The sequence below is a fragment of the Pelobates fuscus genome, chromosome 4 (genome assembly GCF_036172605.1).
Source record: "Pelobates fuscus isolate aPelFus1 chromosome 4, aPelFus1.pri, whole genome shotgun sequence".
Lineage (NCBI taxonomy): Eukaryota > Metazoa > Chordata > Amphibia > Anura > Pelobatidae > Pelobates > Pelobates fuscus.
The window spans coordinates 302,250,499-302,538,856 of NC_086320.1; the positions used below are offsets into that span (position 1 = coordinate 302,250,499).

Here is a 288,358-nt window from a genome sequence, read left to right on the forward strand (position 1 = left end):
GAAAATGCAGTGTTTACATTACAGCCTAGAGATAACTCTACTGTTCACTCCTCAGATAGCTGTAGAGGTGTTTCCTGGGACAGTGCAGAAGCACAGGATGTGATGAATAGTGAATAAAGTAACACATGCGGAGGTCGGCGAGACCCCTTTACATAGCTAGAACTATAACTGCCTCCATGACACTGAACTCATCTGTTCTCTCTATTAAATAAATAATATTTTTAAATGTGGGGTCCATTGGCTCAAGGGGATCCCAGATATACTTGCCTTGAAAGGAATGAATCCCCTTACATTTGGGCCTGTAGATGCCTAGCTTCCTGATCCCATTGCTATTTCCCATAGGAGGTTAGCCACACAATAGTCAGAATCCCATTGACACCCAGTCTCTTCCTGGCCCATACATACTGTGTATAATAGCATCTAATCTTAAAGCTACACAGCAAAGGCCAGCTCCATTGCCAGAGACTGGAGACTCACCCTAGATCCCAGGTTCCATGGGCCTGCATCCCTCGCAGGGTCTTACCTTCTACCTTCCACCAGGTGGACTACAGGGCCTGATACTGGGACTCTCGAGGCTGTTCCCCAATATGGTGTCGGTTGACCTCTGAGTTAGCTCCGGGATCATCTACACTGCCAATAAGCCGATCATATCTACATGCTCTATTTATGTTCTTTTGGTTTTGTTTACGCTTCTTGAATGTAAGACTCGCAACTTATATACCCTGGGGGCCTCCTAGGACTTTCTTTTCTTCTCTTTAAGCACTCACAGTGCATATAACTCTCTGTGTATAACTAAAACTATAGCTAAATATAACTCCCTGTGTATAACTTAATATAACTAAAATGTGCTGATTTTTACTTTACAATTTATCTTGTGAGTTAAGCTACACTATTGATGTTCCCAACAGTGTATAATGTGATTTTGTGCTACTGCTTTGTCCTTACCATGCACATCAAAAATAAAGAATATATATATATATATATATATATATATATATATATATATATATATATATATATATATATATATATACAGTTGCAAGAAAAAGTGTGTGAACCCTTTGGAATGATATGGATTTCTGCACAAATTGGTCATAAAATGTGATCTGATCATCATCTAAGTCACAACAATAGACAAGCACAGTCTGCTTAAACTAATAACACACAAATAATGAAATGTTGCCATGTTTTTATTGAACACACCATGTAAACATTCACAGTGCAGGTGGAAAAAGTATGTGAACCCTTGCATTTAATAACTGGTTGAACCTCCTTTGGCAGCAATAACTTCAACCAAACGTTTCCTGTAGTTGCAGATTAGACGTGCACAATGGTCAGGAGTAATTCTTGACCATTCCTCTTTACAGAACTGTTTCAGTTCAGCAATATTCTTGGGATGTCTGGTGTGAATCGCTTTCTTGAGGTCATGCCACAGCATCTCAATCGGGTTGAGGTCAGGACTCTGACTGGGCCACTTCAGAAGGCGTATTTTCTTCTGTTTAAGCCATTCTGTTGTTGATTTACTTCTATGCTTTGGGTCATTGTCCTGTTGCAACACCCATCTTCTGTTGAGCTTCAGCTGGTAGACAGATGGCCTTAAGTTCTCCTGCAAAATGTCTTGATAAACTTGGGAATTCATTTTTCCTTCGATGATAGCAATCCGTCCAGGCCCTGACGCAGCAAAGCAGCCCCAAACCATGATGCCCCCACTACCATACTTCACAGTTGGGATAAGGTTTTGATGTTGGTGTGCTGTGCCTCTTTTTCGCGACACATAGTGTTGTGTGTTTCTTCCAAACAACTCAACTTTGGTTTCATCTGTCCACAGAATATTTTGCCAGTACTGCTGTGGAACATCCAGGTGTTCTTGTGCAAACTGTAAACATGCAGCAATGTTTTGTTTGGACAGCAGTGGCTTCTTCTGTGGTATCCTCCCATGAAATTCATTCTTGTTTAGTGTTTTACGTATTGTAGATTCGCTAACAGGGATGTTAGCATTTGCCAGTGACTTTTGTAAGTCTTTAGCTGACACTCTAGGATTCTTCTTCACCTCATTGAGCAGTCTGTGCTGTGCTCTTGCAGTCATCTTTAAAGGACGGCCACTCCTAGGGAGAGTAGCAGCAGTGCTGAACTTTCTCCATTTATAGACAATTTGTCTTACCGTGGACTGATGAACAGCAAGGCTTTTGGAGATACTTTTATAACCCTTTCCAGCTTTATGCAAGTCAACAATTCTTAATCGTAGGTCTTCTGAGAGCTCTTTTGTGCGAGGCATCATTTACATGAGGCAATGCTTCTTGTGAAAAGCAAACCCAGAACTGGTGTGTGTTTTTTATGGGGCAGGGCAGCTGTAACCAACACCTCCAATTTCATCTCATTGATTGGACTCCAGTTGGCTGACATCTCACTCCAATTAGCTCTTGGAGATGTCATTAGTCTAGGGGTTCACATACTTTTTCCACCTGCACTGTGAATGTTTACATGGTGTGTTCAATAAAAACATGGCAACATTTCATTATTTGTGTGTTATTAGTTTAAGCAGTCTGTGATTGTCTATTGTTGTGACTTAGATGATGATCAGATCACATTTTATGACCAATTTGTGCAGAAATCCATATCATTCCAAAGGGTTCACATACTTTTTCTTGCAACTGTAACTCCGGTAGAGAATCCAGCACTAGAGGACTTTTCAAAAAGTTTAATCCAATAGGTCAACGTTTCAGTTCAGACATTAGAACTTTCTTCAGGACATAATAACACATATATATAAACACTGACTATAAATAAGTAATATTAACCTACCTGACTCGAATCACCTGTGTACGGGCGTCCACCATTCCTCTGTGCGCATGTGTGGAATTAAGCTCCACCCCCAGTGATGATATAACATCCGGGATCCGTGAACCTGTCACCAAGGTGATATGTAAACAGAAACCTATCGGGTCAGGTCACCATGGTGATCCATAACTGAACGGCCACTGGAAATATGTTGAAGTGTAAGCATATATAAAAAAATACGACTTGTATATCATTGTGAAAACAAAAAAAGTATTAGTTTCTAAAACACACCTGTGTAGCCATGGCTATAAATACACCTATCTATTCAATATCCGTTAGACACTAATCCGGCTATTTTCAATGTATATAAACTGAAAAGGGGAATGTGCTATATTTGACCCTGTAACTTTCTAAAACTTTCTAAAACTTGTTCATGGGGGGTACTGTTGTACTCGTGAGACATCACTGAATACAAATATGTGTATTTTATTGTAGTAAAAGGTAACATTTACAGTTACAATGCAATGCAGAACTAAAAAAAATAACAAAATGTCTTAATTTCCCACACTTTTTATGTTTTTTTATTCTATTCATATCAAATTATGTTTCATATATATATACATATGTGATGTGAAATGAAAGCCCTGTTTCTCCTGAGCAAATTATATATAATAAGTGTGGTTGTACTTAATATGAGAGAGGTAAATCATGATTGGACATATATTGCTCAAATTCCAGGTTTTGTTTTGATTTGATCGGAATGTGCACAGTTGCCTCCGTCCTTAATTCCTTAGTCACCAGACCATTTTTCAATTTTCTTACGGTTAAGGACCAGGACTGTTTTTAAATTTCTGCTGTGTTTAGCTGTAATTTTTCTCGTACTCATTTACTGTACCCACACATATTATATACTATTTTTCTCGCCATTAAACGGTCTTTCTAAAGATACCATTATTTTCATCATATCATATAATTTGCTATAAAAATATTTTATAAAATATGATGAACATTTAAAACACACTTTTTCTAACTTTGACCCCAAAATCTGTTACGCGTCTACAACTGCCAAAAAACACCCATGCTTTTGTCCTGAGCAATACCCAATGTTAACATGTTCTTAGTTTTTGTTTTGCAAGTTATAGGGCTATAACTACAAGTAGGACATTGCTGTTTCAAAATATAGATTTTTTTAAAATTTATCAATAGTGATATTGTAACACTGTTATCTGTCATAAATCTCTGAATCACATCTCACATGTACATATTTTTAAAGTAGACAACCCAAGGTATTCAATATGGGGTATGTCCAGTCTTTTTTAGTAGCCACTTAGTCACAAACACTGGCCAAAGTTAGCATTTATATTTGCTTTTGTGTTAAGAATACAAAAGACAATTATGAACGCTAACTTTGGCCAGTGTTTGTGACTAAGTGGCTACTAAAAAAGACTGTACATCCCTTTGCAATACCTTATGTTGTCTTCTTTTACAAATGGTATGCAATCATGCGGGTAATTTTCATTCCTGGGCTACCATACGCTCTCAAAGTGTCAGGATCGGGACAGGGATCCAACACGCAGAGTACAAAGAGTGGAAAGGTACGTATACCGGGCCTTAGAATGGCCGGACTAACGTACCGAGAGTAAAGAATAGTCAGAGGCAAGCCGAGGTCGAGGGAACGAGAAGACAGATAAGCGAGAGACAAGCCGGGTCAAGGGATAACAGAGAAACAGGGTAGTACAACGAGCCGAGTCAAAACCAAAAGAGCAAACTAGAATACCAGAGCACTGAGTGACTAGACAAGCTAGAACCACGACAGGGCAATGAGCTGAAGTAAGGAGTAAGCTTAAATACCCTGGTTCTGGATGGAAATCACGCCTCTGAAAAGTACCGATTGGATAACGGACACTTGAGTGACAGATTGCTCGTGCTAGCGTCATGACGTCACGTATTGAGCGTCCTGCTAGAAAAGGACGTGGATTCCTCGCGGCCGGTGTTTAAGTGACTGGATGAACCGCGAGGAACGGAGGAGACAGCTCGCCTGGACGGATACACCACCAAGTCTCTACCTCCCTTAGAGGTAGAGGCCTCAGGTACCCTGACAGTACCCCCCCTCTCAGATACGCCCACCGGGCGGAATGAACCGGGGCGAGATGGGAAGCGAAGGTGAAATGCTCTGCGAAGGCGAGAAGCATGGACGTCCTCCTGAGGTACCCAACTCCTCTCCTCAGGACCATATCCCCTCCAGTTGACCAAATATTGCAATTTTCCCCTTGAAATTCTGGAGTCAATGATGGAGCTGACCTCGTACTCCTCCCGACCCTCCACCTGAACAGGGCGAGGCGAGGAGACCTTAGAGGAGAATTTGTTGCAAATGAGGGGTTTCAACAAGGAGACATGAAAAGAGTTAGGAATGCGTAAGGCAGGTGGCAGAGCAAGGCGATACGCAACCGGATTGATACGAGTGAGAACCCTGTAAGGACCTATGTAACGAGGAGCAAATTTCATGGACGGAACTTTTAGGCGAATATTCTTAGTACTCAACCATACCCTATCCCCAGGAACAAAAACAGGAGCCGCTCTTCTATGTTTGTCAGCGTGTTTCTTGAACAGCGAGGAACTATGTAATAGAATTTGTCGAGTTTGATCCCATAATTTCTTCAGGTTGGCGACATGATCATCAACCGACGGTATCCCCTGAGAAGAGGAAACCGAAGGAAAAATCGAAGGATGAAAGCCATAGTTCATGAAGAAAGGGCTAGAGCGAGTTGAATCGCAAACAAGGTTATTGTGTGCGAACTCCGCCCAAGGAATCAGACCGACCCAATCGTCCTGGTGTTCGGAAACAAAGCAACGCAGATACTGTTCGATCTTTTGATTAGTACGTTCAGCAGCTCCGTTAGACTGAGGGTGATAGGCCGAGGAAAAGTTCAATTTGATGCCCATTTGAGAACAAAAGGATCTCCAGAAACGTGAGACAAATTGAGAACCTCTATCAGAAACAATCTCTGAAGGGATCCCATGTAGGCGAAAAACTTCTCTCGCAAAAATCTCCGCCAATTCAGGAGAAGTCGGAAGTTTAGGCAATGGCACGAAATGGGCCATCTTGGTAAATCTATCCACCACCGTGAGAATAACAGTCTGTCTTTTGGAAGCAGGCAAATCAACGATAAAGTCAATGGACAAACAGGACCAAGGTTTCTCAGGAATGTCCAAGGGGTGTAACAGGCCACATGGGGATGCATGAGATAGTTTAGTCTTGGCACAAGTCTCACAAGCTGCAACGAACTCCTCAATATCCTTACGAAGTGAAGGCCACCAGAAATCCTTGGATATCAGAGAGTACGTCTTGCGAATACCAGGATGACCAGCTATTTTACTTTCATGAAAACATTGTAAGAGCTCCAGTTGAAGTTCAGGAGGAACAAAGTTTCTTCCCTCAGGAGTGTTTCCGGGAGCTAGATGTTGTGACTTCAAGATCTGGTCAAGTAGCGGGGAATGAATTTTGAGACTGGTATTAGCAATAATATTGCATTTGGGTACAATGGAAGACAAAAGTGGTTCAACTGAAGCAGAGGGTTCATATTGGCGAGATAGCGCATCGGCTTTAGAATTCTTTGACCCAGGTCTGTAAGTCAGAACGTAATTGAAATGGGTAAGAAACAACGACCAACGAGCCTGCCTGGAGGACAGACGCTTGGCCTCTCCGATATAAGACAAGTTTTTGTGGTCTGTCAGGATGGTAACAGGATGTAATGTACCTTCCAATAAATGTCTCCATTCTTTCAAAGCCTTGATAACCGCTAGTAATTCTCTGTCACCAATGTCATACCTGCTTTCAGTACCGGTCAATTTTTTAGAGAAAAATCCACATGGATGTAATGGTTTATCAACACCCAACCTTTGAGATAGAACAGCACCTAAACCAGTCTCTGATGCGTCTACCTCGAGCAAAAATGGCAGAGAAGTGTCAGGGTGAACTAAAATTGGAGCGGAAGCGAAAAGCTCCTTGAGAGTCTTGAACGCAAGGAGAGCTTCAGTAGTCCAATTCTTAGTGTCAGCCCCCTGTTTGGTCATGTTAGTGATAGGTGCAATAATGGAAGAATAGCCCTTAATAAAGCGCCTATAATAATTGGAAAAACCAATAAATCTCTGTATGGCTTTAAGACCTGTGGGTAAAGGCCACTCTAGAATGGATTGGAGCTTATCCGGATCCATCTTAAATCCCTCCCCAGAGATCACATAGCCGAGAAAGGTTACCTGGGTTTGATCAAAGCTACATTTCTCCAACTTGCAGTACAAGCCATGCTGGAGAAGCTTGTGCAAAACCCTCCTGACTTGTTTGTGATGAATCTCAATGTCACTAGAATGAATGAGTATATCATCTAGGTATACAATGACGCACTCTTGCTGAAATTCCCTAAGAACCTCATTAATCAGATCTTGGAATACTGCTGGTGCATTGCATAACCCAAAAGGCATGACGGTATATTCATAGTGGCCATATCGAGTATTGAATGCCGTCATCCACTCATGTCCCTGCTGGATTCTCACCAAGTTATATGCCCCTCTGAGGTCTAACTTGGTGAAAATTGTAGAGCCCTTCAAACGATCGAAGAGTTCGGTGATCAAGGGAATCGGGTAGGCATTTTTAATGGTTATCTTATTCAGGCCTCGATAATCAATACAAGGTCTCAAAGAACCATCTTTCTTTTTAACAAAAAAAAATCCAGCCCCGGCAGGAGAGGAGGACCTCCTGATGAATCCCTTGTCTAAATTCTCGTGAATATATTCCTCTAGGACTGAGTTCTCCTTTATAGATAATGGGTATACATGACCTCTGGGAGGCATGGTACCAGGGAGTAGGTTAATTTTGCAATCAAAGGACCTGTGTGGGGGTAAGGTATCGGCTTTCTTTTTGTCAAATACTGCCTTTAAATCTAGATACTGAGGCGGAATTTGTGTCTCTGTAGGATTGTCAGAGGTATTCGATGTATTAGTTAATCCAAGAGGTAAGACCTTCCGCAAGCATTTTTCTTGACAATTCTCTCCCCATGAAACTATCTCCCCTGATTCCCAATTAATAATAGGGTTGTGTCTCCTCAGCCAGGAGTACCCCAGAACTATGGGAATAGACGGAGAAGAAATGAGCATCAAGGATATATCCTCTTTATGCAGGATGCCAACAGTCAAGTTAATCGGTATGGTCTCATGAAAAATAACAGGCTCAAGTAACGGTCTACCATCGATGGCCTCAACAGCCAGAGGTGTCTCTTTTAACTGGGATGGAATAGCATGCTTGGCAGCAAAACCCTGATCTATAAAGCTCTCAGCAGCTCCAGAATCGATTAGTGCCATAGTCTTAACTACTCCCTTCTCCCACTTTAAAGAAACGGGTAACACAAGCCTGAGCTCCTTGTAGTTGTGAATAGAGGACAAAGTAGAAACACCCAAGGCCTGTCCTCTAGAGGAACTTAGGTGCGAGCGTTTCCCGAACGATTGGGACAATTTAGGCGTAAATGACCCCTGACTCCACAATACATACATAAACCCTCCCTTCTCCTGTACTGTCTCTCCCTTTCAGTGAGATGAGTACTGCCTATCTGCATAGGTTCAGGAATACGTAAGTCTTCGAACTCAGAGATTTGAAAGGTAGGCGCTAGTTTAAAGGAGGGTCTACGGGTCCTATCTCGAGTGTTCTGCCTCTCTCTTAAGCGTTCATCAATACGAGATATAAAAGAAATTAAATCCTCCAAATTTTCAGGGAGTTCTCTAGTAGCGACCTCGTCAAGAATTACATCTGATAACCCATTCAGAAACACATCTATATAAGCCTGTTCGTTCCACTTAACTTCTGACGCCAAGGATCTGAACTCTAGTGCATAATCCACAAGTGTTCGATTGTCCTGTTTAAGGCGCAACATTAATCTAGCTGCATTGACCTTTCTGCCAGGAGGGTCAAAAGTTCTTCTAAACGCAGCTACAAAGGCATTATAATTATAGACGAGTGGATTATCATTCTCCCATAAAGGATTGGCCCATCTCAAAGCTTTTTCAATGAGCAGAGTAATAATAAATCCAACCTTTGCTCTATCTGTAGGATAAGAGCGGGGTTGTAGCTCGAAATGGATGCTAATCTGGTTTAGAAAGCCACGACACTTCTCCGGTGACCCGCCATAACGTACTGGTGGGATAATACGGGAAGAAGCACCTACAGTGGCTACCTCTAGACCTGAGACTGCAGGAGAGATAGAAGGAGTACGTGTCTCCTCAGGTGGATTACTAGCACGAGACAAAAGTGCCTGTAGTGCCAAAGCCATCTGATCCATCCTATGTTCCATGGCGTCAAACCTGGGATCCGAAGAACCAAGCTGACTGTTTGTACCTGCAGGATCCATTGGCCCTGTCGTAATGTCAGGATCGGGACAGGGATCCAACACGCAGAGTACAAAGAGTGGAAAGGTACGTATACCGGGCCTTAGAATGGCCGGACTAACGTACCGAGAGTAAAGAATAGTCAGAGGCAAGCCGAGGTCGAGGGAACGAGAAGACAGATAAGCGAGAGACAAGCCGGGTCAAGGGATAACAGAGAAACAGGGTAGTACAACGAGCCGAGTCAAAACCAAAAGAGCAAACTAGAATACCAGAGCACTGAGTGACTAGACAAGCTAGAACCACGACAGGGCAATGAGCTGAAGTAAGGAGTAAGCTTAAATACCCTGGTTCTGGATGGAAATCACGCCTCTGAAAAGTACCGATTGGATAACGGACACTTGAGTGACAGATTGCTCGTGCTAGCGTCATGACGTCACGTATTGAGCGTCCTGCTAGAAAAGGACGTGGATTCCTCGCGGCCGGTGTTTAAGTGACTGGATGAACCGCGAGGAACGGAGGAGACAGCTCGCCTGGACGGATACACCACCAAGTCTCTACCTCCCTTAGAGGTAGAGGCCTCAGGTACCCTGACACAAAGGCAACATAACCAATCTGGCAAATTTAAAGCATCGACCCTGTAACTTTCAAAAACACTATAAAACCTGTACATGGGGTTTACTGTTATACTCAGCAGACTTCGCTGAACACAAATATTAGTGTTCTGTGCTGTAGAGAAAAAAACAGTGTCCTGCTGAGATAGCCATATACACCACCCAGTCCAAGTGCACAGGACGACGGAGCTTTTTCAATCAGGCTGACTGGTAACAGAACGAGCCGGCTTTATTTCATTTATGCTGTATTTGTGGAACTTGGAGACAAGGACCACTTAATTTTGTGTAAGAGTTTTACTTAGGGGGGTTGGGATTACCTATTTTTTACTATTAAAATACCAAACAGTATCACGCTATGTCAGCCTCTCTTTATTTTTAGAGGTGAAACCAAGAACACCATAAGAAGAAACGTTACAGCGATTCTTATTATTTATATGACTGTGGTATACCAGCAGAAAGTTGTGAATAACTTTTACGGTTCATTATTGGACAATACCCTCTTTTCAAAACTTTGTTAGAGGGGATTATTCACTAAGTGCTGACACTTTATATGTTTGTTTTATGTTTGAAAATTCTGGGATTTTTTCTGTGTTTTAGCAGCTTTATAATTGTTGGTATATATTTGGGAGGTTTCCCTCTTTTTACCAATATCTGCCCATTCCGCTTAACCATCTCTCAACGTATTGCGCTCTTTTGATTTACATTTTTTTCTCCTTTGCAATTTTCCCTGACACAAGAGTAACAGCATTAATAGACATTAGAAATGTTTCTGTTCACATTCAGAGAGAAATGCAAAGTAGATCTTGCATTAAACCCCAATAGTGGGGATTCAACTTTCTCTAAGGAATACCACTGGAGAAAACAAGTATTTCAATTAGAGAAATTTATCTCTAAAGAAATTAAACTGAAACTGGAGGTTGCCTCTTTAGAAAAATACTGGGAAAACCGTATTATCCCCAGAAGATTAAGAATCACTCTCCAGTCAGCCGCTGACAAAGATGATATGGAGTTTAATGAAATATGGGATAGAATCCTCAATAATTGCTCATTTGAACTCATTACCCATATCATTAATAAAAGAAAGCGTGTACTCGCTGCTTTGGATAACGAAATTAGTGAATTAAAAGAACTAATTACTCCACACTTAGAACTTCCCGAGTGTGTAGAACTTATGGGAAAAATAGAAAAACGGTTAGAAAAAACTTTTGAAGACACTATAACTAGAAAAAAGAGAAAATATCATAGAGATGAAAATGATTTTAAAGAAAATAAAGTACAAGATTACAAGAAAGATAATCACCCTATGCGGACATCAACCCAGAAAAAATTTACAGGGGACAGGACGCATGTTTAACTATAGAAAGGATAGAACCCATAGACAACAATATAGCCAAAAGACCTGGATCAATGATAGTTATAATGAGAAGAAAACCCGGGTTAATTATATCAATAATACACCACAACCCAATACTCCCAGGCACCATAATACAAGGAGGCGGGACGTGGAAACACCTAAAAAGGCATTCCAACCCTATAAACCACGAAATCCAGGAAGGGATTACAATGTGAAACCATATGTCACCCAAACTACCCCTAATTCAGCCACCGGATCAAAGACATGGAGATCGTTAAATAGACCTGTAGGAGAATCCCATAACTCTATAAGATATGACACTACAAAAAATTCCAATTTGGGAAATAATAATTTTTTAGGACCCAAAAGCCTCTATCTAAACCACAATTTAAGGGACATGAATTTGACGAAAAAACGATCCCATTTAGAGGATGCAAAGGAGGATGGAAACTCCAAAAGAGAAAAAAGATACAGACAGTAGACATGCTGGGAATATTTAATTTATCTAGTAAGGTGTTAACCAATTATCAAATTAAAGTACTAAATATGGGGGGCGGGGCCGGACCGCCGAGCTGGATGGTCGCACGCAGGACCAGCTCCAGCAAATGCAGACTCATTAAGCTGCAAAATTAAGATTTAAAATATAAAAACCGTTCAAAGACGGCGGCCCTTACCGGGTGGAGAGCACCAGAACCAGGGCGAGGCTGACCCGAAAGGTTTTAGTCCCCTGGAGGAAGAATCCTCACTGGCACACCGAGGCCTACTCCAGCGGTGATCCCGGTCCTCACCCTTGAGCCCCGACCACCACACAGCACCCAAGGTGCCGCAGCAAGGGCGCCCCCGACCCGCAATGGAAACATCGAAAATAAGATGGCGGCGGCCGCGTGTGTGGGCACTGAAACCAGCAACTACCTGCCTACCCGGAGTGGCAACAACCAGGAGGGGTTGAAGGCATCTGCAGCCACCCACCCCTGCCTTTGAACAAACCACACAGGCCTCGAAGCTGAGACAGGGATGGGGATAAGACCGCGACAGGCAGCAGGGAAGGAAGCTACACAGGTAAACACCGGCCACACAGCACAAACCGCAGGACCCTGAACTGCAACTGGTCATCCACCCGACACAGCGATCTAGGAGGTACCCTGCCGGGAGCTATGCTACTCACGCTCTGCCATACGGTGCCCACCGAGCGACCCTGACAGAGACATGCCACACACGGGCAGCTGACCTGCGGCGGGAACACACTGAGTCCCAAGCAAGCAGAGACTATGGAGATACACGAGAGAACACTTTGAAAGCAAGTCTCACTGTCACACAAATTTAGTCTATAACCCTGGACTGAACAAGTAATTGGGAGGGCGAGGGGGTGATACCTAGCACTCATCAGCGACAGTTAAAAGTGTTTGCATGTTTCCCACTTCTCTAAGCGTGACACACTAATTTGTATGCACACTCAGTTTAGCAGGCCCTTTATATTCTGATGTTGGCCTTTAGTTTAATGTTTCTTGGTAAAAGACGCAGACTCCTTCCACTCTGGGGGCACTGCAAAACGTTAATTAACCTATAAGTAACCTATAAGTGGCTTTTCTTTTATGCATAGCCGATAGTACTGTATGTTTCCCTAGCCCTCAGAAATATCAAAAATGGATGCAACTTTATGTTAAGCGACAACAATTTACAAAAATGTGCTATGATTTCTAATGCCTAACCTATGTAAATCTATGTCTGAAAATGTGCATGCCCTAGCTGTTATGGCAGTGTGTGCTGTTTGTAACTTTCCCTGCACAACTAAAATAAAGAATTTAAAAAAAATAAAAAAGTACTAAATATGGGACTTAAATATGCCCCAGCCATTAAAGCAGATCCGTTTTCATCTTTTTTAGATTTACAGAAATTTATGAGGAATCTCAGTTTAAAATGTTTTTTTTATAATATTCCTGTCTTCGATCATACAAAATCCAACTCTGATCCTTTTTTTCATACCACACTAAAGAACAAATCCACGTTCGGTCCTTCTAACCAAACCAGTGCCCCCATGTCGGCATTTAATCTAGCAGTCAGCAGGGACATCAATCAGATCCCTAAAAGATTACCTCTGAGAAAACACAACTTAAATCAGAAAGAAAGTACTGCATTACGAGAGTTAAGTAATGATTTAGAAATTACAATAAAACCAGCCGATAAGGGGGGGGGGGCATAGTGGTGATTAACACTGACGACTACGACAAGGAATGTAAACGGATACTTGTGGATAAGGACACATACATTGTCTTAAAAAAGGATCCCACAGAAGAAAATACAACTTCTTACGTTACTTGAAAAAGGCCACTATATGGGAATTCTGAGTAAAAAAGAACTCGATTTTGTAACCATTCAACATACACGGAAACCTGTATTTTACCATCTCCCTAAGATCCATAAAAATCCATCCCACCCTCCAGGAAGACCGATTATATCGGGCATTGGATCTTTGACAAGTAACCTGTCCCAGTATATAGATGTTGTCCTTCAACCATTCGTTAAAATGTCCAAATCATATCTGAAGGACAGCAGTAATCTACTGAGACAGATAGAGGGAATGGAATGGAAGAACGATTATATACTGGTGACATGTGACGTCATATACACAGTTATAAAGCACGATTTGGGCCTACAGGCAATTAGAAGTACTCTGTATGAAAATTCCTCAATGTACGTAGAACAAGTTGAATTCCTTATCGAATGTATACACTTTATTTTGGTCAACAATTTTTTTCTGGTACGGTCAGGACGTCTATCTACAAACCACCGGTACAGCCATGGGGACCAGGTTTGCCCCCAGTTACGCCAATATATTTATGACAGCTTGGGAAAATGTATCCATTTGTCAAGGTCATCCTTGGGTAGCAAACCTGGTCCTCTACAGATGTTCTATAGACGACTGCTTCATTATATGGAAAGGTAGTGAGACAGACCTAATTTGCTTTTTAAACTATATAAATCAGAATAATTATCATTTATCTTTTACCTATAAATACAATGCTGTCAGCATAGATTTTTTTAGATTTGGTCTTATATGTCGAACACAACAGTTTGAAGTCCAAAACCTTTTTCAAAAGCGGTCATCATCCACCTTGGCTATCTAATGTCCCCTATTGCCAATTTTTAAGGATAAAAAAAGAACTGTACCGATACCAATATCTGCAAGCAGCAGATAAACCAGATTAAAGATCAGTTTTTGGAAAAAAAATATGATCTTCAACTTTTAGATAAGGCAATTGAAAAAACAGAACAGGTGGATCGTTCCACACTTCATGTAGAAAAAAATCAGATAAAGTTCTGTCAACTCTTCCCATCGTTTTCAATTATAGTGCTCAATCAGAATATTTGAAAAAAAGCGTTCGGAAACACTGGTCATTACTATGACAAGACCCAGTTTTGGCCCCTTTCTTACCAACTTTTCCTAAGTTTATTTTTAGGGGCGCTTCTACTATTAAGAATTCTGTAGTACATAGCTATAGACAAAATAAGCCTGACATTTTTTTTTTTTTTGTTATATTCTTTATTTTTGTTGTGCACAAATTAACAAATAGTTTCAATACGTCACAACAGTGGTAGCATGAAATATGGTGTTTCAACATACAATGCATAATGTGACATTTGAGATTTCAGCACAGTTTTTAAGATAATAAAAACGAAAAAAAAAATTAAATACTGAGTCTGGTTTCTTTAGATGTGGAAGTTGCAATATTTGTAAAACCACCAATATCCACCAGGGAAAAATCAATTCCTTCCAATCTCATGTTACTAAAAATGAGTTTAAAATTAAAGATTGCATTACCTGCAACTCAAAACAAATTATATATCTGCTACAATGCCCATGTGGGCTACAATACGTGGGTCAAACGAAACGTATGTTAAAAATAAGGCTAAGGGAACATATAATATCAAACGGAAATATGAAAATCATTCAGTATCCCATCATTTTAAACTATACCATGATAGTAACCCGGCACTTTTAGAATTCTGTGGTATCCAGAAAATTACTGTACCCTGGAGGGGGGGTGATCTGGGAAAATTGCTCACTTATCGAGAAATGTTCTGGAAATTCAATTTAAAAACTCTCACCCCACTGGGACTAAATGCAGAACTAGAATTGGCCCCTATCTTATAATAATTAATTAATTTCTATTTAAATTTTTACTTTTATTTCCATTTTTCTCAAAATTAACATTTATCAATCACTGTATATGCCTTTAAGGTATCTGGTTTTTTTAAGCAATAAGGAGACAGACTTTTTTGAATTTACAACATTAGATCTCCTATATGTATAATTTATGGTTTTAATTTTGTCTATATGCTACGTTTCAGTGCATCTATCTAGACTCCTTCTGTATTTCTTACCTCAAATATGTTTAATCTGCCTCTTTAAATATATGGAGGACAACTCCTAGAGTTAAATTTCCCATGTACACAGCCTATAGTTTTGGATGTATTCCATCTATGCCTAACCTTAATAACTATTTTAGATTATTATTATCTTTATTTTTAAATGGATTAATGTAAATGCATCTAGTGTAACTATATATGTGTTTAATTTATTTATCCACTCAAATATGAGATTGTGGAGATTTTTGCGTTTACATATAGGTTAGTCCCTTATTTGTATGCTTCTATATCATTTAGCTACACATTATGGTTACCAATTTATTGCAATAGTTTCAATATGTGAGTAGCATAGAGCCAGTTTAGTAAAATGAAAATAAGATACGATTATATGAATGTTGTAATGGTTGTTTTGTTTTATGTGAAAGTATACAGGAGCTCTAATACGACGGTTGAAAACAATACTGTACTTTGCCGTAAAAATTGGAACTAGTTATATTATAATTTCCATATCTGCAAGTTATCCATATGTTGTAACTATTTGATTGCAACATATGCAAATTTTAAATGTATCTAGTCGGTAAACAGAATGTTTTGACAGATTATACAAATGAACAACACCTGATAAGTCTGGACACTGCCTACTTTTTAGGTATTTAAGGTGTTAAACGTAATGAAAGCACTCATCTTGAGAGCCTGCATTTGACAGGCGAAACATGTTGATAGTGCTTTTTTCTATCGCTGGCTAAGTTTACTTATCCACACCCTACTATTGGAAAAGGAAAGGACCGGTGCACATGGAGTCCAGTGTGAACTGGAAGTTACCTCTAGAAGGTATGGGACCTTGCGATTCTCTTAAGGAGTTGGAAATTGCACGACCGACAGAACAACCCCAGTCTCTGCTTGGCCCTGGTGGAGACCTGATGGTTAAAAAACATGGAAGGCTAGGCATTATCAAGGGCTGTGAAGGCCCCCACAAAGTGCCTGAACTCCTTGATAAAAGAGTCGCTGAAAAGCAAACCCTCTGCATCTTTTCCTACCTTTGTCAGGGCAAGGTTGGCTAACTTAGGCTCAATTTTAATGAGGGTCACTCTGTGTTTTTGAATGGCAAGGGAGATATTAACATTCCCTTCCAGACACATACATCTTTGCACCCAGCCCCTCAATATATATGGGTCAATGGGTGTACTGTCCACAATGGCAGCTTCAGTCAAATCAAGTATTTCCAGGAGCTTGTCCTGGCAGGCTTGCAATGCAGATTGAAAGTGTTTCAATAGATTCCAGCCCACCTTTGTGATGCATTGAGTCTTCTTGGGATTTACAACAGGAGTCTTGCAAGCTTTGTCAGGGCAAAAGGGGCAGTGGCATTCGGCTCTGAGTTTGTTACAAGCAACATTGCTAAGGGGCTTATGCACTCTGACTTGAATGTATTGAGCCACGTGGTCAGAATGTGCCCACTTCATGGAGCGCAAATGATGTAATATATTGGGGTAGAACATCTAAGAACAAAGGTCTAGGACCATGTCCGCAGTGTCAGAGGGTTGGTGACCTGCAGAGGAAAGTTGTTTTGCAGCCTCAGGGTCGTGCAGGGTAGTGACAGGACTATCAACGTCCCCTGGTTCAAGCTCTGCTTCACGCGCATCTTCCTCCTTTGAGTCTGATTCAGATTCAATAAATGTTTAAGCACCTTTCCAGCTCTGGGGACATTCTGCCTGCCTCAGCCAGTATCTTTTGTGGAGATTAGCAACGCGTTCTTGGATAGAATTAGAACCATCATTCTCAAGTGCTTTGGAGGCATCAGTAGGTAAGTGGCGGGACTTAGAGAGAGCCATTTGACTCCCATTTCCAGACTGAGAATATTTTCCAGAAATGCCAGAGGGGTGAGCTGTCCTATGGGAAGGAGGGGCAGTGGGGCCTGCATAAGGTAATGAGTAATGGACTGCAATATGACCGCAGACATAGAGCCTGTAGCCATAATAATAGCGTCAGAGATGGAGCACTCTCAAGCAAACTTCTCCAAACAACTACCAATGCTGCATCATTTTCTGTGAATAAAAACGCCTGGGATGGAGGCTGCACTACCTGATTCATACTACTGAATGTAGTAGATATTTACTTACCTGCACTGTATATCCAGAGGATTTGGGCCCAGTCTCAGACAGTTGTCCCTGTCTAGAGCTCTGGCTCTGAATGTATGGAACTTTCAGAACAGTACAAACCATAAAATTATTTTTTCGTAGACATAGACATAACATGAGAACTAAAAGAAAAACGTATTTTCTATTCCTTTTCACATTTGTCAGCTAGACATGACCTAAACCCATTAAAATTCCAAGTGGTTTATGAAGTACCCATATTTGTGAAGCTATGGTTTTTTTTCTCTCCTTTTTACTTTCTGTATGAGGTTAGGAAGATGTGTGTGTTTGTTTACCCTCCAGCTGGTCTACGATTTCAGATTGTGATGTTACTTTTACCACACATGGATTCTGTAAATGGCATTTTTTTAATTGTCCATTCTACCTTGGGAAAAACCAAATACCGTTGTATTTGAAATGAATAAAATGATTCAGTGAGCAAAAGTATAAGTTATCTTTCTTTGTTTCTTTTTATAAGCACCATTATCCTTTGGATAAAATCTAACACTCTTTGATTTAATAGCTGTCTAATTGGTGTATATTTTTTCTTTCATTACTGAAAAAATTGCTTAAATTATTGAGATTGTGTTGTCCAACACCTCTATGCAATAAAGTTTAAAATGTCAGGGCATTGACCAAAATATATTAATTTTATTGGAATGAGCCATGGACATGTAAAGCTACATATGCAATAGAAAACAATACAAGAAACCATACTTTTAATTAAGACTCATTAGGTACGTGTTATTATGAACCAACTAGTGCATAGTCTTGTACCAAGAATGATTTAAACATCAAACTAGAGAATGGAAAATGCAATGGAAGTACAGTGATGATGAAGAGAAGAAAGAAAATAATTGGGTAGGAGGGGAAAGGGGTTATGTGGTTAGGCATAATGTCGAGGAAGGACATATCCCCTGACGATGATCTTGAGACCTTTCCGAGAATTTAGCATTGGGCCCGAGTATGCATCATGTGCTGTGTCTGGAGACATGATAATTCTGCCAGCTCGCAGGTAATGCTGTGTGGCAGAGATACTGTTCTGATCAATTTTTAAATATGCTTTAAATATCTCCATCTGCAGAATTGCCTGAACTTGTGCCAGTCATTGTTTAATTGACCTAGCCTCGGATTGCCTGCAGAGGGTAAGGAACATGGATTTGTCTTTGTTTAATAAATGCGTAAATCTGGATTTTTTTTAAATTTCCAATTGGGTAGCATGATGAAATACATGACAGCTGTCTGAAAGGCAGCACCTTTGCCTACCAAGAGTACCCTGATTGGTTTCATAGTCAGGCAATTCTAACATAGGTGTAGCATAGTTCTGACCCCTTAATGGCACCTCCTGCATATATCTGAGTTTTTTTGGCAATGCACAGTGAAGCCTATGGGGGTGAAGCGCCATTGAGTTAAATTGTCATGGTTTGTTTCTTACAGCTTAGAGCTCAAACAACTTTCTTGGATCAAGAGCTTTAGTTTGGACCAATTACCAATTCCTGGTTTCCACTTTAATATAAACTGGACAGTATAAAACTCAAGATTGCCTTTAGTATCCTCTTTTATTGTAATTTATATATATATATATATATATATATATATATATATATGATAGATAGATAGATAGATATAGAAGGGAAGGCTGCTCTCCGGACTTTAAAACATCAAAATTTTATTCAGAAATGGTTAAAAACGACCAACGTTTCGGTCCCCACTCGGGACCTTCCTCAGGGTCAAAAAATAGAACAGCAGAACAATACAGTACAGTGCAACAGTGACCAATATATACCCAAATAATCAATTAGTTACTCACTCAGGTGTGTTTCCGTGCGTTCCCGCCATCACCCTGTGCTCTTCCGGGTATGCGCGTGCATACATGCGCGTCACGCCCCTTCAATTACGTGTCTACGTATTGGTTTACCCGTCACCCTGGATACCATATCAACAAAACGGCCCGATCGTGAAAAGCGGACAGTGATCAACAGGATGAGAGATTCCGCAAATATACTTTCAAAGAAAGTGCATCTAAGTGCTTCTAATTAAATCGATCTATTGCTAGTGAAAGAGGATGTGCAAATAAATATCCATGTAATTCATACTGATGACAAAAATAATGTGCATGAACCCCATTTGGGGTATGAGGGTAATTATATATACACTAAGTGTATAATGAATAGAGTAGTGGAAGCGCTACTGTTTTCCTTTTAAAGTGCTAGTGATAAATATAAAGTGCTAATGACTATACACAAAACTGTGCAAGTAGTGTAAACAAAGTGCAATACCCATACATAGAGTAGCTTAAAGTGTTAAACAACTGTGTATAACAGTGCATTATAATGACTCCAACATAAAACCACAACTAATAATAATACCCATTGCTTTCTATCACTAATTAAAAATTTGCAATTAAAAATTCCTAGCTAGCTGTAAACCTTCATATAAACGAATGATAAGTATTGCTTTCATTTAACCCCATAGGAGCCACTGTATTCAATTGATGGATCCAAAAAGTCTCTTTTTGAGGAAGCATCTTTCCTCTATCTCCACCTCTACAGGGGGGAGGAATGTGGTCTATACCCACAAACTTCAGTGATGCCAGTGGGTGCTTCTTTTCCAAAAAGTGCCGTGCAACCGGTTTATCTGATTGTCCATCCCTATAGGCTAACCTGATACTCGACCGATGTCCTCTGATCCTTTCGCATAACTGTGTCTCCGTCTTGCCCACATAGTGGAGGCCGCATGGGCATACCAGTTTGTATACAACAAACTGAGTTTTACAAGTAATGGTATGCTTAATATCATAAGTCCTGTTCGTATGTGGGTGGTTGAATCTCTTAGCTGGAATCATATGCCCACATGTCACACACCCAAGGCACCGCACACTCCCTCGTATGTTATGCTTAACTGCACCTGAGTAGCTCTCCACTGGATCTGTACGAACCAGTATATCCTTGAGGCTTCTATTCTTTTTGTAACAAATGAGTGGCCTCTCCTTAAAGATTTTTGGCAGGGTGTCGTCCGCTGAAATCATTTTCCAGTTGTCTTTGACAATGGCTGATATTTGGCTAGATGAATTGTGGAAGGTCATCGGGAAGACCAGTCTCTGTTCACGTTTCTTACTTGGGAGCACCGGGGCCAAGCGAGCTTTCAACAGTGCATCGTCCAACACATGAGCATCATATCCTCTTTCCAAAAACTTTTGGGTCATAACCCCAAGTTGTATCTCAGCCTTGTCTTTATCTGAATTGTTGCGGATCACTCTCTGGAATTGGGCTTTCGGGATTGATTTTATCAGGGCAGTGGGATGAGCACTCCTAGCATGTAACAGAGTGTTACGGTCCGTGGGTTTGGAGAATAATGTATGTTGTATGCCATTACTGCCATACGAAATTTCAAGGTCCAAAAATTGGACTCGATCTCCACTGATGTTCGCTGTGAACTGTATGGGTAGCGGGAGAGAATTCAATTCATCAACCATGGTAACCGCTTCCCCATGTGTGCCACGCCAAATGATCAGCAGGTCGTCGATATAACGATAGTATCCAATGATTGAATGTTGGTATGGAATCAAGATATGGGTGGTTTCATAAACGTACATGTACGCGTTGGCGTACATGGGGGCCATCGCCGATCCCATCGATGTACCAGCCACCTGTAAGTACCACTGGTCCTCAAAACGAAAGTAGTTGTTGTAAAGGATGAGTGACAATAACTCCAACACAAATTCAATGGGTGGTCCTTGATAGGTGGAAGATCCATGTAGTACTTGCCTCATTGCTTCAATGCCCCCTATGTGGGGGATCACCGTATATAGACTTTTCACGTCCATCGTTATAAAAATTGGAGCTGTGTTGTTGAGGTCCAACTTCCTAATTCTATACAGTAACGTTTGTGTGTCTTTGATACAAGTGTGAAGCTGTTCAACTGGCCCCTTAAAAATGAAGTCGAGTCATTGGGCTATCGGTTCCAGAATGCCGTCAATTGCCGAGACAATGGGCCGTCCCGGGGGTTTGTTAGAATCTTTGTGTATCTTGGGGATACTATATATGACTGGAGTGCGAGGGAATGGTTTGTTCAAAAATCTGTATAGCTCCAGACTGATAAAGTCTGCCCTAAGGCCCATCTCTAATACATCTTCAATTTTCCTTTTAATCCCCAGAGTGGGATCACTTGCGAGGGGGCAGTATGTGTTCACATCTTGGAGTTGTTGTTTCAAATCCTCAGCATAGTCCATATAGTTCATAACGACTATGCCCCCTCCCTTATCCGCCTGGCGGATGATGATAGAGTGGTCCTGCGCAAGGTTCTTGAGCATAGAGCGTTCATTCTTAGAGATATTGTGTAACTTCCCCCTTGGATTCGAAAAGGCCTCCTGTGCCATCTTAGATGTAGTCATCAGGAAGGTCTTAATGGATGCTCTGGTGGATTGAGGATCAAATGTAGATTTTATTCTAAATCTCTCAGATTTTGTGGGCATGTTGAGTGCTTCATCTTTGTTGATGGTGTGGAAAAATTCTTTAAGTCTCATGTTCCTGCCCATGGTAAACAGCTCGGTACTCCATTTAAAAGAGTTAGCATGGCTAGTAGGAACAAATGTAAGTCCTTTGCTAAGGATACTGATTTCTTGGTTGCTGAGCTGTCTATGGGAGAGATTGAATACTGGGGTTACTTGCGGAGGGGAGGCTTTCCCCTTGTTGCTACCTCTGCCCTTACGTCTTCTCCTATTCCTGTAAGGTCTTTGCCTCTGACCCTGCTCCTGGTGACCGTGCCAGGATCCGCCTGGTCTAAAAAAGGTGATGCTGCACTGGGCGTATCAGTCTCTGACATTGATTCTCCAGAAGTTACATCAATTGTTGTAATCTTTGGACGAACAATCCTTTTACGGAAGCGTCTGGGTCTAGGTGGACGGTCGCCTGCTATAGGGTCGCCTGTAAGTACCACTGGTCCTCAAAACGAAAGTAGTTGTTGTAAAGGATGAGTGACAATAACTCCAACACAAATTCAATGGGTGGTCCTTGATGGGTGGTCCTTGATAGGTGTAAACCAATACGTAGACACGTAATTGAAGGGGCGTGACGCGCATGTATGCGCGCGCATACCCGGAAGAGCACAGGGTGATGGCGGGAACACACGGAAACACACCTGAGTGAGTAACTAATTGATTATTTGGGTATATATTGGTCACTGTTGCACTGTACTGTATTGTTCTGCTGTTCTATTTTTTGACCCTGAGGAAGGTCCCGAGCGGGGACCGAAACGTTGGTCGTTTTTAACAATTTCTGAATAAAATTTTGATGTTTTAAAGTCCGGAGAGCAGCCTTCCCTTCTATTTTTCTACATTATTTGGAGCTCTGGTGGTGCACCCGGCATTGGACTGTCTTTAAGTGTGAGTGCAGGGGATATCTCTATTTTATATATATATATATATATATATATATATATATATATATATATATATAAATACACACCAAACAAATGCATATTCAAGTGACTAATTTAGTTAATTGAATTTGTGGTACTGATGTTTTGTTTTATTTTGAGGTATTATTATTATGACATATTTACTGTTTAAGTAAGTTACCATGGCCGTTTACCACAAATAAATCCAAATGGAGAATGTCAAAGGTTCTTTGCACTTTGAATAGCTTCAGCTAACTCCCAAATGACACCACTAGGATCTTCAAAAAAAATAAAAAGTGTGCATAGTGTAATATTGTAAAAGTATTAAATAGTTAATAAAAAAATGAATAAAAAAAACAAGATATGCTCATATATTTAAAAGCACTCATACTATTGAGTGGCAATTACCGAATTTTGGGGCTAAAGCCAAAATGACAATGATGAACCAGACAATACTGCTCCTTCCTCTCTCTCTCCATGGGATGCTAATCTCATAGAAATCCTGTGTTGCTTACCCTCCATGGAGGACATTTCATTGATTACCATTCTCTAAATTTAAAACATAACTCACAGAAATTAGTTTGTATTGGATCTCTGCCATATTGGCACACATGACTATACTTTGGATTATGTCAGAACACAATATTGTTCTCAACTTACCACTTGAAACTTGAAGATCCTGCACTGCTCCCAACAGCTTTCTTTATTTCACTGCTACATTGAGGACTTACATAATCAAGGACAGTGGAACAATATACTACTACTATTTTACTTCTACTGAATCCTTTCCTCCAAATGAGCCCTAAATCAGCTTTCACTCTTCCTTTGTCACGGAATTCCTGCTCCTCTCAAGTTAGCTGCTGCTAATATCCAATTTACACCATTGTATTGATATATTTACAAGAGTTACTGACATCAAGACATTGTACATGTTTCTTCTTTGTTTCAGATCCGCATATATACTTTTATGTCATTAAAATTGTAATTTCAATGTCCTTCTTAATACTACTGCACTCACCTGATCTTCTGAAACCTCATGGCTTGAATTCCCCTATTACTGTCAATCTCCTTGTTCCTTTTGCTCCTGTTCCTTTGCTCATGATGACCTCATTTGGCACTAGATGGGTACTGAATGTTCTGTAGATGTCCTTTTCATTGGTTATTTTCATTTTATTTCTCTTTCCTGTGAATACTCTCTTCCCACTTTATCTAGGCCTCCTTTAGGCCTTTGTAGTTTGATCTTAATTTTTGTGCTAATTTCATGTCAGAATCTATTTTTGTTATTATTCTGATTACCCTGTCTAGTCATGCAGTCACAATTTTGATAGAGTTAATTAATATTCGTTACATATAGATCCACACGTCTGTTTCCCCACTAAGCCCCTTTCCTGCAAAGACCTTGGAAGTAGAGATGGTGCTACTGAAGGAACTCTATAAATACAAAGACATTTTAGAATAGCAACTACGTGCATGCACAACCAGCTTAACCAATACATTGGGTATCTGCAGTTGGATAATCTCTAGCTGGAACACTGCTAGCTAGCTCCACTGCACAATATGGATATGTGACTGACTGACACACACCTATAGCAACCCACAGTCACTACTGTCCCACTCCAGAGGTTAGATATATGCTTTTGTAGTTTAAATACATTTAAATTGTTACCATATTTCATTATTTAGTTGGTATGTACAGAAAAGCTTGTGTGCATGTAAAAATAAAGCATTTATTTGACCAAAAACATCAGGGGTTGGAAAAAAGGCAAATTCCTCCATGAAGGCTTGATGTCATAGATAGTCCTACAACAGCTCAGAAAACGTATTTTGGATAACCCAAAAATTTAAAGTAAGTGATCCAATGCTCTAACAGTGACAAATGAACGAATAAGCTCCAATACTTGTTTTTTATTTTATTTACCACATTGTTAATTTTTAATAGCCATTTGGAATGTAGTCATAGGCACTATTTCACCCACAACTAAAATGGCTGTTTCTCAGATTGGATGGATCCATGGGAGAGAGAAGTAAAACCAAGGGGGGTTCAAAAACAAAATATGAGATTCCCTTGCATGTTTAAATCTTAACCTTTAGAACCTGCATATGTGGAACTGTTTGGCTGTATCCCTGCAATAAACCACTATCAGTTAAAAAAAATATACCATTTAAAATTTACTTATTGTGTTTAGTTATGATTTAATTATTGGTTATATTGTTTATGTGGAAATGTTAAAAATATGCAATTCACTACAGCAGTAGATCCACTATAGCCCAACAAAGACCATTTCTTTACCTAAATGTCATGGCTATTACAGTTGAACTTGGTAACTTTCAATTAATTGTTTAGAAATACAATCTCCTTTCACAGACTTTTTCCTAGACAGGATGGGTCAAGTCCTAACCACTGACATATACAATTGCTTATCTCACTGTGGTCATAAAAAAAAACTTTTTTTTCCCACAGAAAAAAATCCTACAGTACAAACTGCCTTTATTTCAGGTTAGCATTGTGGGTAATGACACATAATGAATCACTTTCTTTTCTCAATTCACTGCACATTAAACTCTCTACCCTTCTCCCAATGCAAGGCTGTGTACGACATACAGTGCAACCACACATTAAAATTTAACTTGGGTAACGAGATGATTCTGTCTTTTATAGCGTGTATTCATCTTTGAATAAACAATATACCGTAGGTTTCTTGAAAATGATGCTGCAATATTTCTTCCCTCAGCTTTCTCCCCATTACCAAGTTTCTAGGCTACAATTAACAAATAAGCCTACTAAATCAAGAATGAATAAAGAATAAAAACAAAAACAAAAACATATCTGTGTTTTCATTCTGTACACGTTCATTCTTTATATTCAATTACTCACAATCCCCTGTGGTTTTCACTTAAAAAACTCTTGCAACAATCTTTACATTTTTCACTTAAAATACATATGCTAACATTAACTGATCCCTGTTCTTCTCTCATCTTTAGTACTGCAACTTTCATCTTAAAGCCTTACTAACTACCTTACTCTCTTATGGAATTACTAGCTTAATTCTAAAAGAGAATGTCCCAGCCCCAATCCTCAAAGATCACAACTATCCACCAAGCACGTAAACGCTGAATCTGAGGAACAGTAGTGGTAACTGGAAGTCATTTGGAACTGTACTTATATGCCACAGCGGGTGGGGGCTCTAAATGACAATGGGGAGAGGACCTATTGTCCTCCCCCTGGCCCCCCATGAGCAGCGGTTGGGGGCCCTAAGATGAAAAAGGGGGGGGCCTATTGTCCCGTCCCCTGGCCCCCACCCATGAGCGGCAGGTGAGACCCTAGAGACAATGGGGGGGACAACATAGCTCCTCCCCCCCAGCCCCCACCCATGAGCAGCGAGTGGGGGTCCTACATGAAAATAGGGGGGAACCTATTGTCAAATTTATAAAATAAAAAAAAGAACTGAGCGCAAAAAAAATCCTCCCCAAAAAATAATCCAGAAGCTAAAAAAAATAATCCATGATAACCCAGCAAGGGCACCGTGCAGACTGAGCTCCACAGGGCAGGGAAAGGCTCATAAAGCCTTCCCACGCCCTGAAAGTTTACTCAGAGGGCTCTGATTGGTTGGTTTAAGCCAACCAATAAGAACGCTCTGATAGGTAAATAGTGAGCCTTACCTGATTGGCTCACTATTTACCTATCAGAGCACTCTTATTGGTTGGCTTGGAATTCAACCAATTAGAGTGCTCTGAGTAATTTTACACAGCGTGTAAAATGACTCACAACACTCTGATTGGTTGGATTCCAAGCCAACCAATAAGAGTGCTCTGATAGGTAAATAGTGAGCCGGGCCAGGACAATAGGTCACCCCCCCTGTTTTATTTTAGGGCCCTCACCAGCCACTCATGGGTAGGGTCCGGGGGGAGACACTAAGTCCCCCATTTAGTTTAATGGCCCCCACTCGCAGTGGGGACTCAGGGAGGGACACTATGTCCCCCCCATTAATTGTTATAGATACCCCACTAAGAGGCACTTTATTAGAGGTGCGAGGGGGTCTTTATTAAACAGTGAGTATCCACTGCATAGCGAGTAGGGGCAGAATTATTACTAATACTAAGTAATTTTTACTTAGTATTAGTACATTTGGCTGAAAGACCAATTTAGGTCTTTCAGCCTTTTTGTAGATAGCTCCCTTAAACCGTGGGAATTAGGGATCTATTTACTAAGCGGCTGCAAGACGCAGCCAGGGCACGAATAGAATCGGAGTTTCATTCATTCGAAAGAAATTCTGATACGAACAGAAACTACCGAATGCCATTCTAACACGAATGAACAAACTGTTCATTCTGTTAGGACGGAATTCTGTAGTTTTGCCTGCGTCCTATCTATATGACAGGACGCTGGGGAATAGTGAAAGGAAGCATCGCGAGATCAGGTGAGATTTGTGGGAAAATTCCCTTGACCGCGAGAAGTGGGTCAAAGCGTAGGAAAAGCGTAGGAAACCTCCATAAGACAAAGTATTCCCTACTTTGTCTTGTGTTTTAAAGAAAACTAGTGCAGACATGAAGAAAAGAAGAACAGATCCTGAGAGAGGGAAAGAAGAGGAAGCGATTGGGGAAAGGTAAGTTCGGCATGGCAGTGTCGCTTTAAGATTATTATTACCAGGAACAGTTTTCTATCCACAAAGTGAAGTAATTTGTGTTTAGTTAGAGCGCGGACCCTATAGTATTTCTCAGCTATATTGTATATATAATTTACTGCCATGATGAATGCGCCTCATAGAGAAACCACAATTCAAGGCATTATTCAAGAAGACATTCTCAATTGCAAAAACAAAAAAAATCTCACAGTGCTGCAATGCAGATGTTATCCATGTAGAATCTAAATTCTATTTTTTTGCACTAAAAAAGAACTGTACGTTTGAATACATTCATATTTCCAAAATATTATAGTATTTTCTTTATACACAGCCTAAAATGCCCCAGCCTCTCATGTTTCAATACCCTTTTGATTGTAAGATTGCAGACAGAGTAAGTTTCTTTCTGTCAAACTATATTTTGTTATACAATGTGTCTGCCGACCCACTAAAGGTCAATTCAAATCAACTCTGCATCTGACTTTTATATTGCTGGATGAAAGAATTGTACTGGAGCAAAACTATAGAGAAAGTATTTTTTTTTTTTTTTTTTTTTTTTTAAAAGCAAAATAAAGGCAAAATAACCTACAGCAAAGGTCTCAAACATCCTAGGTTAGTCGCAGCCAGGTACAATTTAAAAAAAAAAAAAAGCTGCCCTGCATGTATAAGACTATTTAGTTGACTAATTATTACCATTTTTACTTTTGTAATTTGTACTTGTGAACGGCCAAGTTGGGTAGGGGTTTGGGGTGAAGGAGACTATTTTGCAGTAATTAGCACCAATAAATGAAGATAAGGAGAATATGGAAATTGTGGTCAGTTCAGGCACAGAGTACGTCCAGGCAGCAAAGATTCACAGACAGTTAAATAGAAAAAAGTCAGTATTCAAGCAGGAGGACAGGAAAAATGCCGTATGTCCACAAGTAGCTTTCAACAGGAGGAAAGTACTTCTAAGCAACTATGGCTTGTGCTTTTTATATGGTAGCTGGGACACAAACACCCTGCATCATGCTTGTATCAACAGTATCACACCTGCATCGTTCTGTACATCTCTCCTATGCAGAGGCGTAACTAGAAACCACGGCCTCGGTGCAAATATTGCCCTGTGCCCCCCCTATACGTCCCTGCCCCCCAAACGTCCCCGCCCTCCCACACATGCAGACAAACAGATACACATGCAGAAACACACATATAGGCACACATACATGTAGACACACACATACATACATACACACATACATACAAACACACATACATACAGACATACATACATGTAGACACACACACATACATACATACAAACATACATACACACACACACAGACACACACACATATATATATATACAGACACACACATACACACATACATACAGACACACAAACATACACATACATACAGACACACGCACAGACACACATACATACAGACAGAGACACATACATACAGACAGACACACACACACATACACACAGACACATACATGCAGACACACACATACAGAGTGTGACATCATCACAGGGGGCCCGGTCGCGCTGTTAAAGCGCCGCAGTGCTGACCGGGCCCCCTGGAAATTCATTTCCATTGGGTGGCCCTAACAGCATGGGCCACCTGATGGGCCCCTATCCCACGCATGCTTAAACTCCCTCACTGTGTTAACCTCTACCACTTCATCTGGAAGGGAATTTCATGCATTCAATACCCTTCCAGTAAGGTAACTGATATAACTGATATATTTTTTAAATCTTTGCCCCTCTAATTTAAGACTATGTCCCCTTGTTGTGGTAGTTTTCCTTCTTTTAAATATACTCTCCTCCTATACTGTGTTGATTCACTATATATATATATATATATATATATATATATATAATGTCACAGGTATTTCCATCTGAGGGCCCTGGCAGTGCTGACTGAACCTGCAGAAGAGGATGCACAGGAACAATAATTACCATCATGTCAGTGGGCGGATGGTGAGAGGACCCTGGTGACCCAGCATGAAGGTAGTTGAGTCCCTAACGCTACCCACCTTAAGGTTCCATATCCAAAGACGCTTTTTTTATGGAAGGCACATATCCGAGCAGGGGCATGAATATTTGATGGAGGTTCCCAGGATTTGCTTTGGGTCTGTAACTCTTCCAATGCACAAAGTGTCTTTTGACCCTGGAGTCCAGAATTTTTGTAATGGCGTTGACTGTTCTTTAGAATATGTTGTGTGTTCTGGAGTTCTTCTATGAGTAACCATATTTGTGTGGTAACATTAGGAACTGAACCAGGCTTAGGCAGAACAGGCAGGTTGAAACAGATATTTGAGTACAAAGGGGGAGGTTAAGATGGATTTAAGAACATGGAAATTGTAGGCAAATTCCGCAGCAGCTAGTAGGTTTTTGCTTTCGGATTGCAGATATTTAGTTTAACCAATCTCAACAGGTTTTGAGTTATTGGTTGGTCCTCTCTGTCTTTCAATTGGCCTGAGGGTAGAATACTGTGGATAAGTCTACACAGATATTCAAAAAACAGCAGAAGGCATTCCATAACGCAGGAAGTTAGTTCCATGGTTGGATAGGACAGATTTGGGTATACCGTGAAGTGTGAATATCTAATCATAGAAGATATCATTGGTTTTTGTGGGTGGGCAGTGTGGGGTAGGCCTTTGAGGGTAAGGAAGTGGGCCATTTTTGTTAGGTGGTCCACTATTAACATAATAATATTCTACACCTAAGGATTATGGAGATCCACGATGAAGTCTACAGTCACATGACTCCAAGGATGAAATCGAACAGGAACGGGTTGTAAAAACAGAGCAGGAATACAAAGCAGAGACAGAGCAGGAATAGTTAAATTTGACTTGAGATAAAGAGGGCCTCCAGAAGTGTTGTCTGATACAAAGTGTTGGTTTTTGTTTCTGGAATGGCCTGAAACAGGGGAATAATGAAAATCTTAAGGTGTACAGACATGCAGTGGTGTACTAAGAGGGGGTGGGGGGGCAGTCCGCACCGGGTGCCATCAGGCAGGGGGGTGCCACCAGGTCTAACCAGGCTTGGGAGTCTGTGAGCTGTGTGGCTGCACAAGTGCCATAGCAGCAGGGGCACCGGCAGCCGACACAGCTCACACGCAGGGGCTAGGAGCAGGAGACCTGGCTCAGCTGGCTGCACGGAGAGTTGGGGCGGGGCTAGAATGACCGGGGGCGGAGCCCAGCTGGATGTGAGGGCGGAGCTAAATGCAGCCTCTCTCTGATCACACAGAGGGGAAGCAGGAAGGAGTCCCTGCTTCCCCAACTACAGCACAGGAGGGACTGAATCCACTCCTCCTGCAGCCCAAGCTTACTGTAAGTGAGAGAGAGAGAGAGAGAGAGTGTGTGTGCTGTTTGTAACTGTGATTGTGACTGTCTTTGACTGTGTGTGTGAGTGTGTGACTACCTGTGACTGTGTGAGTGACTGTCTGCCTGTGATTGTCTGTGTGACTCTGTGTGTGTGTGTGTGTGTGTGTGACTGTCTGTGATTGTGTGTATGTGTGACTGTGTGCCTGCCTATGATTGTGTTTGTGTATACCCGTGATTATGTGAGTGATTGTGTGCATCTCTGTGTATGTGTTTAGTAGATAGCTCCCTTATTTGGTGACTGTCTGTGACTGTGTGTGTGACTGTCTGTGACTGTGTGTGTATGTGTGACTGTCTGCATGTGACTGTGTGTGGGACTGTGTGCATCTGACTGTGTCTGATGGTCTTCGCCCTGCAGTGAGATGGCAGCTGGGATATGGTGTCATCGCGGCCTCTGCGTCATTACAGGGCGTGCAAGCAGGCCCGGACTGGCCATTGGGCACACCGGGCAAATGCCTGGTGGGCCGCGATGGCCATGGGCCGAGGCCGACAGGGGAGATCACAGGGCCAGAGCTATCCAAACGCCGGCCCTGCTGTGTGCCTTCGTGGGCCGGTGGGGAGATCAAAGCTCTCCTCACCGGCCCTCAGGCAATTATAAGCGTCCGCCAGCTGGAGAGGGAGGAAGGCAGGAGAGAGGACCCGGTGGAGCTCAGGCCAGCAGGGTTCCTCTCGCGAGGTCTGAGCATTGCCGCGGTTAGATCTCGCGAGAGATCTCGCGAGAGTGAACTCTAGCCCGCAGGCTAGAGTTCACTCTCACCACTAGGACCACCAGGGAAGGCAGCATGGCTCCCCCTCCCAGGCAGAACGGCTCCCCCCCCCCCCCAGGCTAAAGGTAAGAAGGCGGGGGGGGGGATTTAACCTTTTTTTATAATTAATAAAAAATATATATACATTTAGATAAAAAATACATTCACACACACAGCACCCTCACACACCCACACACACACACACACACACAAACACAGCACCCTCAGACACACAGCACCCCCAGACACACACACAGCACCCTCAGACACACACAGCACCCTGACACACACAGCACCCTCAGACACACACACAGCACCCTCAGACACACACCCCTCAGACACTGTGACGGTGATATACCCCAACACGCAGGATACAGCTTAACAAATGACAGCACAGAGACGAGATACGTCTACCGGACCTTAGAATGGCCGGACTCGACATAAAGGAGAGAGATACAGAGTCAGGAACGATCCAAGGTCAAGGGCACAAAGAGACAGCATAAACTAGGACTAGCCGAGGTCTGGTACACAAAAATCAGCAAGCTGGCAAACAGAGTAGATAAGGATAAAGAGATAACGGAGTCAGAAACAAAGCCAAGGTCAAGTACGAAGAAACACAACTGAACACAACAAGCGCTAAAGGGAACTGAAACAGAAACCACGATAGGGCAAGGTACTAAGGGAAAAAGGTGAGTATATATACCTTAGCAATTAATTTGATTGGCCCCTGTCATCTCCACACCCCCAAAAGGTGAGTATATGTGGAATGTGGCATGACAGAGGCCAATGGGAGACCTTCTCCAATTTAGGCTCTCCACTGTTCCTTTAAGAGCGCGCCCGAGACCCGCGGCGCGCTCTTAGAGTCAGGCGGGACATGTGACCGCTTCTCGCGGTCACTGCCCGCCTTTCTGTTACAGCCGTTGGATGAGCCGCGTGCGGCTCGTGAAGCAGCAGGACCGCGCGCGGCTCGAACAGAGGACCCTGGCCGGCCCCTGGAAAGGGTAAGTACCGCTACAGACACAAACAGCACCCCCAGACGCACACAGCACCCTCAGACACACACAGCACCCTCAGACACACACAGCACCTTCACACACACAGCACCCCCAGACACACACACAGCACCCTCAGACACACACACACAGCACCCTCAGACACACACCCCTCAGACACAAACAGCACCCCCAGACGCACAACGCACCCTCAGACACACACAGCACCCTCAGACACACACAGCACCCTCAGACACACAAAGCACTCTCACTCACACAGACAGCACCATCACTCACACAGCACCATCACTCACACACAGCACCCTCAGATGCACACAGCACCCTCAGACACACAGCACACACACACACATATACATACACAGACAATACACAAGATCCAGCGCACTCACCTATCCACTAAACAGCAACTTCAATGTTGAAAGATTTTATTTGTTTTTTTAAAAAACACCTAATCTAGGCAAAAATAATGGTGGTTTAGTTACATTATATGATCATACATTGCATAAGCCTGCCACAACGTCATTGTACCCCATCTTTGGCAGGTCCTACACTAACACACTACGTCACCTATACACACACACTACAGCCCGTATACACACACTCGCTACATCCCCTATAACACTATGCTCCCTATACACACACTCTCTTCAGCCCCTAGCCACACATATTACACCGCAAACACGAATGAAATTGACCTATTTACACAACACCACACCACATTCTACACACACGCAATCCCACAAGCAGGCTCCAAACACATGCACCATACACTTTCCTGGCCCTTTTGTCCTCTGGTATCCCACTTATGGAGACACCAGAGACAATTTAAAAGCAAACACAGCGCAAGCATGTTATTAAATTTGCTTGCACTGCGCAGAACAAATACAGGGCCTTTTTCTAATGCTAGAGCTCTTCAGCGGGGCTCTGCGCATTGAACCAACATGCTCACTTTGAGAGGGGGCGTGCTTGTCATTAGTGATGACAAAACACACTCTCTCTGGCCCCGTCCCCTTCTTAGGTGGCCGCTCTGATTGAAAAATGCCCGGGCCTAATTTTTTTCCCCAGTCCGGCCCTGCGTGCAAGTGACCTCTGCAGAAAGAGCACAGAGATCCCAGCAGCAACCACTGACCACCAGGGACTGAGGATCCACTCCAGCCCTTCTAGAGCAAGGTAGGGAGGCTGAGTGGACCTCTTATTTATTAAATGTGTGTATGTATGTAATGTTTGTGGGTGTATGTGATTGTGTGTCTGTGATTGTATGTGTGTGGGTCTGTGATTGTGTTTGTGTATCTCTGTGTATGTGTTTAGTAGATAGCCCCCTATTTGGTGTCCTTAAATATTGCAATCTAATATAAGGATAACAAATAAGGGATTTATCTACTAAACAACTGAAAATGAGAAAAGGGCTTTTTTAATTTTAAACATTTAGCTGTTTAGTAAATAATTCCCTGAATTGGTGCCCGTATGCGAGATTTCCATATTTAAAGATACCAAATGAGGGTGCTGTTTAGCTGATAGTTCCCTTATTTGGTGTCCTTAAATATTGCAAGCCCACATAAGGATAGCAAATAGGGGAGTTATCTACTAAACAAAGATCAAAGTTAAGAGGTGTCAGCCAGCCCACAAAAAGAAATCTGGGTGGCTAATGTGAATTATATGCAAATGTGTTGCCAGATGCCAGCATGCAGAGCACAGTGTTTCTGCGTGTGTGTGTATATGTATCTGCATGTGTGTATGTCCATGTATGTGTATATGTGCAGACTCTCGCCAACACTACACACAAATACACTCATGCATTTCAACGTCAACACTACATACAAACCCCACCATTATATATAACCACATCACTGCATTCAAATACCACACAACACACAAATGCATGCTTGCATTCAAACACCAACACTACATACAAACACACCCCTACATTCACTCACACATACTCCATACAAAAACATGCATACATTCACACACAAACACAGTGCTAAATACATTAAAAAAGAAATGTGGTTGTTTTTTTACATTTAAAGTTGAGGTGGGTGAGGGGGGTGCCAAAAATAGGACCCGCCCCAGGTGCCAAATGCTCTAGGTACGCCCCTGCAGACATGGGTATATATTTTATTAAGGGTCAGAGAAAGCCAGCAAGCAAGATAGGTAGTGTGGTAGTGGGTGTTTTGATGTTATTTAGGAGATTTGCAATGACCTCTAAAAAATGGATATTCCGAGGTTGGTAAGAGAGAACAATTCTTTGTCTACCGCATTATAATTACGTTCTGCGTCACTTAACTTGTGGGAATAAAGGGCAGGGGGATATAAACATCCCTCTTTATAATTTTTCTACCATAGTATGGTTTTGGTACCCACATCAGAGGCATCCACCTCCAAGTAATAGGGCTTTTTAGTATCAGGAAGACATAAAACAGGGCGGCAGTGCAGGCTTCCTTTAGGGTAGCAAACGCCTTGTCAGCAATATAGGACACAAAATGTATTTATTTCCTATGATTGTGTGAAAGGTTGAGCAAAATGGAGACGGTTTAGGTACATTTGTGGTAGAAGTTAGCAAACCTGATGAAGCTCTGTACTCACTTTTTAGTCGTGTGAATAGGCCCATTAAGAAAAGCTTTAACCTTTTGAGGGTGCATTTTTATTTTAGAAAAAGATACTCAAAAAGCTGGAGTGATCCAGACTGGCTGAGTATAGTACTGGAAAAGATAATAATTGAGTGGATAGATAGATAACCATACAATATGGGTACTGAGTAATCCAAATTAAGTAAATAAATAGGTATTTAACTAAACCTAGTGTAATCCTGCCTTAATGGCTCACCTCCAAATAGATCCAGTGATACCTTGGTACCTATTCGCTCCAGAGATACCCACCGGGTACTGACTTTATTAGACAATTAGGTATGGTCAAGTCCAGTGGCTAGAGCGTGTGGAATAGGTGTCTGTTAGACGGCTGACATAGGTATCTGGAATGGGTCACTGAAAAAAGTCTGGGTAATAGTTAGTGCCGAATGGTTGCTGATTAACTCTACTATACAACATACCTATTGTAGTATGGTTGTAAGTGACTGGTTAAATCAGAAGCCTGTACCGGCGTTAGGGGTGGCATGCAGCTGCACCACTGTAGATTAACTATTAGCATCTAGGTATACGTATAACACTAGAAATAACTGCTAAATAACTGTGACTTTACTCTTATGGTAGTCACCAGATCTACTGAGATGTGTACTGCCTGCTTGTCAAGATAACCCCATGGTACTCTGAGGAAAAATCCTCTCCAGACTATAATAAGTAACAAACAGTGACCCAACAAAAAGAGGTGCTTGCTTAGATGCACCAGCCCCTGACGAAGGTGCATCTAAGCAAGCACCGAAACGCGCGTCGGGCTCTATGGGCTCAATTTCACTCACTATTTCTTCTCACTAGGGCTATCTATCCATATGTGCAGGCAACCAACATTCTAAGTATGGTTCTGCACATATAGTCACTCTAACTATTTTTTTCACCTCTTTTTGTTGGGTCACTGTTTGTTACTTATTATAGTCTGGAGAGGATTTTTCCTCAGAGTACCATGGGGTTATCTTGACAAGCAGGCAGTACACATCTCAGTAGATCTGGTGACTACCATAAGAGTAAAGTCACAGTTATTTAGCAGTTTTGTGTTTTTGTGTTTCATGTTTTACTGTTTTAGATATTCCCATCAGAACCAAGTCTGGTAAAATACTGCTTTTGCATGTTTTGAGTGCTCTCACCATAATTTTATCTTTCACTACATTGTTTTTTTGTGTGTTGGAGTGGTTCACACTTGGTGATAGTAGCACCAAATTATACTTTGTATCCCAAATAACTCTTGATTTGTAATTAGCTTTGTACAGATGATTGTAGATGTTATGAATTTCCTTCAAATGTTTACATCTAAACTGTAATTAAATGCTAGATTTTATTTTTGATTTAAAAAAAAAACCTATGTTTTAACAACTATATTCTCTTTTCCCTTCTTTTTGGCATTGTGTTGTTTCAGCAGAGTGCTTGTTTGGCTTCTTTCTTATATTATTTCATTATCTAAAGCATAAATTGTGTATATTTGGATTCTTGCAAAACGTTTGTTGCAAGGGATATTATTTACTGAGTGAGTGACATAGGCCATTATTTTATATTATTTAGCATACAGAACAACATTTAGTTTTTCAAAATAGTATAAAATGTTTTTCTTTTGTGTATGATAGCTGTGTTGAAGTTAAATTTGCAACGATGAGGCTTTATATTTGCCTCTGAATTATTGAGAAAGCTGTAAATGTGTTTATACATTTTTGGATAAGATAAATGTTCTCAATCAGTTCTTCAACTAAGCCAATGTGTAAAGCACAACATGATATTGTTCCATCATTCATTCCTAAAAATATATTTTATATTGCAAATAGAGAAAATCACATTAATTAAGCATTTTTTTTTTGAAGAATTTAGTTGCCATCTGCTAAAAATCTACGAACATTATTGCACGCACATTAGGTTCCCCCTCGCAATGACGTAGGTGGAGGAAGAGACAGAGCCAGCGCCGAGGGAGACTTTTTTTATCTACCTATACTGGGACCTTTTAACATTACTACCTTTCACCACTGCTTTTGTGCCCCACCATCGATTCTCTCCATCATCTGGCATTCACACATCAGAAACTCTTCTACTCAGGATTCTTCACTGGGGAACCGGCTGCTGTGAGCACTGATAGAGTGGTATGTGATGTCAAATTTCCGCTCCTTTCACACAGCAACCAGTGCCCACTGAAACATTACTCTCAAGACATTTTAATGCCACTCGGCTGTGCTCCTAAAGAGAGGTGGTGGAGGGGTTAATGTAAATATTTTTATATTTTTTCAGTGCGCATGCTGGTGCAATTTTGGGACAGTGCCCCCATTTTTGTCAGTACCCTTCCTGAATTTTGATCGTGGATCTGCCCCAGTTAGGGCTATATTTAATTTTCAAAATTTACTGATAATGCTGAAAAACTTCTGATTCTGCATCCTCTTTCCACAAAGCTGATACTTTCAAACTTTGACATTGAAATTTCCTCCAGACTCTTCCCAAAGGCTTGTCGTTATCTCATGGGGCCTTTCCTATATTGAAGGTGACCTTTCCCACAGCTTCTCTATCTTAAAAGCCCTGCTGATCTCATTATTTCTCACATGCTCAACAATATCTGTGTTTTTCAACTTTCAAACACTATTGCAGACTGCAGAATCACTGACACTAACAAATGCTATTTTGCTGCACAACTTGTACTTTTGGGTTAGTGAGCAATTTTTACAGAAGTGAAATGGATAAACAAACATGTATAAACTCGGAGAGTGATATTTCCCTTCCTGATATCCTACCTTACTCTCTTAATGTAAAAATATATTCTTACATACAACCTAAAAAATATATATCAGTTTGAAAACGATGAGCTTTGAATTAACTTCTTCTCCATGGTGGCAACAACCACTGCCTGAATGGTGCAATTCTTACAATGCAATGGAATTCTAGTCATTGCTTATACCATGTTGCTAAAGTGATGATACGAGCCGCACTCAATCCCAGCAGCCACCCGGTGCTCTGGAGCAGGACCAGCAAAGCCAAAACGATAAGGCAACACAAGAAATTCTACATGGACAAGTTGTTAAAGTTAATTTTTTATGCAATGTGCATTAATTATGGGTGGCTGTTCAGTGTTTGCGTTTTTTTTTAACCACCATGCCAATGGCATAAAGGTAATGAATGAGCAGGAGAAGAAACAATCAATTGGAATAAAATTTAAGCTATGCATTCTGCAAGCAGTTTGACTAGTAGGATATTTACATGACATTGTATTCACTATGATGTTCCACCATGAAAGATGCAATTAAAATGCTCCCCGATTCTGAATGTCCAACAATACATCTACAAACAAGACTTTCAACCAGGACTGGAGCCATATTAAAAAGTGGATTATAATATTTGACCACATGAGAGAATCTGCATCCACCTTTAAAGGACCACTCTAGTGCCAGGAAAACATACTCGTTTTCCTGGCACTAGAGTGCCCTGAGGGTGCCCCCACCCTCAGGGACCCCCTCCCGCCCGGCTCTGGAAAGGGGAAAGGGGTAAAAACTTACCTTTTTCCAGCGGTGGGCGGAGAGCTCTCCTCCTCCGATCCTCCTCTTCTCCTCCCCGTCGGCTGAATGCGCATGCGCGGCAAGAGCTGCGCGTGCATTCAGCCGGTCACATAGGAAAGCATTCATAATGCTTTCCTATGGACGCTTGCGTGCTCTCACTGTGATTTTCACAGTGAGAATCACGCAAGTGCCTCTAGCGGCTGTCAGTGAGACAGCCACTAGAGGAAATAGGGGAAGGCTTAACCCATTCACAAACATAGCAGTTTCTCTGAAACTGCTATGTTTATGAAAAAATGGGTTAACCCTAGAAGGACCTGGCACCCAGACCACTTCATTAAGCTGAAGTGGTCTGGGTGCCTAGAGTGGTCCTTTAATTTAATTTACTTTAAAAAAATATAAAAAAGGTCAGCACAAATGTTTTGATGTATTACCCCAGATCTCAAACATTTGCTAGTGAAGGCCTACAGTAGATGGTGTAAGAGACTGCCTATTAATGGCAGCATCTTTCTGTCCATGTGCCATTCTTACATAACTAGATGACTTATAAAGATTTTACTGATACAGTCACTAGCCTGCCCTTCTAAGCCATTGACCAGCTCAGCCAGGGGCCAACTCAGGCAACAGCCTGCCCATCTCAGCCAGGGGCCAATTTAGCCACTAAACTGCCAATCTCAGTCAGCAACCAGCTCGGCCACCAGCCTGCCAATCACAGCTATGGGCCTGCTCAGCCACCATCTTGCCAATCTCAGCAACTGACCATCTCCAGCTAGTAGGCCGCAGCAGAGCAGATACAGTTAATGCACTCAGCAACACCCAGGTAAGTGTCAAATCGTGCCAAAAACGATTTGGACAAATTACCCAAGGATCATGCAACCTGAGGAGGAGGTTGCAACAGTGCAGAGGGAGACTCGGCACTGGAGAAAAGGTGAGTAATTATTTTTAATTTAATTCAATTTGTTTAATTTTACACTGGGTGACTTAGTCGATAAGGGGCATCAGGGCTGTAGCGTTAGAAAAAGAGATATGTATTTCTAATGCTACAGTGTCCCTGTAACTTTGCTTCTTGGTTGGGTGGGGCTTTGTACTGGCATGCATCATGTCTTTTTTCCTGCAAACAATAGGGTTCGCAAACTTTTTCTTACAGATATTTATTTTAAAAAATTTAACATGATTGATATTAACAGATTTTAAAAAGTATAGAAGCAACATGCAGCTGAAATTATACACAAATACGCCATGTTAAAATATGCATATCACTGATAAAATAATTTTAATAGTGCAAGCTATACTACAGATTATGAATATACAAAGTGTGTTCTCCTTTAATTATAATGAATACACCTGCACTAATACCGGATTAAACTGTTTTGCTAATAACTGGGATTAACCGTGACGCCTTAATGACCCCATTAGGATGGTTCATTACCCTTAAGACTAAAGATAAAGTTAACCACTCTAGGATAAAATTAAATAATAGATTTATATCTTTTTTTTTTAAAAAAAAGTCAAAATTACAAAAGCATTATAAGCAGCAAAAGTTGCAAAAGCTGTTGCTTAATTTGTTTGTGCAATTTAGAAAGAAGTCTTATTGCTGCGTATTGTAGCAGTCCTTGGATGAAATCAGATTATCAGAGATTATGCAGATTACTTTAAAAAACAGCAAGCTGCTATTGTTTGAGAGGCTATAGGAAGGTGGACGAGGAGGTTGCTGCAGAGGAAGTTGCTACTTCAAGGAAAAACGACTCCGGACCACTGAACCACAAGTAAGTTCATGTCCTTGGAGGCGTCTCCTCATGTAGGGACCTCCACAATACTATGACCAGTTCGCGTAAGGCTTCATCGGCATATATTGTACCTTTTTTCCCCCATCAGAAAATGCCGGTGATCAATATAGACGATCTAACGGAAAAGGATAAATTAAAAATGGAAGTTGAACAGCTCAAGAAAGAAGTGAAACTTGAAAGACAGCTGGTAAGTAAACATTTCCAGACAGGCAGGCACCTTGGCTTTTGAAGTAGTCTGTAATTCTTCATTTGTGCAATTCTAGGTAGCTAGTTTGATTTAACAGCAGAAAAAAAAAATATATTTTTAAATTAGCCTTGAAAGTGCATTTTGTTCTATGTTTCTTAATGGAATATGTGTGCATATTTTTGGACATTTCACTAGTTGACCTGCTGCCCAGTGACGTGAGACCCGAGAAAGACAATAATGTAAAAATAAACTCCTTAAAAAAAATGTACACAAGATAGTAACAAAGCTGTTGTCTCAATAGCACTATCCTTTTTGTTATTTTTATTATATATACAGAGAAAGACAATCTCTGAAAACTAAGCTGCCGTGGACTCCTTCTCCAACTATGCTCAGCCTACCAAGGTATAAGCATGGTAGGAGTTGTCGAACACAGTTAATACTAAAAGAAAAAAATTGTTAAAACATTGCAGTCAAATGAGAATTTCCCATGAAATGGTTTAAACTGTTTCATCTCCCCTCATCTCACGCTTCCTGCAAAGAAATTTTTTTTAAAAAAAAATAACAAAAGCGATAAAAATATTGTAGTTCTGGGTTAAGTAAACAGGCTGATCCTTTTTTTTTTGTTTCCTGTTTTTAGAATCTAACTACGACCAGCATGAGAAACATAATAACTCAGGATTAGGGGTTGCTTGACTAATTAAAGGACTAGATTCTGGTGTGGGGGGTGCATAGTGGGTCAGTGGGTTCCACGTATGACAACCATGCCATTAAATGGATTGCTTAACCCCTTAAGTACCAATGACATGTTACGACTGTTATTATAGCAGTAAATTTGTCTAATTCTTTACCCGAGGAGTAATATTAGGCTAGATCTAAAATGGCAATATCTTTTGAGATTTTTACTTGTTCTTTTGTGTTTATATAAATGTTTAGATTGCCACGTTTTTTTGTTTTTTTTCACGTGATATGTAAATATAAATATGCATTCCTTGTACACAAGAAATGCATGTTTATACATTTTTGTGTATTGGGAAGGCCAAGGTACTTTCATGGATTTGATTATACATAGATTTTGCACATATTCTGCGTTTTCATACTATGAATTAATTAATATATATTTTTTTTAAATGTCTCTCAGGTAACCATTTCACCCGATTTGACCCCTTAACAGTGTGTAACAGAGCACTAGCTTGACATATAGTATGTGTTTCAGATTAGGAGAGCTGTATCTCTAATCTTATTATTCTAAGCATGCAGACCTTATCCTCTTTGAAACATATGTTTCCCAGGTCATAGAAAAGTAGCAGAGTCTGTATTGTTACTTTGTCAAACAGGTGGCCAACAAGTAGTTATTCTGCTGTTGTGGAACTACAACACCCATAATGCATGTTCTGTCCCCCCGTAAATCTTTCCGATCCTTTCTTTTTCTTAGGAAATGTAGAACTTCCTCTCCAGGCTTAGCCACAAAATGTTTGTTTCAAAGTGACTTCCAGGGCAAATAGGCTGATTTAAAGAGTCAACAATCTAACTATATACGTTTTTTTTTTTTCCTTAAAGGTTTCTAAAATGTGTGAAGAAATCAAGACATATATTGAGGGAAACTCTGGAGAGGATCCATTGGTAAAGGGTATTCCTGAAGACAAGAACCCCTTTAAGGAGAAAGGAGGCTGTGTGATTGCTTAAAAATGTCTTCTAGGACTGTTATTGCCAGTCAAGTGTTATATTTTAGATTACGGAACTCTACTTATACATGAATAAAACCCAGTGCTAATATGGCATGGACATTGGCTGAAGGACTACATGTAAATGTATTAAGATAATTTGCTCCATTGCACTCTACATACGTCAATACTCTCCTTGGGTTAGAAACCGGAAACCCACCATGTCATGAACGTAACCCTAGTCTCCAGGTGTAACATATTGCTTTGCAGGTTGTACTAGTTTGTTTTATTAAAACACATCTATAAATCCAATTAATTCCTGTACTTTTATATTAGATAAATAAAGGAGAATATGGTGGTGTGTTGGGTTGACATGTCATTTACCAAATGCGTTAATTTGAAGTTTTTATATATGATGACAATATTTGGGCTTTATGATGGACATAACATCTGCAACAATTACCAGTGCAGAGAATCTACAATATTGATGGACTTCCTATGGTAAAATAAAGAGGGTCTGTAGGGATTGCTTGAAACCTATAAGCACAAACTCCAGCCCCCCAGATGTTGCTGAACTACAACTCCTATGATTCTATGAATGAAATTGATAGGCTGAGAATCATGGGAGTTGTAGTTCAGCAACATCTGGGGGGCCAGTGTTTGGGGCAGCCTGTTTTAGAGAGTCCAGGGGCTCTATGCTATGACTAACTCATATCTTATAACATGATACATTAATTGCAATTTTCCAGCCGACATCAGCTCTAGTAAAAAGGTTCTTGCAATAATATCATCGTTTTAGTACTGTTGATTACCAAGTGGTGAATGGACTGAACAATTTTCCGGATGAGAATTCCAAGTTGGGCAAGTGCCTTCACATTCTCAATCTGTGAACACCCACGGGGAATACTTTAATGTTTAATATCTTTTACATTACTGCGCTAACTTTTGCCACATTTAAATGCAAATAGACATAGCCACATTGAACACACAGAAAATGTTAAAGCTATTATTAACAGGAAGTAACTACAATGGTGAGTGAAATAACATTTAGAAACTTTCTAAGTACAAGGAAAGTGAGAAACATAGTTATCTATCAACAACACTGCTGTAGAAAGAAAAAGGAAACCTACAGTACAGGATATGTATGTCAGCATATCTTACTGTTCTTAATTGCTCTCAATGTTATATATTCATCCACGTGCACAACACATATGATTGGACTAAAATATTACCCATTATGCATTCATGTACGTAACTATACTAACAAACCAGCCAAAGATAAATGAGCATATCACATGTTTGACAAAGTCAATTCTATTAGCTCCGAAGTTACGGTGGCTTAGGGGTTAATTGCTAAACACCAAACTGTATGTAGTGAATACCAAATTGTAATATTTATGCAAGAAAATGGAAACATTCTCCAACTAAGCTATAGTGACAGCTTGGCTATATAAGATTGAATGTTACACATTGTCTTTCAGTTCACTACAGTTTGTTGTTTAGTGAATAAACCCAGCACAGTTTACTGAACAGATCTCAGAGAAAGAGAATACAAATTAAATTAAAACCGTTATCACTTTCGTAGGACCTCCAAAAGGCAAGGCAGCCAATAGAATTCATATGTTTTGAAATGTTCCCAACTGGAAAAATAGCAAAATGCAAAATATTCTATTCTATAGCAGTAGATTTTAACCTGTGGTTCAGAACTCAAAATTGGCACCACAATCTATTTCACTGGGGTCTCAATGCCTGGAACAGAGTCATCATATTAATACTCCAGACAACTACCCAAAATAAAGAAGTTATTGTAACAGCATTGCCTTTGCTAGTACAGACCCTTTTGACAATAAGAAGAGCATTTTGAATGTCTTCTCCTGAATTCAGTTGGATATATATTGCTTAACGGTTGAAGAACATCTGAAGATTGTCCCTGAGCTGATTTGATCACTGAAGAATGGGATGAGTAAATAATTCCATGTACATAATTCAGATCTTAGGCTAAAATGGCTATGAACAACTGCTCTACAGTCTATGAAAAATGGTCATTTATAACAGTAATTTTATCTTTAAGATTTCTCAGTGTACCACCCAAATATGTTTAGACATACTTGTATATTGTGTAGGAGATTAGCCTCTCATTATTGACACAAAAACATCTAAATACATTACAAAAGTGTTTATCCTCTCTAAACAAATGGAAAAAAAAAACATTAAACTAATTAAAGGGTTATTCTATTTCTTCACATACAATCTTTACATAAATCCTTTTGAATCCCTTTGTATGCACAGTATTAACATGGGTACAATATGGGTTATATTTGTGACTACTAACCTACAAAAGGAACGTTCACTATTGTTTTTGGCTCACCCGATGTTTTATTTTTATTTTATTTTATAAAAACCCATGCTGCATTCTGCCCACCGCATTATGATCTGGTGCCTTGAGGGGCGCATTCTCGTGTTAATGTGTTAATAAAACTCATCTGATCTGTATTGTACACTTTATTTGCAGTATGTCAAAAGTAAAGAATTTAAAATAAAATGTTTTTTAAAAATCCCTAGACTGGATATATTTGTGTCTAGGAGAGAGGATAGGTAGATTGGAGCAGCATTATGTAGAGACTTGCAAACAAGTACCAACATCTTAAATTGAGACCTATATCTTACAGGAAGATGTAGGAAGTGACAAAGAAGGAAGGTGTGGGAGTTGCGTGTGGACAGGAAGATGAGCCTTGCTGCCACATACATAGACTATAACATGGCAAGTTGGAAACATGTAAGACCACTTAGAAGCGGATTTCAGTAGTCAAGGCAAGAGAGAACAATGGCATGGGCCAACTCCTTAGCTTAGATGGAAGCGGCAGGATTTGGCACTTGACTGGACATGATTGGTGAAGGTGAGGCTGGAGTCAATAAGAACACCTAGGCAGTGAGCCTGTGAGGTAGAGCTGAAGGTGGCACTGTTGACTTGGAGGGAGACAGACACGGGAGCAACACTTGAGGGAGAAAACCAAAAGTTCTGTTTTTGAGAGGTTGAGTTTAAGAAGCAGCCATGCAGTTGGAAATAGTAGAGAGACAGTTATAGACAGAGGTCAAGAGTGGGCAGAGAAAGATCTGGAGACAACAGATAGATTTTTGCATGTCATCCACATGGAAATGATATTGGAAGCCAAAGGAACTAATGAGTTTACCAAGGGAGGCAGTATAGATTGAGAACAGTAAGGGTCAAGGACAGAACCTTGATGAACACCAACAGAGAGGGGTCGGGGTGAGGAGGCAGAAACAAAGAAAGAAACTCTGAAAGAACACTGGGAGAGGTAGGAGAAGCTTAGGGTAAACATATAACAAAGATTCATCCTGCCCAGGAGAACGGACGTTAATTAGTCAGTTTTATTAGAGGAGTTATTTGTTTTGTCAGTAACTATATCTAACAAACTCGGATCAGTCAAACCACTCTGTTTTCCTTTATTTTTATGTTTTCTCGGGCAAATATTATTACTACATACTGAACGTGCTGTTCTGCAGTACATAGTGTAGATATGATGCAAGAGAAGATCACTTATATGATTAATGAGGATTTCTGATTGAATAAAAATAAAGATTTCCATCTGGTAGCAAGTAAATTCTTCCTAATACGGGGCATCAGTTTTAACATGCTCTCCATCAGTATGCAGATGGGATGTGTCCAAAAACAGGGCGGATCTAGCAGACGTAACCTCAGTCCATTAATCATTACATTTTCACCCATGCCTGCAAAAATACCAGGTTTAAAGTAATTACTTCAACCATTCAAATAATTAGTTTTATTGTTTCCAATATTATTATTAAATATTATTGTTATAATTTAGTGGTTTAAAGAAAATATAAATGAAGTATATTTATTTCTGGTTACAAACCATCTCAGAAGAACACAATGAAATTCAAATATAAGGCAGAAAGAAAATCACACGTCTTTTTGCAGCAAAGTTATGGCTGTCATTATTCATAACTAAAGATTTGTAATCAGTGAAAATAACCTACCCAAATGAGTGTCACACTTATAAAGGAATTAACTAACTATGCCTGCTTCAACATCTTTAATTGGGAATGAGATCCAATCAGAAAATATCTAAGAGGACTTTTCAAGTACATCCAAAATAATTACAGGGGTTAAAAGTTTTTCTCTATGAGTTTGGCTTCTCATTTTTCACACATCACTAATTATCAGTAAAGGTGGGATTATTATTAAGTGTGCTTTCGCAAATGTGAGCTAAATAACAGCTTTTCTTCTTTGAATAAAATTATTATTAGTGTGAATCTTAGTCATTTTGTGCCTGTATCAAATGTCTTAAGGAAGTAAGAGTCAGACTGTGTGTGTGTGTGTGTGTGCTTTATTTTCTTTTTAAATTTAACAACGGAAGAACAACAGAAGAACCATGACTACCTATGCTTCAGTGGCAAACCTAGTAAGGTCAAGACAGTTGCTACTGCAATCGGGCCTCGGAATTCAACCTGACAAGGCTTGATTTAGTGAAGACTAATAATTAAACACTTTGTTAAACTGTTAAACTGTTAAACTGTATTCTATTATAATATTGGGGGAGGCAGGGTACCAAAGTGTTCTGTTCTAAAAACCGATGCAAAAAATATAAAAGGGTAGAATTGACAATTGGAATACGCCTTTAGGTACCACTGGTTTCCATTGTGATTGCCCTACTTTTAGTACTTTACACCACTTATTAAAATATTACACTTCAATAAATCCCCCCCTAAATATTTTGTTAGATGGAGTCTTCATACTGTTTCTCTGAGTGGGAACTTGCTCACTTTAAAAATGTGAGCATTAAAATGACTGAAGGAACTAAGTGTAGAAATAAGTGAACCTCTGTTTTTAATCTTTCAAGATTCTTTTCTTTCAGGAAGTGTTCCGGAGGATTGGAGGAAGGCAGATGTGGTTCCTATATTCAAAAAGGGTTCAAAATCCTTGCCTGGAAATTATAGACCTGTGAGCTTAACTTCTGTGGCTGGTAAAATATTTGAAAGGTTATTAAGGGATAATATTCAAGAATTCCTTGAGAAGAACATGGTTATCAGCAAAAATCAGCACGGTTTTATGAAGCACAGGTCGTGTCAAATTAACTTGATTGCATTCTACGTAGAAGTAAGTAGAAGTATAGATCATGGTGTTGCAGTGGATGTGATCTATTTGGATTTTGCCAAGGCATTTCATACAGTTCCACACAGAAGATTAGTGTTCAAACTCAAGGAAATCGGTCTAGATGAAAATGCTTGTTCTTGGGTAGAACATTGGCTTAAAAACAGAGTACAAAGAGTTGTTGTTAATGGTAAATTTTCAAGCTGGACAGAGGTGGCAAGTGGTGTCCGTCAAGGGTCTGTTCTGGGACCCCTTCTATTTAACATGTTTATAAATGATCTTGAAGACAGCATTGAAAGTCATGTTTCAGTGTTTGCAGATGACACAAAACTAATACAATGTGAGCAAGATATTACTTTGCTGCAGAGGGATTTAGATAGACTGGAAGACTGGGCACTCAAATGGCAGATGAAATTTAATGTTGAAAAATGCAAAGTTATGCACTTTGGCGTATAGAATACACAAGCAACGTATACCCTTAATGGAAGCGAATTAGGGATAACAACACACGAAAAGGACTTGGGAATTGTTATAGACAACAAACTATGCAACAATGTGCAATGTCAATCAGCAGTGGCCAAGGCCAGTAGGGTATTGTCATGCATGAAAAAGGGCATTCATTCTCAGGACGAGAATTAAATTTTGCCTCTTTATAAATCACTGGTAAGACCACACATTGAATATGCTGTGCAATTTGGGGCACCTGTTCTAAAGAAGGATATTATGGCACTAGAAAAAGTGCAGAGGCGGGCTACAAAATTAATAAAAGGAATGGAACATATCAGCTATGAAGAAAGGTTAACAAATTTAAACCTATTTAGTTTAGAAAAATGTCGCCTGAGAGGGGATATGATAACATTATACAAATATATTCGGGGCCAATACAAACCATTGTGTGGAAATCTATTCACAAACCGGACTTTACATAGGACACGAGGCCATGCGTTTAGACTGGAAGAAAGAAGATTTCGTCTAAGGCAAAGGAAAGGTTTTTTTACTGTAAGAACAATCAGGATGTGTAATTATCTGCCTGAAGAAGTGGTTTTATCAGAGTCCATACAGATGTTCAAACAGCTACTAGATGCATACTTTCAAAAACAGAATATTCATTGATATAATCTTTCAATGTAGGGTAATAACTGCTTGATCCAAGGATAAATCTGACTGCCATTCTGGGGTCAAGAAGGAATTTGTTGCAAAATTGTGCTTCAAACTGGGTTTTTTTGCCTTCTTTTGGATCAACAGCAAAAAACAAATGTGAGGAAGGCTGAACTTGATGGACGCAAGTCTCTTTTCAGCTATGTAACTATGTAACTATGATAACTTTAAAAAGGCAAGCACCATAACAGTGATGCCATCATTTTGTCACATTGAAAGCTTGCATTGCTGCATGAGTGGCAGTGACATTTCAGATGACTGGAAATAAAAGAGAATTGTCTCACCAACAATGCATAAACTTTTATATGTTTTAGCAGGAAACAAATCTAATAAACTGTCATATTTGAATGCTCATTTGTTTAAAACATATTTGCATATCCTACAGTATGCATTGATTATTGTGTGAAGACCAGTTTCATTATCATAGTGCATTGTGATTTGTAGGTAATTGATTTATTTAGAAACATTGTTCTTCCACTATTCATTGTTCGTTCATAAAGATAAAAATGAGATCACAGGAGGAAATCTGGAATATAACCCACCAGCCGCCTTTTCCAGGTAGCATCTGGTCCCACTGTCACAGAAGGAAACTCTGTATCTCTACTTCCTGTGGGCTTGTTGCCGTGTAACCTCTGATCTAGGTGCAATTTCCTGAAAGTAAAGGATCTGGAAAATGCACTATTGTCACCCAATACACTATTTACAGTATAAAACAGAAGATTAGGTTCACAAAAAGTACAGCAAAGACTCTGCTTTTGCCCAAAATTCTAATTAACCCCAAACACATAGATGTTTGCAGATTAAGCAAATACATAATACTGAAATGTACACATAATTGCCCCATAATAACAACAACAAAAATAAGATTACTTATATGTGAGATTAATAAATCCAAACCTTATTTAACCAGTCTACAATTTTCTGCCACTTTAGTTTAGGCTCCATTGAGCTAAACAACCAGGAAGTAGGCCTGGTTATCTGATTGACAGCTAAGAGTGAGTAATAAGGTTAATTTATAAAAATGACAATTTCTATTGAGATGTGTTCTTTTTGTACAATGAAAAAAGAGGACATGCTATTCACACATAGTGTGTGGAGTGTTCCTTTAAACCAAGTTCCTTTAGTACCACACTGCCTTAATAATGTAGCTATGAAGCTTCCAAATTCTAACATGCAGCTATGATTGATAACCAGGCCACTGCAAATGTTTTACATACAGACAATAGATAAAGAAGAGTTTGGGTTTGATTTACCATACTGTACCCAAAAAACACAAAGCTGATTGCAAAGCGGTTAACTATAATTATATTACTATATTATATTAGAACATTAATATATCTATCAAATATGCTGCTTGTTCTAAAATTTATTCATCTCATGCTGTACTCACATTATTTTAAGGTGATATATAAAAAAAAAGAAAAAAGATGATGCATTTCATCAAAGTACGTTTCAGCAAATTGAGGAGCGGATATGTGAATTTGCCAGGTAGGGCAGACATCAGTAAACAAATCAGATTTATTTTTCTCAGAGGCTATTATAGTTTTTTCTCTGACAGTCCTGCATTCTGAACCACAGGTGTGCATTTGTGTGTAGTGTATGCACTGCTACACACAGATACACACATACACACTGATACACAGACAAACACAGCAACATACATGCAAATACACAGACACAAAGCTACACACACTGACACATACACAGAGATACACACACTGGTACTTACACATATTGACACACAGATACATACACAGACATCCATTGGGTAAGTGCTATATGGTTTGGGGAGTAGGTGTGAGGGTGGGTGAGTATGCCACAGTTAGGGAGTCAGTGTGAAAGGGTTGGGGGCTTGAATGTGAGTATTGGGGGTGGGCGAGGGTTTGTAAGTGATTGTGGGAGGGTGGTGAGTGTAACAGGGTTATGGGTGGTTAGTGTGACAGAAAATTACACTTCAATAAATCCCCCCCTAAATATTTTGTTAGATGGAGTCTTCATACTGTTTCTCTGAGTGGGAACTTGCTCACTTTAAAAATTTGAGCAATGATCCCAGAATCCAGCAGCCTCTGTGCGTCTCTGCAAATAAAAGTCATGATGTCTACTCTACTTGTTGGGAAATCCTTCTCTAACTTTGTCAGGTGGTTAGTGGGACAGGGTTAGGAGGGTTAGTGAGACGGGGTAAGGAAAGATAGTGAGACAAGGTAACGAGGGTTAGTAAGACAGGGTTAGGGGGTTAGTGTGACAGGCTTAGGGGGTTATTGTGACAGGGTTAGGGGGTTATTGTGACAGGGTTAGGGGGTTATTGTGACAGGGTTAGGGGGTTATTGTGACAGGGTTAGGGGGTTATTGTGACAGGGTTAGGGGGGTTAATGTGACAGGGTTAGGGAGATTAGTGTGACAGGGTTAGGGAGATTAGTGTGACAGGGTTAGGGGGTTGGTAGTACAGGATTAGGGGGGTAAGTGTGACTCAGTTAGGGGAGGTAAGTGTGACATGGTTGGGAGGGTAAGTGTGACATGGTTAGGAAATTATTGTGACAGGGTTAGGGGGTTAGTGTGACAGGGTTAGGGGGGGTTAGTGTGACAGGTTTAGTGTGACCGGGTAAGGGGGGGTAGTGTGACAGGGTAAAGGTTAGGAGGTTAGGGGGGTTATAGTGACAGGATAAGGGGAGTTAGTGTGACCGGGTAAGAGGGGGAAGTGTGACAGGGTAAAGGTTAGGAGGTTAGGGGGGTTATAGTGACAGGATAAGGGGAGTTAGTGTGACCGGGTAAGAGGGGGAAGTGTGACAGGGTAAAGGTTAGGAGGTTAGGGGGGTTATAGTGACAGGATAAGGGGAGTTAGTGTGACAGGGTTAGGGGGTTAGTGTGACAGGGTTAGGGGGGTTAGTGTGACAGGGTTAGAGGGGATAGTGTGACAGGGTTAGAGGGTTTAGTATGACAGGGTTAGGGAGGTTAGTGAGAGAGGGTTAGGGGGTTAGTGAGAGTTAGGGGATTAGTGTGACAGAGTTAGGGGGTTAGTGTGACAGAGTTAGGGGGTTAGTGTGACAGAGTTAGGGGGTTAGTGTGACAGGGTTAGGGGGTTAGTGTGACAGGGTTAGGGGGGTTAGTATGACAGGGTTAGGGAGGTTAGTGTCAGGATTCTGTGCAGGCAGGGGGCAATAATTAATTGCATGGTGGTCCAGTGGGTCCCTGGTGGTCCGTTCTGCTGCTGGTTCACTCCCTGGTGGTCCAGTGTGCTGCTAATGAACTCCTTGGTGGTCCAGTGTGCTGCTAGTGAACTCCCTGGTGGTCCAGTGTACTGCTGGGGCAGCCGCACTCCCTCGTGGTTCTGGTGCTCTGTTATGACGTCAGAGCGCAGGCTGGGAACCCGACGCCTGTGTTTTGACACTCACAGAGCGCTGGAATCATGTGGGAGTGCGACTGCTGCACACTGGACCACCAGGGAGTTGATTTGTTAGAGCTGGTAGGGAGACCTTTTGATCTACCTGCTGGCTCGAGTAAGGGGGCCCTATCAAAGCAGGAGAATATTGCCCCCCCCCCCCCAGGTTTCAGCATAGATTGCGTCAACTTTCAGGCTATTGGTAGATTCGGCAAAGCGAGGGATCAATGCTGCCTCGCGGCGCCCAATCTTCTGATAGCCTGAATTAATAGGTGAGTGTGGGGCCCGGGTGCAAGGGCCCCCAAAGACCGCCAGGCCCGAGACAACCGTCATGGTTGTCACCCTCTGATGGCGGCCATGGTAGCTTGTGTAACAGTGTGCACAGATCATTGTGATTAGTCTGAAGGTGTGGGGCCATGCACAGATCATTGTGTTTAGTCTGAGGGGGCGCGGCCACACACAGATCACCATGTTTAGTCTGAGGGTGCGGGGCAAATGCACAGACCAGGTTCCTCAGACTAAATACAATGATCCCAGAATCCAGCAGCCTCTGTGCGTCTCTGCAAATAAAAGTCATGATGTCTACTCTACTTGTTGGGAAATCCTTCTCTAACTTTGCCATGACTAAATAATGCCACCCAGATACCATGAATACTTGGGAATAATCCCTACTAAAAGGTGTCTATGTGACATTATTGGATCTCTTTTAATTGAATTGTGTAAATCCTTGGCTGCTATATGGAGGGCATGCAGTGTTGGTGCCTAGCTAAATATTTGTTTTTTGATGCCATAAGAGATAAATACATTGTATTATTAAATTTACTGAAGAAGCTTAAACCATGATATTTATTCCAAATTATGCCCCCACTATTGATGTGTAAATTAATTTCTACACCCATTACAGTTCTTTAAAGATCTTTACTGACGCATGCAGCCTACTATGGCTGCTGTATGAATCCCATGCCCATGAGCACTTTCAGATCTGCTGTTTGATTTGTGCAAATAAATAAGCATTCTGACTCAAAAATATTCCCATCACAAAATGAAAGCACAGCCAACTACAATGGAACTTAAGACCTCTGATACACTTCACGGACTGCGTTAAACAACAGAGGTCAAAGTATGAGATGGATAAATGTACCTTAAGACAGTGTTAACAAGGCACTATTGCACGAAAAATAACTGTGTGTATTAGTTCTTGCTCTACACATAGGACAACCGTATCCCTGGGAGGTCTATTTTTAGTGTCAATTAAAGATAATTGTTGCTGCCTGGCAAGATGCACATTTTCTGTGTCTCTCTAATTAAAAGAGCTACACAACTATACATATTCTTTCCATCTGTCTAACACAATATAACAATGAAAAAAAACTTCAAATTGAAACATGAATCATGATTTTTAGATAAAAGAATTTCTCAATAGAACCTGTTCAGTGTGTATTTTTTTACATTATAATACAAAAAAGACTATCAGTCTCAGAGCACTTTGCGTGTACACCAGATACAAGTCCCCAATAAGCACAGAAGAAGCACATTCAGCCTAAATTAAAGGACTTTAGAAGCGCTCTGCACATGGGCTGTGTTGCATTGCCTGTCAGCCTAATATGCATGCACAAAAGCTTGGCATGCTTCCCTTTTGTGCAGACCTGGTAATGTGTAGGAACACATGAGATAGGACATGGGGGGCGGGCAATCCCCCCCCATCCCTCTCCCTTAAATATGGTGTAGCTATTAAGCTCACATGTGTCACTGTTTAAGAAAAACACATGTTAAAAGAGTTTTTGTCTCATTATATTCATAGAATCATTAGTGATAATGTAGAAACCAGCATGGTTTAATGTATTTTCCCTAAGTGGTATTATTATAAAAGGCAGCCCCCCACCCATCCACAGATTGTATATGGTTCCCATGCCAACTATCCTGCTCCACATAAGATTACCAGTGATGTGCAGAACGTTCAAGGGCCATGCCCCCTAGTGACACAACCCACCCTTGTCCCTAATGCATACCACTCAGTAATGGGAAGTATAGTCATATAGTCAAAATGTTATTTTCTGGGGATACTAAAGATACTTATGGATCTGTATCCTCAAAACACCAAAATATTCTTTACAATTATCCATTATCAAGGCATGAACATTTATTATTATTTATTTGTGTCCACCTTCTAAATATTTTAAAATGATTTGTCCTTCTGTGCTATTGTTACTTTAAACCTGTTAGAAATGTTGCATAATGGAAATGCTATAACCTTTGTTGCTCTATACAGAGGATAAACATACAAGAAGATAAAAATGGTTAAATATAACTGTTGTTTTAGGTATGTGGATTCTTGGCATTGCAATGTTTTTCCTATTGTCGTATAGCAGCTGTGCACCCTGTGCTTAAAAAAAATATCATTATTTTTCTATTTAAAAAACAAACAAACAAAAAAACAACCTTTTTGTTGAAGGACTCTATTATTCCTTATATATGTTCCATTGCTGGCATTTTCTTTTAACTTTCCATTCACTTACTTCAATCCACACTGTGCCACATTATTCAGCATGTTTAATCTTCAAATAAACCCTTATTCTACCAAATGGAACATAAATGTATCCTTTAGTGGAGACTGGACACATACTTTTTCTACAATCTAAACCCAGCCTTCTTTTTCAGCTGGTGACGTCATTGTCATGTGACCAGACCACGTCTGACCTCTGTCCAATGTGAGGAGGTTCCCTTGCTCTTGAGTCGTTCTGTTTACCTCCCAGGCTGTGTGAGTGTGGATAGTTTTTTGCGTTTTTTAAAAAAAAATTTAATATTCTCTCTGCAAATAAAGTGTTTGTTGCTATATACAAGTCTGCAACCAGTTGTATTAACAGACACGCCTCCTCCATAGTAAATATTTCAGTATTGATACACTTTACTTCCCTGAGATTTCCTTTGGATCTTTAGCCACATAGCATGGTGGCTGAGAGTGATGAGGACTACAGTACTGGAGTAATATTAATGTTCATTTATTTACATGCTATAAATGGAATGCTGACATAAACGGATCATCTCAGGACCATTCAGTAATTCTCTCTCTCTCTCTCTCTCTCTCTCTCTCTCTCTCTCTCTCTCTCTCTCTCTCTCTCTCTCTCTCTCTCTCTCTCTCTCTCTCTCTCTCTCTCTCTCTCTCTCTCTCTCTGTTTTAAATGAATATCAAATGCATTATTTAAATATTTTTTAAGTCAGATAAAAACAGTCCTTATACATATTTGCGCTTAGAGTCACTTCTAATCTACAGTCACCTGTATTTTATGTGAGAATTCTGCATGACAATACCCTGTTAGGTGAGTGTTAGTCATATGATGTTACAATGTGTAATTATATTACAGGTTTAACAATCCCAAGATCATATTGTGGCAGCTATGGCTATCAGACTGTGTACCAGCTTTCAGATGAGGATATTTAAGAAAGGGGGTTTATTGGCTGAATGGAAGCATGGGGGTCTAATCAGACTCTTCTCCCAAACTTTAGCTGCCAGCCAGTCAGCTACACATACATCCACTGATATATACACCCAGGAGCACCAGGCAATAAGAGAAACTCTAAGAAAGGTATGTACTGTATATATGTCTATATAGTAAATAATGAAAACTGAACTATATACACTGAAACCATGAAAAAAGCTATATAATGTGCCTTTCTATATACAATCTAATGGGAACTCAATCACAAACACATTAAATGGCTCTCTATGTACCACTTTGAGGTTAGGAGCAACAATGTCATATCAGACATATTATGATGTATGTGCATACCTATAGCCCAGTAGTTCCCAACCCAATCCTCAAGTACCCCCTAACAGTCCAGGATTTAGGGATTACCCAGTTGTGTCTAGGGTGTTTTTAGAAAGAAAGGGAAAACAAAAACACTTCAGACACAACAGATCTAATCACTAAATCATGGACTGATAGATAGGGGGTACTTGAGGATTGGGTTGGGAACCCCTGCTATAGCCCCTGGTACTTGATGAGTTAATACACATGTAACTAACCATATACTATTGGACATATAACGTGTATACTATTTTTATAAGAAAACCCAGATTCCTTTATAAGTGCAACGCAGCATTGATGATTTAAATAGTTAAAAGAATGCTGCCCTCCCCACACCCATATTCCAAGGAATGCAAACAGTCCAGCTTGCTAATAGTTAAATGAAAGGCTTTGTTTACAAGTAGGAAAGGACATACTGTCATCCATTAGTAACCAGTGTGCGCAGCCGATTGTGATCACATGTTTGCGTTCTAAGAACTCTGGAGCTGCTTGCATTGTTTTAGTTTTCTTGACTTTGCATGTAGAGCACTGTACATGGAACATGCAGGCAGGGTAATCTGAATCCCATGTAGCTGCTGACTTTAATCACATATCCTGACTTTCTGTGGGGAGGAAACTGAAAACGTTAACTACATCCCTCTCCCACCTTCATACATACAGTCATGCAAACTTGAGCCAAAAAACTTTGCAAAGTTATTGGATGATATTTTTAGTTGTTATTGGCCTCTTATTTACTAAAATTTGAATTCCTGTGAATTTAATTTTTCATTTTAGGCAAATTTATCTGAACCAGAAAACAATTCCAAGCTTGACTATACTCAAAGCTTGGAAATTCTAACCAATATTTTGTCATTCAGTTTAAAATTTGACTGAGTTTGGAGTTAATATACTCTTTAGTTCATAAATCTGTAAATGTTACTCAATTCTGTAATTCAAAATCAAAAATAGCTGAATTGGAAACATTGTCAAAGTCAGCTGTGCTTCAAGTTTGACTGCTTCAATTCATCTTTATGAGCAGCATTGGTAGATCCCTGCGATTGACTCACATGCCCTGTACGTTTAATAACACTTTTCAATGAGAAGCATTTCATTGGATGAAGAAACACATCATTATGACTAAATAGTTGGCAGTACGGATGGAGGATCTCCATCCAAGTAATTTTTAATATAGAGCAAGATCTGAACGAGGCATAATGAGGGGCCCATACATTTAGAAGAAGACTAGAACATATGTAGACTGCAAATACAAATGTTAATGCTTTGGCCATAGTTTCTATTTAAGCCAACAGGCAACCAACCGCTGGCTGTGAATCCTGTAGCATAAAAACTCCCACTCGGAGTCCCACTTTTATTTAGTTCCAGACAACATTCCAGATGTTTGGTAAATATGGGAACACCATTCCTTGTAAAGGGTTCACATGGGTGAATTATTGATTTTAAACCACACACCAGAGTCTACTAGATTAGATGTGTTCAATGGATTAAAGAAACCGAATTTCTGCCAAAGTGGCCTTTGTTAAAGGGACACTATAGTCACCTGAACAACTTTAGCTTAATGAAGCAGTTTTCGTGTATAGAACATGCCCCTGCAGCCTCACTGCTCAATCCTCTGCAAACACTTCCTGTAAAGAGAGCCCTATTTATGCTTTCTTTATTGCAAGTTCTGTTTAATTAAGATTTTCTTATCCCCTGCTATGTTAATGGCTTGCTAGACCCTGCTAGAGCCTCCTGTATGTGATTAAAGTTCAATTTAGAGATTGAGATACAATTATTTAAGGTAAATTACATCTGAAAGTGAAACCAGTTTTTTTTTCATGCAGGCTCTGTCAATCATAGCCAGGGGAGGTGTGGCTAGGGCTGCATAAACAGAAACAAAGTGATTTAACTCCTAAATGACAGTGAAATTGCAGGGGAATGATCTATACACTAAAACTGCTTTATTTAGCTAGAGTAATTTAAGTGACTATAGTGTTCCTTTAAATATGACAATGGTAAATCCAGTTAAAATTTTGTTATTTTACCAAATATTTCTGTAAATCCAAACCAGATTTAATTCTTAACACATAATACTGAAAAGACTTAGCACAGGTGAATAAATAATATATCTTTAGGCTCATTTATTTTCATTGACTTGAACAGAAATCCCTAAAAATCGATGTATTACTGGAATAACGTTAAAACCAAGGGACTTCCATATGTTATGCAAGGTAGTGGAACACATGGGATATCAAGGAATAATCACTCAATTATTTTTTTTATGAAAAAGCATGACTTTTAAATACCATGAATGGAAATGTCACATGGATACTTTGTTTACTTTGCAAAAAATCCCAGTTATCCAATGACGAGTTTCCAATATGGGTTTTGTTTAAATGAAATAACCTTTTCTACTCATATTTGAAAAATTCAAGCTTGCTTAATTTGTGATGTAATCATTTTGTCACCTTTCAACAGAAAGAGCCAGCTAACTATTAGACTGTGCCTGTTACCTCACTGCCTGCCCTTTACTGTATAAACTTTCTTCTTCTTTTTTTTTTTTTTTTTTTAGCAGAAAACTGTGACACACAGATTCCATGGAACAAAATAACTAAAATAGCATCATATTGAAATGCTAAACTTACAAAGTGGGATGGTCTTGTAAGGCTTCCCTTTCCTACAGCACTAGAAACTTTGTATTCATCAAAATCGTCTCTGCTCTTTAGCAATTCTTAAATCGATCTGTCACTGCGTATTCATACACATAGATCCTTTATTAAAAAAAAGTTCTCCGAATAAGTTTTAGAGATTAATTGAAATCCCTACTCAGAAAAAAAAATGCATAAAGCGTTGCAATGAGCCGCATGCACACACACACTCAGACACACGCATACACTCACAGACACACACATACATACTCAGACACTCACACAGTGTTGTATTTAAATTTTGTGCTGCCATAGACATGACTATACCTGTGCACCCCCCTAATCTAAATTTACCACCCCTTCCTGTCAAGGGCGCACCACTTCCTGATTAAGACTACACCTTTTCCTGCTCCTTTTAAAGAAATACTATAGTGCCAGGAAAACAAAGCTGTTTTCCTGGCACTACAATTCCCTATATTCCCCACTAACAAACATACACACATACACAAAAAAACAGACATATATACAAAGTATTAAAATTAACATTTCCCACCCAGCCTCCCTACCTTTTGGGAAAGCTGGCATGGATGGGTGCCTGGGATCCAGTGGGGCTGCAGTGAGGCAGGCGGCTGTCTCCCAGCTCTGCTTCCTCACACGCCATTTTCTGATGCCTGGGAGTCGGAATATGACGTCATATTCCGGCTCCCGGCATCAGTAGACAGCCTGCGCGAGAGAGCAGAGCTGGAAGAACACAGCTCTCTTGCTGCGTGTGACAGGGAGACAGCCGTCTGCCAAGGGGGGTCCATGAGGTGGAACAGGGGGAACACAGGGCATTTTTTGCCGCCCCATGGTTAGTGCCTGCAGGGGGAACGGTGCTCCTGCTGTGAAAAAAGTGCAGGAACGCCGTTCCCACGCGTTCCTGCAGGACTCGAGCCATGATCATACGTGAGTGAGGCTGCCAAGTCAGAGATTTACATATATTGTAAATAACTTGTATCTCATGATTATCAATGCAATGTTTTGTGGACCCAGGACATACTTGAAAACAAGAGGAATCTCAATGTATCTTTCCTGGTAAAATATTTTATTAATAAATAAAATTAATAATGTGATAAACATGCTGATACACACAGCATTTTGAGGATTCCCTGCGGTCATATGCACACTTTACAATGAGAATAAAAATAAATAGAATGCACATGCATGCTTCATTGCTGGCTTTTGTTGCTAGGAGGTATGTGTGTTTAATTCCTTTGTTGCAAATCTTATTCAATCACATATGGTGCATTTATCGAGGTGAAGGAAAAGAAAGAGGATCTGTCTCCACCTCAGAACTAATTGCCCCTCTTTAGAAGGAACTAACGGCCCCTCTTTAGAAGGTACTAATTGTTCCTCTTTTGCAGTTTATAGATCAAGAAAAATTCCAATGTGCGTAATATATTTAAATGTTATAAATTACTTAATGTTTCCCTCTTATCTAAGGTAAAGTATTATGGGGTTTGTCTGTATTTAAATACAGATCTACGTACTTGCCATTCAATGGCATGAGCTAATGTTTTCCACTGGTCTTGTAACTCTTTCAAACTAAGATTTCTAACTAACTAAGGGACTCATCATTTTCCAATTGTTGTACAGTATACAGGATATATTTTTAAAAAAATGTTGACGTAGTTCCGTTTTTAAAAAAAAGGGATATATAGTCCAAACGGAATTTGTGGAAAATAATTTCCTTTCCTTGTTTTTTTTTCTCCTGATGATCCACCCTTCCTTTACTACATGTTAATTGATGCAAACATGTATTTGTGTTAAAAAAAAAAAAAAGGAATAATGCAACACATATATAATACAGAAACAATCACTGTTCTAGAGAGCCTCAATTATTTAAAGGGACAGTAAAATTAGCCAGACAATTCAATCTCAATGAAGTGGCCAGGGTGCAGGAGTCCTGCCATTTTAACCCCTTAAGGACCAAACTTCTGGAATAAAAGGGAATCATGACATGTCACACATGTCATGTGTCCTTAAGGGGTTAAACCTGCAATGTAAAGCATTGCCATTACATTGAAGGGTTAATTATACCGCTAGTGGCCCTCGGTGAAACTCGGTCCTGCAATTAAATGTTGCTCATAACTTGACCTGTTGCAACTATTCCTATGTTCTTTTTGCAGTGTATAATAAGGATGCGGGAGGAAACTGTATTGGGAAGTAGGTAGGGAACCTCAAACACATGCAAGTGCTGGAAATGTAGAAAGTGATTAAAGGACCACTATAGGCACCCAGACCACTTCAGCTTAATGAAGTGGTCTGGATGCCTGGTCCAGCTAGGATTAACCCTTTCTTCTATAAACATAGCAGTTTCTCTAAAACTGCTATGTTTTTAATAGGGTTCATCCAGCCATTAGTGGCTGTCTCACTGACAGCCGCTAGAAGCGCTTCTGTGCTTCTCACTGTGATTTTCAAAGTGAGAAGATGCCAGCGTCCATAGGAAAGCATTGAGAATGCTTTCCTATGGACTGGCTGAATGTGCACGCGGATCCTGCCGCGCATGCGCATTCAGCCGATGACGGCGATATGGAGGAGGAGAGGAGAGGAGGAGGAGAGTTCCCCGCCTGGCGCTGGAAAAATAGGTAAATTTAACCCCTTCCACCCCCTAGAGCCTGGCAGGGGGGCACCCTCAGGGCACTATAGTGCCAGGAAAACGAGTATGTTTTTCTGGCACTATAGTGGTCCTTTAAATGATGGAATTGTTATGAGTGACCTGCAAAATATGTTGATGCTTTATTAGTAATAATCATTTTATTTAATTCCCATTTTCTAGAGCAGGGGTTCCCAAAAGGTAGGTCCCATAGATGTTGTACAACTACAACTCCATTTATGCTTTCCAGGCCTTTAGAATGACAAAGCACCATGGAAGCTGTCATTTTAAAACATTTACTGATCTACCTTTTGGGCACTCCTGGTCTAGAGGGTATCTTAAATATTTAAAATAACTGAAAGAAGAGAGGTCTTGATTTTGATGCTTGCTCATTGGCTTATTTGCTGTTTTCATGCTGGGTTTTAAAGATTACTCGGGTTCCCCACCCCACCTCTATTGAGTGAGAACCGGAGACTTTACTGATATGGCTAAATTTGCTGAGGAGGAATAGTGCAAAGTATTCAGGGGTAACATGTTAAACTTGTTAGCATGACAAGAGAGGTATTAATGTGGATGGTTCTATGTAATGAGGATTGTCTATGTACTTTGCATTGTTAGGTACCCAGGGCCGTCTTTAATATTTATTGGACCCTGGGCAAAGCATTTGCTTGGGCCCCCTGGACCCTGTACCCCTCCCCAGACGTGCAAACACGTTATCACCCTTAACGCAGTGGCTACCTAAAGTAGAGAGGTGCAAGAATATTTTTTTGGGCCTCCCTATTGCAAGGGATGGGGATCTACCTTTGCAAGGATGTTTAAAAGGTAGATCCCCATCTGTCGTGCAACTCCAGCAATGCCTTGACAGCTGGGGCTCTACCATTTACCCATGTTTGCAGGTTTTTATTTAGCCCTAAGCAGTTTTTGTGTGTATCAATGTAAACAGGTTTTTGTATGGAATATGTTTGTATGTGGTGTTGGCGTTTGAATGTAAGCATCCATTTATGTGTAGTGTTGTTTTTTCAATGCAGGGGTGTGTATACAAATAATGTTGGTGTTTAACACAGACGTGTATTTGTATGTTGTGCTGAAGTTTGAATGCAAGGGTGTATTTGTGTGTAGTGTTAGCGTGTCATTGTTGAGATGTATGCACAAATACACACACAAACACACACGTAGATATGCACACAACCTGACACACAAATACACAACCTGACACACATACTGAGAACGTACAGATACACGGAAACACACAAAGACAACATACAGCTACACACTGACATACATACAGACACACATCCTGACATACACAAAAATACAAACACTGACACACATGCAGTTACACAGACACACATATACACACCTGACACACTTGCAGATACACACACACACACACACTTCATACAGATACACACACATATATATACACACTGACACACACACAGATACACACAATGACAACCTATAGATACACACACACACACACACACACACACACACACACACAGATATACAGACACATAGAGACAGACAAACTGACACACAAACACACTGATATACATACTTACACAGACACATAAACTGACAGACACACTGACAGACATGCTGACACTTCACCAACACACACACCAACATACTGACACAAAGAGCCATACTGATACAGACATGCACACACAGACATACATATGGACACACAGTGACACATACACTAACAGGCATGCTGACACACATATACTGACACACATATAGACAGACATACTGACACATTCACAGATACACACACAAAATGTACACTATTAAACCCACCCTTCCTACCTTGGAGGGTGGCTTTCCTATTTGTGGCTGAAGGTGCTGGGAGTTGGGGTCTGGCTAGCTCAGCCCAGACCCCCACCGCTCTGCCTCTTCCCCCTCCCGCGCGCTCCTCTCATTATTGGAGGAAGTGACTGCCAAAGGCGTCACTTCCTCCCAGCCGGCTGCCGAAAAGCAAGAGGGCCCGGTCGCGCTCTTAAAGCGCCAGAGCGCAGAACCGGGCCCCTGCTGACAGAAGCCCACCGGGTGGCCCTTAGTGCATGGGCCACCCAGCGGGCCTCCTTAGTGCGCGGTTGCACCGGCGGTGGGAGAAATGCTTGAGGCCAGAGGGGCCCACGGTGCAGCTGCTTCGGGCCCCCCAGGAGTAAGTGGGCCCGGGGCAGCTGCCCCATTTGCCCCGTGGTAAAGATGGCCCTGTAGGTACCCCTAACCAAGGGATCGCGGGGAGGGAGGGAAGTATCTTCCTGGGAGCAATACTCGTTGGGGAGTAATGTGCCCTAATAAAAACTTCTCAGGAACTTTTCAGAGAGAGTAAAAACATAGGTAGAAACAAAGCAAAGAAAAAGAGAAACAACATGAACTTAAACAATAACTGCAGCTGTGTGTTTCCAGCTTCTCTAGAGTAGGCTCAGCAGATGGCCAGATGTAGTTAGGTGAAAGGGTGATTTTCAGCCCTGGCTCTTGATACAAAGGGTGTGATGTTGGAGGGGTTCCAGGATCTCATCACAGCATTCATCTTTAGAACCAGTTAGTGCTACAGACAGACAGTCCCAGTGCTGAGAGGAGCCTCCGCCAGAGAAGGGAGTGTGTGGGGGGTCATGACCACTGGTCATGATGCTCGGATGAAACTTTGTGGGAAGCGGTAGGGAAATTCTCTGCTGGTGTCATCTTGGGCTGCACCAGTTTCTGGAGCATGGCTTCGATGTCTCGGTGGTCGGACGGAGTACTTGGCTTCTGGGAGCGGCACCCCATGACAGGCATTTGGGCTCTGGCTGTGGTTGGGCCAGGTATGTAGGCTCTCAGTCCTCATAAACTCCGCAGAGGAGTGTCCACTTAATCCCATCTTTAATTTCCAAGATGCACAACTTTCATTCTTTAGCATGTTTTCTATATTTAGCAGATAATCCATACCTGTGTCAGGGCAAAATAACACAAATCAATCTGCAAATAAGGTAATAATCTTTCCTGTTTGAACTGATTCCTCCAGTTTGTTTGACTTCTGCTGTTTTCATTATGTCCTATCATGTCCACAATATCATATCATGCCCACCATGCCCTATCATTGGGTTTTTCTGCTATGACCATCCGGTGTGTTCTTTCTTCATTTCTGACCCATACTAATATCTCACCATTGCAGGTTTCTTTGTTATCCTGCCTGCCTCACTTATCCTGAATTCACGGTCTGCTCTCTTTGATGAGGGTTCAGTGTTCTCTATAGGCTCTCCGTGTCAAAATGCATTGCCCACAGATTTATCTTGCAGTGGGAGGCAGGTTTGGCACAGTCCCCAGTTTTGAGTAAAACATTTACTGTAAGGATTCACGCTAGTCACGGTTCCCCGTGTTACCTGGGGCCTGTCTCCTCACTTGGCATGTTGCACAATGTACATTTATACCATAGCAATATCTGTTTTATCTGAATTTGGCCAGCATTCACTGGCTGCGCTCATGAGCTGACACGCAAACATCAGTTATAGGCTGATAGGGTTGGGCTTACCTGCCTTTAGTGTTACGGAGAATGATTCACAGTAATTTTAGAAATACAAACTGCAACATGTGCAGTGTGAATCCAATCACAATAGGCTCATGCCAGGTGGAGAAGCCAGACCAAGTATTGCAAACAAAGGTTAACCCATTATGGGTTGATCCTCTTATTAATATTGCAATATGACTCATCCAATATAAAACCTAAAATAAGCATGGTAGAGTGAGCTCTGAACATTGTGCAAAGAGTTATATACCTACAAAATATGCAGAATTACAATTGGTTCTAATTGTCCACATAAAGGATGGCCTAAGATACCATAAATCACCCCGTTTACCTAACAAAGTTGATGTGAAAAATAACTAAAACTTACTAGAAAAAGCCAAATAACATAACTGCCAAGATGTACTAGAACACATGCATTCATTTCAAAAAGTTATGTGATAGATATATGAATGTAAGGGGATTTTCTCTTAATTTGCTGTAAGTGTATAATGTATAATCGTCATAATATCAGTCAGTTTTTTTTTTTTTTTACATTTTATCATGCTTATCCTGCAATATATAAATATATTATATGGTCCCTTTTGTTTTAATTTTTTTCTCATTTATATAGATAATGTTTTTGAAATGTTTTCCAACATATAAAATACTCAATTGTTTAACTTTAATTAGCACAAAAAATACAAGGAATTTCAAAAGCATTCACTGAGGATAATCAGATCCAATGTGCATCCAATAGATAAATACAGTTTGGTCTAACTAATGTCTCTGACTTCCAAACAAAAAAGTTCGCAGACACAATCTTGACTATAAACGCTCACAGTTGTCATTGGAAATGTCTACAAAAAGCATAGGACCAACACATGAATAAACCCACAGTTTACTTGAGTAACTCTCTCTCTTTCTCTCTTTCTCTCTCTCAAACTGGTTCACAAGTTTAACATGTTTTTGTTTTTAATATGTTTTAATATGTCTTAGTTCTTGTTTCTTCCACTATAAACACCGGGTTCGACCCCAGGAAAATGGCTCCAGTATACCAACAACCCCCCCCCCCCAACTCCAAATAGCTTACAGCATGTTTTAGGTTAACGACAAGTAGTATACGCCGTTCAGGCACCACGTCTCTCTTTCACTACCTACGTTGGTCTAGGCCATGTCTTAGCCCCATCACATGCTTTACCTACCGGCCCCTCTGACGGCCAATTAAAGTTGTTTCCCTGCTCCCGAATAGCACGAGTACACCTGCCCTACCCCAATAGAGTAGGCCTTCTAAAAGCAGTAATTGACACTGTATGATAGACATACGCTAGGCCCCCCCGTAGGCTCCTACAGCGCTCCCCGCGGTACCACTGCCCTCAATAACACCACCAACCAGGTGGAAGCAAATGTTTTTTTTTATAAGTTTACTAGCTGCTGTCCTACTCTATGTTTGACCAATATCAGTTCACAATGTACAGTAATTATAAATGCCATACTGACGTTATATATGTAACAGATGCGCTTGTCATAGCAGTCGTAGCCTCTTAAATTTACAAGCTCATGTTTTCCTTTATGTTTGACTATCACCACTTAAAAATGTGCAGTAATTGCAAATGTCATACTGGTGTTATACATGTTACAGATGCGCTTGGCCTAGCTGTTGTGGCTATTCAAACAAGATGTAAAGCTCGCACAACAAAAATAAAGAATACAAAAAAAAAAAAAAAACTCAAAATGAGGCTCAGTAGTGTGTGTGTGGCCTCCACGTGCCTGTATGACCTCCCTACAACACCTGTGCATGCTCCTGATGAAGTGGCGGATGGTCTCCTGAGGGATCTCCTCCCAGACCTGGACTAAAGCATCTGCCAACTCCTGGACAGTCTGTGGTGCAACGTGACGTTGGTGGATGGAGCGAGACATGATGTTCCAGATGTGCTCAATTAGATTCAGGTCTGGGGAACGGGCGGGCCAGTCCATAGCATCAATGCCTTCATCTTGCAGGAACTGCTGACACACTCCAGCCACATGAGGTCTAGCATTGTCTTGCATTAGGAGGAACCCAGGACCAACCGCACCAGCATATGGTCTCACAAGGGGTCTTAGGCTCTCATCTTGGTACCTAATAGCAGTCAGGCTACCTCTGGCGGGCATATGGAGGGCTGTGCGGCCCCCCAAAGAAATGCCACCCCACACCATTACTGACCCACTGCCAAACCGGTCATGCTGGAGGATATTGCAGGCAGCAGAACGTTCTCCACGGCGTCTCCAGACTCTGTCACGTCTGTCACGTGCTCAGTGTGAACCTGCTTTCATCTGTGAAGAGCACAGGGTGCCAGTGGCGAATTTGCCAATCTTGGTGTTCTCTGGTAAATGCCAAACATCCTGCACGGTGTTGGGCTGTAAGCACAACCCCCACCTGTGGACGTCGGGCCCTCATACCACCCTCATGGAGACTGTTTCTGACCGTTTGAGCAGACACATGCACATTTGTGGCCTGCTGGAGGTCATTTTGCAGGGCTCTGGCAGTGCTCCTCCTTTTCCTCATTGCACAAAGGCGGAGGCAGCGGCCCTGCTGCTGGGTTGTTGCCCTCCTATGGCCTCCTCCACGTCTCCTGATGTACTGGCCTGTCTCCTGTTAGCGCCTCCAGGCTCTGGACACTACGCTGACAGACACAGCAAACCTTCTTGCCACAGCTTGCATTGATGTGCCATCCTGGATGAGCTGCACTACCTGAGCCACTTGTGTGGGTTGTAGACTCCGTCTCATGCTACCACTCGAGTGAAAGCACCACCAGCATTCAAAAGTAACCAAAACATCAGCCAGGAAGCATAGGAACTGAGAAGTGGTCTGTGGTCACCACCTGCAGAACCATTCCTTTATTGGGGGTGTCTCGCTAATTGTCTATAATTTCCACCTGTTATATATCCCATTTGCACAACAGCATGTGAAATTGATTGTCACTCAGTGTTGCTTCCTAAGTGGATAGTTTGATTTCACAGAAGTGTGATTGACTTGGAGTTACATTGTGTTGTTTAAGTGTTCCCTTTATTTTTTTGAGCAGTGTATATAACATTGTAACAGAATACAAATATTTGTATTTGATTTTAAGATTTTGGACCCACTCTACTAAATGAAAACACTGTAATACCTTATTATGTATGTCAGTGCCAGGACAGTTTCTTCAGAGTAACCTCTCCACCATCTGTGAGATCATGAGCATTGAGGATCTCTGTCCAATGCAATGCATCTCATAGAGAATCATCAGGGACTTAGGTTGCATGTGCAACTATCTCTGCATGCCACCAATCTAGTGCTTCTCACAGAGGAGTATCAGGGAGTTAGGGAGCATGTACAACAATATATGCACTCAATCCAATGTTCGAACCACTGTAACTTGATGTCTGGTGTATGTAGCATGTCCCTGCAGTCTTAACACTGTCAATACTGCCTTTTCAGAGAAAATGTAGTGTTTACATTGCAGCCTAATTACACCTTTAGTGGCAGTCGCTCAGACAGCCACTAGAGGTGCTTTCTAGTCCAGTGACATTCAGCGTCTCCATGCTCCATGCATCTCTATGAGGAGATACTGATTGGCGCAGCACGGCTTTTTGCCATGCATGCACAATAGCCTCCCAATGCCTTCCTATAGAAAAGCATTGAATTGGATAAGATCGTCAAGATTAATGATCTCAGCCATGGAGCCATGAGCAGACGGGGCCAGCCGTGGCGAGACCAGGGTGACTCATTTGTCCTTTTTCCTAACTGAGGCCCCTTTCCTTCATTTTCATCTGTAAATACTAAACAAAAATATTCATTGAGGCAGTCAGCTAGACCTTTATCCTCTTCTACATACCTTCCTTCTTTTGTTTTTAATCTAACTAATCCTTGTTTTACTTTCTTTTTCTCATTTATGTATCTAAAAATGTTTTGTCCTCCTTTTTTACTGACTGGGCAATTTTCTCTTCTGTGTGTGATTTGGAAGCTCTTATAACTTGCTTAGCCTCTTTCTGCCTTATCTTATAGATATGTCTATCTTTCTCACTCTGGTTTTTTTTATGATTACTAAATTTTTACTATTTTGGCCACATCTGCAGAGTACCACAGTGGTTCCTTGATTTTTTGCTTTTACTGACACGCCTAATACAATTTTCTGTTGCCTTCAGCAGTTCAACTTTTAAATAATCCCATTTCTCCCGGATTCCATTTAAATTGCTCCAGTCTGATAATGACTCCTTTTTGTCTTTGTGTGGTGTGACTCAGTCACTGTTCTTATATTAACCCCTTAAAACCGCAGCCAAATGTACAAGTTGTGAACCAAAACAAATGTAAACAAACCACAGATTTTGACTATATGTCTGTTCAACAATAATTTACTTCTTTCATATTAAATGCACCCACACTTATTATATATCCTTTTATTCAGGGGAAACAGGGCTTTCATTTAACATCAAATATTTAGGTATGGAACATAACGTAATATGAATACAATATAAAAAAAATGAGAGAAAATACGATTTTTTTAAATTTTCTTAGTTCTATGTGACATTCTAACTGTGAATGTCATAATACTGTTTGCTTTTACTGCAATAAAATACACATATTTGTATTCAGCGATGTCTCACGTGTAAAACAGTACCCCCTATGTACAGGTTTTATGGTGTTTTGGAAAGTTACAGGGTCAAATATAGCATGTTACACTTTTCAGTTTTTTCACATTGAAATTTGCCAGTTTGGTTACGTTGCCTTTGAGACTGTATGGTAGCCCAGGAATGAGAATTACCCCCATGATGGCATACCATTTGCAAAAGTAGACAACCCAAGGTATTGCAAATGGGGTATGTCCAGTCTTTTTTAGTAGCCACTTGGTCACAAACACTAGCCAAAGTTAACGTTAATATTTGTTTGTGTGTGAAAAATGCAAAAAAACTAATTTGAAAGCCAATTTTGGCCAGTGTTTGTGACTAAGTGGCTACTAAAAAAGACTGAACATACCCCATTTGCAATACCTTGGGTTGTCTACTTTTGCAAATGGTATGCCATTATGGAGGTAATTCTTATTTCTGGGCTACTATACGGTCTCAAAGCCAACGTAACCAATCTGGCGAATTTCATTGTGAAAAAAAAAGTGAAACGCAAGCCTTATATTTGACTCTGTAACTTTTGAAAACACCATAAAACCTGTACATGAGGGGTACTGTTATACTCAGGAGACTTTGCTGAACACAAATATTTGTGTTTCAAAACAGTAAAAAGTATTACAGCAAAAATATCATCAGTGTAAGTGCCGTTTGTGTGCGAAAAATGCAAAAAATTCACTTTCCCTGATGATATCATTGTTGTAATACATTTTACGGTTTTGAAACACAAATATTTGTGTTCAGCGATGTCTCCCGAGTAAAACAGTACCCCCCATGTACAGGCTTTATAGTGTCTTGGAAAGTTATAGGGTTAAATATAGTGCTAGCAAATTAAATTCCCTATACTTTCGGCCTGGGTTGTTAGGCAGGTCCCGCAAATTGTAATTAATAAAAAGACCTAATTATGTAAAATTATTACATAAATATATATGTAAAATTATTATATATACACGTGTGTGTATATATATATATGTATATAATTTTTTTACAATTATTTTTATTTATATATAGGTATACATATAGTGATGTATACGTATATACTTAGGTATATACATATATATATATTATTTCGTTCTACGTGTATTTTGATATATATATTAATATCAAAATACAGTTAGAACGAAATTACACACATATATATTTTTAATAATTTTTTTATTTTTTAACGTATTTACATATTTTTTTATTATAAAATATATATATATAATTATAATTATGTATATATTTAATCAATATCCTTCTACGTGTATTTTGATATTAATATATATATATATATATATATATAATTATATATATAAATATTAAAATACACTAAGTGTATGTGTAAATGTGTGTGTCTATATATATATATATATATATATATAAATGATCTAAGTATATTTTATTTGTAACTTTAATTTATTTTATTTTTAACTTTAAGGGTTTAAGAGGGGAGGAGAGGGGCAGAGACAGTGTCAGCCAGTGATTTTACATCACTGGCTGACACACAGGATCAGTGATCACATTGACTGGCTGTCACTGTGATCACCTCCTGCAGATCACGGTAATTGGCCACAGGGGGAGTGCCTGGGTGGCCAGGCATGCCCCCCACCGCGATCTGCAGGGGGATCCTGCCTGTAGTTACATGTGTCAGCCAATAGGCTGACACAAAGTAACTCTGATCGCAGTGACAGGCTGTCACTGCGATCAGATCGCAGGGAGAGGCTGTCTCTGCATTCAGATCGCAGAGACAGCCTCTCACTGCGATCATACTCTGCAGATCGCGGTCACTGACCGCAGGGGGACTGCCTGGGGGGCCAGGCATGTCCCCCGACCGCGATCTGCAGAGTGAAAATGCTGCGGCTCCATGTGTCAGCCGATTTTAAAATCGGCTGACACATGGTAAATACCGATCGCAGTGACAGCCTGTCACTGCGATCGGAAGCTACAGACCGCGGTCCCCAGGCACAGGGGGGCTGCCTGGGGGGCCAGACATGTCCCCCGACCGTGATCTGCAGCGGCCATGTGCCGCCGGCCACGTGGGAGGCAAGACCGCCCAGGACGATCTATGCCGTCCTGCGGCGTTTAGAGCCGGCCAATTAAGGACAGCATAGAATGTCCTGCGGTCTTAAGGGGTTAAACCACACTGACTGATGATCACTGGATCCTAAACTTTCACCTACAGTAATATCTGATACCAAATCTCCATTTGTTAACACTAACTCTTTACAAGTTGGCTCTTCAACGACTTGTTTTAGAGACAATTCCAGTAGGGAGTTTAGAATATGTGTGCTCCTGTCACAAGCAGCTATTTTGGTTTTCCAGTTCACATCAGGAACTAGTAGATTATCTAACTCTTCTATTTGTCCTGGGGGTCTATAAATCACACCTACACGAGTTACTGTGTGATTACCAAATTCTAACGTAACCCTCATTAACTTTTATTAGGCTAGATTCTATTCACTAAACTTCGAGCATTTGTAGACATGACTCTAAGCTTATCATTTTTCAACACACTTGCTCCAGGCACCTTCTGTTCTTGTTTTGGGGGGCAATTGGATTGATGTTTTATCACCCTTTTGCCCCTACCCCTCCTCCTAGTTTAAATACATGCTAGCAAAACCTCAGAACTGCTCACTGAGAACATCTGTTCCCTATTGATAAAGATGCAAACCATCTTTTTGTAAAGTTTATTTCCATTCCAAACAGAGCTACCATGAGAAATAAAGTCAAATCCCGACACCATTCACCAAGCCACAAGTTAAAGTTGCTAATACGCATCTGCCTGTTGTTCTGCACAGACAGAGCTTCAGAGAATGACAGTGTGGAAGCAACCTGCCGTATATATTTGGCAAAACACAACAAATTTCCTTTACCTCTGAAACCTCATTGCAAGCCAAGTAATTTGTCCCTAGATGGACAAATACATCCAATTCCCCTTCCTGCTTTGCTCGCTTAACAATATTACAGATACGTCTCCTGTCTCTGTGAGCAGTAGCTCCGGGAAGACACCTCACAAGACCACCATTGTCCATCTCCACACCTCTTATGATGGAATCCCCCAACAACAACTGCTTTCTATTAGGCCTCACCATAGTCTCTAAGCCTGTCTCCACAACACCACTACACTCGGTGCCTGGGCCTGTCTCCACAACACCACTACACTCGGTGCCTGAGCCTTTCTCCACAACACCACTACACTCAGTGCCTGAGCCTGTCTCCACAACACCACTACACTCAGTGCCTGAGCCTGTCTCAACAACACCACTACACTCGGTGCCTGAGCTTGTTGTATTAAAAAATAAACATGAAATAAAAATTAACAAAAAAAGTCATAAGCGTATCTTGATATATCTCAAAATACACTTAGAATTCTAAATATATATAAAAATACATATAAAATATATAATATATATGCCTATGTATGTGTATATATGTTCGTTTTTTTGATCCTGAGGAAAGCCCAGTGTGGGGCTGAAATGTTGATCTATATTTGAATGTATATCTAATAAAGTTACTTGGAGTGCAGCCATCATTTTGGATACTGTGTGTGTGTGTACTTTGTTTACATAATTCATTAATTTTATTAATTATAATTCAAGGGACCTGCCTGACAACCCAGGCAGAAAGTCTATTGAATTTAATTTACAAGCCCTATATCTAACCCTGTATCTTTCCATAACACCATAAAACCTGTACATGTGGGGTACTGATGTACGATGTACTCGTAAGACTTTGCTGAATACACTGAAACTTGTAATGATGATGATATCATCAGTGAAAGTGCAGTTTATGTGTGAATAATGCAAAAAAAAAAAATGAAAACCAGCTTTGGATAGCGTTTGTGACTAAGTGGCTACTAAAAAAGACTGGAGTTACCCCATTCTGAATACCCTTGGTTGTCTACCTTTTTGAATGGTATGCCATGATGGGGGTAATTCTCATTTTTGGGCTGCCTTATGGTCTCAAAGGCAACATAGACCATCTAAGCAACCTAGCAAACTGAAATGGGAAAGCCCTATATTTGTCCCTGTAACCTACCAAAACTCTCATAAAATCTGTACATGGGGGGTACTGTTTTACTCGTTAGACATTGCTGAACACAAATATGAGGGGTTTAGAGCAGTAAATCTTAAAATGACAATGATATAATCAGTGAAAGGGCCTTTTTGTTTTGTGAAAAATACAAAAAAAAAATATAAACACTAATTGTGGCCAGGGTTTGTGACTAAGTGGCTACTAAGAAAAACTGGACATATCCTTTTTTGAATACCCTGGGTTGTATTCTTTGGCAATGGGTATGCCATGATGGGGGTAAATCTCATTCTTGGGCTGCAATACAGTCTCAAAGGCAGCAAAACCAATCTGGCAAATTTGAATGTGTAAAAAATTAAATAGACAAGCCCTATATTTGACCCTGTAACTTTTCAAAACTCCATAAAACCTGTACATGCAGGGTACTGTTTTACTCATGAGACATTGCTGAACACAAATATGTGTTTTAGGGCAGTAAAATGTATAATGACGATGATATATTCAATGTTAGTGCAGTCTTTGTGTAAAAAATGCAATAAACTAATATGAACGCTAACTTTGGCCAGGGTTTGTGACCAAGTGGCTACTACGAAAGACTGAGCATACCCCATTTTGAATACCCTGGGTTGTCTACTCTTACAAACGATATGCTATGCTGGGGTTAATTTTCATTCCTGGACTGCCATACAGTCCTAAAGGCAGCATAGGCCCAGCAAACCAACCTGGCAAATTTCAATGTGTAAAAATGTAAAAATATTTGACCCTGTAACTCTCCAAAACACCATAAAACCTGTACATAGTGGGTACTTTTGTACTTGTGAGACATTGCTGAATACAAATATGTGTAATTTATTGCAATAAAAACTAACAGTATTATGAAATTAACAGTTAAAATGCCATGCAGAACTTAATGACACAATTTCTTAATTTCTCAAAGTTTTTTTAATTCTATTTATATTAAATTATGTTTCATATATTAATTTGTGATATGAAATGAAGCCTTGTTTCTCCTGAACAAACTGATGTATAATATGTGTGGGTGCACTTAATATGAACAGACATATAGTGCAAATTCCAGGTATTGATTAAGTTTTGTTCGATCACAACTTGTACAACTGACTCCGTCCTTAAGGGGTTAAAGGGATACTTAAACAACTTTGGCTTAATAAAGCAGTGTTGTGTATAGATCATGCCCCTGCAGCCTCACTGCTCAGTTGTCTGCAAAGTGTCCCTTTACTGATAATGCATCTGATTCAATGTTGTGCTCACTTAGTAAAAAAAAAAGTGCCATCCTTAAGGACACATGACATGTGTGACATGTCATTATTCCCTTTTATTCCAGAAGTTTGGTCCTTAAGGGGTTAAACATTCTTACCAATTATTTATTGTTAAAATTGCATTAATGCCATCATGTGGTAAAACAAGGAAAGGTTACTACTTTATAGTCATTTTTAAAATGTTATTAATCACAATTGGGATATGTATCGATAGATTGAATGACTAGGAGAAGTAAGGGAAATTTAAAGTATATATGTTTCCCTGCAGGAAAATATAGTTATTAGAGTGGGCTACATAGTTCAGTATTCATAGTTCATCGTCGCTGTTCTGCTTTGTACAGGTAACATGGAACTGAAAGTTCTTTTTATCGTGACATTGTCAGAGTGGATAGGCTTTGGCTGGCAGGAGAGCACCAGTTTCTGTCAAACCACTTGAAAAATGGTTTGAACATAAAACAGAGTAAATGCACCCAAAAGCTCCTTGCACTGTATCTTTAAACTTTAGTGTCTATGGTGCCTAGAGCTTCCCTTACAAATAACAATACAAAAGTGCTAATAGTAACTTGAAGCTGGGGAGGGCTGGCAGCCATAGGCCTGGGGGGCAAATTCAGTCAAGTGGCTTATTGCACCATTGCAAGAGGAGAGTAAAAACACCTTTCCCATGTGATTGAAGGGGGGGGGGGGGGGGAGTCACCTTAACAGACACTCAATGACAGGCACACACACTAAAAAACACACACTCACTGACAGGCACACGCACACACTCACTGACAGGCACACATAGAAAAACACACTGTTACAGGCATACTGACTCAGACAGACAGACATACTGACACACACACACACACACACACACACACACAGACATACTGACACACACACACACACACACACACAGACATACTGACACACACACACAGACATACTGACACACACACACACACACAGAGACATACTGGCACACACACAGACATACTGACACACACACAGAGATACTCATACACACAGACATACACCCTAACTTTACACTTTTAAAACCAGGAGACAGGGGCTGAGTAAAGGGACAGGGCTGTAGTGGATGGTATACGCTGTAATTGGGGGTTTAGGAAATGTAGGGGGGGATAGGGGCTAAAGTTTCATTAGTTGGTAATGAAAGGATTTGAAGGGCTACTTTCAGTAATGGTCGTATCTCCCAACCTCATCAGATAAGTGTGTAGCTGAATTTCGAGTAGTTTTGCGTCTGTGACACCATTGGTGAATTACGGTTATAGGGACTCATGTTTCATCATAGTGCCATGCACTTCTGTTTTTTTTTTTAAATATTTTACACCACTTCCTCACCACACCCCAGTCGAGATTCCCCCCTCAGAAAGGCGAAGTCACTCATGAGGACTACATGTTCAGATAGCTAAAACACAGAAAATTATAGAGTTGTTACATCTTAAAGGAATGACATGAAAGATAAGAAAATGTATTGAGCATCCACGCCATGGCCTGCGCATTCCACCTTGGTACGTATTCTATCCACAGCTGTCCGAACTCTGCATGCCTTGCACTAAATCCCAGTAAGGACGCCTGGAGTGCTTCTGCAGACTGAATGTCCTCAACTCAGTCCAGCATTGGGTCCTGGGTTTGTTTCCAGAGGGCAGCCACAGTTTGCTTTGGCTGCATTGAGCAGGTGACATAGAATCGATGTTTTTGTACTTTGCTAATGGGGATGGTGTTGTGTGCAGCAGCACATGCGCTACATTGAAAGGTGGTGTCCCACCCAATATTTCCGTAATCTTAGCTTTGATCATGTTCCAGAATGGCACTATGCGGGTGTAATCTCTGTCTCGACGTTCCGTCCCCTTTCCTACATCTTCAGCATGTTGCTTACACGCCTGGGGAGATTCTATGTAAGAGGACTTGAGTATGAATTATATAGTAATTTGATCACTAAACTGAGAATAATGTAAAATTAGCAAGAAACATGATATGTGAGACATATACACAGTAATGCTTTAAGAGGGAACTGATGTTTTTTTTTCCTATTTCTGCGGCAACGCACTTCATAGGAAGTATTTCCTTCGTGTTTACTTGGGTGAAGGAATGGCAAACTGTAATCTGCAGAAATGTGAGAGTTGTGCTTTAATCGTTAACGATACTTACTGAGGTTGGACACATGCTATTTGTTTGCTTTTTTTTATTTGATTGTTACATTTGAAAGTAATCGTTTTACTTAAAACTGGCACGGTCAATCTTCATTCTTTTTTGCCTTGTTTATTACTCTACATATGCTACAGATGAGTTATATCACTGCAAAATACATGGCATTAAACCAAGGTTTAATCACAGCAGTGGTTGAATAACCATAGGTTGTAGGATGTGACTCAGATAGCAAGCATTGACACAGTTGTCTGTGATACTAGCAGAATTTCCTGTCTCATAATACATGGAAAAGACAACAACTGGAATACACCATAGTAACCGGTCACACAGTGGCGGATCCAGAGCCTAATCTCGGGAGGGTCACTTGTAGATTATTTCAAGAAATAATCCAGGCACAATAACCACTACAGCTCAGTGTAGTAGTTATGGTGCCAGTAGTGCCAGGATCCCATCCCAGATTAAGTAGTCAAACCGTTTAAGAACAGTTTGACAACTTAGCTGGGGTCTGCTGGGATATAGGAGCAGTGGTATGTGTTAGGGGTGAAGTGTGTGTGAGTGGTGAAGTGCGTGTGCGTGTGCGAGTGCATGAGGGCGGCAGTGTATGTCAGGGTTGCAGTGTGTGTGTTAGGGGGCAGTGTGTGTGTGAGAGCTGCAGTGTGTGTGTGTGTGTGTGTGAGCGGTGCCGTGTGTATGTGAGGGTGGCAGTGTGTGAGAGTTGCAGTGTGTTTGTGTATGGGGGCCAGTGTTTGTGGGGCAGTGTGTGTAGTGTGTGTATGGGGGCAGTGTTTGTATGGGGGGGAAGGAGGGTAGGGAGGCTCTTTTTTTAATTTAATTAAAATTAATGTACTTTATGTCCCCCCTCCCTTCTTACCTTTACTGGGAGGAGGGGGGATATATTTCGATCCCTGATGGTCCAGTGGGATTCCCTGGTGGTCTGGTGGTGAGGTGAACTCTAGCCCGTGCTCCAGGGCTAGAGTTCACTCTCGCAAGATTTGGAGCGTTGCCGTGGTAACCGCGGCAACGCTCCATGCTCGCAAGAGGAGGACCCAGAGGAGCTGCAGGCTGAGCTCCCGGGCCCTCTCTCCCTCCCTGCCGGCTGTCAGCACAGTGCCTGTGGCCTGGGGAGGGAGATCTCTGATATCCCTCGCCGGTCTGCAGGCACATTGCAGGGCTGGCACTTGGACACTGCCAGCCCTGCATTAGCCAGCATGGGGGAATCTCGGGTTGGGGCAATTGCCCCGTTGCCCCCCCCTGGATCCGCCACTGCGGTCACACCTATCTCTGACGTATCTGCATAGTATTTTGCCTACTTTATCCTTTGTAGTGCTATGGGATATCCCTGACACTAACTATCATATAGAATGTAAATGTTACTGGAATGTATAATACAAAAACGAAAAAGTAGGAATGCCAAAAGAGTGAAATAATCACTTCTAAGATATGAATGGAAATCTACAACCTTATATAATGACAGCTAAATGAACAATATCTGTAAGAAGATATATAAATCGCACATAGAATAATAAGAGTATAAATGAATGGACACGCAGGATGTATATATATAACTCACAAAATGTAAGTGAATCTCAGGCCCATCATCCTTAGTCAGAAGTAGTCTTCAGAATAATATGTGGAAGATCTTCTTTTGTGCTTGTAAAATAAAGAAAACCAAGAGATAGTGCAGATAATATGAAAAATACAAAGAATTTATTACAAATTGCACTTACAAAGGTCCAAATAAAAACAGTATGTAATCCACTGCAGGGTGGAGATAAGAATACAGCAAGTAAGTCCCTCAAATGTAGTAATCCAACGCGTTTCGTCCAATGGACTTCCTCAGGGATTGTAATCCTCTTCTTCCCAAACTTTGTTTAAATATGCAGCCACAAACACATCCAATGGAGATCACCTGTGGAGTAGGTCTGTGGCAAGCGTTTCATGCTGGAACGCACTGAAGTCATCCGGCGTCATTTCCGGTTCCGATTTAACAAAAGAATATACCATGTGTTCCACGTTGGAACGCAACACACCAATAAAACACAATATATCTGAAAGTGTCCCATCTGGAAAGCGTCTGTATATATAAAGAAACAACCAAATCGGTACCTTAATAGAATAAAATAAAATAAAATTAAACAAGGTGCCGATTTGGTTGTTTCTTTATATATACAGATGCTTTCCAGATGGGACACTTTCAGTCATAGCCCTCTAACAGAGGATAATTGAATGCTTAGAATTGGCAGCCATATTGTGCTGGAATATCTTTGCATTTGAAGTAAAGTCAAGTATAAAAGAAATATAGTTAAAACCTTTGGTTAGCTGTTAGGATTTGCCAGTAACCGTTTTACTTTGAAGTACATAACGTAGTGAAGATTTATTTATTTTTTCATCATTTTCAGCCAATGGATTGAAACGTGGAATGTCATGTATTCTGACAACACTGATTTCAGTTCCCAGAGATCTTTCACTTGTCACATAAATTGTCCAATAAAATGAGACAGATGTTTATAGAGTTGAAGGTTACTTGTTATAAGGGTCGCCAGGTGAACATTTAGGGAAAACGTGGAAAAATATGCAAAATTAAAATGTTGCCATCTGTTTTTGAATCTAAGAACATTTCAATCTTAGTTTACACCTGGTAGGTCAGAATAGAATCTTCCTGAGGTGTTACACATGCTTTTGTAGTAAAATGATTCTTAATATCTAAAAACACAAAAGCATTCTGAATTAGCTAATTAATGTGTCTATTTTCCCTCAAATGCCAAAACATGTTTGTGTGGCGAAACCGACCTCGCCACGTGTCCTTGGAGGGGGCTGCTTGCCCGCCTCTTGCCTGCTGACTATGGCCCCTGGGAGATTCGGCCCTTTAAATACAGTATTTGGGCATATTGTATTTTATTGTGCGGCTACTGGCCCTTTAAGCACAGTGGATGGACTTGCTGAAACTTTTTGGACACTTCCTCTTCCCCTCCCACGGATCCATTGTTCTTCAGCAGGGTGTTGTCCCAGGGACACTGCCAGACCAGTGGGAACTGGTCTGAGCAGGAAAAGCCATGCTTGCAAGTGAAAACAAAGGACTTTGACCTAACTGTTAAACCCCTGAACCTATTCAAGTGATTTTTGGATATGTTTGTCCCCAAGTTATACTGGTTAAAATAATATAAGTTTTATGTATGTACGATGTTAACTCACAAAGTTATAAAAAGTGGAACTTTTCAGCTTGGAGATAATTGAGTAGATACAGTAATTGACTCAATTATCTCCTAAGCAGAAGGGAGGAATATGCTGGGTGTGTTTCTACTGTCCCATTGTGTCTGATTGGCCGCTGTACTTGCATTGTATGAGTTGTAATGTGTTTATTGGTTGTTCTGCAAAACCCTGGAGGCAGTACTATGTTTTGTGGATTGTGAATAAAAGAGGCTGTATGTGCCAGTACAGACAGTTCCTGTTTAACCCTCAAAGTGAAGTGCCGTCTCATTATTGGGGGAGGATTTATTGCATGCTGTTCCAGTTTGACTGCTAGGAGTGCAAACCTATTCGTATGGTTCCTATTCAACTGTCTACAGCATTCAGAGGCTTGAGAGGATTCATATGCTTCTCTGATTCGGTGATTGTGGTGTCTGCCAGAGTGCTTGGAGTCCTCAGGAAACGCTAGGAGCATCCTTTAACTGAGGTACCCAGTCGGGGTGCCAGGCGATCCGTTACAGTTTGCTTTACAGATTTTATCCTTGTGAAATGCTCAAAAATCATTTTTTAGTGACAGAGACTTTTAAAGTAATTATAGTTATCCATATTTCAGTTCACTTACACAAGTGTTTCTCAATCAAATTATTTTTATTATTACTATACATTTCCATAGTGGTTTCTCTGATGATAGCAATGTCCCTTTAAGATCCTCATGCTGAAACATTTATGTTGTATATGTTTCATGGAATGTAAAAACTATCAGACTGAACCATAATATTTCATGAGTAAGACCAAGAGCTTTAAAAAAAAAAAAATGTTTTTTTCTCTGTGGCTTTATACAGTGCATTAATTGGGTAAATCCACCTTCTGTGTGCTTGGAACGGTAAGAATAAAGTAAATGTGGGATAAACAAAGTGAATGAAGAAATTGTGCTTTAGGAGATTACCTCGGTTAGCAAATTAACACTGAATTCTCAGTCGTACAGCCATATAGACACATTCCTCCACAGCTAGTTTTTGTCTCTTGACCAGTTTCACCCTGAGGTGAGCTATTGATAAATACCTAATTCAAACTACCCATTGTATAACCTCCCTGAAGTAATTAAATTAAATTCCCGGTTAAAGAGATACCCCAGCCAAAAAACTTTTTTCTTTTTTTTTTTTATATAAAATACTTATTTGGTTAGAGTAACCCTTACTGGCATGGTCTCCCCCTAATATATATATATATAAAAATAATAATAAAGAAATAAGCAATAAAGCTTACCCCTCAAGAGACCCACATTAGTCTGGCGCAAGAGCATGCAGCATATTACCAATCACCTCCAGACCGCTGGACTCACCTATCGATGGTCAACCCCCAGATCATTGTGAGTTACGAAAGATGGCAAAACATACAAGATCTCCGACCCCATTGAAGGACCTGCCCTGCTAGCAACACTGGGACTCTCTAACAATACCATGGCCAGATTGGGCTTACCAAGCTCCCAACCAAGAGACTTGAAGCCTGTAATCTCAGAACCAGCTCACTACTGCTTTTAATTTTATATTGTATCATTTATGTTTAGCTTATACATGTTTTATTCTCAATGCTATGACACTAAGACATGTTCCCCTGTGGGTGACCGACACAAGTTCTGACGGTTTCGGCAAATAACAATAATTCAGATGATACACTCCACCCAGTGGTGGCTCCGGGGGGGGGGCAATGGGGCAATTGCCCCCCCCCCTCCCCGAGATTCCCCCCTGGCAGTGTCCAAGTGCCAGCCCTGCAATGTGCCTGCGGACCGGGAAGGGAGATCGCACTGTGCTGACAGCCGGCCGGGAGGAATCCGGGACCATCAGGGAATCCCACTGGACCACCAGGGATCGAAATATGTCCCCCTTCCCTTCTTACCTTTCGATACATTCATTTATTAATTTTTTTTAAAAAAAAGGCTCCCTACCCTCCTTCCCCCCCCATACAAACACTGCCCCCATACACAAACTACACACACTGCCCCACAAACACTGCCACCCTCACAAACACACTGCCACCCTCACAAACACACTGCACCGCTCACACAGACACACACACTGCAGCTCTCTCACACACACACTGTCCCACACATACACTGCAACCCTGACATACACTGCCGCCCTCACGCACTCGCACTCGCACACACACTTCACCACTCACACACACTGCACCTTTCACACTGTTCCTATATCCCAGCAGACCACAGGTAAATTGTCAAACTGTTCTTAAACGGTTTGTCTACTTAATCTGGGATGGGATCCTGGCACTACTGGCACCATAACTACTACACTGATCTGTAGTGGTTATTGTGTCTGGATTATTTAAATAATCTACAAGTGCCCCTCCCGAGATCAGGCTCTGGATCCGCCACTGACTCCACCCTCCTATTACCCCATGTTATTGGGGTATTACTCACGTTGGAGCCCCCACATTGAGCAGCAATAATATGCTAGACGCGGCTTATAACCAGCCACCCTTCGTAAGACAGGCTGATCCAGGCAGCCATCCTTACGCTCCAAATCTACAAGCTTATTCATAGTTGACCCTTATGTAAATATTCCACAGCATGACCATACGAAATGGTGTCATACCTCACTAGAACCTCCCTAACGCATAGAAGACCAGGTCACCTCTCCAAACTACATAAGAAAGGCAGTATTACCCAGAGCACATACATATGGAGAAGCTCAAGCGACCAATTTTTCTTCTCGAATAACCACCTAGCCTGCTACCTGACGCCAGACACCTAATCTAGAGTCCTACACACAACTAGCCTAATTTCAAAAGTGAATGTTTAATATAAATGACCAGAGTCTACTTATATTTTCTGTTCCTAGTACTAGATGCATCGTTATAACTATCTATAAATGTGCAATGATACTATAGGCTATAACTATGTCTATATCTGTAACATACTTGTTCATTTGTTTCTGTTTCTATGATAATATACCTAAGATTAAGATAAATCAATTGCACCATCAAAAAGGAAAATATATATATTTTTTAAACAACAAAAAACTTACCTGCAATGCCACACAGTGACAAAGTTCTCCCGGCAGTCAAGTCCTCCTACTGTTTGAAGTCACTGAAGAAAAAGAAAGTTCCAGGCAATTCAAGGCTTAGATAGCCATTTTATTGAACTACAGTGTCCAGCAGCAATGTTTCGACCCTAGGGTCTTTTCTTTTTATTTATTTTTTTAGAGTCCGAACAAGCTTGAAAAAGACCCTAGGGTCAAAGCGTTGCTGCTGGACACTGTAGTTCAATAAAATGCCTATTTAAGCCTTGGAGTGCCTGGACCTTTTTCTTTCTTCAAACTACTTCTTGGGAGTTGGTGCTGGCCCCAGGTTTGGTTGCACTCAGGCTTTATTTATGAATTGAGTGCAGTTTAATTTTTTGGTTTCTGGTACAATCCTCCTCCTGTGACATCACTCTCCCTCACTGAAGCATGGACTTCCTGGAGACCAGACTGAGGGGAGAATTTGGGTGGCATGTAGGGGAGCCGGTGACGCCATTATCCATCTGTCGCTAGCATGCTTTGTGTGCAGACAACCTGCCCGATATGCAGTGGGCTACATTTCTTTTCCAAACTGAAACGCTGCATAAACAGACTCCAAGCACCATGAACATATCAAATCACTGAAGCAGTCATGGTTCTTGGAGTAACCCTTTACCAATAGGAATTAAAAATAATTTGCTATTTGAAAATATTTAGGCGTACTATGATTAACGATTCCTATCCGTTGTTGAATGCAGCAAAAGTTGAAAGTTGTCTTATCACCATTTGTAACACATAATTGATTTTTTTTTAAATAAATTGCTTCAAAAATTGATTCAATCAATGCAGATGGAAAAAGGGCACTATTTAAACTGAAATTATAGCTAATTTTTAGCTATTTTTTTTATTCCATTACAGATTATTGACACTGAAATCAACCCCTATGTGGACAAATGGGAGGAGGCTGAACAATTCCCAGCTCATCATATCTTTAAAATACTTGGCAAAGCTGGTATTTTAGGAGTAAATCATCCAACAGGTACAATTATATCATCAAACACAAATAGGTTTATTATGGTCAATAGAAAACTAAGGTTAGGAAAGAGGAGCTGTGACTGAGTTGTAAATGTTTTCCAAATTATCATTTTGTTTTCCTACATTTTGCAGTATGCATTTTATTTTTTGACAATCTTTATTTTCCCAATACCAATGGTACAATATTCAAACGCAATAGTTAAGTACAAAAGACATAGAAGAATAATACCTAGTTATGCTAGCATAGTCATGCTGTAGTTTAAGCCAACCGCTAATGTCTCCGGCAGCGAAAAGATAAGTATAATATAGAATCTGCTGCTATGGACTCGTAGGTCTATCCCTGTAGAGTCTGGACAGGTATGACCCATCCAGAGCTCCCGTCGAGGTAGCACTCACAAAGCCACTGCTAGGGTTAGGTTGTCTCCGAAGTTACCATGTTATAGTTTTAGGCTAGGATGAAATAGTGTAGCGGGCGAAGAGGAGGGCCAACCAAGTATTGAGATGGAGGGAGGGTGAAGGAATGATGAGAAAAAGAGATAGATGAAGGAGAGGGAAAAAATGTTAATTTATAATAAGTCATATTATTTGTGGGTAGCGATACAGGAGAGAGGATTCTGGGTATCCTGAGTTAACCCAGGTACCTCTTTTTCAAATCAGGGCAGGCACTTCTTCTCATTGTATCTACCCAAAGACCTAACATCTCAGTCTGCTCTATAATAAATCCCTATACCGTTGATCCGTCCTTCCCGTCACAGGTTAGATGTCTCCCCTCCCTTACCTGACCGGTAATCCAGCCACATAGTCCATGTTTGTGTGTGTTTGTCTGAGGTGCCATTCAGCTGAGCTGTCATTGACACCATAGTGTTGATGTCTTCCACCTTAGCCAAGCCATCCGCTGCTGGAGTGTTGGAGCACCGGTTTGTTTCCACTGCAAAGGAATTAGCAGTTTAGCAGTATTCAAAATGTGTTTTGTGAGTGAGCATTTGTACTTTGATTGAAGTGTTTTAGTATGATGCAGTAGCATGGGAAGGGGCAGAAAAGGCAAGTCCGTCTCCAGAATTTCAAGTCTAGTGTTGTGGACCTGTTTCCAGAATAGGACTATGTGTGGACATGTCCACCATATATGATATCCCAATCCAACACCCTCTCTGCATCTCCACCACTTGCCAGGAATCTTGAGGTTTATGCAGTGTAACTTCTCAGATATGCTATACCACTGTGTCAAGAGTTGTAGCCCATTTCCTGTCTTTTTAGAGCACATTGATCCCAGGTGTGTGAGAATAAAGATCTTGTCCCATTGTGCTGTGAACTTCAAGGGTATCTCCAAGGTGCAGCCTGTTAGTATCAAGTAAAATGTGAATATCCCTCAAAACATATGTGCCCTGGTAGTGCATTGATGCTCAAATGGGGTCAATGCCCTTTGTATAAGTTGTTTGCTCGCGATGGATGCATAGAAGTTTTGAACTTGGAAGTATCAGAACCGTTCCATACCAGTAGGGGCCCGATCAGCAATCATATCCGCTAGGGGCTTCAGGCCCTCCACCGTGCTTCATTGCTTTATGTAGAACCAGTCCAAATTACCAAACCCTCGAAGCTCATGTGGGGTTTTTGTTGGCAGTAAAGAATGTCTAAGTGAGTGCCAAACCTCCAGTGAAACCTTTGTAAGCGGGCTACTTGGTTTCATACCTTGTTGTGCTAAGTCAGATCCCCAGACCAGGGAGGGAATCCTCCCTTAAGCTAGATTCATCTCTAAATCGATCTATAATTATTGAGTTTTCTGGGCATGCCAGGGCAATATGCATTTTCATTGCACTCTCATTCCCCATTTATTAAATAAGTGTTACAAAAACAAATCCGGTTTTATTTACTAAACCATGAATTGTTAGTAATTTACCAAGGAATGTAAAATTCTGAGACAAAATATCCGAGCAAAAATAAAATATTTTTTTTTTTAATGAATAATCCTGTATTTATTCACTAAACTGGGAATTGTGGAGAACTGATCACATTTTATTTTTTATTTGGGTTAGTGAGCTTAATAGTTGTAATCCCCTTGATAATTCTCCTTAGTCAATAAATAAATAAAATGAAGCAAATGAAAAGGAAGAAAAATGATTATCTTTATCTGTGGGTGAAGTAATTTTTTTGAGCCCGGTGAAACCTTTGTGGCTGATTTTTCAATGCAACGGTTCTTTGCTGCATTTGGCCGATTGACCTCCTGTGTCTATTGACGACATCCAAATTGTGCAAAATTGCAGAAGTCGATCCCTCCAGCAAATCTGTTCATAGGAGTATGTACAAAATTGTCACTAGCCATCCTGGAACTCTTGCTCTGGAATGGCTAATGAAACCTCAATGACACGGCCGGAGGTAGAGTTACACTTCTGGCAGCAGAGGGGTTAAACTCTGCATGTGCACGATTTCAAAGTATTTGGGTATTTTGGTTTGTAAAAAGCAATGCCCCAAAATGTGTGAAAGAAATGTAAAAGTAATATCTTTATTTCTTTATAAGTTCTGACTGGCAACAGTAGAAGGGGGAATATCACCACCACGATAAGGCCTCACAGGCACTGTGGCAGTATACCCTTTCGAGTATGGGTTACTACTGCCTGTGGTCGCCCCTTCCTAGTTGTGCCCAGGCTTAGAGCGATTATAGCTACGAGCCAGTGATTATGGTCGCTTGTGGAAGAGCAATCGTGGTATCACCCAAACACTAGTCGAGACTTAGTGAAGGGTGAAAAATAACAGTTTATTGCAGGCAAGATAAACAGTATTTATGCACATAGGGAGTCTCCATTTACAGCCCTCCCCCTCCCAGATACATGGTATTTCCCAGATACATGGTATTTCCCAGATACAGGAAGCAAAACACACAAAAAAAATCAAAAATACACACCATACAGTAACGCACCCCCACATGTCATACATCCCTGAATAGCTCCTGGTCCAAGCTATGAGCCCTGCAAAAAGTGGAGGCCCTGTACATACCCCAAAACAGTTCCAGAGACTCACTTGGTTTAGGCCGGTAGATTCAAACTTTGCGCCTAAACCATGCAGCGCGTCCAATCAGGAGAAAGGACGCAAGCAATTTGCACCAATCGGTGCTCATGGAGGGGAGGTGTTTCACCTGCCAATCGGGAGGAAGGGTGCAAAACCAGTTTGAATGGTAGCTTCTCCTATTGGTCGGCACGGACTTCATGGTGGCCAGCCGACTCATCGTCTCTCTCTCCACATCTCCACATAGGTAGCACCAGAGATAGCGCTTGTGGCGGTAGTGAGTGATGGCATTCCATCACACATCTCCCCCTTGTCCACGTCTGTCAGCTCGCTGCTGTTTGGAATGGACACATAGTCTGTGAGTGCTATGCCCGCAACAGCACTTGTCATTGGCAAGGCCCTACAGTCCTGAGGACTGGCCAGCTTTGCACCCTGCACTGACTTAGACATAAGGCGCCTATAGCCGGGGGTTCATCCAGCCCAGGCTCTGTTACACAGGGGTCCCATAGCCTGTAAAAACCCCCACCCAAACTAGTGTGCTCCCCTCGGCTGTTCCATCACCTGGGACTCTGTGGTATCCCTGCTGGCCAAGGATGATGGGAGTTGTTTGCTGAGTCCATCACGGCTCTGCTTCCCGTGAATCGCTGGGGTCATGGCTGGCCTCTGGGAAGGAGAGACGGCTGTGCTCTCCCCCTGGACCTCACTCAGTTGCTGGGGATTGAGATTGGTTGTCTCCGCCCCCGGGACCTCACACTGCTGCTGGGTAACGAGTCCAGTTGTCTCCGTTCCCTGGACCACACTGCCGCTGGGGACGAAGGATGGAACGCTTCTCTTCCTGGACTGCACACTGCCGCTGGGAAGCAAGACCGGCTGTCTCTACTCCCTGGACCTCCGCACGCTGGGTTCCCATCTGCCGCTGGGGAGGGAGGCTAACATCCTCTGATATAAAGTCAATTAAATCTGTGGGCATATCCTCCCAGATCAGTTGCACCACCTCTGCCGAAGGGCTGTTGCAAACCTCTTTTCGCTGGAGACCTCCCCCCTCGTCTTAACCATCAGGAACTTGTGGTCTCTCTTGGCTTGTATATCGACTGTCACCTGGTTCCAAGTCACTTGGAAAGTCTCCATCGAAACATTAGAGCCATACCAGGCCAGTCGCTGCCGCACCTCGAACAGAATCTCTGAGTAAGAGTCAGAGGATGCCATGCTTGCCTGCTTCACGTCTGTGGGTACCTCTGTTTATGGATTGCTTTAGAAGAAAGACAATCCCTGTGACACAAGTCAAGCCATAAGACTTGCTTTTCCCACAGAAATCACAAATTCGCAGTGATGTTACTACTGCAAAGGATTCTGCGTGGGCATATGCAAATTAGTTTAACAAAGAATCACATCTTTCAGAGGCGGCTCTAGACTTTATGAGGCCTTAGGCGAAACGCAAACATGAGGCCCCACTAACAAAAAAGTGTCACATATACACATTGACGCACTGTCTACCTGTGTATGTGCCTGAGAGTGTGTCTGACAGAGAGTATCCTTGTGTGTGCAAATGTATGTCTCTGTGAGCATGTTTGTGTTTTTGTCTGAGACCCTATGTGTATGGGGTAGCTGATGGTGAGAGGGAGCGGGGGGTGTGATGGTGAGAGGGAGTGGACGGTGATGGTGAAAGGGAGCGGGGGATTGATGGTAATGTGAGAGGGAGCAGGGGGTGATAGTAATGTGAGAGTGAGAGGGGTTAATGTGAGAGTGAGGGGGTTAATGTGAGAGTGAGGGGGTTAATGTGAGAGTGAGGGGTTAATGTGAGAGTGAGGGGGTTAATGTGAGAGTGAGGGGGATAATGTGAGAGTGAGGGGGTTAATGTGAGAGTGAGGGGGTTAATGTGAGAGTGAGGGGGTTAATGTGAGAGTGAGAGGGGGTAATGTGAGAGTGAGAAGGGGTAATGTGAGAGTGAGAGGGGGTAATGTGAGAGTGAGGGGGGTTAATGTGAGAGTGAGAGGGGGTAATGTGAGAGTGAGAGGGGGTAATGTGAGAGTGAGAGGGGGGTAATGTGAGAGTGAGAGGGGGGTAATGTGAGAGTGAGAGGGGGGTAATGTGAGAGTGAGAGGGGGGTAATGTGAGAGTGAGAGGGGGGTAATGTGAGAGTGAGGCAATGTGAGAGTGAGAGGGGGGTAATGTGAGAGTGAGAGGGGGTAATGTAATGTGAGAGTGAGAGGGGGTAATGTGATGTGAGAGTGAGAGGGGGTAATGTGAGAGTGAGAGGGGGTAATGTGAGAGTGAGAGGGGGTAATGTGAGAGTGAGAGGGGGTAATGTGAGAGTGAGAGGGGGTAATGTGAGAGTGGGGGGGTAATGTGAGAGTGGGGGGGTAATGTGAGAGTGGGGGGGTAATGTGAGAGTGGGGGGGGGCTAATGTGAGAGTGAGAGGGGGTAATGTGAGAGTGAGAAGGGGGTGATGGTGAGTGGGGGGAAGCTGAGGGTGGTGACGGAGGGTTATGCTGAGGGTGGTGATGCTGAGGGTGGTGGGGGGTAATGCTGAGGGTGGTGGGGGGTGATGCTGAGGGTGGTGATGGGGGTGATGCTGAAGGTGGTGGGGGGAGTGATGCTGAGGGGTGGTGAAGCTGAGGGTGGGGTGAGGCTGAGGGTGGTGGGGGGTTATGGGGGATGGTGAGGCTGAGGGTGGTGGGGGGTGAGGCTGAGGGTGGTGGGGGTGAGGCTGAGGGTGGTGCAGGGGTGAGGCTGAGGGTGGGCAGGGGTGAGGCTGAGGGTGGGCAGGGGTGAAGCTGAGGGTGGGCAGGGGTGAAGCTGAGGGTGGTGGGGGGTGAAGCTGAGGGTGGTGGGGGGTGAAGGTGACGGTGATGGTGGGTGTAGCTGAGGGTGGTGGGGGTGAGGCTGAGGGTGGTGGGGGTGAGGCTGAGGGTGGTGGGGGTGATGGTGGGGAGGGGTGATGGTGGTGGGGGGTGATGGTGGTGGGGGTTAAGCTGAGGGTGGTGGGGGGTGAGGCTGAGGGTGGTGATGGTGGGTGATGGTGGTGGGGAATGAGGCTGAGGTTGGTGGGGGGTGATGGTGACGGTGGTGGGGGGGTGAAGCTGATGGTGGTGGGTGTAGCTGAGGGTGGTGGGGGTGAGGCTGAGGGTGGTGGGGGTGATGGTGGGGAGGGGTGATGGTGAGGGTGGTGGGGGTGATGGTGGTGGGTGGTGAGGCTGAGGGTGGTGGGGGGTGAGGCTGAGGGTGGGGAGATGGTGGTGGGGTGAGGCTGAGGGTGGTGGGGGTGATGGTGGTGGGGGGTGATGGTGGTGGGGGTTAAGCTGAGGGTGGTGGGGGGTGAGGCTGAGGGTGGTGATGGTGGGTGATGGTGGTGGGGAATGAGGCTGAGGTTGGTGGGGGGTGATGGTGACGGTGGTGGGGGGGTGAAGCTGATGGTGGTGGTGGGTGTAGCTGAGGGTGGTGGGGGTGAGGCTGAGGGTGGGGAGGGGTGATGGTGAGGGTGGTGGGGGTGATGGTGGTGAGGGTGGTGGGGGTGATGGTGGTGGGTGGTGAGGCTGAGGGTGGTGGGGGGTGAGGCTGAGGGTGGGGAGATGGTGGTGGGGGTGAGGCTGAGGTGATGGTGGTGGGGTGAGGCTGAGGGTGGTGGGGGTTAAGCTGAGGGTTAAGCTGAGGGTGGTGGGGGGTGAGGCTGAGGGTGGTGATGGTGGGTGATGGTGGTGGGGAATGAGGCTGAGGTTGGTGGGGGGTGATGGTGACGGTGGTGGGGGGGTGAAGCTGATGGTGGTGGTGGGTGTAGCTGAGGGTGGTGGGGGTGAGGCTGAGGGTGGGGAGATGGTGGTGGGGTGAGGCTGAGGGTGGGGTGATGGTGGTGGGGTGAGGCTGAGGGTGGTGGGGGTGATGGTGGTGGGGGGTGAAGCGGAGGGTGGTGCGGGGTGATGGTGGTGGTGGGGGGTGAGGCTGAGGGTGGTGGGGGTGATGGTGGTGGGGGTGAGGCTGAGGGTGGTGGGGGTAATGGTGGTGGGGGTGAGGCTGAGGGTGGTGGGGGTGATGGTGGTGGGGGGTGAGGCTGAGGGTGGTGGGGGGTGATGGTGAGGGTGGGGGGTGAGGCTGAGGGTGGTGGGGGGTGATGGTGAGGGTGGGGGGTGAGGCTGAGGGTGGTGGGGGGTGATGGTGAGGGTGGGGGGTGAGGCTGAGGGTGGTGGGGTTGATGGTGGTGGGGGGTGAAGCTGAGGGTGGTGGGGGTGATGGTGGTGGGGTGAGGCTGAGGGTGGTGGGGGTGAGGCTGAGGGTGGTGGGGGTGATGGTGGTGGGGGTGAGGCTGAGGGTGGTGGGGGTGATGGTGGTGGGGGTGAGGCTGAGGGTGGTGGGGGTGATGGTGGTGGGGGTGAGGCTGAGGGTGGTGGGGGTGATGGTGGTGGGGGTGAGGCTGAGGGTGGTGGGGGTGATGGTGGTGGGGGTTGAGGCTGAGGGTGGTGGGGGTGATGGGGGGTGAAGCTGAGGGTGGTGGGGGGTGATGGTGGTGGGGGTGAGGCTGAGGGTGGTGGGGGGTGATGGTGAGGGTGGGGGGTGAGGCTGAGGGTGGTGGGGTTGATGGTGGTGGGGGGTGACGCTGAGGGTGGTGGGGGTGATGGTGGTGGGGGTGAGGCTGAGGGTGGTGGGGGTGAGGCTGAGGGTGGTGGGGGGTGATGGTGGTGGGGGTGAGGCTAAGGGTGGTGGTGGGTGGTGATGGTGGTCGGGGGTGAGCCTGAGTTTGGTGGGGGGTGATGGGGAGGGAGAGCCTACCTTTCCCTGGTGGTCCAGTGGGCTCCCTGGTGGTCCGGTGGCCCCTGCTCCCGGTCTGCAGCTCCACAGAGCTGCAGACCGTGGAATCTCGCGAGATTTCAGAGCGTTGCCGTGGTAACCCGCTGCAACGCTCTGATTGGCCAATTCTCGCGAGTCACATGGTCTGCAGCTCTGCACACTGCGGAGCTGCAGACCAGTGTCTGCGGTGGCCGGCCTGGCAGCAAGGAGGGGCCTCGCACCCGGCGGCATACCGGGCAAGCCGCCGGGCCCCCTCCTGGTGTCAGGTCCTCGGTCACTGATCGAGGACCTGACACACTCTGCCAACATGCGGTTTAGGCGGCCGCGAGGCCCCCAGCCAGCGCGAGGCCTTAGGCGGCCGCCTAAACCGCCTAATTAGAGAGCCGCCTCTGACACCTTTGCCTCATTCCATTTTAAACATGGATTCCTTTGTCTCTCTGTTTGCTGTATACAACAGCTATGAAACACAATTTAGGAAAAGATGCAAAGCCAGTGAACCACTCACGGAAAACTGTTTCATTGTTAATGCAAATCATCAGCATGGGGTTTGTTACTGGCTAGCTTTGAGGCTTGTAGGTACTTGTGAAGCAACAACCAAAACAGATATGTTGGGGAAAAGATTGTAATTGAAAACCCCTTCCACCTGAAGTCTGTGTATAGTACAATGATTTTTTTTTTTGATTTTTTTTTTTTTTTTTAAACATCATCATATAGATATATATTTACATGAACTGTTGCCAATCGAAATAATATTGTAATTCTTCCAAGGCAGTTCATCTAACACATTATTGCTAAGCCATTAGTCTCACAAATCCAGTTACATTCTACAGCCCAGCTGCTAGAAGCCAAGGAAATGCTGACAGAGCAGAGTGAGCATCTGATTACAGAGGAAAGAGGATTACACAGAGAAGCAATATGAGATGCAAGGCTAAACAGACTTGCAATCAATCTTGTCTCCACAACATTTTTCAAAGAGACTTTTAAATCTGATTGAGACCATGATATATTTAAACTGTCTGTCTATCTATCCGCCTGTATGCCTGCCTTCACTCTGTGAATAATAGCTTTAAAAAAAAAAATAAACTTACAAAAAGTATTAAACGTTAATGCTATGTAGCACCTTATTGAGACAGTGTGCTAAATTGGCAACTTCTTAAAAAAGATAGATACATGCATTTATTCATTTATTTTGGTAATACTAGATACTAATTTAAAATAATAAAACGATGATCCCAAACCTAATTCTGTTGTTTTTTTTTTGTTTTGTTTTTGCCATCCAGAGTTTTCTTGGACAGGCCTATTGATTTAACATTGCTCATACTGTTTTCCCATTATTACGCAACATTTTCTCTCTGTCTCCTTCTGTGGATATTCAACATGTTCCATTTTCTGTTGGCGTCCCTTATGCATTAGTACTTGGTTCTGTACTCTTCTACTGCTACAACCTGGAATATTGTCCCCTTCTTTGGATCGCTCCAGATATCCCCCCGTGCCAGGGCTGATTCAGATCTCCCATAAAACTACCCCAGATCTACTAAAATACCCCCTACACACTCCAGATGTACCCTTACGCCTTGACCAGTTTAATTTTGCTCTCACTACAGATGTTTTAAAATATCCACTCCAGACCTCCCCTTGTGCCTTGGAATGTTCAGTGTTACAATAACACGCTGCCCACTCCACTTATCCACAAAGAAAAGCTCAGGCAAACCTGCTGTGCCATGCCATGCCGTGCCACATCCTGAATACACTTAGATGCACAGCCTTGCTGATGCTGGTGACACCTTGATTGAAATTAGCCTAATTAAGGCCAACAGACAGCCTTATTTACTTCTATTGTGGCACCCAACACTCCATTGTTGCTCCCACTTTGCTTGGTAAAAGGATGTTTTTCCACACTAGTGACATAAGACATTACACAATAACCACATAAATATTTAGCACTTTCCTAGGCTATGAAAAGTGATTTTGCAAATGGTTCTATAGTCCCGATACTTTTAGTGGTTTGCTGCTATTCTACCTGAGCCTGACTTAAATATCCCCTTGTCTAACTATGTTTAAGGTTTAAACTGTGTACCAAGCCATGACTGCTTAATTACAAAGTGTCTAGATGCCACAGATCTTGTACAACTCAGCCTATTTAATTGTTTTTTACTTTGTTAAATGTAGTTCACTGTTCTATGATATGTAGGCCAAGTTTATAAATTGTGAGCATACCAAGCCAGATACCAGCTTCAAGATGTGTTTTTTCTCCATTTGGCTGGTAATATTCTAGTCAAGCTCCCATTTTAATGAAATGCAATTTAAGTATTATTTTGTGCAGTCCTGTTCCTTTCTGTTTTGTCATGTGATTCAGGTCACTACCCTTTTTTTCTTTTTCTGCCTATTCTGTGGTATGCCAGATGCCTGAAAAGTCCCAACAGCTGCTAAAGTCCAGGTGCTCAAGTTGTGGATGGAAGTAATTGTTAAAAGGAAAACTCCCTTAAAGGAACACTACAATTTCAGGAACACAAACATTTATTCTGGACATTATAGTGGTAGAACGACAGTTTAGGGTCCCGGCCCCTCTCTTTACTTTAAAAAGGTTAGTTTACTCACCTTTTTTCCAGCAGCACGCTGGTCTTTCCGTGACTGGGCCCACCTCCATGGCTGAGATCATCTAATTTGACAATCTCAGCCAATCTACTGCATTCCCATAGGAAAGCATAGGAAGGCTATTGTGCTTGCGCTGCAAAACACCACTCTTCGCCAATCAGCCTCTTCTCATAGAGATACATTGAACCAATGCATCTCTATGGGGAGCGTTCAGCGTCTCCATGCAGAGTGAAGAGACGCTGAACACCTATGCTTCACACTGTGCAGTATTGACCCAGGAAGCACCTCTAGTGGCTGACTGAGTGACTGCCACTTGAGGTGTTACTAAGCAGTAATGTAATCATTACCTTTTCTCTGAAAAGGCAGTGTTTACACTGAAAAGCCTGCAGGGGCAGGCTATTGACTCCAGAACCACTACCTTAAGCTTTAGTTGTTCTGGTTACTATAGTGTCCCTTTAACACAACCAAATCTCCTTTGTATAAATACCTGCATTGGGAGGTATAAATGCCCTGAGGAGTAGACACCATATTGGGACTTTCTTTACATATACAGGACTGCTGGGGAGTGTGCTCTTGCATCCATGTATCCAAAGCTCCCTACAATTTGACCCCAGTATGTGTCATGTACAGTTGAAAAGACAAACTAGAGATACAGGCTCTCGGAAATAAAAAAAAAAAAAACATATTACAAAACATATTTACTAAATGAGCACACACAGCAGGTTCATGTTAATGTGAAAAATTTGACTTCTTATGATAGAAGGAAGCATATGTTAACTACTGATGTTAATGCAGTGGATATTTGGCTTCCTCTGTAATACCATCTGTATAGCTTTCTAAAAAAAACATCAAGCATGAAATGTAAAAAATGACTACAACCAATATTGAGGCACACGGGGGAATAGTTCTGTTTCAATTGAGGTGCAAGCCGAATTATTTTGATATATTACATCAGCACCTAGCCGATGTCTGACCATATGCCAAACATGGCTTCTATGCATCTGTACAGTCCATAAAGAAAATATGACCACCTGCCGTGTGTCAGAATTCCAAATGGAAGTTTCTCACAACAAAAGAGAGATCTGCTGTGATGTCATTTCCAGGGACATAATTAATTCATTTCCTGCATACAAATTCCTTTTTCATTCTATAAAACGGCACAGATTGTATTTTAAAGGGACATGATTCACAACTTATGTTTACTCTTTCCCTTTGATCGGTAGATCAAAATTTTCGAAATGCCGAAATAAAATGTGTCTGACTTCATAAATGCAGAGCATATGAGTATTAGTGCCATGGAGAATATTGTCAATTGTAACAACTTAGCCTTGTTACATAAAATTAAGACGGAAAATTAAAAAAGAGAAGTCCCTTTAAGGGACTTGGTGGTGTGTTATTTGAACCTAGAGTTGCTATTTTAGGCAATAATGAAAACACTAAAGTGTCTATTGGGCTATGAAAGACCCAAAAGGCACAATGAGGTCCTTTTAAATAATCTAAATAAATAATTTAAAAAAATCACAGTTTATTGAATACAATTAGAAATACAGGGACTATGCAAAAAAAGAAAAAAACAAAAAACAATTGAAAAAGCCAATAAGGCTCTATGGGTAATGAGGGAGGGTAAGTAGGGGATCACTTAAGTGAATCAATGTAGATATACAATGACCAAAAACTGGAGGAAAGGCCTTTAAGTGAAAAAAGGGAACTGAATCAGAATGGCTTAAATCCTTGCTGGAAAAAAACAGGCTGTTCACTTTTTAGACAGATACAGCATTTAAATAATAATCAGCCCACTTGAAACAAAGTGGCTAGATACACATCCCACTAGTGAATGTCCACTAAATCATAGAGCCCTTGCTATAACAATCCAGATTGAACCCTTATCTGGTAGCAAATATGCAAAGACATGTCTATGTAAACATTGAAAAATTATCACTTTTAAACATTTTATTTTAATCCATAAATATATACAATATACGTATTTCATTTCTGCCGTTTAGTTTACTTTTCTACAACGCATGGGGAGCAGTGGCCATTTTGAGCCGAAAAACACAACCCCATTATGTATGTAATTGTTTTAGGGTTGTAAACTTGTGACAGGGTTGAGTCAATTACTTAATTTATCAATAATGTCTAATAAAAAACAATATGGAATAGTCATGTTTTCTGTAAATATATACTTACCAAAATCATAAAAACTCATGTTTTTGTTATAAATAAAATATTTGATTTAATGTGTTCAATTAAAATTTGACAATCATCATAAGTCAGAAATGGCACCCACTTGTCTTTTTTACATGCTTACCTAAAATGGAATACATTGTTTTGGTTGAGTCTTGAAGGGAATTTCATAATTAAGAAAAACAAATTAAAACTGAAGGTATTGTGTCCCTTCAACACCCAGTCTCACTATTCTCAACTTCGTCACATTAATATTTTTGGAAAATAAAGCAGTCTACGCAATTAGAAATAAATATTTTTTTGCAGAGTACCACCTGACATGTTAAGCACGAACACAATAAAGCTGTAGTTTTATTTAAACATCTAAATTGATAACATATTTTTAAAAAATAAGACCACATTCTATTTGTAAGTTCCACCACATAAAAATTTAACAATTATCGGGGGCGGGGCCGGACCGCCGTGCTGATCGGTCGCATGGTGGAGGGGCTCCTGAGAAATCAGGCCTTTAGGCCATAATAAGCAGCCATCCACACTCGCAAACAGCGAGACACTACTCACACAGCTGTGGGAAGGGTAGCGGACCCCGAGATCGGGAGTTTCGGGCCCCCCCCCATGGGAGGTCCGAGACTTCGGAGGCCGCGGCCTACTCTAGGGGAGGCAGGGTGGACGGCCGCTGCCCTGTCTCCCCACTATTCTGCCTAACGCTGGAATGTTGTATGCCTGCCGGCCCCTGTTCCCCCCCTCTGGGCCGGGGGGGTTATCCCGGTCCACACTGGGGTGCACTCAAGCCGACCTACAAGCGGAATAAAGGGCGCTGAACACGCAAGGCCCACAGCCCAAGATGGCGGCGACTCGGAGCACCTGCCTAACCACTCTTGCGATTTGCCACAACAGCTGTCTGAACAACGGTACAGTGACCTCAGCGGACCCAGGCCAAAGGGATAACACGCACCTCCCTAGCCGAGATTATGGCCGGAGGGGACTCATGGATCATCACCTGTCCAAGCGACACATGCACGGAGCTCCCCACAGCCTGATGCAGACCGGGTAATATGGGAGCTGATTACTCACCTCCTGTCATCTGGGAATAGACACTCATGGACAAAGCATGCAGTCGTACCTGGCCCCCACCAACTTCTCCCCGCCGGGGCCCGCATGGACACATAACAGCAAGACAGCTCTGCCCCAGTGGTCTTACTTAAGCCTGTTTCCCCTCGCCCAAGACAACGAGTATACTCACCTTGCCTGTTTGGGACACTTAGCTCCATCACATAAGTAACACCCTAATACATGGTTTATCCTGCTTACTGAAGTATAAATGTTTACCATAGTTAGGAATGCAGTGTCACATGCACATCAATTTGAGCATAACTAAACTTGTCTTACGTTACTCCACTATATAAAAGATCAAACCTACAATACCTACTGTCTAAGCCTGAACCTGTTAATGTTGTATGCTTATCTGCAAACTAGCCTGTATCTACAAACTAAAAATGCGCTACTCTCTATGCCACAGTTTAGCCTGTTTAAAAAAATCTACATGTACGCTGTTGTGGCGTCTTTCAATGCTTATGTACCTTCCTGCGCAACAAAAATAAAGAATTTAAAAAAATTTTTTTTTTTTAACAATTATCATACAAGTTACATTTGTAGTCATTAAATTGCTATGAGGGACACACCTTATATGACCGAATACCAGGAATGAGGTACTTATCCTAAAACCAGTAAACATTACCACGTTGATTCATTAAACAGAATAAATAGAACTGCTGCTGCTGCTGAAATACGTTATGCTCCTAACTTAGGCCTCAATTTAGTAAGCTTTCCAAATTATTGAAAACAAAATGATTTATGTACGAAAATTCCCATAGACTTTAGCCACTTTTTTAGATAAATAATTTGGAAAATGTTCTACCTGTGCTCAATCATTTGGAAATATTATTAAATGAATGTCTAATTTTGAACATCCATGATATTTACACCTCACAAGTTGGCTTCCAAGCATAATTGAGCTCACCAGGTGAAACATTTTTTACCCTAGTGCAAGTGCTAGGAAAGCAGAGGGAATAGAAATGCAACTGATTTTGCAGCAAAGTTACACTAACTAGTGAATAGCATTTTGGCATCATATACTGCACAAAAAAAAGGCAAATGGGCTTAAGTGAATCACTGTCAGGTCCAGGGCCCTCTTTAAAATTGATTGGACCCTGGGCAAAGCATTTGCTTGGGCCCCCTGGACCCTGCCACCCTTCCCCAGTCGTGCAACCACATCCTCCACCACAACGCAGTGACGGACCTAAGGTAGAGAGGTGCAAGAATTTTTTTGGGCCTCCCTATTGTACGGGTGATTAAAAGGTAGATCCCCATCTGTCGTGCAACTCCAGCAATGCATTGACAGCTGGGGCTCTACCATTTACCCATGTTTGAAGGTTTGTATTTAGCACTAAGCTGTTTTTGTGTTTTTGAATGTAAACAGGTTTTTGTATGGAATGTGTTTGTATGTGGTGTTGGAGTACTTGCAAGCATGTATTTATGTGTAGTGTTGGTTTTTGAATGCAGGGGTGTATTTACAAATAATTTTGGTGTGTAACACAAACGTGTGTTTGTACGTAGTGTTGGAGTTTGAATGCAGGGGTGTATTTGTATGTAGTGTTAGTGTGCGAATGCTGAGATGTATGCACATATACACATATACACATACACACATACACACACATATATATATATATATATATATATATACATATATATATACACACACGGGGCAGCTGCCTTTGGCCCCCCAGAAGTAACTGGGCCCAGGGCAGTTGCCCCGTTTGCCCCTTGTTAAAGACAGCCCTGGTCAGGTCACCAAATTCTTATGTTCAGTAAAGCTAAATCTGACGGAATTCAGTCGGTCCAACTAGATCTGTAGTAATCGGCTGGATGCATTTGGTGTCTGGATTAAAATGAGTGATTTCACATTAACCCCTTAAGGACACATGACATGTGTGACACGTCATGATTCCCTTTTATTCCAGAAGTTTGGTCCTTAAGGGGTTAAAGGGACACTCCAGGCACCTAGACCACTTCTGCTCATTGGAGTGGTCTGGGTGCCAACTCCCACTACTCCTAACCCTGCAAGTGTAATTATTGCAGTTTTTTTATAAACTGCAATAATTACCTTGCAGGGTTAACTCCACCTCTAGTGGCTGTCTACTAGACAACCACTAGAGGTGACTTCCTGATTTTTAGCAAGGATTTTCCTTGCTAGAGCGTCGCTGGACCTCCAGCGTCGCTCATTTCCCCATAGGAAAGCATTGAAAATCTTTTTCAATGCTTTCCTATGGGGAGCGCTAATGCGCATGCGCGGCATTGCCACGCATGCGCATTAGGTCTCCTCGGCTGGTGGGCGGGATCAGTCTCGCCCACCGGCTGACGGAATCACAGGGAGGAGCGGCGCGGAGGAGGAGGCAGCGACGAGGGACATCACTGCTGCCTCAGGTAAGTGACTGAAGGGGTTTTCACCACTTCAGTAACTTGGGATTGGTGGGAGGGAGGGAGTGGGACCCTCCAGTGCCAGGAAAACGGATTGTTTTCCTAGCACTGGGGTTTCCCTTAAAAACCCTTTACAAAGTAAGAGGATTCTGAATATTCACAAAGCACTGGTTTTAAAAACAAACTTGGAACCGAATTCCATCAGACTGGATACACGTTGACAAACTATGTGGCTGCTCACTGTAATAAAAAACTAGAAACTGTGCAGCCATTGCAGCCCAGTTGCTAGAAAGGTGTGTGGGGGGGGGGAGGGGGTAGGGAGGGTGGAGCAAAAATCCAGATATTAATGAATAGTGGTTTTGCCCTGTTTGGTACAAGGCCATTCAGAATTTACTGAATAACCTGTGTGTGTACTTTGATCTGGAGCTTTCAAGGTGGAATGTTTGGAGAACCCTTCGCTGCAAAACAGTTGAATTTCGTAGCCTGAACTTATTATTTCATGTTTATTTAGAGTATACTCTAAATGTCACGCAACTGCATAGAACAATGCTGACCCATAAGATATTTTGCTCATTTTAAACTGGCCACCTCTGGGCTGTGCATATTGTTGCATAGTCCACCTTTTACTCTACTGATTCTGTATCAGCTATTGAGTTCCATTACCATAGTGTTTGGGTGCAGGAGCCCAAAAGCCTCCAAAGCACAACCTGAGAATAATGGATGTGTCTCTAGAACACCAAACCATAATCATGTAAAGATGTCTGTAAAACACTGCTACACATGAGAGACCTTTAACATTGAGATAATTAGCAGAGATGTGGTTTTGGCATCATTTCAGAAAAGGATATACTTGTTTTTTTGATTGATTCAAATTTTTATTTCATCATTTGGTGGTTATATTCCAAAGGGAAGAGCCTGTAATTGTTCAAAAACAAGCGTATATCAAACTGCAAAATTATTTTCCCCATAGGATGACAAAAAAAATCTTTATATTTAAATGCAATCATAGGCCTAATTGCATTTTGTTGTCTAGCATTAGCGATATACCCTCATGAGCAACTAATTGCAGTATGAATAGTAGGGTGAGGATTATTGTTAATTAGTAAATTAATTCATATCCGTGACAGTAATGTCAGTTTACTAATATTCTGTAATTGAGAGTATCCAATGCCATGCAGGACAAAATAGCTTCATTCACTAAACTTTGAGATGCAATGCATTGATGAAAGACTTTCTATATTTAGGCCAAAAAAACAGACATAAAGAAATTCTCTAACTAAGCAAATTGATTGATCTATGGATGCATCCGTGGTCTTGCGGGATCATCCATAGACATCACTGTGGTACTCTTGCGTATGTGCGATAGTACAGCACTCACATGGGCTTCTTGCGGATGAAGCACCTTCGAAGATTGTTGCACCCTCTGGGGACAGCATCAGGTAAGCATAAAAAAAAGATACAAATATGGTGGCCAAAAATATATAAAGTATAGTTACACTTAGAGGGACACTATAGGCACCCAGACAACTTGAAGGTGCTCATTGCAGTGACCTGTGTGCAGTGTCCCTTCACATATAGTCCTGCAATGTAAAACATTGTAGTTTTAGAGAAACTGTAATAATTACATTGCAAAACTAAGACAGCCTCTAGTGGCTGTTTTTCAGAGGCACTTCCTGGTGCCTAGGCGACTTTGGTCTGTATGAGGACATCTAGCATCAGTTAAAATCCCCATAGGAAAGCATTGATTAAATGCTTTCCTATGGGAAGAGCTTAATGTGCTTGCCGTGCATGCACATTAGCCCCCCTCCGTCAGAGGAGGCGATTTATGTATGTCATTTATATATGACTTTTTAATTAGAATTTTTAACATCATCTCATTCCTGTCGATGTGGGACAGGACCTGTACATTGATTCTGGTGAGCTTGATGTGCAATACTTATCCATATATCTGGTGAATGAAATTTAAATAAAAATTTTCATTTTAAAGTAGTTTCTGCACTATAGAAAAAAACAACAAAATACTCAAAGGGTTGGAATAATCCAAACTGGCTGAGTATAGTACTGGAAAATAAATAGGAATATCACAGTAAGCCCCGAAATGCGCGTCAGGCCTTCTTCTTTTTCTTCACTAGGGCTATCTATTACTATGTGCAGGTAACCAACATCCTAAGTATGGTTCTGCACATAGAGTCACTCTAATCTCTGTTTTTCACCTTTCAATTGGTCACAATATTTTGTTTGCTAAGGGTGATTCCCTTTGACTAAAATCTGGGACGTTATTATGTATAATGCATGTCTCCTTTTAACTACTGTATGTAACTACTATATGCCTAGTGTTACAGTCATCTAGCACTATCTTTAAAGGGACACAATCAATCCCTTACAGATGCTAGACGCCTATTCTACAAGGTATTAGCAACATGCAGTCCCACTATGCCTGTTTGGTTTTATGATATGGTTGACCACTGTGTTTTAGTATGTGCAATTACAGGCTACTAATCACACTAGCGTTATCATTAGCCACACGGCACTCTTAAAACCATTCGGGCTTTGCTCAGTGACCATTTCCCAGACACTCATGTCAGTCAAATGACATTTACCTACCTTATACGCTCAGAGCCACTAGACTTGACCATATACATTGCCTAATAAAGTCTCTAGTCAGTTGCGATTCTTGAGCCTAGTAGGTAATAGGGTATTACTGGGCTTCTTTGAGGTGAGCCACTAAGGCTAGATTGCACTTCTTTCACTATTTTGCTCTATTTTCTAAATTATTCAACTCCCAAATTACACTGATTTGAGTATTTAATATTCCTATTTATTTTCCAGTACTATACTCAGCCAGTTTGGATTATTCCAACCCTTTGAGTATTTTGTTGTTTTTTTCTCTATTAGGTAGGGGTTAAGCCCCAGGACACCCCTGGAGTGTCCATAAAGGTGTATCTCCACCAGTGAGACGGTTCAGATTTTTTGGACCCATCCTCACAGGTGGAATTCTTTTTGTTAAGTTTCTGCACTATGTTTGTGTCTTTTTCCTTCCCTTACATGTATTAATGTAGGAAGAGAAAAGAAAAGAAGGCTTTCCCCTAACGATACTATAATGAGCCTGCAATCAATCAAACTCTTGTGAGTGCAATATATTTTCCATTATTGTGTTGAGCCCATAATATTACACTATTGCTTTCTCCTTTTTTCTATTTCAGATTGTCTTTTTTATATATCTGTTCAATTGAATTCCCATAGAGCCTACCAGTACAACAAGCACCGGTGGACTCATGCATAGAATATTCATGTTCTTACTTTTGCTTACAATGGCCTCAATTTAATATGTTTAGATAAACTATTCAAATTATCACAATCTCTTTTCAAAAGTGGAACTGTCACTTTATGAAATACTGATTAAGATTGCGTTGGAATTGCACCAGGAGCAGAAGAGGGCCTCACATTTGGTAGAGCTTAAGCCAGCTCTTGCATGTATAGCATACAGCAGTACAATCCCCACTTATAGGATATGATGTGAGTGTCCTCAAAGGTGGAGATATTAGGGACCCTGAGATAGATAGGAAAAAAGCCAAAATAGTGCTCTCAATATAATATTAAAAAATCAGTAAATTAGAATAAAAGTATACTCACAAATATAGAGCAGACTAACTGCTCTATGATAGTAGCGTTGGTGGTATGAAACCCCACTTGGGATTCTTTGGTGTAGGAAATAGTTGATGCCAGGTAGTATGTAAAAAAATACATATTTAAAAGATAATGGCACAAATAGCAAATGTAGTCACCAAAATCAATTTATTAGTTTAAAATGCAATTAGATTACATCGAAACGTGTTTCACCAATAGGCTTTATCAATGGAGTAAAAACATCCAACAGCCGTTTCCCCGCCAGCGATCGGTGACAGCCCAGACAGTTCCCCCACAACAAATTAGGCCCCCGCGGGCCATGTGATCACTTTAAAAGAGCAATCAAATGGCCGCAATAGGCGTCCATAGTGCTGTCTGCAGGGGGACTACTTGGGCTGTCAGTCTCCCTGCATCTGTAAAATAACAAAAATTAGTTTAGTAAATTTAAAAAAAACAATAAATGTGTGTGTGTGTGTGTATATATATATATATATATATATATATATATATATATCTTATATATATATATATATATTATGTTATACTAAGTGTATTTTTATATTACTATATACATATATTTCTATTAATATATACATATATTAATATAAAAATACACTTATATATTATATTTATATATTATAAAATATAAATAATAAGTCAATTAAAATAAATAAAAAAAATTAAAAATAATAAAAATAATATATATATATATATATATATATATAAAATTTTATTCTAACTTTATTTTGATTTTAATATATATATATATATATATATATATATATCAAAATACACTTAGAATGAAACTATTTATATCTATGTATATATAAATAACTAAAAATAATACTAAATATATATATATTTATATCCATATACATAATTACATAAATAATTTCATAAATATACAAGTAAACTTCAAATATATAAATCTGTATATATATATTTAAATTCTACATTTATATTTATGTCATATTTTTACATAATTAAGTAATTTTATTGATTGCAATTTGAGGAACCTGCCTGACAACCCAGGCTGAAAGTCCAGAGAATTTAATTTTCTAGCACTGTATTTAACCCTCTAACTTTCCATGACTCCCTTAAATCTGTACATGGGGGGTACTGTTTTACTTGGATGACTTCGCTGAACACAAATATTAGTGTTTCAAAACAGTAAAACATATCACAGCGATAATATTGTCAGTGAAAGTGACTTTTTTGCATTTTTCACACAAAAACGGCACTTTCACTGATGATATCATTGTTGTGACATGTTCTACTGTTTTGTAACACTGATGTTTGAGTTCAGCGAAGTCTCCCGAGTATAACTGTACCCATGTGCAGGTTTTATAGTGTTTTTGAAAGTTACAGGGTCAAATATAAAGCTTGATTTTCAGTTTTTTTAACATTGAAATTTGCCAGATTGGTTATGTTGCCTTTGAGAACGTATGGTAGCCCAGGAATGAGAATTACCCCCATGCTGGTATACCAGTTGCAAAAGAAGACAACCCAATGTATTCCAAATGGGGTATGTTCAGTCTTTTTTAGTAGCCAGTTAGTCACAAACACAGGCCAAAGTTGGCGTTCCTAATTGGTTTTTGCATTTTTAACACACAAGCAAATATAAATGCTAACTTTGGCCAGTGTTTGTGACTAAGTGGCTTTTAAAAAAAGGCTGGACATATACCCCATATTGAATACCCTGGGTTTTCTACTTTAAAAAAATATGTACATGTGAGGTGTGATTCAGAAATTTATGACAGATAACAGTGTTACAATGTAACTATTGATACATTTTTTAAATATGTATTTTGAAACAGCAATGTCCTACTTGTACTTATAGCCCTATAACTTGCAAAAAGAAAAGCTAAGAACATGTTAACATTGGGTATTTCTAAACCCGGGACAAAATTTAGAAACTATTTATGATGGGTGTTTTTTGGCGATTGTAGATGCGCAACAGATTTTGGGGGTCAAAGTTAGAAAAAGTGTTTTGCTTTTTAAATGTTTTCATCATATTTTATAATTTTATTTATAGTAAATTATATGATATGATGAAAATAATTGACCTTTACAAAGACCATTTAATGGCGAGAAAAAACGTTTATAATATGTGTGGGTACAGTAAATGAGTAAGAGGAAAAGTACAACTAAACACAAACACCGCAGGAAGGTAAGAAAATTGAAAAACAGTCTGGTCACTAAGGGGTTAAAGTACTAAACATGTAATGAGTAGCTGTGATGCTTGAATAATATTTAAAGGGACACATTTTTACCTGGAAGTGTGGACTTTTAAGTCCCCTATGTTTAATAAAGAGGACATGGACTTCATCAACATTCGGAATTAATTAATCTCTAGAAAGTCTTTCCATGGGTGTAGGAATTACACAAAAAGGAAAGAAAAACTCTGTGCTTAACAAGGTGATAGAAATAATCTTTGTCAATTATCACCTTTTTTTTTAGACTGAAGATTGTCAGAAGGTATTGAAAAGAAAAGTTATAACTAGAAAAAGTACAGAAAGAAGCAAGCTTTAAGAAATGTAATAGAGATCACTATGTGATTACAAAATGGGGCATGTGAAGAAAGTTCAGAGGTAGAAAGTGGAATGGCAGAAATTGGACTTGTTTTTTTTTTTATTAAACTAACAGGATTATTTGCCAAAGTGATTATTCATTAGAGAATGAAAAGTGAATTTTACATTTAAGGTCAAAATAGATTAATTGGAACAACTCTAAGTTTAGCTAGCTTGGCCTTAAATTTGAAATTTACTTGAATTTACTTTCATTTTTCTCTTTAGAAAATAACCCTGTTTGTTTTTTTCTTAAAGGAACACTATAGTCACCTAAACAACTTTAGCGTAATGAAGCAGTTTTAGTGTATAGATCATGCCTCTCTGGTTTTACTGCTCAATTCACTGCCATTTAGGAGTTAAATCACTTTGTTTTTGTTTATGCAGCCCTAGCCACACCTCCCCTTGCAATGATTGACAGAGCCTGCATGAAAAAAATACTGGTTTCATTTTTAATCAGATGTAATTCACCTTAACCCCTTCAGGACGGAGTCAATAGTGCACGTTCTGATCAAAACAAAACGTAAACAAAAACTAGAATTTGCGCTATATGTCTGTTCACCCATAGTCCCCCTCTTTCAAATTATATGCACCCACACTTATTATATATCATTTTGTTCAGGAGAAACAGGGCTTTAATTTATCATTAACTATTCATATATGGAACATAATTTAATTTGAATAAAATTTAAAAGAAATGTGAGAAAATAAGATTTTTTTTAAAATTTGCATTTCCGTCTGACATTTTAACTGTGAATGTCATAATACTGTTAGGTTTTACTGCATAAAAATGCACATATTTGTAATCAGCGATGTGTCACGAGTACAACAGTACCCCCCATTAACAGGTTTTATGTTGTTTTGGAAAGTTACAGGGTCAAATATAGAACATTCCATTTTCAAATTGAAATTTTCCAGATTAGTAATGTTACCTTCGAGACGGTTTGGTAGCCAGGAATGAGAATTACCCCCATAATGGCATAGCATTTGAAAAAGTAGACAAGCCAAGGTATTGAAAGTGGGGTATGTTTAGTCTTTTTTAGTAGCCACTTAGTCACAAACACTGGCCAAAGTTAGCGTTCATATTTGTTTTTGTGTGAAAAAAGCAAAAAACGAATATTTGGCCAGTGTTTGTGACTAAGTGGCTACTAAGAAAGACTGGACATACCCCACTTGCAATACCTCGGGTTGTCTACTTTTGCAGATGGTATGCCATCATGGGGGTAATTCTCATTCCTGGGCTACCATACGCTCTCAAAGGCAACATAACCAATCTGGCAAATTTCAATGTGAAAAAAATTAAATGCAAGCCTTATATGTGACTCTAACTTTCCAAAACACCATAAAACCTGTACATGGGGGGTACTGTTATTCTCGGGAGACTTCACTAAACACAAATATTAGTGTTTTAAAACAGTAAAACATATTACAACAATAATATAGACCATAAAAGTGCCGTTCGCTTGTAAAAAATGCAAAAAAAGTCACTTTTACTAAAAATATCATCGTTGTAATACAATTTACCAGTTTGAAACACTAATATTTGAGTTCAGCGAAGTCTCCCGAGTAAAACAGTACCCCCTATGTACAGGTTTTATGGTTTATTGGAGAGTTACAGGGTCAAATATAGTGCTTGTGAATTAAATTCTCTGCACTTTCTCCCTGTGTTGTCAGGCATGTCAATCACATTTTAATTAATCAAATCAAATAATTACGTTAAAAGATTATTTAAATATACACGTAGAATTTTAATATATATGCATTTATAGGTATTTAAATTCTACGTGTATACTAATGTAATCTTTTATGTAATTATATGTATTTATCTATATATATATATTTGCGGTTATTTGTATTTTATATATATAGATAGATATATATAGAATGTCATTCTAAGTTTTTTGTTACCGATATATATATATTAATAACAAAATACAGTTAGAATGAAATTACATATGCATATATAATTTATATTAAATTTGGTTTCAATATTTTATTTATTTATTTTATTATTTTATTTATTTATTATTTTAATTACCGTATATACTCGAGTATAAGCCAAGTTTTTCAGCACATTTTTTGTGCTGAAAAACCCCAACTCGGCTTATACTCGAGTCAATAGTCTGTATTATGGCAATTTGCATTGCCATAATACAGACTGGGGTCTGTGGGGGCTGTCAGAGCTGTAACTTACCTTTCCTGCAGCTCCTGTCAGCTCTCTCCTCCTCCGCGCCGTCCGTTCAGCACCTCGGTCAGCTCCCAGTGTAAATCTCGTGAGAGCCGCGGCTCTCGCAAGACTTACAGTGGGAACTGACAGAAGAGCTGAATGGACGGCGCGGAGGAGGAGAGAGCTGACAGGAGAGCTGCAGGAAAGGTAAGTTACAGCTCTGACAGCCTCCCTCTCCCCCCCACTGAACTGCCAGGGCCGGACTGGCCCACCGGGATACCGGGAAATTTCCCGGTGGGCCGCGGCACCTGGGGCTGGGCTGACAGCCCCATTCAAAGATCAGGCTCCTGTGATCCTGGCCGGCCATGTGTGAGCTGTGCGGCTGCACAGGGTCCCATGGGAGCAGGGGGAGCCAGGCGGCCAGCACAGCTCACACATGGCCGGCCGGGATCATTTAAAAAAAATAAAATACATTTGCGGCGGGGGCGGAGCTTGCTGTGCGGCGGGGGTGGAGCTTGCTGTGCGGCAGGGGTGGAGCTTGCTGTGCGGCCGGGGCCTGGTTAATGTAGCATGTGAAGCAGGAAGGAGTCCCTGCTTCCCCAACACCCAGCCTCCAGGAGCTCCAAGCAGGAGGTAAGAAGCAGGTCAGTGTGTCTGTGTGTAACTGCCTGTGAGTGAGTGTGTGACTGTGTGTGTGTGTGTGTGTGTGTGACTGTCTGCCTGTGTGTGTGACTGTCTGCCTGTGTTTGTGACTGTCTGCCTGTGTGTGTGAGTGTGTGACTCTGTGTGTGTGTGACTGTCTGCCTGTGTGTGTGTGTGTGTGTGTGACTGTCTGCCTGTGTGTGTGTGTGTGTGACTGTCTGCCTGTGTGTGTGTCTGTGTGTGACTGTGTGTGTGACTGTGTGTGACTGTGTGTGTGGCTGTCTGCCTGTCTCTATGTGTGGATGTTTGCCTCGGTGTCAGTGACTGTCTGCCTTTGTGTGTGTGCATCTGCTAGTGAGTGAGCGAGCTTCTGTGTGTATGTGTGCATGTGTATGTAATTAATGCAGTGTGTGTGTGTGTATTGAATGCAGTGTGTGTGTGTAATGAATGCAGTGTGTGTGTGTGTAATGAGTGCAGTGTGTGTATGAGTGAAGTGTGTGGGTAATGAGTGAAGTGTGTGTGTGTGTGTGTGTGTGTGTGTGTGTAATGAGTGCAGTGTGTGTGTGTAATGAGTGCAGTGTGTGTGTAATGAGTGCAGTGTGTGTCTAATGAGTGCAGTGTGTTTGTGTATGTGATGCAGAGCCTTGGTTGGGGGTGGGCATTTTTATTATTATTCTTTATATTATAATTATAATATTTTTTATATTATTATTATTATTATTATTATATATTTTTTTTATATATTACTTAAATTTTTATGTTATTTATTTTCGTCCCCCCCTCCCTGCTTGATACATGGCAGGGAGGGGGGCTCTCACTCCCTGGTGGTCCAGTGGATGGACTGTGTAGGAGGGGAGCTGGCAGAGAGCGTTTACTTACCTTTCCTGCAGCTCCTGTCAGCTCCCTTCTCTCACCTCCGGTCCGGTCTGCTCCCGCTGCCAGTCTCGCTGTGTGAGTGCCGCACGGAGCTCTGACCCTGCGGCTCTCGCAAGACTTGCAGAGGGAGCTGACCGGACCGGAGGTGAGAGAAGGGACCTGACAGGAGCTGCTGTGAAGGTAAGTTACAGCTCGCTGCCAGCCCCCAACAGGACCGCCGGGCTTGTAATGAGCCCGGCGGTCCTTGTCTGTATTATGGCAATGTAAGTTGCCATAATACAGACACTCACTTGAGTATAAGACGAGTGGGGGTTTTTCAGCACAAAAAATGTGCAGAAAAACTCGTCTTATACTCGAGTATATACGGTGTATATATATATATATATATATATATATATATATATATATATATTTATTTACACCCTACATAGCACAATGGCTTATGGGGCTGGCATAGATTTTTTTTCCAGGGCTGCTTCGTATCCCCAGTCCGGCCCTGTGAACTGCCAATGTCACTGGACCACCAGGGAAGGAGAGCCCCCCTCCCTGCCATATATCAAGCAGGGAGGGGGGACGAAAATAAATATATAATAATAATAATTAAATAAAATAATAATTAAATTAAATAAAAATTAATAATAAGGAATAATAATAAAACAATATGAAAATAATTAAAAAAATAATAAAATTGCCCACCCCCCACCAAAGCTCTGCAACACACACACACACACACACACACACACACTGCACACTGCACACTGCACACTGCACCCATACACATACACACACTGCACTCATACACACACACTGCACTCATACACACACTCTACACATACACACGCTGCACTCATACACACGCTGCACTCATACACACGCTGCACTCATACACACGCTGCACTCATACACACGCTGCACTCATACACACGCTGCACTCATACGCACACACTGCATTCATACACACACACTGCACTCATACACACACTGTACTCATACACACGCTGCACTCATACACACGCTGCACTCATACGCACACACTGCATTCATTATACACACACTGCATTCATTATACACACACTGTAAATAAATATTCAATTAATATATTTTTTTTAGGATCTAATTTTATTTAGAAATTTACCAGTAGCTGCTGCATTTCCCACCCTAGTCTTATACTCGAGTCAATACGTTTTCCCATTTTTTGGGGGTAAAATTAGGGGCCTCGGCTTATATTCGGGTCGGCTTATACTCAAGTATATACGGTATACGTATTTATATATAATATATATATGTACATCTATTATATATATAATATATATACATATTATATATATGTAACGTCATTCTAAGTGTATTTTAATATTAATATATATACTTATATTAATATTAAAATACACTTTGTATGACGTTACATATATATAATATGTATATATTATATAAACATATAATATATATATATTTAATTTAATTTTACACATGTCTAATATATTTTTTTTTTACTTTCCCACCAGCAGGGGGACTGTCTGATATTTCAAACAGTCCCCCTGCTGGCAGATTCATAGCCAGCTATAGGGGGCCATGTGATCGCTCTTTGAGAGCGATCACATGGCCCCCGGGGGCCTCATTTGCCGGAGGGGAGCTGCCTGGGCTCTCAGGCAGCCCCCCAGAAGAGGATCGCGGCGGAGGTGAGTACACCTCTCCTCCTGGGGGCTTAAGCCGTTACGACGTACCATGCCGCCGCAACGGCTTTAAAGCCCTTTTAATGCGGGACGGCATGGTACGTCGTAATGGCATTAAGGGGTTAAACACTTTTATCTCTTGCTATGTAAATTGAACTTTAATCACATACAGGAGGCTCTTGCAGGGTTTAGCAAGCTATTAACATAACAGGGGATAAGAAAATCTAAATTAAACAGAACATGCAATAAAGGAAGGATAAACTTTAGTGACTCCTTACAAGAAGTGTTTAGGAAGGCTGTGCAAGTCACATGCAGGGAGGTGTGACTAGGGTTCAGAAACAAAGGTATTTAACTCCTAAATGGCAGAGGATTGAGCAGTGAGGCTGCAGGGGCATGTTCTATACACCAAAACTGCTTCATTAAGCTAAAGTTGTTTTTGGTGACTATAGGTCCCTTTAATTTGCACATATACAACTTTTTTTTTCTGTCCGCAGTAGAATATCCTCCTTAAGCTATCCTTATTTATGAATTTGCATCATGTAAAAAATCTTATTTTCTCTCTACCTTTTTGAGTAGGTAACACTGTATGTATTTGTTATCTCTTCTTAACTGTGAGCTGATATTTATCTCAGTAAAGTCTGAAGAGCACGATCTGTCCTTTTCAAAATACCCTTGTGTGTTCAACATTTCTAATCTATGGTTCCCATGCTAAATATGTTTAAAATGAATCTCACATATGACCTTTATTAGATGATCTTGTGTAAAATGTAAAGTAACATTAATTGTACACATAATTGATTTTGTCTTTATACTATTGAATCCCTTTGCAGTTAACTACCCCCTCCACTAAATTACAAGAAATTCTAAATTGGAGGGACACTATAGGCACCCAGATCACTTGGTCTCAATGAAGTGGTCTGGAGACACTATCCCTGTCCCCTTAACCCTGCAATGTAAAATATTGCAGTTTCATAGTAAGGGTTAAGATTTCCTCTAGTGATTGTGTACCAGACAGCCACTAGAGGTTCTTTCTCAATTCACACAATTTGACTCCATGAAATGACGCTGGACATCCTTACGCTTAGAAAATCCCCATAGGAAAGCATTCAGCCCCCCTCCCTCCCCCCACGATCATGTCAGAAAGAGCCAGCATTGAGGGACTTTGATGCTGGAATCGGGTAAGTGTTTAAAGGGTTTTTACCTCTTTGAGTGCCACGGGGTGAAGGGGTGGGTGTTTGGATTTCGGCTTTGTATTCCTAACACTATAGTGCTCATTTAACCCCTTAAGGACGCGGGACGGTTCAGGACCGTCATCGGCATTTTTGCGTTGCCGACCGACGACGGTCCTGAACCGTCCTAAATTTAAGAGGTACTTACCCGATCGCCGTCGTTCCCCCGGCGGCGATCGGCGTTGCTCCCGTTGTGGGGAGACTGCCTGCAGCCCAGACAGTCTCCCCATGGCGGATTAGGACCCCTGGGGCCATGTGATCGCCCAACAGGGCGACCACATGGTCACAATAGGTGTCCTAGACTCTGCCTGCAGGGGGACTGTCTGTGCTGACAGGCAGTCTCCCTGCCAGTGTAAAATCAAAAAAAAATTAAAGTTATAGTGAATAAAAAAAAAATATTATTATATATGTGTATATATATGATATATAGACATATATTATACCTATATAATATATGTCTATATATCATATATATAATGTCATGCTAAGTGTATTTTTATATTAATATGTACATATATTAATATAAAAATACACTTATAATTAATTTACACACGTATATATATAATATATATAATAACTATATATATATTGTATATATATATTATTATAAAATACGAATAATAAATAATTTAAATTAAATTTAAAAAATTAAAAATAATAATAAAAATTAAAAAAAAAATATATATCTATACGAAATTTTATTCTAACTGTATTTTGATATTAATATATATATATTTATATCAAAATACACTTAGAATGAAATTGTATATATATCTATGTATATATAAATAAATAAAAAGAATACAAACTATTCATATGTCCATATACAAAATGACATAAATAATTATATAAATATACACGTAGACTTCAAATATATAAATATGCATATATATTTAAATTCTACGTGCATATTTATGTAATATTTTTACATAATTAAGTTATTTTATTGATTGCAATTTAAGGGACCTGCCTGCCAACCCAGGCCAAAAGTCTAGAGAATTTAATTTGCTAGCACTGTATTTTACCCTGTAACGTTCTACGACACCCTAAAACCTGTACATGGGGGGTACTGTTTTACTCGGGAGACTTTGCTGAACACAAATATTAGTGATTCAAAACAGTAAAACGTATCACAGCGATGATATTGTCAGTGAAAGTGACTTTTTTTGCATTTTTCACACATAAACAGCACGTTTACTGATGATATAATTGTTGTGATACATTTTCCAGTTTTGAAACACTAATATTTGTGTTCAGCAAAGTCTCCTGAGTATAACAGTACCCCCCATGTACAGGTTTCATAGCGTTTTTGAAAGTTACAGGGTCAAATATATGGGTCAAATATTTTTACATTGAAAATGACCAGGTTGGTTACGTTGCCTTTGAGAGCGTATGGTAGCCCAGGAATGAGAATTACCCCCATGATGGCATACCATTTGCGAAAGAAGACAACCCAAGGTATTGCAAATGGGGTATGACCAGTCTTTTTTAGTAACCACTTGGTCACAAACACTGGCCAAAATTAGCGTTCAATTTAGTTTTTTACTTTTTTCACACACAAACAAATATGAACGCTAACTTTGGCCAGTGTTTGCGACTAAGTGGCTACTAAAAAAGTCTGGACATACCCCATATTGAATACCCTGGGTTGTCTACTTTAAAAAAAATATGTACATGTGGGGTGTTATTCAGCGATTTATGACAGATAATAGTGTTACAATGTCACTATTGATAAATTTTAAAAATATATGTTTTGAAACCGCAATATCCTACTTGTACTTATAGCCCTATAACATGCAAAAAAATAGCAAAAAGCATGTAAACACTGGGTATTTTTAAACTCAGGACAAAATTTTGAATCTATTTAGCAGTTTTTTTCATTCGCTTTTGTAGATGAATAAAAGATTTTTCACATAAAAGTCAAAAAACATGTATTTTTTTTCAATTTTTCATCATATTTTTTCATTTTTTAAAAATTAAATTACATGAGATTATATAAATAATGGTATGTAAAGAAAGCCCCTTTTGTCCTGAAAAAAACAATATATAATTTGTATATGAACAGTAAATGAGAGAGCGGAAAATTACAGCTAAACACAAACACCACAAAAGTGTAAAAAGATGCCTGGTCGCAAATGTACAACATCGCAAAAAAAGTCCAGTCCTTAAGGGGTTAAAGAAACAATCCATATCTATAACCACTATAGCACACTGTAGTGGTTATTGTGCTCCAGGAGTGCCCTAACACTGTCCCAAAGTATGTGATCAAACCATTTATGTATGGTTGGACAACTTACCTGGGTCATACCAGGTGCCTATGCATGCAGCCCTATTTACGGTCTTTCCTTTAAGGGAATCCAATTAACGCTACAGAGCTAAGCAAGACCATGCAGGGCTGCAGTCATTGGCTGAGAACACTAAGCTCGAAATTTTAGAATCAGAGGCTATGAAATTAGATTGTATTTTTTATTTTGAGTGTATATATACACACCATTCTTAATATTGTGGGGGGGGTTCTGAGACAGTATCCTCTTCTTATCATGTGACAAACCGTGTATTATGTATTTACACAGTTATCACATGATAACTGGTGTTATGATGAATATGTTTATTGATTTTGCTGATTGTATAAAGTAGATTTTTTAATATATTGCTTTTGATAACTGTGTATCCATAATTAAGGTATTGTGGGTATATGTTTTTTTCATTTGTTATTTTTAATTACTAGTGTTTTTGAGTTTTTATGTATTGAAACATTGTAGTTTTATTTTTGCGCTGGAATGTCCCTCAATTAAAAGATTACAGATTTTGTCACCCATTAGATATCAATTGGCCGTTCCCTAAGAGAAATTCATTTTGGTGTTTAGTGTCCGTTCAACAGTTCAGGCGTGTAAGTGGTTCTGTGTTAGGAATTCCAGGTTAATAATGTCTTCTATTAGGATCGGTCCATAACTGCATTGTCCTCTATTTCTGACAAAGTTACAAGTTGTTAATTTGCATTTAGTCTTGAGAATGCATCAAACTGGTTAATTACGTTGATTTCTCAGTCAATTATTTCAATTTAAATACTCCCTGACATATAATAATCTGTAGCGGAGTATCACTTAGTATTTTTTTTAAAAAGTCTCATCTTTGAGAGCTTTATTAAACAGATCTAATTAACTACATTGTCACTTCAAAATCTGTCATCGTGATTCAGGTCCAAATCTAAGGGCAGCAGGTGCACTGCTGATTCCAGAAAAAGTAAGTCTCTCCAGGGCTGCTTGACCTGACCTCAATTTTAAAAAGGATGATTAGATATAGAGTGCAGTCATGTTCTTTCACGCTGTTTTTCTTAATACCATGTTTTGAAAAAGTCGTGAACTGATCTTTGTGCTTTCACCTAGAAGGCAATTACTGTATTTGTATAATGAAAATATCAGCATACCATGACAAAGAAATGTAGGCATAACAGACAGACTTTTAATGTCAACCTATTGCAGAATGTTTGTTATATTTATGTGAAAAATTTCACTTGCAAATATCACTGTTAATAACATTTCACTCTTGGTTTGGAGATATCACTGAGGAACTCTGGCCATACACACAGGACCGCCATCAGTGGGTGACAACTATGATGATTGTCATGGGCCCATCGGTCCTGGGGAACCCAGGCAACTAGGCTCCCCATTCTCAATGTGCATACATATATATATATATATATATATATATATATATATATATAGCGATTATGGCTATATATATATATATATATATATATATATATATATGTGTGTGTGTGTGTGTGTGTGTGTCTTGGCAGCGGCAGAACTACCTGAGGGGGGCCATCGGGTTGCCTATGCACTTAGGGCCATCAACTCAACTCGCCATGTCTGGAGGAGGAGGGATGCTGCCTATGACCCCAAGAGCACACTCCCCACCGTCAAAATATGGAGGTGGAAACATTATGCTTTGGGGGTGTTTTTCTGCTAAGGAGACAGGACAACTTCACCGCATCAAAGAGACGATGGACGGTGCCATGTACCGTCAATACTTGGTTGAGAACCTCCTTCCCTTAGCCAGGGCATTGAAAATGGGTCGTGGATGGGTATTCCAGCATGACAATGACACAAAACACAGCCAAGACAACAAAGAAGTGGCTCAAGAAGAAGCACATTAAGGTCCTGGAGTGGCATAGCCAGTGTCCAGACCTTAATCCCACAGAAAATCTGTGGAGCGAGCTGAAGGTTCGAGTTTCCAAACATCAGCCTCGAAACCTTAATGACTTGGAGAGGATCTGCAAAGAGGAGTGGGACAAAATCCCTTCTGAGATGTGTGCAAATACTTACCGTATATACTCGAGTACAAGATGGGTTTTTCGGCACATTTTTTGTGCTGAAATCCCCCACTCGTCTTATACTCGAGTCAATATCTGTATTGTGGGAACTTACATTGCTATAATGCAGAGCAGGACCGCCGGGTTCATTACAAGCCTGGCGGTCCTGTTGGGGCCTGGCAGGAAGCGTTTACTTAGCTTTCCTGCAGCTCCTGTCAGCTCCCTTCTCCTCCGCACCGGTCCGGTCAGCTCCCTTCTCCTCCAGTGTAAGTCTCATGAGAGCTGTGGGGTCAGAGCGTTGCCACAGGTTACAGTGGAGCTGACCGGACCGGCGCGGAGGAGAAGGAAGCTGACAGGAGCTGCAGGAAAGCTAAGTAAATGCTTCCTGCCAGCCCCCCTCCTACACAGCCCATCCACTGGACCACCAGGGAATGAGAACCCCCCTCCCTGGCCATGTATCAAGCAGGGAGGGGGGACGAATAAAAATAAATAAATTTTTTAAAAATAAAATATTAATAATAATAAAAAATAATAATAAAATAAAAAAATAATAATATAACAAAAAAATTAATACTAAAATAATAATAATTAAAAAATAATAATAAAAATGCCCACCCCCCCACCAAGGCTCTGCATCACATACACAAACACACACTGCATTCATACACACACACACTGCATTCATACACACACACTGCACTCATACACACACTGCACTCATACACACACTGCACTCATACACACACTGCACTCATACACACACTGCATTCATACACACACACTGCACTCATACACACACACACTGTATTCATACACACACACTGCATTCAAACACACTGCACTCATACACACACACTGCATTCATACACACACACTGCATTCATACACACACACACACACACTGCATTCATTATATACACACACTGTAAATAAATATTCAATTCATATAATTTTATTCGGATATAATTTTATTTAGAAATTTACCAGTAGCTGCTAAATTTCCCACCCTAGTCTTATACTCGACTAGGATAAGTTTTCCCAGTTTTTTGGGGTAAAATTAGGGGTTTCGACTTCTATTCGGGTCGTCTTATACTCGAGGATATACGGTATTTCACTTATTGACATGCAAATAAATGTAAACTTTTTTGACATGCCTTTTTTGGTTATTCTGTCTCTCACTGTTAGTTAAAATACACCTGCCATTAAAATTATAGACTGCCCATTTCTTTGTCAGTGGGCAAATGTTCAAAATCAGCAGGGGATCAAATACTTTTTTCACTTACTGTAAGTTAAAAGGGTAATCCAGATGTGGACTCCGTGCTCACTGTGCCTAGAGGGATAGCTTGCTAACGAGGCCCAACGATGGCTGAAATCGTTTGCTGTATCTCTTGTGTAGAGTGAACTTTCTGACATTTCGGATTTAGACTGACAATATGGGTGGGATCAGTCTGATGTGGTATAGTTTACTCTTAGTGGCACGAGTTGGCAAAAAGGCGTTTGAGACCTTAACGGAGGACTTACAAAGGGCAAGTTATTGAGTTTCTCTAAGCTTTTGTATGTTCTCAGATTTCTAATTTTCTCTGTTTTTGTTGAAAAATGTATTGAAATAGATTTAGCACATACTTGATGATGGGTTTGTAGTTGATTTATCAATGTTATTCAAATATAAGGACAATTTAAAAAAGTATATATCACTTAATTATCTTATCATAGAATTAACATAACATATATATTATAGTTAATTGTAGTAACAAATAAGCAATGCGAAGTAAAAATAATCCTTTGTATGCATATTTTTTTTTTTTTTTTAGAATATGGCGGATCTGGTTTGGACTTCTCCTATAGCATTGCAGTAGCTGAAGAACTTGGAAACATAAATTGTGGTGGGGTTCCTATGAGTATTGGAGTTCAATCTAGTATGGCTACACCTGCTCTTGCAAGGTAATTCAGAAATTAAACAACAGAAAGAATTATGTTAACAACTGACTTGTAAAATGTAGGCTAGAGGAGTTACATAAATTTCCAAATCCATCAAAGTTAAAACATTTTCACAAAGTAATTATCACTACTTACCTTACTACTTATTGAGTAGAATCTATAAATGCTACCATGATGCAGCTGCGTCTCAATACGCTGCACAAGATTTTCATTCTTTTTTTTTTTTTTTTTACCTTAACAAACATCTCAAAAGGGACAATGCCACTTTCATATCACACAGTTCTATTCTCTCTCTGTCTCTCAATTAAGTGCCTTGGGTGCAGTGTTCCTGTTAATTTAGTAGAAACAGCAATGTTTACATTGAAGGGTTAAATACATATCTGATAGCTTTTCTGACAACCACTAGAAGCAATTCCTCTTCCAGAACCAAGTGAAACTCAGTCCTGGAATAATAGCAGCATTTGATGGGATGAGCGAGGCATTTAGCTGAGCAATGGATTGGAGGAGTTTGTGGGTGATTTCAGTTTGGATGCTCACATCACCAGAGGAGGAGCTGGAGGCTGCAGGAGGGAAGTAGAAACAAAGTGAAAATCATTGAAAATAAGGTGTGTACAGGGCCGGCCTTAGTGGTGTGCCGTGTGCGAGCTGTGCGGCTGCACAGTGCGCCATGTCAGTAGGGGGCACCATGCGGCCGACATCTCGCACAGTCTCCTAGTGACACCTGTGAGGGGAGTGCTCAGAGCTATCCCCTAATGCTGGTCATGCAGCACAGCACAACCAGCATTATAGGAGTGCTCTGACCACCCCTCAAACGGCACCCGGTGGAGCTACGCGACATGCGGGGGAGGAGCTACATGACAGACAGGGGCGAACCCTCTGCCTGGTAAGTGAGAGGGGAAGCAGGAGTTCCTGCTCCCTCACTTAGCATCACACTGCCCCTTCTCCCCCCTACCCACCCACTGTGCCCCTGCTCCCCCCTACCCACCCACTGTGCCCCTGCTCCCTCCGCTACCCCCTGGGGTCCTGCTACCCCCATCTACCTACTGTGCCCTTGCTCCCACCACCTACCAACTGCACCCCTGCTCCCCCTACCTACCTGCTGTGCCCCTGCTGCCCCCACCTACCTGCTGTGCCCCTGCTCCCCTCCCACTGTGCCTCTGCTCCCCCTTCTACACACTGTGCCCCTGCTTCCCCCACCTACCTACTGTGCCCCTGCTCCCCCACCCACTGTGCCTGTGCTCCCCCTTCTACACACTGTGCCTCTGCTCCCCCACCTACCCACTGTGCCCCTGCTCTCCCCACCTACCCACTGTGCCCCTGCTCTCCCCACCTACCCACTGTGCCCCTGCTCCACTACCTACCCACTGTTCCCCTGGTTCCCCCCTACCTACTCACTGTGCCCCTGCTCCCTCCCCGCCTACTCACTGTGCCCATGCTCCCCCCACCTATTCACTGTGCCCCTGCTCCCCCACCTAACCACTGTGCCCCCTGCTCTCCCACTTCCCACTGTGCCCCTGCTCTCCCCCACCTACCCTCTGTGCCCCTGCTAAATAACTACCCACTGTCCCTCTGCTCCCTCATCTACCACTACACTGCTCCTGCTCCCCCACCCATCTCCACTGTGCCCCTGCTCCCCCCTCCAGTCCATAATGGAAAGAGGTAACAGTCTGTCTGTAACTGTGTGCTCCTCTCTGTAACTGTGTGTGACTGCTTGCACGTGTGTGAGACTGCTTGTAACTGTGTGTGTGTGTAATACTGACTACCTGTAACTTTGTGTGTGTGTGATTACCTTTAACTGTGTGTGTGACTGTCTGTAACTGTGTGTGTGACTATATACTTGTAACTGTGTGTGACTATTTGCCTGGGACTGTGTGCAGCACAAATATCACACACCTATATCACACACAGTCAATACAACCATTACAAATATTACACACAGCCAACACACCTATCACACACAGACACCACGCACACTACATCATATTATTATGCACCTAGTGGAGACGCCGACCAGATTCTCAGCACATTGGATCAGCAGAGATCAGCATGCCCCCTCCCTGCAAGGAAACAATAGGGAAGGGGGGATATATTTTTGTTTTTAAATAATTATTAATTTATTTACAAATTATTTACAAATATTGAGATACACTATACATGGATGAAGGGGTATGACTGGCGGGGGACGCTGTGATGATTTTTCGCACAGGACGTCTAAAGGCCTAAGGCCGGCCCTGGGTGTGTAAACTTTAATGTAATTTTAAACAGCAAAAGGGAGTGGGGAGTGGACAGTCATTACAATAAGGAAATCTTTAGTCCTAAAATAATGATTTCTAATTTCAGGACTATAAGTACTAATGACTCTCACCACTTTCAATCCCAGAATATTCAAACTGCATTAATGACGTCATTACTTTCAATAAAACAGAGGCAATTTTAATTACCATGATACAACTAAGCAAAATGTTGCACATGCTGATGATTGAGCCCCATAGGACTCAGGCAACCCTTCATCCCAAGGGTTGGGATACTTCACTATGTAATTACTCAACTGCTTACTATGTAGGTGACTTATATAGGTCAAATGCTTTGCATTGCTGCAGTGCGATAGCATTAATAAGCAGACAAATTACAAATGACTTGAATAGTGTAATGGAGCTCCCTGTACCCCTGGCTGGGTACCTCTGCCAATGACCACTTCCTAGCTGGAACATGGGACAAACTGCAGCACTTCTGCCCACATGGCTAAACTGGGGTCCTGGATGCCGACATCATTGTGTATCTGGCATCCAGGAAGAAGGAGTATCAAGCAAGAGCACCAGTGGATTGTGAATTTGGCAGTAATTCCCGAAAAACCTACGGAACTGTAAGCCAGTGATACTGTTTTTAAAATTGGAAGCTGTTTTTTTGCAAATAAAGTTGAGGAATTTATCGGAGTGCCTGTGATCCGTTTCTTTTTTTAGTTTCAAAAGATTTTTTTATTGAAATGCAGTAAGAGTTACAAGTTTGTTAGCACTACAGTACAATGTTTCGTTAGTCACAAAGCATCAAACACTAATATATGGAGGATATCAGGTTACACAGCATGTAAAGGATATTCAGGGTGTCGTGCTTCTATCTCAAATCCGTTATGTGGGGTAGTTACTCCTGGCTATGTAGCATGTCTCTGTCTTCTGAGTAAATCTCGAATAGAGGAAAGGAAATGCGCGATCTGGGAATGTTGGTATTTTTGTAGTGCTGTCTGGGGGATTTCAGCCTCCTTAGGGTTGGCTTGATTGGTACCTTGGGTCTGTAGCACTGTGCGTAGTGCTAGGTAGTGTGTGCTTTGTGGGATGCGAATGAGGATTGGTGGGTGCCTGGTGGGAATTGTGGGTTGTGTGTAATAGGGTACAGAGGGGACGGGTGTAGGGCTATATTCTGGGAAAGTCTGATTTTTTTTCCCCATATTTTAAGTGTATAATCATGGGGTGGTGGGCGTCTATTGGTCTAAGGGAAAGTATACCATGCGTTTGCCAAGGAATGGTGCATGAAGGCTGCTTTCTCTAGTGAAACCCATTGTTTGCAGTTTGTAGGGAGTGCCCATTCATAGATTCTGTAGAGCATGACCGCTTTGTAGTACATTTCTATATCTAGGAGGTTCAGACTCCCTTGGTGTTTATGTGCGGTATCCTTGGATGGTTGTGCGACCATATAAAACGGGTCAAGATTTTTTTTATTTCTGCAAAGAAGCCATTTGGTAAGGCTATAGGAATAGCCTGTAGGAGGTATAAGAGTTTTGGCAGTATGTTCTTCTTTATAATATTTATTCGGCACAACCAGCCGAAGTTAGGCCTGTGCCATCTTATTAGGTCTTGTGAGATTGTTTGAAGAAGAGGTGGGAAATTTAGGTCATAGAGTTTGGCAAGGCATGTAGGCAAGTGAATCCGTAAGTATTTGACTGCTTTTCGTGAAATTGACCTTAAAATTAGAGAAATTTTGTTAAAGGGAAATTTCATTTAGAATCTGTGGTATGGAAATGGTCAGTCGTGTAAGTGAGAATAGAAGGTCATTGGCAATGGCTGCTACTTTGTATTCAATTCCTAGTAGGTCCTCCCCTCCTTATTGTAATTTAGGACCCCCACCCACCGCTCATGGGTGGGGCCGGGGGGGGAGACAATAGGTCATGAAGGAAAGGTAAGAATTTTTGACAATTTCTATGGCCACAGGAAATGGAGCACACTCTGCTCCTCCGCTGGTCAGAGATGGTCAGGCGTAGGAAACCTCCATAAGACAAAGTAGTCCCTACTTTGTCCTACGTTTAAAAAAAAAAAAAAGGAAACAGCAATAAACTCTTATGAGTGAACACTATTTGGCAATCATTTCTAACTTATATCTAGAATAAAGTTTTAATAAACTGATATGTTCATTGTTGTTGCAAGAGGCGCTGTAAGTCCAATTTCCTCCAAAAGTTTTTTTTTTGCAACATAAGTCTGAAGAAACTTTATTATTGTATTTTTTTTCATTCAGGCCATGCACATTTTGCATTGTAGTAAGTGAATTATTGTACCAGAAATAATGACACATTCCAGGCTGTTAATAAGATTTTTTTTAAATGCAAACGCAAAATAATCTGCTCTTTTGTCAGTAAATCCAGCTAATTCACGCACCATAAAGAATGTCAAATGTGAAAATAAATTGAAGATGCTTGAGCAAGATAGACAAAATGACATTTTCTATCCTAGCCATCTATGTGCTGCATTTCTATGTAAAAGCTAACAACTTGAATATTGTAATTTAGACGTTATTCATCCTTTCACTTCCTTCAAAGGTCACATTTGCGGTGAAATTTACATAATACCGAAGACACTAAGGAGTGAGTGAAAATTAGTTTTTCACCCTGCTTTCAGTTATTCAAAACTACAGTCAGGCCACTTATAATCACTTTTCTTTTATATTAAAACCCAGAAGTTCTAAATTACATATGTATTTGTTTATTTAAGTAGATCTTTTCAAGTGAAAATAAGTACAGTCAAATTATCATAATGTCAAAATACTATTAAATCATATAATATCAATTCTGCTGACAAAAAAAGAATATATGTGACTCGTAAAAATGTCAATACTCCTAGGCTTACTTTAAAGGGAGGGCTTGCACCTGAGGAAGACCCAGTTGTGGTTGGAAACGCGTTGTGCTTTTAAAGTTATTTTATTTCCTCTGTATGTACTATTTGTACAAAATAAATAAAAAATTAAATACATTTAAAAAAAAAGCTTATCTTTCATTTTGGACCTGGAATTACCTGTTGTTCCTGTGATACAAGCTGGAGAAAATACTCTGAATACCTAAGAGGAGTTGAGGTGCCTTATAAGTCCAGAGCCAACTTATAATAGGCTCTAAAATTGTGAGTGTGCTGACCTTGTGTAGACCAATTGTAAAGATTCATACAGGCTATATACTATGTATTATTTTATTTCCTGTTTTATATAGGAAATGGTGCAAGTCTAAAAGAAATACTTTTTACCAAGTGACTATTGTAAGGTAAATTGTACGTGTGTGCTGAACACCTTATTTGGTTTATTTTATATTGCATTTTAAGTGTATTTTAGTGACGGTATTCTTTGGTATTATTGTAGCAGCACCAACCTTTAGCGCCATCTATTCCTTCTTTTCCTTTTTCCAATTCTTATTTTAAAGGGACACTCTAGGCACCCAGACCACTGCAGCTCATTGAAGTGGTATGTGGACACTGTCCCAGGTCCCTTAATCCAGCAAAGGTAATTATTGCCCTTTTTAATAAATTATAACAATTACCTTTCAGGGTTAACTCTGCCGCTAGTCGCTGTCTAACTATGCCCAGCAAACTGAAATGGGCAAGCACTATATTTGACCTTGTCATTTTCCAATACCCCATGAAACCTGTCCATGCAGAATACTGTTGTACTCGAGAGACATTGCTGAAAACAAATATGACTGTTTTAGAGGAGTAGAATGTATAATGCTAATTATATCATGGGTGAAAAGGCAGTTGAAAAATGCAAAAAACAAGTATGAACGCTAAATTTGACAAGGGTTTGTGACTAAGTGGCTACTAATAAATTCTGGACATACACCATTATAAATACCCTGGGTTGTGTACTTTTGCAAATTGTATGCCCTGATGGGGGTAATTCTCATTCCTGTGCTGCCACAAGGTCTCAAAGGCAGCATAACCAATCTGGCAAATGTCAGAGTTCCCTAACAGTATTTTAAAACTTTTAGCAAAGCGATTGCAATCAAGACTTCACAAACCATTACACGGCGTGTAATGCTGACAAATTAAGAAAACATTTTCTTGAAGGCAACCTTGAGGAGGATGCCTACCTCATCTTGTCACAGATTTTCCATGTTCCAAAACTCTTTGCTGCTGGTGTTCCTCTTTCTAAAGTAGTAGAACCATTCATGCTCGATCAGAGTTGCAAGTTGACCAGCCTGCTATTTTTTTTTTTTAATAATCATTTGTTGATGCTAATATGTGAGATGTGTGTATTTACCTAGCATGCTCCATGGAGGCATACCATGTGCATTTCTTTAAGGTGTTCAGAAAGGACTTTTCAGGTATGGTGCCGATATGTATTTGTTATGCTATATTTAACTGACAGTGCTTTTATGTCCTTTAATTTGTCTAGTTAACTTGGAATTGTCCATCATGCCATAGCAGGGTATTGTGATGTGCATATTTTAGAAAATAATTATTTATATAAAGTTATTTGAGGTGTTAGGATGTTGTAGCTCCGCTCAACAGGAATGTGATCACCAAAATGTTAGTGCTTAACTTTATTGGGCCACTTTTCATCAATCATAACGATAAAAAGAGTAGGGATCGACTGATTATCGGTCTGGCCGATATTTGGTATTTCCGGCAATATCGTTATCAGCCAAAAAGATACCGATATTGCCAATAATATATACCAGGACCGCCGGGCCCATTACAAGCCTGGTGGTCCTGGGGGGCCTGCAGCAAGCTCTTACTTACCTTCCCAGCAACTCCCTTCAGCTCCCCTGTCTAAATCTCGCGAGTCCCGCGGCCATCAGAGCGTTGACATGGGTTACCATGGCAACGCTCCGCGCGGCACGCTGGCCGCGAGATTTAGACAGGGGAGCTGAAGGGAGCTGCTGGAAAGGTGTGTAAGCGCTTGCTGCGGGCACACTACACACACACGCACTGCATTATATAAACACACTACACAAACGTCACACACACTGCATTATATAAACACACTACACAAACACACACACTGCATTATATAAACACACTACACAAACACACATGCTGCATTATATAAACACACTGCAGACACACACACACTGTATTATATAAACACTACACAAACACACACACTCTGCATTCAGTATATACACACACTACACAAACACTGCATTCACTTTACGCACACTGCATCCACTACACGTGGCATGTATTTTTTGTGCATTTACCTTCAGAAATAGGTTTTTTTTTTTTTAAATGATAAATGTACAGAATATTGGTAAGTTATCAGTTATCGGCCTGAAAGATCACAGATTATCGGTATTGGTATCGACTCTAAAAAAAAAATCAATATCGGTCGATCCCTAAAAAAGGGTATCAATAAGTATTGGACTGCTAGGATTGTGATCTCTTCAAAATCATTAGGCTCACCAACTGTGAGATTGTAATTTCTCTTCTTGTGTCTTCTCAAAATTGATATCCCCTTTGCCTTCTCCCCATCCTCCTCCCCTCTGCTTTCATTCCCCATCCCTTATCTTAACCCCATTTGTCTCCCATGTCTACACTCCATTACCTATTTTTTTGATCATTAGAACCTGGCATTGAGCTGACAGCACAGCAGATATAGTTGTATCCTTCCAGACAGGCTTCTCATTGTTGTTTTGGCTTGACTTTTTGTGATTTACCATAGTGTTGAAACACACCAGTTTTGCAATGAGATCTGGCCGTAGGATGCCTGTTGGGTGTGACTATGATACCATGCTACGCTGTAATAGTAGGCAGGGTTGACCTTCCCGGGGCCCCTTCATTCCACAGGAGCCCCACAGTTAGACTTAGTAACAGAAACTTGGCCAGTATCTACAAAGTATGTTTAAATATCAAAAAACTATTGCTCTGGTTAGGAAGGAATTGGATTCCTGTTGGGGCTACACTGACTACAGTATGGACATATCCAAAGAGGGTCATGCAATCTGTGTTTCACCATGCAATAAATATAGAGTCATTGTTTAAACAGATGTTTCCTATGGCTTTCTTTGGCTTTGTCTTCGTGACTCTAGTTGTCAGTGAAGACTGAACTGCCAGGGGACCACTAAGGAAAATAATTTTGTTGACAGATGTTTTTGTACTGGCAATTTTCAGTGTAAAAGCTCTTGTAAAATATTTATACAGGAGAAAATACTATGAAATCCTTTATATAATGTGAAGTGTTGTCATTAAAATAAACTTTTATAAGCAGTTGAGCCACAAATGGAGTGCAACTGGTTTAGATTTGTGTATGATCACTGGACATAAGGTTTTTAGAGCTAGACCATTAAAGAGGAACTGTGAGTATTGAGTTGGTGACAGCATTTTTTACTCTCTTCAGTACATGCTGTTGTAGAATTTACTAAGCTGCATTGCACAGCAGAGGTATATATATAAAAAAAAAAAAAAAGCCCGGTTATCTGTGCAGTTGTTTCTTGTACTGGTACTGATATCTTTCTATGATTTACCATGCTTACGTATATACACTAAGCATCTTCTTCACATAATGCTGTACATGCCAGCACTGTATCCACACCAGTAATATTCACAAAAAGAAAACTTACATTTAAAGATATAGATCATGCCCCTCCAGTCTCACTGCTCAATTATCTGCCATTGAGGAGGTAAATCACTTTGTTTATGCAACCTTAGTCACACCTCCCTGCATGTGACTTGCACAGCCTTTCTAAACACTTCCTGCAAAGAGTCATCTAATGTTTACACTTCCTTTATTGCAAATTCTGTTTAATTTAAAATGTCTTATCACCTGCTCTGTTAATAGCTTGCTAGACACTGCAGGAACCTCCTGTGTGTGATTGAAGTTTAATTTGCAGAGCAGGAGATAAACACTGATAAAGTAAGTAACATCTAATTAAAAATTAAACTATTTTGTTTCATGCAGGCTGTGTCAGTCACAGCCAGGGGAGGTGTGGCTAGGGCTGCATAAAGAGAAACAGAAGTGATTTAACTCATAACTGGCAGGGAAATAAGCAGTGAGACTTCAGATGCATGATCTATACACAAAAACTGCTTCATTAAGCTAAAGTTGTTTTGGTGACTATAGTATCCCTTTAATAATACAGATGTAGGCACACACTTGTATTTATATTATACGTGATTTTATGTGATTTGCAGTCTTAATTAATTGACAGATTCACTTTACTTGCTATAGATTTCTCCTGGCATTGTTCTTTTACATTAATTATACCAGCAAGTACATACAGTATATTAGCTCAAAATAATACCAACAATATTGACAAAAACACAACTATTAAAAATAAAGATGTAAAAGACACACACTTGTATTTATATTATATACTCACTGAACCAGGGTGTACATTGGTTTTATTTATGATAATTGTTTCATATTTTGTACATTGGGCTGCAATCTAACTATATGCTCATAAAGTATTTTTTTCATGTGCAGCTTTTGTTTATAGTGATAGCAATTATGTGATGTGCAGTACTGATTAATAAGTAGACTTTACTTTTGGAGCTACATACTTCTCTTCTCCTGGCATAGTTCTTCTATATTAAAGGGACACTATAGTCACCAAAACAACTACAGCTTAATGTAGTTGTTCTGGTGAGTATAATAGCTCCCTTCAGGCATTTTCATGTAAACACTTTCAGAGAAAAGGCAGTGTTTACATTGCCTCTAGGGACACCTCCTAGTGGCCACTCATCAGATGGCCACTGGAGGGGCTTCCTGGCTCAGGGCTGCACAGTAGGCAGCCCTGCCATTCAGTGCATGGAGACGCTGAATTTTCCTCATAGAGATGCATTGATTCAATGCATCTCTATGAGGAGGTGTGATGGGCCAAAACGGTGTTTGGCCCTGCCCCCTTGCCGATTAGGAATGCATTTGATTGGCTAAAAATCTGCAATTTTGATAATGTCACCAAGGGGGCAGGACCAGCGCCGACAGACCCGCGGAGAGCTGAAAATAGGGTGAGTTTTAACTAATTCTAGGGGAGTTAAGAAGGGGGGGGGGGGGGGGCGGGCAAGCCAGCTAAATGGTGGGTTTTCACTATAGGGTCAGGAATACATGTTTGTGTTCCTGACCGTATAGTAATCCTTTAATTATACGCAGTTCTCTGCATATTCTAATTTGTTTCAATTTTTCTAGTGATCCATAACTTGTAACTAATTTGCACTTTATAACATTTATATTTGAGTGGACATGTTTGCTTGCAGCAATGTATAGTATTTCAGCATTCCGGTGCTGTATTCAATTCTGGGTTTCGTTATCACAATGCAGAATGGTATGTGTCTTAAATGTCCACTAATTATACATTATCTCAGGTGTGTTCTGTTTTGAATTTTTTTATCGTTGACATTTTTTAATGTTTGACAAGTGTTTTTATTATTTATGTCTTACATTTGATTTGTTCATTTTTCATTTTCATTATTTGGTTCAGTTAAATTATTTTTCACTAATGGATGTTAATTGTCCCTGTTGGCTCTGTTCCCTATTGTAAAGTGAGCGTTACTACTTTTCTTAAATTAACTGACCGTTAAGTACAACAGTAGGAGGTTAACATGTTAAATAAGATTAAATGCCATGCGTCACGAAATGCATTAGAATATCTCCCAGGAATATGCTTTTTTTTTCTGCTTTTTGCTGCTACGTGCCTATTTTATATATATATATATATATATCTATTTCTAATAAAATGTATAGTTTGTTTAACTATGGACTGCATTTATTCTGAATATGCCTCTAAATGTAAGCCAGCATCTACATCAGTTTTTCTCCCCGCCAGGGATTTTGCCAATAATGCTGTGCATGCTGGGCACTGCTCCCATAATGCTGTGCCTCTAGCATTCATTTCATTTGTGCTGTGAAAAAATGCATGCTATCTTTTCAGAGATGTGGATTGATGGAATTTATTTACCAATATTGTAAATATCACATAATTATATACAAACTCATGCTAGATTACTAATCCACATTTAATGCTGAATATATATTTATACTATAATATAACGTAAATGGAAAACTTTATTTAGATATATTTTTCATCCAAAAACATTTTATTAAAAGAAAGTCTGCTTTAAATAGAAAAAATTTGATGAATTTTTTTTATTTAAAGAAATAAGATTTTTTTTATTTTCTTTTTTATCATTGTTTTCTATTTTTTACATTACTGTGAGTATTATTGCTGTGAATATTATACACACAGACACAACAATAACATGGATAACATGGCTCATAGTAAAGAGAAACATTAGAATAGAAAAGAGGGACAGATGGATTTAGGCCCAAAATAGGGACTGCGCCTCTTAAATCAGGGTAGCTGGGAGGTATGCTTTTTATTTTGTAAAATATCAGCTGTGTGCCTGTCAGCATTAGGCTCATGTTAGGTTTTTGGTATTAAGGTATTGTAATTAGTAACTGATTTGTAATATACTAGTTGGAAGGAACTGGGCAAATGTGATAAAAATGTTTAGCTTCCTCTGTTGTGGTCCACCTTGTCATAACATTTGCTGAGGTCCCAATACTGTCCCCGAAGGGACCATTGCAAAATACATACAGTCTAATGCATATTCTAAGGCAAATTTAGATGCTTACAAATGAGTAAATCTGTGTGCAGCATGTGCAAATGACATCCACAGGAACAAATGGAAGGCCTTGGTTTGTCATATGTCGCTGGATAATACGAGCTCAGATGTTTGCCAAAGAGAAACATGCATAAACACGTATAGCAAAATCAACATGAAGAGCCATTTTATTGAATAATTTCCCCCTGCTTTGTATTAGAGCCAGTATTATTGGATGCACATCTGTTTCTTAAAGACATACGTATGAAACATTATAAGACTGCAATTATAATGATCACTGAGAATAATATGTAAATGATCAGAGTCTGAAATAAATCCTTTAAATCATAGCTATTTCTCTTCTTTTCTTTTGAGCACAGGTTTGGCAGTGATGAATTGAAACGTCAGTTCCTTGCACCAACAACAGCGGGAGATGTAGTTGCCTGTCTGGGAGTCAGTGAAGCAGGAGCTGGATCTGACGTGGCAAGTAAGTAACAAAGCACATCAGGGACAACTACAATAAAAAGAGATTACCTGTACCCTTTACTGATCTACAAACTTCAATCACTGCCAACATCAACATTAGCCAACCTAAGTGGAACATTTGTTGGTATGTTCTGTTTATTTATATAAAATTATAATTCAATTTATATAACATAATCAAGGCATGGCCAGACCAGATTAAAAAACAGTATTTCAGGCACACTGACATTTCTCAAAACGGACCATAACAAATACTTAAAGGAATACAAAGATACTTAAATACAATAAAGATGAATTCCTAACACTAACGTGTTTCTCTCCCTCCTCCGTGCCTCTCCGATGTGTAGAATTAAATAACCCATTATTCACATACCCGCTTTCAGTGTCGAGTCGTGACATCAGCCACATAGGAAAACATTGTTTCACAGACTCAAACTCTGTGAAAGGCCAGGAAGCGTAGACAGCAGTAGACAGCCACTAGCGAAGGTGGAAAGTTCCCATTTAAACCTGGAATGTTTGTCTGGTACATTTGATTGCCATTGAAGAACTTTCGGTTAGATTGGTGCAAGGAGATTCAGATCTTTATGTGATAGAGCATGCACATAGGAAGATAAGTCGGGCTTACAACCAGATCAAACTTAGTGACATACAGACAAATCCAGAGAAGTGGATATAGAATAACTGGTAATAGCTTATACAAGATATATGCAATAGCAAGTCAGGATACCTTCTAAATTATTAGCTTGTTCACGCAGGGTCCTCAAAAAGCCTAAAGCACTGCAAAATAATGATGCTATAGGAATGCCAAAAAAAAGTACAAATTTATATAATAAGGCAAAAAGCCAATGGATGCAGAAAACAGGGAGTAAAAAGCACAAGCAGTGTGCGCAAGAATAGAGCTTAGAATAGTTCAGAAAACAAGCCATGTTACACCACCTGAATTGGAAAAATCCAGCAAACTATACTCTCAAACTATAGAACGGTGCTCAGTAGGGGGGTGCTGACTATTTATAGTAGTTCCTCAGGTATACCATGAGCATCAGTTGAAATTCAAAGGAAATGAGGCATCAGTAATGGGGGCCATATAGCTGGAATACATTGAGCGATGCACACCATTATCAATAATAGAAGCACAATTTGAGCACCTGGTGACACACTGTTAACTCGAACAGATGATGCCAAACAGGCAGTGAGTTTAACAGGGACCTCTGGATGTAGATCAATTGGAGAGTTAAATGTGTTTGTAAACAGTGTTAGCGATTGATTGTAGGGAAAAATACCATTAATGTTGATCTCGGTAAGAAGCAGGAGAGTGTGATAATTAGGTAATTGAACTGAGATGAACACGACTTGCAGAGATGTATCTGGGTTTGTTTCTTTCTTTCTACCTCTTAGCATCCAGTGGGACTATTTTAACAACCTCCGAAGGGATATAAGCTTGGAAACTTGGTATGATGCAATCATCACTACCTGTATTGGATAACTAAGAATATTTGGCGAGTAGTACTTTGAGATCCCGATAGACATGATAGAAATACGTCTAAAAAGTTGGCATCATAATTTCTTTAGTCAGTTACGGTATCATTTTTCCTCTGCAAGTTTTCTTTTTTTTTTTTTTTCTTCTCAACAAGTTTTATATTTGTACAGGTAGCGCAGTACCACTCTCTACCTACAATAAAGTAAAGCCGAATTTAAAGAGCTAATGTTGCGTTCACCAGCCCATAGGGTTAATTATATGCACAAAGCATGAAGCATGGTAAAGGTGTGTAATTGGCCCCACGTGAGAGATACATTTTATTTTAAGTGGTGATTACAGATGGAAATGTCAGACACAGTGCGTTGTAGTATTTGGGAAATATATTTTTATTTCTCCCATAGGGTTTGAATAGATGTAGTATAAATCAATAAATAATTGAAATTAGTTTTGCCTGTTACATGCAGGATTGAACGATGAAGTCTCTAACAGTCAAAGCAGAGATGCCAGAAAATTTAAAACATTGTTACTGTCTCCACTGCAAAGGTCATCTGGCATCCTTGAGGGATCTTCCTTAAAATCCAGTTCAATTTCAATTATGTATCACTGCACACAAAATAAAAATCAATATATTGAATTTTGAATAGATCTATGCAAGCAGTTAGCAAAGAAGAAGCACGATACTGAACTCTTTGTTGCGGTTTTTGTTGTTAAGATGGGATTAGACAAAAGATAGCTTGAAGATAAAGCAAAATGGCGAGGCAGCAGTTTTAGGTTTGCAGTATCAATGGTACTGTGGTGTATAATGTTGAAATCAGCACCCTGTCGGTGCCTTTTTTTCTACAAATTTTAACCTATTTATTCACTAAAAAACAAACCGTAGTGAATAGAAAATGGAATTGTGACAACTAACCCAAAATAGCTGATCTGAGAAAGTTGTCCATCTCAGTTAGATTACCAATTCACTCATTATTTTTCATTTAGTAAATTAACTCTTCACATTTAAATCTACTTTGCAAATTTTCAGAAGGACCATAAGTACAATTGAAACGCAAAACAGTGGATAAAATAGGCAACCAATTAATTAATTCATCACTCGTGAAAAAGTTTTTACTGACAACATGCTCTGCTACATTAAAGGGTCACTCCAGGCACCCAGACCACTTCTGCCCATTGGAGTGGTCCGGGTGCCAACTCCCACTACTCCTAACCCTACAAGTGTAATTATTGCAGTTTTTTATAAACTGCAATAATTACCTTGCAGGGTTAACTCCATCTCTAGTGGCTGTATACTAGACAGCCACTAGAGGGAACTTCCTCCTTCATAGCACAGGAAACCTGTGCTAGAGCGTCGCTGGACGTCCTCACGCTGTGTGAGGACCTCCAGCGTCGCTCATTTCCCCATAGGAAAGCATTGAAATAATTTTTCAATGCTTTCCTATGGGGAGAACTAATGCGTATGCGCGGCTTTGCCGCGCATGCGCATTAGGTCTCCCCGGCCGGTGGGCGGGATCAGTCTCGCCCACCGACCGACGGAGACGGTAGGAGGAGCGGCGCGGAGGAGGAGACAGCGACGAGGGACATCGCCGCTGCCTCAGGTAAGTGACTTAAAGGGTTTTCACCCCTTCAGTAACCGGGGATTGGGGGGTGGGAGGGAGAGGGAACCTCCAGTGCCAGGAAAACGGATTGTTTTCCTGGCACTGGAAATTCCCTTTAAGATAAATATATATATATATATATTATAATAATGAATAAAACAATATTTAAAGTAGTACACAAATAAAAATAATTTCTTTAGTTTGGATCCTGACCAGCCATTTTTATCAGTGCATGGGAAACTATGTTAAGACCAACCTAGAAAAAGTCAAATGGAAAAAAAACATTTAAAATAGAACTTCCTGTTAACATGGTGTATTCTGTCTTGGAACAAGCTCAGAGAAATGGAATAAAATGACACATGAATATTAGGGAAGGGTGAATACTGACTGCAGAACATGATGCAGAGACCAAAGTACTATTTATCATGCCAGGGCTGGGTGCATATACAAAGCAGCAAAGTGCAACTTTTGCATTCATTTACTGAAAATATTGTTACAATGGGATTGAGTAGGAGGTTACTAAGAGACTGCATTGACCTCAACTGCTACAAGTGTGTCATTCAATAAAACACACCATGTTTGAAGCAGTGAAAGGCATATGATAATGTTACAATAAAAAGTGAATTTCTGTTACAAAAGATATTGCTCATATTTTATGCAAGATGTGCCAAGAATGTTGGTTGCTAGGTACAATATGGTTTTTAATGCTACCTATCAAGACTCGGATCTTCATAACCAATAATTGATAAAAACATCTAAATGTAGGGAAAATAACATAACATTTAAAGGATGTTTGTATACATGTTTGAGAAAATATGTAGTATTATTAAAAATTTTCTTATTTTTAATGTAGCAATATATGCCACAATGCTGTACCACTGGGAGAAAACAGACAATATGTAAAATACGCACAAATGGAAATGGAAAAGAGGACACCTTTCAGGCGTCAATTTAATATTTTTGGATAAACTTTTCCAATTACCACAATCTGTTAGAAAAACCTTTAATATGATTTATCTATGGGAATCGCAATTAACGTCTATTGTATTTTTTTGTAGGTAAATCATTTTAAAAGCTTTTTTTTTTTCAAATCAAGATCAAGTGTTTAGCAAGATGGTTTGTGAGCTTACAATATGGTGGTTGTGGCTGTGTCCATAGCATGACTAGCATTAGGGACCACTTCCCCTTCTACAAAGGGCCACATCATCCCATCATCCCGGTGTGGATGTGTGACAGAGTGACTCTGGGTGACAGAGCAGTTCTGTTCAGTGATTTGAAGCTGGAGAAATTACTCCTATCTCCCAAAATGAAGAATGTATTCAAGAGAAATACTACTGCTACAAATAATATGGGGGCAATATGAAGTAAGCAGTAGAAATGAAGGCTCTCTTGACTTCCCCTTTGAATTGATTCTGGGTGCAAATCTTTTTTTTTTTTTTTTTTATAATTAGAGTTTTTATTGATTTTTCAAATTGCAATGAGGGGAGGGGTACAGAAAGGAAAAAAGGAGAGGGGGGGGAAGGGTATATATACACAATATAGTACATTGACATGATGGATGTAAGTGTCAGGTGTTAAGGTAATTTTACAATTATACAAAGTAGTGGTTAACAGTACAATCTGTGACAAGGAACAGCAGGTTCATATATGTGGTACAGGTATTCATCATCACTGGTGTTTATATTGTATTATTCACAGGTTAACATGAGTCGATAACTTTTTCGTATTGTGTCGTCAAAGATTAAGGGTAAGGGTACAGCTTACGTTGGTAAAATCTGGTATCTATTCAGTATCAATTAGTGACAAGATTCAGCTATGGGCAAGATTCAACTGTCAATCGTTATTCTTGGATCAATTCCTCATGGACAATTATAACATATAGATAGCATATAGATAGAGTTCCAACGGTGTACAATGATTAACAATGATTAAGCTCGGAAGTTGTCTGCGAGAATTGTAGACCTTATGTGGCTTGTTATTTACCCTGAAGGACTTGCAATATATGTATTTGACTTGTCTTGTGTTTCTAGGTCCCTCCACTTTTGCCAGTTTAGCTTAGCTATTTGACTCTGTTTAGGAGTAGTGGCAGATAAAACCTCGTATCTGAGAAACTGTCTGGATTTGTGCCTTATCAAAGCTGGTATTGGGCAGCCCAGTTTTTTCCAATGGCCTGCAATTATATTTCTGGTGGCTAGTATTGTCATCAATAATATGTGGGCATCTGCTTGTGATACCTTTACTGGAATCAGTAGGAAAAGAGCTAACATAGGGGTAAGTGGTGGGAGGTTCAACCCTAGTTGTTTCCATATGCGTTGTGTTTCTTCCCAGAGTGGTTTTATTTCTGGGCAGTCCCACCAAATATGTGTCATTGTACCCTTGTCTTTGTCACATCTCCAGCAAGTAGGTGATGAGAGAGGGAACATCTGATGTATTTTATCGGGGGTGTAGTACCACCTATAGATTAGTTTTTTATGAGCTTCTATATGTGAGTAACAGGTTGTCACTCCTTTTAGGGCTTGTAGTGACGTTAACCACTGCGTGTCTAAGGGGCAGTGAGCACATTCAGCTTCCCAGAGTCTCCTATAATTAAATTCTGGTCGAGGAGTCTGGTGTAGTAATGCATTGTAGCATGTAGTGAGAGCTTTATTTTTAACCGGTGTATAATGACATCGGTTGTACATCAATAGACTGTGGGTGTCAGGTTTGTCATATGTAGCTACCCTATCAGATATGAGACTTTGCAGCTGGATATATGGGAAAATGAATGAGGGGGGTAAACAATGTTTCGTTTTCAACTCCGGGAACGGTAACAAGGAACCTTGTGTACACAAATCTGCAATTTTTGAGATTCCTTTTTCTTTCCATTTGTTTAACGATAGCCATGGTGATATCGAGTTTAGGGCTGTGATCGGTGCCCAGATGGAGAATTTAGTGTCATCAAGTTTGGAGTGGTGGAAGTGATCCCATACTTGGATAATGTATTTGGTGAGTGGCAGAATTGGTTTGCGTTTGTCCCTTAGGTGTTTGGGGGTCCACATATGGTCTATTGCTGAACCTTTGGGGTCATACCCATTTTCCATGTCGACCCATTGAAGCGTATGTCTCGGTGCATGTAATTTTATAGTATGTTCTAGCAGGGCGGCTTTGTGATACATTGTTACGTTAGGGAATCCCAAGCCCCCTTCTTTAGTGGGGGATTGTAACAGGGCTAACGGTAGTCTGGGTTTTTTATTTTCCCATACATAAGTCGTTAATATGGACTGTATTTGTTTGAGTAACGTGGGGGAGAGGGGAATTGGAAGCATTCGGAATATATACAGTAGTTTTGGTAGGACCATCATTTTGATGGTGTTTATCCGGCCTAACCATGATAGCATTACATTTTTCCATTTATGTAGTAGTAGCTTGCAGGTTTGTGGTAGCGTGGCAAAGTTGTACGTGTTGATGCCTCTGAGTGTGCTTGTGATCTTCACACCTAAGTAGGTGAGGGAGGTCTGTCTCCAGTCAAATGTGTACTTATGTTTCATTCGAAGTATCTCTGTATTTGGGAGACGTATAGGTAAGGCCTGGGTTTTCGATTGGTTAAGTTTATAATAGGAAATGCGGCTATATTCCTCTAGGGTATGCAGGAGTTGTGGTAGTGATAGTGTAGGCTGTGTTACAGAGAGAAGTATATCGTCTGCAAACATTGATAGTTTGTATTCCGTGTTGTTAATGGTAATACCTTTTATATCGGAGTTCATTCGGATTTTTTGCGCTAGGGGTTCAAGGGACAATACAAATAACAAGGGAGATAGGGGACAACCTTGGCGAGTGCCATTAGTGATGTGGAACGGGTTTGACGTGAATCCTGCATTGGATACCCGAGCAGATGGAGAGGCATATAGTGCCATAATGCCTGTAATAAATTTTTTAGGGAATCCGAATTTAAGTAGAACTTGGGTCATGTAGTCCCAGTTGAGTCTATCGAAGGCCTTCTCTGCGTCTAGCGCTAAGAGAAGGCCTTCCATATTTTGTGTGTCCATATGAGCTAAGATATTTAGTATCTTCCTCGTGTTATCAGAGCCTTGTCTAGTTTTGATAAAACCTGATTGGTCATTATGTATTATACGTGGGAGAATGGTTGAGAGACGGTCTGCAATTATTTTGGCATAAATTTTTGTATCACAATTAAGCAGTGAGATGGGTCTGAAGTTTTGGCATATCGTTGCTGGTTTGCCCGGTTTGGGGAGGGTGGAAATGTTTGCCTGGAGCATCTCTGATGGGAGTACCCCCTCGGAAAAGCAGTGGTTGATGAGTCCAGTAAAATGTGGGGCTAAGGTGTCGGAGAAGGTCTGATAGTATAAATTGGAAAAACCATCTGGTCCTGGTGATTTATGGGAGGGCAGTTTCTCAACTATGTTTCCTAGCTCTTCCACTGTGAACGGTTTAGTGAGCATGGTTATATCTTCTTGAGTTATTGTCGGGAGATGTATTGTGGTAAGGAAATCTTGTATCTGTGATATTGAGGGCGTGTGTGTATTTGTATCTGTGGAAAGGTTGTAGAGGGAGCTGTAGTATTGTGCAAATGTCTCTACAATGTCTTGTGGATTCATGATTTTGGTTTTGTCTGGTTTTACTAAGTACGCTACTCTTGAGTTGATCATCCGCGATTTTAGTTTAGAAGCTAGAATTGCTCCTGCTTTATTTCCTTGCGCAAAGAATTTATGTTTATACCTTTGTAATATAAAATTTGTTTTATCTAGTTCCAATTCTTGGAGTTGGGTGTGTAATTGTTTAAGCTGTAGGTAGGTATCTTGGGATGGGTTTCCTTTATTGGTGTGTGTTAAGGCTTTGATTTGTTGGATGAGGTCGTTGTATCTCTTTTGCCTCTTTTTGTTTGCATGACTAGCCAGTTTTATAAAGAGGCCTCTAATTACCGCTTTATGTGCTTGCCATGTATTTGGGATGGAAGTGTCTGCCGCGGAATTAGTCTGAAAGTACAATTCCAATTCCGTTTTGATTTGTGCGACAATGTTAGGGTCTCTCAAGAGAGAGTCGTTTAGTCTCCAGGAGCTTCCCCCTTTGGTGGGGTATTGGGTGGAGATGGTGAGCGTGATCGGGGCATGGTCAGACCAAGTTATGAGACCGATTTTGGTGGTTTGGATGCGGGGTATTAGAGATGAATGAATGAGGAACCGGTCTATTCTCGAATATGAGTTGTGGACCTGGGAGTGGAATGAGAAATCTTTTTCTGAGGGGTGCAGTATCCTCCATATATCTAGGTAGCCTGTGTCATGGAGGTGTTGTTTAATGGCGCTGGTGCATATAGTGCGTTGTGCAAGGGTCTTGCGTGATATTCGGAGGTCGGAGGAGGAGTCTAGGGTGTTGTCTAAGATAAAGTTCGTGTCACCTCCTATTATTATTGTCCCATGTTTGTGAGTGTCAGCTAATGTTAGTAATTTGTTGAGAAAAGTTGCCTGGTTTTCGTGTGGGCCATATACGTTAAGTAGAGTATATGGTTCATTATTAATATGGCATTGGAGGAGCAGATACCTGCCCTCCTTGTCTCCCATTTTCTTGTGTAATGAAAAGGTGACATCTTTACTGATTAGCGTAGATACTCCCCTTTTCTTTTTCAGGTACCCAGTGTGGAAGCCTGTGGGATATTGTCTCGAAGAGAACTTGGGCAGTTTGGAGCGTAAAAAGTGGGTCTCTTGAAAAAAGACCACAGAGGCTTTCGCTTTACAGGCTTCTTCCAAAGCCAATCGCCTCTTATGAGGAGAATTCAAGCCCTTAACATTGAGCGAAAGGATATTCAGTGCCATAATATTGCCTCGTTAATGCTTGTCAACTTACAGCGTTTTAAAAGTAAGCCATTTAGTAGGTTTTGGTTGTCTCTACACCATGGGTAGTGGGTTATGAGTCTAAATAGGGTAAGTAGTATTTGCCATTTAGATCGAACTAAAGTGGTACGTCTCTCAATCGGTGTTGTAATAGCTATATTTGAGTTTTTCAGCTTTGTCTCATTAGTGGTTCGGACCTTGTTTTTGTTGGAACCGTACATTGTGTACATAGGAGGGTGTGTGAGAGGTAGAGGGATGGGTGTGGGGAGTAAAGTGGAAAAGAGAACTATATACATTCCGAGGTTTAGACTTAGGTCGTCTAACCTGGGTGGTAAAATGTTTTTAATCCGCCCCATGGAGCGAGTTGGGGGGGAGGGTGAAGCTTTAGTACGTCATAATTGATTCTATGGTGAAAATCACTATACGATAGCAGTTCACATTCCTTAACATTGTTTATAAATAGCACATTTTCTTATTGTTAGGTTTGGCTAAGTGCTGGTGAACTATCTTAAGCTTTTTCCCATTATGCTAGGTATCGCATTTACCATATAACACGTATATTTAGAGTGTTAAACATTACGAGAATAACTTTCAAACATATCATAAAAAGAGGCATATAGAAAAGAAAACAAGGAAAATGTCATAACAAAAGAAATAAATCATGCTCACGCATCCATTAAGAAAACGATAGAGATGTCTGGAGCAGTTCAGTTAGGTTTAAGTCCGGAGGACCAGTTGTGGTTGATTTTCGTAGGTGATCGATCTGGATCTCGGGATGCAGACGGTGCGGTTTGGAGATTTACCGGAATGTCCCATTCTTTGAGCAATTTCGACCCTTCTGCGACTGAATGGATTTGGTGTTCTGTTCCATTTTTTCTTATAAGTAGGCGAGTAGGATAACCCCACTTGTAGGGGATGGCAGCATCTCGGAGTGCAGTTGTTATAGGTGATAGATGTTTACGTTTGGCAAGTGTCACTGCAGATAAGTCTACAAATAGCTTGACACGTTGAAATTCCGGAGGAAAGTTGTCAGGGCTTCTTGCTGCTTTCATTACCATCTCTTTAGAAGTGAAGTAATGCATACGTGTAATCACATCTCTGGCAGCTGTATTTGCTAGAAACTTGGGTCTTGGAAGGCGATGTATGCGATCCAGCCTGAGTTCTTCTGCCGAGAGAGTCGGGCATAGTGCTTTAAAGAGGCCTGTTGCATAATCCAGCAATTCCGCTGGTTTAATTTCCTCAGGTATCCCTCTGAGGCGGACGTTATTGCGTCTATCTCTATCTTCTTGATCAGCAAGTTTGGCCTCTAAGTACGCTAATCTGGTTTCTGTAGTGTCACAGGCCGCAGCCATTTTGTTGTGGGCAGTTATCAGCTCCTCTGTTTTTTCTTCCAGCATATTTGTGCGTTCGCTGATTTCTCTGATGTCAGCGCGGACATCTTGTGCTAGTTTGGCAAATTCTGCTTGTAGTGATTGTTGGAGCTTTTGGAGCATGCATTGCAGGGAATGTTCTGACACCGGTTCCGCGGTTCTCAGCGAGATCGAGGTGCAGTCACTCTTTTCAGAGCTGGCAGTTGGTGATGTTGGGCCTTCGGCGCCATCTTGGAATTTGATGCGCGGAGGGGTAAGTGGAGAGATTTGGGTTTGTGCTGCTCGTAGCTTCGTTTTCTTCGGTATTTTGTGTGACATGTTGGTTCCGATCCACTTATGAGTGGTTTTTGGGGTCAATTATGTCGTTTTCCTCGTCTCTAATCGCGGTAAATTAATCACCCTCGCAGGAGCCGACACTTCACGCGTCCATCCTCGCGCGCTGCACGGCCACGCCCCCGGTGCAAATCTTTTTAAGTGGAAGGACAGAGAGGGATGAGAGAGAAATGCTTCTATTAATTTATAATAAATCTAATGGAATAAGACAGACCCTTACATAGCTTTAACTACCCAGAGTTCCTTGTTAACGTGTTTCACCCAGGCTTGTGGGATTTGTCAAGATGAGGACACTGGCATAAATAATTTGAATCCTACTGACTTTAAATTGACGATGTCAATAAAAATACTGACTCAAAAAAAAACCATTCAACTGATAACAACCCTTCATTTCAAAACCTACATATAAGAAAGTACAAAGACTTAGATAAAAGTATACATAACATTAAAAGTTTAAAAAATATTGAACCTATTAAACAAAAATGAAAATGCCCTACAACTCCTACCCGTGATATTATTATAGGCTCTATGTGAAGAGATTGACAAGTGCATATACTCCATCCAATACCTATTCTCCAGTTGACTTACCTATAACTGCTAATGGCCATGGGGGGACAATTTTTCACTTTAAATGTTTCTTTATTCCCTACTTCTACCACTATGTGCACAGTTTAAAACAGATGACTAAATTAACATAGCTCTCTAAAACACATTAAAACAACAAACTTTATTCCAAACACAACAGTTTTAGGGCATCAGTGAAGGTTTGTCAGACTGTAAATTTAGTTGCATATTACCCGTTCAATTGCCCAGAAACAGGCAGAAAAATTATGTTAGTAATTAAATAATGTGAGAAACAGAACTTGAAAAAATAAATCAATATCCCATAGGTAGCAAACTTTTAAGAGATGCAAACTAAATCCAAAAACAGTTCTCTTCTTATTAACAAGCTAGAATCACCACCCAACCAATTTATCGCTCAATGTTTTAAATCTGCTGGACTGCCATTACAACTGCAGCACAATATTCGTTTAACATACTTTCTCCGTACGTTGCCTCCATACTCGTTAACCTTGTCCTCGATGAACTGTTCTACCTACTTAAAACATTTTGCAGGGGCAGATAATTAGATAAATGACATTCTTCAAATTGCATATAATGACATCTTTCGTTTTATAGTCTATGTCACAATATCTGCTTCATACAGAGCTCTAATTGCAGTAAGCGCTAGCTTTTCATGACAAATGAATTTGTAAGTCATAATGGAAAATCTTTTAGTAAAAACCATCTGCATCTTATAAATATATACACAACATAAAAAGTAATGTAAGGATCTCAATCAAATGTATAAGAGCCCCTTCACCCCTGGCTCGGGGTTAAAATAGCCCCAATTGAGAGGGAATGTGTGCTTGAGATTTACTAATTTTTTTATTTTATTTTTTAAACATGGCCTATGTACTAGTAGTCTATTCTCCCCATAGTTGGCTAGAAACTGTCTCTTTTGAGCTGAATGTGAGACACCACTGGAGATTCAAAGTTGATCAGAAATGAAAACCGAGTAATACTTGTATTTCTGTTATTGGCACATAAATACTTCAGTGTGTACCCGATTAAGCCGGAAATCAATGACATCATTAAACTGTCAATAAACTCATCATTAAACTCTCAGCTAATGCATTTGATCCTAGTAGGACTAAATTGGTATTGCTAAAGCAGAATGGGAAATATCACATTTGCTATATCTAGGTGAACCGCGGGTGTCTAAGGGACCCAGATAAGTGTCAAACCAGTTTGACTCCTTACTGTGGGATCGTGCCAGGGGACTCCTTGTACAATAACCACTAAAGCAGACTGTAGTAGATATGATACCTAGACCTACCCATTAAGCATACAGTTTATCTATTTTGTTATATATACAATGCCAACACAGCGCTTACATGTATACTAAAAGGTAACTCCAAGCACCATGACCATGCCAGTTACATGAAGTGGTATCAGTGCTTGGAATCATTATGGGCAGCATTTCACTGCGTATACAGATTTAAAGCTTTTTGCTGCCAAATGTGTAGCATGCACTCCAACCCATGCTGCCCAGGTCCTCAGCTCAGCCATTGGGGCATCCCTGCAGTGAGGTGGACAACGCCAGAATAGGATCAGGCTGCAGAGAGAACTTGGCCTCAGTGTGAATACAAAGGTTAGCCTTCTCTTCCCTTCCATCCCATCCCTCCTCCTTTCATGTTTACCGACCACCACTCCATCCCAAGGAGTACTACAACCAAAACAGTGTTTTAATCAAACACTGTTTTGGGTTGATGTAACCTGTTAACCGCGGTACCATAGTCATAGCACATAGAAAATTATATTTATTAACTAAAAGCACACGTAGCACGTCTGAGACCAGAAAAGAGCAAAGTATTTCAGATGGTCATGATACAGAAGATATCCTACTACTGTAATAAACCAAAATATTTATTCAGATATTGGACACTATGTGATTGGAACTAAGTTCTGTTGTACCTTAGATTGGACCTGTTTATAGGAATATTAACATACTGGGCCATAACAGAATTCACCAAACTGATCTACATCTCCTTTTTAAAAATGTTTTTGTTTCCATTATCGTTTGTGTTCTCATTTGTATGATACACTGTATGAGTCACATTCAAAGACTTGTCAATTTGGTTTTTTTTCAGTACTTAAATAACCTTCAAAGCCTGCACAATACGAGCTATGGTTGTGTGAATAATGCATACCCATGGCTCGATAATTGTTTGAATATATGTTGCTTTTATCCCTCAGCAGCAGTCTTACTGTTAAATGAGTCAAGAATTGGAAATCATGCATTTTTCCAGCCATAGTGGTTCACATACCCTTTACAAATATACCGTAATAGTGTTCTATATTTCCTAAAAAAAGAAAAACAATATTAAAGTTCTTTCATTTTGCATTTAAAAATTCCAATGTTCGTTGAAGGACAGAATAGGCATTATTGAAATGAGAAGGGAAGGACTAACAATTTTGCCTTGTTTTATTAATATTTCAAATTTATTTATGGATTGTTTAATATTATATTGATATCAAATGGTTTTGGTTTAATTTAGTTATCCTGTTACCATAGAAAAATAATCACAGTTTAAAACCCACTTTTTCAGACAGACTAATTTAATCATCAATATTGGGAACAGGTTGGATTATGTATATAAAAAAACTTTGCCGATCAATTAAAGTATGTACAGTGGGTTAAGCATGTTTATGCTAAAAATCTGATGTAAATAAGCCATATACTTTAATTTACAATGTAACAACAAAAATCACATATATATTTATACTGATATATAATAGTCAGGTCACACAAGAGCCAGTTTATCATAGATCTCTCAATAACATGTAATCAAGTTCACTTAACCCCTTAAGGACCAAACCTCTGGAATAAAAGGGAATCATGACATGTCACACATGTCATGTGTCCTTAAGTGGTTAAAGACAACTGTCACCTCAAACCTACATATTAACATAATAATCCTTTCATCAAGTTTTGAATGGAAATAGATTGTTTTTTAAATGACATATATGAGAAAAAAATGAGAACATTGCATCCATAATTTCCTTATATGACATTCAGCCATGTACATGCACTTTAGGTCAGACGGTGTTTGAAAACCAACAATTCGTGTCTGTGGTCTGTAGGAAAACCATAGGGACCATTAGTGTAGTGTCTGTAGGAAGACTATAGGGACTGCCTGTCAGCTTTTAAACACTGTCTGACCCAAGGTGCGTGCATACGGCTAACTGACACTGCCCTATACTTTGGGTGTTGATGTATTATTCTCATTTTTTTAACGTATACTTCATGTATAAGGCAGCTTAAAGTATAGCAAAGGTAGAGATTACATTCTGCCTTAGCCATACCAATTAATATCAGCGATGGGCAGCTGTGATAGACTGGGAGCAGTCGACTGACACCCTCTACCTATTACTGGCACCCCAGTACTATTCCAGCGAATGCAGAAGCATTAGCCCAAACAGCACAGAGCAGCTGGGCTGAAGGCATCTAGGGACCTTCATTCAGTGTTAAACTATTCAAAAACAGAGTCCAGGAACTAAAACCACTACAATGAACTGAAGTAGTTGTATTGTTTAGAGTGTTCCTTTCAACTTCAGTACACCATATATTCTTCAATTGCTAGCATATGAATAATTTTTAAAAAGTTTTTAGCTGTGGTGTGGTCAGTGCATCTGACCTAGGTTATAGGGCTACTCCAAATACCATGACCAGTAGTGATGTCGCAAACATAAAATTTTCCGTTCGCGAGCAGCGAACGCGAACTTCCGCAAAGTTCGCGAACGGGCGAACCCGGCGAACCGCCATAGACTTGAATAGGCAGGCGAATTTTTAAATGTACAGGGACTCTTTCTGGCCACAATAGTGATGGAAAAGTTGTTTCAAGGGGACTAACTCCCATGGAAAATTACATAGTTGATGCAGAGTCAGGTATGATGTTGTATCGATCAGGCAGTGTAAGGGTTACGCACGCTTCACAGTGACAGACCAAACTCCCCGTTTAACGCGCCGCAAACAACCGCAAACAGTCCATTTGCACAACCGCAAATTCCCCATTTGCACAAGGTTGGATACCAAGCTAGCCATGTTCCGTTCCTTGTCCTCACTGATGTCATTGAAGGTCTCTTCCTCCACCCAGCCACGTACAACACCAAGGGTCCCCGAAAAGTGACAACCAGCCCCCTGTATTTTTTTTTTAAATGTACACTACTGTTACACCAGATATGAGTTGCACTGGTGTGACACTGTGCCGTGGCAGGCCCCGAAACGCACACGTGTGAAGGAAACTGACTGCTATTATTTCACAGTCAAATTTCTTGTTTTTTTTTTTTAATGTACACTACTGTTACACCAGATATGAGTTGCACTGGTGTGACACTGTGCCCTGGCAGGCCCTGAAACGCACACGTGTGAAGGAAACTGACTGCTATTATATTACAGTCAAAAAATGTTTTTTTTTTAAATGCAAGCTATTGTGACACCAGATATGAGTGGTGGCACTGGGACCACCTTAAAAAATCATGATCACTATATACTTTCTCTACAAACCTCTAAAACGAACCAAACTACTCATCCATCCGCTATACCACTTTATCCCACCTAGAACTAGTGCCCAGTTAAAATATTTGACTCTTACTTACCCACACTCAGTCATGCCACACACATTTCACCACTACTCTCACTGAATCCCTCTGACTACGGCTAAATTCATCTTCTACATCAGAACACTACTCCTAAGATTGGGTTGTATCCATGTCTCGGGTCTTTCATTTAGAATAGGGGCAGCTTTGGTCTCCTTCAACACTGACACTCCAGTGCATATTATTAAAAGATTGGGCAGATGGAAATCCTCAGTCTACAACCGATATATTCTTCATCCCGAGAAAGAAATTAGGAAAGCTTTTAAAAGTTTGGCTTTGTACATTTGATGCAATAAGTGTGTTTTTCTTTAATACCTTTTCACCCTCTTTGCATGAACCCAATTTACATATAATATATATGTTCAGAAACATATTAGTAATATATGGCTATGGGGGTATAATGTATTATAAACACAGGTTACTGGCTATGGGGGGATAATGTATAATAAACACAGGTTACTGGCTATGGGGAGGATAATGTATAATAAACACAGGTTACTGGCTATGGGAGGGATAATGTATAATAAACACAGGTTACTGGCTATGGGGGATAATGTATAATAAACACAGGTTACTGGCTATGGGGGGGATAATATATAATAAACACAGGTTACTGGCTATGGGGGATACTGTATAATAAACTCAGGTTACTGACTATGGGGGTATAATGTATGATAAACACAGGTTACTGGCTATGGGGGGATAATGTATAATAAACACAGGTTACTGGCTATGGGGAGGATAATGTATAATAAACACAGGTTACTGGCTATGGGGGGATACTGTATAATAAACACAGGTTACTGGCTATGGGAGGGATAATGTATAATAAACACAGGTTACTGGCTATGGGGAATAATGTATAATAAACACAGGTTACTGGCTATGGGGGGATAATATATAATAAACACAGGTTACTGGCTATGGAGGGATACTGTATAATAAACACAGGTTACTGGCTATGGGAGGGATAATGTATAATAAACACAGGTTACTGGCTATGGGGGATAATCTATAATAAACACAGGTTACTGGCTATGGGGGGATAATATATAATAAACACAGGGGGGATACTGTATAATAAACACAGGTTACTGGCTATGGAGGGATAATGTATAATAAACACAGGTTACTGGCTATGGGGGAATAATGTATAATAAACACAGGTTACTGGCTATGGGGGATAATGTATAATAAACACAGGTTACTGGGTATGGGGGGATACTGTATAATAAACACAGGTTACTGGCTATGGGAGGGATAATGTATAATAAACACAGGTTACTGGCTATGGGGGATAATGTATAATAAACACAGGTTACTGGCTATGGGAGGGATAATGTATAATAAACACAGGTTACTGGCTATGGGGGATAATCTATAATAAACACAGGTTACTGGCTATGGGGGGATAATATATAATAAACACAGGGGGGATACTGTATAATAAACACAGGTTACTGGCTATGGAGGGATAATGTATAATAAACACAGGTTACTGGCTATGGGGGAATAATGTATAATAAACACAGGTTACTGGCTATGGGGGATAATGTATAATAAACACAGGTTACTGGCTATGGGGGGATACTGTATAATAAACACAGGTTACTGGCTATGGGAGGGATAATGTATAATAAACACAGGTTACTGGCTATGGGGGATAATGTATAATAAACACAGGTTACTGGCTATGGGGAGGATAATGTATAATAAACACAGGTTACTGGCTATGGGGGGATACTGTATAATAAACACAGGTTACTGGCTATGGGAGGGATAATGTATAATAAACACAGGTTACTGGCTATGGGGGATAATGTATAATAAACACAGGTTACTGGCTATGGGGGGATAATATATAATAAACACAGGTTACTGGCTATGGAGGGATACTGTATAATAAACACAGGTTACTGGCTATGGGAGGGATAATGTATAATAAACACAGGTTACTGGCTATGGGGGGATACTGTATAATAAACTCAGGTTACTGGCTATGGATGGATAATGCATAATAAACACAGGTTACTGGCTATGGGGGGATACTGTATAATAAACACAGGTTACTGGCTATGGGAGGGATAATGTATAATAAACACAGGTTACTGGCTATGGGGGGATACTGTATAATAAACTCAGGTTACTGGCTATGGAGGGATAATGCATAATAAACACAGGTTACTGGCTATGGGAAGATAATGTATAATAAACACAGGTTACTGGCTATGGGGGGATAATGTATAATAAACACAGGTTACTGGCTATGGGGGGATAATGTATAATAAACACAGGTTACTGGCTATGGAGGGATTATGTATAATAAACACAGGTTACTGGCTATGGGAGGATAATGTATAATAAACACAGGTTACTGGCTATGGGGGATAATGTATAATAAACACAGGTTACTGGCTATGGGGGAATAATGTATAATAAACACAGGTTACTGGCTATGGGGGGATAATGTATAATAAACACAGGTTACTGGCTTTGGGGGGATAATGTATAATAAACACAGGTTACTGGCTATGGAGGATAATGTATAATAAACACAGGTTACTGGCTATGGGAGGGATTATGTATAATAAACACAGGTTACTGGCTATGGGAGGATAATGTATAATAAACACAGGTTACTGGCTATGGGGAGGATAATGTATAATAAACACAGGTTACTGGCTATGGGGGGATAACGTATAATAAACACAGGTTACTGTCTATGGAGGATAATGTATAATAAACACAAACACAAAAAAAAAATGAATGCAGCTTGAGAATTAATTTAAATTGTATGCTGTCTAGGAGGTGGGAGGGTCTGGGAGGGAGGGTCTGCTGCTGATTGGCTGGAATGTGTCTGCTGACTGTGAGGTACAGGGTCAAAGTTTACTCAATGATGACCAATAGGGGGCAGACCGAACATTGCATATGTTCGCCGTCCGTGGCGAACGCGAACGCGCTATGTTCGCCAGGAACTATTCGCCTGCGAACCGTTCGGGACATCACTAATGACCAGTTCTACTTTTAGAAGTGGTCCTGGTGGCAGAGGTCTGCACGTGCATTGTTTCTGCTTGAAACGCTGCACATACAGATATATTTGTACTTTTGTGCCAGGTGCAAGTTGCACCCCCAGCACACGTGACTTCGACAGCCCAGAACTATGTTGTGGGCTGCCTAACATTAATACTGTGCAAAACTGACATCTGTTGTCAGCATGTACAGCGTATTGGTGATAGTTGTAATGAGAATTTTCTTTGCAGGCAGTGCTACATCGATCCCTTCCGCCTCGCTGCATTGCCTGTTCTTCTTTTTTTTATCTCCTCCCTCTCCTTTCCACCTCTTTACTCACCACCTCAGAGTGTGTGCATGTGCCTTGAGCCAGTGAAACGGTTCATTCAAATGCTTCTCTATGAAAAGCATTCAGTTGGACCATGAAATGGCACCACTGATGTCAGGCGGAGGTATGTAAGGTATTCTCCTATAGAAAAGTTGTGGATTTGGTGATATAACAATGCAGACACCTTGGTGTGTACTGGAAGTGGTACCCCGTAATATCGAAAGATATGCATGCTTTTGCAGTACAATAAGATCTCCACAAATGTAAATCTGAGAATATTGTTTAAGGAGAGAATATATTCAATTAACAACATAATTGGACTCATCCTGTCAAGACAGGACATTGTAATACTATTTGCTGGGTTCCAGTAATGGTGGCTTCTCAAGTCTCCAAGAGGTATGGCTTTGGGAACTCACAGCTATATTCAATTTATATAAATTGTAATTCTTATATATGTTGTAAGCTTTTTGTTATTTTGTAACCCTCCCTATAAGTATCCTGTTTCTACCCCACCCTAGTGGCATCCATTTTACATTGCTACATTCAGTTACATATTAATCTGCTATACCATGCGTGAAGCCTTCATCTTGCCACTGAAGGCTATATCTCATATACTTGTGTATTAGCCTTCCATACGCTAACATGCAGTAATAAAGACTTCAATTTCAGTTTCTCTTATTCTATAAACGGCTTAAAAAAATACAAATCAACCACAAGACGGAGACTGAGTGGTGAGTTGGTAAGTGGAAGTTTACTATCCATTACTTCCCAACTCTGACAGTTGTTTTCGCTCTAAATGTAATGGATCACCTAACTAATTAGTACAATTAATTTGATCTGTGAAAGAGATGATGTAGATCCCTCAAAGACCAGTACAAACATTTTTTTTCAAATTCAATATATTTAAACCAGTTGCTCATATTTTTGAATATTATGTTGTTTTATGACACGTTTGCTTATCTTTTTCTTTTATCCTCTTTAGATATAAAAACCAGTGCTGTTAAAAAGGGTGATGATTATGTCATCAATGGAAGTAAGATGTGGATAACGAACGGTTGCCAAGCTGACTGGATGTGTTTGCTAACGAACACAAGTGCAGGACCGCCTCATAAAAATAAATCACTTATATGTTTACCCATGAAAACGCCTGGTGAGTTTGCTTTCAAATTGTTAACAGTATCAACTTTGTAACGTAAGTGTGTACTGTGATTGAAATCTCACCTGATTCCTGAAGCTACCTGTGTGTTCTCACTGTGTGAGCTGAGTCATAAGGGGTTAGCAATTCCTTCTCCAAGCTGTGAGATTTAAAATTTTGAGAAAAATGTGTCACTGTCAGTACTGTAAAATATGGTAAGTCTGTAGAGCATGGTGTGGCACAGCTGTGACAGTGAGTAATTGACAGTTTAGAGATGCAACATTTTCTTGAAAAGCTAAGGTATTTAGTTTCTCAATATTAGTATACTAAGGTGCAAAACAATATTTAATATTTAGCAAAATAAAAATGGGATGCATTCACAGGTCTTGGCAAATGTGTATATTTTTGTGAAATAAAAACTTTGGTTTTATTTATTTTTGTATTCTTTATTTTGTTGTGATACATGAGTACTTAGTCTGCCACGACAGCAGAGATAGATTATAAACAGGTATACATTTGTATGACAGAGAAATAAAGATGGTTATACAGTACTTTTTTTTTTTTTTATGTCAACAGAATTTGATAGGCCATGTCGGAGGTTAAATTAGTGCATTTTGAGTTAAACAAGACATGTCAATGCTCATGAGAAAAGCCAAGCTTCAAATTATGGTTCTGAGACTAGTTGCTGAGATAAGATATTTATGGCTGTGGGTAAGTGTTGTTGGGAACTCAGGACCAGGCTCCTAGTAAACAATGATTCTCAGGACCTTTGGCAGGGACCGCCGCCGAAGAGAAATACTGTCTGTGTTTAGATGGCATGATAACCATGTGTGTGAGTGCTATCCCTATGTCTTCGGCCCTGTCTCAGTGTGATATACAATGATATATATTGTTTTCTGTTTAGTACCCCTAAACGAGAGGGACAACGGGGGGAGGGGATTATTAACTCGCCAGTTAGTTGTATGGTTTAGAGTGCTTGGTGGGAGATATTTTTGGTAAATCCGGGTGCCCTTAGGGGGGGATCCTGGTTTGCCAGGGAAGCACAGTTAGGAGGCCCTATCACTCAGGCTATAACTTAACCCCTTAACGCCGTTACGGCGTTCTATGCCGTCGCGGCTTTAAAGGGCTTTAAAGCCGTTGCGGCGGCATAGAACGCCGTAACGGCTTGCAGCCCCAGGAGCTAGGAGGTACTCACCTCCGCCGCGATCCTCTTCTGGGGGGCTGTCTGAGAGCCCAGGCAGCCCCCCTCCGGCAAATGAGGCCCCCGGGGGCCATGTGATCGCTTTCAAAGAGCGATCACATGGCCCCCTATAGCTGGCTATGGATCTGCCAGCAGGGGGACTGTCTAAAATATTAGACAGTCCCCCTGCTGGTAGGTAGTGTAAAAAAAAAAAATATTAAAATGTTATAAAATAAATTAAATGCCTTTTTATATATATATAATATGTATATATATATATATATATAATATATATACATATTATATATATGTAACGTCATACGTAATGTATTTTAATATTAATATTAGTATATATATTAGTATTAAAATACACTTAGAATGACGTTACATATATATAATATGTATATATATTATATATATAATAGATCTACATATATATATATATTATATATATATATATATATATATATACGTATAATTACAATAATAAATAAATAAAATAATTAAATAAATAAATAAAATATTGAAACAAAATATAAAATAAATTATATATTCATATGTAATTTCATTCTAACTGTATTATGTTATTAATATATATATATTGGAAACAGAATACACTTAGAATGACATTCTATATATATCTATCTATATATAAAATACAAATAACCGCAAATATATATAGAGAGAGATAAATACATATAATTACATAAAAGATTACATTAGTATACACGTAGAATTTATATACCTATAAATGCATATATATTAAAATTCTACGTGTATATTTAAGTAATTTTTTAACATAATTATGTCATTTGATTAATTAAAATTTGATTGACATGCCTGACAACACAGGGAGAAAGTGCAGAGAATTTAATTCGCAAGCACTATATTTGACCCTGTAACTCTCCAAGACACCATAAAACCTGTATATAGGGGGTACTGTTTTACTCGGGAGACTTCGCTGAACTCAAATATTAGTGTTTAAAACTGGTAAATTGTATTACAACGATGATATTTTAAGTAAAAGTGACGTTTTTTGCATTTTTTACAAACAAACTGCACTTTTATGGACTATATTATTGTTGTAATATGTTTTACTGTTTTAAAACACTAATATTTGTGTTTAGTGAAATCTCCCGAGAATAACAGTACCCCCCATGTACAGGTTTTATGGTGTTTTGGAAAGTTAGAGAGTCACATATAAGGCTAGCATTTCATTTTTTTGACATTGAAATTTGCCAGATTAGTTATGTTGCCTTTGAGACCGTATGGTAGCCCAGGAATAAGAATTACCCCCATGATGGCATACCATTTGCAAAAGTAGACAACCCAAGGTATTGCAAACGGGGTATGTCCAGTCATTTTTAGTAGCCACTTAGTCACAAACACTGGCCAAATATTAGTTTGAACGCTAACTTTGGCCAGTGTTTGTGACTAAGTGGCTACTAAAAAAAACTAAACATACCCCACGTTCAATACCTTGGGATGTCTACTTTTTCAAATGGTATGCCATTATGGGGGTAATTCTCATTCCTGGGCTACCACACCGTCTCAAAGGTAACATTACTAATCTGGCAAATTTCAATTTGAAAATGGAACGTTCTATATTTGACCCTGTAACTTTCCAAAACACCATAAAACCTGTTAATGGGGGGTACTGTTGTACTCGTGAGACATCGCTGATTACAAATATGTGCATTTTGTTGCAGTAAAACCTAACAGTATTATGACATTTACAGCTAAAATGTGAGGCGGAACTACAAATTTAAAAAAAAAAATTCAAATTTCTCACAGTTTTTTTTTATTTTATTCATACTAAATTGTTTCATATACAAATATTTTATATGAAATGAAAGCCCTGTTTCTCCTGAACAAAATGATATATAATAAGTGTGGGTGCATTTAATATGAAAGAGGTGAATTACGGTTGAACAGACATATAGCGCAAATTCCAGTTTTTGTTTACGTTTTGTTTTGATCAGAACGTGTACTATTGACTCCGTCCTGAAGGGGTTAAGCAGAACTAAAATGTATAAAGCATAAACAAACAGTCTTATCGTTGGCGTCTAAAGAGACCGGTTAACCGTAATCACAATGCAGTGCCCTTAGAGTTGCTTCTTCCTGCTGCAGTCAGGTTGGCAAATGGTTTGTCGATTCGGTTCTCGGGACGAAGGGAGCGATGATATCATGGTCCCAGGTTCCATCTGAGGCTTGTGCATCCACAGTTGTCAGTCGCAGAGTTGCAAGTGAGGTAATGGTGTGGGTAGCTAGTAGCGATCCCGGTGCTTCCCATCTATAGCTCATGTTGGCAGCACGTAGTCGTTGAGTCACTGGGTGGAGCGACCTGTGCCACTAAAGGGTGGCCCTCGTTAGGTCTTGATAGAAAGATAGGTTGGAATCTTCAAGTGATAATGGGGTCTTGCCTCTCAACGCTGCCATTATATGTCCTTTGTCTTGGAGCGACATGCAGCGTAGTATGACATCACAAGCTGCTTGTGAGCGGGTTCTTGAGCGGCTTGAGACCCAGTATATTCCATCAGTGACCAGTTTTCTAGCCACTGCTGGAGGTAGTATAGTGGCCACTAGCCTTCTCATGTAATGCGGCAGCTCCTCTATCGTGACACTTGTTGGGATGACGCAGATTTGAATGTTGTTGCGTCGGTGGCTGTTCTCGAGGGCATTGAGGTGCAGGGTGAGATTGTGGTGTGAATTTTGGAGCTGTTGTACAGAGTCTTGTGGTGGTAAATTCTGTCATGTCAGCTTCTGTAGCACGTACCCAGTCATTAGTGCTTTGTAAATCAGCTCTGAGTCCTGTGAGTTCCTTTGCCAGCATTTTGTGGAAATCATGCAGTAATATCTGCAAGTCGTGTTTGGTCGTGGGGGACGATCCCTCTGGGGGTGCTGGTGGTATGTTGCAGAGGTCTGTTCTCTCCAGCTGGTCGGCGTGGTCCAGCAAAGTGGTAGCTGTCTGGCTTTTCGCTGGGGTTGGTGTGGGCCACGCAGGCCGTTGGTACATGGCCCCAATATCTCTTTCTTCTGCCTGGGTGCTGGCTTTCTGGGAACGTCGCCCCATGGCAGGCATGTGGTCCACCAAGCTGGAAGGAGATCCGGGGCAGTGTCAGTTGCAAGGCCTTTGTAAACTCCGCTGAGGAGCGCCTCCAAGTTAGGCAGTGATTGCATGGAGTAGGCCAAGGGCTTGTGTCTGCGATTAGGCGTTGTTGTTTTCAAAAAGAAGGGTATCTATCGATGCAGTGTGATTTCTCAAGTCGGGGTAGGGGTCTGGGGTGTTGGGATCTGGTTTGATTCTCAAGATTTAGGCGAGATAGGAAAATTGGAGCCGGAGCTGCCAGAAATGGGGTCTGATCGGCTCGATAGTTGGCTCCGCCCCGTAAATGCAGACACATATTGACCCTTACAGACACACTGACCTTGTTTGGCATAGGTGGCTGGCCCCTGGGCTGGGCTGGGCTAGGCAGGCGGCTGCTGGCCTTGCAAATCCCTTGTTGGGCAGGCTGGTGGATGGCACTGGCCCCTTGCTGGACAGGGTAGAGTAGAGGAGGGCTGCACTGCCTGCTACCGTTTGTGCAGGCAGTCATTTTTTGGTATCTGTAGCATTTTGTAATTTTTTTATTGTTAAATGTATCCTTTTATGCTTTAAATAGACTTTTATTGAAGTTCAGTGACCTATCAGTAGGAACGGATATCGGCTGCGCAGAGCCATCTGAAAATACACTTATTTAGTAATGAGCAATAACAACATAATGGACTAACCAATAAACGTATCCCTTCTATAATATTGTAAAGCACTGTGGAAAAAGCTGGCGCTGCATAAATGTATGAATGCAGGAATTCTCATGAAAATGTTCTGTCCATGGAGTTATGGGAGCAGAGTACGATATGTCCCAAAGTCAGGAGGTATATAAGAAGGATGGAAGATATTAGTGATTCGTGAAGCAGCCTTTCCAAACTCTACACCAGTGCTGCCAACTCTGTAGAGACGCCAGACAACCAAAGCTAAATATGCTTAATGAAAAGAAAGAAAGGAAGAAATAGATGCTCCTATAAAGATTATAGCTGAAACGTTTACCAAAAATGCAGAATATGTCGCCTTATTCTTGGAGTTCCCATAAAGTTTGAGTTATTTTAGAGGCGTAGTTACAATACTTACCATTTTAAATATAGAGTATGTTAGAAATCAGAGTTGTTATGGTTAAGAAGCATATTACAAATGTTTTTGTATACATTGTAACTACATACTCTTTTACTATTAAATTGTTACTTTTGCACACATTGTAAATTATACCACTATTACTATCCCATGCATATTAACCATACCAGATGTTTCTATAATTATTGTAACTATATAGTATGTAACTTTTGTACTGTTACCATTGCATTTACTATAAGTAACAATCGTACTATTGGTACAATTTTTATTACATTATATATAGAGAACTATGTAGTATGTTTTATTCCAATATCACTATTGTATATGTTCTAAGTTATAACCATAATGTGTTACTGTTCCAGTATTACTATAACTATGTATTATGTTACTATTGTTCTGTTATAAAGTTAACTCTATATTATCTATAGAGCATGCAAAGAAGGTATTAAATGGTGCGCCCGATGGTGCTTCGTTTCACCAGAGAATAATATGCAGAGGATTATATCAGAGAATTTAATTGCTGTTTTATTACTTAATTGTATTTTATATTCAACATGTAGAATATTCTATTTAAAGTAATAGTAAACATAAAGTTCAGTAACATTCTCTGTCTTTTAACACATTATTTTAAAGCCCAGAGGAATCTCTCACTGAGTCATTCCTTTCTGTTTTAATAAATTAGATATAATCTGTTATGTTTGGCATTATTCGTCCTAGGAATCAGTACATTCTTTTCAGGGTAATTATTGACTTTGACTAACAAGAGTCTGTTGTACTAAGCAGCACCGTAATATATTCTTTTCATTTATTCCATTTGCCCATTTAAATAGAGATAACATGACTAATTGCTTAGTAATAAATCTCATTTTGCCTTATCTAGCCCACTGGGTATAGTGTATTCTGCAGCAATCTTTAATTTATCAGCACTGAAAATAATTAAATGTATCCATATAGACCAGTCTTTTCAATACCTTCTTGCAAATTGTTCCAGTAATAAAGTACCAAGAAAAGGAAATTACGATTAGACATGTTTCTGTAGTAAAAGTGATGTCTCTATATTACACACTCAATATTACACAACTTTTCTTATGACATTTTGCTAAGCAGTTAATAGCCTTGCTTAGGGCATGTGACTTTTTAATAAGACGTCTAACTATTTTTAGGTGTTCACATTACCAAAAAAATAAAGAAAATTGGAATGAAATCCTCCGACACAGCTCAGATATTTTTTGAAGATGTCAGAGTTCCAAGTAAATATTTGATCGGAGAGGAAGGAATGGGCTTTATATATCAAATGTTGCAATTCCAAGAGGAACGCATGTGGGGTGTAGCTAGTGGTAAGTCTTTAAAAGAAAAAATGTTTAATACCTTTTTCCCATTTGTCACCGATTTTACTGGAAACCAACCAACAACTTAATAAAGCAAGTGAACAAATCAATGCCTTTAATGTGTCTGTTTAATTTCTAAATGTTTTATATTTTATTTTTGCAGTTTCATTTTGGCTGGTGTAATATTCCTAAAGTGACAGATATTTAGTCAGAGTCTGCATACTAATACTTCCTGTTCACTTGTAAAGACATAGCAAAATCCCTGCTTTACGAGCAGTGACGTCCGTGGCTGGTTTTTCACAGTTCTGTTAGACTGTGGTTTGGGAATATCAGGAGGATTGGATAGAAATGCAAAGCATCATAGAAAAATATCAAATGTTACTCAGTGTTACATTTGACCCAATATCCACTTGTTTTACATTGCCTAATATTCCTGGAAACTATATGAAATTTTAGCATATGACAGATTCTGGTGTCATTAAAAATAGGACACAAGGTGAAAATCAACAAGCAGATAGAGAGGAATCTTATTAATTAATACTATATTCAAAAATATATACTGTGAGTTTTGGAAGCTTGAACAAATTATGCTGAGTTTTGAAAAAAAAAAATATTACTTTTCATCAGGAGACAATGAACCAGTGCTCTTAATATTGAACAAAAAAAGCTATATGATACATAGTTACATAGCGGAAAAGAGACATATGTACATCAAGTTCAGCTTTTGTGCTTTTTTTGCTGTTTATCCAAATTATTTATTATTTATAAGTCACAAAATGGCAAACTGTTGTCTCGCCAACTGTCCATAGAGTACTTGTGTGTTAATAAACAGAAGTATTCCGTAAAAAGGTAACCTAACAAAAATTCTTGAGAAAATAATTCAGACAGAAGCAAATTGTAAGCTGGTAGCTTGTTTTAATGGGGCAGAGTTAGGAAGTTCTAAATGACCTATATAGTTCTCTGATTTTGAACTCATGTCCCCCTCTGTCAAGGCTCTCCCCCCTGTGGTGCAGTAGGGGTTAGTAACCCTTTCTGTCACTTACTTGGATCCAGCACCGATGTCCCTCAGTCCTGGCTCGAGTCTGTCTTCTCTCCTCCCACGCCGAAGTCAGCCGGCGGTGGGGGAGACCTAATGCGCATGCACGGCAATAGCTACGCTCACATTAGGATTTCACATAGGAATTATTCAATGCTTTCCTATGGGGATTCTGGTGACACTGGAAGTCCTCATGCATAGCTTAAAGACCCTGTCTGATAGACAGCCACTGGAGGAGTTAACCCTAGGTAATAATTGCAGTTTATTATAGAGTAATGGGACACTGCACCCAGATAATTTCAATGAGCTGAAGTGGTCTGGGTGTCTACAGTGTCCCTTTAACATTAAACTTAATTGTATAAATGCAAATCATGATTATGGTTAAATATGAGTGTGGATAAGAGTACTGATTATATTTTGGCTTGGAATGCAACTTTACACACAGAACACACATCATCACATAATAAAAACGCGCAAGAACTGCTAAATATTGCATGCAGAGGGCCGGCGCTAAAATAAGGTGGCACAGGCGCATCGGCTTGAGGAGAGCGCAGTACAATGCTCCCCTCTTGTCAGTCACTCATGTGTAGCATGCCGTGCGTGGACCGCAGGAGAGGAGCTTGTTTCCCTCTCACTGTACTGACAGGAAACGCTCAATGTTTGTGCAAATGTTTGTACAGCTTTGTATTTCTAACACCGTTGAATAGGGACCACTATATCCTTTAGGGATACAAATTCGTATTGTGGGTTGCATTAAGAATACAAATTCCAAACCACTGGAGGGGAGAGACATAGGACATAGAGGAGACAACCCGGGAGATGTGCTTACTAACTACAAGACTTAGAAGAAGGTCCAAACTCAATAGTGATGGTCTGGGATCTAAAATGTATGTAAAATTATGTATTGATCCATGTCTTATCTTGTTCTTATCATATCTCTACATTTTACTAGTATTTCATGAATAATTTCTTCATTAAATATATACTATATGTTTTAAAAAGAATTTAAAAAAAAAAATAGCAATATACCTCAAGGAAGAGACAGACAAGTTTCTTCTTGGCAACTCAAAATGACTCCAACCTTCATAAATCGCAGCATACAGGAAAACATTTTGTACAAATATTTACACCAATGAGAAAATAGAACTGGGCTGGGCAGACAGAGCTCAAAGGAAAACACTAGTCAAAAGTCATTTATTACACTACTTCCTCCCCCTCTGTGCAAGTCCACCCTGACAACAAAAGGTTATCTTTTTAAAATCGTTGTTTTGGTTCCCAGTCCCCTTTTAAAAAGGTGATTGTTGTCACCTTATTTTCAGCACTGCACCAGTGTCATTGTTGCTTGCCCTGCCATTCTCTGCCTCCTTGGCCAAGCTCATCACATTTGACAATCTCAGCCAATCTAATGCATGTATAGGCTATTGCGCATGCGCAGCAGTGCACCACACTGCGACAACATGCATATTATGAGAAAGGTCAATAAATCAAATACAGAAAACATACAAAATTGTAATGTGAATTTAATTTCACTTCTACTTGAAATGTGAGAAAACCATATCATTCAAAAGCTAAGACTATTATAAATAAAGCATCAACATTAAAAATAAGTGCACAATATTGCAAAAGATGAAGGTTGTAAAAAGAAAAAAAACATAAAATAACAGAAAACTAAACAGTTGAAAACATTAATGTGGACATTTTATGGTCCACAGATTCTTCATTTCCCTGCTACTAAGAGTATGTTAGGGTTTAATTGTCACTATGTATATTTTTTCCTCTTATATAGTTCTTTCTACAATGGAGAACATTATACAAGAGACCATCAACTACACAAGTCAAAGAAAAATCTTCAACCAACCCTTGTTAAACAACCAGGTTGTCCATTTTCGCTTAGCAGAACTGGCTACTGAGGTTGAGTTGCTTCGATCAATGTTGTACCGTACAGTAGGTATGTTTCTGTTACCGTGATGTAGGCATGCATAATATGTTACTAAAATTAATTCTGTGTGTCTACTTCTAACTCCATAAATATAAGTGGATATTGTTTACTGATGCTGTCATGTTTAAGGTTTTTTCTAAAAAAAAATGCTTTTGGAGGAAAAATCTATGTAAAGGTAGTTTTCTACTTAAGATACGGTAGAGTCCAAAAGTTATTCAGCATGGAATATGGATTAGTTATGTAGCATGAGGCTATATATTCCGTCAATATTTACATTTTTGGTAAATTAATTCCACTAATCCAAGATAACTGAACCTGTGTCTGTAGAGATAACACATGCTTTTTCACAGCAGAAATGTTATTATAAAATAAACATATAATGTTCAGAAAAATACCTTAATCCAGTTATTATTCTGAAAATCTATATATGCACAATGAACATCTTTAATTTAAGTGTTTTCCAAATATGAGTTAAACTGGAAATGGCTCACGTTGCAATAATTTGATCATTATCTATCTATGTATTTCTATATAATAAAAGCAATTATGATTTAAAAGTTATTATTCTGAAGATGAAATCCACCCTGCTCTCTACTACCAAACACGTTCATTGATTAAACTTATTTCACATATTTCACATATTTAATTACAAGGTTATGATTTTTTTCTGGAACCCCTAAATATTATTATTTTCTTATAATACACACTTCAATATTAGAACAAGGTTAAAGAAGCAGACACACTTTGTTGAATAATGTGTGTGTGTGTGTGTGTGTGATCAAATATCTATGCAATTAAACATTTATGATGCAAAAGAAATACCAAAGGAGAACTCTAAGGCCTCTTCTTTTATACTAGGACTTTAGAAGGATGTATTATATATATATATATTTTTAAGATTTGTACCTTTTTCTATAGGTTTGTATGTTGAAGGTAATGATGTCACCAAACTTGCTTCTATGGCCAAATTAAAAGCTGGTCGTCTTGTAAGAGAGCTTAGCGACGGTTGCCTTCAGTACTGGGGAGGAATGGGCTTCACTGATGAAGTCCTTGTAAGCAGATTTTACAGGTGAGCAAGATGGTAAAAAAAAAATATTATTTTATCTGCATATTATTCATGTAAAATAACTAATTAAATGTGTATGTTGTAATACCTTTTTTATTGGACTAACAGAATTTTGGATTAACTCCAATACTGATGTTTTTACTGTAAAATTAAAGTTTAATTGTTTAAAGTACCAGCTATAGTGACCACCAACACAAATTCAAAAGGATGAAAAAAGACTCACCTGGTTGCCTGTTAAAAAGGCACAAGTCCAACATTCTTGTAAAATTGATAACATTATTGCTATTGAGTTGGGTAAGAGTAATCACTCTTTATCATCCACATTGGAGCTGCCAAATTGGTAAATGTAAGTGTCTTTTGTAACATTAATTATTGTGTCATGCTCTGAAAATGTCACTGTCATCCCATTTAGCACAGTTATTTACTAAAGTGAGACTGGTCAGGAGTTCTAAGTCAGTTTTAAGTTTAAGGCCAAAGTAGCTGAACTGGAAGTGTAGTTGAGAATTTTCGTCTATTTTGACCTGAAATTTGAAATTCACTGAATACCCAACAATTTCCACTTTACTGAATATCCCTGTAAGACTATGCTAAACTGAAAAGTACAAATTGCATCAAAAGGAAGTCAATTGACTATACAGTACACAGTGTATATACAGGTGATACTCTAAAAATTAGAATATTGTGCAAAAGTTTATTTATTTCAGTAATGCAACATAAAAGGGGAAAATAATATATGAGATAGACGCAAACAAGATAGTTCAAGGCTGGAGTCAGTGCATCAAGGGCCACCACACACAGACGGATCCTGGACATGGGCTTCAGATGTCGTATTCCTCTTGTCAAGCCGCTCCTAAACAACAAACAACATCAGAAGCGTCTTACCTGAGCTAAAGAAAAACAGACCTGGTCTGTTGCTCAGTGGTCCAAAGTCCTCTTTTCTGATGAGAGCAACCTTTGCATCTCATTTGGAAACCAAGGACCCAGAGTCTAGAGGAAGAATGGAGAGGCACACACTGCAAGATGCTCAAAGTCCAGTGTGAATTTTCCAGTCTGTGTTGATTTGTGGAGCCATGTCATCTGCTGGTGTTGGTCCACTGTGCTTTATTAAGTCCAGGGTCAACGCAGCCGTCTACCATGAGATTTTGGAGCACTTCATGCTTCCTTCCGCAGACGAGCTTTATGGGGATGCTGACTTCCTTTTCCAAAAGCACCAAAGCCTGGTTCAATGACCATGGGATTATTGTGCTTGATTGGCCAGCAAACTCACCTGACCTGAACCCCATAGAGAATCTATGGGGCATTGCCAAGAGAAAGATGAGAGACATGAGACTGAACAATGCAGAAGAGCTGAAGGCCGCTATTGAAGCATCCTGGTCTTCCATAACACCTCAGCAGTGCCACAGGCTGATAGCTTCCATGCCACGCCGCATTGAGGCAGTTATTGCTGCAAAAGGGGCCCAAACCAAGTACTGAGTCCATATGCATGCTTATACTTTTCAGAGGTCCGATATTGTTCTATGTACACTCCTTGTTTTATTGATTGCATGTAATATTCTAATTTACTGAGATTGTGGATTTGGGTTTTTCATGAGCTGTAAGCCATAATCATCGCACTTATGACAAATCACGGCTTGAACTATCTTGCTTTGCATGTAATGCGTCTATCTCATATATTAGTTTCCCCTTTTACGTTGCATTACTGAAATAAGTGAACTTTTGCACAATATTCTAATTTTTCGAGTATCACCTGTAATTTATATAGCAATAATCAAAATGATTATGAACAAAGACTAAGTATTATCAAAGATAATAAAATCACATATTTAAAAAAATTCCATATACTTATGAAATGCAAACCAAACATAACATATAACACATAGTTAAAGACAAACTACACAATGATCATACAGTGCAACTAATTATCTGACCTCTAGAAACTCTGTCTGATACTGACAAGGGTAAAATTAGAATATATGGTTTTTTTTTGTTTGTTTTGAGTGACAGGGATCCTTCGCATGAGATTTATGCAAAATATTGTAGTAACTATGGACTAGTTATCTACCTTTGGTAACTCTTTCAAAAATACTTAAGAGGAGATTTCATATAGAATACACTTACGTAAACTCCCATATTGTATTGTAGATCCACATCTCAAGTGGCCATTGCTAGACAGTAAGTTACTAACAGACAATGTTGCTAACAAATACATGGATTTGATCCACCCAATTATTCAAAAGTCCTTGAATTCTTTTTCCCATTTTTGTAAAGACATATGATATGGAAGATTGCATTGACTATGATTGCCTTGAAGAAGAAACGTTTGCTGCTGTGCCTGTAGGTCGTTGGCTGCAAACGACAATTGGGTCATTTATCACCCTTGGCTTTCTCAGCACAAGTGTAGAATATGTCACAATTATAACACACTTGTGACTTTCAAAATTACGTTATTGTATGATGGCAGTGTTTAAACAAGCATAGTGCTCTCATTAGCAGCATTGTGCACAATACAGGATGTACACAAAACTTACAGTTGCAATCAAAAATTATTCAACCCCTTTGAAAATCAGGTTTATTGTCAACATTTCCAGCTGTTTGCAATGAACAAATCAAACAAAAGCAATCGAAATAGCTCAACACAGCAAATGCTTCAAGTAGTTTCCCCAAATGTAACTAAAAACGCAAGTCATTATAAGTTGCATTTTCAGTTGAATTTGGGGAAACCACCTGAATCATTCGTTGTGTTGAGCGATTTCAGATGTTTTTGTTTGATTTGTTCATTGCAAACAGCTGAAAGTCTGTCAATTTTGACAATAAACCTGATTTTCACTGGGGGTTGAATAATTTTGATCGCAATTGTACAGGGTTATTTACTGAAGTAACAATTGTCAGGAATTCACAGTGATTTTCAAAGGGAAAAAAGTTAGCTATACTTCTAGTTCAGCTATTTTGGAATTCCGTTTGACTTGACTTTGAATTCCCAACAATTATTACTGTTATCAATGTTTATGGGTTCATTATTAGTCAAAAAAGATAACACGTTAAATGCTCTGGATAAAATAAAAAGCTAAACAAGCATTCCTATTCAATCTGAATTGTGGTTAGTCGGAAAATGTCATTAAACTTTGTTTGTGGTTGGAAATCATCTAACAGCTAATTGGATTCTCTAAAGCTTAACGTTTATGCAATGGCTTCTGCTTTGGATGCATACCACACACAAATCTTGTTTGTCTAAATTTTCTGCTATTTTTCAGCGAAAAGCATTTTGTCTTATAACATTTTGTAAATTCCCAAGTCCGGTTAGTGCCTGGCACTGGCTTGCTGTAGATGTCATATTACATTTATCATTCTCTCTCCACTTGCTTGCACAAAACCTTTCCTCGTTTCCCCTAAACATAAAACTGCAGTACAGCATGTCCAACCTGGTAGGCATTTTTCGTAGAATGCACGTCAGAAATAGATTACAAAAGCATAATAAATAACAGTGGATTTTTTATTTAGCTCATTCTGTTGTCATGTTTTGCATAAACATTATTTTTACTCTTGTTAGAATTTGCTGTTGAATAAGACTGACGCCAGAAACTTGCAACTGATTATCTGTTCAACTTTTCCCCTTTTTTTATCTATATAAAAATAAATTTTATACATTGTTTGCATTTTTTTTTTCTTACTGTTTTTTCTCTTGTATGTGTTTCACCTTAACCCCTATTTTGGCTTTTTGCACATACTAACAGTTTATCTTCAATAGTTTGTTTTTTTTTCAGTGTAAATGCTGATATTTTTAATGTCTTGCTTGCATATGTGTCCTTGGACTGAAACTCTAACCAAATTTCTTACACTTTTCTCTTCCTTCGCTACTCTGCAAGTTCAGTACTTTAAACTTTGTTATAAAATGTGAATATTATGTCTATTCTATGTGTGGCTGTCTATTAATTCAACCAATTAACCACATACATAGGGAAGTTTATTAGACATATTTCCATTATATGGCATGTCGCTTTATTATAACTTTTGGTAACAAAGAATTATGTTTCTATTTTGAAATTACTTGCTTTTTCACAAGGTCATTGCAAGGCATTTCTGTAAATGCAAAAGCACTTAGGCAGCTGACAATTGCCCTTTTCCTATGCACTTGCCAATCTGCCCTCCATCCCAATTTTATACATTTCAATATTAGGAGGAATTCTTTGGATTTATAGAAAAATATATGTGTAACTAAAGACAAACACACCAAAGTCTATGAAATCATAGTAAAAGATTCTGATAATAGCCCACAGATATTGGTAGGTCTTTAGCCAATTACTTATCAGTAATGGGATCGTCACTCTGCAGTTTTCCATCGTCAAATATTCACTTTTTATTTATGCTTCATTTAGTGATGTTTAGCATCTCAATAAAACTTATCAAAGCCACAAAATAGTATAATAATTGTGAACACAGTTACTTTGTTGATTAGTTACATTTAACCAAATCTCCCATCAACAGCCAATATCAGACCATCATGGCCTCAATTTATTAATTGTTGGATAAGCCTTTGAAATGATTAAATATTTTTAGATACACTTTTTTAAAATGATTTAATATTAAGAAACATATTTTAACATTTTGATAGTTGTATATATGATATATTTTTCTTATATTTATATATATATTCATATTTTGAAAAAGAAAAAAAGTTTATCCGTCATTTGAAAAGCGTATCCAAAAATATTAAATCAAGGCCCATATTAGGAAAATGATGCATGGTAAAATTTATTTTTATTCCACTGCGTGAGAATCTTGTCTTTTACAGACTTTTTGCCAATAACAATTACATTTTATTATATAATAGGAGCATATCTTTCCTGGTTTTCAGCCAAATGTAGGAGTAAGACTGGAAATTTCAAACTATTTTCTTCCAATAATGAAATGTCCTGTTTCACCTTTTGTACAGTTTTAACCAGAAACTTTCCATCTTCCCACTACGTTTGTCTCGCTTGCTTGCTCTGGTGAATGCGATAGAAATTAATAAGTAGGCATAAAAACTGCATTTATTTTAGTTATTGCTAATTTAAAATTGTTCTGTCTTGTGTATTTCTCAATGTTCCATTTAAAGCAATGTGTGAATTAATAAAACAATAGAATAGATACTGCACCAGTAAACGAAATGACAATTCGATATCAATCTAAAAAACACAAATAACATAACATAGTGCAAAATGTATATAAATAATGATAGACCCCTTAAGTAGAGTAAAACTCACAGGATTTAGAGCCGTCCCAGGATCTATATAATATGCAGGAGGGTGCCTATAAAGAATAATGTGTGAATTAGCACATGGGCATTGGTGTAAATCCTAATAATTAACACTTAAACTCAGTACATATCTACTTGTACGTAAGGCTTATTTTCTGTACCGGGAAGGCAACAATCCAATTCAATGGCAGTTCCTTATCGGAAAGCTTTTTCCTGAACCCAGGAAGTACAGTGAACTTATGGCGTGTATCTGGGCTAGAGCTCAGATAGGACATGGGACATGGGAGGTTGCTGCATTACTCAGTAATGCTGACAGCACTAATAGACATTACATTACAACTCTCAGTGTGCTGGTGTCACGTCTCTGTGTTCATGATCACTTAAATGTGTGTTATTGATGCTTGCCACTCTGTGTAATCCTATAGTTACACTATGGCAGGTATAGGGTATGGGACTGATTGTCATATTATTATTATTATTATTATTACTGGTATTTATATAGCGCCAGCATATCCGTAGCGCTTTACAATATTATCAAAGGGGGAGATTTAACAATAACTGAAACAATTACAAAAACTTACAGGATCAAATGAGCTTACAGTCTAAAAGAGGTGGGGCGTAAAACCCAACAGGACAGGAGGTAGCAATCAAACAAGGTGGAGTGAAGCAGAGCTGGAGGAGAGAATAGAGTACTGCCCTTTAGGAAAGAGCAAGAGACAGGTATGTGAGGTAGAGGTTACTCTGGGAGGCCATAAACTTTCCCAGAGAGATGGTTTTTGAGGCGCTTTTTAAATGATTGAAGACTAGGGGAGAGCTTGATGGTCATAGGCAGGCTATTCCAAAGGAAAGGAGCCACCCGCGAGAAGTCCTGCAAGCATGAGTTGGCTATACAGGTACGAGCAGCGGAATGGAGAAGGTCACGGGCAGAGCGGAGAGACAGGGAAGGGACATACCTATGGATCAGTGAAGAAATATAGAAGGGGCTAGAATTGGTCAGTGCTTTATAGGTGTGGATTAGTACCTGGAATTGACTCCTATAGGATGCATGAAGCCAATCTAAGGGGAGAGGTGTGAGAGGAGCGACAGGAGAGGAAAATCAGTCTAGCTGCAACATACATTACAGACTGTAGCGGGGCAATACAACTTGTGGGAAGACCTATTGGGAGAGAGTTAGAATAATCCATGCAAGAGATTACTATAGCATGGACAAGCTCCTTAGTAGCATCTTGCGTAAGAAAGGGGCAGATGCGGTCTATGTTTTTTAGGTGAAATTTACAGGATTTGGTAACAGACTGGTTGTGAGGCTCAAATGTGAGACCAGAATCAAGTATAACACCAAGACAGCGTGCTTGCAAGGATGGACTGATGTGGGTACCACTCACTTGAAGGGAGAGTGAACAATGAGGATCAGTATTAGGAGGAGGACAGACTAGGAGTTCAGTTTTAGAGAGATTGTGTTTCAAAAAGCGGGAGGACATCCGGTCAAAGATGGAAGAAAAGCAAGCAGTGACACGTTGCAGGACGGCAGGGGAGAGGTATATCTGAGTGTCATCAGCGTACAGGTGATATTGGAATCCAAATGAGGTAATAAGTTTGCCAAGAGAGGCAATATAAACAGAAAATTGAAGGGGAACAAGTACAGAGACAGGTTAAGGGAGGAGGTATCATTAGAAAAGGATACACTGAATGAGCGTTGGGAGAGATTGGAGGAAAACCAAGAGAGGACAGTGTTACAGAGACCGAGTGATTGAAGAGTTTGGAGAAGGAAAACATGGTCAACAGTGTCAAAGGCAGCAGAGAGGTCAAGAAGAATTTGTATGGAGTAGTGCCCTTTGGATTTAGCTGTGATTAGGTTGTTAGTGACTTTAATAAGAGCAGTCTCAGTAGATTGGAGCGGGCAGAAGCCAGACTGAAGAGGGTCAAGGAGAGAGTTGTAATTAAGGAAACAAGTCAGACAGGTAAAGACCAGCTTTATAGGGATGGGTCCAAAAGTTGGGGAAGCGAAACAGGACCCAAAAATCAGGACTGTCCTGACAAAATCAGTATAGTTGGGAGGCATGTTAAATAGCTTGTAACGGACTCAGTGAGTCTATAGAGTCCTAGAAAAAACGTGATTTTTTTTGTATTTTCTCATTTTAAAACATGATTGTTTTTTTTATTTAATCTAATCTAATCTTTTTTTAATCTATATTTGATTTTTTTTTTGTTCATATAGGTCTTTCTCCCAGCCATGCAGTGTCTCCACATTCATAGAAAAGGCTTGATAAATGTACATATTTTTCTCAAGCTGTTTTTATGAATAAGGAGCCACTGATTGAGAGTGTCAGCTTACCACTCTCTGCCAATCAGCCACACCCCTGCTAGTGGCAACCCTGAGCTTCAGTTTTCCAGCATTTCAGCAAGCAGAAGGACAGAGGGGCAGGGAGATCCGATGCTGGAACACAGACTTTGGGGTTAAACTATTCAAGAGCGGTTTAAATCCTAAAGGTGAGCCAATCCCAGGGATCTTCTGGCATCACAACAACTTAATTGAGATGAAGTTGTTATGGTGCCCGGAGTGTTCCTTTAATTGTTCTGCTCTTTCAGGATTATTGGTTGGGGGTGTTGTAGACCTCACATTTTTTGTATCTGCTCCTATTTATAGCTCCCTTCACTTACAGAAGGCATATAAACACTGTGTAACAGTTTATAACATGGTAATATATTCTCTGAATGGACTGTAAAGGTTTTGGTAATAGATCAAAGAGAATAGAAAACAATGTACAATGTCCCTAGCAGTGAACATTTAAGAAAAAAGATACTTTGTGGCAAAAAAAAATAAAAATAATAAGTGTTAACAGCAAGCACTCAAATTGGATTATATAAATCATGCATTTATCTAAAACTGTAATTTATTTTTTTTTTTTGCAGAGATTCAAGACTACTTTCAATAGGAGCTGGAGCGGATGAAGTCATGCTTGCAATCATATGCAAATATATGGGAACTCTTCCAAATAAAAAATAAATCCCTCTAATAATGTTAAAGTCCAAACTGAAAAGTTAAAAGATCATCTTTATCAAATTAACAAAATTGTATAACACAAAAAGTCAATACAAATTTTATTAGAATGCTCTAAAATCTGAGCATGTCAACAAAATAAGATGTTTATTTTAATCCCTATGCCTTGATATTGTAATATTGTTTTCATAAAATGTCTGTGAATTAGGCATGACTCATATTTCTAGGTGGCCAAGCAACAGCGTTGCAGGACAAACTATTGTTTTTGTTCAAATTTTTGCTTGTAGTTTTATTATAACCCACTTATTAAAATTCCTATAAAAACCAAACCATTAATAAATAACTCTTAAAACGACTTGTAATGGTAGAGACGTATGATACGCTATATCCTTTGCCAAAACAAGGCTATAGGTACACCTCTTGGTCATCTTGAGTTTGGTGATCAATTTTTTGCTTAGCCACCTATATCACATGGTTTTACAGTAATTTTATTGTTTGCGTCTAATTTTGCACAATATTAAAATAAATAAATTATTCTACTGGACTACAGATCTGTAACTTTTGTTAATTATTAAATTATGTTGTGTGATCTAGATTCAGATTTGTTCAAGAGAAGTTTGGACACATGATTCAGCAGTTATATTGGATTGCTTGAAATTCTTTTAACCCCTTAAGGACACATGACATGTGTGACATGTCATGATTCCCTTTTATTCCAGAAGTTTGGTCCTTAAGGGGTTAACATCTTCTTTCCTAAAACTAATTCTTAGAACCATGCAAATTTTGGCACACATGTCCACGGTCGGGTTTTCTAAAATAACTGTTTGTTGGAAAAAAATAGCATATTGGTGAGTATGTCCACAGCTAGGTCTCTATCATGGCTGCTTAACCCCTTAAGGACACATGACGTGTGTGACACGTCATGATTCCATTTTATTCCAGAAGTTTGGTCCTTAAGGGGTTAAAGGAAGTTATTAAAACCAAGATGGCAACCATGAGCCAATTACCTTCAAGAATACATTTGCATTTATTTCATTACTAAGCAATATTACAACTTGGTAAATATATGATTTCTCAATTGCACAAATGCCTAAGCTAATATGAGGATCAGTCTTCACAAAGGCCAGTAGACATTTACTTTTTTGTATATGACTTATATACATGCATTATCTACGCACGTGCTATTTCCATGCTCTTATATTTGGCCACCTTAAATGGTCAGTTAGAAATGTGATTGTTAGCATGAAAATGTCACAAATATATTATTTAAATGTCCAGAAAATCAAAACTGCTGAATAAAAACTTTTTAAAATTAAAGTTGTCATACATTTATATAAGGGAACTCTGCCATCTTCATTATGCAGCCCATTTCTCGGGCATTCTGGAAGCCGTCTTAAAATACGTATATCCACCAGAATTGCTTTTTGCCGCTACATTTTTCGCTGTTTTTGGAAATAAAAACTTTTGTTTTGCATCTACGGTTTCACAAGACAGTTTAAATAAATGTTACTGATGCAGTAGCTACAAATGACAACTTTGGAAATGCATAATTTGGATTGTAACACTGTAACTCTCTCTGTTCTAGCTAGAGAAACATTAAAGTGGCCATGTCCTGAATTCACTGGACAACTGTTTGCTGTGTCTGGAGAGAAGATGGCTTTAAACTAGCGACACAGAAAAAAAGCTATGTAGATTGTATAGAGAGGAGGTGAAACATGTGTGAAACCTAGGGGAGGGGGGTAGAGATGGGGCAACTGGTGAAATTAGTAAAGAAAGTAAGTTGCTATTTGATCGTTTTTAATAAACTACAAAACAATGATTGGTACCCTTAAATGTCTTCTTGTAAATGCTATAGGCTTGATGAACAAATTGGAGCTGGTATTAATGATAAGTGCAGGATGAATCTCATAATTGAGCAGGTAATTTAAAGGGACACTAGAGTCACCAGAACAACTACAACTTATTGCATTTGTTTTGTTGTCTATCACAGTGTTTGTCTAGTGTCTGTCACAGTGTGCATTACTGACATTCAGTATCTCCACACTCTTCATGTAGACTCTGAACTTTCCCCATAGAGATTCATTAATTTAATGCATTGACGATAATGCTTTTCTTATTGGCTGGGATCATAAATTCTGATTATGTCAGCCAATTCCCCCCAACATTAGCATCCTAAGAAGTGAGACGCTGGTAGGTGGCAACTAAAGGCGACAGGCCAATAATGCCATTGCGTCACTGGCTCTGAGCAAAGGTGCAAACCTTTCTGGAAAGGAGCCAGGTCTGAATTACACAAGGTTGTTTACCGATCGATCAGGCCAGCGCATTGAGGGCAGGACATACAGAGAGCATTGCTTCAGTTCTCCCTCCAGGGTCCAAGTGCCATGGGTGCACTGCGAGCGTGTCAAATAATGCGCTCGGCTACACTACCTGTGGACAATTGCTTGGTGTCTCCAAAGGAGAACAGGACCTGAAAATCGGGACTGTCCCACCACAATGGGGTTAGTTGTGAGACATGGATGTAGGAACTTGTTATATAGTTATATAACTTTTAAAAATTTTGAAATTAGGAATCACTTAATAGTGACCACAATATGATATCAACCACATCAAGTGAGAAAAAAGAAATTCACTAAAACTATACAATACAGTGGGACTTCGGTTTACGAATTTAATGCGTTCTCCGGGACGTTTCTTATTGCAAAAAATTCGTAAGCCGAAACTCGGTTTCGCATAGGAATGGATTGAAAACCAATTAATCTGTTCTGGAGGTCAGAAAAAAAGTCAAAATGAGTTTGCATGGAAACCAACACACAATAAAAGGCATGCAAATGACGAAGCTCACTACCTTTCCACAGCTTGAGAAATGCACCAAAAAGGCCCAAAACAACTTAAAACAATTTCCAGAATGGCTCCAAAACTCGATGCAAAAGCCGCTCCAACACCTCCACACTCTACGCCACGTGCTACCCACAGGCTCCAGCATGCACGGGGTGGTGCTATAAACCTCCCAGGTGCAATGCATCCTGGGGAAACTTGCTTTGTATTGCAAAACATTTTTGTAAACCGAGGCATTATTTTCAATGGATTTTCATTTGTAAACCGAAAATTATGTTAACCGAGGCGTTTGTAAACTGAGGTCCCACTGTGCTATGTTTTATTATATAACATTCTTTTAGTATCTCCCAATGTTTATTAATAATTTTTCAAATTGTATTACTTTTATTAGTGTAATCTAGAAATACAGGTAGGTTTATATCTTGTTTGGTGTTCTCTTTATATATTATGAGTGTTCCTCTATCTAAATAACTGATTTCTTCAATTAAAGAGTCATTTGTATTGTATGTTTTTCTACTGTTTTTTTTTTATTTTTAAAAGGTAGCTTTAAACGTGCTAATATCAGTACAAATTATTTTTTGTCTTACCCGTTGGCTTTTGGGTATACTATTTAGCCATGGAGAATAGACGCAACTGGTAGGGTCTTTAAAGGTGAGTTTTTAAAATGTAATTCTCTATTTCAAGACCTAGAAAATTGATAGAATTTTAATTTATTCCTATGGTGTCATTTAAAAAGTTTAAAAATTGTTTTAGACTCGTTTTGGAAACTTTACAAATAAAAAAGAGATTGTCAATGTACCTTCAGTAGTGGACCAGGTTCGCAACCCAGCAGTGTCCGCTCAATCTTCCATGTTATCTGCCATAGAAACATTGGCATAGCTGGGAGCCAACCTGGTCCCCACAGCTGTGCCTAATATTTCTAGATAACATTTTCCTTAAAACCAAAAGTAATTGTTACAATCATTTGTACGCCTTCTATAATAAAATTGATTTGTAGTGTGGGAATGTTTCCATCTTTCTTTTTTAAGGAAAACTCCAGTGTCAGGAAAACAATCCGTTTTCCCGGCACTGGAGGGTCCCCCTCCCTCCCACCCCCAATCCCCGGTTACTGAAGGGATGAAAACCCCTTCAGTCACTTACCTGAGGACGTCCAGCGACACTCTAGCACAGATAATCTGTGCTATGAAGGAGGAAGTGACCTCTAGTGGCTGTTAAGGTAGAGGTGGAGTTAAAAACACAAAAATAGGTCGCGCTAAACAGAAAAAGTAAATAGTAATCACATATATTAGAAGTATCAATATAGAATAAAAATAAACACAAATATGAACAATATCGTCCTGATATGTAGTAGGCTTCTTGTGGGTTCCAATAGGCTAGTAGAGACTTGAGTATATAATGTATTCAGTGGGAAGCTGGGTCTTCTATGGCTTGGGAAATCTTGACTCGATGGATATGCAAATGAAAAAAACAGAGAAACTCCAATAGTGCAAACTGTGTTTGAGTAAACAAAATAAGATAAATATTAGGGAGGTATTGCACTCACCTATTCGAGAGCATATACTCGCTCAAGTGTGATAAGCATTCAGTGGCGTTTTCCCCCCACTGGTGGGATATAGGTGTAGATAAATCCTCGGTATGAAAGAAAAATAAAAGCCAAATATAGTGCTCACTGTATAAGTAATAAAAATGAGTCTGTAAAGTAAATAAAGTACTCACATTTGTATGAGCAGGATATACTGCTCAATATGATGGCATGGGTGGTATAGTCCCCACCTAGGATTCTTTGAACGGCTGTCGGCTCCAAAGTGACTTGTGACCAGGTAGAAAAATAGATTAAAATAGAGGTATAAAAATAAAAAGTATATGGCAAGTATATAGTGTAAGAGCCAATATTACTTTATTAATTTAGTAAAAATATATAAAAATAGCCAAAACGCGTTTCGCCACACAGGGCTTTATCAACTGGCAATAATAAAAATCGACCTGGTACATAAATGCTTATATAGACTTAAAAGATACATGATAATTCAAATTTTGGCGCCAAAATGACATCATCAATACAGTGAGAATAATATAAAGATGTTAAAATACATAAATATAACAAGAGCATGATTCAATGGATAAAAGTTTAACTAAAAACTTTATTATAACTTAAAAACGAGTATTATTGTGGATGAATAAAAGTAAAGTAGATGGTCATGTGATCGCGGGCTGCCGCGATCACATGGTACATCCCAATACCTATTGGGAAATGTAGTTAGGCAGTAAACGTTCAGGGAGACCGGAAGAGAGAGGAGAGGTGGAGAGCACGTGACCGCGATCGCCCGCGCCCACGTGACACGGCATAGAGCTAATGGGTGGACGGAGGCCGGCCTTGAAAGGCACGCCTCCGTCTAGTGTCAGCAGATGGGCGTGGAAAATACGTGAGCGCGGACGCGCGCGATCACGTGACGTGGCAGAAAGCATCTTGGGAAATGTAGTGACTTGATTGCGGCCGGCTACAAGGGCATGCACCCCATCTAAGCATAGTGAATGCGATCACTACGTAAAGAAAGGGTATAATAAAGGCATAAAGCCAGATGTAAAAAATGAAAGAAAAATAAAGGGAAAGTAATATCAAAATAGTATGAAAACCAATAGGGAGAAATCTCTTCTTAAATATAAATAAAAAATATAAAAGAAAGAAAAAGAATGAATGGGAAGTAAATATAAGAGGTGAAGCATATGAATAGTATGTTATGACAGATGTCATAATAGAAGAAGAGAAATGTATTTATTATATAAGTATGTAAATGGCTGAGAGTACAGATGGAAAGGTGTAGGACAAAAGAGATATTAAAGGTATAGAACAGGAAAAGATATTTGTAAACACAAACAGTTTATATTTGAATATAATGAATTGGTTAATGAAAAATAAAAAAGTATATAATTATATAAAAAGACAATAAATAGTAAACTTTACAAAAAAATGTAATGAATAAAAAATACAATGGTTATAAAAAATTAAAAAGGTCAAATTCGGCATTGAGTCCTTCTGGAGAGAGAGTTTTAAGTTGGAATACCCAATACATTTCCCTTTTGCCTAAAATGTTAGTAATGTCTCCACCTCTCCAAGGAAGGGTAACCTGTTCAATCCCAATAGCTTTTAAAAGTGTCGGGTCTTTATTGTGTCTTATGAAGTGTTTAGAGGTGGAGTTAACCCTGCAAGGCAGAGGCGGCTCTCTAATTAGGCGGTTTAGGCGGCCGCCTAAGGCCTCGCGCTGGCGGGGGCCTCGCGGCCGCCTAAACCGCCTGTTGGCAGAGTGTGTCAGGTCCTCGGTCACTGACCGAGGACCTGACACCAGGAGGGGGCCCGGCGGCTTGCCCGGTATGCCGCCGGGTGCGAGGCCCCTCCTGGCTGCCCGGCCACCATCGCAGACACTGGTCTGCAGCTCTGCAGTGAGCAGAGCTGCAGACCATGTGACTCGCGAGAATTGGCCAATCAGAGCGTTGCCGCGGGTTACCACGGCAACGCTCTGAAATCTCGCGAGACTACACGGTCTGCAGCTCTGCGGAGCTGCAGACCGGGAGCAGTGGCCACCGGACCACCAGGGAGCCCACTGGACCACCAGGGAACGGTAGGCTCTCCCTCCCCATCACCCCCCACCATCACCCCCCTCAGCCTCACCATCACCCCCCTCACCCACCTCACCATCAACCCCCACCACCCTCAGCCTCACCATCACCCTCCACCACCCTCAGACTCACCCCCCACCATCCACAGCCTCACCATTACATCCTCACCATCACCACCCTCAGCCTCACCATCACCCCCCACCACCCTCACCATCACCACCCTCAGCCTCACCATCACCCTCCACCACCCTCAGCCTCACCCCCACCACCCTCACCATCACCCCCCACCACCCTCAGCCTCACCATCACCCCCCCCACCACCCTCACCATCACCCCCACCTCCCTCACCATCACCCTCCACCACCCTCAGCCTCACCCCCCACCAACCTCAGCCTCACCCCCACCAACCTCAGCCTCACCCCCCACCACCCTCTGCATCACCCCCCCACCACCCTCCGCATCACCCCCCCCCACCACCTTCAGCATCACCCTCAGCATCACCCTCTCATCACCCTCAGCATCACCCCCTCACCACCATCAGCATAACCCTCCGTCACCACCCTCAGCCTCACCCCACTCACCATCACCCCCTCCTTCTCACATCACCCCCTCTCACTCTCACATAACCCCCTCTCACATTACTCCCTCTCACTCTCACATTACTCACTCTCATTCTCACATTACCCCCCTCACTCTCACATTACCCTCACTCTCACATTACCCCCCTCTCACATTACCATCACCCCCCTCCCTCTCACATTACCATCACCCCCCTCCCTCTCACATTACCATCAACCCCCTCCCTCTCACATTACCATCAACCCCCTCCCTCTCACATTACCATCAACCCCCTCCCTCTCACATTACCATCACCCCCCTCCCTCTCACATTACCATCACCCCCCTCCCTCTCACATTACCATCACCCCTCTCCCTCTCACCATCGCACCCCCTCTCCCTCTCACCATCGCACCCCCTCTCCCTCTCACCATCGCACCCCCTCTCCCTCTTACCCTCCCCTCTCCCTTTTACCATCAACCCCACACCATCACCCCCCTCTCACCATCACCCGTCTCTCCCTCTCACCATCACCCCCCCCCCTATACACACAACACACTTCAAGCAGCTACCCCATACACATAGGGTCTCAGACAAAAACGCAAACATGCTCACAGAGCCATACATTCACACACACAAGGATACTCTCTGTCAGACACACTCTCGGGCACATACACAGGTAGACAGTGCATCAATGTGTATATGTGACACTTTTTTGTTAGTGGGGCCTCATGTTTGCATTTCGCCGAAGGCCTCATAAAGTCTAGAGCCGCCTCTGCTGCAAGGTAATTATTGCAGTTTATAAAAAATTGCAATAATTACACTTGCAGGGTTAAGAGTAGTGGGAGTTGGCACCCAGACCACTCCAATGAGCAAAAGTGGTGTGGGTGCCTGGAGTGTCCCTTTAAGCCTTTATTGTGAGGTATGATTGTGTATAGTGATTGTACATCACTACTTACTAAAATATAATTGGTATCCTATTTAATACTTTGTAAAATTTGGAGAAGACTCATACTATCGTTTAGGTATAACCTTATTTAAGGAGTGTTGAAGGATAATGTCTACATACTTAGATTGTATAAAACTGAATTCATCTTAGATACAAATGGACGTCCCAGAGGTTTATTGAAACTTTTATGAATTTTGGGTAAACAATATATTACTGGAATGGATGAGAGTTAACATTTATGTATGAATATTTGAGATTATTTAAAATGTTTTGTTTTTTCTATGAGGAGTAGTCATTTCTTTTTTATGTCTATGGTAGAGTCATGTATGAGTTTGGTGTTAACAGAGTTATCATTTAACTGGTGGTAAAGTTCATTCATGTACATTTCTTTAGTCATGATTATCAGACCTCCTCCCTTATCTGCAGGTTTGATTACAAAGCTATCATAATTTTGAAGATCTTTGATAGCATTTCTTTCTTTTTTAGTTAGGTTGTTGTGATCAAATATTTTGTATTTCATTTTATTTAAAGTTAGTGTTACTAATTTTCTTTTTAAATGTTTCAAGGCGTCCAGATTTTTATGTAGAGGAAAAGACTATGTACTTGTGTTGTAGTTGGGTATGTATAATTGTTGGAGATTCTTGAGTATTAGTAGAGACAGTATTTTTAGGTGGAATGTAATGGCTTGCATAAGATCTTTTTTATGTAGCTCGTCTGACGAATTTGTTAATGTTTATGAACGTGAGTTTTGCATCATTAGAAATGCCTGCACTGTGCTGAGTAACTTCAGTGCACTAACACCATGGCTAGAAGAGTGGTTCAGAAGCACTCCGTATATGGTCTATACTGTGTTGGGCTGGCCAGAGCACATGCATGGCAGGATGACATGCCCCCTTCTGGCTATTATTATTATTATTATTATTATTATTATTATTGTATTAATTCCGTAGCGCTGTACAATGGCTATCCCACCTGCTCGTCCTCACTCCATGCACCCAGTGTTGGGAGATATGCTCATTGCTTAAGATTTCTGTTCATACAATCATTATTATTAATTTTATGGAAGAACCATTGTTAGAGCATTTCTTTATGTGTGGCAACTTTATAGTGCATTTGTGCTACCACTTCCTGCTAACCAGCAATGAGCAGAGGCATTAAATATTTTGTGTATAAAAAAAAGTACTTAGTGCCAGTTTTAGAGGAGGAGAACACTCAATATTCTGTGAAAATACTTCAATTAAACACCTACACCTTCAACTCAGGCTTACTCAGCAAAAGCCTGTATTATACACACATAAAAAATAACAACCAAAGGTTCCATTAGTGGAGGAGGACATCTTGAGATTTATACACTAAACTTGAAACTTTAAGTGTTGAATAGAGATACCATTGTGTCCTGTATAATATCCACATCATTACCCATACACTATTAAATATTAGCCGGAGTCTAGACATGTCCACCATGAGATCCATGTGAATTCTGAGTCATAATTCCATCAGTTTGTGTTTAACTTGATCTTAACAAGTCTGAATTAAAGTGGAACTGTCACATCTGATATACTTGCATAGACCAATAGCTAAATTTTAATTTAGCTATGGGATGTGTTCTGCCTTGTTTTTTTTTAATTCTGAGAGGGTTTTATCTTTCAGTTGACATTGTATGTTTGGCTTCCATGGCACAGACAGAGCATACAAAGTAAATTCAATTAACCCCTACATTTCCTATAATGCAAATCCAGTACGTGTACAGCACTATAGAAGGAATGTCTAAGTGCTCACGTGCATCGCTCAACAAATGCGACAGCATGATGGGGCAATACAATAAGTTACATAGCATTAACTTAGATATGGGAATAAGGAAAGGGACTTTTTATTGAATGTGCATTCCACTCTCAAATTGACTGCTGTTTGTTTAATGGTAGAAAGATAATGCACTAATAATATGTAACTAAATTGAAGATTATACTAGCTTTAGTGTACTAATAATCTTAATTTTAGTAATGACAGGAGGCGAATATTTGCATATCTTTCTTTACTGAAAACTCCAGCAGCATAGAAACAGTAACAACCAATCAGAGAAAAGATATGGTGCCCATAAAAGGCCCTGTCTATGACATCACTTCCTCTTTCTTTGAAGCTAAACAATAAATAGCAATAATAAACATAATCATATTACGTCAACAGTTCCACAACGTATTAGAATAATCAACTCCAGTAGTTCCGTGATGTAGAGTTATGGGAGGTGAGTCTTTGTCTTGAGGAGAAGACGTTCACGCTGTAAGAAAAAGAAAAAGGTGAAAGGACTCTGGCGTGGTAGCTTGTCCGCATACAATAAACATTAAGAATCTGATATACCAATGGATACTAGAATGAGTAACATATCAATATATATTAATTCTAAAGCAATGATATTTAAGAATCTATAAACACAACATAATTCAAGGTACATGTCTAATTATTCAACCTATACAAGTCTCTCAAGCCACATATCTAGTAGCAAACATACAACCATAACGTACTTACCTTCCTGAACATAAAGTGTATATTCTGTTCAACACGAGAAAAACATGGGAGGGATCCTATAGGGTGGGAAATATTCGCCTCCTGTCATTACTAAAATTAAGATTATTAGTACACTAAAGCTAGTATAATCTTCAATTTTACCACATGACAGGAGGCTTCATATTTGCATTTTTAAAGCTAGAATTGACCAGTGTGAAGGAAGTATGAGATGTTTGCCGAAATCGAGCGTTCTAAACGTACCCTCTCGCGCTCAAACTGCGCATCATGTAGTGTCGGTCAGGGAAGCGTCGGCCGAAAAGGACTTGTGGGGCCACCGCTCCCTTGACCGTGTGGGTTTCGAAACAAGGTTCGACGCCCACCAGATGCAATAGCCAGCGGCTCCATCTGGCCAGTGTAGCGGTAGGCACCTCTCCATGAGGTTCCACGTAAGAAGTCAGGAGGAGACCCGTCGCATGAATACGAAGGGGGAATGATTTCGGTATACTCCATTAGCGTTCCGACCACACCTAGTTTGATGTCTGACACAAAGTATGGGTATGACACCGAAGATGAACTGGACTTAGTTCGTCTCGATATGGTAAAGGTAATCCCATCTGGTGTAATAGAGAAAAACATTCATATCGAAAGCCCTAACGTCCGTCACCCGTCTAAATAAGACGAGGCATAACAAGAGGGCTAGTTTGGCTGAAAGTAGTTTCCGTGACAAGCAAGGATTGTCCTGCTATTCCCTCAAGGAATCACAGCACCACATCCACCTGCCAGAGGTGTGAATACTTGGGTGCCGGGTCTCGATAATTCGGCATCCCGTAGTAGTCGACAACCCCATGGATCTTGACCTACTGGTCCGCCCTGTACTGGAACGTGCTCCACCAATATGGCGGGTCCGATCACGTTGAGGGATCGATATGACCGCCCCAACGAGACCAGGTGTGACAGATAGTTAAGGATCGGTGGGGCAGGTGCGGTAAAGGGATCGGAATCCCTTTCCACCCTACAAACACTCCAGGCCGGACAGGCAGAAAAATAGCATTTCCTGGTGCCGGGGACCTGAGTCCCATCAGAGGTCTTAGTTGATGCAATAGGTCGTGGATATTTCAGGAGGCCCTGAAATCGTCCAGTCCACTAGTGCCAGTCGTCCTTCCCTGTCAAAGGAGTGGGCTTCCCCTGAGGTCCCGTCAAAAGCAGAGGGAAGGTAGGGAGTGGTAAAGGGTCTTCGCGAGACGTCCCCAAGCGATCCGGGAAATCACGGTTGGCATTGTCCGAGGGGTGTCATGAGCATGAGCGATAACCAGTGTGTGTGTGTATCGAAGCACCCTTGCCATTGTGGAGAGCGGTTTGGTCCGTTTGCATGGGTTCATCCGCCACTACGTATCCGGAGGAAGAGTCAAAGATCGATTGCCGATCCAAGTTTGCAAGTGAAGTAGTCACCATTGAAATTCCGTCCTCACTTCTGCCGACAGTGGGATCCAGTGGTCGCATGAGTGACCGGCGTGTATGTATCTAGCCAGCAGTCGTTGCATGGCCCCGTAGTGTAGTGGGCCAGGGAATCTCGATTGTATAGAGGAGGAGAGGGATCCCACCATCCGGTGGGTATTCTGAGAGGAATCGTATCCAACCTTAGAGCGTGTCCGACATCCATCCATATAGGGGTGATCTTGTCGGGGACCGACGTGGAACGTAGTTCTCCAAGCCGATGTCGAAACGAGGAACTGACCCGACACAGATGGGGGAGCGATTTGTCTGCGTACTACCCAAAAAAACCCGTGGAGTCCAGAACGTGAACGTCACTTTGACTGCAAACGTAGCCCGGATTCGCAGAGGGTCAGCAAGTCTTCCAGGTACCCGAGACATCGCACGTCCAAATTCGCGGATGTGAGCCCTCACCGGCTTCAGTAGCTTTGTGGGTACCACGGAGTCGTAAACGGCTGTGTTAGTCCTCATCACTGGGATCGGAGGAAAATTAGGTAGTGTAGGGTAGCGGATATTGACAAGTATGTGTCCTCGGGGTCCAGATGTAGTAGAAGGTTGATTTTTCTATCCTGAAGCGTTTGTATGCCACGTAGGAGTTCCCTTGATGATAGGATGGTTCACTAGTAGATGAAGCGGTTGGTGGTTCGGTTCCGCTACAAACCAGTCTTCCCAAAAACACCTTTCCTCAAAGGGGTGTGGAGGATTTGCTTCAGCGAGGTTTGGACTAAAGTTAGTGTGGTGGGTAAGTTCCCGCTGTCAAATAGTAGGTCTTTTGCTTCTGGGCCGAATATTAGTCGTTCTTACGTTCCACTTCCTCAGAAGGCGAGTTGTCTTCGTGTGAGTGATCTATTATTGTCCAACGTGCATGGTGGATAGTAGTCTTCTTTGTCGGAAGATAGTGGTGGACCGGGTCGCGAATTCCCGGTGTTCCATCTACTTGGTCTGTTCAATGGGCGACTTGCCTTAGACCTTAGTGGCAGGGGGTGGGGGGGTTGGAGCCCTTCTCTTGCCGTTTTTACATGAAGGCTTGTGGGGCTGGGATTCGAACCCACGCCTCTAGAGAGACTGGAGCTTAAAACCAGCGCCTTAGACCGCTCGGCCACGCTACCTTGCTGCTGAGGTCTCCAGCAAGCCGTTTGGGGCAGAGCTCATAACAAGAAAACCTTATCCACTGAGGCCGCTACTGCGTCGTTTATCAATGCCCAGAAGTCCTAGGGGGTTGAGAGTGTTCTTCATGACCCGTTCTCGTCCTGTTGGGAGATAGTGGTAGTCAGTGGGAGTAAAGTTTGAGGGTCCGCACGTAGGGTTGCTAGACTCCTGGTGGCACTGGGGATCATCCAGGTAAAGCGGCTTGAATTGCCTGCATCAGATTGTCGGAGTGTATGAAATACTCGTGTCAAGTGTGGAGGGGTCACCTCCATTAAATTAATCCGGCTATTGGGAGCTGTGGCGTAGGCGTGATTGACCGGTAGTGCTGGTCCGGTTAGCCGGGTTCACCATAAATGCACGCCAGAGCTGTATGCACGGATGTAACTATACAGGCTTATTATAGAAGCCCGTGGGACCTGTTTCCCCACGTGTATTCGACTGGGGTCATCCCAGGTGGTGTGCCATGGTAAACCCAGAGGACACCCACATTAGAATTGTTGGCACTTTACAAGCATTGCATGCATGTCTGGGGGTCACCCCAGGCGGTGTGCCATGAGAATCTACTCAGAGGACACCCACGTTCAATATGTACGCCAGGTACAGTAAATGTACCGATATGTATCCCTGTGAAGGGTACTCCGCCATACACTCAGTTCACTCATGATCCTGCCTGCAAATCGTATCCAGCAAGGTGGTACTGTTGCTTTAATGTAGAACTGCCAGGCCACTGGCGGATCCAGAGCCTTATCTCGGGAGGGGCACTCATATATAATTTAAAGAAACAATCCAGGCACAATAACCACTACAGCTCTCTGTAGTGTTTATGGTGCCAGGATGCCGTGGTGCCCTCCCAGAGTAAATAGTCAAACCGTTTAAGAACAGTTTGACAATTTACCTGGGGTCTGCCAGGATAGGGGTTGTAGTATGGGGATAGGGCCTCTAGGTAGGTAGGTGTGTGTGTGTGACTGTGTGTGTGTGTGCAGTGGGAGCACTGTGTGTAGGAGGGGCATTGTGCGTTTGTGTGAGTGGTGTAGTGTGTGCATGGGAGCGCAGTGTACATATGGGGTGCAGTGGGAACACTGTGTATGGGGTGTAGTGGGGGCAGTGTGTGTATGGGGGGGTGCAGTGGGGGTAGTGTGTACGGGGGTGCAGTGGGGGTAGTGTGTGGGGGTAAGTGTGTGCATGGGGGTGCAGTGGGGGTAAGTGTGCATGGGGGTGCAGTGGGGGTAAGTGTGCATGGGGTAAGTGTGTATGGGGGTGCAGTGGGGGTAAGTGTGTGTATGGGCTGCAGTGGGGGTAAGTGTGTGTATGGACTGCAGTGGGGGCAGTGTGTGTATGGGGGTGCAGTGGGGGCAGTGTGTATGGGGGTGTAGTGGGGATAAGTGTGTGTATGGGCTGCAGTGGGGGCAGTGTGTGTATGGGGGTGCAGTGGGGGCAGTGTGTGTATGGGGGTGTAGTGGGGATAAGTGTGTGTATGGGCTGCAGTGGGGGCAGTGTGTGTATGGGGTGTATGGGGGTGCAGTGTGCGTGGGGGTGCAGTGGGGGCAAGAGTGTGTATGGGGGTGCAGTGTGTGTATGGGGGTGCAGTGGGGCAGTGTGTCTATGGGGGTGCAGTGGGGGTAAGTGTGTGGTGGGGCAGTGTGTGTGTGTAGTTGGGGGGGGGGGTAATTAAAACAGATAAGTGTTGTTGTTTTTTAAATTAAAAAATATGTTTTATATCTCCCCTCCGTTCTTACCTTTGCCCAGGGAAGGGAGGATATAAAGCATATTTTTTTTTTTTTTTTTAAAACAAATATTTGCAATTACTATTATAAATATTATCCCCCCTCCCTTCTTACCTTTGCCCAGGGAGGGGGGATATCCCTTCTGTGAAGCCCTGGTGGTCCTCGTGGATAATCCCTGGCGGTTCTAGTGGGGGAGTGAACTCTAGCCTGCACCTCGTGGGCTAGAGTTCACTCTCGCGAGAACGGAGCGTTGCCATGGTAACCGCGGCAACGCTCCGTTCTCGCGAGAGGAGACCCGGCGGAGCTGCAAGCTAGAGCTCCCGGGTCTCCTCTCCCTCCAATGCCGGCCGCCCAGCAATGTGCCAGCGGACTGGAGAGGGAGATCTCTGATCTCCCCTCCGGTCCGTGAAGGCACCCAGCAGGATCCGCTCTCGGGGGGGGCAATTGCCCCGTTGCCCCCCCCTGGATCCGCCACTGTGCCAGGCAGTGTTAAAACATCCATATATGTATGCAGTAATCAGTGATAAAGTTGAGGCGTAGGGCTTCGTGCATTTCATCGGGGTTCACCCCGGGTGGCGTGCCGTGGTAATCCAGAGGACACCCACATCAATGTAATGGTCTATGAATGACCTTGCGTGCATATCTGGGGGGTCACCCCAGGTGGTGTGCCATAAAAAATACCCAAAGGACACCCACATCAACGTAATGGTCTATGAATGACCTTGCATGCATATCTGGGGGGTCACCCCAGGTGGTGTGCCATGAAAAAATACCCAGAGGACACCCACATAAATTTGCACCGTCAGGTACAGTAATATAATATGACCCTTTGTAGGGTACAACAATATAATATAATATGCCCTTTGTAGGGTACAGTAATACAAAATGCCCTTTGTGGGGTACAGTGATATAGTTGGTCTTGTAATAGGTACAGTATATGTTTTGTATAACAACTGTGATGTTGTATGGTTTCACAATAATACATAGATTGTGTGCGTGCTCAACATATAGTCATCCAGAGATATATCCATGAGAATAAAAATTGTATCAATAAATGAATGTGCCCAGAGAGGGGAACCCCTGAAGGGGTTAATCCAGATGCAGGGCGCGGTGATCGGGTGATTCCTGTAGGGAATAGTAATATAGTATGACCCTGGATAGGGTATAGTAATATAGAGTGACCCCGAGTAAGGTACAAAGACATAAAGATCCTGGGGTATAGGAAAAACATTGTGTCTCCTTTAATGCCTGCCTGAGGCTGTAAGTATTTGTTTGGCAGACACTGTTGGCAGGCACTGTGGCAAAAAATCGCAACAGGGGAATTGTTAAAGAAAAATCAGCACACAGGATCCTCTAGCCAGTGTGTAAGTCCACAGCAGATTGAACTCTTGCTGTACAGGGGAGTTGAACTCATGGAGGAAGATTCCCACTGCAAGCCTGTAACCACTGAGCCACCATACAATATGTCATGTCCTGCATGTCCTCTCCCATAGCACACCTGTCATGTGGGTCATGTGGGTAACATTTCATAGTAAATTATCAAACTCAATCATATAGATGTCAAAATACTGCATGTCACTAGCATGATATACAAAGAGAGGCAAATGTATGACACGTAAAGGTGGAAGTTGTAATCTCTGATTTAACAGATTTCATTTTATTAGCTTTAATCAGTGGTAGGTGAATGGTTAATTAAGCCAGACATTGCATTGTGTTGAAAAAATTTTGTTTGTCTCTTTAAATGCATGCGTGCATTGTAATTGAGGCAGCACAGTTGGCAGGCACTGAGGCAAATCCCCACAGGGGGAAAACACATGGAGCAAACTAACTTTAACTTTCTAATCCACTCCCTTAGTATACACTAGGGAGGGTATACAGATGTGGAGCTCGGCGGTCAGGTGAGTTTCCGATCCGCCGAGCGAGCGGGAAAGGCGGCCGTCCGGTATCTCGCGAGCCGCGAGATCCAAGATGGCCGCCACCCGCGTGAAGGTGCTCCGCGGTCGCTCGCGCGTCGCGAAACAAAGGGAATTAGATACACAAAATAACCGCTGACCCCAGTCTCCCTCCACCCGTCCCCATACAGGCCCCCACGAAATTAGAAGGGGCCGGCCCGCGTGGCAGGCGCAGCACTGAGAGCCGTTGCGCTCGCGGGTACCGGCAGAAAAGTGGGAACGAACGGGGGCATAAGCATAAAGTCACAGAATACAGGGACAGGGATAAGGGGACCAAGGTAGGGACAATCGAAAAATAAATCAATGTACAGTGAAACAAACAAAGTTCATTAAACAACACAGTATAGTAAGCAATTTCCAGAGAGGCAAAATACTCTGACCTGATCTTGGCTGGAGCAGCAGCAAAGAAAGAGGAAGTGATGTCATAGACAGGGCCTTTTATGGGCACCATATCTTTTCTCTGATTGGTTGTTACTGTTTCTATGCTGCTGGAGTTTTCAGTAAAGAAAGATATGCAAATATGAAGCCTCCTGTCATGTGGTAAAATTAATAAAACATACTCCCCTTTAAAATTCATTAAACTGCTGTATACACAAACAGAATCTGACATCCACCTTCCCAGACTAAGAATAAACTGCACCAATCAGGAGCCTTTCATTTTGATCTGTTACCTATTCTAACCAAAGAAAACCCTGTCCTGCAGAGGTTAATGCTATATGTAGTATGGCCTCTGACAGCAGTTCCATTCATCACACAGGATAAAACCGGGTGACAGCAGCCATAAAGCAGATACTATTAGTTGAAGACATTCCTGTTCAGTTTCATGGACAGTGCTATGAGTAATGCTCATTTGAGTTGCATACAGCAGTGTCTTACACTTTGCCTGAGATTGGGAAGAAGGGAGATGAATAATTTGCATGTGCAAAATGTGGATAGGAGTGACAGTGAAGGACAAAGTATAGATTTCTCATTTTGCAAATCAATGCCGTAATTAACATCTGTGTCCCTGGGACCTGGGACACCCTTACACCATAACCCACTCGATGAACACAAGTTGTTATGGTGTTTGGAGTGTCCATTTAAGTCTGGTCATTTGCAGCATACTGAACGATAGCAAAGTTTCTTGCAGCATTACAGATTTCCATCTACTTATATAATGGCAAACTTTATTTTTATTTTTTTATTATACAATGTTTTATTGTTATGTACACAAAGCCATTGTCATATTTCTTGCAGTTACCATACGCGATCCTAAAATACAGTACGTTCATCAACTTGAAACTAAAGGTTTACCCCTATTTAAATCTCATGTGTGTATTTTCTACTCTGCACACGGAGAACAATAGTCCAAAAGAAATATGAGCTATTTGCTTTAAGATGCCTTATTAGACAGGGATTGAAATTCTGTCGGAGTTATAGCCTAAGCAGTGTGCACAAGGGCATACTTATGGGTGACATTGAGCCAGCTCTTAATATCACAGCATGACATTCCTGCTCGAAAGAAACACATTGGCTGAATTCCACTAAACAATATTTATGAATACTCATGCCTTCGGTACAACTTTGGTTTAATTGTAGCATAGCAACACAAAACCGAGCAATTATGCGCCCGCGGCTGTGATGAATTTTGGCTACTTACAATTGCATATTGCTTTTACTAACCGCTTACAGAAGTACTCTGTCTTTGTTGAATTCTAAATTATAAAGTTTTTGTTTTGTTTTTTAACTCTTTCACTAATGAGTTACTTTGAATTGAAAGAAATTAATCTATGGATTGTTAACTGAAAAAAATAAAATGATGTAAAATGACTGTAGATGAATTTTATTTAATGTTAATGTATCCTTTGCAGAGGAGGTATTGACCATTACATTATATTGGATGTCATTCTGCACGCAGGTGTGAAAAAAGTAATAATTACACATAGTACAGGCCAGTGGCTTTCGGAGCCTACACAATGGGGTCAAATGTGGCGTAGATATAACCAGATTTGAAGCCCCAGTGGGCAAGAAGGCTCTGCATCTGCTTCAATCCAATTTCCCATTCACCAACTTGCAATCTATTTAAATCAGATGCTAGCAAAATATGCCATATCCCAGTATTCCGTGTCTGTTATATTATAAAGCTTTATCATTACATCTTTAGATTAAATAACAATTGATCTTCTATAGATTGTGGCCCCAGACTGCTCATCATGACTGACCCTGGCTTTTATATAACAGGGCATTATGTCAACCCACCAAAAGATTATAGAAGTTGTAACTTGCCTTCATTTAAGCATGTTATAGTAATTGTCCTCATATCATTAGACAATTTAGGTTAATGGACAGAGTTGTATATTTATGCAATCCAATATAATCCACTTTTTAGGCAAGGTGATAATTGTATAAACAAGGGAAACTGTCCCCTCTGTATTTAGCGACATAACAGTGTTTTAAGAAATATAACCTATGCAGACAATCACCTTCATTTTAATTATTTTCTTTTTTATAAGCTGAGTGTGTCCACATTTCTTTGATTAGCACAGATAAAGAATTGGATATTACACATTTACAGGGTTACTCATTAAGGTGAAACTTCAAAGTGAATTCAAAATGATAAATAAGCGCAGATATCAAAACAAATTGTCACTTTTATAAATTTACCTTGTCCCAACCTCCTGGCTGTCAAGTAGAAAACCGGTCCTGTTACTTCCTGGTTTTGTTAACTCAGTGGAGCTAAACTCAAGAGGATCAATTTCCCAGAGCATCGGCCTTACAAAGAGTTCACATTGAGCTGCATCGGGAAGTCTGTGATTGGACAGCCACAGAAAGTTTGGTCTAGGGTAGAAGGAGATGGCTTGCAAAGGCTGTAGACAAGAGATCTGTAGCCTTTCTAGGCTGCTTTCAGATATACTACCGGTGACAAAATGCAGAATTAAATGCACGTGTGTTGTCATTGGGCGTATATCTGCTAAACAGCGATTTTTATGTATTTATTTGTATTTGGGCAGTTAAGTGCCCCTTTAAGCACTTAAAATAAATTTTCACGCACTTTCAAGGATATTCACTAAAGTCCAAATTACCCTGAAACACATGAGGCAAAAACAGATAGTGAAATATTATCTAAGTGGGGAGAACCCACCACATCAAACAAAAAACAGTGGAGCGCTAAATTTATACACTTACCCTTAAATAAGGGAATATAGTTAGAACAGAGTTGCTCGCCTGCCAACGTCAAGACAGACCCCCCTAAGCGGGTCCTAACACTGACCCTTCAGCCTGCTTCCTTGAGCTTCTGGCAAAGAAGCTGAAGGGTCAGTGTTAGGACCCGCTTAGGGGGGTCTGCCTTGCCGTTGGCAGGCGGGCATTCGGATTCCCTCCAATGGCCATTGGAGCAACTAAATGACCTCCATTTGTCTAAATATGCATAGGGATTAAGGAGAGAGCGCAGGTAACTTTTTTTATTTTCTTTGGTTTTTACTATATATTGGGGCTGATGTATACTGTGGTCCTTGCTGCCGGCCCAGTAGTGATGGGAGTGAGCGCAGTGGAATATTATATTTTCCGTATAAAGCACACTCACATGGTGCAGAGCCTTATGGGGGATAGGCTCAAATCTCATGCGTAGAGGTATTTTAAGATACCAAAATTTCTTCAGTGTAGAGATGTGACAAAACATAGTGTGTTATCCTCACTACAACTGACAAAATATAGTGTGTTATCCTCACTACAACTTATCTCTCCCTTTATTTCTGAGTATACCACATCTCTACACTGAAGAAGTTTTGGTATTATCTTAAAATACCTCTACACATGAGATTTGAGCCTAAATTTAGCATACTCTTCACTCAGAAACTCAGAATAATTGTAGACGTCCAAATGGCACTGGAAGCGTGCTATCATGGTTACCAAGTAATCCGTTTTCTCATTAGTACTCCCCCCATGTTTCTTTACTTTTAAATTCCGTTTTATCTTCCTTTATCCTCTTCACACCCTCATGGCTTTTATCTGCAAAGGTTCAAGAGCCTAAAGAGCTTATCTACACAAATAATATATACTTCTAACATTGAACATGTTATGTTGCCATGACATTCCATAGATTATCCAGAATATTCACTGGCATCTTTATATCTATGTATTGCTTACTACATCTTTAATGGACTGAGTGGAAAAAATATATTTTACATGTTAAATTGCAAAATACAATCCTGGCAGAGGTAATACTGTAATACCCACGAGATAATGAAGAAACAGAGTCATCATTTATTCGATACAGATAACATCAGAGGTTGACTAGAGGAGAGCTAAGTGTTTTAGAAAACATGCAATCTAATACAATATGGATAAGCTATAAAGGAATGATCTTTAAGTAGCTCTGGAATAGCAGACACATTTGGTAAGATGATTTTTGTTTTTTTATATACGGATTGAAGAAGCTCTTATATTTAGTTGTAAAGTGATTTGTTATCCGCATACTTGTTGGCCTCTCTGACCATTGTCGAAAATTAAAACCTGCACTTAAGACCCTTCCCCTGACTAATTTCATGAGATACCAGAATTATGTCTTCTTGAATTAGTCAGTATAATCCCTGTATTATTTCTGGAACTGACATCATGAATTTGCACACCCACTTAAAGGTCAATGGACTCAGAATCCTCTGCCTATTTGCTCATATGAAGATACGCTAAATTATTGCATTACATGTGTTTGACTAAAGTTGCCTTAGTAATACACAATGTTTAATGTCTTTACCTAAAGGATGTTAACAGTTCTTGCAGTAGCGAAGGCTTGCAATTACACGGTTATAGTTCTCATAGCATCAAAGAAATAATTCAAGTAGGGATTAAACTAATGTACAAATCACCTCTGCTGAAAAAAAACCCCAAAAAATCTGGACAGTTGAATATTGGCCATATGGGGATTTGGCAGAGATGAATTTTGTTAATGAAGTATGGTTCTGGAAAACTAATTAGACTAACTTACTAAAATAAGTGAAAATGGGCTAATCAGTGTACTGCATATATACATAATATAAATATTTATTGTATATATTATGTATATACACTGAACACAATTATAAACGCTACACTTTTGTTTTTGCCCCCATTTTTTATGAGCTGAACTCAAAGATCTAAGCCTTTTTCTATGTACACAAAAGGCCTATTTCTCTCAAATATTGTTCACAATTCTGTCTCAATCTGTGTTAGTGAGCACTTCTCCTTTGCATAGATAATTCATTCACCTTACAGGTGTGGCATATCAATATGCTGAATAGACAGCGTTATTATTGCAAAGGTGTGCCTAGGCTGGCCACAATAAAAGGCCACTCTAAAATGTGCAGAATGTTCGAAGTGCTGAAGTTCCGAAGTAACAAAGTTTGGAAGTGACGAAGTTATTCAGATTTCTGAAAAGTGGCAAAACGAGAGACAGGGAGGGAAAATTACGTGAATGGTGACAGGAATCTTGACCAGTAAGCTAATTCCTTTTGTGCAATGGCGTCATATCCTGCACGCGTCAAATCACTGCTGCCAGCGGACCCTGAAGGACGTGCAAGAGCACAGTAAGTACTTTGCTCCCTCGCCGCCTGGCATGGGATGTTTGTCACTACTGCACATGACTGCATTGGACAAACATTCTTAGCCAATTATTATATAGGATATATAAAGTAGACATGTGCAATTCATTTTGTTCTGAATGTACATTCGTACGAATTTCATGCCATTCGGAAGTTCCAAAGCGCCAAAGTTCAGATGTGATGACGTTCGGCAGTTCCAAAGTGCCGAACCGAACCAAATGCCATTGGCCTGAATTGCAGAAGGAGAGACATTTTTTTACTTACCCGAATTTCCAAACCAAACTGAATTTTTGGCCCATGCACATCCCTACTCTGTGCTCCTCACCCTGGTAATCATTTTTGAGTTCATTTGGAACCCTAACTTAGGCTAGTATAGTTATATTCAGTGTCGCAAATAGCTATCTTTTTTTTTGTACACAAATCTAATATGAGTGTATTGAGCATAAAAATCTAAGTATTGCACCTGATACACTGACCAGCCACAACATTAAAACCATCTACCTAATATCAACTAGGTCCCACTTGTGCTGCCAAAACAGCTCTGATGTATGAGTAATGGACTCCACAGGACCTTTGAATGTGTCTTGTGGTATCTGGCACTAAATATTAGCAGCAAATCATTCCACATTAAGGTGTTTTTGGTGATGGACACAGGCCATCATTGTCACTTTGACCGGCCTGCAGCTACATAGTCCCATACGCAGCGAACTGTGTTGCACTGTGTGTTTTGATATCTTTCTATCATGGTCCGCATTACATTTTTCAGCAATTTGAGCTACAGTAGCTCTTCTGTGTGATTGGACCAGACAGACTAACCTTTGTCCCCCACATGCACCAATGAGTCTTGGGTACCCATGATCCTGAAGCCTGTTCATTGATTGTCCTTTCTTGCACCATATTTGGTATGAACGAATCACTGCATACTGCGCACTCCCAACAAGACTTGCCATTTTGGAGATGCTCTGACCCAGACCCCATGCTCTAGCCATCACTATTTGGCCCTTGTCAAAGACACACAGTTTTTTTCGCTTGTCCATTTTTCTTGCTTCCAACACATAAAATCCAAGAACTGACTGTTCACTTGCTACCTTATATATTCCACCCCTTGACAGGTGCCATTGTAACAATATAAGCAATGTTATTCACTTCACTTGGTGGTTTTAATCTTGTGGCTGATCGGTGTATTTGCCTTTAAATAGTTCTACAAATACACAAAGCATGAGAGTCTCATTCTGATCTATGATGTATATTCTTATCCCATACACACCTGCTAGGTACATAGTTACTTAGCTGAAAAGAGACTTGCGTCCATCAAGTTCAACCTTCCTCACATATGTTTTTGCTGTTGATCCAAAAGAAGGCAAAAAACCCAGTCTGAAGCGCTTCCAATTTTGCAACAACCTAGGAAAAAATTCCTTCTTGACCCCAATATAGCAGTCAGTAGAGATGTCGTGAGCATAAAATTTTCAGTTTGCGAACGGCGAACGCGAATTTCCGCAAATGTTCGCGAACGGGCGAACCGGGCGAACCGCCATAGACTTCAATAGGCAGGCGAATTTTAAAACCCACAGGGACTCTTTCTGGCCACAATAGTGATGGAAAAGTTGTTTCAAGGGGACTAACACCTGGACTGTGGCATGCCGGAGGGGGATCCATGGCAAAACTCCCATGGAAAATTACATAGTCTGAGTTTTAATCCAGAGTCTGGTTTTAATCCATAAAGGGCATAAATCACCTAACATTCCTAAATTGTTTGGAATAACATGCTTTAAAACATCAGGTATGATGTTGTATCGATCAGGTAGTGTAAGGGTTAGGCCCACTTCACAGTGACAGACCAAACTCCCCGTTTAACGCAACGGAAACAACCGCAAACAGTCCATTTGCACAACCGCAAACTCCCCATTTGCACAAGGTTGGATACCAAGCTAGCCATGTCCCGTTCCTTGTCCTCACTGATGTCATTGAAGGTCTCTTCCTCCACCCAGCCACGTACAACACCAAGGGTCAACGAAAGGTGACAACAAGCCCCCTGGGACACCTGCTGTGTTTGGTCTTCCACCTCCTCAAAGCCACCTTCCTCCTCTGACTCCTCTTCTTCAGACTACTCTCTCTGCGTTGCCTCTCTCTGCGTTTTTATAAGGTGTGTTAAGTAGTACTATTCTTATAAGTTTAATCCCTGTTACGTTTCCTATCAGGGGACGTGTATATGGCATCGATTTTAGGAACCGGGAGATGGAAAAAGATGCTTGGTCAGTCCTCCTACTTCAAATTTGGGGCACTGCGCGTGCAATCTAATGTGCCACCAGATAGGAGTGGTGTGTTAAGTAGTACTATTCTGATCAGTTTAATCCCTGTTACGTCCCCCTCATCAGGCCTTTTTTAGTCGAATGTTTCGACCACTGTCAGTCCCTTTGGGATCCATCCCTCATTCATCTTAATAAAGGTGAGGTAATCTAGACTTTTTTGACCTAGGCGACTTCTCTTCTCAGTGACAATACCTCCTGCTGCACTGAAGGTCCTTTCTGACAGGACACTTGAAGCGGGGCAGGCCAGAAGTTCTATCGCAATTGGTTGACGTGGCTGAAGATGCTGGACCAGGAGGAGGATGGCGGCTTTGAGTTTGTGTGCTGCTTGTACTCATGTGTTGATCCCATAGGTGTTTGTGATGTGCGATCATTTGCCTTCGCAAAGCAGTTGTACCTAGGTGGGTGTTGGACTTCCCACGACTCAGTTTCTTTTGGCACAGGTTGAAAATGGCATCGCTGTTGTCAGAGGCAGACACACAAAAAAAAATGCCACGCTGCTGAGCTCTGCAATGATGGCATTATGGTGGTGGCAACAGCATGCGTTGATTGGCGTGCTGTCTGGCTGACCCCGGGTGCCGATGAATGCTGTCTGACTGTGCCACTAGCTCCTTGCGACGACCTCCCCCTGCTTCCAACTCGTCTCCTCCACCTCTCTGTCTCCCCATCTGAACTTTCCCCCTGTTCTTCTTCTCTTCTAGTGGGCACCCACGTGACATCCATGGACACATCGTCATCATCAACCGCTTCAACTCAGCAAAGGAAGCAGCAGCGGGTACAACATCATCATCATCACACCGTACGTCCATGTGTGTAATGCTGCCTGACTGAGACATATACCTGTTATCTACATCCTCTGGCAATAATGGTTGCGCATCACTCATTTCTTCCAACTGATGTGTAAATAACTCCTCTGACAGATCAAGTGAAGCGGCTGTGGTGCTAGTGTTGGTGGTGGCGGCAGGCGGGCGAGTGCTAACTTGAGAGGTGCCCGAAGCTAAGCTGGAGGAGGATGGTGCGTCAAGGTTCCGAGCGGAAGCTGTAGAAGATTGGGTGTCCTGTGTTAGCCAGTCGACTATGTCCTCAGAACTTTTTGAGTTCAGGGTACGTGGCCTCTGAACACTGGGCATTATTCTGGGGCCAAAGGGAATCACAGCACCACGACCACGACGGCCCCTGCGGGGTGGCCTGTCTCTGCCTGTCATTTTTTTTTAGATTAGTGGTACTATGCGTGCAAGCTACTGTGACAACAGATATGAGTGGCACTGTGCACTGGCAGAAGTTGGCAGAGTAGACGCTGTAGGCCTGACACACACGCTTGCAGACAACTAACTGCTATTCAATCTATTACAGTCAAAATCGTATTTTTTTTTTAAAATGTACACTACTGTTACACCAGATATGAGTTGCACTGGTGTGACACTGTGCCCTGGCAGGCCCTGAAACGCACACGTGTGAAGGAAACTGACTGCTATTGTTTCACAGTCAAATTTCTAGGTTTTTTTTTTTAATGTACACTACTGTTACACCAGATATGAGTTGCACTGGTGTGACACTGTGCCCTGGCAGGCCCTGAAACGCACACGTGTGAAGGAAACTGACTGCTATTATTTCACAGTCAAAAAAGTGTTGTTGTTTTTAAATGTACACTACTGTTACACCAGATATGAGTTGCACTGGTGTGACACTGTGCCCTGGCAGGCCCTGAAACGCACACGTGTGAAGGAAACTGACTGCTATTATTTCACAGTCAAATTTCTATTTTTTTTTTAATGTACACTACTGTTACACCAGATATGAGTTGCACTGGTGTGACACTGTGCCCTGGCAGGCCCTGAAACGCACACGTGTGAAGGAAACTGACTGCTATTATTTTTTTTTAAATGCAAGCTATTGTGACACCAGATATGAGTTGTGGCACTGGGCAAGTGGGCACAGTATACGCTGTGAGCCTGACACACACACTGGCAGGCAGGCAGGCAACTGCAATTAGATTACACAGGAAAAAAAAAAAAAAGCAGACTGATGTTCTAGCCCTAAAATGGGATTTTTGGGGGGCTGTCCTTACAGCAGAGATCAGATGAGTCCTTCAGGACTGTAGTGGACACTGAATACACTAGCCTAGCTATCGATTTCCCTATTAAATCAGCATCAGCTACACTGTCCCTCCTCTCACTAAGAATGCAGCTTCCGAATGAATCTAAAATGGATGCTGTCCAGGAGGTGGGAGGGTCTGGGAGGGTGGGTCTGCTGCTGATTGGCTGGAATGTGTCTGCTGACTGTGAGGTACAGGGTCAAAGTTTACTTAATGAATAGGGGGCGGACCGAACATCGCATATGTTCGCCCGCCGTGTCGAACGCGAACAAGCTATGTTCGCCAGGAACTATTCGCTGGCGAACTATTCGTGACATCTCTACCAGTCAGATGTCTCCTTGGATCAAACAGCTATTACCCCACTAATAAGAAATGGTATCCCTGTATGTTATGTTTTAGTTGGGGGTTCATGAGATAGTAGTTTATCCACAAAGTGCAACAGAGCACAAGTGGAACCAACACAATATTAGGCAGGTGGTTTTAATGTTGTATCTGATTTATATTTATATACTTTAACATCGGGTGATGCAATAGTTACACAAAATTAACTACACAAAAAGTTTTGTTATTTTTATTAAATACCAAGCTGTAGTGAATTTAATGCTGAATTGTGAAGTTCAGACTAAAATATCCAAACTGTAATATCCTAAAACCTGTATCTTTCAAGAGGAACTTGATAAAGAGAAGACTCTTCCTTTTAACATTAAAGGGACACTAAAGGCACAAGAACTCCTGTAGCTTAATGAAGCTGTTTTGGTGCATAGATCATCTATTATCTGCATTTAGTAAGTGGCACATTTCATTTTATATTGGCTCCTTTACAGCAGTGGTTTCCAAACGAGTCCTCAAGGCACGCCTACCAGTCCAGGATTTAGGGATTACTTAGTTGTGTCTAAGGTGTTTTTAGAAAGCTAAATAAAAAAAAATAAAAAATAAAACACCTTGGCACCTTAAAGGCCTGGTTTGGAAACCACAGCTCTAAGGGATGGTTTGTTATGATGTAATTATTCCATCATTGGCCCTTAAAGGGTTAAATCTGTGGACCCTGACTTGGACAACCATGTGCAAATAGCTTATTTCTCTATATTGTTATCTGATTCACTAATATATTGCATAATATTGTCTTTAAATATGTGCTTTATAAACTAAATATCACTACAATTCCTGGTTGGATGACATAATACGTAGAGTTTCAAAACCTGGTCAGTATTGATTGTCTGATAACAGCATTCCATTCTTACTTTCGTGCTCCTTGATAAGTGCAAGCTATAATACTCATTCATTCTACTTGATTTCACTTCTGAACAATGTTTTATGGACATATAATCAGATCAGGTGTGGGTGATCTACATTTTAATGCTCTCATGACCCCTTTTGGCCAATACTGGAAGTGCAGTTGACTTTGATTAATCACATTGAAGAAAAATAATTACAGATTATCCTCAACCTTTGAAAATGTCTACTTTTAACTACTTTTAATTCAAAATGTAAGCATTGAGTCTTTTTTTTAGAGTATTTTTTTAATTTTACTTTACCAACATAAGGCAGCATGTGAGTACCACCTTGATTACATACCAAATAAATAACCCATGCAATTGTGTTATTCAGTCCTTAAAAGTAACTTTTTTTAAATGCAAATTCTGAATGCTAATATATGTCTGGTGTTTTTTTTTTTTTTTTTTTAGTTATTACCAATTTACCACTAGTGTTTTAGCTGCTAATGCACATTATTACCACCTTACCCCCAATTCATTGTAAGAAACAGTCTATCTTTTTCGAAATCCTGTGCTACTGTTTTTATAAATCCCCTTCCCCGATCATAATGCTATGCCCTTGCTCTAGACCAGCATTTCCCAAACCAGTCCTCAAGACCCACCAACAGTCCAGGTTTTGTTAGTATCTCCATTGGAATAAAACAGGGAAGTACATAAATCTTGGGCCATGAGGACTGGTTTGGGAACTACTGCTCTAGACTATTGGTTATGCGACAAATCTGTGCAAAGGTGAAAGAAATAGAATTGAAAACGTTCTATTTTTAATTAACAGAATGTTTATTCATTTGCATTTTTCATTATTACTATTTTTTTTTCTTTTTATTCTAAATGATTACATAGAAAGAAAGTCCCAAAAAGTCACAGCTGTTTGAGCTCTATTCTAGCGGTATTAACTAAGAAAACATGTTCCCAAATGTACATTCAGAAAGGTTAAAAAGAGTCTGACTCATTGGCCTTGAGGAAATAAGGACAACATGGGAGCAGAAGAAAGCACAGGGCCACGTGGAGTTTTCGGGAAGGAGAATAAAAATATTTAAGCTACGGTAAACCCTTCACCGAGATATTTCAGTCCTAACAAATGTACTTGTGGTTGACCGGATTATTGTTATCCTTATAATTAAATATTTTTAATGCATTAAAGATACTGTAATGCCATTTGATTTGATTTTTTTTTTAGTTTCTCTACTCTTGTAAGAAAATATATTGATTCATTTTGAACTGAGCACTCTACATTTACATTCAGACATGGATTTCTAATCAATTACTCTACTTCTTGCTGCCCTTGTTATTCATAAAACTGCAACTGAGCTTCACAGAAAACGAAAATGTTCTGTCCCTGGTTTAAAGGGACACTATAGTCACCTGAACAACTTTAGCTTAATGAAGCAGTTTTGGTGTATAGAACATGCCCCTGCAGCCTCACTGCTCAATCCTCTGCCATTTAGGAGTTAAATCCCTTTGTTTATGAACCCTAGTCACACCTCCCTGCATGTGACTTGCACAGCCTTCCATAAACACTTCCTGTAAAGAGAGCCCTATTTAGGCTTTCTTTATTGCAAGTTCTGTTTAATTAAGATTTTCTTATCCCCTGCTATGTTAATAGCTTGCTAGACCCTGCAAGAGCCTCCTGTATGTGATTAAAGTTCAATTTAGAGATTAAGATACAATTATTTAAGGTAAATTACATCTGTTTGAAAGTGAAACCAGTTTTCTTTTCATGCAGGCTCTGTCAATCATAGCCAGGGGAGGTGTGGCTAGGGCTGCATAAACAGAAACAAAGTGATTTAACTCCTAAATGACAGTGAATTGAGCAGTGAAATTGCAGGGGAATGATCTATACACTAAAACTGCTTTATTTAGCTAAAGTAATTTAGGTGACTATAGTGTTCCTTTAAGTGGAAACATTGTTCCCCAGGATTTGTAATATTATGTAAATTTATCACCATTATTGAAGAAATATGTGTTAGTAAGATTGGAATAAAATTAAGCGTAGAAAGCCACGCAGTTCTGTCCTGTAACTAAGCAATTACATCTACTCTACTTGACAGTAATTGTTATAAGCGCTGTTCTTTGCACCTGTCCAACAATGCATGCATTTTTAGCGGTTTGTTAAATTTCATACATTTAGAGGTCAATCCTTCAAATCAATAAAAGAAATATGGAAATTCAGCACACACAACAGTCTTGGAGGATGCTTACACCCCTTTATCATGCCCCCATACTATTGAAGGATATGTTTTATGTCATTTTTTTCCCAATAGAAAAACTTGCACATTTAAAGGGTTACTCCAAACCTTATCATTTATTTCATTAACTAATAATGCCCTATTGCCATTATTCTTTAAGTCCCCATCCTCCCAATAACTACAAAAACAGTTGAAACAGTCTTACCTTAATCCAGAAAAGCTCCCGAAACTGCTTTCCATGCCCCAGGGTTGGCCCAAGACATTGTGCTGCCTGGGTCCAAGGATGAAATGTTGCCCCCCTTTCACCAAAATCACACTCACCAAAACATGCCCACATCCATTATGTTATGCAGTGTGTGTACTGAATGCAATGTCTGTGTTTGTGTAGTGGAGTGGTTCCCAACCTTCTTTCTATAAATTGTACCCCTCACATTAGTAAAATGTTTGGATTTAATATAGTTGCTGTTATTTCAAATATATACGTTTTCTCTGCCATTGGCTCCTCTGCTTTTCTGCTGCCCCAGGCTCTCCCTGCCTCTCCAGGCTAACCATGGCTATATTTACTCGTATATATGTGTGTATGTGTATATGTGTGTATATAAATATATATACAGTATCTCACAAAAGTGAGTACACCACTCACATTTTTGTAAATATTTTATTATATCTTTTCATGTGACAACACTGAAGAAATGACACTCTGCTACAATGTAATGTAGTAAATGTACAGCCTGTATAACAGTGTAAATTTGCTGTCTACTCAAAATAACTCAAAGCTGTTCTATTTTGCCTTCTGGAACTTCAACTCATTCTGTCTTCATCATCTTCCCTCTTTTTGCTATCATCCGCCTGCACTTCTCTAATCTGAATGGCATTCTGATACCGTTGCTATATATCCTAGTTAGGTGGATTAGTGAGTCAATGTCCCGCTCATTATCGGTATACAGCTTGATGTCCTCCATGTGAATTAGGTGGCTGATGGTAACTCCACTCTTGAACCTGTATCCATATCCACTCTTCTTGATGATCTGGCAAAGGGGGTTGAGGCCTGTGCAGAACAGCATTGGGGATAACGCATCACCTTGGTGTATGCCACATTTGACGTTCACTTGAGTTATTGTCCTGGAATTGGCTTCTAGAGTTGTTTTCCACTTGCCCATCGAGTTCTGGGATGAAGGCTCTTATTGTCTTGCTGACGTTGTAGAGAGTCAAGCATTCCAGTATCCATGTGTGTGGCATTGTGTCATAGGCTTTCTTGTAGTCAATTCAGGCCGTGCACAGATTGGTCTGTCCGGTCTTAGAATCCCTTGTGACTGCTTGGTCTACCAGTAGTTGGTGTTTTGATCCTCTTGTGTTGTTTCCAATCTCCTTCTGAGTATTGCTCATATATTGACTCCTATGCCCTTTGATGTACAATGCCTGACAGGAGTTTTCATGTTGTGGGGAGGCAGGTTATTGGTCGGTAGTTGGATGGTGTTGTTCCCTTGTGAGGGTCCAGCTTGCTAACTTCATTCCATGTTGTCTTTATCTTTGCTTCCAGTCGTAGTCTCCATCATGGGCATTGTTTCTCTTTGAGCCTGATCTGTAGTCAACTAGCAGGAGGATCACTGATGCTTTGGCATGTATTAGCCATTGGTCTCTGTGGTGGTGCAGGTTAGGATTGTGGACAATGCTTCATTAACTGCAGCTAGCATGCTGTCTGGAAATCTGTTCACAAACAGGAATATACATGGTTCACAAGGTCACACATTTAGACTGGAAGAAAGAAGATTTAGAGTAAGGCAAAGGAAAGTTTGATTTTTTTACAGTAAGAAAAAGAAGGATGTGGAATTCTCTGCCTGAAAAAGTAGTTTTATTATAGAAGCATGGAATGTGATGGCAGATAAGAACCATTCGGCCCATCTAGTATGCCCAATTGATTAAACTCCTTTACTGTGTTATATTTTATGCTTCCACTACCCTCTCAGTAAAGTAATACTTACTGATATTATTTTTAAACCTTTGTCCCTCTAATTTAAGGCTATGTCTTCTTGTTGTGGTAGTTTTTCTTCTTTTAAATACAGTCTCCTCCTTTACTGTGTGGATTCCCTTTATGATATAAATGTTTCTATCATATCCCCCCTGTCTCATCTTTCCTCCAAGCTATACATGTTAAGATCCTTTAACCTTTCCTGGTAGCCCTTCTCTGAACTCTCTCTAAAGTATCAATATCCTTCTGGAGATACGGTCTCCAGTACTGCGTACAATACTCCAAGTGAGGTCTCACCAGTGTTCTGTACAATGGCATGAGCACTTCCCTCTTTCTACTGCTAATACCTCTCCCTATACAACCAAGCATTCTGCTAGCATTTCCTGCTGCGCACCGTCCTGCCTAGGGCAGCACAAATCCTAAATATACCACTGCATGCAGTTCAGGTGCCACTCCACCTTGAGAATGGGTGAGTCTTGTCTACTAGTTTAAAAGGGGTTTCTGAAAGTTACACAAACTGAATGTCCACATAGTGATACACAGCAAGCTCTGTCGTTTTTGATCTATCCACTAAAGACAAAGTTGCAAAGACTTGCACAGAGCTAGGTGAAAAAGTCACTTTGCATACTGTTGGGCAAAATAATCATATTGCATCAAATATGCCATTGACAAAATACAAAACTGTTGCAAAGACATTTCTGAGAATTAATTAAAACTGTCTGAGTCAGTTCAAATTAGCTGACGCATGAAAAAAAAACACAGAGTTAAACAAACATGAAAAACCCACTGGCAATATTCTGCTCCCAGCAGATGGTAAAAATATTAATAAATAAACCCAGGCAGAGGTCCCAAGGACATTTCTACAGAAAAGACCGGTGCTGCATCACCATCTATCCACCACACAATGCAAAACAGCCTACAGACCAAAACATAATAGGGGAGACCAGACCATTAACCCCACTATTATAACATAGCATACTCAGTCCATAATAAGAGTTATTTTTTTTTTTTTTTATGAAGTCAGGTGTGGATTAATATTATAACAGGGATATGCTTAAAAGAACACTCCGCTGCCCAAAAGCTAAATAAATAAAAATCACTGTTTAGTAGATATACCTATATGAAAACATGCATGCATTTAATTATGCATTTTCTCATTTGGGGCAAATCTAAAACAGCTTGCAAAACCTGCAGATCTCTTGTCTGCTGCCTGCTCAAATACCTCCCCTTCAAATCCCACCCAGATTTGCTATGGCTGTCCAATCACAGACTTTCTAATGCAACTCAATGAGAAGTCTTTGCAAGGCAGGTGCTCTGGGCAAGCTATCTCTTAAATTAAAGATGTCCCTGTAAACTAAAATGACTTAATTTACATTAATATCCCACAATGTCAAAAGATTTCATTGTATCCTTTTCTTCTGCCAATGGTAACTAATATAAAAAATCCATTGCATTCCATTTTCACAGACATTGTATTGTGGCTATAAAACACACACTTAGAAACCCTACACGAAGATCTGCTGAAACTCCAGGTCAGTGTCCTGTTAAGCAGGCTTTTTTTTTTACAGAACATAAGACAAAAAGTCCATCCAAGGATTACTTGATTTCCACAGGAGAACATCTTTTGAGCAAAGTTAACTAGACTACCTGTAATGTTCATCCTTTCATTCATATTTAGGACACAGGGCCCAAAACAAAAGGAAAGGTGACTTGAAAAACTTTGGCCAAAATTTACAACTGAATCCTGCCTCAGACTTCTCCACTAATAGAGAGGAAATTAACATCCTGACAGACTGCTGTAGAGAATATATGGGTTCAACAAGGACAGCAGATACCCTCTGAGGAATCAGACAAGACATTGGGAAAATTACAGCAGCTGACGAGTATTCTTTTAGATGCTATGGAAGATCGCGTAATAGGAACAATATCTGCATACAGAGATTGCCAGAAAAAACAAAACAAAAAAAAAACCACAATACTATAACTACTGGCAGAAAGGCTAAATTAAAAGAGAGAGTAATACAAAATAGTATACAGCGCATAGAACAATATGGAATATATTATAGATCCATATCCTTAACCATGAAATTGCATCACAGTGACCTAAAGGGTGTAAAAAAGTAAAGAATATCTATTTTATATATACCCAATGTTCTGTGGCAGGTATCAATTAAGGTAACTGGTATGCCACAGTCCAAATTCACAGCAAGCACAATGCGTTTTGACACTCATCCTGTGTCTTCCTCAGGTGCATAAATTACTGTATAAAGTTCCTGCTTTTAAATATCTTTTAAGCGCCATATTCGGTACTTAGCTCTGCCCCTTACTTGCCGAGCTTTGTTTTGTATACTCGCGGTCACCGTCCCGAGACTCGCGAGTGTGTTTGACATCACTTCCGGTTCCGGCAGCCATTTTTGTACGCATGCGTTCCATTTTGTTTGCGCTTGCGTTCCAGTGGCCATTTTTTCGGAACTGTGCATTCCACACTCGTTGGAAGTCCCTTTCCACATAGAAAATACCTGCTATTTTAATTTCCCTTCCCACAGTATGTCCATATTCCATATTAGATTAGGGCACAAAAACAAAAATAGAACAGTATAAAAAAGGGATAAGAAAAGTTCCATATGACATCATATATAAGGAAATATAAATAAGCATAAAAAATATACATATAAAAGACTTCATTTTAAAACCTTATTTTAGAATTAAGCAAATACCTAAAAGGCTAAGGGCATCAAACAAAGAAGATAAAATATCTATTCTTAAATGTAATTACAGAGATCAAAATCTATATCTAAATCATTTGTTGAGAGGGTTTCCATATCAAATATCCATTTCATCTCTATTTTATTTATTATCTTTATATGGTCAACCCCTCTCCATGGCTTTTTATAATGTGAAAAAGAAAAATGTGACAAAGATATTCAGGGAGAAGCACTAAAAGGTTTTTATAATTGTGGTCAGTGTAGAGCATGTAAAAACACGAAGGTTTTATCTAGAAAAACAGAAAAATTATCTTCAAGTGTAACGAATAAAGAATATAAAGTGGAGGATTTTATTAATTGTAATACAAATAACGTAATTTATCTCTTGACGTGTGCATGTGGCCTCCAATATATAGACCATTAAAAGTAAGGATTGGAGAGCACATGAGGAATATCCAAAATAGAGTTTTAAATCATTCGGTCTCTTCACATTTTAATGAATTTCACAATGGTGATTTTAGACAAATGCACTTCATGAGAAAACAAAGAGTTAAAAAGCCATGGAGAAGGGTCGACCATATAATGATAATAAATAAAATAGAGATGAAATGGATCATTGATATGGAAACCCTCTCTCCAAATGGTTTAGATGTAGATTTTGATCTCTGTAATTACATTTAAGAATATATATTTTATCTTCTTTCTTTGATGCCCTCAGCCTTTTAGGTATTTGCTTAATTCTAAAGTAAGGTTTTAAAATTGAGTCTTTCATATGTATACTTTTTATGCTTATTTATATTTCCTTATATATGATGTCATATGGAACTTTTCTTATCCCTTTTTTATACTGTTATTTTTTTGTTTTTGTGCCCTCATCTAATATGGACTATGGACATACTGTGGGAAGGGAAATGAAAATGGAAGGTATTTTCTATGTGGAAAGGGACTTCCGAGTGTGGAACGCACAGTTCTGTAAAAATGGCTGCTGGAATGCAAGCGCAAACGAAATGGAACGCATGCGTACAAAAATGGCCACCAGAACCGGAAGTGATGTCAAACACGAGATAGAAGAGAAGGGGTTAGGTGGTGGGGAAAAACCACCACCACTGCCCTAAAAAAGGTTACAGGAGGTATAAGGGGCTTAACCCCAGGTAATTAACAGCAAAAAGACAGAAGGAGTGGGGTAGAGAATCCACCTATATAAAACAAGTGGAGAGTCCAACCCACTACAAATACCTCCCAAAATAAAGTATCACATAGATAGGGTAGAATAACCTTTATTCAATAATAATAATAATAATAATAATAATAATAATAGTATACAAATACCAGTTACACCAAAAAAAATGTGTGTAAGTAGTGGAAAAGAAAATACCAACACCAATAAAAACCTGGGTAGGTAGGACCTACAGAATCACTTTAGCTACAGATAAGACAAGGGTGAATAAGTAGTATATGCCAAAAGGCAATCAGAGTAAAATCACATCAAATGTCTCAATATAAAGCTAACAGGAGGGTCTCATTTAAAGGAGAAAGCATAATTGGGATAATGGTCTTGCAGTGGTTGTAGTGCCAATAGTAGAGAGAACAGCAAGGCTTAAGTGATAGACAGGGACATATAGGGCTAAGTCCTAAAAAAACTCACTAGTAGGTAACACTCTAATTACCAATAAGGTAAAGGATAGAGAGAATCCCTAATGGATAAAGCCACAGTGGGAGTAGCAAGTCCGATAAAGTAATCAGTGGTAAAAAAAGTCAGAACACAAATAAATTAATTAGTAAGGTCTAGTGGACACCTAGTTGGAACCTGATATACCCGAAATTAACTGTCTAAACACACAGCCACTCACTGCTGCTTCATGGCAGCCTAACAGAATCCCTCAAAGCTATAATCATAGTATAAGACGCTAAAGTAGCGCCATGAAAGTCCAGGTAAATAAGAGTAAATGGAAAGAAGGCTTAGTAAAAAATCATAGCGTCGGCTACTACCAGCTCGACGCACGTTTCGGCGAGTTAGATACGCCTTTGTCAAGAGTGATGTCAAACACACTCGCGAGCCTCGGGACAGTGGCCACGCGTGTACAAAACAAAGCTCTGCAAGTAAGGGGCAGAGCTTAGTGCCGAATATGGCGGGGAAAACATTTAAATGCAGGAACTTTATACAGTTATTTATGCACCTGAGGAAGACACAGGATGAGTGTCGAAATGCGTTGTGCTTGCTGTGAATTTGGACTATGGCATACCAGTTACCTTAATAGATACCTGCCACAGAACATAGGGTATATATAAAATATTATTTTTTTTACACCCTTTGGGCCACTGTGATGCACTTTATGGTTAAGGATATGGATCTATAATATATTCCATATTGTTCTATCAATGAATAAGGGTTTGAGGGAGACACAATCTGCCAGTCACTCCACAGCCTTATTAATAAAATATAAGAAAACTTGACCGTTTAAATATGTTTTGTAAATACACATACCGTACATAAAGAATGTGTTTGTGTGCATGTTCAGTGCTTGTCTATGTATTTGTGTGTCAGTTTGTGTAGTGTGTACAGTGTGCGTGGTTTGTAGCAGTATGCTGGAATAGAACTTTAAAAATAAATTAAAGAAGCTAGATTATCCCTCCCCAATGCTGAGCATAACCTACTAAGACATTTATTATCTGCCAATAATTAAACAAAAAAAGGAAAATGAGGAGGAAGGGAAAGTGTTTCACCATAGTTTCCCCTTACAGCAGCTCTTAGTACTGAAATAGAAATTAATCCCTACGGCAAATAGTCTATTTCAGTGAACTCTAAGAGTCGTCATCGTTAAAAGGAACACTAAAGTGTTTGGAATACAAATCTATATTCCTAATACTTTAGTGTTCCTGCCATTTGTTTTAGAGCTCTCCCACCCTCCGTGTATCCCCTAAAAATATTAATAAAAAAAACTTGTTTAAATGTTTTACATGCAAGGTTAAAAGGATAGGACCACTGCACCCAGACCACTTCATTCAGATAAAATAGACTGGGTGACTTTAGAGGTCTTTTAAGACTGAGAACTCAATATAAAGAATAGGAATATATTATCCAAGTGGTAATGACACTCGTCCACATTGTTTAATTTTGGCTGATTGCTATGTACAGCAATGTGTGTAGTTGCGTGTGTGGGTATCAATGCCATCAGGTATGTGTACACCTGTCATTTTTGAGTGGTTTCATTTGACCCAGTTTCTCCTTTCATGAAATCGCTGTTTAGTTTGAAGTTCTGGGGTAGCAGACACCAGGCAAGAGTAGGCATTTGCCTACTCAACCTAATGGTAAATCTGGCCCTGTATGGTAATTCTGTTGACGAAAGGTTTCCCTTGCAGCATTTAAGAGTTGCCACGTTACGAACAATACATACAGTAAGTAACTTCAAAAGGAAAATTATGTTATGCTAAGATAAATAAAACCAGAGCATACAAAGCAAATATAGGCTTTATTTACATTCCACAGCAAAACTGTGTTGGTCTTTTGTCTTTTAAATCACTTTGAACACAACTGACATGATTCATGATGGAAGGAGAAAACATTAAGTTTCTCAACCTGTGGTGGGGGTACTTCAGGTTAACAGCAGATGATAGAGACAGAGCAATTGCCATTAGAGAACTTGTTGAGGAACCTGTGCAATGGGTACTTCAGGTGGATAGTAATTGGGAGAGCCTGAACATAGTTGGTAGTAAAAGACATTTTGGTAAAGAATGGTTGATATGAAGAAGTTGAAAATATATTAAAGTTGAAAATATACATTTCTGATGGTATAAGGCTAGTTAATAAAACAAAAGCACAAATTAGTAACCAGCCTTCAAACGGAAAAGGTTGGAAAAGAGGTATTTTGAGTTGAGGTAGGTCATCTTCCCAACACTTTATAATTACATTACTGACTACTTTCCTTGAGAAAATAAGATAGCAGAGGCGTCTAATGGTCTGTCGCAAGTGAGATTTCTGCACAGTGTGCAATTAAGTTTCTTTTTGTAAACTCCTAATATTTTTTTTTTTTATATATATACACAATGTGTAACTTGGTGTACTTGCACAGATTGGGCACACCATGCAAATTATTTACCCCAGGGTACCGAATTCACATGCACAATACTATAGCAAGAGTCCAGGGCATGCATGAATTCACTAATACAAAATGTATTTTTAGATACCTAAGCACACTCAGAGCATAAAGGGGTGATTATATGGACATGGCAGAAATGTGGAGAGTATTGGTTTTTTTTTTTACTTCACTACTCATCCCACGAAGTGCTTTAATAACATTTACTGAGGCAAGGGAATAAGGAACTGTCACTTTCACAGAAGGCACAGTCCTGCTTTAAAAAGGCCACAGAAATATTATAGTCACGCATAGCACAGTACATCATGGGATGGGAATTTTACACCCATAACTCCATAAGATGTTCATGTCTGGGGGCATAAAAAGTCCTTAAAAAGTTTTAGGATAAGCAGCTGAGTTCAAAAATGTATAGTTACATTTATGGGTTAAGTATGTAGAAGATGTCCCCCCTTTAAATTCAAAGTGAATTTAAAAATGTAGGCCAAAACAGACAAAGTTAAACCACAGCTGGCATGCAGAACTACACCAAATTGGCTTTTATGGCCTACGTTTTGAAAAGCAGTCTGAAGTCACACCTTAGTGACACCTGTAATGGGAGATATTAAGAAACTGCCTCCAGTAAAGGTCTGGTACATGTTCAAGAAAAAAAAAAAAAATAGCACAGAATGTATATGATACCAAAACAAAAATGGAATTATTATATAAATATTCATTATATGACTAAATTGTAACAAAGCATCCAGACATGCACAAATTCTATTCCTTTGTTGGAAAATAGAGATAATAGCATTGGTCATTTTGAATTTCAAAAAGCTGAAACATGAAAAATGCTAATTTAATACATAAAGACTTAAGCAAAAGTTATACACTATATTACCACAGGATCTCTCCATGATGTAAGCTTGGACCTTTTTTATATTTGGAATATTAGCATATAGTACACAAGATTATCTTTTAATCCAATATGTGGCAGCACTGTGACCACATATCCATTTTGACATAAATTAACTATTTGTGTACATACATTCAGACTAAATATTATTTATTTTTGGCACTATATACATCCAAATATTTAATGTTATGCCTCATGGCCTCTCAAAGCAGCTTAGTAACTGGAACAAATAGCAAACACATTTTTCACAAAGTTCAAAAAGCTAGCAGCTAAGATATTAAACTACATAACAATTACTTAGAACTAGTAATGTGATATTTTTTCCATAAAAATGTGGCATAATATATGAATATAAACGACTCAAAAGAAGAAATGCAGTTTCTTTAAAATTTTCTGGAAACGGTTGATTACACAAAAGTTAAGATAACATTTGTGACATAGATCCTCAATGATCACACATCCCACGGGCTCTTCAGATTAGAAAGATTATAAAATTATTTGTCTGCTAGGCAAGGATCCAGTTATAAAATGTGGAGATGTAAGGAACCATTTTCATTCTTCTAGCACTTCCTGACAAGATGCTAAGTAGAATCCAAACTTTTATTAAGTGCAGCCAGACTTATAAAAACTCACCCTTCTGGACAAGCACCATCCACCATTTAACAAATTAATGACTGGGCTACTAGTACAGGCACTCAATGGTATAATACACACACACACAAAAAAAAAAGTTGGGAGATTTCCACACGATATTAAATAAAACTCATCACCTGAGCTTCACAAACCAATAAATGACAAAGAAAACAAATAATGAAAACAATAGCATGTAGAGAAGAAGTTTAGCTTGGCTGCCTCTTGATAAAATTTTCAGTCTGCCCATTGTAGATCCTAATAGTCCACCTGTTGAGTCAAAATCAGAATCCTGTGAAGACAAAAAAAAAAAAGTGAAAAAAATATATATTGGATCAAAGGCTAAAGAAACACACAATTCAGTAAGAGCTTACTTCATGAGGGGAATCAATAATGTGACCCCCTGTAAAGTAATTATGGTGACTACTCTCACAGGCATATAGATAATATTAAATTTAATACTACTGATGGTTATCTGAGAACAAGTTTAAAGGGGCACTCTAAGCTCCCAACATACCCCTGGCGTCCTCCCCCAGATCAGTTTTAAACTGTTGGACACAAACTTAGCACACATTCTCTCGCTGCCCACTTAGCCAATGAAAGCCTTCCAAATAGAGAATGCATTGATATTGCTAATTAATGTGAAATTAAACTTCTACATCTGCGATATAAACAGTAAGTTGTCGTTTTTTAAGTGATTTGACAGAGATAAGGACTGGGACTATATTGTAGTGAGTATGATGTTTAGACTAACCCATTAAGAAGCAATGATCTAGAACGGTTAAGTTGTCTATGTTTACTTCCTGTAGAAGGTGGCTTTAATTGCATTTTTTTTTTTTTTTTAGAAGCATACCAAATGAGATGGCTTAGCCACGAATTGAAAAAAATTTACATTCAACTGTGAACATGCTTTGCAAACAAATATAATCTTGTATAAGGTCAAGCTTATTTAATCATGAGCTTTAAGCAAACTGACAATGAACACTTCAGGTTTTCAGCATCGCTGTACATAACTATATGCTGTGAGGACGCACTTTATGTAAATTATGTATTTACAGGCACTTACTCTTAAAGAAACACTGACAATTTGTGAAGAAGAAAGTTCTTACCATTTCTCCTAACATTTTATTATGATATTTAACTTCTGTTCCAATGTCGATTGAAAGCTAATGGAGGGAAAAAGAAAAGAAAATGATAAATAATCTCCTTAAATTCATAAAACAATATGTTTTTCTTATCTCCTCTAATCATTTTATACTGCTGCACGAGTGAAATCCATCTAGCATGTTTTTCAATTAAATCTGTCGACTGACAGCAATGAATGTTGTCCAACTAAGGACCAAATTGCTATATCTATTGCAGAAAGGGAACTTGTTTTAGATATACCCCAAATGGAGACCGGAACGGAAGGGATCCAGGGTAGTGTCATACCATTAAAAAAATAGTTTGACTACTTATCTTATCTGAGGGGCATGAAAGTACTTTCAGCCCTGCACAGAAAGTGACAAAACACTGCTCTCTGCACTCATACGTTAGTGTAAGGATGATGGTTAGGGTCCCCAGAAGAAGCCTATGATAGGTTCCTTATCAAAATAGAATTCCACCACCCCTTCTTGCACGTGGTACCTGCTCGTGAAGATGCCCAGTCCTTTTGGGCATGATTGCATAACCACCTGCCAACCAACACCCATTACATCTAATTACTAGAAAGAGGGGCGTGTTCACTAACCTTTAAAAAAAAATATATAAAAGTTACATAAAATATAGACATTATTCTGGTTGTCTAATTGACAGCCTGGGGGTGAAGCAAAGTTAATTTATAAAAGTGACAATTTCTATTGAAATCTGCACTTTTTGTTAAAAAAAAAAGGGAGGGCACAGTCTTCACTCATAAAGCACTAGAGGGACTTCCGGGTCATTAGGCGACTTTTGGTCGCTTAACTCAGTGTTCCCCAACCCCCGGGCCGCGGACCGGTACCGGTCCGTGGATCAAATGGTACCGGGCCGCCCAGGGGTGTGCGAGTCTGACGTCTAATGCAGGGCTGGCAGTGTCAAAGTGCCAGCCCTGCAATGTGCCTGCGGACCGGGGAGGGAGATCAGAGATCTCCCTCCCCGGTCCGCAGGCACTGTGCTGACAGCCGGCAGCGGAGTGAATGAGAGAGGACTCGGGAGCTCTTACCTGCAGCTCCTCCGGGTCCTCCTCTCGCGAGATTTGGAGCGTTGCCGCGGTAACCACGGCAACGCTCCAAATCTCGTGAGAGTGAACTCTAGCCCTGTAACTGGGCTAGAGTTCATCTCACCACCACTGGGACCATCAGGGATTCCCCACCGGACCACCAGGGACTAAGAAATGTCCCCCCTCCTCCCAGTAAAGGTAAGAAGGGAGGGGGGACATGAATATATTAATTTTCATTAAATAAAAAAAATATTAAAAAGCCTCCCTACCCTCCTTACCCCCCATACACACACTGCCCCATGCACACACTACACACATTGCCCCACAAACACTGCCCCATGCACACACTACACACACTGCCCCACAAACACTGCCCACATACACACACTGCCCCACAAACACTGCCCCCTCATACACACCTGCCCCACAAACACTGCCCCCATACACACACTACACACACTGCCCCACAAACACTGCCCCCATACACACACTACACACACTGCCCCCATACACACACTGCCCCACACACACTGCCCCACACACACTGCCCCTATACACACACTACACACACTGCCCCACAAACACTGCCCCCATGCATACACTACTGGCGCCATAACAGAGGGCAGAGGAGACTTGTGATCGGGCACCAGAGAAAAGGGGCACTGCATGGAAGCAGAGGCAGCTTCGGACAAGGTAGGTAGGAGACTGAAATACAGCCTTGAGTTCCCAGCCAGTGACTGGGAAAGAACCTGCGGAGTATAGGTGGTGTTACATCAGCATTAGTCTGCTGGTGTAACACTACCTACCTATCCTGTCTGTCACATACCCTCATATGTACCCCATTTTTATTAACTCTCACATGAGCATGCTATATACATTCAGTCTGCGTATGTGTGGGACCGTGAACCAACAATTTTGAGTCTATGTCTTTATGTGACTGTGTTTGTGATTTTCTCACTATGTATGTGTCTGTGTTTTTTTAATATATGTGACTGTTTTTTTTTTGTCTTATTAAATCAAAACAAGCGGGCCACGGAAAAATTATCAAACGTTTACCGGTCCGCGGCAATAAAAAGGTTGGGGAGCACTGGCTTAACTGACATTGGATGTCCTCACGCTATGCATGAGAACATCCAGCGTCAGCTAAAATCCCATAGGAAAGCATTATACATGCTTTCCTACGGAGGAAATATAAATCAGAGCGCTGCCATTGCCGCGCATGCGCAGTAGGCTGACGGCAGGGGAGGAGCGGAGACGGAGCCAGAACCAGCACAGATGGACATCGGCGTTGGACTCAGGTAAGTGACATAAGATGTTGCCTTTAGTTTCCCTTTAGTTCCACTTTAAAGGACCACTCTAGTGCCAGGAAAACATACTCGTTTTCCTGGCACTAGAGTGCCCTGAGGGTGCCCCCACCCTCAGGGACCCCCTCCCGCCCGGCTCTGGAAAGGGGAAAGGGGTAAAAACTTACCTTTTTCCAGCGGTGGGCGGAGAGCTCTCCTCCTCCGATCCTCCTCTTCTCCTCCCCGTCGGCTGAATGCGCACGCGCGGCAAGAGCTGCGCGCGCATTCAGCTGGTCACATAGGAAAGCATTCATAATGCTTTCCTATGGACGCTTGCGTGCTCTCACTGTGATTTTCACAGTGAGAATCACGCAAGCGCCTCTAGCGGCTGTCAGTGAGACAGCCACTAGAGGAAATAGGGGAAGGCTTAACCCATTCACAAACATAGCAGTTTCTCTGAAACTGCTATGTTTATGAAAAAATGGGTTAACCCTAGAAGGACCTGGCACCCAGACCACTTCATTAAGCTGAAGTGGTCTGGGTGCCTAGAGTGGTCCTTTAAGTGCTTTAGGTGTTTGGAATGTCCTATTGATAACAAAACTAGCAACAGTTGCGACAACCATGCAGTTTAAATAGAAAATAGGAGTCAGCAAAGCTGCTGGGGCATAAACACCCAGAGCCCCTGCATTTATTAGGATTGCTTGCCCCACTACTTACAGGGTTATTCAATAAACTCTTGTTATAGAATGAACACCAAATGCAGATTACAACAGCCTTACTAAATAGAATTTTAGCATTTCAAGTCAGCATGTTTAGCAGAATTATTTGGCAATTGGAACTTTGAAGAATGCACACTACAAAGGTTATTCACTAAACTCTGAACACACTAACAATAATACACCTTTATTGGATAAGTGTGGCTAAAACACACAAGCCATCATTACAGCTGAGATGAAGCACTTTGTTTCCAACTCAGCTGTATTAGTTGTGTGATTATTTTTGACATCGACGCGATTCGCAGTTTAGTGAATAGCCGATCAGGGCAGGGTGCGCTAGGACCCAGGAGCTGTTTACCGATTTCAAGGCGCTCGCCTTCATCCTCAGGGTCTCGGTCAGCCTGTCATTCTCCTCCTCGTACATGCTGTATCCACTCATCTCCGGCCGCAGGTTCCCCTCTCGGTGCTTCATCCCTTCCCGAGCCATCACGGCAGCCGATCTCCCTGTACAGTCTGCCCAGCTCTCCCTTCGGCTCCAGCACACACTGATTACGTGTCCTGAACTTCAGCACCCGACAAAGCGAAAGCACAGATCTACGGTGGACGGCGAGCGGCGAGGGACAAACCTCCTATCCACGCGTTCCTGCTTGGGCTGAACTCTGACTGGAAAGATCTGCGTTTTTTTAGTGTATTGTGTACTCTGTGTAGCCAAGGCACAGGAGTCCATTGAGAATATTTGAGTTATTGACAGGTGTATACTTAACATAAACCTATCATTTTGTTTAATATTGTCTACCAATCTAGATTTGTCTTTGGAGTGTACATGTTTTTGGCGAAGACATTTCCTCAGTACTGCCACGCATTGCTAATATTATCTGAAATGTTTATAAATACCCATAAATCTGGGCAATTATCACAAAAGTGAAAACAGCAGCCTTTAGTCAAAGCAATGACTTTAACACTTAGTTGCTATGCCTTTTCATACCAGTGTGCTAAAAAAAATGATTAGGTTTTTTTTCTTTAGGTAAATACCACTCTCACAGGTTTATTAACTAAAGAGAGAATTGTTGTGAATTCAAAGTGAAGTTCAACTTTGAGGGCAAAATAGCTGAATTGAAAAAATTCTCCATGTCAGCTATGCTTCCAGTTCAGCTAAAATTTTAAATTCACAACAATTCTCACTTTAGTAAATAACTTTGGTAGGATGAGTTACCCTCACGCATGATTTTAGTTGATAATGTTTTTTTTTTATTTACTTAAAAAAGGACTAATTGACAAAATTACTTCTCTCGCCTACTGCTACCACAAAGTATGTATATTTTATTGTCAAATTTCCTTAAGTTTAACTTTTAAAAATTAACATTAAAACATTTAAAGGGACTCTCCAGTGCCAGTAAATCAAACCCTGCAGTGCTCCCTCCCTCCCACCATCCCATGTTGCTGAAGGGGTTAAAACCCCTTCAGTGACTTACCTGAATCCAGCGCCAATGTCCCTCGGCGCTGCATCAGGCTCCGCCCACGACCCTGCCGACGTCGGAGGCCTAATGTGTATGTGCGGCAAAAGCCGCGCTCTCATTACACCTCCCCATAGTAAAGCATTATTCAATGCTTTCCTATGGGGATTTCGGCGATGCTGGAGGTCCTCATGCATACCGTGATGACGTCCAGCGTCGTTTAAAACACTTTTCGTGTTTTAAGAACATGCAAGTCCCTCTAGTGACTGTCTATCAGAGGACTTAACCCTGCAAGGAATTTATTGCAGTTTATAAAAACTGCAATAATTACACTTGCAGGGTTAAGGGTGGTGGAAGTTTGCACCCAAACAACTCCTATGGGCAGAAGGGTGCCTGGAGTGTCCCTTTAATGGTCCTCAAAAGGGCATTTTACACAAAAAAGTCCCATCTGCCATCCCCTCAAAAAAGGGTTGAATTAACCATTAAATGAGAGAGTAAAATCTTTCCATTGTTTATGATTTAGTTCAAACCATTGTAACAAAACAAAAACTATGCATATTGCCAGCACGTCTTGCAGCCCAAAAGCCTTATGCTGAGTCTGAGCCCCAACAAACATACTTAGAAGTTGCTCCCAAGGACTCACAGCCAGCACGTCTTGCAGCTCAAAAGCTGAGGTAGCATCTCTGGAACATTTTTCCCACCCTCCCCATGGTACTCACTACATTTATACATAGTTCAAATCACCTGGTTTTCCACAAATACCAATCATGCATATCAGGGGCGGGCTGGGCCGGGGGGCAGGGAGGCAATTGCCCCCCAGGCCGCCCGAAATTATTTTAGGACCGGCCGCGGCGGGCCGGCCCTTTAAATGCTGCAGCCGCCGAGCGCTATGTAAAGAGCGCACAGACGGCTGCAGCTGCTTTTCCCTCCCTCCCCTCCCCTGTAGGTGGCCGAGCTGCACTCCGGTCCGCGGTCCCGGCCGGAGTGATGGGAAGGTGCACACTGAGTGTGCACTTCCTGTCAGTCCGGCCGGGTACAGGAAACAGAAACTCCTGTTCCGCGCGGAAAAGGAGTTTCTGTTTCCTGTACCCGGCCGGACTGACAGGAAGGTGCACACTGAGCACCTTCCTATCACTCCGGCCGGGACCGCGGACCGGAGACCAGCTCGGCCACCTACAGGGGAGGGGGTAAGAAGAGAGGAGGGGGGGGAGAGTAAAAATAGGGGGGGGGGAGTAAAAAGAGGGGAGGGGGAGAGTAAAAAGAGGGGGGGGGAGTAAAAAAAGAGGGGAGGGGGGGAGTAAAAAAGAGGGGAGGGGGGAGTAAAAAAGAGGGGGGGTAAAAAAGAGGGGAGGGGGGGAGTAAAAAAGAGGGGAGGGGGAGAGTAAGAAGAGGGGGGGAGAGTAAGAAGAGGGGAGGGGGGGAGAGTAAGAAGAGGGGAGGGGGGAGAGTAAGAAGAGGGGAGGGGGGAGAGTAAGAAGAGGGGAGGGGGGAGAGTAAGAAGAGGGGAGGGGGGGAGAGTAAAAAGAGGGGAGGGGGAGAGTAAGAAGAGGGGAGGGGGGAGAGTAAGAAGAGGGGAGGGGGAAAAGTAAAAAGAGGGGAGGGGGGAGAGTAAGAAGAGGGGAGGGGGGGAGAGTAAGAAGAGGGGAGGGGGGAGAGTAAGAAGAGGGGGGAGAGTAAGAAGAGGGGAGGGGGGGAGAGTAAAAAGAGGGGAGGGGGAGAGTAAGAAGAGGGGAGGGGGGAGAGTAAGAAGAGGGGAGGGGGGAGAGTAAAAAGAGGGGAGGGGAGAGTAAGAAGAGGGGAGGGGGGGGAGAGTAAGAAGAGGGGAGGGGGGGAGAGTAAGAAGAGGGTAGGGGGGTGGAGAGTAAGAAGAGGGGAGGGGGTGGAGAGTAAGAAGAGGGGAGGGGGGGAGAGTAAGAAGAGGGGGGGTGGAGAGTAAGAAGAGGGGAGGGGGGTGGAGAGTAAGAAGAGGGGGGGTGGAGAGTAAGAAGAGGGGAGGGGGGAGTAAGAAGAGGGGAGGGGGGAGTAAGAAGAGGGAAGAGAGGGAGTAAGAAGAGGGGGGGATAATAATAGGGGGGAGTAAGAAGGAGGGGAGATAAGAAAAAGAGGGGGGTAAGAAGAAGAAGGGGGGAGTAAGAACAAGAGTGGGGAGTAATTAGAAGAAGGGGGTAAGAATAAGAGGGGGGTAAGAAGAAGAAGGGGGAGTAAGAAGAAGAGGGGGGAGTAAGAAGAAGAAGGGGGGTAAGAAGAAGAATGGGGTAAGAAGAAGAAGGAAGGGGTAAGAAGAAGAAGGAGGGGGTAAGAAGAAGAAGGAGGGGGTAAGAAGAAGAAGAGGGGGTAAGAATAAGTAGGAGGGTTAAGAAGAAGAAGGGGGTAAGAAGAAGGGGGGAGTAATAAGAAGAAGGGGGTAAGAAGAACAAGGGGGGGGAGTAAGAAGAACACAGGGAGGAGGGGGGTAAGAAGAACACAGGGGGGGTGAGAACACACAGAGGGAGGAGTGAGAAGAACACAGGGAGGGTGGAGGGGGGATGAGAAGAGCACAGGGAGGGTGGGTGAGTGTGAGAAGAGACCGCTAGGGGAGGGTGGGGAGAGGAGAGACCACTAAGGGGCAGGGGAGAGCTCTAAGGGACAGAAGGGACAGCTCTATAGGACAGGGGGCAAGACAGGGAGCTCTTTGACACTATGCGCGCACACACACACACACACAATGCATCCCTATACATACACAGAAACACACAATGCACCCCTATACATACACAGAAACACACAATGCATCCCTATACATACACAGAAACACACAATGCATCCCTATACATACACAGAAACTGAACATGCTTCCCTTACACACAGAGAAACACACAATGCATCCATTACACACACACATAATGCATCCATTACACACACACAATGCAACCCTTACACACAAAGACAATGCATCATTTGCACACATACACAGAAACATACAATGCAAACCCTTACACACACATGCAAACACACACACTGTTTTTCTTACATACACACAGAAACACAATGCATCTCTTACACTCAATGCACACACATACAGACACACACACACCTTGCATCCCTTATGCATACAAACACAGATTCACACAATGCATCCCTCACACACAACCAGAAACACATAATACATCCCTTATACACAAATACACACTGCTTCCACTACACACAAACACACTGCATCACCTGCACAAACTGGTATCCCTATACACTATATACCATAAGCACACATATTAGATAACACATAACACATCCCCTACACACTCCACTCCGTGTGAGCGAGCTCATGGGTGGGTGGAACATATAAGTGGACTTATGAGTGGGCCTTATGGGCATACTCACCGTCAGGCACTGGGGCCCAGACCTGGAGCTGTGTAAGAGGCCCCCAAAAAATGGAGCTGCTTCCAATTCTACCAGAACGTTGAATTTTGTGACCACAGTTGCAAACAGCATCCAGAGGTCCTGTTCAACACCAGACAAGTGGAGCCAAACTGCAGCCCATCATCATCCTCATCTAATTGTAGGCAGGGCCGCCATCAGGGGGTGACAACCATGACGGTTGTCACGGGCCCGGCGGCCCTGGGGGGCCCGGACTGCTCGGGCCCCACTTTCCCTCTCTGCACACATAGATAGCGAATATCGCTATCTATGTGTGCAGCCCCGGGCCCCCGGCTCCCTGTTACCGCAGAGGGGGCCCAGGCAGCACACTTCCTGTTCTCCTCTTCTCCTCTCTGCTAAGAACTCTCGCGAGACCCGGTTGCCATGGCAACGCTCCGCGGGTCTCGCGAGAGTTATTGGAACAGAGGAGAGAAGAGGAGAAGCTGTGTGCTGCCTGGGCCCCCTCTGCGGTAACAGGGAAGCCAGGGGGCCCCCCACCGGACCACCAAGGATGGAATCTCCCCCCATCCCTGGACACAGGTAAGCAGAGAGGGGGGAGCAACAATTTTAATTTTTTTTTATTTTTTTATTATTATGTTAAAATGCCCCTTCCTCCCCCTCCCCCAGATTGCACATATACACACACACACTACATACACTGACACAACACACACTGACACAACACACACACTACATACACTGACACAACACACACTGACACAACACACACTGACACAACACACACTGACACAACATACACTGACACAACACATACACTGACACAACATACACTGACAGCACACACTGACACAACATACACTGACACAACACACACACTACATACACTGACACAACATACACTGACACAGCACACACTGACACAACACACACAACACACACTGACACAACACACACTGACACAACATACACTGACACAACATACACTGACACAACACACACACACTACATACACTGACACAACACACACACACTACACACACTGACACAACACGCACTGACACAACACAACACACACTGACATAACACACACTGACACAACACACACTGACACAACACACACTGACACAACACACACACTACATACACTGACACAACATACACTGACACAACACACACTGACACAACACACACTACATACACTGACACAACACACACTGACACAACATACACTACATACACTGACACAACACACACTGACACAACACACACTGACACAACATACACTGACACCACACACACACTACATACACTGACACAACACACACACACTACATACACTGACACAACACACACTGACACAACATACACTGACACAACACACACACACTACATACACTGACACAACACACTGACACAACACACACTGACACAACACACACTGACACAACATACACTGACACAACACACACACACTACACACACTGACACAACACACACTGACACAACACACACTGACACAACATACACTGACACAACACACACACTACATACACTGACACAACATACACTGACACAACACACACACACACACACTACATACACACTGACACAACACACACTGACACAACATACACTGACACAACACACACACTAACACAACACACACACTGCATACACTGACACAACATACACTGACATAACACACACACACTAACACAACAAACACAATGCATACACTGACACAACACACACACACACAATACATACACTGACACAACACACACACTGCATACACTGACACAACACACACTGCATACACTAACACAACACACACTGCATACACTAACACAACACCCACTGCATACACTAACACAACACACACTCTGCATACACTGACACAACACACACTGCATACACTAATACAACACACACTGCATACACTAATACAAAACACACGGCATACACTAACACACACTGCATACACTAACACACACACACACTGCATACACTAACACACACACATACTGCATACACTAACACAACACACACAGTGCATACACTAATACAATACACACACTGCATTCACTAATACAACATGCACTCTGCATACACTACACACTAACACACTCACCACATCCACTATACTGACACACACTCTGCATTCGCTACACATTAACACACTCTGCTTTCACTACACTAACACACACTCTGCATTCACTACACACTAACACACTCTCTGCATTCACTACACTAACACACACTCTGCATCCGCTACACACTAACACACACTCTGCATTCACTATACTAACACACACTCTGCATTCACTACACTAACATACACTCTGCATCAACTGTACACACAGCATCCACTACACAAACATCCTGTATTCACAGTACACACACTACATCCACCACAAATTGAAACACTCTGCATTCACTATACACAGACACTGTGTCTAATACACACACTACATCCACTACAGACACTGCATCCACTAAACACATTTCATCTAGTACATACAAACACTACATCCACTACACAAACACACACTACATCACTGTACACACACTACATCCACTACTCAAACACTCTCTGCATTCACTACACATTAACACTCTGCATTCACTACACTAACACACACTCTGCTTCCGCTACACACTAACACATCCTCTGCATTCACTACACATTAACACACTGCATTCACTACACTAACACACACTCTGCATCCGCTACACACTAACACTCTCTGCATTCACTACACATTAACACACTCTCTGCATTCACTACACATTAACACACTCTCTGCATTCACTACACATTTACACACACTCTGCATTCACTACACATTTACACACACTCTGCATTCACTGCACTAACACACACACACACACACACACTACATTCATTACACTGACACACTCTGCATTCACTACACACTAACACACACTCTGCATTCATTACACACTAACACACACTCTGTATTCACTAAACTATGCACACACTCTGGATTCACTATACTGACACACACTCTGCATTAACTGTACACACAGCATCCACTACACAAACATCCTGTATTCACAGTACACACACTACATCCACCACAAATTGAAACACTCTGCATTCACTATACACAGACACTGCGTCTAATACACACACTACATCCACTACAGACACTGCATCCACTAAACACATTTCATCTAGTACATACAAACACTACATCCACTACACAAACACACACTACATCACTGTACACACACTACATCCACTACTCAAACACACTCTGCGTTCACTATACACACTGCATCCGCTACACAAACACACACTCTGCATTCACTGCACAAACAGTATCTAATACACACAAACACTACATCCATTACACACATTCTAATTCACTTCCACTATACACACCACATTCAGTCCCGCATCATTGTCAGCGGACTAGGTAGGGCGTGGGCGGGCCCAGGATGTAGGGGCGGGGGGGGGGGGGGGGGGCCCAGACCTTGTGCTTTGTCAGGGGCCCCAAAATTTCTGATGGCAGCCCTGTAAGTAGGCAATCTAGTATATTATTAGTGACACTAATCTATAATTTACCTCACATTAAAGGGACACTATAGCTTAATGAAGTGGTTCTGGTGTCTATAGCTGGTCCCTGCAGGCTTTTTAATGTAAACACACACTGTGTGCAGCACTGGCGTTAGTTCATATGGCAGATCATATGGGTGGGGCATTGTGATGTCACATGGGGGGGGGCGGCAAATTTATATTTTGTCTAGGGAGGCAAAAATCCTTGCACCGGCTCTGATCCTGGGCAGGTGCACCAGTCTACTGGTGACCCACATGAGGGGAGTGCACTGATTGCACTGCACTCTCCTCCTGCCCAGACCCGTCTTGACCGCAGTGCAAGTGCCCTCTGCCCCTAATTTACAGTGGCTCACACTCACAACAAGCAGTGCCTAGAGCCCTTTGCAGAGACGGAAACAAAGAGGTTCTGCGGCAGCTGGCCGTCCTGCAAGCATTACATTAAACAGCTGTTCCCCATGCAGCCACAGGTGGCGTTGTGCTGGGAGACTGTGATTACTCTTCACTTCCTCCCATCCTACAGAGCAGCGCATGGGGGAGAGAGGAGGAGGCATGATTTAATCTTGAATAAATCCTCTAAGCAAACCTTTATAAATTTGGGGGGATCAGCTCTGTTTCCACAGTTTATTGGCGTTTACTCTCATCTCTGTATTAATATTGAGGGATGTCTAAGTAGTAACATCAGTATGTGTCAGCAGGGCCAGCCGTTGGGGTGGGCAAGCTGTGCGGTCACGCAGGGTGCCATGACAACAGAGGCGCCCGGCGGCCAACACAGCTCACAAGTTGGGTACACCAGCATATTTAATTTAAACGATTCGCTGGTGGTCCACTGGTGCTCACCAGCAGTAGGTGCAGTCAGATCATATCCTCTCCCTCGTGGTTCCGGCGCTCAGTTAGTGAGTCAGAGCACAGGCTCAGAGATTCTCAGCCTGTGCTCTGACAACATTGAAAGTCAGAGCCGTGAAGGAGCGGGTATGGCAAAGAGCTACTGATTAGCATAACATCAATATCCGTTATAAAACCAGAAAAAGGTGGGCATGGATGGTGAACTGATTTGGTGGCGCAATGGGCCACTTGACTGGTTTTGCCCCCCAGGCCTAAGGCTGCCAGCCCTCCCCTGATGCATATCATCTTCTCCTCACCTGTAATACCTCCATTCCCACACCACAGACAAGTTAACCATCCACTCATCCGCTATCTCCTATGGTCCTACCTGCTCTTATAATTTCCTCATCTATAACAAAACACTACTTAACAATGTTCTCTCTACTATTTTTCTGTCTTACTCGTACCTATCCACCCTTTCTCCTCCGACTCTTTGTAAACCCTCAAAATACAGGCATTCAACCAAAACATTAAAATCCTACTCCCACCTTCTCTTACTTTCTATGCTTCTGGCAGCTGGCGATGTCTCTCCAAACCCTGGTCCCGCCTCTACCTACCAACCTTGTGTCCACCCTAGAAACCTCTCAAATCTTATATCCATCCCATGTAACTCTCCCTTTAAGGCCTCCTTCCATTCTGCCCTCTGGAATTCACGCTCTGTGTGCAACATAACTAAATCTACTTCCATCTATGACTTATACATCTCACGCTCCCTTACTTGCTTTAACTGAAACTTGTCTCTCTCCTTCTGACACAGCTACCCTTGCCTCATTATCCTATGGTGGTCTACAGTTTACGCACAACCCAAGACAGTCTAAATGTAAAGGTGGTGGTGCAGGGTTTCTGCTTTCACCCCACTGCTCTTTTAAACCTCTACCCAACCCCCCATTTACTCTCTTTCTCCTCCTTTGAAATTCACTCAGTTCGTTTATTCAAACCCATATCAGGCCCTGGGGAGATAGCGCAGCTAAGCGGACAAGGGCACATGTAGGAGTGTGGGGATAGATGCATGGGATTGGTTGTGAAGAATCTGTGGGTGTGATTATGTTCTGTGTAAGACAGTGTGGGGGAGGTCTTACCTCAGTGCCACTTGGGATTCGGGCCAGCAAACAGCTTCCCTCCCGCCCACCCTATACTATATTTTGTCGCAGCTAGCCGGGGGTATGTCCTTGCCAATTGAGTTTGAGGTTACGTTTAAGTAGATGGAATGAGATGAACAAGTCTTTTAAGGTCTCAAACCTCCCCTGCTCTAAAGGTTTAACTTTAGGTTGCCTGAGGTCTCGTGCCCATCGAGCGTGGATAAGGTCGGCTGATGGCAGGCATTGGAAGGATTTTTATGACGAGGGGGGAGGTGAGAGGGAGTGGTGATTAGGAACCACTCCATGTTTTTATTGGCAAGGACGGTTGGGTCACTGTATAACACTATGGGTGGAGTTATATATGTATATATGTTAATTTATGCTTATTTATGTCTAATGTTTTGGTTACAGAAAAGAAGAGATTTAATAAATAAAGTTATGGATGTGTTATGCAGTAATTTAGTTGTGATAATAAATGCTGTGGCCTGTTTCAGCCATACTAAGTGGTCTGTCGTTATTGGGGGGTTTAATGGGGTTAGATTTTGTTCTAGGCTGCATCGCGATTCCCCACTACGTACATACATGCAAACATTGCAGATATTTATCTGCCGCCTGGTTCTCCTCGTCTCTTCCTTGACCATCTTGCTTCCTTACTTCCTTTCAAGCAATATCCCATCCCTAATTCTCAGGGATTTCAACATTCCCATAAACCCACCCTTGTCCTCGGTAGCCTCAAAATTTATTTCAATCACCTCCTCCTTTGGCCTATCGCATAGGGCTAATTCTCCCACACATGTAGCTGGCAATACTCTAGATCTTATTTTTTCAAATGCATGCTCAGTCTCCAATCTCTGTAGTATTCCATTTCCTCTATCAGACCACCACCTCCTATCATTTGTTTTTGAGTGCCCTCACACCCAATATCCTCAACCTAATCCTCCTCAACTCAAGAGGAATTTTAATTCTCTTGATCTCCAGCAGCTATAAACTGTAATCCATTCTGAACTATCTCCTCATATAACGCTACCCACACCTCTGCCCTAGACGCTGTAGCCTCGCTCCAAGCACGCACCTCAAGGAGGGCGCACCCCCAACCATGGCACACTAAGTCAACACACTAACTGCAGAGATGCTCCCGTTCAGCTGAACGCTGCTGGAGGAAATCCCGCACCTGGTCAGACTTCCTCCACTATAAATTAATTTTGTCTTCATATAGCACAGCCCTCACCCTTGCTAAACAATCCTACTTTTCATATATTGTTAGTTCAAGGTCACGCAATCCCAGGCGTCTTTTTAATACATTCAACTCTCTTCTTTGCCCACCTCAAGCCACCCTTTAAACTGACCTTTCGGCAGATAGCCTTGCATGCTACTTTACTAACAAGATTGAACAGTTAAGGAAAGAATTCTCCCACCTATGCTCCTCCCTTTCGCAACCACACATCGACCGTACCTTCTCTACCCTACAGGACTTCTCCCCAGCTACAGAGCAGGAGGTGACTTCGTTTCTCCTCTCCTCTTGTCCCACCACTTGTCCGCTTGATCCAGCACCTTCCCACCTTATCAGATCTCTCTCCCCTTGTCTTGTTCCATCCTTAACACACATCCTAAACTGCTCTCTTTCATCTGGTGTTGACCCTGCTCCCTTTAACCCCTTAAGGACACATGACATGTGTGACATGTCATGATTCCCTTTTATTCCAGAAGTTTGGTCCTTAAGGGGTTAAGCATGCTACTGTTGTACCCATCCTAAAAAAGCCATCCCTAGACCCGTCTTCCCCTTCCAACTATTGTCCCATATCCCTGCTTCCTTCTTCCTCAAAACTTCTAGAAAGACTTGTCTTTACCCGTATGACTCACTTTCTAAATTCCAACTCCCTCCTCGATCCTCTTCAATCTGGCTTTCACCCCTTCTACTCTACTGAGACTGCTCTTATTAAAGGAAAACTATAGTCACCTAAATTACTTTAGCTAAATAAAGCAGTTTTAGTGTATAGATCATTCCCTGCAATTTCACTGCTCAATTCACTGTCATTTAGGAGTTAAATCACTTTGTTTCTGTTTATGCAGCCCTAGCCACACCTCCCCTGGCTATGATTGACAGAGCCTGCATGGAAAAAAAACAACTGGTTTCACTTTCAAACAGATGTAATTTACCTTAAATAATTGTATCTCAATCTCTAAATTGAACTTTAATCACATACAGGAGGCTCTTGCAGGATCTAGCAAGCTATTAACATAGCAGGGGATAAGAAAATCTTAATTAAACAGAACTTGCAATCAAGAAAGCCTAAATAGGGCTCTCTTTACAGGAAGTGTTTATGGAAGGCTGTGCAAGTCACATGCAGGGAGGTGTGACTAGGGTTCATAAACAAAGGGATTTAACTCCTAAATGGCAGAGGATTGAGCAGTGAGGCTGCAGGGGCATGTTCTATACACAAAAACTGCTTCATTAAGATAAAGTTGTTCAGGTGACTATAGTGTCCCTTTAAAGTTACAAATGACCTAATCACAACTAAATCCAGAGGCCCACTACTCCATTCTTCTGGACCTCTCTGCTGCATTTGACACTGTTGATCATTGCCTCCTTCTCCTAACTCTTCAATCCCTTGATCTCTGTGACACAGCCATCTCATGGTTCTCCTCCTACCTCTCCCAACACTCCTTCAGTGTCTCTTTTTCCAATGACACCTACTCTCCTTGTCCTGTCTCAGTCGGAGTCCCTCAAGGTTCAGTTCTTGGTCCCCTTTTGTTCTCTCTCTATACTGCCTCTTTTGGCAAACTCATTAATTCATATGGATTTCACTACCACATGTACGCCAACGACACCGATATACCTCTCCTCCCCTGACGTCTCCCCTGCTTTCCTACAACGTGTCACCAATTGCCCCTCTTCTATCTCTGATTGGATGTCCTCCCACTCTCTGAAACTCAATCTCTATAAAACTGAGTTTCTTATTTTTCATACTCATAACACTGATCCTCCTCCTTCACTCTCCCTGCAGGTTGACGGTACCTGCCTCACCCCATCCTTTCAAGCTCTCTGTCTTGGTGTAATTTTTGATCCTGGTCTCACCTTTGCACCTCATGTCTAGTCTGTTGCTAAAACCTGTCGATTCCACCTTAACCCCTTAAGGACCAAACTTCTGGAATAAAAGGGAATCATGACATGTCACACATGTCATGTATCCTTAAGGGGTTAAAAACATTGCCCACATACGCCCATTTCTTACGCAAGATGCTGCCAAGGAGCTTGTTCATGCGCTAGTAATCTCTTGCATGGACTACTGTAATTCCCTCCTAATTGGTCACCCCAGAAGCCGTACTACCCCCTTACAACCTGTGATGAATGCGGCTTCCAGGCTGATCTTTCTTTCCTGTCGCTCCTCTCACACCTCACCCCTCTGTCAATCCTTACAGTGGCTTCCTGTACCCTACAGATGTCAATTTAAAATACTAACCCTTACCTATAAAGCCCCAACCCCTCTTACATTTCTTCACTGATTCATATGCCCCTCTCGGTCTCTCCGCTCTACTGGTGAGCTTTTCCTGTCTGCTGCTCGCACCCTTACTGCAAATTCACGCCTGCAAGACTTCCCACAGGCTGCTCCTTTCCTTTGGAACAGCCTGCCATTGTCAGACTCTCCCCTAGTCTTCAATCCTTTAAGAAGTCCCTCAAAACCCATATTTTCAGGAGTAACTTCTATCTCTCAAACCTTCCTCTTGCTCTCTCCTAAACGTCCACACTCCACTCTCACCTCCAGTTTTGCTACTTTCCCACCATGTCTATTTGCTGTCTCCCTCAATACCCTTCATAGTGTGTCCTTATACCCCACTGTCACAGTTCTCACCGCGACATCCAGACTGCCAGACGAGGTCGCCCCAGAAGTGCCCAATAAGGGATTTGAACCTGCGTACTTTTTAGTCCTGGGCCTGCTGTTTCTCCTCTGAGCCACCATACAGCCTGAAGTTTGTATCTTGCCTTGTATCCAGCACTGGGGGCTGGACGTTATTCTGTGGCTGTTCCAACATTCTCAGCACACCTGTAGCTGATGGCCTCATTAGCCAGGTATAAAACACTGCCTCTCCCAAAAGGCAGTGTTAGTTCCTTGACTCTGGTGATCGGTTTGCTGTTTCCTGTTCTCCAGTTTGCTCTTGACTCTGGCTTGTGTTTTCGTTTATTCTGACTTCTGGCTTCCTCTGACCCTTGGCTTCCCACGACTATTCTCCTGGTTTATCTGTTCCTGTACCGCGACTCGGAATTATCCTGCACAGCCCCCGTGCACCGACTCACAGGCCAGGTGAATTCTTGCCTGACCACCTCGGCCTGTGTTTTCTTGTAAGGGTGAGCATACATCTCTGCCTGCCGGACTCCCAACCCAGATAAGCCCTGACACCCACCTCCTCTAGATTGTAAGCTTGTTTGAGCAGGGTCCTCGCGTACCTATGGTTCCTGTTGCATTTTCTTATTGTCTCATTTGGTAAATTCCCCTCTTATTGTAAAGCGCTGCGGAATAAGCTGGCGCTATATAAATAATAACTAATAATAATAATGCCTCCTGTCACACAGACTCTGCTTCCTTTTGATCTTTGAATTTTAACATTCCTAAAGAGTGCACCAGGAGATGAAGTATTAGTTAAAGGACCACTATAGGCACCCAGACCACTTCAGCTCAATGAAGTGGTCTGGGTGCCAGGTCCATCTAGGGTTAACCCTGCAGCTGTAAACATAGCAGTTTCATAGAAACTGCTATGTTTACACTAGGGTTAATCCAGCCTCTAGTGGCTGTCTCATTGACAGCCGTTAGAGGCGCTTCTCACTGTGATTTTCACAGTGAGAAGACGCTGCCGTCCTTAGGAAAGCATTCGGCGGATGACGTCGGAAGAGGGAGGAGAAAGGTGAGTGTTTAACCCCTTAACCCCTCTTGAGCCCAGCGGGCCAGGAAAACGAGTTTGTTTTCCTGGCACTATAGTGGTCCTTGAACCTCTTAAAACCGGAGGGCGTACTATTACGCCCTATTCTAAGCGGCTCTAAACGCCGCAGGGCGTTTTGTGCTGAACTGATCCTGATGAAAGCCACAAGAGATGGCTGAAACGTTGAAGACTAAGATTATGTTTTAACAAGCTTTGGAATAAAGAAGAAAGTTTTATCAAAGAAACAGACCGTGAGTGCAAGCCTTTTTTCAGTATATTCTGTATTTTTTGGCTATGGCTGTAATGCACCCGGCATTTTGCTAAAATCTGAAAGTGTGTGTGCAGGGAACCAATGGAAAAAGTATAAAAGGAAGTTGACTATTAGCTAAACTCCTAACCTATGCACCTACAGATTATAAATTACCTAACCTGCTGTTTTAAGAGCAGAGGAAAGAGGCTGATTTAAATCAGAGAGAGATTTTTTCACTATGGATCAAACAGATGAATTTATGCTACAAGCAGGGGGATATGCTGAGCAAGCAGAAACCCTCCATTTCACTCAAGAAGAAGCTCAGGCGATACTCTGGGTGCAATCTAGCACAGAATTGCCATATAATGTAACAAGTAAAGATGTATATTTTCAACTCTTAAAGCTACAGAGGAAGCGAATAGATTTGGATTTACATGGACTGTTCCTCTCTGATTATTATAAAGTTAAAAGGATCCCACGGAGATTCCGGATTATGAATATACCTACAATTGGTAGATCGAAAGCAAAGGTATGTCGAGATTGGATAGGAGTACTTAATAAAGCATCATTAGATCTTATGCTTATTATAATTCAGGATGTGAAAGCTGAAATGGTGATTGTTCACATACATATTTATGTAATATTTTTACATAATTAGGTATCTTAATTCATTACAATTAGCGGGACCTGCCTGACAACCCATGCCGAAAGTATAGGGAATTGAATTTGCTGGCACTATATTTAACCCTATAATTTTCCAAGACACTATAAAACCTGTACATGGGGGTACTGTTTTACTCGGGAGACTTCGCTGAACACAAATATTAGTGTTTCAAAACAGTAAAATGTATTACAACGATGATATCGCCAGTAAAAGTGACGTTTTTTGCATTTTTCACGCACAAACAGCACTTACATGGACGATATTATTGCTGTGATACTTTTTACTGTTTTGAAACACAAATATTTGTGTTCAGCGAAGTCTCCCGAGTACAACAGTACCCCTCATGTACAGGTTTTATGGTGTTTTCAAAAGTTACAGCGTCAAATATAAGGCTTGTGTTTCATTTTTTTCACACTAAAATTTGCCAGATTGGTTATGTTGCCTTTGAAACCCTATGGTAGCCCAAGAATGAAAATTACCCCTATGATGGCATACCATTTGCAATAGTAGACAACCCAAGGTATTGCAAATGGGGTATGTCCAGTCTTTGTTAGTAGCCACTTAGTCACAAACACTGGCCAAAATTGGCGTTTTTTGCATTTTTCACACACAAACAAATATTAACCCTAACTTTGGCCAGTGTTTGTGACCAAATGGCTACTAAAAAATAAATAAAGTAATAATGGTGCCGATTCAGAGGTCAGATAAAGTGGCCAATGAATCAGTGCCAGAGGCCTTCAAAATTACTCTCCCAACATAGGGAATAACCCTTAGATAATAGTTGAATAGAGGAAAGAGGAAGGGCCAAAAACTAAGCCCAAATGGAGAGTAATGGGGGAGGGAAGTCCCTACCTTTTAATGATCCTAAAGGAAAACACAAAATATATAAAAGACGCGCGTTTCGGCGTTACAGCACGCCGTCGTCAGGAGCAGTGAGCTTGTGGTGTCCCCTGAACCTGTTTAAATACCTTCACATATCAGCTTGGTTGGTGCCGGCTGTGTGCGGTCACGTGAGTATGTGCGTCATCCTAAGCTCCTCCCCACGGGTCGCGTCACGTGACGCGGACCCGGAAATAATATCCTGGGTGGGGAGAACGTATGGACGTCATCCGACACTCCGCCCCGTGGTCGCGTCATATGACGCAGACCGGGAGGCAGTGTCCTAGATAATACGAGCGTGTCTCTAAACACGCCCCCGGCCAATCGCCAGCATGGGTGGGGAAGTATACCCGCCCACTATTGCGAGGAAGGTGTCCGCCCCCCTTAGAGAGGCGAAAACGTGCTCGGTCCCACAGGATTCCAGGCAGGGACCCGTTCTAAATGAAAAATATCCCTATGTTGTGCGGGGATGTAAACATCAATATTAAAGGGTCCTTTGCAGTGTAAGCCAGAGTGATGAGTATGAAATCCTGCATATCGAAGGAGCAGGATTTTGTCCTTACTAATGGCAATAGAGAAGAGGAGAGAACCCCATGTTTAACTGTATATTGCCCCAATCTCATAGGGGGACATAAAACATCAGTATAAATAGGTATATTGATTGGTCCTTATATAACCGCAAGGGCAGGACCATCTATACCTAGAATGAGTATGCCTAGTTCAATGCCATTAGAGGACAAAAGCCCCAATATTATGAGGGGACATATTCATCAATATTAATGGGTATGCTGATAATGCCTGTTAATCAGTAAGGGTATGCGTCCCGTATGTGAGGTAATGAAGGAAAAGAGGGGGGACAAATTCACACAACTGGCACCAAGTGGCCTGTTATTAATCTATAGTGTACCCACTGTCATCAAAGACATGGGCATCAATAGTGCCAGGTGTACTCATGGTGCCAATTGGTCTGGAAACCACAAGGACGTACAGCCCCAATATACGGTTCTGATAATGTTATTTGAGTCGCGTGGTACCTACTTAAAGGTAAAACCTTGCGAGCAAACATTTACAAAACATAAATATATACATAAACATAAGTGCAGAAAGTAGTGTATTTACAGTGTAATATATTCACATTACAGGACTGGTGGAGGCGTCCCTCAATTGTATAGACATCCTAAGTGAGTGTAGAACAGTTAAATTAAATTAAAGCACATTTTAAAGAAAGGCTGAAAAGGAAAAGCCCTCATTTAGGCCTGCCGGGGATAGGGTTTTAAGTTTGTAAATCCAATACGATTCACGTTGTCTTAATTTTTTATCCCAGTCTCCCCTCCGTGTAGTTTGTGGGATATATTCAATCCCTATGAATCTCAATTTATCCGCAGAATTTTGATGGTGAATTTTGAGATGGCGCGAGATCGGAGTCTCTAAAGGTCTCCTGACCGAGTTGACATGTTCTCTTATTCGTAGTTTAAAAGGTCTGAAGGTTTTACCCACATATTTTTGGCCACAAGAGCAGGTGAGTAGATATATCACGCCCTCTGTCCTACAGTTAAAAAAGGAACGTATCGGAAAGGATTCGCTATTCTCGCTGTCAGTAAATTCCTTCGTTTTTTGATCTATGAACTCACAGGCGCTACAGTGTCCACACTTAAATGTCCCCTTTGGTAGATAATCTTTGCCACCTCTTTTAAGGGGAGCTAGGTGACTGTGAACCAGGGTGTCACGCAGGTTCTTACCTCTCCGTGCAGTCACAGAGGGGAATGTAGTGACTACTTGTTTAATCTCAGGGTCCGATGTCAAAATCGGCCAGTAGCGTTTGAGAGTTCCCATCATGAAATCCCAACCTGCATCGAAAGTGGTAATGCACCGAATTAGTTTCCCATCTTGTTTCTTTGTTGTATCTTCAGTAAGGAGACATTCTCGTTCCGTGCTAATTGCTCTGGTGTAGGCTCTCCTTAAGACCCTATTGGGGTAGCCCTTATCCTTAAAGGCGCGTCTAAGTTCCCATGCTTTGACCTTAAAGTCCTCTAAAGAGGAACAGTTGCGTCTTAACCTTAGATACTGTCCTATTGGTATGCCAGCTTTAAAGGACCCTTTAATATTGATGTTTACATCCCCGCACAACATAGGGATATTTTTCATTTAGAACGGGTCCCTGCCTGGAATCCTGTGGGACCGAGCCCGTTTTCGCCTCTCTAAGGGGGGCGGACACCTTCCTCGCAATAGTGGGCGGGTATACTTCCCCACCCATGCTGGCGATTGGCCGGGGGCGTGTTTAGAGACACGCTCGTATTATCTAGGACACTGCCTCCCGGTCCGCGTCATATGACGCGACCACGGGGCGGAGTGTCGGATGACGTCCATACGTTCTCCCCACCCAGGGTATTATTTCCGGGTCCGCGTCACGTGACGCGACCCGTGGGGAGGAGCTTAGGATGATGCACATACTCACGTGACCGCACACAGCCGGCACCAACCAAGCTGATATGTGAAGGTATTTAAACAGGTTCAGGGGACACCACAAGCTCACTGCTCCTGACGACGGCGTGCTGTAACGCCGAAACGCGCGTCTTTTATATATTTTGTGTTTTCCTTTAGGATCATTAAAAGGTAGGGACTTCCCTCCCCCATTACTCTCCATTTGGGCTTAGTTTTTGGCCCTTCCTCTTTCCTCTATTCTACTATTATCTAAGGGTTATTCCCTATGTTGGGAGAGTAATTTTGAAGGCCTCTGGCACTGATTCATTGGCCACTTTATCTGACCTCTGAATCGGCGCCATTATTACTTTATTTATTTTTCGTCATATTTAGGTGTTATGCACCATTTGAGCCTTCCATACATCCTATTAAAAGTGAGCACTTTAATCTAGGATTAAAATAGTTCCTTTCGTATCAATGGCCGGTTTCCTTACAAACAAAATAGACCATAAGCAATGGTGTTCGGATGCTGACACTATATTTTCTACTAGCTCTGCACCACAGACCCTTCCTCCTGTCGATATATCAAGTGGTTTTAATAAGCTAACTAAAATCTTTAAACAGCAAATTAAGACTAGCTGGGAAATTTCCACCCTCGAGACATACTTATCCAAAAAGATCATCCCTAGGGGACTCAGAGTTTTGGTTCCCCCTTCCAGAAATATCGACATTGAAGGATTCACACAAGAATGGGAGAATGCGGCAGCTAACTGCTCTTCCACCTTCATGTCGATAGTGTGTAAATATGAGACTATACATCTCTCAAATATTCAAAAGAGTTTAGACACAGAGATCGAAAATATCCAAAAGTTTAAAGACGATCCCCAATTCCAAAATCTAGAAGTGAAACTGAAGAGTAACTTGGATAGGTTTTCCTACCAAATTAAAGTTAAGAAACACCATAAATTCATACGAGACACCACCGATTTTGAGACAGGAAGAGTGTACCGTCAAACTAAAAGGAGAATAAGAATCGACTCTGATCACTTTAGCACCTCAGAGTATGAATCTACAGATAATGAGGGTGAACCTCCAGTGACAAATACAACACAAATCGAACCCAAAAGTATATTAAGGAAAGGTGTAGATTTTTTAGGGCTACGCCAGGCAGACGAACTACAACGTCCCAGAACAAGGCAAGCACTAAGAGGCAGGGGTCAGAGAAGATCACGACGTTGAATAGTCAAGATCTTAGGATAATTAATCTATCCTCAACTGTACTGTCCACAATACAACTTATAACACTCTCTAAAGGTCTATCCTTTGTACCCACACCTCCATTTAACAAATTCCTCTGGACTAAGGACTTGCACTTGTTCGCCCGTAAGCTAGCCCTACACAAATTCCATATGCATAAGAGAGCACAAAAAGCATCTAGTTTGGGGTTAACAATTAGAGACATGGACTGCCTGGAGACTCTTGTGGAACTCCTTGACTGTAACAATCCCCGTGTCACTAATACCCCAACCACAAATCTGGCACCAAAAAGTCGCTTTACACCACACCTGAAAGACTACAAGAATATTGTGGTCTTTCTGGAAATGGTCTGTAAGGAAATCGAAAAAGTTGAACCAAGGACTGTAAATATTGTATCCAATGGTAACCTTACTAGAACAGAAAAATTAGCACTAGAGGAATTGAAAACGAATGATCAATTAGTGATCAAACCTTCAGATAAAGGCGGTAATGTGGTCCTTATGGATCACTCTAATTATATCCAGATGGTACAGAATTTATTAAGTGACACAGAAACCTATCGAGCCCTTAAACACGACCCTACCATGCAATTCCTTACTGAAATTAAAGCTTTGTTGAGTCAAGCTCTATCTGATAACTTGATCACTAAAAATGAATTTGATTTCATGCTGGTAAGACAGCCTATACTTTCCACCTTTTATAGCTTACCGAAAGTTCACAAGTCTCTTGACCAACCATCAGGTAGACCGATTGTATCGGGATGTGGAAACCTGACCCAGAACTTGAGTATTTTTCTGGATAAGATCCTGGCACCCATTGTCTCTAAGTTACCATCGTACATAAGAGACACGAAACAAATGCTCAATTTCTTGAAGGATATTTCCACACCAGATCAGGCATCACTATTCAGTTTAGATGTGGAGTCCCTTTATAGTTCTATACCCCACACACAGGGAATTAATAACATCAAGACTATATTGGAACAAGAATTACAGTTCCCAACTGCATATACGGAATTCGTCTCTAATGTCCTTAGAACTGTCCTGACTAAGAATATCTTTCTCTTTAATGGCACTCTATACCAGCAAATCAGGGGGACTGCGATGGGGACATCGTGTGCCCCATCCTATGCAAACCTGTACCTGGGCACTTGGGAGAAATACATTAGATCAGCCCCCCATTTGAGTCACTATATGGGGATGATTTTTTGTTGGAAACGGTACATAGATGATGTACTGATCATCTGGACCGGCAACGAAAAAGATTTTGAGACTTTTGTAAATCTTCTCAATATAAATGATCTAAATCTAAGATTCACGAGTGAGATGGGTGGCAAAAAACTTAATTTTTTGGATATTTCAATAACCATCCAGCCGGAAGGAGGTGTTTCTACAACCCTCTTTAGGAAACAAACGGCCACAAATAGCCTTTTAAACTGGCAGAGTTACCACCCTCACCCCTTAAAAGCTGGCATACCAATAGGACAGTATCTAAGGTTAAGACGCAACTGTTCCTCTTTAGAGGACTTTAAGGTCAAAGCATGGGAACTTAGACGCGCCTTTAAGGATAAGGGCTACCCCAATAGGGTCTTAAGGAGAGCCTACACCAGAGCAATTAGCACGGAACGAGAATGTCTCCTTACTGAAGATACAACAAAGAAACAAGATGGGAAACTAATTCGGTGCATTGCCACTTTCGATGCAGGTTGGGATTTCATGATGGGAACTCTCAAACGCTACTGGCCGATTTTGACATCGGACCCTGAGATTAAACAAGTAGTCACTACATTCCCCTCTGTGACTGCACGGAGAGGTAAGAACCTGCGTGACACCCTGGTTCACAGTCACCTAGCTCCCCTTAAAAGAGGTGGCAAAGATTATCTACCAAAGGGGACATTTAAGTGTGGACACTGTAGCACCTGTGAGTTCATAGATCAAAAAACGAAGGAATTTACTGACAGCGAGAATAGCGAATCCTTTCCGATACGTTCCTTTTTTAACTGTAGGACAGAGGGCGTGATATATCTACTCACCTGCTCTTGTGGCCAAAAATATGTGGGTAAAACCTTCAGACCTTTTAAACTACGAATAAGAGAACATGTCAACTCGGTCAGGAGACCTTTAGAGACTCCGATCTCGCGCCATCTCAAAATTCACCATCAAAATTCTGCGGATAAATTGAGATTCATAGGGATTGAATATATCCCACAAACTACACGGAGGGGAGACTGGGATAAAAAAATTAAGACAACGTGAATCGTATTGGATTTACAAACTTAAAACCCTATCCCCGGCAGGCCTAAATGAGGGCTTTTCCTTTTCAGCCTTTCTTTAAAATGTGCTTTAATTTAATTTAACTGTTCTACACTCACTTAGGATGTCTATACAATTGAGGGACGCCTCCACCATTCCTGTAATGTGAATATATTACACTGTAAATACACTACTTTCTGCACTTATGTTTATGTATATATTTATATTTTGTAAATGTTTGCTCGCAAGGTTTTACCTTTAAGTAGGTACCACGCGACTCAAATAACATTATCAGAACCGTATATTGGGGCTGTACGTCCTTGTGGTTTCCAGACCAATTGGCACCATGAGTACACCTGGCACTATTGATGCCCATGTCTTTGATGACAGTGGGTACACTATAGATTAATCTCAGGCCACTTGGTGCCAGTTGTGTGAATTTGTCCCCCCTCTTTTCCTTCATTACCTCACATACGGGACGCATACCCAGCCATCTCTTGTGGCTTTCATCAGGATCATTTCAGTACAAAACGCCCTGCGACGTTTAGAGCCGCTTAGAATAGGGCGTAATAGTACGCCCTCCAGTTTTAAGAGGTTAAAGGACCACTATAGTGCCAGGAAAACAAACTCGTTTTCCTGGCCCGCTGGGCTCAAGAGGGGTTAAGGGGTTAAACACTCACCTTTCTCCTCCCTCTTCCGACGTCATCCGCCGAATGCTTTCCTAAGGACGGCAGCGTCTTCTCACTGTGAAAATCACAGTGAGAAGCGCCTCTAACGGCTGTCAATGAGACAGCCACTAGAGGCTGGATTAACCCTAGTGTAAACATAGCAGTTTCTATGAAACTGCTATGTTTACAGCTGCAGGGTTAACCCTAGATGGACCTGGCACCCAGACCACTTCATTGAGCTGAAGTGGTCTGGGTGCCTATAGTGGTCCTTTAACTAATACTTCATCTCCTGGTGCACTCTTTAGGAATGTTAAAATTCAAAGATCAAAAGGAAGCAGAGTCTGTGTGACAGGAAGCATTATTATTATTAGTTATTATTTATATAGCGCCAGCTTATTCCGCAGCGCTTTACAATAAGAGGGGAATTTACCAAATGAGACAATAAGAAAATGCAACAGGAACCATAGGTACGCGAGGACCCTGCTCAAACAAGCTTACAATCTAGAGGAGGTGGGTGTCAGGGCTTATCTGGGTTGGGAGTCCGGCAGGCAGAGATGTATGCTCACCCTTACAAGAAAACACAGGCCGAGGTGGTCAGGCAAGAATTCACCTGGCCTGTGAGTCGGTGCACGGGGGCTGTGCAGGATAATTCCGAGTCGCGGTACAGGAACAGATAAACCAGGAGAATAGTCGTGGGAAGCCAAGGGTCAGAGGAAGCCAGAAGTCAGAATAAACGAAAACACAAGCCAGAGTCAAGAGCAAACTGGAGAACAGGAAACAGCAAACCGATCACCAGAGTCAAGGAACTAACACTGCCTTTTGGGAGAGGCAGTGTTTTATACCTGGCTAATGAGGCCATCAGCTACAGGTGTGCTGAGAATGTTGGAACAGCCACAGAATAACGTCCAGCCCCCAGTGCTGGATACAAGGCAAGATACAAACTTCAGGCTGTATGGTGGCTCAGAGGAGAAACAGCAGGCCCAGGACTAAAAAGTACGCAGGTTCAAATCCCTTATTGGACACTTCTGGGGCGACCTCGTCTGGCAGTCTGGATGTCGCGGTGAGAACTGTGACAGTGGGGTATAAGGACACACTATGAAGGGTATTGAGGGAGACAGCAAATAGACATGGTGGGAAAGTAGCAAAGCTGGAGGTGAGAGTGGAGTGTGGACGTTTAGGAGAGAGCAAGAGGAAGGTTTGAGAGATAGAAGTTACTCCTGAAAATATGGGTTTTGAGGGACTTCTTAAAGGATTGAAGACTAGGGGAGAGTCTGACAATGGCAGGCTGTTCCAAAGGAAAGGAGCAGCCTGTGAGAAGTCTTGCAGGCGTGAATTTGCAGTAAGGGTGCGAGCAGCAGACAGGAAAAGCTCACCAGTAGAGCGGAGAGACCGAGAGGGGCATATGAATCAGTGAAGAAATGTAAGAGGGGTTGGGGCTTTATAGGTAAGGGTTAGTATTTTAAATTGACATCTGTAGGGTACAGGAAGCCACTGTAAGGATTGACAGAGGGGTGAGGTGTGAGAGGAGCGACAGGAAAGAAAGATCAGCCTGGAAGCCGCATTCATCACAGGTTGTAAGGGGGTAGTACGGCTTCTGGGGTGACCAATTAGGAGGGAATTACAGTAGTCCATGCAAGAGATTACTAGCGCATGAACAAGCTCCTTGGCAGCATCTTGCGTAAGAAATGGGCGTATGTGGGCAATGTTTTTAACCCCTTAAGGATACATGACATGTGTGACATGTCATGATTCCCTTTTATTCCAGAAGTTTGGTCCTTAAGGGGTTAAGGTGGAATCGACAGGTTTTAGCAACAGACTAGACATGAGGTGCAAAGGTGAGACCAGGATCAAAAATTACACCAAGACAGAGAGCTTGAAAGGATGGGGTGAGGCAGGTACCGTCAACCTGCAGGGAGAGTGAAGGAGGAGGATCAGTGTTATGAGTATGAAAAATAAGAAACTCAGTTTTATAGAGATTGAGTTTCAGAGAGTGGGAGGACATCCAATCAGAGATAGAAGAGGGGCAATTGGTGACACGTTGTAGGAAAGCAGGGGAGACGTCAGGGGAGGAGAGGTATATCGGTGTCGTTGGCGTACATGTGGTAGTGAAATCCATATGAATTAATGAGTTTGCCAAAAGAGGCAGTATAGAGAGAGAACAAAAGGGGACCAAGAACTGAACCTTGAGGGACTCCGACTGAGACAGGACAAGGAGAGTAGGTGTCATTGGAAAAAGAGACACTGAAGGAGTGTTGGGAGAGGTAGGAGGAGAACCATGAGATGGCTGTGTCACAGAGATCAAGGGATTGAAGAGTTAGGAGAAGGAGGCAATGATCAACAGTGTCAAATGCAGCAGAGAGGTCCAGAAGAATGGAGTAGTGGGCCTCTGGATTTAGTTGTGATTAGGTCATTTGTAACTTTAAAGGGACACTATAGTCACCTGAACAACTTTATCTTAATGAAGCAGTTTTTGTGTATAGAACATGCCCCTGCAGCCTCACTGCTCAATCCTCTGCCATTTAGGAGTTAAATCCCTTTGTTTATGAACCCTAGTCACACCTCCCTGCATGTGACTTGCACAGCCTTCCATAAACACTTCCTGTAAAGAGAGCCCTATTTAGGCTTTCTTGATTGCAAGTTCTGTTTAATTAAGATTTTCTTATCCCCTGCTATGTTAATAGCTTGCTAGATCCTGCAAGAGCCTCCTGTATGTGATTAAAGTTCAATTTAGAGATTGAGATACAATTATTTAAGGTAAATTACATCTGTTTGAAAGTGAAACCAGTTGTTTTTTTTCCATGCAGGCTCTGTCAATCATAGCCAGGGGAGGTGTGGCTAGGGCTGCATAAACAGAAACAAAGTGATTTAACTCCTAAATGACAGTGAATTGAGCAGTGAAATTGCAGGGGAATGATCTATACACTAAAACTGCTTTATTTAGCTAAAGTAATTTAGGTGACTATAGTGTTCCTTTAATAAGAGCAGTCTCAGTAGAGTAGAAGGGGTGAAATCCAGATTGAAGAGGATCGAGGAGGGAGTTGGAATTTAGAAAGTGAGTCATACGAGTAAAGACAAGTCTTTCTAGAAGTTTTGAGGAAGAAGGAAGCAGGGATATGGGACAATAGTTGGAAGGGGAAGACGGGTCTAGGGATGGCTTTTTTAGGATGGGTACAACAGTAGCATGCTTAACCCCTTAAGGACCAAACTTCTGGAATGAAAAGGAATCATGACATGTCACACATGTCATGTGTCCTTAAGGGGTTAAAGGGAGCAGGGTCAACACCAGATGAAAGAGAGCAGTTTAGGATGTGTGTGTTAAGGATGGAACAAGACAAGGGGAGAGAGATCTGATAAGGTGGGAAGGTGCTGGATCAAGCGGACAAGTGGTGGGACAAGAGGAGAGGAGAAACGAAGTCACCTCCTGCTCTGTAGCTGGGGAGAAGGCCTGTAGGGTAGAGAAGGTACGGTCGATGTGTGGTTGCGAAAGGGAGGAGCATAGGTGGGAGAATTCTTTCCTTAACTGTTCAATCTTGTTAGTAAAGTAGCATGCAAGGCTATCTGCCTGGGATTGCGTGACCTTGAACTAACAATATATGAAAAGTAGGATTGTTTAGCAAGGGTGAGGGCTGTGCTATATGAAGACAAAATTAATTTATAGTGGAGGAAGTCTGACCAGGTGCGGGATTTCCTCCAGCAGCGTTCAGCTGAACGGGAGCATCTCTGCAGTTAGTGTGTTGACTTAGTGTGCCATGGTTGGGGGTGCGCCCTCCTCGAGGTGCGTGCTTGGAGCGAGGCTACAGCGTCTAGGGCAGAGGTGTGGGTAGCGTTATATGAGGAGATAGCCAGAGAGGGAAAGGAGAGGGTAGGGGTGGATGAAATTTCAGAATGGATTACAGTTTATAGCTGCTGGAGATCAAGAGAATTAAAATTCCTCTTGAGTTGAGGGGGATTAGGTTGAGGATATTGGGTGTGAGGGCACTCAAAAAACAAATGATAGGAGGTGGTGGTCTGATAGAGGAAATGGAATACTACAGAGATTGGAGACTGAGCATGCATTTGAAAAAATAAGATCTAGAGTATTACCGCTATTAGGGCAAAGCACAGTGAAAACGTAGGAACCGGAAGCAATCATTAGTTTGCAGATTGTAATTTATTGCAAGTCTAGAACCAAAGAGAGCACCAGTAATATTAATTCTTTCATTCCTTAATAATCCCGATCTGCCATCCAGACCATTTTCAGATAGGCGATTTAAGCCCATCAATACATTGTACACAGGGAACCTGACGTTTTGAAATTCTCCAACTTCCTAATGCTGTCTCTCACTTTCCAACCCTCATCATCATTACAACAATGCCTGATTTATTTGCTCTTACAATTCTGATCCTTTCTGTGCAGTGACATGTTATAGATTTAATGCTTGAGAAGAATGGATTTATAAGGGAAAATAAATAACTTAATGGTAGTTACTGGGCCTGGATATTCCACTGTCCAATGGTCCCAGTGTGGTCGCACACTTCAAAAACCACTGGTGTTTTCACCTTTTGGGAAGACAGATTCCGCAGCACAAAGAAATCATCAAACCTATTCTATATCTCATTGTTTGATCAAATGCTGAAATTGGTGATTGTGCTGTTCTTCTTAGCTGAGCTCTGCTCTTTTTTTTTTTATAATTCTTTATTTTTTCTGTGCATAGATTATCAATCAAGCATGCTTGTACTGTCACAACAACATGTACAGGCTTTTAAAAACAATGTAGATTACATAGTGTCACTACAATCGATAGAACTGCACAATTTTTGGTATACATCTCTGCAGAGTAATTCTATCACATAACAAGAGTAAGTAAAGAGTGTACCACCATTTTGTGTGGGACAGGCTAGCGAATGCAAGACATTAGCTTCCACTGTGTGGTCCGATTAAATGGTTGCAGTTAAGAAAGCGTAACATATCATCAGGACTTGGGCTCAATGTTAGCGGGGATTTATTCAAGTAGTTGCTGTGTCCCTGTTTAGGAGGGTGCCTATCCCATCGCTGTGAAGTGAGCGTGTATAAATTTGACCCATATACCCTGGTGCTATGTCGTATGAGTGTTGCATGGTATTGGGGGTGCTATAATCTGAACCAGATAGGAGTGCCATAATGCTTGCTCTGGTAGATGCTTGGTAGTAGGTCATGCTTTATGTGGTTGTGTCAAGCTGAGCTCGGTAGAGCACGGATGTTGCCCCTGACCAAGGGGGTGGCGGGGGGGGGGGTGAGAGGGATTCTCTGTAATCTTTAAGGATACAGCGGGCCTAAGGTTTTGAGAGCCATCATTAAACATTAAACATTAAAATATTAGGAGAGAAACAGGTGTTATGATAAAAAACAGTTAACGGTCAATCAGTGCGGAGAGATAATAAGTAGTGCCAGGCACTAACAGGTAGTCTTGAACATAAACGATCCCATGCATGGGTTCTCTGCGTGTCTCTCAGGTTCCCCGACGGGTATCAGAGGTGCTTCGTGGGACGAAAGGAACAACTGTGGCCGGGTCCCAAGATTGTGGATTATGTGGTTGGGTGTCGTTGGCCGTCAGTGGCGGGAGTCCTAAAGCGCTGAGAAAAGTTGGAGCTTCTGTAGCTGATGATAGTTTATATGAAGTTCCTTGGTGAGTCACCAGGAGAGCTTTAGAGAGGCTCCATCGGTAGGCTAAACCCGCGTCTCGAAGCCGGCTTGTCACTGCGGTGAGAGACTTGCGCCACTGGAGTGTGGCTCTTGTGAGATCCTGAAAAAAGGAGAGATGGGAGTTCTCGAAGGGGTATGGTGGTTTACCCCTCACCGCTTTCATAAAATGCCCCTTGTCTTGTAGCGTGGCACATCGGACTATGACGTCTCTTGGGGCAGCTATCGTGGCCCGCTGGGGTTTCGGAAGGCGGTATGCCCCATCCAGTGTGAATTTCCTGGCCACATTCGGAGGGAGTATCGCAGTTATCAGGCGTCTCACATATTGGGGTATCTCCTCTGCGGGGACCGTGTCAGGTATGCCCCGTATCTTAATGTGGTTCCTCCTGTACCTGTCCTCCATAGAGGTGAGTTGTGTGTTGAACGCTTTGTGGGAGGATTGGACTTGTGTAAGTTGTTCCCGGGTAGCTGTAAGGTCCCTGCGCAAATCCAAGATGTCCTCTTCAGTAACCCGGACTCGGTCTGTCACAGCCTGTACCTCTGTTTTTACCACTGCTATGTCTGCTTTCAGCATTTGTTTAATTTCATGCAGGAAGTTTTGAATGTCCAGCTTTGTGGCCAGGTCAGTCCCTTCTCGAGGCAGATCTAGAGAGGCCTGTGTTGCCGGTTCTGGGGGCTGTGAGGTATAGGTGGACAGCTCACTCTGGCTGGGTGAGGCATCATGGTGGGCCTCTGTTGCCCTTTTAGCTTGGGGCGGCCGTTGTAGCATGGATTCGATATCCCTGGTGTCTGCTGCGGCCTCAGCCATCTGCTTCTGGGTGCGGCGTCCCATAGCCGGTTCGCTGCTTTTCTGCCCTATCGGGCTGTGGAGCTCCGAGCTGAGGGATCTCACTCCGTGGGAGTCGCTGAGTAGTGCGCTGAGCACGGCCCCAGGAGGTGCGTAGTAGGCCGCAGGCCTTCGTTTCGATCGGGTGACCTTTGGCGTGTGAAAAAATGGCATGGGGCTAATCCGGGTGACCTCAGGAGGTTGATGCCGGGTGTTGTGCTGCTGAGAGGTAAGTCCGTTACCGTTTATTTTGGGAAATTTCAGGCGGTTGATCGGAGCTCTGAGAAATGGCGTCTGCTCTCCTTAGCAAGCAGGCTCCACCCCCCCCTGAGCTCTGCTCTTAAAGGGACAGCTCATTAAAATGGATAAGGTGGCTGGTGTCCCTTGGCTCTGTTCAACAGGCAGGGATAAACTCTGCCTTAATTATACCAGTCCACATCAACAATGGGCGGAAATGATATGCAGAGACTACTCAGCCCACGCTCTGAGCCTATCTTCCCATAGCACTGTTTAGCGTGAGGCAGTGGTGTATCCTGGTTTTGTGCTGCCCTAGGCAATTTATTTTTAACAAATTGTTTTTTTAATTTTTTTTTTAACACTTTTTTTTAAAATTAATTTTTTTTTTTTTTAATTTAACACCCCCCTCATTACCTTTGGGAATGCTGGGGAGGGGGGTGTCTCTTCCTCCCTGGTGGTCCAGTGGCTGCTGGGTGATCGGGCGGCACTGCCTGGCGGGCGGGCGGCTGGCCGGCGAGGGAGCACTTCCCCTGAGCTGTCTGCTCAGCTCCCTCGCCAGCCGCAGAGTGAGGCTGGGAGGCGGAGCCGGAATATGACGTCATATTCCGGCTCCCAGCCTCACTCTGCGGCTGGCGAGGGAGCTGAGCAGACAGCTCAGGGGAAGTGCTCCCTCGCCGGCCAGCCGCCCGCCGCCCAGGCAAGCAGTGCCGCGCCGCCCAGCAGCCCGCCGGCATGTCTGTTAGCCGCAAGGCTAACAAGACATTTGCCTTGGGCATTTGGGGGCGGCTTTTTTTGCCGCCCCCTGGAAAATGCCGCCCAAGGCAAATGCCTTGTTTGCCTCGCGGCTAATACGCCCCTGGCGTGAGGTACACTCCAAGAGGGAAATTTAGCTTGTCCCCCTACGAGATTCTATTTGGTTCAGCTCCCAGGCTAGGCTGTTACTTTCCTCAGCAGCTCCAAATTCAGTCAGATGCAATGGTAAATTACATAACTGCTCTCTCTCATGGCTTGACCAAAATCCATGCGCAAGTGTTTTCTTCTATTCCAGATCCAGTGTCTGATACAATCACCCATAAGTTACTCCCTGGTGATTGGGTTCTGGTTAAGAAATTCCTGAGAAAGCACACACTTGAGCCAAGATTTCATGGTTTATTCCAAGTCCTTCTAACTACATCTACCTCAGTAAAACTAGCTGGGAAGGACACTTGGATACACGCTTCGCACTGCAAGAAAGTTCCAGCTCCAGAGGAAGCTTTACTGCGATATTGTCTCTTGTACTTTTCCACAATCCCAACATTCGACTATATACAAAGACATACCTAATAAAAAGGACCCACACATTTGTGTGACTGGTGACCATTGGGGACATCACTGTAGTTCCTGGAAAGCAGCGGGTTAGAACACGGGCCGACCATGGGGTTACAGACCACAAAGTGCCTTAGATAGAGTGGACAGGAATGGGAAATCCTTGTTACACAGAATGACTATTAATTTTCGTAAAATGCCTATTTGCACTGCATAACTATAATCAATATTATTCATAAGTTACTTAAAATGGCCGCTAGGGAATTTCCCCTGTAGTCAACTAACACCCTTGAATTAACAAGATGGCGCTGGAATCTGGAGGAGAGCTCCATGATGCCAGTGATATCACACCCGGTAGGATGAGCAATTGATGAACCACTTAACACCTAACCAATTGCTTAACCGGACCCTCGGAATAAAGATTCCTCAAGTCTTTCATTAACCTGAAACTTGTGTCTGGTGTGAATTACTTTGGGAGCGTGCACGTAAATACTTATTAATTTGGACAGGGGCAGATATGCAAAAATATCAAGCACTTGATTTGATCCACAACAGCTTTTCTGTAAACCCAGCACAAATTTCTTGCAATTTTTCTTCACTTTTGATTAGAAACTAGAAACTGTTTTCCCAGCAACAGGCAATATGGTAATTTTCTCTAATGATTTTTAGGATAGAAAAATCTAAAATAACAACAGATTATTTTTTATATTTGGGTTTCATATAAAGAACATTCTCTAGGCTCATGTACAATTTAGTTCAAACTAGGTACCTTTGTAACCATAGCAGTGAGTTTGATATTCTAATCAAGATTATTGATACTATCAATGTAATCTTCAAACGTGGAAAAGAGCTGCTCCAACACATAAAAAGCATCATCTATGTATCTTCTCCAGATTTTACAAAACCCGAATTAGGGATGATTATACAAAAGGTGTATCTCAATGAAGTTTATATATATATATATATATATATATATATATATATATATTTACAGATAGATCGATTATTAATACTATTAATCAAATCTACCAACTTGTCCAAGAGCTGCTCCAACACATAACAAATATCTGGACAAGGTATGATTATATTTACACACACACATACATGTATATATATATGTATCTATAATAATTTCAACTCACTACTGGTAAGTCATTGGCAATTTATGGAGAGTATGCCATGGGCTCTCCAGGCTATAGATTTTAAGCTCTCTATGTATATAATATGTGTGTGCTTATATATTATTTAACTAGATGTATATAACAAATTCAAGTAGAGTCCAAGTTGATCACAGGAAAAGCAAATAAAGAAAAAACTCCACAAATGTAACATTTAACAATAATTAACAGCGCATGAACTCATATATTGTATATAATAGCGATTATGCACTACTTAGAAATCTATAAGGGACATAGGTATATCTATTATTCATTGCTGTTAATAATATAAAAATCTATTTCTGTTTTTGTTGTTCGTACAGTCAATTTGAAGTTTAGATTAGAAGTTATATTTCATGCAAAAAAAGTACCTAATGGCCTTTTCAAACCCTCTGCTTTATCTATGAAAAAAATAAGTAATAACAAAGTTGACATTGCAATACTTAGTAAGGCCTATGCACAAGAGCAGAGTCTGTGATGTCATAAATTACAGCAGAGTACGTCTAGGTAACACACAGTGATGTCATTTTCAAACATTCCGTGAACACTCACAGCACTCAGAGCTACACTTCACCTGGACAGTGGTTATATTAACTGGAAATATATATTTCATACTCACCTGCAAAGGGATCTTGTGAAAAGGCACCTCTTGAGTACAGGACCGTTGACTTGTACTTTGCTATCCTATAAAACAAGTATAATGAGAATGGTGAGTGATTCTTTTTCTGCTTTATATCTATCTGTCTAGCTATCATTTTCAAATAATTAAAACAAATGAAATTACAAATTTTAAGTTTTTATTTTGTTACTTTTTTGCATTAAATAAAAACCTAAAGGAACACTGCTCAATTCTATACCATTTAGGAATTGAATCACTATGTTCATGCAGCCCTAGTCACAACTCCCTGCATGTGACTTACACAACTTTCCTAAACACTTCCTGAAAAGAGCTTTGTAAAGCTTACACTTCCTTTACTACAAATTATGTTTAATTTAGAATTTCGTATCTCCTACTCTGTTAATAGCTTGCTAGACCATGCAGGGGTATCTTGTGTGTGATTAAAGTTTAATTTGAATAGCAGGAGATAAAAACGTTTAAAATAAGTAACATCTAAAAGAAAATTACATGTTTTTTTGCAGGCTTTGTGATTTACAGCCAGGGGAGGTGTAGCTAGGGCTGGATAGACAGAATTAAAAGTGATTTTACTTCAAAATGGTAGAGAATTGAGCAGTAAGACTTCAGAGGCATAATGTATACAGAAAAACTGCTTCATTAATATAAAGTTGTTTTGGTGATTATACTGTTACTTTAAAATATGAGCTTAAACAGCAACACAATAATAAAATGCTTAGATATTAATAACAATAATTAATTATTGATTATAAAGTCCTTACTGATTTCCTTGTGCTATACATAAAGTATTGATATAAACTCCATATAAATACACCATAGGTGATTGTTAAAATAATGGAATCCAACGTTTATTTCTTATGCTGCCGGCAGCCATATATCAATTTTCCCAGAAACCACTGCTTTGACCTTTCAATACCCATGACATATGCACCGTCGTTATTCGGCAGGTGCTACTTTTAGTTTTACCTTAAATAAAACACTGACACCAAATTTATCTGTTGGATTATAACGTCCACAGCTTTATTAATTATTAAATATATAAATAAATAAATTAACAATTTAGGGTCATTGTCCAGCTAACATTATATTACTATCCCCCCGCACAATACCCCTGACAATGACCCTATCTTTTGAACAATAATTAACATTCACTTAACATATAACTAGTAACACACGGCCTACCAGAGAGGCCCCAAAACCATACTGTTAACTGTAGGGGTGTACCCAGACACCCCTGCCCCCTAGGTTCGTAGCCACCGAAGAGCTTGAACCTACCAACACTCTAATCCATCTGGCCTACTCCAGCCTAGGCCTTGGCCTGTCCATTCCCAATTCCAGCTAACTCCTGGCTTTAACACGCCCTGTTCCCGCCGCTGTGACCAAACGGGATCAAACCTCAACTATAGGGAGGGAGGGAGGGAGGGACAAGTGACAGGTCAGTGAAATTCAGATTAACTGGCTCCTCACTTAAGATGGCCGCCTATTTACACTACCTGACTCCTCCCCTACTTAGCCCCACCCTAAACCATCCCATAATTTTCCACCTGCCCTCTTCCTGGCCTTGTCAAGGCCCACTCCCCTGTTTCACTGTTCCATGGGCTTCATACCACTCATTGTTACCCTTTTCTGTTCCTCCAGACACAGTTGATATTTATTTGTGTAATTTTCTCTTCATTTATTCACCAACCCATGCTTCCATAATATGTCCAACTTTACTCTGCATATAAAACCAGCTGCTGCAACAGGATTCTGTTCACACACTTTATTTCAGATACCAGTCCTGTTTTTTACAGCTCCCTTCTTTCCACATTCTATCCCTCTCAATCTACTACCTGCCCAATACATATGGCTACCAACAGGCTATTTCACTGTCAGACTGCCTAAAGTGAGTGGTAGCTAACAATTGGTCAGATTTGTTTGTCTCTAATAGATATTCCAGTTATTGGGTACATTGCTGTGTCCTATGCCATCTTTAATCAATAGAAAAAAAATCAAACTGGAAAGATTGCGACTCGATTGTGACAAGAATCAAACTGGAAAGATTGTGACTCTCGATAAAATTATATACTCCGTCTAACAGTGTTTTTCCTCTTTAATGCAGGTAAAATTCTCAGTGAATAGGAAATTTAAACCGCCACCACCCTCCATTAGCAGTGAATATTTCCATATTTTTGCCAGCTTTTTCCTGCTCATATGTTACACGTGCATTTATGTATGTGTTTCTGTGAACTCAGCAACATGTCGGCTAATGCTGGACTCTTTATTTCTACAAGGGACGGTCAAATCCCGTGTTCATTATACGGCAGTCTTCCTGAGCACAACATACGCACTGTACCTTCTTCTCCTCCTTATTTATGAGCACCTTTATCTAGTGGCCACAGTTTTCTGTGTATTACAGATAGCCTTAATAGACTTGGCCAAGAGGGGGAAGATGGCAATGGAAGGCATGGAGAAGAAGAATGAGGAAGAGGTGATGGAGGTGACGAAGGTGAAAGAAGAGATGAAATGGAAAGTCTTTTAAAGAAGGAATTGTTGTGGGGAAAAAGACTGCTTGCTTGTAAAGGAAAAAGTTTTTTATTAAAAAAGTTTTATAACTGAATTCTTTATTTTGTTGTTTTTCTGAGGATTCTGCTTTATATTATTAGGGCAAAGCACAGTGAAAACGTAGGAACCGGAAGCAATCATTAGTTTGCAGATTGTAATTTATTGCAAGTCTAGAACCAAAGAGAGCACCAGTAATATTAATTCTTTCATTCCTTAATAATCCCGATCTGCCACCCAGACCATTTTCAGATAGGCGATTTAAGCCCATCAATACATTGTACACAGGGAACCTGACGTTTTGAAATTCTCCAACTTCCTAATGCTGTCTCTCACTTTCCAACCCTCATCATCATTACAACAATGCCTGATTTATTTGCTCTTACAATTCTGATCCTTTCTGTGCAGTGACATGTTATAGATTTAATGCTTGAGAAGAATGGATTTATAAGGGAAAATAAATAACTTAATGGTAGTTACTGGGCCTGGATATTCCACTGTCCAATGGTCCCAGTGTGGTCGCACACTTCAAAAACCACTGGTGTTTGCACCTTTTGGGAAGACAGATTCCGCAGCACAAAGAAATCATCAAACCTATTCTATATCTCATTGTTTGATCAAATGCTGAAATTGGTGATTGTGCTGTTCTTCTTAGCTGAGCTCTGCTCTTAAAGGGACAGCTCATTAAAATGGATAAGGTGGCTGGTGTCCCTTGGCTCTGTTCAACAGGCAGGGATAAACTCTGCCTTAATTATACCAGTCCACATCAACAATGGGCGGAAATGATATGCAGAGACTACTCAGCCCACGCTCTGAGCCTATCTTCCCTGTTTAGCGTGAGGTACACTCCAAGAGGGAAATTTAGCTTGTCCCCCTACGAGATTCTATTTGGTTCAGCTCCCAGGCTAGGCTGTTACTTTCCTCAGCAGCTCCAAATTCAGTCAGATGCAATGGTAAATTACATAACTGCTCTCTCTCATGCCTTGACCAAAATCCATGCGCAAGTGTTTTCTTCTATTCCAGATCCAGTGTCTGATACAATCACCCATAAGTTACTCCCTGGTGATTGGGTTCTGGTTAAGAAATTCCTGAGAAAGCACACACTTGAGCCAAGATTTCATGGTTTATTCCAAGTCCTTCTAACTACATCTACCTCAGTAAAACTAGCTGGGAAGGACACTTGGATACACGCTTCGCACTGCAAGAAAGTTCCAGCTCCAGAGGAAGCTTTACTGTGATATTGTCTCTTGTACTTTTCCACAATCCCAACATTCGACTATATACAAAGACATACCTAATAAAAAGGACCCACACATTTGTGTGACTGGTGACCATTGGGGACATCACTGTAGTTCCTGGAAAGCAGCGGGTTGGAACACGGGCAGACCATGGGGTTACAGACCACAAAGTGCCTTAGATAGAGTGGACAGGAATGGGAAATCCTTGTTACACAGAATGACTATTAATTTTCGTAAAATGCCTATTTGCACTGCATAACTATAATCAATATTATTCATAAGTTACTTAAAATGGCCGCTAGGGAATTTCCCCTGTAGTCAACTAACACCCTTGAATTAACAAGATGGCGCTGGAATCTGGAGGAGAGCTCCATGATGCCAGTGATATCACACCCGGTAGGATGAGCAATTGATGAACCACTTAACACCTAACCAATTGCTTTACCGGACCCTCGGAATAAAGATTCCTCAAGTCTTTCATTAACCTGAAACTTGTGTCTGGTGTGAATTACTTTGGGAGCGTGCACGTAAATACTTATTAATTTGGACAGGGGCAGATATGCAAAAATATCAAGCACTTGATTTGATCCACAACAGCTTTTCTGTAAACCCAGCACAAATTTCTTGCAATTTTTCTTCACTTTTGATTAGAAACTAGAAACTGTTTTCCCAGCAACAGGCAATATGGTAATTTTCTCTAATGATTTTTAGGATAGAAAAATCTAAAATAACAACAGATTATTTTTTATATTTGGGTTTCATATAAAGAACATTCTCTAGGCTCATGTACAATTTAGTTCAAACTAGGTACCTTTGTAACCATAGCAGTGAGTTTGATATTCTAATCAAGATTATTGATACTATCAATGTAATCTTCAAACGTGGAAAAGAGCTGCTCCAACACATAAAAAGCATCATCTATGTATCTTCTCCAGATTTTACAAAACCCGAATAAGGGATGATTATACAAAAGGTGTATCTCAATGAAGTTTATATATATATATATATATATATATATATATATATATTTACAGATAGATCGATTATTAATACTATTAATCAAATCTACCAACTTGTCCAAGAGCTGCTCCAACACATAACAAATATCTGGACAAGGTATGATTATATTTACACACACAGATACATGTATATATATATGTATCTTTTACGGACCGTTTCAGCATAAAAGGGGAAAAATCGGTTTAGGCGATAATCCCCTTTTCCCAAAAAGGCACAGCTACTGTAAAAGCACCAAAACTCACGAATTTGGATATAAATGAATGCACCAAACTCCCGAACTGCATACCAGGGAATAAGATAGCACTCTAAGCTGGAACCTCACGAATAGCTGCTAGCAGATGAATAGGAAAAGCAGACATCGGCCCGTGATTACCTCTGCAAGTTGCCCTTTAACAGTTTGTTCACTAAACAGTGAATTGAAAATGTAATTGATCTTGAAGTGGTACATCTATGAAAACACTGGGTAGGGCGCGCGATGATGACGTAGGCACGCTACGTACGGGCGCTCGACAGGGCGGAGCCATGATGGGCTACAGCGGGTAAGCGTGGTTGGGAAGCGGCGGGAAGTTAGGAGAGGACCTACGCGGCGAACAGTATCCAGCATCCAGCAACACTGAGCAGTTTATGGTGAGAGGGTGCCCGACATCCGGCGACATAGCACGGAAGAAAATTACAGAGGAACTACAGAGGAAAGGGGGAGGACAAGCGGAAAACTGCGGCACTACCTCAGCAGATAAGTGAAATAACATTGTAAAGAGTGTATAGAGTGTATAGTGTATAGTGTGTATAGAAGGAGTTATAATGGCACTATAATGGCACTATAATTGCACTAATAACACGCTGAATAACACTCCTGGAAGTCACCAAGCTGAAGGTAGTAGCCAATTAAACCAATTACAATAGTAACGAGTTGACCGGCCCCTAAACCTGGACAAGCTGTATAAATCTGTATAAAGTCCTCAAAGCTGTATAAAGTCCTCAACTATTATTTTTCCCTCCTCTACTACAAGCTGGCAAGTTCCTTATTTCGAAAATCCCCTTCCCACTTTTCTGGCACATTTTTTTTTTTTTTTTGGTGGATCAGCTAAACAGCAGACTAAACAGCAGACTTGGATAGTAGAAGTCCAATGCAGAGATGGCCTCTAAAACACAGGAGAAAGTCACTGTAAAAAGGGATAAGAAAAACCTTAAAATGGGAAGAGAAGTAACTAATTTTTTCTCACCAGAAAGTAAAAAAAAAGCAGAAGAGGATGTTTTAACAATTTCAAGATCAGACCAGACACTAAACAGCTCAGAAATCTGCGCGAATAATCAAATTTCGGCAGAATTTCTGGAGAGTTGTCTAAATTCTCAGTCAGAAACACTAATGAAGCAAATAAATAAGAATTCAGAGGAGATTCTAAACCAAGTGAAACTCCTAACTGAGAAAATAAATATGGCTGAAGAAAAAATAAATTGTCTGGAATTTCAAGAGAAAATATTGAAAGATCAACATACCCATATGGAAAATAAAATTAAAAATTTAGAGACAAAAGTAGGAGATCTAGAGGATCGCTCTAGACGAAATAACCTGCGATTAAGAAATATCTCAGAAAAAATCACCCAGGATAAGATCCCAGAATTTCTGGATAATTTATGGAAAGCCTGGGGGATAGAGAAAGAGAAATTCACCCATTCCATAGAAAGGTGTCATAGGCTGTACAGAGCCAAAAATATCCCAGAAACAAAACCAAGAGATATAATCTGCTGTTTCCAATCATTCCAATTCAAAGAGGAAATTTTAAAAAGCAAGCAGAGTCAGGAAACCACACGGGGAAGAACATAATTGTATTCGCAGACTTATCTTATTTCACCAGAATGCAAAGGAAAGCATTCGCCCCTGTTACAGAAACTTTGAGAGCTAAGAAGATCAAATATACATGGGGGTTCCCCACTGCAATAAGATTATACATACACGATCAGCTAGTGGTCCTAGACTCAGTAGAAAAAGCCGTTATTTGGTTAAAAGATAAGAAGCTGATGGATTAGGTTAAAGCAAGAAGGATGGGGAGGAGAGGGGGGGTGGGAGGAGATAGAGGGAAGGGATAACAAATGAGAGTTGCTATTTTTTTTTTTTTTTTACACATGTATATAGACTTTCACATGTATATAGAATAATATAGAATTAATTTCACCACATCAGGAAACTGAGCCAACATATAGAAGTAAGGGTAATTTGAAGCGATTGGTACACCTATAAACTATGTTATTTAGTAAGTACAACAGAGAGAGATGGTGATGAAAGGAGAGATATCACACAATTACACTCATCCATAATAAATAGAATCAGCCTAAATATATGGAAAGTAGACATGAGTAATTTGAACCAATAAAGCACATTTAAATAAAAGGAGAGAGGCACTATCACTTGACTATAAATGAAATAGAATTAATTATAAAGCCAAAAGGAGTGAGGCACTATAAGAAGTTAAGAAAGATTATCACTTGATTAATAATGAAATAGAATTAACTTTTAAGTTAAAAGTATAGAGGCACCACAAGAAGTTAAAGAAGATTATCACTTGATTAAAAGGAAATAGAATCAACTAACAAGTTAAAGTTAAGATTTAGTTGTTTTTTTTTTTTTTTCCCTCTTTCCTTCCAGTTACCCACACCACCACGGTGGCCCAACACAGCTCGCCCATAAGTTCTAAATAGAACTTAGTGATTGCCGTGATAAGGCAGCCAAGTATGTGCAGAAGACAGTCCCTTATAATTAGAGACTCCAGTGTAAAAGTTAGTATGAATGTGTGTGACTGGTGTAAGAATATGAAAGGTGTATTGCTACGAGTTTATAGAATCTTCCGGAAAAAGGCAAAGAGTTAATGAACCAGAATAGAGTATGGTAAGATTTGCTACGATTAACATACAGGGCTTAAATATCCCACATAAGAGAGTGGCCTTCAGAGAATATTTAATGACAGAGAAAATACAAGTATTTTTGATACAAGAGACGCATTGGATATTAGGAGACAGTATTGGGTGGCTTGGCAATAACTTCCCTCTAATAGTAGCCGCCTCTAAGAAGGAGGATAAAAAGGCTGGTGTGGCTATAGGTTTTTCCAAAACACTTCAAGTAGAAATCAAACATAAGGATATCGATATAGAGGGTAGATATATAATATTGATTTGTGAAATTAACGGGGAACTATATACAGTGATTAATGTATACTTACCGAATGTAAATCCGATGAGAGTGTTCTCTCACATATTAGAAAGAGCGGATAGAGTAGCCATGGGTTGTGTGATAATAGGGGGAGATTTTAACTGTGTTTTTGATTTTGAGTTGGATAAATCTAATATTAACAAGATCTGTGTGGATAAAAATGCCTTGAGAAACGCTAGTTCCTTTCAGAATATAATTCATAAAAATAATCTCTATGATATTTGGAGGGTCAGGAACCCGCTCGCAAAGGAGTTTACATTCTACTCTTGGCCGCATAATACTCATTCAAGAATTGATTTTTTTCTAGGAGATCCAAAAATAATAGATAAAGTAATAGACATACGTATAAATATAATGATTTGGTCAGATCATAATAGCGTTATAATGGATATAAAGGACGGGATACGTCTCTATCCTAGAACTACTTGGAAATTAGATGATTCAATACTTTATAACAACGAAAACCTAAATTCATTAAAATTAGGGTCACAACATTTTCTAGAAGATAACAGACCTGAAGACACCTCAGAATTAAATAATTGGTGTGCATACAAAGCCTTTATTAGGGGACAATGTATAAATATTAAGAGTAGAGTTAGGAAAAAAGACGGACAGGGTTTATCTGAATTATATATTCAGTTGTACAAAGTCTTCAGAGAACACAAATTAAATCCAGATAAAGAAGGACAAGTAAAGATCACTAATCTCAAACAAACTATTAAGAAAAAAATATTAGCAAACATCGAAAAGAAAATGATCAAATTAAAAATCAGATATTACTACCGACAAAACAAAGCAGATAAAATCTTATCAAATCAACTGAAAAAGAGAACGGCAGATAACCGCATAGATAAAATAGAATATGAAGGAAATATATATAGAGCCCCAAACGAAATTGGAGAGATCTTTAATCATTTCTATAGATCACTCCATAATTTACCAGACGGATCTACGGAGGAATCCATAGACAGTTATATAAAAGATCTTGAACTACCAAAAATATCCCCAGATCAGCTAGACTCAATAAACAAGGACATCTCAAAAGAAGAAGTAATTGAGGCAATAAATAACTTGGCAAACTATAAAACTCCAGGACCTGATGGTTTTAGTAATAAGTAATAAGTTTTTTAAGTTAATGAAAGATATAATTGCTGAGCCACTAACAAGATCATTTAATGAAGCCGTAAAAGAAGGAGCATTTCCACAAGAGATGCTAAGAGCCAACATCTTACCAATTTTGAAACCAGGCAAAATAGCAACAGATGTCAAAAGCTACAGACCGATCTCATTGATAAATGTAGATGTTAAGATCTTTGCTTCAATCATTGCAAAAAGATTAAAAACAGTTCTGCCTGAAATTATCAACCCAGATCAGGTTGGATTCGTTCCTGGCAGAAATTCAGGAAATAATGTCAGAAGGCTATTAGACTCAATGGACCTGTCTGATAAGACATGTAATCCCCTCCTGATCCTGTCATTAGACGCAGAAAAAGCGTTTGACAGGGTCAGTTGGGGATTCATGTTTAAAGCGCTGAAGGCCTTTAATATAAAAGGATGGGTCAATGAAGCGATAGGTTCCCTGTACAAGAAGCCAGTGGCAAGATCCATAGGCCAAAACATATGTGCAAATTGGTTTAGTCTGGAAAACGGCACAAGGCAAGGGTGCCCCTTGTCACCAATTCTGTATGCTATAACAGTAGAAATTTTTGCTTCAAAAATCAGACAAAATTTACTAATCAAGGGTCTACCAATCTCAAAAGGGGACTTAAAGATCTCTCTATACGCGGACGACACTCTATTGTATATCGTCGACCCAGAAAAATCCCTCCCACATGTCATAACAGAAATAGAACAGTATAGCACAGTATCCAATTATAAATTGAATCTCTCTAAATCTACCGCAATGTATAGGAACGTGTCATCAGATAAGATAATCAAACTACAAAATGAATATAACTTTGCCCAACCAGAAGAATTTACTTATTTGGGGATAAGAATAAATAAAAAATTAGAAAGAATCATGGAATCTAATTTTATCCATCTTTTGAAAAACACTAATAGAGATTTAAAGGAATGGCGTCAGGTAGAGATATCATGGTGGGGCAGAGTGAATACCTTGAGGTATTATGTGCTCCCTAAGTGGATTTACCTATTTAGGATGCTACCATTATCTATCCCTAAACCTTGGATAAAAATGATTAAATCTTCTTTTGCTAATTTTGTGTGGAGGGGAAAAAAACCTAGAATTAAATTAAAAACAATGAGCTGTAATATAGACAAAGGGGGACTAGGTTTCCCAGATATGGAAAAATTCTACGAAGCCGGAATAATCTACCACACTGTAATGCTACAAAGGGAGATATATCAAAAGGAGGCCTGGGGGAGGATAGAATTAGAAGTATGTCAATCCAAAAACTTATCTAATATCATATGGAACAACAAAGCATACGACTATTCGCTTTCATTCGTGTTAAATCAAATTATCCCTACATGGGAAAAAATAAAGAAGAAAGCAGATATTAGTAATAAGATTCTGGGGTTCCAAAATATAGAGAGCCTTGAAATAGACATAAGTAATATCTCTTTAAAAACATGGAGAGAAGTAAATACTGGGAAGGTAGAAGACTTAATGCAGAATGGTGAATTAAAAACTTTCGAGACATTGACAAGGATATTTCCCCTCCCAGATAGAGAGGTTTTCTCTTATCTAAGAGTTAGGAATTATATGAAGCAAAAAATTTTTTTAAACAGCGGAGATACATACAATGTCTTAAAAGGGATATTCTCTCAAAAAGAGTGTAAAAACCTTTTCGCTAAATGTACAAAAGTATGTGATACAATACAAACAGAGAACCGCCCAACGGCAATAAAAAGCTGGGAAAAAACTCTGAAATGCACTATAGAACTAGAAGAATGGTACGATGCTATATCAAAAACAAATAAATATGTACACTGTCTCTCTCTGTTGGAAACTCACTTTAAAGTGATCAATAATTGGTATCTGGTTCCTTCAAAAATATCAAAAATGTTTAATAACAATAATGATCTTTGCTGGAGATGTGGAAAAGAGAAAGGAGATTATCTCCACATCTGGTGGAGGTGTAAAAAAGTAACCACCATATGGTCTATGACAAATTCATTATTAATCAGTTTAAATGGAGTAGGATTAAAAGTCAATCCAGATATGATGTTACTCCATATAAGGTGGCCCGCTCTTAGTAGAATGAACCAAATTTTGACAACACATGCCTTAATAGCAGCAAAGATCATTATTGCTAGGAATTGGAAAAAGACAAAAATATTTACAAAGATACAGATTATTCAGCAATTAAAATACCAGATCCAAATGGAAATAGGGATGAATAAAATTAAAAACCAGCATAAAGAACTTGATAAATGGGAAGAGTGGCTCAAAAATTTGGAGAAACTAGAGATAGAACTCTCTTGGCAATAAGCTAGAAAAACGAAAGATAAGAGGACAAACTAATAAAAAGAAGGGTACAAGAAATAAGAAAGCTGAGAAGAGGAAAAGAGAGAAAGAAAAGGGTAAAGAAAAGGAGAAAGAAAGGTAGCAGTACTGTATGGTGTGAATGAGAGTATGAATGAGGTTAAGATGTTGTTTTTCTTTTGTTTTTGGCAGTTTTTTCCTCTTCGTTCTTTCAATTTCCCCTCGGCTGGTCCCGTCCCCTCTCTAGATAGAAGATCTCTGAATAAATAATGACAAGTAATAGGAAAGGAAGAAGAGAGGGAGGCAGGGAGAGGGAGGAGGAGTAAGAGGGGGAGGGGAGGGAGGAAGAGGATAGGAGTAAATAATAAAAGCTCAACCTGGGTTATGTAGTTAACTGCTTGTTTTTATTAAGTAGAGTTGAGCCAGCAAATGTTTATGATGACCAAGATACCCGGCCATATATGAAGATATATCTGAATTACAAAGAGGCGGGTATAGTCTGAAACAAAAGAAAAAAAAAAAAAAAAAAAAAAAAAAGGAAAAGCAGACATCAGCTTACACTCCTAGCAGTCAAACTCCAACAGCATACAGTGAATCCCCCCAAGAACAAGACAAGGCTCCGTGTTGAAGGTCAAGCAGTGGTCTGTTTATTCAGGGCTACCTGCCCCTGTATTTATGCAGGTCTCCCACCTGGTGGACACTCCCCTAGGGGACCAGATGGAAGACTGAAACAGCAGACAGACATGTATCAGATTAGTACACACAGCCACAATACTTTCCCACAATGCATCTTGGTTTCCTCCTCTCTGTCCTGGAGATAATTAATGAAGTAATTCAATTATCTCCTAGGACAAAGGCCAGACTCCATTATGCACATGGTGACACAGAAACAGACTATCACTTTAAAATACATACAGACACATTTTATACACAAAACATAGACATGTAACATATCCCCAGATAGCTCAGGTCTGGGTGCACATTATTATGTGAATGGCACCCAGATCACACAAATACATTTTAATTGCCATGGAGCCAAAGTCTTTAATTATATGAACAGGCTCCATGGCAGGCTATCTGGGTTACTACAGTTCACATAAAACATAAACTACCGAATTTCCCTGCATTCACCAAATCCATACGAATGAGAACCAGGGGCTGGAGGTTCAGCGGTGCCTGCACGGAAAACTGTCCGATTTTGGTGCATGAAAACCGTGCAGAAAAGTGCTGGCTGCCCGGGGAGCTCCAGAACAGCGCCACCTAGCGGCCGCTAAGTGTAACAGCGGCCACACAGTTAACAGGCAATTAACCGCAGCTTCAGGGAGGTAAATTGGCAGCACACTCCAGCTTCTGGGTGGCCAATTAACAACGCCGGCCGGCTTCCCACGGCTCTGGGGAGGTTGGTGAACGGCTGTTTGTTCGGTAGATTAAATCTACCGAACTGCTGTGCAGAAAGGGAGAAATAAATCCTTCTGCACAGTAAAATTAACCCTTTAGCTGCCGGTCCATAGTCCAGAGGCAGCAGGCGGGCAACCAGGCTCCTCCAATACAATGTGGCGAGATTGGTTTCGTCACAGTATCTATAATAATTTCAACTCACTACTGGTAAGTCATTGGCAATTTATGGAGAGTATGCCATGGGCTCTCCAGGCTATAGATTTTAAGCTCTCTATGTATATAATATGTGTGTGCTTATATATTATTTAACTAGATGTATATAACAAATTCAAGTAGAGTCCAAGTTGATCACAGGAAAAGCAAATAAAGAAAAAACTCCACAAATGTAACATTTAACAATAATTAACAGCGCATGAACTCATATATTGTATATAATAGCGATTATGCACTACTTAGAAATCTATAAGGGACATAGGTATATATATTATTCATTGCTGTTAATAATATAAAAATCTATTTCTGTTTTTGTTGTTCGTACAGTCAATTTGAAGTTTAGATTAGAAGTTATATTTCATGCAAAAAAAGTACCTAATGGCCTTTTCAAACCCTCTGCTTTATCCATGAAAAAAATAAGTAATAACAAAGTTGACATTGCAATACTTAGTAAGGCCTATGCACAAGAGCAGAGTCTGTGATGTCATAAATTACAGCAGAGTACGTCTAGGTAACACACAGTGATGTCATTTTCAAACATTCCGTGAACACTCACAGCACTCAGAGCTACACTTTACCTGGACAGTGGTTATATTAACTGGAAATATATATTTCCTACTCACCTGCAAAGGGATCTTGTGAAAAGGCACCTCTTGAGTACAGGACCGTTGACTTGTACTTTGCTATCCTATAAAACAAGTATAATGAGAATGGTGAGTGATTCTTTTTCTGCTTTATATCTATCTGTCTAGCTATCATTTTCAAATAATTAAAACAAATGAAATTACAAATTTTAAGTTTTTATTTTGTTACTTTTATGCATTAAATAAAAACCTAAAGGAACACTGCTCAATTCTATACCATTTAGGAATTGAATCACTATGTTCATGCAGCCCTAGTCACAACTCCCTGCATGTGACTTACACAACTTTCCTAAACACTTCCTGAAAACAGCTTTGTAAAGCTTACACTTCCTTTACTACAAATTATGTTTAATTTAGAATTTCGTATCTCCTACTCTGTTAATAGCTTGCTAGACCATGCAGGGGTATCTTGTGTGTGATTAAAGTTTCATTTGAATAGCAGGAGATAAAAACGTTTAAAATAAGTAACATCTAAAAGAAAATTACATGTTTTTTTGCAGGCTTTGTGATTTACAGCCAGGGGAGGTGTAGCTAGGGCTGGATAGACAGAATTAAAAGTGATTTTACTTCAAAATGGTAGAGAATTGAGCAGTAAGACTTCAGAGGCATAATGTATACAGAAAAACTGCTTCATTAATATAAAGTTGTTTTGGTGATTATACTGTTACTTTAAAATATGAGCTTAAACAGCAACACAATAATAAAATGCTTAGATATTAATAACAATAATTAATTATTGATTATAAAGTCCTTACTGATTTCCTTGTGCTATACATAAAGTATTGATATAAACTCCATAGAAATACACCATAGGTGATTGTTAAAATAATGGAATCCAACGTTTATTTCTTATGCTGCCGGCAGCCATATATCAATTTTCCCAGAAACCACTGCTTTGACCTTTCAATACCCATACCACTCATTGTTACCCTTTTCTGTTCCTCCAGACACAGTTGATATTTATTTGTGTAATTTTCTCTTCATTTATTCACCAACCCATGCTTCCATAATATGTCCAACTTTACTCTGCATATAAAGCCAGCTGCTGCAACAGGATTCTGTTCACACACTTTATTTCAGATACCAGTCCTGTTTTTTACAGCTCCCTTCTTTCCACATTCTATCCCTCTCAATCTACTACCTGCCCAATACATATGGCTACCAACAGGCTATTTCACTGTCAGACTGCCTAAAGTGAGTGGTAGCTAACAATTGGTCAGATTTGTTTGTCTCTAATAGATATTCCAGTTATTGGGTACATTGCTGTGTCCTATGCCATCTTTAATCAATAGAAAAAACATCAAACTGGAAAGATTGTGACTCGATTGTGACAAAAATCAAACTGGAAAGATTGTGACTCTCGATAAAATTATATACTCCGTCTAACAGTGTTTTTCCTCTTTAATACAGGTAAAATTCTCAGTGAATAGGAAATTTAAACCGCCACCACCCTCCATTAGCAGTGAATATTTCCATATTTGTGCCAGCTCTTTCCTGCTCATATGTTACACGTGCATTTATGTATGTGTTTCTGTGAACTCAGCAACATGTCGGCTAATGCTGGACTCTTTATTTCTACAAGGGACGGTCAAATCCCGTGTTCATTATACGGCAGTCTTCCTGAGCACAACATACGCACTGTACCTCCTTCTCCTCCTTATTTATGAGCACCTTTATCTAGTGGCCACAGTTTTCTGTGTATTACAGATAGTCTTAATAGACTTGGCCAAGAGGGGGAAGATGGCAATGGAAGGCATGGAGAAGAAGAATGAGGAAGAGGTGATGGAGGTGACGAAGGTGAAAGAAGAGATGAAATGGAAAGTCTTTTAAAGAAGGAATTGTTGTGGGGAAAAAGACTGCATGCTTGTAAAGGAAAAAGTTTTTTATTAAAAAAGTTTTATAACTGAATTCTTTATTTTGTTGTTTTTCTGAGGATTCTGCTTTATATTATTAGGGCAAAGCACAGTGAAAACGTAGGAACCGGAAGCAATCATTAGTTTGCAGATTGTAATTTATTGCAAGTCTAGAACCAAAGAGAGCACCAGTAATATTAATTCTTTCATTCCTTAATAATCCCGATCTGCCACCCAGACCATTTTCAGATAGGCGATTTAAGCCCATCAATACATTGTACACAGGGAACCTGACGTTTTGAAATTCTCCAACTTCCTAATGCTGTCTCTCACTTTCCAACCCTCATCATCATTACAACAATGCCTGATTTATTTGCTCTTACAATTCTGATCCTTTCTGTGCAGTGACATGTTATAGATTTAATGCTTGAGAAGAATGGATTTATAAGGGAAAATAAATAACTTAATGGTAGTTACTGGGCCTGGATATTCCACTGTCCAATGGTCCCAGTGTGGTCGCACACTTCAAAAACCACTGGTGTTTGCACCTTTTGGGAAGACAGATTCCGCAGCACAAAGAAATCATCAAACCTATTCTATATCTCATTGTTTGATCAAATGCTGAAATTGGTGATTGTGCTGTTCTTCTTAGCTGAGCTCTGCTCTTAAAGGGACAGCTCATTAAAATGGATAAGGTGGCTGGTGTCCCTTGGCTCTGTTCAACAGGCAGGGATAAACTCTGCCTTAATTATACCAGTCCACATCAACAATGGGCGGAAATGATATGCAGAGACTACTCAGCCCACGCTCTGAGCCTATCTTCCCATAGCACTGTTTAGCGTGAGGTACACTCCAAGAGGGAAATTTAGCTTGTCCCCCTACGAGATTCTATTTGGTTCAGCTCCCAGGCTAGGCTGTTACTTTCCTCAGCAGCTCCAAATTCAGTCAGATGCAATGGTAAATTACATAACTGCTCTCTCTCATGCCTTGACCAAAATCCATGCGCAAGTGTTTTCTTCTATTCCAGATCCAGTGTCTGATACAATCACCCATAAGTTACTCCCTGGTGATTGGGTTCTGGTTAAGAAATTCCTGAGAAAGCACACACTTGAGCCAAGATTTCATGGTTTATTCCAAGTCCTTCTAACTACATCTACCTCAGTAAAACTAGCTGGGAAGGACACTTGGATACACGCTTCGCACTGCAAGAAAGTTCCAGCTCCAGAGGAAGCTTTACTGTGATATTGTCTCTTGTACTTTTCCACAATCCCAACATTCGACTATATACAAAGACATACCTAATAAAAAGGACCCACACATTTGTGTGACTGGTGACCATTGGGGACATCACTGTAGTTCCTGGAAAGCAGCGGGTTGGAACACGGGCCGACCATGTGGTTACAGACCACAAAGTGCCTTAGATAGAGTGGACAGGAATGGGAAATCCTTGTTACACAGAATGACTATTAATTTTCGTAAAATGCCTATTTGCACTGCATAACTATAATCAATATTATTTATAAGTTACTTAAAATGGCCGCTAGGGAATTTCCCCTGTAGTCAACTAACACCCTTGAATTAACAAGATGGCGCTGGAATCTGGAGGAGAGCTCCATGATGCCAGTGATATCACACTCGGTAGGATGAGCAATTGATGAACCACTTAACACCTAACCAATTGCTTTACCGGACCCTCGGAATAAAGATTCCTCAAGTCTTTCATTAACCTGAAACTTGTGTCTGGTGTGAATTACTTTGGGAGCGTGCACGTAAATACTTATTAATTTGGACAGGGGCAGATATGCAAAAATATCAAGCACTTGATTTGATCCACAACAGCTTTTCTGTAAACCCAGCACAAATTTCTTGCAATTTTTCTTCACTTTTGATTAGAAACTAGAAACTGTTTTCCCAGCAACAGGCAATATGGTAATTTTCTCTAATGATTTTTAGGATAGAAAAATCTAAAATAACAACAGATTATTTTTTATATTTGGGTTTCATATAAAGAACATTCTCTAGGCTCATGTACAATTTAGTTCAAACTAGGTACCGTTGTAACCATAGCAGTGAGTTTGATATTCTAATCAAGATTATTGATACTATCAATGTAATCTTCAAACGTGGAAAAGAGCTGCTCCAACACATAAAAAGCATCATCTATGTATCTTCTCCAGATTTTACAAAACCCGAATAAGGGATGATTATACAAAAGGTGTATCTCAATGAAGTTTATATTTATATATATATATATATATATATATATATATATATATATATATATATATTTACAGATAGATCGATTATTAATACTATTAATCAAATCTACCAACTTGTCCAAGAGCTGCTCCAACACATAACAAATATCTGGACAAGGTATGATTATATTTACACACACACATACATGTTTATATATATGTATCTATAATAATTTCAACTCACTACTGGTAAGTCATTGGCAATTTATGGAGAGTATGCCATGGGCTCTCCAGGCTATAGATTTTAAGCTCTCTATGTATATAATATGTGTGTGCTTATATATTATTTAACTAGATGTATATAACAAATTCAAGTAGAGTCCAAGTTGATCACAGGAAAAGCAAATAAAGAAAAAACTCCACAAATGTAACATTTAACAATAATTAACAGCGCATGAACTCATATATTGTATATAATAGCGATTATGCACTACTTAGAAATCTATAAGGGACATAGGTACCGTATATACTCGAGTATAAGACGAGTTTTTCAGCACATTTTTTGTGCTGAAAAACACTAACTCGTCTTATACCCGAGTCAGTTGTCTGTATTATGGCAATTTACATTGCCATAATACAGACATGGACCGAGGGCTGTCAGGAAGCTGTTACTTACCTTCACAGCAGCTCCTGTCAGCTCCCTTCTCTCTTCTCCGGTGCGTGCAGCTCCCAGGTCAGCTCCCTCTGCAACTCTCGCGGCCGCGAGGTAAGTAACAGCTTCCTGACAGCCCCCTCCTACAGCCCATCCACTGGACCACCAGGGAGTGAGAGCCCCCCTCCCTGGCCAGCTAACAAGCAGGGAGGGGGGACGAAAAAATACAAATATTAATAATAAAACAAAAAATAATTAAAATAATAACATAAAAATACAAATAATAATAAAATAAAAAAAAATAGTTACCTAAAAAAAAATAACATTTAAAAAAAATATTAAAATAATAATTAAATAATAATTAATAAAATGCCCACCCCCACCAATGCTCTGCACTCATACACACACACTGCACATACACACACTGCACATACACACACTGCACATACACACACTGCACTGCATTCATTATAAACACACTGCATTCATACACACTGCACTCATATACACACACTGCACTGCATTCATTATACACACACTGCATACACACTGCACTCATACACACACACTGCACTGCACTCATACACACACACTGCACTCATACACACACACACTGCACTCATACACACACACACACACTGCACTCATACACATACACACTGCATTCATACACACACACACTGCATTCATACACACACACACTGCATTCATACACACTGCACTCATACACACACACACTGCACTCATACACACATGATGTGGGATTATATTATTTAAAAAACCTTATTGTACTTGTATTCAATTATTGCACTAACTCCATTTTAACTTTATACTGTGACAATCCTCCATTTTGTCCTCCTAACCTGACTTGTTCAATCTTCCATTTTGTCCTCATAACCTAACTTGTTCATTTTAAAATCACCTTACATGACAGAATTTCCCAGCACATCTAATACAATAGAACAAAGACTGTATTTTCTGTAAAGACATGATTAACACAGGAATTGCTGACTTTCCCTTAGATTTGCAACATAGTATAATTTGAAGGCCATGCGAACACAGTAGTAATGAAATGTTCTATTCATAAGAGACCTTGCACCTGGCCACGAGGCCTGAGATCACCGACCGTGTAAAATGACGCTCAAGACCCCTTGTCCCCCACCCGTGTCCAGAACAATCCCACCTCTTGGTGGGTGGACACGGGATTAACCACTTAGTCTTTTGAGCCAATTAATAATATTTATAGGTGGACACTAATCCCGACACTTGACAATTAATCCAATTAATGATGTTTACTTACTGATATTCTAATAATCAATGATGACGTAAAATGTCTCTTAAAAGGACCTGCGCGTCCACTTTTTAATCACTTGCCAATAAATTTTCTCGAAGTTATTTTAACCTGAACCTTGTGTGTCAGACTTAATTACTTCAGCGTATATACGCAATTTATTTTATTGATTTGGACAGGAACAGATAGACATTTAAACATTTTGGTTTACTGCTAAAAAGTACCATAACAACTTGGCGCCCAACGTGGGGCCATCGGGCTATGTCCGGCCGGTGAGCCGTCCTAAGGAAGACAAGGGTGGACGGAGGAATCCAGGGGGAAGGAAGGGAGATTGATCACCTCCAGATACACGGTAGAGACTTCTGCAGAGCCACCGGTACGTTCCGGCCCCTTTGATTGACCCGTCCACGTGTCTGTGACTGCTTCCCGGGAGGACATCAAAGACAGGTAATATCTTGCCCGGTGTCTCGTTACTCATTTGTTTACCTGCATTTTAGTCTATCTGTTGCCTGGGTGTGTTTGAATTGTGTTTGAATTGTTTGCCTGTTTCCCCATTTTGAGATAAAGGGGGGGTGGACCTGCAGGGGATTTGCCTGGGGTTCTGTCTTGCTTGTTTTCCCCTTTTTGGGATAAAGGGGGTGGACCTGAGGGGATTTGCCTGGGTCTTCTGTTTTGTCTGTTTATCTGTTTGTATTTTACCTCTTTTGGGATAAAGGGGGGTGGACCTGAGGGGATTTGCCTGGGTCTTCTGTTGCCTGTTTTACCCCTTTTAGGAACCACGGTGCTGTGGTTGTAGGGAAAAAGGGGGGTTGACCTGTGGATGTGTTCCTGGGGGTCATCTTTTCCTGTTTAACTCTTTTAGGAGCCTCGTGGCTGGGGCTGTAGGGAAAAAGAGGTGTGTTGGATCTGTGGAGATTGTGTAGACTCATAGTTTCCTGGGGATCCTTCTTGTGTCACTTTGATAGCCTTGCTAGCTTCTCTGTGCACGTTACTCTGCTTGCAGAGTGGTGGTACCCTCCAGCTTTGAGCGCTGAGCTGGAGCTATTCCAATTTTTATTTTGTGGTGTGTGAATTCGGGCAGGCATTGCTGTCTTCATCACCACGGAGTAGTGGGACTTATAAAGTGGGTTTTTATAGGGGCACTACAAGGGTGAGGGTAGCGCAGACACCATTAGTGGGCTGCTGTGACGAGGGAGGCATATGGATTTCGGACCGGTGTTAGCTGTTATCCTTGGCCGTTGGTAGTAAGATACTACGGGATTGAGGGAGGTGACTTTGGAGTAAGCACACGAGTAAAGGAAAGGAATTACTGTTGATTTTATTTGAACTGTGATGCATGCACTGTATTTCAACTGTATTGTTGTCTTGGTTGTTTAATGAGGAGTCTCATGTACTCCTGTGTCTGTCTCTAAGGATTTTTCCTTGCCTTTCATCTTTTTCTACACTTTCTATATTATTATACTATCCACTCCCATTCCTCTTAAAAGAGAAGTGATTGGTCACACACTCCTCACCTCGCTCCAATCCGTGTCTACCACTCCGGGTAGGCGGATTCAGTGACTAGTCTACGTTTTGGGAAGACGCACCTGAGAAAGTCCCACGATTCTCAGGTGGCAGTCGAGCATTGTAGACGTTCCTGTTCAATTTTCCTTCTCTCTCTCTATATCTAGGACGCTGGTATAGGGGTAAAGGGACTATGGGACAGGATTTAGATAAGCCCAGTAAGGGCTGGTTAGCATGTGATTTAGTAGAGAACAGAGAGGGTGAAGAGATGGTTAAAGGTGTTGAAAAGATTGCAAAAGTATGTAAAATTGCTGTACCGACATGTGGAAGATTGCAACCAGAAAGTTGGCGCAAGTTACTAGCAGAAATGAAAGGCAAGCTTACAGATAATGATTTATTAAAGACTGCTGAAGCATGGTACAGAGTAGCGAAGGCTATTCAGTTAGAAGGTTGGGTTGAGGAAGAGATAAATCACAAGGGTGTGAAATTGTTTGTGTATCATAAAAATTGTGTTGCTGGGGTCTTCCCTCAGCCAGCGCCCCAAAATGGCGCCCAGGGGATGTCTATCCCCAAGGTTCAGTCAGCCATAGGTGATAGCCAGCTGACTATGTTCCCCACTCCCAATCCTCCCGAATCCCATCTCACCACCTCCCCTGTCTGCCCGGTCCTGAATTCTGATGGATCTTTCTTTACCCCTTCCCCTTCTCTAACAGTCCCATCATCCCCAGCCATCCCCACGCTCCCTTCCATGCCTAATCCTAACATCTCATCTGCCACCTCCTCCCTGCAATCCCTCTCCATGGTTAATCCCCTTCCATCAGCACCCGCCCAACTAACTACCCCTCCCTCCCTTGCTGCTACTCCTCTTTCTGCATCCATCCCCACTAATCCCGTCCTGTCTCCTCCCATAACCAGCTCCGCCCCAGTCCAATATCCTACCTCCTTAACCGTACCTGCCCACCCTACTCTTTTGCCCTCCCCTGCCTGGCCCTACCCCTTCCCATATCCCATGGCCCTGCCCTACCCCGGTTACCCTCCCTTTCCCCAAGCCACTCCCCAGGTTCCGGTCATGCCCAGTCCGGCTCAGTCCGTCCCGGAAGTGCCCATATCAAACATGGCCGCCACTTCTTCCCTTAATCCTAATGCAACTCCTTTCCCCGCCTCCAATATGGCGGCCCCCAGTTCAGCCCTGATGCCGGTAATCCCCGGTGACTACCTGTCTCCAGGTTATGACTCGCTAGCCACCCCTGCATCTGGGGCTCATTCCCAACCACCGATCCTTTCACCTCATGCGGGCCCTGCACCGCGCAAAAGAGCCAATATCATAGAATTCGATGATGACGAGATGGACAGGGTGTCCCATGTCTCATCGGAGCTTGCCGCGGGAGCCCCAACTCATCGTTCTATCGATGACCCCTTTGGCCACAAGGGTCGGGGAGAACGGGCCCCTCCTAAATATGTTGCTTTCAATCCCACTCAAGCTAGTGCTCTAATGAAATCACTCCCTGACCCAGAAAAACAGCCTATGCCCTTCTACCGAGGGATAGTTCAAATTCAAAAGACTTATTCCGCCGCATGGCGTGATCTACTGAGCATTTGTGCTATTAAAGCAGGGGATGCATATTGGCCAAGCATGGCCCGACACCTAAATACAGATTTGCTCAGCAGTGATGTTGATTACCCCTCCGGAGTAACTTTTTGCGCCCAATTAAGAGAATGGGCTAAGGACAAACTTGCAGATCAGGCTGCTGGCCTTACTGATGTTATTCAAGATAAAGGAGAATCAGTGGAAAGGTTTCATGCAAGACTGTATCAAATGTTTACAGATTTGGGGTTTGATCTTACTGACAAGATTCATTCACAAATGCTGTCAGGTGCGTTTGTCCAAGGTGTTAAAGACTCTATACGCAAGGGAATCATTGCTGCACGCCCTGAATATAAGGTTGTTCCCCTGGATACCCTACTTTTAGTTGCTAGGGGCTTAGAATCTGCCCAGACCCCCAGAAGGCCAAGCTCTGCCCCTCTTATGGTATCACGCAGTACCCCTGTCCCCAGGGGCACCAGACCAGAGGATGGTTTCTGCTTTAATTGTAAAGCCAAGGGACATTTTAAAAGTGACTGTCCAGAACCCAAGAGAGAGCCAAGAAAGCCATCCAGGCCTGCCCCGGCCCCTAAGGCCGAAAAAGAGGTTCCGATAATTGAGGAACCCGATGATTAGGAAATTGGCAAGCCTGTGTCTGTAACCCCTGTAATGGCAGTGTCTACAGGGGATAAAGGGGGGCCACTTGCCACAGTGACTTTGCCCATTGAAGGCCACCCTACCACCTTTCTAGTTGACACAGGTGCAGCCCGTAGTGTTCTCCGTGAACAAGACCTGCCAGATCCATCCTTTCTGTCAAATATTGATGTCTCTTGTGTCGGAGTGGATGGCCAGCCAAGACATAGCCCTTTAACAACTCCACTCCGAGTTGGCTCTAGCCTGCTAGCTCGCTTTGTGGTATCCTCCACATGCCCAATTAACCTGTTAGGTGCTGATGTTCTCTCACGCCTGCAAGCATCCATTACCTTCACCCCGGATGGGCAGGTAGAAATGTCCACACCTCTATCTGAATCAGACACCTCAGCCTTGTGCTCCTTGCCTCTAATGCTGCATTTAGAAAAGCCCCGTGAGAAAGCAGCAGAATTAAGGTCCAATTTCCCAGAGGCATTAAAAACACAGGTGCCCGCCGAGTTATGGTCCTCAGGCCCAGAGGACATAGGTCACCTAAATGTTCCCCCTGTGGTGGTAAAGCTTATTCCAGGGGCTAAATTACCAAGAAAACCACAATATCCATTAAAACCAGCACAGGCTGCTGCCATTTCTACCCACATCAAGGCACTCTTGGAGAAGGGTGCCCTAGTGAAATGCAAATCTGAATGCAACACCCCATTATTCCCTGTGAAAAAGAAAACTCCAAAAGGTGAGCCAGAGAAGTACAGGATGGTTCAGGATCTCCGTGCTGTTAATGAAGCTACCGTCCTGGACACCCCTCTTGTACCAAATCCCCATACTCTGCTCTCTGGAGTCCCACCATCTGCAAAATTTTTCACAGTCATTGACCTAGCAAATGCCTTTTTCAGTGTTCCACTGGACCCATCCTGCCAATACCTGTTTGCTTTCACCCATGAGATGCAACAGTATACCTGGACTGTCATGCCCCAAGGGGCACAAAATTCACCAAGTCAATTTGCAAAGGCCATGGCCACCATCCTTGACCCATGGCAAGCCGAGCACCCAGAAGTTGTTCTGCTTCAGTATGTGGATGATTTGCTGCTCTGTGGAGATGATATACCCACTACTGAAAAGTGCTCAATTAGCCTGCTTTGTTATTTGGCAGAACAAGGATGCAAAGCTTCACTCATCAAGCTACAGTTCTGCCAACCCTCAGTAATTTTCCTTGGACATTGCCTATCTCAAGGTACCAGACATCTTACCCGGGACCGGGTAAGAGCCGTACTGGATATTCCAACTCCAAGAACTTCAAAATCTCTCCATGCCTTCCTAGGCCTCATTTCCTACTGCAGAGCATGGATCCCAGAAGCCTCCCTGCTCATGCAACCCCTCTATGACGCACTTAAGTCTGACCCTTTCTGTTTAACTAATGAAGCTCTGGACAATTTCAATGCTCTCAAACGTGCCATTGCTTCTGCTCCTGCCTTGGGCCTACCTGATTACTCCAAACCTTTCAAATTATTTGTCTCTGAAAGACAAGGCCACGCAACAGGAGTTCTCACCCAAACTAATGACTTAAGAGGCCGCCAGAGGCCTATTGGATATTTCTCATGTCAACTGGACATTGTGGCCAGAGGGACTCCTTCCTGTCTCAGGGCTGTTTTTGCTGCAAGAGAGCTCATAGAAAGAACCTCAGACCTGGTCCTTGGCCACCCCCTGGTTGTTTTGGCCCCTCATGACATTTCTGCCATCATCAACCAAGTCCAGCTCAAGCACGTGTCTCCAGCCAGACACCTACGCCTCCAGTGCCATCTTCTTCTACCTGACAACATTTCCATCCAAAGATGTCAAGTTCTTAACCCATCCACTCTTCTTCCACTCCCTGAGGGGGGTATCTATTATGGATTTATCACAGATGAAACCTACATTTACCTGCTTTGTGGATGTATCAAGAAAGTCATGCATCCACATTTGACATTTTATGAAGGTGAAAAGCCTCTCTGTGAAGGCCCAGATCACGCCTTCTGTACCATGTGGTACAAACCAGACATTACTCCCGAGCCTTGCTATGAAGATGAGCTCTACCATTGGACTGATGTTAAGCTCACTGCTCAAGATTTCTATTGTGACTCTGAAGGCAATAGCATGGTCTTGGTCCAACTACCTCAACAACTTAACTACCTCTACCGCCATTGGGATACTGCTATCCCACATATTCCTGTTACCAAATTGAAGACAAAGTCATGGAATGATCTTGGGCCCATGGCAAAGTTATGGGCCACCATGGATGAAGAACAGCTACAGGAAAATGGTATTGTCAAATACCCAACAACTGACCTTCTGGAAGCATGGCCACGCCACTTCCTAGAAAAAGAATTTCAAGATCTGGTCATAGTGAATGATTATGACCCCGAAACACCTCATGACTGTTTTGAACAGATGAAAATGGAGACAGTGCACCTACCAACCGTGCACGAGAATCCATTACCAGATCCGGATTTTACCCTGTTTGTGGACGGTTCAAGATATGCTGATGAAGAAGGAAGATACCATACAGGATATGCCGTAACCACAACAGATGAAGTTATCAAATCATCATCCTTACCACCAGCAATGTCTGCGCAAGAAGCTGAATTACAGGCTCTGACTTCAGCATGCAAAATTTCCGAAGGAAAACGTGCCAATATCTATACAGATTCAAGATATGCTCTAGGCGTGGCACATGACTTCGGCCTAATCTGGAAGACAAGAGGATTTCTTACCACCGCCGGTACGCCAGTCAAGCATAGTACTGCAATCAAGGAGCTAATGGATGCCCTCCTACTCCCTAAAGAAGTGGCCGTCTTGAAGGTAAAGGCCCATGGGAAGTTGGATACAGATGAAGCAATGGGCAACCATTTGGCTGATCAGGCTGCTAAGATAGCAGCCAGGGATTTGCAGGAAGTGGATGAAGACGTGTCGGGACAAGAAGAAGAAGAAGAAGTCCCTATTTTTGCTCTGCAAACTCTTCCTACTGATTTGCGAATTTTGCGAGAACAGCAAGCTGCAGTCACTCCTGAAGAAATCCAGAAATGGAAAAAGAAAGGAGCTGTCCAAAAGGACGGAGTATATTACAACAACTTCAAATTCTGTCTCCCCAAAAATTTATATCCAGCAGTTGTCCAATGGGCACATGGGCCTGCACACTTGTCAAAGGAATTAATGGCCGCCCTCATACAGAAGTATTATGAAGCACCCGGAATCACAACATTGATCAGCAGCTTCTGTAAGGCCTGTGTCATTTGTGCAAAATGCAATCCAGGAAGACCAATCAAGGTGCCTGCAAAACACCTGGCAAAGCCCATGTACCCCTTCCAGCGAATTCAAATTGACCACATCCAGATGCCCAAGAGTGGGCCCCATGAATATGCACTAGTCATAGTGGACATGTTCTCAGGATGGCCAGAGGCCTACCCAGTGGCCAATATCACTGCGAAAACAACCGCAAGACGCCTACTTACAGAGATAGTATGTAGGTTCGGACTCCCAGAAGTCATTGAAAGTGATCAAGGCCCAGCCTTTACAGCAACAGTGACTAAAGAAATTTGGACTGCTCTAGGGGTGACCTTAGCCTTCCACACCCCTTACCACCCACAAAGTAGTGGTAAAGTAGAGCGCATGAATGGCACTCTAAAGGCCAGAATGTTAAAAATGTCACAAGAAACAAAGATGCCCTGGCCAGAAAGCCTGTCAATAGCTTTATTTAGTGTTAGGCACACACCTAGAGGGAAGCATTCACTGTCCCCATATGAGATTCTATTTGGGACAGCACCCAGACTAGGTTGTTATTATCCGCAGCAGTTACAACTCCAATCAGATGTTTTAGTAGATTATGTAACTGAACTTGCAAGTGCCTTGAACAAAATACATGCCCAAGTTTTCTCTTCAATTCCAGATCCCGAATTGGATACAGGTACCCATAACCTGCTTCCCGGAGATTGGGTTCTGGTCAAGAAGTTTGTGCGGAAAAATACCCTGGAACCAAGATTTGACGGTCCATTCCAAGTTCTCCTGATTACCGCAACCTCCGTCAAACTGGCCGGTAGGCCAAATTGGATCCACGCTTCCCACTGCAAGAAATCTCCAGCCCCTGAGGAAGCAGATACCGCACAAGCATGTACCTCTGGTACACCTTCTTCTTAATTAGCCTTATAAAGGCCCAACAAGTAGCCATCACCAAAGATATTAGTGGGTATACCTTCTGGTACAATTCATCATGCACCCATGTGGCTACTTACACCTTTGACTATTGTGATATTGTAGAATGCCCGTTCCCCACATCACAAATCCAGAGTATTTACAGAGATATCCCTCATTCAAAAGATCCATATGTTTGTGTAGTTGACAAACAATGGGGGCACAATTGTAATCACTGGGGGGCGGCGGGATGGAATGCCGGGCCTGCCTGGGGTTACAAACCAAAAAGTGCCCTATCTAAAGTAGATGATCAAGGTAGATCCCTTCTCCAGAGAATGACTTTGAGAAAGCCTGGGGGGGGTACACCAATGAAATTAATCCTTAACATTGAGCATCCAAGCCCAACGGATGCAGACCAGTATGTGATGGGAATGTATTGGAAAAAGGGTTCCTACCGTAAATTAGGGCATTTCTTCTTAAAAGATATGTGCAACTCTTCTGAGTGGCAAGGGGCCACCCATATGGTCCCTAACCCATTAAAACCTCACATCCAGACCTTTCAAGACATGATGGCCATTGCTAACCCCACCTTTGAAGATACCATGGCCGCTGAAACAGGTTTTAATGATGTAAATTTATGGTTAGAATGGATGAAATATAATGCTAATAAGCATAATAAGACTGCATGCTATGTGTGTGGTGGTGCCCGGCCTCACCTGGGTACTGTACCTCTAATCCTGCCAGTAGATATAGAGGAATGTGTTTTAAGCCTTTTTGCCTATCACTATGATTTTAACAGGTCCATATGTATTGCATGGACAAAGGAGTATCCTCTCCTAACCAAGGATGTCAAACCCCCAGATGGTATTACCGTGTATAAAGGTAATTACACTTGTTATGCTAATTATGATGGAATTGGTAAATTCTTGGGTAACTTCTCTAAGGGGTATTGTGCTACCTACAGGAGTGTCTCTATGAACTTGTTGCAGTTTCACACCAGGTCATTAGGGGATATCTACTGGTTGTGTGGGGATTTACAGCTAAGATCCAGAATGGACAAGGAATGGTGGGGGGAGTGTACTTTGGCTAAAGCTATTATGCCTATACATATCATCTCTGACACACACCTCGTCACCCATGAGTCCAGGCACACTAAGGTTAAGCGTGACGCCCCAGTGAAAGGAAGTTTTGATCCTCATGTTTATATTGATGCCATTGGGGTGCCTAGGGGGGTGCCCAATGAATTTAAAGCGAGAGATGAAGTTGCTGCGGGATTTGAATCACTTTTTGCCATAGTTACCACAAACAAGAATTTAAATTGGATAAATTACATTTATTATAATCAACAGCGTTTTGTTAATTATACCAGAGACGCCCTCCAGGGATTGGCCGAACAATTGCAGGCCACATCCCAAATGGCTTTCCAGAATAGAATGGCCCTAGATATGATCTTAGCCGAAAAAGGAGGGGTTTGTAAAATTTTGCCCGACACCTTGACATGTTGTACCTATATCCCAGAAAACACAGGCCCTAATGGTAAAGTTACATTAGCCATAGAAAAATTAAATGACCTGTCTATAGAGTTGAAAAGGAATTCTGGGATACAAGATCCCTGGGAAAGATGGTTTGGTTGGATGACAGGATGGCAAAAGGCTTTAATGCATATTGGTATGGCTATACTAATTTTTCTTTTTCTCTTTGCTCTTCTCTTTTGTTGTATCCTCCCATGTCTGAGAAAATCCCTCCTGAAGACTGTTGACCAAGCGGCACCCACTTTCACCCATCTTGAAGTTGATGACCAAGATTTCCAAGACATCAACTCACCCTGTCTGCCGCTGCAAACAATCCCTTTTGTTGATAAAGTGCAGGAATTCTAGGAAGGGACTAGCCCAGGGACAGCATCTGTCAGTGAATGGTAAAGACCCCGTGTGGAGAAGTGGTGGGTTAGCTGCCATGGGATACCCGTGGGTGTGAAGTGTTCGAGAGCCATACTGACGGATGAGTTAGCCTATTAGGGTCAGATCTAGGGACAGCCTTGCACTTTGCATTAACACCTAGCTAGCGGCCACGGGGTTTCTGTGCCTTTGGGTTAACACGTCTTCCTGGTACTAACTTAATAAAGTTTTATCTCTTAGAATCTAACATTTCATAGGGGGGACTGATGTGGGATTATTTAAAAAACCTTATTGTACTTGTATTCAATTATTGCACTAACTCCATTTTAACTTTATACTGTGACAATCCTCCATTTTGTCCTCCTAACCTGACTTGTTCAATCTTCCATTTTGTCCTCATAACCTAACTTGTTCATTTTAAAATCACCTTACATGACAGAATTTCCCAGCACATCTAATACAATAGAACAAAGACTGTATTTTCTGTAAAGACATGATTAACACAGGAATTGCTGACTTTCCCTTAGATTTGCAACATAGTATAATTTGAAGGCCATGCGAACACAGTAGTAATGAAATGTTCTATTCATAAGAGACCTTGCACCTGGCCACGAGGCCTGAGATCACCGACCGTGTAAAATGACGCTCAAGACCCCTTGTCCCCCACCCGTGTCCAGAACAATCCCACCTCTTGGTGGGTGGACACGGGATTAACCACTTAGTCTTTTGAGCCAATTAATAATATTGATAGGTGGACACTAATCCCGACACTTGACAATTAATCCAATTAATGATGTTTACTTACTGATATTCTAATAATCAATGATGACGTAAAATGTCTCTTAAAAGGACCTGCGCGTCCACTTTTTAATCACTTGCCAATAAATTTTCTCGAAGTTATTTTAACCTGAACCTTGTGTGTCAGACTTAATTACTTCAGCGTATATACGCAATTTATTTTATTGATTTGGACAGGAACAGATAGACATTTAAACATTTTGGTTTACTGCTAAAAAGTACCATAACACACACACTGCACTCATACACACACACTGCACTCATGCACACACACTGCACTCATGCACACACACTGCACTCATGCACACACACTGCACTCATACATACACACTGCACTGCATTCATTATACACACACTGCACTCATACTCACACACACACTGCACTCATACACATACACACTGCATTCATACACACACACACTGCATTCATACACACACACACTGCATTCATACACACTGCACTCATACACACACACACTGCACTCATACACACACACTGCACTCATACACACACACTGCACTCATGCACACACACTGCACTCATGCACACACACTGCACTCATGCACACACACTGCACTCATACATACACACTGCACTGCATTCATTATACACACACTGCACTCATACACACACACACTGCACTCCATTCATTATATACACACTGCACTCATACACACACTGCATACACACACACTGCATACACACACACAGCACTCACACACACACACTGCATTAATTATATACACACACTGTAAATAAATATTCAGTTAATATAATTTTTTTAGGATCTAATTTTATTTAGAAATTTACCAGTAGCTGCTGCATTTCCCACCCTAGTCTTATACTCGAGTCAATAAGTTTTCCCAGTTTTTTGGAGTAAAATTAGGGGCCTCGGCTTATATTCGGGTCGGCTTATACTCGAGTATATACGGTATATATATTATTCATTGCTGTTAATAATATAAAAATCTATTTCTGTTTTTGTTGTTCGTACAGTCAATTTGAAGTTTAGATTAGAAGTTATATTTCATGCAAAAAAAGTACCTAATGGCCTTTTCAAACCCTCTGCTTTATCTATGAAAAAATAAGTAATAACAAAGTTGACATTGCAATACTTAGTAAGGCCTATGCACAAGAGCAGAGTCTGTGATGTCATAAATTACAGCAGAGTACGTCTAGGTAACACACAGTGATGTCATTTTCAAACATTCCGTGAACACTCACAGCACTCAGAGCTACACTTCACCTGGACAGTGGTTATATTAACTGGAAATATATATTTCCTACTCACCTGCAAAGGGATCTTGTGAAAAGGCACCTCTTGAGTACAGGACCGTTGACTTGTACTTTGCTATCCTATAAAACAAGTATAATGAGAATGGTGAGTGTTTCTTTTTCTGCTTTATATCTATCTGTCTAGCTATCATTTTCAAATAATTAAAACAAATGAAATTACATGACATGCGCACAGTCGTTATTCGGCTATATATAACAATATAAATAACACATAAATATAACACACGGCCTACCAAAGAGGCCCCATAATTATAACTTTATTAACTGTAGGGGTGTACCGAGACACCCCTACACCACCAGGTTCGGAGCCACCGATGAGCTCGAACCAACAGACCACTTCCAACTCTGGCCTAATTCAACCTAAGCTTAGCCTAGCCACTTGCTAATCCACTTCCATCCCAATTACCCTAGCCCTATCCCGCCGCTGTGACCAAACGGGACCTGCTAAAAACCAGGGAGGGTGGGAGGGACAATTAACAGGTCAGTGCAGATTCTGATTAAAATGGCCATTTGCTAAAATGGCCGCTTAATATACTTGCACTTTTCACACCCTTTAACATGCTCCACCCTAATTCCCCACCCCTAAATCTATAGCTCCACCTGCCTACTCCTTGGCTCTGTCAAGGCCCATTCCCCTGACTGCGCTGATCCATGGGCTTCATGACATGCGCACAGTCGTTATTCGGCTTGTGGCATTTTGATCCCCATAACCCACCAATAAACACAGACACCAATTTCTGTTGGAAAATAAAAGTCCACAGCTTTATTTACATTTTTCAATAAACAAGATAACAAATTGGGGTCATTGCCAAATAAAATTAATTTACCCCCACCCCCATCCGTACAGCATTAACCCAGACAATGACCCCATACCATAAACAATATATAACAATATAAATAACACATAAATATAACACACGGCCTACCAAAGAGGCCCCATAATTATAACTTTATTAACTGTAGGGGTGTACCGAGACACCCCTACACCACCAGGTTCGGAGCCACCGATGAGCTCGAACCAACAGACCACTTCCAACTCTGGCCTAATTCAACCTAAGCTTAGCCTAGCCACTTGCTAATCCACTTCCATCCCAATTACCCTAGCCCTATCCCGCCACAGCCCGAGACTTGATCCCTTAATGTCTCGAGCGCCCCCCACCACACAGAAATAGGGCCCGGGAAATCCCCTCCTGAAAACCTAGGTTAAGCAAGTCACAACCAACCTCCGAAAGGTGCACCCCATCCTTACGATAATACCCAGGTAACATACCCTCTAGCTCCCAATGCCTGACCGGGACCCCACCTGACCTCCTAACGAAAACAGACATGGCCTTGTTAACTTTCCCCCGACATCTCGCCACCGCAGCTGTGTCCCTGGCGTGTCTCCAATTAAATCTAGGCACCATCTCAGACCATACTATAACCACTCCCGGCACCCGCTCCCGAAGGCGATCCAAATCCCGCTTCATCCTCCTAATTAACTCCCTCTGAGGGATAAGCCCCAAATCGTTACCCCCACCATGTATCAGTATTACGTCCGGGGGATTTCCTTCCAACAATTTTTCAAAAATCACTCCACTAATGCTCTGCCAGCTGAAACCACGAAAACCAAACCATTTTAACTGCACAGTGTCCTGAAGAAAGCCCAGTTGTGATCCATTCCTCCGAACTGCGGCCCTCTTCTGCGCCCAATAAACGTAGGAGTGACCCACCAACCATACAACCCGACCTAGAAAGAAACACAAGTTATTAACTAGCAGAGCATTGAAACCACACTTTCAAACCAACCAGACCCCCCCTTCAAACCAACTTATCCGTTCGTACATATGTCCTAAAACGCGCGGACTCCCACCGACCTATCTGTTTAATCCGGTCATCCCCGAGTCCAAGCCGCGCTGCTTCGGTTGAAGCCCCTATGCGAAATGAATGAGTGCCAAATTGCATGGGATGCAAACCCAACTGCCGCAGCCCCATGCGAAAGACCCTGACAAATTGGAAGCGCGACAGCGCAAGACCATCCTTGTGAACGAGGAAGCACCCCAAGCCTTGAGGGCGAACGCCTAAGTATTTGTGCCCGCATGCTACTGGGCAGACTTCCGACCCTGGCAACGCAAACAAAATTATTGTCTTACCTGTCCCAAAGACATCCGTCTTGGAGCACCTCAGGCGTATCTCGACTTTGTCCTGCCCCAGCACCACATCCTCGAACCGGATCCCGTTCGCCCCGAACTTATTAGAGCTGACCAGTTCACCGATGCGGAACGCCCCAAAGAACGCCCAGACAAAAGCCACGGTAAACAAAAGCACTTCAAACGGAGATGTACAAACGTCATGCAACCCTTCTGTCAAGCCCTGTAGAATGTTAAACGACACAGGTCGTCTTGAGTCTACAGTCCTTCGTCCTTTACGAAAGCCGCGTAACGCCTGCCTCACCAAAAAAGTTTTTGTAATATCCTCCTTACCCGTGAATTTAAACCAAAATGCCAATGCTGACATGTAACGGTCCACCTTCGCGGGAGAAGCCCCTCCCGCGAATAACCGACACAACAACCATAAGAGCGTGTCCAACCTACCTGCCGGCGAATTCGCCCCTCCAGACTGCCCCATCATCTCCTCCCATTCATACCATACCCTGGTGTACGCTGTCCACGTTCCGGGCGTCAGGGAACTTCTTATAAAGCCCCCAAGCAAGACGTCCCGAGCCGCCACATCTCCGCCGGGCATGCCTGACCCGTCTCCCGAGCTCCCGGCGCCGCTGCCCAAAAACGCTCCCACTGTGAACGAGATAAGGCGTCAGCGACAACATTCAACAATCCCGGGACATGTTTTGCCCTAAACACAATATTCCAAGACATGCACAGCAGCACCAAGCGCCTCAACAACCGTACCACAGGCAGAGAAGAGGCCGAGATATTATTAACTGCCTGCACCACCGCCATGTTATCGGAGTGAAAGATCACCTTCCTGTTCGCGAGCTCTTCGCCCCATAAAGATACCGCCACTACCACAGGAAAGAGCTCTAGAAAGGCCAGGTTCCTGATCAAGGCGCTTTCCTTCCATGCCTCCGGCCACTCTTCCGCGCACCACCTCCCTGCCAGGTAAGCACCGAAACCTACGCTCCCGGAAGCGTCCGTAAATAAGCCGATTTCTTCCGACGAGGCTGCCTCATCCCTAAAATACACCCTACCATTGAACTCCTGCAGGAAACACAACCAAACATCCAGATCAGCCTTCATCGCAGCGGAGACTCTGATATAATGACCCGGTAATCGCACACCGCAAGTTGCTCGAGCCAACTGCCTGCAAAAAACCCTCCCCATAGGGATCACTTTACAAGCAAAGTTCAAGCTCCCCAGCAGGGACTGTAACTGCCTCAAGGTCACCTTCTTCGAACCCCTGACTACCCCCACCCGCTGGCGGAGCGCTGTCAGTTTATCCGATGGTAACCTACATTCACCCTTCACCGAATCTATCTCCAGCCCTAGGAAGCTCAAGCATACCGTCGGGCCCACCGTCTTCTCAGCCGCCAACGGGATCCCAAAGACCTGTGCCACCCATTGCAACACCCCCAGTATTTGCCCACAACGATCGGACCCTGCCGGTCCTACGCACAAAAAGTCGTCCAGATAGTGCACTACTGCACCCCCAGCCGACTCCTGACGCACCACCCATTCAAAGAAAGAGCTGAACTTTTCAAAGACCCTCATCAAAGAAACATCCCAATAAATGGTGACATGTCGGGTGAATAGGAAGCAACCTGAAAGCTGCCTCCACGTCCACCTTCGCCATCAACGCTCCCGGCCCCGCTCTCCGTACCAACTCGACCGCTTGATCGAATAATGCGTAGGAAACGGAGCTTAGGGCCGCGTCAATGTCGTCGTTAACAGAAGCCCCTTTTGGGTAAGACAAATGGTGTATCAACCGAAATTTGCCTGGCTCCTTCTTGGGGACCACCCCCAACGGAGACACCCTCAAGTTCGGCATAGGTGGGACCGCATAGGGTCCCGCCATCCTGCCAAGCCGTACCTCCGACATAATTTTTTCCCGCACCACCCCTGGGTGATCCCGAACGGATCGTAAATTCAAACATAAAGTCCCTGGCCCCTTCCCTTTGAACGGTATCATAAACCCCTCTGTGAATCCTTTCCTCAAAAATTCCGCGTCAGCCCGGTTAGCGTAGCGCTTTAGCCACGGCAGCATCTCGCCTACCTTCACCGGAGTTGCCCCCAGTGGCAGCGGCAGGGGCCGTGGCGCCGCTGGGACCTCCCCCGCTAGCCGGTTTGCCTCTCTTGAAGCACCTATTAACTCCATGCACACCGCCGCAACCGGAACACTCGTGTTTGAATCTACACGACGAGCCCCATTTACATTGGCCCTCGTTGAAGAGCCAGCAGAAACCCTTCTTTTGTCCGGCCGGCGCCGCTCCCCCAGGTGCTGCACCGGCCGCCCCGTGAAAGGGCGCAGCCTTCTGCGCCATCATGAGCCGCATCCACAGGGGCAGATCCATCTGATCCCATCTCATGCTCGGGTTCGCTGCTAAACGCTGGCGGAATTGCTCATCGTATTTCCACCAAGCAATACCGCCGTACGTCCGGTAAGCGTCCCCTATCCCGTCTAAGTAGCAAAAAAGCTGCGAACAGCGATCGGGAAACTTTTCCCCGATGACGCTGGCCAGTATGCAAAAAGCCCGCAGCCAGTTCGCAAACGTCTTGGGGATCTTCCGATACCTACGCTTCTTCTCTTCTTCCTCCTTCTTCGCATCCTTTTTATCCTCATCCTTTAGATCGAGGAACTCCTCCAGAGGAAGAAGAGAAAAAACCTCTACGAACTCACCTTTCCAAATCCTGTCCTTTACCTCAGACTTCAGGTGACATCCCAAGGGGCCTGCGAAAGAGACATGCACATTCTGCCGCCCCTGCATCGGAAACCTCCCCTCCTCCGACCGAACCTAAGCCTGTCTTCTCACCTGGTTCAGGCGTACTCCGTCCGGAGACACCACTCACCGCCCCCTTAGCCTGTCCCGTTGTCCCGGAACCCGCTTCCGGAACCCATACCCTCGAAAATTGCGGTGAAGCCCCCTCCCCACCGACCCAGGAATCTAACAACGATTTTAGGCAAGTTAACATGGAATCAGAATGTGATGTAACAGGCAACTCACCGCCAGAGCCTCCGGCCGCGGAGGGCCGCGGGGTCGTTTTCCTTCCATCCGCCGCGTGCGGCTCCGGAGTGTCCAGTTGACGCCGACTCCCTTCCGCCGGATCCCGCCGTGGGACCGTAGGTGTACCGCTCCGTGACCTGTAAGGAGAAGAACACCTGGGTAGTCTGTTCGAGTGCCCGTCTACCCGCCCTTCCTCCTTACGTTCCCTGCCGTCAACCCTGCGCCTCTCCCGCCTAGTAACCAGGCCCTCTAGGCCGTAAGAACTCTCCGGCCGTCCTTGGGTGCTCCCGTTAGAGGACCCAGGCTCGCTGCGCCGTTCCCTTCTCCTCCTGGCCCTGCAGACTGATCCCCGCCTACTGTACCCGTCAGTAGACGGGCTCCTCTCCCTGACACACCCTGCCCGGTTTTGCCTGGCGCCTGCCCCGCGCCGCCTCTTGTATTCCGCAGGCCTAGGGTTGTCTCTGTAATCCTGCCGTCCCCGGGAGCAACATTTATGGCCCTCCCGTCCACTCCTAACCCCGCTGTCAGAGTGTGTGTCATACCCCTGAGACAATCCCTCACTGTCCGCTCCTCTGTCCACCGGGGACGCGCTGCGCTGGCCCTGACAAGCGGAACCCCTTCCGTTGCCGTCCTGACTTGGTCCTGCTGCCCTAGCTGGGTGACCTGTCCTGCTGTCCCCCCGCTGCCTTGCCTGGGCCTTGTCTCGCCCGCCTGATCGACTCCCCCTCCACTGGCGTCCCTTGCTGCCCTCTGAGGTGGTGTCAGCCCGTCCTCCCCAGTCCCCAGTGCCTTTCCTTGCCGCCCGGTATTTAAACCGGCGGCAGACTCACCGAGACGTGTCTGGGCTCCATCCACACCTCCGACATCCTCTGCGGTCCCGGTCTCCTCGGAGGCCGTCGCCAATTTTGCCGCCTTGCCGCCCGCCGTCCTGCGAGCAGCGCTCCTCGTGGTAGGCCGCGACACCATGCCAGGCCTAGTCGCCGCCCTTGCCTTACCGGCGCCGCGTCGCACAGACGGGGCCGTCGGCGTTTGCGATAGCTCCGACCGGCCTGCCTCCACAACCGATGAGCCGCTCGCCTCTCTGGATGGACTCCGTCTCCGACGCGCTGCGGGCATCACGCCCGGGCTCAGCCGCTGGGGCGGTCTCGCCCTCCGCACCGAGCGCCTCTCCACAGCCGCCGGGGGGTTACCGCTGGTCCCAGGAACCGCCAGTTGCTGTTGCAGCCATGCCATCCCCCTGTCTCTCACGGCTGCTCTCACACCGTCCAGGATCTCTTCAAGCGAAGCCATCTGAAAAACAGAAGAAAAGAAACCACACAACCTGCCAAAACAATTAACAGGTCAGTGCAGATTCTGATTAAAATGGCCACTTGCTAAAATGGCCGCTTAATATACTTGCACTTTTCACACCCTTTAACATGCTCCACCCTAATTCCCCACCCCTAAATCTATAGCTCCACCTGCCTACTCCTTGGCTCTGTCAAGGCCCATTCCCTTGACTGCGCTGATCCATGGGCTTCAAATTTTAAGTTTTTATTTTGTTACTTTTTTGCATTAAATAAAAACCTAAAGGAACACTGCTCAATTCTATACCATTTAGGAATTGAATCACTATGTTCATGCAGCCCTAGTCACAACTCCCTGCATGTGACTTACACAACTTTCCTAAACACTTCCTGAAAAGAGCTTTGTAAAGCTTACACTTCCTTTACTACAAATTATGTTTAATTTAGAATTTCGTATCTCCTACTCTGTTAATAGCTTGCTAGACCATGCAGGGGTATCTTGTGTGTGATTAAAGTTTCATTTGAATAGCAGGAGATAAAAACGTTTAAAATAAGTAACATCTAAAAGAAAATTACATGTTTTTTTGCAGGCTTTGTGATTTACAGCCAGGGGAGGTGTAGCTAGGGCTGGATAGACAGAATTAAAAGTGATTTTACTTCAAAATGGTAGAGAATTGAGCAGTAAGACTTCAGAGGCATAATGTATACAGAAAAACTGCTTCATTAATATAAAGTTGTTTTGGTGATTATACTGTTACTTTAAAATATGAGCTTAAACAGCAACACAATAATAAAATGCTTAGATATTAATAACAATAATTAATTATTGATTATAAAGTCCTTACTGATTTCCTTGTGCTATACATAAAGTATTGATATAAACTCCATATAAATACACCATAGGTGATTGTTAAAATAATGGAATCCAACGTTTATTTCTTATGCTGCCGGCAGCCATATATCAATTTTCCCAGAAACCACTGCTTTGACCTTTCAATACCCATGACATATGCACCGTCGTTATTCGGCAGGTGCTACTTTTAGTTTTACCTTAAATAAAACACTGACACCAAATTTATCTGTTGGATTATAACGTCCACAGCTTTATTAATTATTAAATATATAAATAAATAAATTAACAATTTAGGGTCATTGTCCAGCTAACATTATATTACTATCCCCCGCACAATACCCCTGACAATGACCCTATCTTTTGAACAATAATTAACATTCACTTAACATATAACTAGTAACACACGGCCTACCAGAGAGGCCCCAAAACCATACTGTTAACTGTAGGGGTGTACCCAGACACCCCTGCCCCCTAGGTTCGTAGCCACCGAAGAGCTTGAACCTACCAACACTCTAATCCATCTGGCCTACTCCAGAATAGGCCTTGGCCTGTCCATTCCCAATTCCAGCTAACTCCTGGCTTTAACACGCCCTGTTCCCGCCGCTGTGACCAAACGGGATCAAACCTCAACTATAAGAGAGGGAGGGAGGGACAAGTGACAGGTCAGTGCAATTCAGATTAACTGGCTCCTCACTTAAGATGGCCGCCTATTTACACTA

The 288,358-nt window shown here is 41.3% G+C and overlaps 3 protein-coding genes across 4 annotated transcripts; 2 read left to right on the top strand and 1 right to left on the bottom strand.

The window, feature by feature from the left end:
• The first annotated feature begins 40,546 nt into the window (after positions 1-40,546).
• Positions 40,547-42,905, top strand: GNGT1 (G protein subunit gamma transducin 1). 2 transcript variants are annotated; one of them, XM_063452261.1, is made up of 3 exons: positions 40,547-40,659; positions 40,769-40,867; positions 42,425-42,905. In XM_063452261.1, the coding sequence occupies exons 2-3, from the start codon at positions 40,772-40,774 to the stop codon at positions 42,548-42,550; spliced, it is 222 nt and encodes a 73-aa protein (XP_063308331.1). In that variant the 5' UTR covers positions 40,547-40,659; positions 40,769-40,771; the 3' UTR covers positions 42,551-42,905. The 2 variants fall into 2 exon arrangements, with proteins under 2 accessions (XP_063308331.1, XP_063308330.1); XM_063452260.1 differs by lacking the exon at positions 40,547-40,659 and having other exon boundaries at positions 40,666-40,867.
• Positions 42,906-55,557: 12,652 nt separating this feature from the next.
• LOC134608053 (probable acyl-CoA dehydrogenase 6) lies at positions 55,558-171,174 on the top strand. Its single transcript, XM_063450684.1, has 9 exons — positions 55,558-55,780; positions 83,950-84,070; positions 119,010-119,139; positions 131,306-131,412; positions 151,530-151,697; positions 158,194-158,367; positions 161,181-161,342; positions 162,252-162,402; positions 170,543-171,174. The coding sequence occupies exons 1-9, from the start codon at positions 55,592-55,594 to the stop codon at positions 170,634-170,636; spliced, it is 1,296 nt and encodes a 431-aa protein (XP_063306754.1). The 5' UTR covers positions 55,558-55,591; the 3' UTR covers positions 170,637-171,174.
• Positions 171,175-208,945: 37,771 nt separating this feature from the next.
• Positions 208,946-215,878, bottom strand: BET1 (Bet1 golgi vesicular membrane trafficking protein). The gene is made up of 3 exons (XM_063452262.1): positions 215,644-215,878; positions 212,220-212,276; positions 208,946-211,402 (listed from the first exon to the last, which is right to left on the bottom strand). Exons 1-3 carry the CDS (start codon positions 215,770-215,772, stop codon positions 211,247-211,249), a joined length of 342 nt encoding a protein of 113 aa, XP_063308332.1. The 5' UTR covers positions 215,773-215,878; the 3' UTR covers positions 208,946-211,246.
• Positions 215,879-288,358: the final 72,480 nt, after the last annotated feature.

Bases quoted from the DNA above. Each gene is read 5' to 3' on its own strand.
- GNGT1 (XM_063452260.1), top strand. From the start codon at position 40,712: ATGACCAGTTCGCGTAAGGCTTCATCGGCATATATTGTACCTTTTTTC. The intron at 40,868-42,424 runs GTAAGTAAACAT...TTTTCCTTAAAG, and splicing joins TGAAACTTGAAAGACAGCTG to GTTTCTAAAATGTGTGAAGA.
- LOC134608053 (XM_063450684.1), top strand. From the start codon at position 55,592: ATGGCTATCAGACTGTGTACCAGCTTTCAGATGAGGATATTTAAGAAA. The intron at 119,140-131,305 runs GTAATTCAGAAA...TTTTGAGCACAG, and splicing joins GCTACACCTGCTCTTGCAAG to GTTTGGCAGTGATGAATTGA. The intron at 162,403-170,542 runs GTGAGCAAGATG...TTTTTTTTGCAG, and splicing joins CTTGTAAGCAGATTTTACAG to AGATTCAAGACTACTTTCAA.
- BET1 (XM_063452262.1), bottom strand. From the start codon at position 215,772: ATGGCTCGGGAAGGGATGAAGCACCGAGAGGGGAACCTGCGGCCGGAG. The intron at 212,277-215,643 runs GTAAACAGCTCC...TCCCTCCATTAG, and splicing joins AGGCGAGCGCCTTGAAATCG to CTTTCAATCGACATTGGAAC. The intron at 211,403-212,219 runs GTAAGAACTTTC...TTGTCTTCACAG, and splicing joins ATAAAATGTTAGGAGAAATG to GATTCTGATTTTGACTCAAC.